The sequence below is a fragment of the Pleurodeles waltl genome, chromosome 6 (assembly GCF_031143425.1).
Source record: "Pleurodeles waltl isolate 20211129_DDA chromosome 6, aPleWal1.hap1.20221129, whole genome shotgun sequence".
NCBI classification, from domain to species: Eukaryota; Metazoa; Chordata; class Amphibia; order Caudata; family Salamandridae; genus Pleurodeles; species Pleurodeles waltl.
This window is the reverse complement of record NC_090445.1, coordinates 1,480,601,703-1,480,890,060: the sequence shown is the minus strand read 5'-3', so window position 1 is coordinate 1,480,890,060 and position 288,358 is coordinate 1,480,601,703.

The following is a 288,358-nucleotide window of genomic DNA, read 5'->3' as shown; positions in this document are numbered from 1 at the left end:
AGCTGCTTACTTAGATGTCATTGTTATCTATGGTACTATCTGGGAGGATCATTCCTCACATATAACCAATGTTTTACATTTCCTTAGAGAAGCTGGCCTCACAGCAAACCCTGAAATGTGTAAAATAGGACACAATAATATTAATTACCTAGGGTATGTCATAGGACATGGAATGGTGAACCCCCAAATTGAAAAAGTACATGACATCACACAAATACCTCTTCCATGCTGAAAAAAAGATGTCAGGGCCTTCTTAGGGATGGTAGGATATTACAGATGATTCATTCCTCATTTGTCAGAGATAGCGGCCCCCCTCACTGACCTACTAGGAAAAAACAAGCCCAATCAAATCACCCATCTCACAGATGTTGAACAGCACAGATTTGAACAACTGAAACATCTCCTGATGACTGAACCTGTACTATGCTGCCCTGATTTTCAGAAACCCTTTCAGGTCCAGAGAGATGCCTCCCATCAAGGGTTAGGAGCAGTTCTGTCACAAAGGGATGAGAAATGATTCTATCATCCCATAGTATACCTTAGTAGAAAACTTTTACCCCTTGAGAAACAGTATCCGACCCTGGAGAAGGAATGTCTAGTGATTAAATGGGCTATTGAATCCTTACGATATTACTTATCAGGCCGCCCATTTACATTCCTCTCCGATCACGCTCCCTTAACATGGTTGGCGAGCCATAAGGATACCAACACACGTGTACTCCGGTGGCTTTTATTGCTCTAATCTTTCTCCTTCCAGGTACAGCATTCGACAGGCTCCCTTCTATCCAATTCAGATTACCTATCCAGATATCCATCTAGCATGTGGCTCCAACAGCCTCTGTCAAGGGGGAGTAAATGTGCCGGGCCGACCATTGGAGATCTGGCCCAGCAGTACCCCGGGGGCACCCTCCGGTCCAGGGTGGGTGACCTGGATGTATATCATCCAACAGCCAATCAGGTGATGACTGCAGCAAAAGAAGGGGCTTTTAAACCCAACTCGTTACTCTCCAGGAAGTGGAACTTCGGCAGTGACAGCACCGGCAGGCGGATCACAGGATGAAGCGGAGCAGAGGCAAAGTCGCCAGAATGAGGTGAAAACTGAAGGCGACTGCCCGACAACCTTTCCGACGTCCAGGTGGAGGAGCCGGAGGCAGGGAGGCAAGCAGACCGGCCACATTCTGGGGAGAGCATGGCACCGCCAGGTACAGTCCCATAACAGGACAGGAAGAAAGACAATTGGAAATGGTGGGAGGAGGGAAAACCGATGACTTAAAGATGGTTGTCTTGCTTTTTTTTTGTTTTTGTTTTGTTTTGAGTTGTTTCGTTTATTGGGCTAGGTGAAACGGAGTAGTAACACCTGTGTATGGATAGGAGAAATGGGTTAAGGATTTCTTTAGTTTTTTCTGTTTTAACTTAGATGTACATTGTCTAAGGGGTACCAGGGGAGTAGAAAAACAATACCAAAGAAAGGATAGCCTTGTTCGATCTAAATAAAGAGAAAATGGACAGCAAAGGAAGGAAAAAGACAGCAAAGAAAAGGAAGGGAGACAGCAAAGAAAAGAACCCTGAAAATGGGAAAAGAAGTACAAGAAAAAAAAAAAAAAAGGAACCAGCAAGAAAAATAAAAGAAGATAAGAAAGGAAAGAAAAGAGAGGAGAGCCAGACAGACCAGGGAAAGTAAAAGTAAAACCAGTAGTAATACTTGCCTGTCCACCAACAGTCTTGTGTTCTTCTTTTTCCCCATGCGCCTCCTGAGTCACCATCTGGGAAAAGAAGAATGAAGTGCATGAAGACCACATAAGACCACAGAGGAAAAATAAAAACAAAGAGAATAAAAACCCAAAGAGAAAGAAAAGAACTATAGAACTGTTATTTATCATACAAAACCTAATAAACCATATAAACTATAATAATCGCCTGCGAGTCTCCATTACTGTGACCCTGTGACATCCGCTTTCCAACACTTTACCCGAACAAAACCACCTGGCATTCAGGTGAATGGTACCCATCAGGTATAAAGTTTAAGAACTGAGGTTAGTTTCCTTAATATTTATATTAACTATCAATTTTCATGTAAAATATTTTTTTGTATTTTGTTTTTTTAAAATATGTATATATAGTATATAGGTCCGTAGTTCTGGGTAGCGTGTTTTTAAATGGAATAATATTTTAATATGTAATTAAGAAATTGTGTTTGAGTATTCAGTATTGATTGTGTATATTAAATATTTTATTTGTTTTAGCCTTCTTTATAATGTCTTAAATTGAAGTGTATACATAAAAGTTTGGTTCTTTAATGTCTAACATATTCTTCTCATAGTCTTAGTTTGAAGGGGAATAGTAAATGTCATCTCTTTATTGTCCAACACCTTTTGCTACTATGGTTAGATTAGAGTGGGAATAGTAACTGTCACTCTTTTAGTGCCCAACTTATTCCCCCAATGTGTTTAGAGTGGAGTGGTAATAGTAAATGTCACCACTTTAGTGCCCAACACCTTCCCTCAATATAGTTAGATGGGAGTGGTAATAGTGAATGTAATCTCTTTAGTATTCAACACCTTCCCCCAATATGGTTAAATTGGAATGGGAATAGTAAATGCCACCTTTTAGAAATGGGGTCTTTGGTTGACAGTCAGATTACCCCCTGTTCAAGCAAGGACCCTCACTCTAGTCAGGGTAAAGGAGAATCACCCTCATCTAACCCCTGCTTACCCCCTTGGTAGCTTGGCAGAGCAGTAGGCTTAACTTCAGAGTGCTAGGTGTAAAGTATTTGTACCAACACACACAGTAACTTAATGAACACACTACACAATGACAACACCAGTTTAGAAGAATAGGAAATATTTATCTAAACAAAACAAGACCAAAACGACAAAAATCCAACATACACAAGTCAAGTTATGAATTTAAAAAGATTAAACTCAAAAATAGCGCTTAGAAACAAAAATGCTTCGATGAGGTGTTAACAGGGCGTCGTGATGGAGTCGTTCCCAACAAGCCGACACCAGCGGCGCCGGACACGGAGTCGCGTAGACCCCCAAGTACAGTACCTTTGGTGAAGAGTGGAAACAAGCTGATGCGCGAAGTCTGTGCGAAACGTTGAATCCGCGCACTTCGAGCGGCGTCGGTCACGACGTGGTGCGGTGACTTCCACGGAGTCGCGAACTTCAGCGAGGCTGCAGTGGCGTCGGGCCTGCGAAACATCGGCGCGTTCCAGCAAAGGTCACGGCGTCGGGTGCAGGCGGTGTCACCGGATTCAGCAGCGGCGTCGGTCCGAAGTCGTCCGAAGTCGATTTCCTTGGATTTCCACCAGCTTTCCTTTCAAGGGCCCAGGGACTGGATAGGGCACCACTTGTCAGAGCAGGAGTCTCTCCAGAGACTCCAGGTGCTGGCAGAGAGAAGTCTTTGCTGTCCCTGAGACTTCAAACAACAGGAGGCAAGCTCTAAATCAAGCCCTTGGAGATTTCTTTACAAGATGGAAGGCACACAAAGTCCAGTCTTTGCCCTCTTACTCTGGCAGAAGCAGCACTGCAGGAAAGCTCCACAAAGCACAGTCACAGGCAGGGCAGCTCTTCTTCCTCAGCTATTCAGCTCTTCTCCAGGCAGAGGTTCCTCTTGGTTCCAGAAGTGTTTCTAAAGTCTGTGGTTTTGGGTGCCCTTCTTATACCCAATTTCTCCTTTGAAGTAGGCCTACTTCAAAGTAAAGTCTCTTCTGAATGTGAAATCCTGCCTTGCCCAGGCCAGGCCCCAGACACTCACCAGGGGGTCGGAGACTGCATTGTGTGAGGACAGGCACAGCCCTTTCAGGTGTAAGTGACCACTCCTCCCCTCCCTCCTAGCACAGATGGCTGGTCAGGAAATGCAGACTACACCCCAGCTCCTTTTGGGTCACTGTCTAGTGTGAGGTGCAACCAGCCCAACTGTCAAACTGACCCAGACAGGGAATCCGCAAACAAGCAGAGTCACAGAAATGGTATAAGCAAGAAAATGCTCACTTTATAAAAGTGGCATTTTCAAATGCACAATCTTAAAATTTACTTTACTAAAAGATGTATTTTTAAATTGTGAGCTCAGAGACCCCAAACTCCACATGTCCATCCGCTCCCAAAGGGAATCTACACTTTAATCAGATTTAAAGTTAGCCCCCACGTTAACCTATGAGAGGGACAGGCCTTGCAACAGTGAAAAACGAATTTAGCAATATTTCACTGTCAGGACATACAAAACACATTACTATGGGCCTCATTATGACCCTGGCGGGCGGCGGAGGCCGCCCGCCAGGATGCCGCCCTCCAAAATACCGCGCCGCGGTCAAAAGACCGCAGTGGGTATTACAAGTTTTCCCCTGGGCTGGCGGGCGGTTGCTGAAAAACCTCCCGCCAGCCCCAGGGGAAAACGACCTTCCCACGAGGATGCCGGCTCGTAATCGAGCCGGCGGAGTGGGAAGGTGCGACGGGTGCAGCTGCACCCGTCGCGTATTTCAGTGTCTGCAAGGCAGACACTGAAATACTTTGCGGGGCCCTCTTACGGGGGCCCCTGCCGTGCCCATGCCATTGGCATGGGCACGGCAGGGGCCCCCAGGGGCCCCGCGACCCCCCCTACCGCCATCCTGTTCATGGCGGCTTTCCCGCCATGAACAGGATGGCGGTAGGGGGGGTCAGAATCCTCATGGCTGCGGAGCGCGCTCCGCAGCCATGGAGGATTCACACGAGCAGCGGAGAGTCAGCGGGAGACCGCTGACTTTCCGCTTCTGACCGCGGCTGAACCGCCGCGGTCAGAATGCTCGTTGGAGCACCGCCAGACTGTTGGCGGTGCTCCCGTGGTCGGTGGCCCTGGCGGCCACCGGCCGCCAGGGTCAGAATGACCCTCTATATGTCCTACCTTAACCATACACTGCACCCTGCCCTTGGGGCTACCTAGGGCCTACCTTAGGGGTGCCTTACATGTAAGAAAAGGGAAGGTTTAGGCCTGGCAAGTGGGTACACTTGCCAAGTCGAATTTACAGTGCACATTTACACACACAGACACTGCAGTGGCAGGTCTGAGCCATGATTACAGGGTTACTTGTGTGGGTGGCACAACCAGTGCTGCAGGCCCACTAGTAACATTTGATTTACAGGCCCTGGGCACCTCTAGTGTACTTTACTAGGGACTTAACAGTAAAACAAATATGCCAATCATGGAGAACCAATTACATACACATTTTAAACAGGAGCACTTGCACTTTAGCACTGGTTAGCAGTGTTAAAGTGCCCAGAGTAATAAAAACAGCAAAATCAGAGTCCTGCACACATCAATAACCTGGGGAACAGAGGCAAAAAGTTAAGGGAGACCACGCCAAGGATGAAAAGTCTAACACCACCCAATTAGTGTCCAACACCTTCCTCCAATATGGCTAGGTTGGAATATGAATAGTAAATGTCACTAATTTAGAATCCAAACCCTTCCCTCAACATAATAATATGGGAATGAGAATATACAATTTCACCCATTAGTGTCTAACACTTTTTTTAAAATGTGCTATGTTGGAAAGTGATTATTTAATTTTAATTTAATTTTTAATTAATTTTATAATTTTAGTCTGGAGTTCTTTATTTTAATTGCAATTCTATGTAGTAGAAATAATGTGTGTTATTGTATTTATAGTGTTGCTGTTTAGAAATATAATAAACAATTTGTTTGTAGGCAGTAATTATTTTTATCATAAAAACAGGCAACACTTTCTTCTCATTTTAACGCAGTATTGGATAATTCTACATCTTTAAAGATATATATGTAGGTAGTTATAGCTAGGACCTAGTTTCTATAGATAAACTAGCTGTTTTTTAGTTGCCTATATCCTTGGCTTTGCTCAATGAGTCTTCACAACATTTCTAAGAAAATGCAACAGTCATGTGTGCTGCTGTGTGGAAAGTTTCAAGGTGATCCTCCCAGCAGGGTCAGAGATAAAGAGGGGTAAAAATTAGAGCTTTTTCAAATTTAATTCCCATAGGAAATTTCAAATAGCAATAGTGTCAAAACCATTGGATGAAATTACACACAATTTGGCAGAAAGGCAGCTCTTGGTCCAGAAAGAGTTCAAATCCATTAAGTAGTATTTGAGATATGAAACAAAATTCAAATTTATATGTATAGTGATGTGAATGATTCCCGACCCCTCCTGATCTTGTGCAGAGATATGATTGGCTGCCAACATTTCAACAAGGAAGCATTGGCAGCCATGTTGGGACTTGAGTTCAGCTGAGTCCCCCATAAAAATGAAAACAATAAGAAAAGCAACAAGTGTAGAGACATCTTGACCCCTTAGCTCTGGTGGTGGTGTCCCAGGGGGTTCACCCTGGGTAAAAAAAACATTTTTAGAAACATTTTCAGTGGACGTTGTGGTGACTCCACAGGGAAAATAAAATAAAAATAAGTGTGGGCTCCCTTGCTTGCTTTTTAATAAGCCCTTGGGTAGGCCAGGTCCCAGGGGCATTGTCATTTTAATGGGAGAGTCACCCGTCCCCCCCCACTGCCCCGGGGATCACCACCTCCCCAGGGCATAAAGTAAATAGGGTGTGGGGAGCCACGTGGCCCCCCTGCTATCCCAGGGACCACCACCTCCCTGGGGATATAATGAAATTATGTGTGGGGGCGCACACCCTCCAGCAGCCCTGGTGTTCACCAACTCCCTGGGGCAAAGTAAAAAAAATAGAAAGGGGGTCTGCAACAGACCCCCACAGGCCTGGAAACTGCCACCTTCCCGGGCTATTCTACGTTAGAGAGGTAGCCACGTGGGCCCACTGACGCCACTGATGGCCCAGGGGACTGCCACCCCCCTGGGCCGGCTGCTTCTATGTCCCAGGGTTCCCATCCCCAGGACTTTGAAGCTGCCACCAAGTCATAGCAAAAACTTTTGTACAATGAAGAAAGAGATCTCAAACAGCTCTCCCTTCATTGGATCTGAGTTTCTCTGTCTATCTGCCAGCCTGCCGAGATGCAGGCAGGCACAACAAGGAAACTGCTAGGACCTGGCATGGTAATGTGTTGCCCCTACCCAAGCTTGCTGCTCCTGCTCCCACATCTTCATGCCATTCTTTGTCCAAGTTCATGCCTCTGCCCCCTCATTACAGCCCTGCATAGCTGATGTTCTGCCCTGCCTGCCTGCCATGAACAATTAGCATGCTGCCCTATCCACCTCCACCCTACCCTCTGTTATCCGAGTCCATACACCAGTCCCCTCCCTCCTGCCCTGCCTAGTGTGATGTGCTGCTACTGCCCTCCATTTAGCTTGATGTCCCTGCCAACTCTGGTTGCCTTTCATTGACCAGTTCTATGCTCCATCAATGCGCTCCTGCAAAGCCTCTGTGCTTAGCTTGCTGCCCTACCCTCATTCCCCTGCCCTCTGATGTCTGTGTGCATGCCCCTGCTCTCTCCTTTTTTCTTACCATGTTCCATGTACCTGCCACTGCCCCTCCGATTTACTCAAAGGGCCTTATTTATACGTTTTGGTGCAAAACTGCACTAAGGCAGTTTTGCCCCAAAAAGTTTTGCACCGGCTTGCACCATTTTTTAGAACCAGCTGGGCACCATATTTATGGAATGGTGCAAGCCGGTGCAAAGGGTAGGCTAGCTTAAAAAAAATGACGTTAGGCAGTTTTGAGTCAAAATAAATGATTCTGACCAGATTAGCATCATATTTTGACGCTAAGGGGCATACTTATACTCTGTTTACACTGAATTAGCGTAATTGTTTTTTTACTCTAATTCAGTGCAAAACTAACTCCATATTTATACTTTGGTGCTAGACCCGTCTAGCACCAAATTTATGGAGTTAAAGTCATTTTTTGGAAGTGGAAACCTACCTTGCCTTAATGAGATGCAACGTAGGCGTTCCCGTGCAAAAAAAATACTCTATGGCCTTAACACCATATTTATACTCCCATGTAAAAATTGTGCAAGGGAGGGAGGAGGGGTTAAAAAATGGGGCAAAGCTTGCTTTGCCCCATTTTTTAAGACCTGGGTCAGGGCAGGCGTCTCCTCCAGAAGTTTACTTCTATCCTTTATTGCATACTTAATCAATATACGCATCATGTTGAGTGAGCTCTGTTTCGAATTTTCAGCCCACTCCTCCAACATTTCTGGGTCGGGATCCTCATACGTTGGTATAGTATAAATTCTCAAACCTCTGGGGACACGCCCAAATATTTATTTATTTATTATATTTTCTACCATTTGTTTGTAAAGTAACATCATGAGAAGTAACTTTGAATAAGTCTTTTTGATAATGTAAACATTATGAGTGATATCAGTGTGATTTAAAAACTATTTATCAACTATTTAACATTTATTACAGTGTGTTAAGATTGAATGTGCACTTTAAAGATGGCCACCACAAATACGTGTTCTGCTGTGGTTGTATCAGGATTTGTCTGTTTTTTATTTTTATTCTTACTTGTATTTTCACTCTTATTTTTATTTCTATGACCAACTTGGGCTGTATATATGTGAAGCACTTTATTTATGTGGTGTCCATGAGTAAGGCTGTTGCCGAAACACGTTGGATTTTGTGCTGAAATAAACTGAATTTTCATATTGGAGGTGTCCTGGTTCTCCTGATATTGGAAGGAGTGTTTAAGGTTATATTAGGGTCTCTCGGAACCCATCCAGGACCGCTGTGTGGAGCACCTGCATTCCGGGACTTGGTTATGAAATATATATATATATATATATATATATTATAGTTATGCTCACATTTTAAACGTACCAAATAACAGAACCTGTTATAGTTAGATAGTTTGAATTATCGCAAGTAAATATAATGTGTGCCTTAAGGTAACTATAACTTAAGCCCCCGCCATGCACAGTTTTGTCATAACATTTTTTCTGCAAATATTAAATCGATATTACCAGTGATGTTATCAAAGATGTCATGGGTACTATAATTTGTGGGGTAGTTAGCAGTGCATGGCGAGGGCGCCCCTCCGATGAGAATAGCCCCGGGATGGTGGTGGTCTCGGGGAACTGGGGTCCAAACAGAACCTCTTCATTGTTTTAGTACAGCTTTGAGGTCCAGGGCATCCAGCAACAGCTCACTTACCAGAGGGCCTTTATCCTGGACTATGAAAAGGACCTGCTGGACCTGCTAGGCGTGGAGGTTGCAGGGCTTGGTGAGTAATAATTAATTATTAATTGTTCTCTACGCTAATATTGTCTTCCCAAATAGCAAGCATGCAGCTCACACACAGGTAAGCTAACTTTAAAATTATTATACAATCCTCATCTAGACAGGTGCTTGGCGCTACCTAATCGTGCTTGTTGTTGGTGTTTGCTTAGTCTGATTAAGAAGTAATGCAAAGACTCCTCCTGTGCTCTATCCTGTCACTAAGATGGTGATAGTTATTATTAGTATTAGTGAGTTAGCACATTCTCTCACTTCTCTGTGCCTTTATTGTTTGTAGCTCGTGCAGTGCCAACTGCCAAGTAATTTCCCAGTGATGTCTGGTTCAATCAATCAATCGATCAATTATTTTTTTGTATACGACAACTACTCACCTGTGAGGGTCTCAAGGCACTGGTAGGGGGGAAGACAGAGCCTCATTCAAAGAGACACATCTTAAGCTAATGGTTCTTCCTGAAGATGGTGAGTGATGGGCTTTGTCTGAGGTGCAGTGGTAGGCTGTTCCAGCTCTTTGTCGCGAGATAGATGAAGGACCTTCCTTCATTGCGGGTTTTCCGTGTGCGTGGAGTGGAGGGATCTGGCGGGGGTGTGGAAGGAGTTGCAGTGGTTCAGGTAGGCTGGTCCAATGTTGTGTATGGCTTTGTACGTGTGGGTGAGTAGCTTGAAGGTGATTCGATTTTCGATCAGGTGCCAGTGGAGGGCCCTCAGGTGCTGGGAGACATGTCCTTGGCATGGGAGTTTGAAGACAAGCCTGGCGGCAGCGTTCTGGATGTGTTGCAGCTTTTTGAATGTTTCTCGTTGTGGTCCAGGCATAGAGAGCATTGCCATAGTCAAGCTTGCTTGTGACTTAGGCATTGGTGACTGTCCTACGGCAGTCTGCTGGGATCCATTTGAAAATTTTCCAGAGATTGCAAAGGTGTGCCAGCAGGAGGAGGTGACAGAGTTTACCTGGTGGGTCATAGATAGGGAGAAGTTGAGGATGATGCCTAGGTTGCGGGCGTACTCAGTCGGTGAGGGTGGGGTGCTGAGAGATGTGGGCCACCAGGAGTCGTCCCATGCTGAGGTGGCATTTCCAAAGACGATAAGCTCTATCTTGTTAGAGTTGAGCTTGAGGCATCTTTGTCTCATCCAGGTGGCGACAGCTTCCATTCCTATTTGTGGAAATTTCTTTTGGCGATGTCCGGGACTTCGGTGAGGAAAATTATGAGTTGTGTGTCATCTTATGACACAATGTTCATTCCACGGCTTCTGATGATGGCTGTGAGTAATGTCAAGTATATGTTGAAAGGAGCTGAACTCGGAGAGGATCCTTGGGGAACTCTGCAGCTGACTCCTATGGGTTTAGATTTATAGAGAGGGAGTCTCTGAGTTCCCTCTGAGTTTCTCCAGAGAGGAAGGAGTCAATCCATTTCAGGGCTGTTCCGCAGATTCCTACGTCGTGGAGTCTGGTGCACAGTGTGCTGTGGGAGATCATGTCGAAGGCTGTGAGAGGTTAAGAAGTATGAGTGCTGCAGTGTGGCAGCAGATCGGATCAGATGTCAAAGGTGGCTGCAAGAAAAGGTGTCTTCCTGCTGTTTTTGCTGGGGAACCCGGACTGGGAGTTGTCCCGAGAGTTGTTGACCTCGATGAAATTCCATAGCTCTGTGTTGATGGCTTTCTCCAGTACTTTGGCCGGGTAGGGTAGCAGCGAGATGGGCAGGAAGTTCTTTAGTTCTGATGGGTCAGCTGAGGGTTTCTTCAAAAGGGGGCATACTTCGGCATGTTTCCAATTCTCTGGGAAGGTGCCCGTGTTGATGGAGTGGTTTAACGTGTCCCCGAGCTTGGGCAATGGATGTGCTGGCTCTGACATAGATGTGGTGCGGGAAAAGGTCCTTTGGGGCTCCGGAGTGGGTGCTGTTGATGATGCTTTCTGTTTCCTCCGTGGTAAGTGTAGACCAGTTGGGGACGGTCCGGGTGGGTTCTGGGAGGGATGGTCGGTCGTAGTTTCTGGTGCTGGGTTGGTTTTCCAGGAGGAAGCTGTCATAGATGTCTTGGATCTTGCGATGGAAGAAGGTGGCTAGTTTGTCACAGAGGTCTTGCTGCGGGGGGATGCTGGTGGCTTCGGAGGGGGAATTTTTGAACTCATTGATGAATGAGAAAAGTTCCTTTGTGCTGTGTGTAGAGGAGTTAATGTCTTCCCAGAGTGTGTTCTTTCTTGCTTTCTTGATGTGACGGCAATGGATGGTGGATGTTGCTCTGAAGGAGGTGAGATCTTCACTAGTTTGGCTATTCCTCCATTTTTTCTCTAGGAGCCTGTGGGTGTATTTGGATTCTTAGAGTTCAGTGGTGAACCAGTTGGCTTTCTTAGGTATGCCCTCGGCTGTAGTTAAACATGCATGCATCCACTTGGCCATAGTTATATATGCATGCATCCATCTATGCATTGAGAGACTGAGAATGGGATGAGAAGGAAAATCATTCAGTGCAATTTATTAGTAATTCCAAAATGTAGTTTAGGAAATTTGGACTAGGGTTAGGAAATTGAGAATAGGATGGTCCACAAGTCTAGTATTATTATTATAATACAGGGGCTCTGATTTTTAAGATTTCAATGTTACTGCGTTTGCCATTTCCTTTAAAAAAATGTTTTGGAGAGATTAATATTAACTGTACCACAATTTTTTTTTTATTCTTACATCATCCAGCATTCAGAGGCAAGAAGAGGGCTGACCGGGTAGGTGAGGGAGCTGAGGGTGCCCTCTCCACAAGTGCCAGGGCAGATGGCTCTGCTGGCCCAGGCCTCCTGTTGCTAATATTAATATTTATTTCCCTAGCTTTTACGGCTCCACATTTAGATTTATTTTTCCTTTTTACTTTGCCTGTGTCCTAATTTTTTTCCAACTGCTCTTCGATTAATCCCTTTCATAAATTCTTCTCATCCCTGCATTATCCTATTTATTTATTTTCTATATTTCAAGTTTCTTTACTTCAAACTGTCTGTCTCTACTAGTCTGTCTGTAGCTTACTCTTTTCTGCTTTGTCAGTGTGATTTCCCTCTCCCTGTATATATCTTGTTGACTGATGGTACTGTAAGGCTCAGAGAACCCATGTACTCTACTGTGGAGATTGCATGCCCAAGTAAGGTATTCTATGCATGTTTGTCAGGAAGGTTTTTCCTTCATTAGGTGAATCAGAATAAAAAGAAAAAAGTGTTTTTGAACATGGTCATGTACTTGGACCCTCCAATGGTGTGTATGCTTTAAATTATTATCATAGTTGATGACCGTGCACCACGTTTGGGAGTATGAGGAGGATGGCCCCATTGTATTTTTCAACCAAGACCATATGTCCCTCATTGACAAATTTTTACACGCTTGTATTTCCCTTGAAAAACCCAGATTCATCAATAGCTCTGCCCCTCCATTACAAAAAGTTTTTGTGTGGCTTGACTACCTGACTTTTCAAAAATTGCCAACCAACAAAATGGCCACCTGATATTTTGATAGAAGATAAGTCTGTAACGAAAATGTTGTGATGTATTGTGGTTATTTTTTGCTATTAAATAAAACCATGGGGGAGGAGTATCTGGAGTCTAAACTGTGTAATTTATTTTTTCTAGCCACACCGACCACCAGTGCCAAGGCTAGCAGGCAATAGCCCTAGCACAGAGGTGGCAGCGGTTGAAGGGGAAGTCTCAGTGGCAGCAGTGGTGGGCAGTGGTAAGTCTTTTTGCTTGCTTATTGACAATTAGTAATATAGTTACTGCAAGGGTGTTCTAATGTTGTTGAGTCACTCGTGAACACCCTGCTTTAGCAGCAACAGCGGGAGTTATGTCTTACTATTAATGGCCTCTTCTATCTGCAACACAGCAGACAACGGTTAATAAAATTAACTTTAACTATGATGTGTTTTGTTTATGGAAAAATGAAAGAAGGATGGAAGGAGAAAGGATGGGTGAAATATAATATGAGTGGAAGGATGTGTGGGCTAAAGGGTGCATAGTAATCATATAGGTAGGTGAGGATATGATGTATGGGTGGGTGAAGAACGGATGAAAGGGTATACAGGTGAAAGAATCCCTGCCCAGCTGGGTGAAACGGTATGGGTGAAAGGATGCCTGCCTGGATGGGTGAACTGAATCCTCAGGTGGGTTTGATCTCTTGGATGGGTGAATGGGGCCGAAAGGATGCATGGTTGGGTATTGTGTAAATGGATGTTGGTGAAAGGTTTGTTGAGAACCATGTTGGGAATTCGGATGGTTTTGAATGTCGAAGGACTAGATGAGAGCATTTAAAGCTTAAATGGTGTGTATCAAAGACAAGGGTGAAGAATAAGAGTGCTACAAGAACAAATTTGCAATGATGACTGGATAAATGCCTGGAATGAAGAAACAAGGAACTCTTCTGGAAAAAGGCATTCTTCTCACCTACTTTGCTTGCTTGGAATGTTTTTATCAAAGGTTTAATTCAAAGGGTTGGGTGGTATTTCAGAGGATTCCCTTGGCTTACAGTATGTTTCAAGCAAGGCAGATAATATGTAGCCCACCATCCATTAACCATCACCACCCTCCTTCCCTACCAATGGCTTTTCACCAGTGCCACCCATGATGACCTAAAGCTGCATGGTTCAAATTGGCATAATTGACACTGCAATGTTGGCTGTGTAATGTGTGTCTGCTTACGTTTAGTTAATGTGTCATTTATGATCATAGTTTTCAATGCATGACAATGCAAAAACAAGCTGTGCTTCCCTTCTCTCCCCGTGCCCACTTACACAGTCACTTCCCAGTACTTCACTCCTTTAATCTTTCTGAAGTTCTGTCCCAGCCTTCTGAAAAATTTGGAAAATCCATTATTTGCTTGTACCACATTTTTCTAGCCAAGTGATATATAATTCAGAATGGCTTCCATAATGGATTAACGTCTGTTCACATTTTTCCCTTTCAACATTTGCCAACCACATTGACTCACGCTACTAGCCAAACCTTAGGCACATGATGATGATGATGAATTGCTCAGTAAAGTGTCTACTCGACCTACCAAGCCTAATCCCCTCTACCTTACCCTGCATGCCAAATAGAATCTATATGTATCCCATTTCTTAATCCTTTCCCTGTATTGTAGTATATCGCTTTTCCCACCATCTACTTATGGCAGACAGCATGTCTGCATGATTGATTTTATTATAGTGTGTTGCGTGTATCATTCTTAGTAGTCATCTGCCTTCTAGTCTGGGTAAAATTGAAAGGCATTTTGGAGAAGAGCAGGGTTATTGGAATAAGATACTCTTCTAGTACAGTTGCCCCAGCTGCAGGCAGTAATGAGTATGATTAGGGTACCAGCTGAGCTAGCAGGCCTCCATTGATTTAGAACTATAGGAGAGAGAAGAACACTTTTACTCCATAGTGCATGATGGCTGTGACTCTAATCACCTCGAAATCCGATGGCCTGAGGTAACCAGCAGATGTATTGTTACTGTGCCACTACATGATTTTAAACAGGTGTTTTGCACAGAGCATTGCATACAATTTCTCTTTTTTCTTTCTTGATATAGCTATTCATATTGGTCCACCATCACAACAGGAAATAGCAGCCTGGCAGTGGCAGCAGAAGTTGGAGGCCATCAGTGCAGAATATCGGATGCTGGAGGTCCTCAAGGAGGAGGAGGTGGCAGCTGCTGCCTGTGCCCATGGCCCCAGCCAGCCCGAGCGCCTCCAGCCCACGCTCAACACTAGTGCCGCAACACCAGGGCAGCCGCCCACCACCATTCGTTCACTGCTGCCTCCACCTCAGACACCGCTTTCCAACTCCATGTCCTTAGAAGGCTGGCACAAATAGAAGCCAGTCAGGCATGCATGGAGGGGCTAATTCAACAACTCCTGGCCCACTAATTTTGTCCTCTTCTGCCCCTCTTTAACCTTTGTTTGGTGGGTGGGACATGTTGATTTGTTTGGGGAGAATGGTGGGCCAGTTGTGGATGGAAGAGGTGGGTTTATATTCTTGTTGTTAGGGACAGGGATAATAAATATATATTTAATGTTATGCATGCCAAAAATCTTTTTTGAGGTGTTTTACTTCGCACTGCTGCCTTTTAGTGCAGTGTGTTTTTAAAACCTGCTGAAAGTGTGTAACAATTACTTATGCAGTTAGGTGCCCTTGTCTTACCACTCTCCTTGTCTCTGCACTGCATTCTATAACTAGATTTGACTGATAAGAAGTGGGGGGAGAGATTTTCTATTGCCCATTATATTGTCTAAGTGTACAACAATGCTCCATAGGGAAGCGAGGGCTGCATGGTTTCCCAAGGTGCCATGGTGATATAATAGTAACTTGCTAGTCCACTAACAGCAAAAGCATCGGAAGTGGGGTCCCACTCTACCTTGGTGAACGCAAATGAAGATCCTGCACACTGAGTTGGCATTGCTTCCACCACATCCACCCCACCAAGTGTGCGATTAATCAATGGTGTACATTTTTATGTCACACCTTGATAAATCACACAGCCCAGGGGAAGAGGGTTAGGTATTTGATGAATGCATGGGAAAGGGATTTAGGGAAATGTGTGACAAAAAGACAAACACTACACAAGCACAATATTCATCAGGGGAATGAGTAAATTAGTAAATATAATTTATGTTGGAGTGAAGCTAACACACAGAGCTTTGAAAAAAAAAGAACATTAAAAGAAAAATGATAATGTATTACCAAATTAGGTGGTGCATCTGCATTCTTCTTGGACTGCCCCGTCAATCTTGAGCACCTGCCTGAAGCGGTCTGAAAAGCATAAATGCTATAGTGCAGGAGAAGAAAATAGAAGTCCAGTCGATTTTACAATATAAATTATTATCATGATATTGTAGAATCAAGAAGGATAGAATGGAAGGTAATCCTCATGAGAAGTAGTTTACCAAGAAGATTCAGAGGTGGCAGAGTAAGAGCAACGTCCTTTGCAATCATTCATTTTATGACTTATGTGGAATCAATTAAGTGAGAGCAAGTGAGAGCAATCACAACAATCACAGACAAATGGCTGCATGTATGAGGATGATCAAACTCAGAAATGTCATGAGCATCATAACATTCAGCCTACAGCACATGCATAATGTGACATTATCCATCACATGTCTGTCTCTTCAAGTGGCCCCCACCCAACCACATAGTTTCGAATTTGAGCCAGCCAGCACATACACCCAGCAGCATTGCATTTCCCAAACCAAATAATCATACTGCTTCTCACCAGTCCACAGATTGGAGTAGGCCTTTTAGACTCATCATCATCCATGTTGATATCCATAAAGTTGATAACTTCTTTCTTCTGGGAGCTGTTTAAGTTGTCAATTCATGCCCTGAGTCCTTGCATGATCCTCCTGACTCTGATTAAAGATTAATTCCTACTCTGTACCAACTCCTCCCGAGAGCCACAGTCTTCCAACCCAACTGAGTTGGAGCGACCTGTAGTGCATTTCTGTGTTTAAAAACAAGAGAAACATTGAGTAGTTTTTTGTGTAGGCTAGATTTGTGTTTGTTAGCTAAGTGGACTGGTCAGGTCTTTGATGAACGTGAACCAGAAAACAAAGAATCAGAAAACAAAGCAGTGTGAAACCACTGGCAAACAAATCTTGCTGAGTTTCAAAGGGGAAGGCTGAAAATTCACTTCCAGGAAAAAACGATCACCCATTAGGCCTCCAACATTATAAATCAATCATGAGACAAACACAATCGAATGTAATAATTATAGTAATATAATAAACACCCACTCTCACTATCTGCCACCGCTAGACATGAGTCACATGAACCATCTCAACAGTGAAACAAGAATCACTCATATCACTTGTTGGGGCATAGCATTGCTTACATGTTCCAATCAAGCATGGTTGTACATTGTTGATCCTCTTTGTTTCACAAAACGAAATACACATTGGCTGGTAAGCTGTAAATCAAATATCTGGGGCAGTGCTGCTACAGGATAAAAGAAAGGATAGAGACAGGATTTAGGCAGGCATTGTCTCTAATGTCCTTGAAAAGATTTTGGGGATGGAGGGCTTCTTGACTGCACACTGGTCCAAATCCAGTTGGGCCACACATGTGTTTGTGGTGTGTGTGTGTAGTTCTCTCAGTGGTCTTCGTGTTAGCCTCATGGTGATTATTGGTGTTTGTAAAGGGTTCTGTGTAATGTGGGTGTGTGTTTTATAGTTCTGTGGATTGGTGGGTGTGATGGGTGTACCAGTGTCAGGTGTGTGAATTTCGTTTAGGCCAATTATGTGTTGTTTTGTATTTGGGTGGCAATTCTGAGAGCGCATGTGTGTACCGCCATTGGTTTACTGCCATTGATTGTCCGCTGTGGTGATTCGTGGGTCATAATGTGGTAGGCATTGTTTTGTTGGCATAACGGTATGGGCGTTCGTACCGACACTTTTACACTGACCTTTGGGTTGGTGGATTTGTGTAGGTGGCAGTATTCTGTCGGTTTGGTGTGTGTGTGTCATAATATAGCAAATGGATATTCGCCACCGTCGAGGTATGCTGGAAGCAGTCACAGCGGCGGTAAGCGGCATTTACCACCAATGTCATGATGAGGGCCTATGTCCCTGCAGCCTTGTATTAACAGATAAGCAAAGGTTTAAGCTCTCTGCCAACTCCTGTGCATCTTTTTTTTATCCACACCTGTGTACCTGTAAGACACCTCCTTTTGCTGTTTCTGTAGCATATGCAACAATGTGATAGCTTGGCCCATGGGACCGTCCTCCATGCTGACTTCCTGTGTGAAAATTTCAAAAGGAAGCATCATCTCTGTCAGTCATTTGACCAGGTCCCATCGGTTCATGTCAATGATCATGCCTTTCAGAGATGCATCCCTTCTTTGCATGACATATTAATTCTGTACTGCTCAAACAGATGTTGCAACATGTAATTCCAATGTGTTGGCACCTCCTGTATGAGGTGCCAACTTTAACTGGTATTCTATTATCACACTGTATAATCCTCAACATTTTATGGGCTTTAAAGGAATGGCTAAAATGAGTGCAGATTCTTCTGCATGTGGACAGGAAGTTTCTGACTCATGGTTCTTTTTTGAGAAAGTCCTGTACCGTGATGTTGATACAGTGTGCCAAACACAGGACTCTGAAATAGCAGCCATCTGACATGGACAAAACTACATTACTTCCATTGTCTGTGGCAACGAATCCAATGTGAAGCCCACTAGGTCAAAGCCATTCAAAGATCTCGTTGCTAAACTCATCCAGGATGTTTGCAGCTGTATGGGATTTCTCCATGGCAAACGTAGCTACTGTTACATGCTTCCGAGCACTATTAGAAATGTCAGCAAAGTAAACAACTGCTAATTTCTCTAGCCCCACAAAAGAGATCCAGTGTGCAGTGATGCACATGTAATCAGTGGCTCGACGACTGGTCCACATGTCTGTCGTCAGGTGGATTGTGTGGACAGCACTCTGCTGCAAAGCTTGTCCAACCAATTCTAGAACATTGTGATGTAGTGCTGAACAGCAACTCTGGCAAAATTGGTTCATCTGGGATCCTTCCATAGTGGGCAGATGGCCACCACAAATTCTAGAAAACCCACTCCTTCCACAAAAAAAAAAGGGAGGAGGTCCAGCACTAATATTTTACCCAGCTTCCCGCTGGACAAACGTGCTGTTGGGTGGTTGCGTTTGTAATGCCTCACCTGCATAAACATGCAAGTAATGATACGCTAGATTTATTTTCTTTACTGGTGCCACTGATGGAGGCGACTTCTTGAGAGCAGAAGGTGGTGGTAGGCTCAATGTGCATCTCATCGGGGCAGCCACTATGGGGGTCATTACAACATTGGCGGTAAATGCCGCTTGACGCCATGCAGAAGACCGCCAACACACCGCCACGAGCGCGGAATTCCGCCACAGCTATTATGACTCACAGCTCGGAATCCGCCAAAATTTAGACACACCAAAGGTCAGTGATAAACTGGCGATAACAAAACCAACACCGTCTCGCCAACAGGAATACGCCCACACTATCATGACCCACGAATCCACGCGGCGGTCTTTCAACCGCGGTATTGTATTGGCGGTGCACACCGCCGCGCTCAAAATGCACACACTCTTACAAAACACATCCACATTGGACAAATCGAAATACACACACCTGATACATATACACACACCACTCCCACACACTCAATACAATATAAAACACACACCCACATCACCCACAAACCCCTACGACAACAATTGCAACAGAAGGCCAGAGAGAGACACCACCAGAAACAACACTAGCATCCACAGGCACTCAACACCATCACTCACAAAACATCCATGCACCTCACACAACACACCCCCAAATATCACCCCACACATCACAACACGCACCACCCCACACATCACCCACACCACCGCATGGCACCATAAAGACACCCCAGGTTTTCTGAGGAGGAGCTCAGGGTCATGGTGGAAGAAATCATCCGGGTAGAGCCACAGCTATTCGGATCACAGGTGCAGCACACCTCCATAGCTAGGAAGATGGAGCTATGGTGCAGAATCGTGGACAGGGTCAATGCAGTGGGACAGCACCCAAGAACACGGGATGACATCAGGAAGAGGTGGAACGACCTATGGGGGAAGGTATGTTCCGTCGTCTCAAGACACCAGATTGCGGTTCAGAGGACTGGCGGCGGACCCTCACTTCCTCCCCCAGAACTAACAACATGGGAGGAGCAAGTCTTGGCTATACTACATCCTGAGGGCCTCGCAGGAGTAGCTGGAGGAATGGACTCTGGTAAGTCAAATCTTAACTACTTCATCCTCCACCCTACCTGCATGCTATCACATACCCCCCCTTGCCCTCACCCCCATCACTCTAGCTCCTCACACATGTCACACTATCACACACCACACATCGCAAACCCAAGCCCTGCATACAACACCAAAGCATGGACACCCACCCATTGCACACCATGGCACATACAGATGCACTAATCATGCCTTTACACCCCTGCAGGACCCCTACCACATGTCACCGGACAGGAGGGTCCAGACATGTACACTCCACCCACAGAAGAGGCCCACAGTGATGACAGCAGCTCTGTCCAACTGGATCTAGATGACCAGCCCGGCCCATCTGGGACCTCGGGACAGTCGGTTCCCCTCACACTGGCACAGGCCACTACAGAGCTTCCCCCCTCTGTAAAAAAAACAGCACAGCACCCACCCAGCGGGCCCATACCTCTGTCCCCAGGACATGTCAAGCAGCAGTGTGTCCACCACCACAGGGAACCCAAGTTAACCCACCACCCCAACAACACCAGGGACCTGGGGGCAGTGGCAGTGGGTACACTGTTCAGGGGACAGAGGCCCAGGAACAAAGGGGAACTGGGTGGGCTGCTGTGCGACAGGGGGAGGACAGGCCCAGGGAACCCACTCTCCAACATCATCGGAGCCTACCACCATTCCCAGGAGATGATGGCAACAGTACTGGCCAAGTTTCAGGAGACCCAGCGGCTGCAGGAGGAACAGTATTTGGGGTTCAGGGAGGGACTCAACTCCATCAACACCACCCTGGTCACCATTGTAGGGGTGCTGAAGGAACTCGTCAACACCAGGAGGGACACTGTGGCATAACAAGGGGCCCTTGACACTAGCCTGGATGACGAACTGCATACCACCTCCGCCGGCGCTAGTGGACAGGAGGCACCGCCACAGAACCACGACACCAGCACCCCTTCCCCTGCAGATGGAGAACCACCCCACAAGCGGTCCCTGAGATCCAGGACAAAGACAGATAACAATGCCAAGACCCCGCCAAGAAATGAGACCCCCCTGATTGTCATCCTTCTGTCCCACTTTGTCACCCTGTCCATCCATCAATTGCCCCAGCTCCACTTCCTATGCCACTTTGGACAATGCACCTGTGAGACTAATAGACTGGACTCTGCCATGGACATTCCTCCACCATCACCCCTGACCAATTTACAACCCCCTCCACTAATTTGCACTTAAATAAACACCCTTAAATCACAAAACAATCAGGAGTCAGTCTGTGCTTTTGAAAATGTGTATTTGCAATAACTGTGGAAAAATGCTATATCCAATGTATTGTCAACATACCTATGTCACACAGCTCTAGTCCATGTGGAAACAAAGCAGATGTCACACAGTGGGACCCACATCTGTGAAATTGAAAAGGAAAGTGACAAATCAGGGTCCATACACTGGGTGAAATTGACAGACAGATGAGAGGTAGAGAATTAAATCAGATGTAGCAGGCAGTGTTGTCTTCTTACCTGCGTCTCACTGGAAGTTTTGATGAATCACTGTGTTCCTGTTGTCTATGTCCTCTTCTTCTGCTTTCTCGTCTTCACTGTCCACAGGCTCCACAGCTGCCATAACACCTCCATCTGGACCATCCTCCTGCAGAAAAGGCACCTGTCGTCGCAAAGCCAAGTTGTGAAGCATACAGCAGGCCACGATGATCTGGCACACCTTCTTTGGTGAGTAGAATAGGGAACCACCTGTCATATGGAGGCACCTGAACCTAGCCTTCAGGAAGCTTAAGGTCCTTTCTATAATCTTCCTAGTTCGCCCATGGGCCTCATTGTAGCGTTTCTCTGCCCTTGTCCTGGGATTCCTCACTGGGGTCAGTAGCCATTACGGGTTGGGGTAACCAGAGTCACCTGCAAATGTCGAGGGACAACTGTTAGACACACACTAACTCTTAGGGACATCCCCAGACCCAGACACCTAGTCACACTGTAATGGGTCCATGTCCTCACCTAATAGCCACACACAGTGCCTCTGGAGTTGCCCCATCACAAAAGGGATGCTGCTATTCCGCAGAATGTAAGCGTCATGCACTGAGCCAGGAAACCTGTTCACTCCTGCGGGGGGACCAATGCCACATGTGTCCCATCATTGGCACCTATGATGTTGGGGATATGTCCAAGGGCATAGAAATCACCTTTCACTGTAGGCAAATCCTCCACCTGAGGGAACATGATGTAGCTGTGCATGTGTTTCAGCAGGGCAGACAACACTCTGGACAACACGTTTGAGAACATAGACTGGGACATCCCTGATGCTGTGGCCACTGTTGTTTGAGAAGACCCACTTGCCAGGAAATGAAGTACTGACAGGACCTGCACTAGAGGGGGGTTCCTGTGGGATGGCGGATAGCTGACATCAGTTCTGGCTCCAACTGGGCACACAGTTCCAGGATTGTGGTACGATCAAGTCTGTATGTGACAATTACATGTCGCTACTGCATTGTCGACAGGTCCACCAGCAGCCTGTACACCGGAGGATGCTGCCATCTCCTCACCTGCCCCAGTGGACGTGCTCTATGGAGGAGAACAGCGAGCAGAGAGTCAACCAACACTGAGGTACGTAAACACAACTTTATTCCATAATTTTTTTAAATCGATATATGCCTGTATTAGTGTTTATGCAAGGCCTAGATATGTGTGATGCAGTCAAAATGAATGCCATGTGGCCCCCTGAAATGGTGGCTGCCTGACCTGTAAGGTGGGATAAGGGGATATGATGTAACTGCGCTGGCGTTGTACACTGTCGCAGTAGGCGGTCGAAGACTGCGGCACAATCCTGCATTGGTTAACATTGGACCCTATGGGTTCCAGGAGCCAATGACGATGTACGCCGGCGGTGACGGTTCGCACCGCCGCGGACGTGACTGCCATTTTCTGTCTGTTCACTCACTTGATACCTGATCTTCAACAGGAGAGGACCTACACTGCAAGTGCTTCTGTGTCCTCAGTCTGGAAGAGACAATGGCTTATGTGTCTGGGGAAAGGGCCCCTGCCTTCAGCACGGAGGAGTTGGAGAAACTAGTGGATGGGATCCTCCCCTAGTACACGCTGCTCTACGGTCCTCCAGACAAACAGGTAAGTACACTGTGAGCATGCCGAATGGGCAATGCCTGTATGGAGTGGTGTGGATGAAAGATAGGGGGAGGAGAATGAGGCGTGCATGAAATGACGGTGAGTGCATGTGCGTCATGACAAGGGTAGGGATGCGGGCCAATGACTGTGACGGTGCAGACGGTTATATCTTCTCCTTTTCCCCTGTACTATTCCTTTAGGTCAGCGCCCACCAGAAGAAGGATATTTGGCGTGCCATCGCCAAGGAAGTCCGGATCCTGGGGGTGCAACTCAGACAGAGCACCCACTGCCGTAAAAGATGGGAGGACATTCGCCGCTGGAGCAAGAAGACGGCGGAACCCCAGCTGGGGATGGCCTCCCAACATTGGAGGAGTGCCCATCGCACCATGACCCCCCTGATGTTCCGGATCCTGGCGGTGGCGTATCAGGAGTTGGATGGGCGCTTGAGGGCATCACAGCAGCCACAAGGGGGTGAGTACACTCTCATTCTGCTGATTCAGTGTGCAGTGGAGGTGTCTGGGTGGGGGAGGTGGGCTGTGGGTTCCCCTAGGCCAGGGCGAGTTTAGTACACAAGGTCCCTTCTTAAGGCAGGCTATGTGGCAGCCCACCCCACCTGTTTTCAGAGGCAACTACACCTAGTCAGCCTCCTGTGACTTCCATGTGTGCAGTAATCACGCATTGGGCTTGTACCCCATGTCCCTGTGATCAATGAGGGAACTCAAAGTGCACAGGATAGTGCAGGGGGCTTCTGTGTTTGTAGTGTCCGCCAACGGTAGCGGTATTGCATGCACTGAATATGTCTTTCTTCTGTCTTCCCCCTTTATGTGGTCTCCCTGTTCTTGTGTACATTAGCATCATCAGCCGGAGGCGCAGTGGCACCGGTGCAGGAGGGAGCTGCATACCACACTGCCCTGGAGGGCGACACAACAGAGTCAGAAGCCACCAGTGGGACGGAGGGCGAGGGGAGCTCCACGGCGGGGACAGGAGCTGAAACCAGCTACACAGACTCCTCCTCTGATGGGAGCTCCCTTGCGGTGGCGGGCCCCTCTGTGCCCCCCGCATCTACAGGTACAGCCACCACCCACCCTACCAGCACCGCCCTCCCAGCAGCCCCTCAGCGTGTGCCCCGTGGCCGCTCACCCAGGAGGGTGGGCATCTCCTTCACCCCAGGGACCTCAGCCCCTGCCCCTGTCAGCCCTGCTGCTCTCAGTGAGGAGGCCATTGACCTCCTCAGGTCCCTCACTGTTGGCCAGTCTACCATTTTAAATGCCATCCAGGGTGTAGAGAGGCAGTTGCAACAGACCAATGCACACCTGGAGGGCATTCATTCTGGTCAGGCAGCCCAACAGCGAGCTTTTCAGACGCTGGCTTCAGCACTGATGGCAGCCATTGTCCCTGTGTCCAGCCTCGCCCCTCCAACTTCCTCCACCCAGACCCAAACCCCTGTACCTCAGCCTATCCCAAGCACACCATCAGACCAGCATGCACACACCTCAACACTCAAGGGAAGCTCAGGCAAACATAAGCACCACACATCCCACAGGCACTCACGCAAGCATCATACACATGCAGACATAGCAACATACACTGCCTCCACTGTGTCCCCCTCCTCTTCGTCTCCCTCCTCCCTCCCAGTCTCGTCTCCACTCACACCTGCATGCACTACATCTTCATCCACTACGTCCATCACCAGCGCACCCACCACCACACCTTGCTCACTTGCATTCACCACCCCCACTACCATTCACACATCCCCTGTGTCCTCTCCCAGTGTGTCTGTGAACACACCTCCCAAGGTACACAAACGCAGCCACACACCCACCCAACAGCCACCCACCTCACAACAGGCTCCTGCCCATGCACATTCACCCAAAGTCAGCAAACGTACACCTCCTACAACCACTATCTCTTCCTCCACTCCTAAAACCCCTCCATCTACCCATCCCAGTGTGTCCCAAAAACTTTTCCTGTCCAACCTTGACCTCTTCCCCTCACCTCGCCCACCCCTTCAGTCCCCTAGGGCCCACCTTTCCAGGTCCCAACTCAGCACCTCAGCCACAACATCTGCGGGTACAGTGGTGCCAGTAGTAACCGGCTTCTGGAGTGCGCCAGGCAGCAGGGCAGCCAGTGTGCCAAGGAGCCAGACCACGGACAGTCCCCCACCTCAAATGCACAAAAAGTTGACCAGTGCCCGGCGGCAGAGAGGAAAAACATCTACCACCAAAGCCTCTCCCAGGAGTACAGTTGGGAGTGGGAAGACAGATGCGCCACCATCCAAGGTGGGGAAGGGGCACAGAAGTCGCCGAAAAACCTGCACAGCAGACAAGACCGCCACCAGCACCGCTGAACAGGACACCGCCGCCAAGGACACCGCCGCCACAAGCACCGCTGCCAAGGACACCGCCATCACAAGCACTGCTGCCAAGGACACCGCCGCCACAAGCACCGCTGAACAGGACACCGCCGCCACAAGCACCGTAGGCCAATGAGCGCCAAAAGCTCTGACGCTACTGAGGCCGCCACAAGCAGGATCAAGCACTCTGGGAACCAAGCCCCCTCCAGAACCAGTGGAGTATCACATCCACTACCTCAGTCCTTGGCAGGATGAAGCACTCTGGGCACCAACCCCCCTCCAGAACCAGTGGAGTATCACATCCACTACCTCAGTTCTTGGCAGGATGAAGCACTCTGGGCACCATGCCCCTCCAGAACCAGTGGAGAATCACATCCACTTCCAAAGTCCTTGGCAGGATGAAGCACTCTGGGCACCAAGCCTCCTCCAGAACCAGTGGAGAAAGGCATGCTCTACCTCAGTCCTTGGTAGGATGAAGCACTCTGGGCACCAAGCCCCCTCCAGAACCTGTGGAGAATCACACCCACTACCTCAGTCCTTGGCCGGATGGTGCACTCTGGGCACCAAGCCCCCTCCAGAACCAGTGGAGAAAGGCATCCACTTGTGAGACTGTGGCTTTGCACTCCCCAGGATGCAGCAGTGGGCAAACCAACCACTGTATAGACTTGAGAGACTGTGGCTTTGCACTCCCCAGGATGCAGCAATGGGTAAACCACCTACTGTAAAGAGTTGTGAGACTGTGGCTTTCCACTCCCCAGGATGCAGTAGTGGGCAAACCACCCACTGTAAAGACTTATGAGACTGTGGCTTTGCACTCCCCAGGATGCAGCATTGGGCAAACCACCCACTTTAAAGACTCGCAAGACTGTGGCTTTGCGCTTCCCATGATACATCATTGGGCATGGAGCCCCCCTCGTGGATCTGGCGTCGTGCACTCATCTGGCTGAGGTGCCCCCCCTTCCCGTCCCTCTGAGGTGCCTGTTGTATTTCTATCTGATGCCCCTGCAGTGTTCTCTCCATTTTGATCGGGTATTGAGTGTGAGCCTCGTCCATGCATTTTTGGCCCAGTGGTCCACGGACATTAATGGTGGAATACCTCAGACTTGTATTCTTGGTGTATATATTTGTTTATAGTGTAAATATGTATACATATTTTTGATTACTGTATTTTAATAGATTACAAACGTTCAACTAATTTCCTTTTGTCCTTGCATTCTTCCAGGGGGTGTTGGGGGTTGTAAATGTAATGTATCAACATGTACTTGTGTGTGTGTTGTAGTGGGTGAAGGTGGAGGTGGGAGTGTTGTGTGTTGCATGTGTGTGTGTCACTCTTTTTTCCCTCCGCCCTCCCCTGTGTCGTAGATGCAGTAGTCACTGTGGCTTTCGCCGCAGTCTTTGATGTTCCTGGTAGAGGAGCAGGAAGACAAAGGCAGAGAGTATCTGGAGCTCGGGTTCCATGGCGTCCTGGTTCCTTGTGGGGTGTGTAGAGGTGAGCGTTTTCCCTTCCAAGTCCTGTTTCCGACGTGTTTTTGTTTGCGGTGAATCCGCCACGGAAAAGGTAGCAGATTGGACTGTTGTAATACAATGGGCGGAACCTTGTCTTCCGCCTGTCTGTTGGCGGTGACCGCCGCGGTGTTTGTTTGTACCGCCGTGGTGGTCGGAGTGTTAAAGTGGCTGTCTATGTTGGCGGTTTCCGCCACGGTCATAATTCCATTTTTTTTACCGTCGGCCTGTTGGCCGTTTTACCGCCGCTTTAACAGCGACCGCCAGGGTTATAATGACCACCTGTATGTTCTTGCCTTAGTGTCCCGACCAGACTCTGAGTCTTCTTGTGCCATTGCTATGTTGCTGATGTGGGCAACCAGCCAAATGGTCAAACAGGATCAACCATAAAGGAGGCATGGCAGAACACGTGCAGGACTAAAAAAACACTGACTGCCTACACAAAAACGTCCACCAGGCACATGGTCAAACAATAAGCAGGATGAATACAAGAAAACAAAAAGCACATATTGGATTTTGATTGACTATACGAAAAGAGCCCCTGGCCACATGTCATGGAGAAAAAAAACAAATGGTGCCCTATATCAAACACTCTTATACACTGGCCAGACAAAGGAAGAATTTGTACAGGTGAAAAAAACAGCGTTAAGTTAGCAATTCCCAAAAAATTTAATGGGCTAAAATAGTACATTTCACAACAACAACACACATCATACAACGGCATCAAATAGATTACACCACCATACAATGTTTGCAAAATAAAAACATGAAATCCGGCCATAATACATTTTGTAATTATTTAATCCAGTGCCATCCATGGTCTAAAAGATAGCGCAAACAGTTGTTTCATCATGCACCTATGACTAGTATCCACCTGAACCTACAGCTGGAATGCCTATTTCCTTAGGAAACTAGGCCACATATCATAGTGAATTAAATTAATATTACAAATTTACAAAACATTTAGAAAATGTACTGAGCTGTTAAACATTTTTCCTTTAAAGAAGAAAAATTACAAGTAAAACAAAATTACTAGGCCCCCACTGAAACTGCAGGCCACCCACCACAATAAATTAAAAAAATTGAATAAAGTACTGATTAATCCTGGTGCATGCCCTCTATGAAACAAAACAAGCTGTGAAATACCCTTATAAGTGTTTTTGTACTTACTTGTGAAATCTCAAATATAACAAAGTCCTTAAATCCAATGATACATCCAGGAGACAAAAAAGTGATCCTCCTAGCTCTAAATACAAGTGAAAAGTGACCAGGAGATGGACAAAGCACTGGGAGGAGCCTGCTTGACAAGAACAGGAAGTTGGAGTCTCTGAGGCACTTCCTGATGTGAAAACAAATGAATTAAAAAAGTACTCCTCACACAAAGAAATCAACATGAATGGTCTATTAGAGAAGATTATTAACTCAAAATTGCCTTTTAGAATGGAATATTTAGCTGCAGCCGCAGTACATTGCACTCACTTGTGCTCACTTACAAAGACGCTCCGGAAGTCGCTGGTGTGGCACTAAAGCGAGCAGGTACAAAATCTCACTTGTGCTTGTGAGTGACTGGAAGTCTCTTGTCAAGCACACAACCTAGGATTCATCTTGGACTCCTCACTATCCATGAACCAGCAAGACAACACCATCTCGTCCTCCTTCTTCAACACTCTCCGCATGCTCTGAAAGATTTACAAATGGATATCCACCAAAACAGGAATAGTCACCCAAGCCCTCGTAAGCAGCAAACTGGACTACGGCAGTGCCCTCTATGCGGACCACGGCCAAACTCTAGAAGAGGTTGCAACGCATCCAGAACACCTCTGCACGCCTCATCCTGGACATCCCCCGCCACTGCCACATCACAGACCACCTGAGAAACCTGCACTGGCTCCCAGTCAACAAGAGAATCACCTTCAAACTCCTCACCCACGCTCACAAAGCACTGCACAACACCGGACCAGAGTACCTCAAAAGATGGCTCTCCTTCTACACCCTGACTCAGCATCTCCGCTCTGCCGACCTCCCCCAACCATAACTATTTCACATTTATTATGAATTATGGGTAATGCAGTCTTTTATGTTACTAATTGCTTAACTGTTTCAAGTACATTTTACTTTTATCTCATGTTGATGTTTTTGCTTGTAAAACGTTCTCGCTAAATTCTGCAATTTCTTTGTTAACAGGGTATGAATACAATTTGTTAACAAACTTTAAATTACGTCTGTGACTGATACCTTTCTTTACCAATGTTAATTGTGAGACTGAAATTGACAAATCTCCCAATTATATTCATACTCATGCACCTAAGTGTGCAAACATTCTCAAAACACTAAAGACATTTTAGGAATCAGCAAATATTAATCCAAAACTTAATTTGGTTGGTAAATCAAAATAAAATAGATTAATCATTTCTTTAATGATGGAAATAAGGAAGTTAGAAATCCTGAATATGACAGCAATGAGATATTGAATACATTTGTTTTTTTTAATGAAGTTTTTTCTTTACATATATAAACACTGAGAAAGGCACAAATGGAAATGCCTGTGAACAAGTTCGGAATGACTGAAACGTGTTGGGCGTTTTTGTAACCATTGTGGATTGAACTGAGCTCAGCATTAAAGCATTAGATTAATTAACATCTTTGGAGTGTGGTTTTTCCTTTCGGAAGCTAAGGAAATTGTCAGATATCTATATATATATCTATCCCTATGTATAGATATATGTTTATATATATAGATATATGTACATATATATCTATACATAGATAGATAGTTAGATAGATAGATAGATAGATAGATAGATAGATAGATAGATAGATAGATAGATAGATAGATAGATATAGATATACACACTGAAAAGTTGCACTTAAACCAACTCCTTCTTTCCTGAGTCAGCAGAAAATGAACCGGCACAGCGGCCACTTTCCTTTTCCAAGCTGCCAAGTTTCCTTGATCAAGGGTAAAACAATCACAATACATCCACCATTGTTTAAACATCAGTGCCAATAGTAGTGTAAGCACAAAAACCGGACTAATGTGACCGTCCACATTGTTACAGTCCTGCTTGTTAGCTGTACAAGCAGAAAAAGGAATAGAAAATCACAGAGGTCGCAGAGAAGGAAGAGGTATAAACAAGAGAGAAGGAAGAAGAGATCAAACGGAGGGCCCAGTGGGAGTACAAACAAGGGGCCAATCGGCAACAGAATGATGAATAAAATGACAGTGGGTGATCTTTCTGAGGTCTGCCTGACTTAAGGAGGTGCTGTCTTTAGGGTTATCATTTTGTCCAACGGCACAGTTTGACTACCCTCAAAGTCGGATTGATTTGTTCCATTTCAGTACAAAACTGAAACTGAAAAAATGTTTTGCTACTAATTCCAAAGAGGTTCACAAACAGAAACAGATGATACCATCCAATTTGAGGATTAGTGATATTGATCTGTTACATATCATTTGTGAATTGGATGAAGAACTAAGCTTAATGGCTGATCCTATTTTGAATTTGAGTAAGATGGGAATAGATTTTGTGGTGGGGTACCCTAGTAGATTCAAACCTAAATCAGTGTTACTGCCATCAGTGAGCAATGATGCCATCTATGTTTTTGAGGAAGGCATCATTAAAGAACTAAGCAAATTGAGATTTGAGAGCAGGGTACAATTTTATAATCTGCAACCCTGGCATAGAGAGGTGATTCAGTCACTGCACAGCAACCCTATTGTGATCAAGAAATAGGATAGGGAGGCAATGTGGTAGTGTTATCTAGAGCTATGTATCTGAAGGAAGTCCTTCGGCAGTTACAAGATGTTAGCAGCTATGAAATTTCGATAGGGAAAAGATGCTACAGGCTAAATTGAGATAGTTTGAGAAGCTGGATGATTGAGAGATAAAGAGCTGATTAAATGGGAGGAACATACATTTTTGACAGTGGAATTTCCTAAGACACCCGCTTTTTATTTTTTACTGAAGTTACATAAAGATGCAAGCAGTCCCCTGGGAAGAACCACTGTGTCCTCTACAGGTATATTCAGTGAAAATACTTGTAAATATGTGGATTTATTTTTACGTTCTTTTGTTGAAACACTGCCCTTATACTTTAGAGATACAGGGGATTTCATAAGGCTAATTAATGGTATTTCTTGGGATGACGATGTTCTTCTTATGAGTCTGGAAGTCAGCAGTCTGTATACATGAACACCTCATGATGATGGGATTAGGGATGTTATACATTTTTTAGAGCCCAGTCATTGTCATATCTGTTACATACATAAATGTTACTTGACCTGATATATATATGTCTTACCAACAATTTCTTTATCTTTAATAAGGGGGTGTGTTGGCAGACCCAAGGGACTGCAATGGGTACCTGCTTGCCCCCCAGATATGCCAGTTTGTACCTCGGCTGGTGGGAGGAACAGGAAACGTCCTAAACAATGCATTATGAACAATGCTGATGTTTCCCACGCAAGTATAACCATGCTTCCTGAATTACTGCCTTTTTCTGTGCCTGAACCGAACATGTGCTGAACTCCGCATATGCGTGCTTAAGATACAGAAAAAGGCAGAGTGGATTGGGAAAGGATGCAGTGAGGTAAGTGGGGCTGATTCAGGGTTGGGTGAAAGTTGGGCTGTTTTTTTAGAGGCGGGGTGGGTTGTTTGGGTATTTATTTTCTTAGGGCTTATGGTGCGGGGTGGGTAGGTTTAAGGAAGGGCAGGAGTAGGGAGGGGATAAGAGGAGGAAGGGTCAGGAGAGGATGCAGTGAGATAAGTGGGGTTGGGGCAGGGTTAGTGGGTAGCAGTGGGGAGGATTTAGGTCTTAGGGTAGGTGGGGGTTGGGGTACTTTACTTATTGTGGGGGAAAGGTTTTATTGCTCATGGCAGTTGGGGGTGTCAGGGTAGTATTTTTTTTAGGGCTCAGGGTGGGTGGTGGTTGGGGTAGTTTATGTTTTAAGGGTGGGGTGGGGGAACGGATTGCTCTTTTTTAGGGCTTGGGATGTATGGGGGTCGGGGTACTTATTAGGGATGAACGTTTTAGTCTCAGGGTGGGTGGGTGGGGATGTTGTGGTAGTAGGCTTAGGGTAGTAGTTTAGCTATTGGGATAGGGGGAGGGCTTTAGGGCTCGGCTGAGGAGGATAGGGATAGTTGTGGTGTCTGTGGCAGGGTTTTAGGGCATTGGCCTGGAGGGATGGGGTAGCTGTAAGGGCTGGGGTAGGGTTTTAGTATTTAGGGCTGGGGAAGGGGCAGGTTGCAGGGCTATGGACAGTTTTAGCACTCATGGTGGGGTGGCTGGGGTCGGGGTAGATTTAAGTCAGGCAGGGTTTTGGGCATTAGAAGGGGAGTCAGGGTAGTTTAAGGGGCAGAGTGGGATCCATTTTAGGGCTCAGGGCTGGTGGATTGTAGGGCCCAGGGTAGGGGGGAAGGGGATGTTTTAAGGGATGGGGTGAGGTGTTAGGGCCAAGGGCAGGAGGGGAAATTACCTCTCATCTTCCTTTGCCATACATTAATTTACAATAGAATTTGTTGTAAAGGCATGCATGGTAAAGACACAGGCCCTCATTACAACCCTGGCGGTCGGTGTTAAAGCGGTGGTAAGACGCCAAGAGGCCGGCGGTAAAAAAAAATGGAATCACGACCATGGCGGAAACCGCCAACATAGACAGCCACATTAACACTCTGACAGCCACAGCAGTACAAACACAGCGGCGGTCACCGCCAACAGGCAGGCGGAAGACAATGTAACGCCCACACTATAATGAGAGGCCAATCCGCCACCTTTCCGGGGCAGATTCAATGTGAACAAAACACATTGGAAATAGCACTTGGAAGGGGAAACACTCACCTCTACACAACCCACGAGGAACCAGGATGCCATGGAGCCAGAACTCCAAATACTCCCTGCAATAGTATTCCTGCTCCTCTACCAGGATCACGAAAGACGGCGGCCATGACCACGGTGAGTACTGCACCTAAAACACAGGGGAGGGGGGAGGGAAAAGAGAGTGACACACACACACAACATGCAACACCCCCACCCTCACCCTCACCCACAACAACATACACACAAATACATGCTGCAACATTACATTTACACCCCCCAAACCCCGCAGGAAGAACGCAATGACAAAAGGAAATGATTGTAACAATTGTAATCAATAAAAATCCATTAGTCAAAACTTTAAATACAGTATAAACGATTATGTATACCAACTATACAAGTCCGGGTAGTGTACCATTCATAGTCCATGGACCACTGGGCCGAAAATGCATGGGGAGGCCCACACACGATACCAGACTCCAAATGGAGAGAACACTGGTCGGGCATCGGATCGAAATGAAACAGGCACCTCAGGGGGAAGGGAAGGGGGGCACCTCAGCCAGATGAGTGCACAACGCCAGCTCCACGATAGGGTTCCATGCCCATTGATGTATCCTGGGGAGTGCAAAGCCACAGTCTCTCAAGTTTCTCCACTGGGTGGTTTGCACACTGTTGCATCCTGAGGAGTTCAAAGCCACAGTCTATCAAGTCTCTCCAGTGGGTGAGTTGCCCACTGCTTTATCCTGGGGAGTGCAAAGCCACAGTCTCTCAAGTCTCTCCAGTGGGTGGGTTGCCCACTGCTTTATCCTGGGTAGTGCAAAGCCACAGTCTCTCAAGTGGATAACAGTCTCCACTGGTTCTGGAGGGGGCTTTGTGCCCAGAGTGCTTCATCCTGCCAAGGACTGAGGTAGTGGATGTGATACTCCACTAGTTCTGTAGGGGACTTGGTGCCCAGAGTGCTTCATCCTGCAAAGGACTGAGGTAGTGGATGCCTTTCTCCACTGGTTCTGGAGGGGGCTTTGTGCCCAGATTGCTTCATCCTGCCAAGGACTGAGGTAGTGGATGTGCTACTCCACTGGTTCTTCAGGGGGCTTTGTGCCCAGAGTGCTTCATCCTCCCAAGGACTGAGGTAGTGGATGTGATACTCCACTAGTTCCGGAGGGGACTTGGTGCCCAGAGTGCTTCATCCTGCAAAGGACTGAGGTAGTGGATGCCTTTCTCCACTGGTTCTGGAGGGGGCTTTGTGCTCAGAGTGCTTCATCCTGCCAAGGACTGAGGTAGTGGATGCCTTTCTCCACTGGTTCTGGAGGGGGCTTGGTGCCCAGAGTGCTTCATCCTGCCAAGGACTGAGGTAGTGGATGTGATACTCCACTCGTTCTGGAGGGGACTTGGTGCCCAGAGTGCTTCATCCTGCCAAGGACTGAGGTAGTGGATGCCTTTCTCCACTGGTTCGGGAGGGGGCTTTGTGCCCAGAGTGCTTCATCCTGCCAAGGACTGAGGTAGTGGAGGTGATACTCCACTGGTTCTGGAGGAGCTTTGTGCCCAGAGTGCTTCATCCTGCAAAGGACTGAGGTACTAGATGTGATACTCCACTGGTTCTGGAGGGGGCTTTGTGCCCAGAGTGCTTCATCCTGCCAAGGACTGAGGTAGTGGATGCCTTTCTCCACTGGTTCTGGAGGGGGCTTGGTGCCCAGAGTGCTTCATCCTGCCAAGCACTGAGGTAGTGGATGCCTTTCTCCACTGGTTCTGGGGGGGGCATTGTGCCCAGAGTGCTTCATCCTGTCAAGGACTGAGGTAGTGGATGCCATTCTCCACTGGTTCTGGAGAGGGCTTTGTGCCCAGAGTGCTTCATCCTGCCAAGGACTGAGGTAGTGGATGCCTTTCTCCACTGGTCCTGGAGGGGGCTTTGTGCCCAGAGTGCTTCATCCTGCCAAGGACTGAGGTAGTGGATACCTTTCGCATCTGGTTCTGGAGGGGGAATTGTGCCCAGAGTGCTTCATCCTGCCAAGGACTGAGGTAGTGGATGCCTTTCTCCACTGGTTCTGGAGGGGGCTTTGTGCCCAGAGTGCTTCATCCTGCCAAGGACTGAGGTAGTGGATGATTTTCTCCACTGGTTCTGGAGGTGGCTTTGTGCCCAGAGTGTATCACCCTGCCAAGGACTGAGGTAGTAGATGTGATACTCCACTGGTTCTGGAGGGGGCTTTGTGCCCAGAGTGCTTCATCCTGCCAAGGACTGAGGTACTGGATGCCTTTCTCCACTGGTTCTGGAGGGGGCTTGGTGCCCAGAGTGCTTCATCCTGCCAAGCACTGAGGTAGTGGATGCCTTTCTCCACTGGTTCTAGAGGGGGCATTGTGCCCAGAGTGCTTCATCCTGTCAAGGACTGAGGTAGTGGATGCCATTCTCCACTGGTTCTGGAGAGGGCTTTGTGCCCAGAGTGCTTCATCCTGCCAAGGACTGAGGTAGTGGATGCCTTTCTCCACTGGTCCTGGAGGGGGCTTTGTGGCCAGAGTGCTTCATCCTGCCAAGGACTGAGGTGGTGGATACCTTTCGCATCTGGTTCTGGAGGGGGAATTGTGCCCAGAGTGCTTCATCCTGCCAAGGACTGAGGTAGTGGATGCCTTTCTCCACTGGTTCTGGAGGGGGCTTTGTGCCCAGAGTGCTTCATCCTGCCAAGGACTGAGGTAGTGGATGATTTTCTCCACTGGTTCTGGAGGGGGCTTTGTGCCCAGAGTGCTTCACCCTGCCAAGGACTGAGGTAGTAGATGTGATACTCCACTGGTTCTGGAGGGGGCTGGGTGCCCAGAGTGCTTCATCCTGCCAAGAACTGAGGTAGTGGATGTGATACTCCACTGGTTCTGGAGGGGGCTTGGTGCCCAGAGTGCTTCATCCTGCCAAGGACTGAGGTAGTGGATGTGACACTCCACTGACGGTGGTGCAACATGCAAGCTGCCCAGGCTCCTGGAACTGACCACCAGCCTTGTACCACTGACCACTGGGGATGGCAGTCATGTCTGCGGTGGTGCCACTGGCTCAGGATGTTGCCAGGCCACTGGAGGTGCTGGCGGCGGGGTCAGTAGCGGCGGTGCTTGTGGCGGGCTCTGTGGCATCGGTGCTGGAGGCTGTCTTTGTGGCGGCGGTGCTGGTGGCAGCCTCACTGACTACAGTGTTGGTGGCGGCCTCACTGACTGCGGTGCTGGCGGCGGTGTCAGTAGAGGCAGTGCTTGTGGCGGGCTCACTGACTGCGGTGCTGGCGGCGGTGTCAATAGCAGCGGTGCTGGTGGTGGGCTCACTGACTGCGGTGCTGGTGAAGGGCACAGTGTCTGCGTTGCTGGTGAAGGGCTCAGGGTCTGGGGTGCTGGTGGCGGTGTCTGTGGCGGCGGTGCAGGTGGCGGTCTTGTCCACCGTGCAGGTTGGCTTCGACGTGGACCTGCCTTTGATTTTCAGGCCCTTCCCCACCTTGGATGGTGGCGCAGCTGTCTTGCCACTTTCAACTTTTGTCTTGCCGCCCTTGGTGGCAGGTGTTTTTGCCTTTTCCCTCTGGGATGTTTGCAACTTTTTCAGTTTTGGAGGTGGCGGAATGTCCTTGCCCTCACTCCTTGGGACACTGGCAGCCCTGTTGCTTGGCGCATTCCAAAATCCCGCTATTTCTGGCACCACTGTGCCGGATGATGTGGTGGATGAGGTCCTGGGTTGGGACCTGGAAAGGTGGGCCCTAGGGGACGGACGGTGGGGAGGTGTAGGAAAGAGGTCAACATTTGATAGGAAAAGCTTTTTAGACCCCCTGGTAGATGGAGGGGGTTTGGGAGTGGAGGAAGAGGTAGTGGTTGTAGGAGGTGTTCGTTTGGTTACTTTGGGTGACGGTGCATGGGCTGTAGGCTGTTGTGAGGTGGATGGCTGTTGGGTGGGTGTGTGACTGCGTTTGTGTACTTAGGGAGGAGGGCTCACAGACACACTGGTAGAGGACACAGGAGATGTGTGAATGGTAGTGGGGGTGGTGAGTGCACGTGAGCGGTGTGTGGTGATGGGCGTTCTGGTGATGGAGGTAGTGGCTGAGGATGTAGTGCATGCAGGTGTGAGTGGAGATGTGACAGGGAGGGAGGAGGGAGATGTGGAGGAGGGGGACACATTGGAGGCAGTGGATGTTGGTATGTGTGCATGGGTATGGTGCTTGTGTGAGTGCCTGTGGGATGTGTGGTGCTTATGTTTACCTGAGCCACCCTTGTGTGTTGATATGTGTGCATGCTGGTCTGATGGTGTGCTTGGGATAGGCTGAGGTACAGGGGATTGGGTCTGGGTGGAGGAAGTTGGAGGGGGGAGGCTGGACACAGGGACAATGGCTGCCATCAGTGCAGAGGCCAGAGCCTGAAATGCTTTCTGTTGGGCTGCCTGGCCAGAATGAATGCCCTCCAGGTATGCATTTGTTTGTTGCAACTGCCTCTCTACACCCTGGATGGCATTCAGAATGATAGACTGCCCAACAGTGAGGGATCTCAGGAGGTCAATGGCCTCCTCACTGATGGCAGCAGGGCTGACTGTGGTAGGGCTTGAGGTGCCTGGGGCGAAGGAGATGCCCACCGTCCTGGGTGAGCGGCCAAGGGACAAACGCTGAGGGGCTGCTGGGAGGGCGGTGCTGGTGGGGGGTGGGGGCTGTACCTGTAGATGCAGTGGGCACAGAGGGGCCCGCCACTGCAAGGGAGCTCCCATCAGAGGAGGAGTCGGTGTCGCTGATCTCTGCTCCTGTCCCCGCCGTGGAGCTCCCCTCACCCTCCGTCCCCCTGGTGACTTCAGACTCCGTTGTGTCGCCCTCCCGGGCCATGTGGAATGCAGCTCCCTCCTGCTCCGGTGGCACTGCTCCTCCACCTGATGATGCTAATGCACACAAGAACAGGGAGACCACAAAAAGGGCGGGGGAAGAAAGAAGAAAGACATGTTCAGTGCATGCAATACCGCTACCGTTGTCGGACACTACAGACACAGTAGACCTCTGCACTACACCATGCACTTAGAGTTCCCTAATTAATCACAGAGACATGGGGTACAAGGCCTATGCCCAATTGCTGCACACATGGAAGTCACAGGAGCCTGACTAGGTGTAGATGGCTCTTACCAGTGGTGGGGTTGGGTGCCACATAGCCTGCCTCACAAAGGGTCCTTGCCTACAAAGCTCGCCCTGGCCTAGGGTAACCCACTGCCCACCTCCCCCAGCCAGACACCTCCTAATGCGCGCAGAGTCAGATGGATGTGACGGTACTCACCCCCTTGTGGCTGCTGTGATGCCCTCAAGCGCCCATCCAACTCCGGATATGCCACCGCCAGGATCTGGAACATCAGGGGGGTCATGGTGCGACGGGCACCCCTCCCACGTTGGGAGGCCATCCCCAGCTGGGCCTCCTCCGCCTTCTTGCTCCAGCGGTGAATGTCCTCCCATCTTTTACGGCAGTGGGTGCTTCGTCTGTGGTGGACCCCCAGGGTCCGGACATCCTTGGCGATGGCATGCCAAACCAATGCAGGATTGCGCTGCTGTCTTCGACCGCCTATCGTGACGGTGTACAACGGCAGCGCAGTTACCTCATATCCCCTTGTCCCACATTACAGGTCAGGCAGCCGCCATTTCAGGGGGCCACATGGCATTATTTTTAAATGCGTCACACATATATAGGCCTTGCATGCACACAGAGACAGGCACATAGCGGATTGACAAATGTGTGAAATAAATTATTTTTTTACTACCTCAGTGTTGGCTGAATCTGGGCACGCTGTTGTCGTCCATAGGGCACGTCCGCTGGGGCAGGTGAGGAGATGGCGGCATCCTCCGGTGTACAGACCGCTGGTGGACCTGTCGACAATGGAAGAGAGACATGTAATAGTCACCTACAGACTTGATTGTGCCACAATCCAGGAACTGTGTGCCCAGTTGGAGCCAGACCTGATGTCAGCTATCTGCCATCCCACAGGAATCCCCCCTCTAGTGCAGGTCCTGTCAGTACTCCATTTCCTGGCAAGTGGGTCTTTTCAAACAACAGTGGCCAATGCATCAGGGATGTCCCAGCCTATGTTCTCAAACGTGTTGTCGTGAGTGTTGTCTGCCCTGCTGAAACACATGCGCAGCTACATCGTTTTTCCACAGGTGGAGGATTTGCCCACAGTGAAAGGTGACTTCTATGCCCTGGGGCATATCCCCAACATCATAGGTACCATTGATGGGACACATGTGGCCTTGGTACCCCCCAAAGGAGTGAACAGGTGTACAGAAACTAGAAGAGCTACCATTCAATGAATGTGCAGATGGTGTGTTTGGCAGACCAGTACATCTCCCATGTGAACGCCAAATTTCCTGGCTCAGTGCATGACGCTTACATTCTGAGGAATATCAGCATCCCTTATGTGATGGGGCAACTCCAGAGGCACTGTGTGTGGCTAATAGGTGAGGACAAGGACCCTATACAGTGTGAATAGTTGTCTGGGTCTGGGCTTGTCCCTAAGGGTTAGTGTGTGTCTAACAGTTGTCCCTCAACATTTGCAGGTGACTCTGGGTACCCCAACATGTCATGGCTACTGACACCAGTGAGAAATCCCAGGACAAGGGCAGAGGAACGCAACAATGAGGCACATGGGTGAACTAGGAGGATTATTGAAAGAACCTTCAGCCTCCTGAAGGCCAGGTTCCGATGCCTCCATATGATAGGTGGTTCCCTCTACCACTCACCAAAGAAGGTGTGGCAGATCATCGTGGCCTGCTGTATGCTGCCCAACTTGGCTTTGTGACGACAGGTGCTTTTTTTGCAGTAGGATGGTCCAGAAGGAGGTCTTGTGGCAGCTGTGGAGTCTGTGGACAGTGAAGAAGAGGAGGCAGAAGAAGAGGATATCGACAACAGAAACAATGTGATCCAGCAATACTTTCAGTGAGACACAGGTAAGAAGACATCACTGCCTCCTACATCTCATACAATTGTTAGACCTATCATATGTCTGTCACTTTCACCCAGTGTATGGACCCTGACCTGTCACTTTGCCTTTTCATTTCACAGATGTGGGTCTCACTGTGTGACCTCTGCTATGTTACCTCATGGACTAGAGCTGTGTGACATAGGTATGTTGACAATACAAGGACATTGCTATTTTCGTTAGTTATAGCAAATACACATTTGTGAAATCACAGACTGACTCCAGATTGTTTTGTGATTCAAAGGTGTTTATTTAAGTGCAAAATAGTGGAGTGGGGTTGTAAAGTGGTCAGGGGTGATGGTGAGGAATGTCCATGGCAGAGTCCAGTTATTTGTCTCACAGGTACATTGTCCAAGGGGGCATGGGAAGTAGAGCTAGGGCAGTTTAAGGATGGACAGGGTGATGAAGTGGGACAGATGGATGACATTCAGGGTGGTCTCATTTCCTGGCGGGGGTCTTGGCATTTTTCTCCGTCTTGTGCCTGGATCTCAGAGACCATTTGCGGGGTGGTTCTCCATTTTCAGGGAGTGGGGTGCTGGTGTCGTGGTCCTGTGGGGGTGCATCCTGTCCACTAGCACCGGTGGAGGTGGTGGACAGTTCACCATCCAGGCTAGATACAGGGGCTCCTTGTTGTACCACAGTGTCCCTCCTGGTGTTCACAAGGTCCTTCAGCACCCCTACAATGGTGACCAGGGTGATGTTGATGGACTTGAGTTCTTTCCTGATCCCCAAATACTGTTCCTCCTGCAGCTGCTGAGTCTCCTGAAACTTGGCCAGTACTGTTGCCACCGTCTCCTGGGAATGATGGTACGCTCCCATGATGTTGGAGAGGGCCTCGTGGAGAGTGGGTTCCCTGGGCCTGTCCTCCCCCTGTCGCACTGCAGTCCTCCAAGTTCCCCTGTTTTCCTGTGCCTCTGTCCCCTGAACCGTGTGCCCACTGCCACTGCCCCCAGGTCCCTGATGTTCTTGGTTTTGTGGCTTTGCCTGTGTTCCCTGTAGCGGTGGACACACTGCTGCTTGACATGTCCTGGGAACAGAGGTATGGGCCCGCTGGGTGGGTGCTGTGCTGGTGTTTCCTGAGGAGGGAGGCTCTGTGGTCGCATGTGTCAGTGTGTGAGGAACCGACTGTCCCGAGGTCCCAGATGGGCCGGGCTGGTCATCTGGATTCAGTTGGACAGAGCTGCTGTCATCACTGTGGGCCTCTTCTGTGGGGGGGTGGACATGTCTTGAACCTCCTTTCCGGTGACGTTGGGTAGGGGCTCTGCAGGGGTGTAAAGGCATGATTATTGCATCTGTGTGTGCCTTTGTGTGCAATGGGTGGGTGACCCTGTACCCCAGTGCTTACATTCTTGTCTAGCACCTTGTGTGATATGTGGTTTGGGGATCTGTGTTGGTATCTGTAGGTGATGGGTGTCCATGCTTTGGTGTTGCATGCAGGGCTGGGGGGTGGGATGGGTGGTTTGTGATAGTGGGACATATGTGAGGTGATGGAGTGAAATGGGTGAGGATGAGGGTGGGGGTATGTGATAGCATGCAGGTAGGGTGGGGGATGTAATAGTTTAGATTTGACTTACCAGAGTCCATTCCTCCAGCTACTCCTGCGAGGCGCTCAGGATGCAGTATAGCCAAGACCTGCTCCTCCCATGTTGTTAGTTGTGGGGGAGGAGGTGGGGGTCCGCCTCCAGTCCTCTGAACTGCAATCTGGTGTCTTGAGACCATGGAAAGCACCTTCCGCCGTAGGTCGTTCCAGCTCTTCCTGATGTCATCCCGTGTTCTTGGATGCTGTCCCACTGCGTTGACCCTGTCTATGATTCTGCGCCATAGCTCCATCTTCCTAGCAATGGAGGTGTGCTGCACCTGTGATCCGAATAGCTGTGGCTCTACCCGGTTGATTTCCTCCACCATGACCCTGAGCTCCTCCTCAGAGAACTTGGGGTGTCTTTGCGGTGCCATGGGGTGGTGTGGGTGATGTTTGAGGTGGTGTGTGTTGTTACGTGTGAGGGGATGTGTTTTTGTGTGTTGTGTGAGGTGCGTGGATGTTGTGTGAGTGATGGTGTGCTTTGTTCTCAATTTTTGTCGTAGGGGTTTGTGGGTGATGTGGGTGTGTGTTTTATATTGTATTGGGTGTGTGGGAGTGGTGTGTGTATGCGTATCAGGTGTGTCTATTTCGAATTGTCCAATGTGATTGTGTTTTGTAAATGTGTGTGTATTTTGAGCGCGGCGGTGTGTACCGCCAATGGAATACCACGGTTGAAAGACCGCCATGTGGATTCGTGGGTCGTGATAGTGTGGGTGTATTTCTGTTGGCGTGAAAGTGCAGGTTTTGCCATCACCAGTTTTTCACTGACCTTTGGTGTGGCGGACTTGTGTGGGTGTCTAGATTTTGGCGGATTCCAAGCTGTGGGTCGTTCTATCTGTAGCGTAATTCCGCGGCTGCGGCGGTGTGTTGGTGGTCTTCTGCACGGCGGTAAGCGGGATTTACCACCAATGTTGTAATGAGGGCCACAGTCATTTGCAGTGTTCTGGCATGCCTGCTTTAGGCATTCGTGCTTCCATCATACAATCAGGAGGAACAGGTGGTAGGTAACATCGCTGAGTTTGAAGAACACTTTGGGCCTGATTACAACTTTGGAGGAGGGTGTTAATCCGTCCCAAATGTGACGGATATCCTGCCCACCTTATTACGAGTTCCATAGGATATAATGGACTCGTAATATGACGGGTGGTATATCCGTCACATTTGGGAAGGATTAACACCCTCCTCCAAAGTTGTAATCAGGCCCATAGTCTTTTGGGTCAGGTACACAGACACTATCTTTTGCATTTGGAGAGGTAGTGTTGAGTATGCAGTGCAATTCATTACTATCCTCCATGATAATTCCCTCAATTTGAGGTTCACTGGTAAAATTCAGCTATAGAATTCCTTGATGTAAGGAGTTCCATAGAAAATGGCAAGGTGGAGAGTGAATTATTCAGGAAGAAAACAGCAGGGAACAGTGTGCTCAATCCTACCAGTATCCACCTCCAGAACCTAATACACAGTATCCTTTATGGAGAATTATTAAGAGCTATGAGGAACTGTAGCTCAGAGGTAGCTTTCTGTATAGAGATAGAAATCATGACAGAGAGATTTAGAGGAAGGGGATGCTCAAAGTCCACTATTAAAAGAGCATTGGAGAAAGTCAGTTATGTGAAAAGGGATGATTTGTTGACAATTAAAAAGGAAGGAGTGAAAGAAAGTGAACCCATAAGATTAATTACAACACATCACAATAAAATATGGCATGTAAAAAAAGGTATTTCAGACATTTTAGCTGGTATTGCAGACAGATGAAACTCTGGCAAAGATAGTGGATGAATATCCTAGATTTACTTTTAGGCAAAGTAAGTCTCTGAAAGGTTCACTGAGCCACTGTTTGTTACCACAAATAGAAACCAACACATTGATCAGCGGGTTTTTTGTTTGTGGGAATTGCAAAGCATGCAAATACAATAGAAACTGCAAAGAGGCCAGTTTTCCAGGAACGTCGCAAACAAATGTGTCCTGCTATTCTGACTATGCTGTATATGCTCTACACTGCCCATATAATAGGTTCTATGTGGGAAGTACAATCAACACAACAAAAAACGTGTGTTGGAGCATATGAGAGCAATCACACAGAATGACAGGACCTATCTGATGGCACAGCATTATAGTATGTACTATAATCAGAATGTGAAAACACTTAGATTTGTAGTTTTAGACAGAATCCCACTGAGGGAAAGAGGTGGCAATAGAACTGTAGAATTGAGAAAACTTGAGTCGAGACTCATTATTATCTTGCATACTTGGGATCCTGTTGGACTAAATAAGGAAGAAGATTTGCTGGTTCATTTGGTTTGAGAAATATATATAATTGAGGAATGTATCCAATTAAGCTATTATATCGGGTAGGAAGTTGGTTGTGTACATTTATCTTTAGATGTATGTCTAATTTTAGTTTACATATATGTCTAATAGGCTCACACTAATTTTTGAATTTGTACTGAATTAAAATATTGTTTTTAATTGCAGGTGGGGTGCACATTTCTATGTCACATGGCTGGACTTCATGATACAGAATTCATTCTCTTCCTGAATATTAGCAAGAAAAACAAAATACCTGTTGGATCCTTTTTCATTGCCCACTGGGGCTATAATTTGGTCTTATTGATATGAAATAGTTGACATGGTATGGATGGGTTTAAGATTTATAGGATGTTGTCAGGGGAGAGTGTTAATAATAGGTAGAATTGACTTAATGGGTTGGCCACTTATTGGCCCACTTGAGCGGTGGTGAGACTGTAGTAATATGAGACAAATATATTTAGCTTATTTTTTAAAGATAATTATACCTCCATTGACTGATTTGGCACTAGAACATTATGATAGCATGATGTTAGTTTTCACTAGCCCACTAGGGCATGAGAGTAATGCATTGAATTTTGATTGAGCGTATGAAAATTGGATATAAAATGTGAAGGCTGAGAGTATTATCATTATTGTAATAATTTCTCATAATATGAAGAACAAAGTATTGTTGTGTTATTTGAGTATCAATTAAATTTCAAATGAAGTAGGGCAACGCAGAGCGTGATGTATGTTGGAAGATGGCCAATCTGTTGCCATAGAAAACAATGTAGACTGTTATGTTAATCCATGTTTTGTGTTTACACTACTATTGGCACTGGTGTATAAACAATGGTGGATGTATTGTGATTGTTTTGTTTGTGATCAAGGAAACGTAGTTTTCTGAAATGCATTGGTGCTTCTGCTGTCTGTGTAATAAATCGCCAGCGTGAAAAACAAAAGTGGCCTTGGCTGCTCATTTACTGCTGACACGGGAAAGGAGGAGTCAGTTTAAATGCAATTTTTGAGTGGATTTTGAGGGTTCGCAACCTTGCCAGGGCCTGCCGCAATAGGGCTGGGGAAGGAGCGCATTGAAGTTTAATAAGTATATATATATTTATACATAAACATATATATATATATATATATATATATATATATATATATATATATATATATATATATATATATAAATGATCAGTCATAAGTAGTTATAGAAGGACCTAGTATAGTTAGGACTTCATCTTGGCGGTAACGGTCCCATCATCGACTTTTTGAGTGAAAACCCCTCTGCCTATGTGACGGTCTGCCCACCGTGACTAGATGTTGGTGGTCCCATAGATGAAATCCTGCATTTGAACTGCTATCTCTGCCAAGGAATCCCATCCACCGTCAACACCACAATAGACAATAGTGTCTTATAGTGGGACACCAGCTACACTTACTGCTGTGCAGATTCGCATCTGCCTTTCCGCCAAGGAAAAAGTGGCGATCCAACCTCTAAATTTGAGTTGGCAGATTAGGGGGAAAAGGGGTAAATACCCACCTATTTTACCTATTCCACCTCTTTCTTTGACTGGACAACACCATCTGTTGCTGCTGCCACTGGACCATGGAGAAAACATGACCCCCCCCATCGCTGGACACTAAGGTATGAAACCGGTACTGGCTGTGTACGTTGGTGCTGGCACCACAATTATGGTACATTCACACCTGTCAACTGTACCCATGTAAACACATTGCCAGCGGACCTGTACATGTCATATTGTGCTGTGAGTTGTGTGTGTGAGTCAGTATGTGTATGTGTGTGTGTAATGCAAGTAGTTGGTTCAGGTGGAAAGAGCTGGAGTGGGTGCTGTTGTTTTGTCAGTATGTGTGCCACTTGCATATAGCATTGGTGTTGTTATGTATGTTGTGTAGTGTGTTGTGTTGCTGTGTGAAACATTCAGGTGAGTGGTGTGTGGAGGTCATTGTTGTGATGTGGGAAGTTGTGATGTTGTATAAGTGTGCTTGTGTAGATTAGTGTGTTGTGTTGGTTGTTGTTGTTATGTTGCGTGCAGGTGTGGGTGCAGTGTCAATGGTGTGTGTATGTTTGGTCATGAATTTCTGCCAATGTGTGTTTTGCAGCAAGTTTGGGTTGTGTTGTGTTGATATGGCAATGGAAATGGGCGTGTATGTGGTGTGTTCTGTCATTTATAATGCAGGGGGACAAATATGGTAAATGTACAGTGTGTGTGTTTGAGTTGCCTCTATTACCTAGCTGTTGTCATTGTATGATGTCTATTGAATCCCGCAATGTCCTCCCTCCATCAGTGAACTGCCACCTGTACATCGCCTGAAGAGTTGTAACTTTGAAATGCACCAAGATCTAAATCAGGCCCATAGTTTCCATAGGAAAAGCATGTTTTGTTTTCTGAATAACTTTGGCACCACTTAATGAATCTTCACGACATTTCAAAACTAGTTTGCCACTCATATAAGCTGCTGTCTTGAAGGTTTTGGGTTGATTCATCAGGCAGGTGCTGAGAGAAGGGGAGGATACCAAAACGCTTCTTACCCTTGACATTTCCATGGGGATTTTCAAACACAACCACAGCCCAAACTGCGGGATGGAATTATACCAAATTTGACAGAAAGCTTGATCTTGCTCCAGAAAGCACTTTTTTCATTATTTGATGTGAATCCGTTCAGTAGAATCAGCAAAGGTAAAAAATATAGATATCTAGGGGATCCGTAGATCCGATAGTCCCTGTGCTGATATATGATTGGCTGCCAACACTACAACCAGGAAGTGTGGGCAGCCATTTTGACACTCGAGCTCAGCGGAGTTAAAAAAAAAAGAAAAGGGGGCAGGGTAGGAATACCCTGATTCCCTAGACTTGGTGCTGGGGTCCCCCAGGGCCATAAACCATTTTTTAAAATATGTCCTGCAAAACTGCAGAGGATCCGTGGATTCATGGAAATTATTATTATTTTTTTTAAAAAGCAAGCATGGTCTCCCATGCTTGTTTAAAGTTAAGCCCCCTGGTTGGCCAGGTCCCGGGTCCATCCCACTTTATAATGTGTTGGGAGGAGACACATGCGAACACCCCGTCCTGAGGCTTTAAAGAGCCCTGGGGAACACCACTTCACTGGGGCTTTTTTGATGATTTGGAATGGGGGTTACGTGGACCCCCACCTGAAGTTCTTAAGAGCCACGGAGACCACTACCTTCCTGGAGATTCATCAGTAAATTGAATGGGCTGCACAGAACTCTACCCTTGGCTCTGCAGGCCCCCAGGGGCCACCACCTCTCTGTCACAACAAATAGCTAATAAAGGGGGAGGAGGGACATGTGGCCCACCTTCTGGGCCATATTTGGTCCCCCAGGGTTTGCCCTAAAAAAGAAATTAAATATTAATTGCTCTCGGGAGTGTCACCCCTCCAGGGCTTGCTCCCTATATCCTGAGGTGCCCACCCTCAAACATAGTAGTTTGCTGTCGCTTTACAGGAGCTATGATTGCTCCTGCCAACAGAGAGCAAAGTGTAAGTCCATTCTTAGCGGGCAGGGGCAGAAGAATTGGTCCCGCTCACTAGGAGCAGAATTTTCATCTGTGAAAAAAAATGAAACATTTGCCCTGGCATGCAGGGAGCAGCATTCCATGCCACTCCCTGTGGCCGGGAGCAATGTGACTGCGGGGGAATCAGCACTTTCCCCACGGTCTATCTAGATTGCTGTACAATCGATTTTGTGGTGACTGTGAAGAGCGGGATGTTACTGGTCCTCTGAAGGTGAGAGCAGGGCCCATTCTTTAGCCATTCAATTACTAACAGTTTCAAATGGTCAAAATTTCCTCAAAGCTTCCTCCATTTGGGCCTACCCCTATACCTTACCAGTATGCATTGGTCTTCGCCCTCTTCCAGCTGGATGTACAGCTTCCCAAAAAGCCCCCTGAGCGTTCCCAATGCAGAGGAATCTGAGCACATTTCTACCAAACAAAGAAGCACTTACTTCATGTAATTAGAAGGAAGTACCCCTGTTTCTGGGAGATTCACAAAATTGTAGTCTTGCCATCTGGAAAAGAACCTGTCTCCCCAGACTCCCTTAACTTTCTCACAGAGTCTTTGGAGGCAGGTTATTTTCCATTGAGCTCTGCCTGCAAGTTTCCTTTTTTTCGGAGCACAGACCCCCACGCCACATATCCAATAATGTCCAGGTCCAGTGCACAAGGGACATTGGGCCTAGACATTATTTGCATATGTGACGGGGCGAGGAATGCTTGGAAAAAAAGGAAACTTGTAGTCAGAAATCCATTAAAAAGAACCTGTCTCCCCAGGGTCCCAGAGAAAGGAAGTGGTGTTATGGGGTACAGTGTGAGAGACAGCAGGGAGAGCTGAGATCAGGTGAGCAGCAGTTGCTGAGTGTTAGTCCCCGCTAGATATATATGTGGAGAGAGAGAGTACCTAGCCCAGTGGAAAGCAAGGCTAGGCACTTTGTGAAAATACCTGGCTACTGTTGGTGAGCTAGTTTGCTGCTGCGAGTGCTGGGCCCGAAAGAAAGGATGGTGTGAGGCTGTGTGTATGTGCAGAGAAAGTGATTACAAAGCTAGTGCAAGACTGGGGGTGTGCTTGGCCCTCTGTAGCAATTTTGTGAAGGAGGGCTATTCAACCATGTCTTGTTATGTTCAGCCTACGTCAAATGCAATAGTCTATGGAAAATGCATTTGAAAATAAATGTGTTTTCGGGTCCCCCTTTTATCTTTGCACACCCCTTAATTCACCACAAAAATGTACATCATTTCAAAATGTAGAAACTACTTTAGGTCTGGAAATGTTTGCAGTAATTTACAAAAAGGGTGATAAGTTATTAGAGAGGCAATATCTGAGGAATACCTATTTGTATTTAATTTTATCTGTTGTATTTGTTATGTACTTGTTTATTTGCTCACATAATTATGTGGCCATAAATGTGCCTTTCCTTATTCATGTAGTAATTCTGAAACTTAACTTATGCAGTCTAGCTAATTTTGTTGGCTTTCTTGCTACTTTTAGTAGGATTGTGCTACATATGAAGCCCAAAGTGAATCAAAGACAATCATTGTTATAAAAATAAAGAGTATTTTTTTTTCCTAATGGCCAATTATCTTGTACTTCAAATAATAGTTTGTGTTGTTCTCTGCTAGGTCACTTTTCCATTTTGTTGCACAGGAGTACTTAAGAAAGATGTTTTTTGTATGGCTTCTTGTGCACAGTTTTATTTTGTGAGCCAGAGAGCATGCAAAGACAACTTATGTAGGTTAAAATGTATTCTGTTCATTTTGTATTTGTTTATAAGTTTCCATTAGCATGTAACCATAAATGGGTCTTTCAGTGCTGTAAATCTGAAACGTTACGTTTGCATTCTAGTATATTTGTTGGGCATTCTTACTAATTTTAGTAGTATTATGCTACTATCACTAAGTTGAAAAGTCTTATAACTTAAATTTTACTTACTCTATTTACCTAAAGTGCATCATAGATTAATTTGTGCCACCTAATATATAATACTGCCAAAAGGCCATAAAAAATTAATTGGATTTGAGGCCCTTTGTTGCCCCTTTTTTTCTTTGCACCCTCTTGACCAAATGCCACAACACTTAAAGTCCTCCCAAAATGATATGGAGGAAAATGAGGTCTGCAAGTTTAACACACAGTCTTTAACCTGGTGGAAAGTTATAAAAGAACAAAAAGCAGAAAAATGAAAAATCCTTATCTCCGTATATAACAAAGAGTGGCTACCACAACTACATTTATATATATATATATATATATATATATATATTTATATATATATATATATATATATTTTTTTTTTTTACACCATTCAAAGGTCCACCTTGTGGCGCAAATTTTATCATTTGGAATGGCACAGAAGAGGAATTCATGCAATATTTTGAAAAGCTCAATCGAAATGATATGGGTCTTCAATTCATGTTTACTATGAGTGATGACTGTGTTCAATTTCTAGACGTGAAGGTATACATAGAAAATAATCATATTGAGACAACCCTTTTTCAAAAAGAAACATCTACTAACAGTATATTGCATGGTGAAAGCTTTCATCCAACATCACTTACAAGAAGCATACTGTATGGGGAATTCATCAGGATAAGACAAAACTGTTCAACTGACCAAGAAATGGAACAAAAGTTCATGGAAACTAGATATAGGTTTCTTCAGAGAAAATATAAAAACAAAGATATAAAATCTGAAGAATTGAAAGCAAGAGCACGTACAAGAGAAGAATTATTGAACAAATCTAAGATAAGAATATATAGGAGGACATGAACATACGATTTATAATGACATACAGTAAGGAAAGTTTTTTAATTTCAAATATCCTGAATAAATATTGGGACATTATTAAAAAGGACCCAGATGTAGGTAAAATGGTGGGCAACAGACCAATGACAACTTTTAAGAAACTTCTGTCTCTACAGGATTTGTTGGTTAGTAGCCATTTTCAGATGAAAAAACAATCAAATTGGTTGACAGTACAAACAACTGACTTTGCATGTTGTAATAAATGCAAAGCATGTCGTATAGGTATGAACATGAAGGATGTTATGGACCCTAATGGCACTAAGGTGATGATAAATAAAAGGATCACTTGCAATTCCAATTATGTGTTATATATAATGTATCTGTGGATTATGTTAGATGGGCAGCACGATCTGCCCTCTCAAAAAAGAGATATTGGAACACACTAGAGCTGTCCAGAACCAGTATCAGACCTATGCCATTGCTAAGCATTTGAGGACTCATAATAGGGCCAGTTGGACAGACATGAAATTCTTTGGAATTGCGAGTGTAGACAGTAATGAAAGAGCAGGCAACAGGGAGCTGAAACTGAGGCGTTTGGAATCATGCTTCATTATACAGCTAAGAACTATGCGTCCAAAGGGTCTTAATGGGGATGAGGAACTTCATTATCATCTGTAATTTAAAATGCCACAGTACGGACATGAAGGGACATAATATAGGTATATTAGCAGTTCATCATATAACATTAATGGGTGTAACAACTATATACACTGACCGATATACACTAATGCAATATTTTGTACATTAATCATAGGATTGAGGCCGGAAGTAGGGATCATATGATGAACAGTAATGATGGCATTTTGAATTAATCCCCTGAAATGGGATTATAACAAGGAGATAGTCAAGGTATAATGTAAATATCCTGGATGTATATGTAAATAGTGTTTGGTTTTTGCACTTAGAATATCGCATGTTTATAGAATTAATATCTGGAATCCTTTGTTTTTAACATGGATAGTTTTAAATACACTACATTTCCCATAATGCATCAGAATAGGTAGTAGTGAATAAGACTATAATTAAGAGACACTGAAGAAAGACTGGGACACTGTGAACAAGACCAGTAGGTTGAAACGTGTCAGTGGTGATGGTTGGTGACTTTTTTTGCAAATAAAGACAAGAGTTAATTTTCTCCTGGAGTGCAGTTTTGTAGTTGTTTGTAACTGCTTGATTTGGAATATATATATATATATATATATATATATATATATATTTTTTTTTTTATTTTATTTTATTTTTTCACTGAAAAAACAAAGGCTACAGGGGCATTATAGTTAGGTTCTGAATTTACATGTATGAAACCATAGAAATTCAGCAGTTAGAGTTAGAGTTAACTATAACTTGTGCCCTAAGGTAACTCTAACTCCCACCCTCGCCTTGCACTGCTAATTACCCCATAGCACTCATGACAACTTCTATAACGTCATTAAAAATATAAATAAGACAATAGCAGTGAAATTATTGGAGGAAAACGTGCATGCATGGCAGTGAAGTGATTTATAGTTACCTTAGGGCACAAGTTATAGCTACTTGAAAAAACTCTAACTGTAATTGCTTAATTTTCTGTGGTTTTATTGGAGTAAATTTAGAACTATAACGTCCCTGTAACCTTTGTTTTCTTCTGTGAATTTATATGTTTTAAAAAAATTATATTTCAAAACTTTAACATCCTTGTAACCTTTGTTTTTTCCAGTGACTTTCTTTGTTTTTTTAACATATAGTAATTTTCATTACTATATGTTAATCTAACCACCGCCACACATAGCTTTTGGCCTTGCACAGCAGTGGTTGGCCAAAGTGAGGTTAACCCTCTATGAGCACCCAACCTAGCACCATACACAGCATTCACCTGCGCGCATCAGAGGTTGCCCGCAAGGCCAGTCCTGCAGCCAGACCCTGCAGCCAACCCCCTCTAACCACCCAACCCCATGCACACAGCTCTTTGTCTGCGCGCAGCAGGAGTTGGCCGTGGCCTAACTGGGTGTCAAACAAGGTGTGAGAGGGTATATCTAGGGCTGAGAGTGGCTGTGAGAGTGTCTGTCTAAGTGTGAGAGTGCATACATCAATGTTTTAGTGGGTACGTTGGTATGCGCGTGGGTCTGTCAGTTGGTTCTTGAGGGTATTAGTGGGTCTGTGAGTGAGTGTATGACAGTCTGAGTGGGTCTGCGAGTGGTCAAGTAACTATCAGAGTGGGTCTGTGAGTGGGTGCTTGAGGGTCTGAATGGGGCTGTGACTTTGTGTACGAGGGTCTGAGTGTTTGTGAGTGGGTGTGTGAGTGTCCGAGTGGGTCTGTGACTGTGTGCATAAGTGTCTGAGTAGGTATGTGAGTCGGAGAAAGAGACTGAAAGAGAGAGAGAGAGAGAGAGAGAGAGAGAGAGAAAGAGAGTGAGAGGGAGACAAAGAGTATTTTAGGCTTTGATGTATCATATACTTAGAATGAGATTTCTGCAAAATTTAAATGAAAAGTGTATCATTAAAAAAAACTCAGATCACCTTTTACATGAGCCTTAATTATTTCTACAATAAAAAGAAGGGAAATGATTCTGGGTGGCCTCAAACACTTACGCTCAATGTGAAGTTCCGTGACATTCACACTGAGCTACTTTTTTGGGGGGCATTTTATTTAGCCCTTTATGGGTTATCTGGAACCCCGGGGGAGCCCTCACAGGCTTCCTTGCAGTCCCTACATCTTTTTTTTATTAATGTTATTATATCTCCTTTATGAGCTATGTGGGACTGTTGGAGAAGCCTCAAGGCCCACTGCTTCAGCAAGCAAGGATCTGCTTTTAACACCAGCTCCCAGCTTGCTGAAGCAAAGCTTTCATCTCTGTTCCCTGTACGCATACCTGCATGTAGGCAACAGAGATGAAAACTGCACCTTCTGACAGCAGGACCTGCTTGTCAGGTCCCGCTGTCAGAAACCAGAGTGTTTGTTGTGGCTTGGCTGCAGCTTGAAAGCTGCAGCCAAGCCACAGCAAACAGTAATATCCCATGTGTAGGCACCCTGTGACATAGCAGGAGCCGGTTCTGGAGGGTGGTGGCCCCCAGGGCCATCAGTGTCTCCTTGAGGGTGGCCAGATGTCCCCCTCCACAACTACACCTCCCTTCAGTTCTTTTGTTATCTTTGTCCCGGGAATAGGGTGGTCCCTGGGACACAGGGCGACTGCGGGCCCCCCCACCATAAATTACAAAAATTGCCCCAGAGAGGTGGTGGTCCCCGGCGTGGGAGCCTGCGCTTGTTTATTTTATTTTTCTGCTGCAAATTGATGAATATTACAATTTCTATGCAGAAAAATTATAAAAAATGCTTTTTTGCTCTGGGTGGATCCCTCTGGGACCCCATCACCAGAACTAAAGGGTCAGGGTGTCCCTACTTTGGCCCCTTTTCTTTTTTTTTATGGGACTCATCTGCAGTCAAGTCTCAAGATGGCTGCCAACACTACCTGGTTTAATGTGCTTGCAGCCAACCACAGCTGTTCATTTCCCTGCACAAGCTTGTCTATTTTCACAAATACTTGGCAGCCAGATGTATACAAATTTGGATCTCCCCAAATTTCTCAAAACTTACTGAACGGATGTACACCAAATAAGCAAAAGATCAATCTGTGTGTCTAAAGGTCATATGGGAATTAAATTGGGAAATTTAATTTTTTTGACCCCCTTTTTCCTCGGCCCCTGGTTCACGGATCACCCCAAAACTATTGGTGTGCAACAAGAATCGCTGCAACAATTCTTTTTGGTAATTTCATGAATATTCATCAAATGGTGGCAAGATATAGGCAAGTCAAAAAATGCTTTTTCCATGGAAAGGTGGTCTGAACTATAACTACCTAGTGGCAACTGCCACAAGGTAATATATATATATATATATATATATATGTGTATACATATACATTTATATACAATTTTTCATTTTTGTTAAAAAGAGTACATTACATATTATATTTAATTATTATTGCATATTTCATGTTTTCCACTGTTATTTTCCATTTTTTAACAGTTTTTAAAATATTTATTACACTGTTGTTTGTACATGTTTTGCACATTTTTTAACATGTTTTTCATTATATATTAAATAGCTGGATATATTTTTTTACAATGTTTTTTACATTTTTTTATTGAAATATTTTAGCCATTTTTATACATTCATGCAACATTTTTATATTATTTCTATTTCATTTTTATTGGAGATAGTCCTTTTTTAGTATCATTTAGCAACCTTTTTTACTGGTAGCTTGTATTTTTATGATCTATTTGTGTTATTTTTAGTCTATTTTCTCAGAACCAGATCACAGTAAGGTGCTACTGTTTAATAAAACAATTAAGTCCTTTTTTAGGTTTTAAAAAAAATGATTTTGAGGGTAGGTGGGGTTTAGAGGGGAAGTTTAGAAGCTAGTTATTGCTGTTTATGCAGGATATTCATATAAATGACTCCTTAGCATTTTTCATTAGTAAGTAGTTTTGAGTTTTCATATGCTATGTTAATAATGTATCATTATGTTATTTTAAATTGTGTTATAGTATTTAAAATTGTGATGGTTAAGTTTGATGTATATGTATTTTTGGGACTGTGTGGTGGTTTCCTATTTACTTGACAGGTTTTTTCCAGCAAATGTGTCCTAAAAGCATTCAGAGTTTTTGTTTTTTTAAAAGAAAAAGTACATTAATTTTGGTTTATGAAAAAACAATATTTCTTACATTGATTTCCTTTTTGTCAGGTTTTCTGGAGTGTTTATTTTATTTGAACACTTTTTGATTTTTTATGGCTTCTCAATACTTTGGATTACTCCAGGGGATTTATATTGGATTATTTTTTGCTGGGGGGCTTTTTGACAATATTTTTCTCATTTTTGGTGGATTACTATTTTTGACTGCATTGATACAGGAGAAGATCTGCAGCTACAGCACAGTAAGTTTTGTTTATTTCATTTCTTTAGGGTGGGTGATATTATATTGTTTGTGTAAATATTATGTGATTATTATTTGGAATTGAGTGTTGTATGTGGTGTAATTATTTAATGTGATGGATACAGTTTGTTTTTTGCTTTCTTGCTGGTGACCATTTCATTATTTATTTAAATAATTTATAAAATATTTTGTCATCTCAGTCTTCATTAATTTTCAAATTGCACTTTTTTGATGGATGCAATAAAACACGATATTGTTTTGTTTTTATGATTTGATATTTAGATTTACATTTTGTGATCATTTTAAGGACAGAGGTAGGTTATAATTTGTTTTATAATATGCTTTTGGCTAATACTTCTAAGTCATCTATTCCATTGTTATTTATTGAGAATTTGATTTTACAGTGTAGCATTCTATTGATTTGTTTGCTAAGTGTTCGGGCAACTTGGCTATAAGATTGAATTGCTCCATTCCTAGTTGTTGGTAACTTTGCTCTTTTTGTAATGCTTCTATGCCTTGATATAGGGTAAGGTGGGTTTGTTTAGTATGAATTGAAGGCATTGTGCCATCCTTCCACTATTCTACACAGTGCAGATTACAAAGATATCTCCATATTCTTTGATTGAAATGATAGCAACAACCTTGCATGGCAGTGTGGGGGTAATTTTTTTTAATGGTTTGAATCATGGCTTGCTGAAAGTCGTCAAATATGTTTGGGCTGCTGTAGCTATTAGTTTTATGCTTAATGTGGTCTAAGAGGTCATGGTAGGTTCATTTTTGTTTATTTGGTAGTAGGGCATATATAAAAGGAATATTTGTATTGTGATGGTCCCCATGTATGGTACATATGAGTGAACGGTTTGGGACACATTTTATTCCATCACTTATTGGCTAAGTTGTAGCAATTTATTTGTTTTGGAGAATACTAGGAATTGCTATTTAATAAAAGGAAAAGGAAAGGTTCTTCATTATGTGGCATTATTAAATATTCAGGTAATTGTATGTCTTGATATTTACTAGGGGCAGAAGGAGTATTGATGGTGGCTTTTTAGTTTATGCAAATAAATGTTAGTGCTTGCTTCACATATATATTGTATTATCTCCCATACTTCTATTTCTGTCCCTTTAGGAGGATGATTCTGCTCTCTTACATGAATTAGAACATCATCTTGTGTAGTTACCCTCCCATAGCATGCATTAGAAATATATTTGGTACATTTCCGGGTTATATTTTCTGTTGATGCACTTTCTTGGCTGTAGGTATAGCCCATGTAACTTAGTTACTGCTTTCCTTGCTGTGAGGTGATATACTTTGCTACTTCTGTCAATGTATCTGAAAGTAGTGCAATAGTATAAATATGTACAATATTTTAAAGATTGTATATTTGTTATTTACATGTAAAATTATGCAACTACTTCTATTTTGTATACTTACATGTATTTTCTGTTAATACGTGGCACAATGTTTTGCAGCTTTTTCTTTGGGTGGTGTTATAGTGTGGAACAGGTTTTTTGATTGGTTGAAAAAAAATCTGTTTCATTCAATATTTAAATTGGTGGTATATTGTAGGGTTTGAGGTTGTAAGGTTTATTTTTACTTGCTATTTGGTGAGTTTACAATCTTATAGTATGTAATAGATAGGGTATTTTATTAATATTTTTGTTATTTTAACATTTTAGGTTTATTAGCAAGTATGTTTACTTTAAATATAAGTTTTACTTACTTGGTTAGGTAGTTGTTGAGATGTATAGAGTTTTTTGTAAGGTTTGGTGACAGAGTCCGACAGAGTTTCCCCGTCTTGCAATGTTTGTTGTTTTTGAAGTGTTTACCTGTTTGAATTAGTGTGCACTTTTATTGTTAATTTAATTGTTTGTTAGATTGTTTTGGATAAAGTTGCATATATTTTTATTTTATTTGCTGGTTTAGTTTTAGTTTAATTTTTTTATCAGTTAAGACCTTCAGAGGTAAATGCTAATTTAGGTTTTGTTTTTAATGTACAATATATATAGTTTATTTACATATATTTCTATCATTATTTGTGTAGTTTTTCGTTAATAGTATTATTTTTGATTATTTTGTTATGAATATAAGTATATCATTTATTGGTGTGAATGTTAATGATTTTGTTGAAGTAATACATGTATAGTTAATTTACTTATGTGAATAATCTATATGTTCAGATCTATTTGCAGTAATTGTTTTATCTATAAAGTGATTTTTGCATTTATTAATGATTAATTAATGATGATTAATTAACTTGGTGATGAAAAAAATCTATATTTTTGAAATATTATGTGTTTATTTAAAGGTAAAGATATTATGGCTAGGATTTTTTCTGTTTTCTATATAGGTTCAAATCTACAGTCTTAAAAGAGATATGTGGGTTCTTGATAATTGTATTTTTCTAGTTAAGTATAAGAAGTCAATATTTTTATGAATATTTAATTTACGATGGTTGGTGTTTCAATATTGTATGCTTTTATATTATGTCAGTAATCCTGCATGACTATGTAATATATCATAGTTTCCTATCTCAAATGTAAGGATGTGTCCAAAAGCAGCTCAGTGGGCATCATAAGAAAGTAAGACGTGAAATCCACTCCCAAATGTGAAAATCACATCCACAATTACCATTTTCCAATCAACGTTTTGACAGTAAGAAACAAATTTAATTGGATAACAGAATTCATCCCTGAAATTGTTCATAATCCCAACCAACTTCCATTTAGCATTTAGCTGGATAACCTAGATCTATTGATCTTCAAAAGACAAAGCCTCATGGCAAGTGGTTTCTAGCAAGTATTTTAGAGGTTTTGGTTGGGCTACCGATCTTCCTAAATGCACAATGTTCATCTGACTCAATCATGTCACACAGGTCAGCCAATCCCATTTTTTTCAGCCAACCATGGAAATTGTGACTGTGATGTTCAGGTGGTGTGACAGATTTCAGATTTGCCATCTTGCCATACTTTCCTATGCTGCCCATTGAGCTGCTTGTGGACACATCTTTACATTTGAGACAGGCAGCTGTGAGGTTTCACAGAGTCATGCAAGATATTTCATTCAGCTATTAAATGAATTCTACTGTGAAAAAGCAATGTTTAATTCAGATGCATCCTGTTCATGAATGATGGTAAACTTGTTGGACATGTTACAAATTCTTAATGATGCAATGCATGCAATTTGAATGCAGTGTTAAAATTGTAGTTTCAAAAATGTATTCTTTACTAGTCCTCAGACTTTAGAACTCTTTGTTGACTTCAATTAAATTAATGCTTTAGGATTTCAGACAGCTGGGGTAAGCCATCTGGGTGTGTTTGAGTATCTGCAGGGCCACTGGTACACACTATTTCAGTGTGTAGCTTTACATTTCTTAAACAAAAAACAGCTCTGGAGATATTTAATCAAAAGTGCACACTCAGAGTCCTTACCCTCTGCATTGCCAACCTAAATACCCAAGTAATTTACGTTATGAATAGAGCACCAAGCACATGATCCAGACATGGATGCCTTATGCCTCTAGCATCTCCTGGTTTCATTTATGAATTGTTGCCAATTAAGGTAACATTTGTTAGATGGAGGATTAAGAACTTTTCCATGGTGAGGTATGATCAGAAAATGTATTAAAATGTAGTCATGGTTGTAAAGTTGCATGAGATCATTTACTTAATGTTAAAAGGAAATTATACCTGCTGTAATTACACATACAAACTAACGTCAAGCAAACAACTTTAATGAAATGAGCACTAATTGCTACCGAATTATATTAATTTAAATGTAAACTAAACATAATTAGGAAGTGAGTCTACAGAAGCACCAATGACAAATTAACTATGATTTTACTGAGCCCAGCATTAACTTCATTTATTGTTCTGTAATTCATAAGATCTAAAGGATTTTCCTTCCTCTTTTTTAGGTCACAAAGCACTGCTTGGTGCATGAGCGAAGAGGGTATTGTGTGAAGGCTGGTGTGATAGCTAGCTGCTCCAAGCGTTAGCCAAAAAACCTGTTGGTTACAGGTATTAATAGTGGCAGGACAAAACCACCTATTGATTTTGTCTGAGGGCAACTTAAAGAGCCACCATGGTGTTAGTTAAAAATATCTAAAATTATCTACATTTTTAAACATGATTCAAATTGTTATGTGCACCAATAAAAAATATTTATTAAGCAATGAACAAAGAGCAAACAGTCATATTAGGTTTTTTTACAATGATGAGAGTGACATTACCTCTTTAAAGTATTAATAGTTTTGATTGCTGATAATATTTCAATAGAACATATACATTGTTATTCACCCACAGCCTGTGGCTATTTGTGCTCTTGTTGCAATGCTCTAGAATGCTTTATTGCTGCCACTTTCTCTGTCCTTTGAAGAATGTGATTATACAATCTCCTAACGTTTCTAAAAACAAAATTGCCTTCTTGATATATATTGGAGGTGCACCACCACTGCTTCTAGTTATTGAAAGCCTCCTTATTGCTGCTCTATGTATTTGTGAAGACAGTTGCTTTAGAGAATGCAGACTCTCACAATTATGCTCATATTTTTGAACGTGTGCTCTTTCCAAACAAGTGTTCATTTTTTGGGACTGTGCCCTTTCCAAACTGTGCCTATCTGTATTTTTAAAATGTGCTAATCACCCACAAGGGTATCTATGCACATGGGTTCCATCCTCAAGAGCCTACTCGAAGAGCCAGTTCTTCAGCTTTTGTAGAATTGAAGAAGGGAGAAGGCTCTGATGTGTTAAGCAATGTCATTCAAGAGTTGTGGAGCCAGGTACGAGACTACGGGGCCCCAATTAACTTTTCTGTATGCGTGGTGTGTTTGCTAGTGTGATTCTGGTAAAGAGGAGATCTCTGGAAGTTTGGTGGAAATTAACATAGCTGTTCAGACAGGGTCTGTGTTGTGGAGAGCTTTGCAGGTGTGGGTAAGGAGTTTGAAGGGTCCATGCTTGTTTGTCTGGAACCAGTGGAGTTCCTTAAGGGGGGGTGTTATGTGGGTACTACAGGGAAGCTTGATGACACGTTTGGGTGCTATGTTCTGGGCTGTCAGAAGTCTTTTTGTGAGCTGGTTCTTTATTCCTGCATATAGAGTGTTCCTGTAGGCCATGTTCAGTTGTGCCTTCCTGTGTATAAAATGAGTTATCAAAACCTGGGTATAAGTGTGGTAAAACTGGGCTCATTGTAGTAGCCCCCTCACATTTTGCCCCCATTGTTAGCTAAACTGGTGTGTTCTGACTCTGACTGTGCCCTGGGCACTGCTGACTAGTCCCAGGGCCAGTGCTCTGTATAAAATGGAATATGCAAATTAGGACTAGTTATAATTGGCTCTGACAACCTGCTTATAAGTCCCTAGTACATGGTAGGGCATGTAGATTTTAGGATCCCAGAATAGATAGTGCACTGCTATGGTCTCAGGTGTCATTCAAAGGCAGGCTTGCATTGCTGGCTGCTTTAAAATTAAAGTTAACCCCAAATTCAACTTTGGAATTAAAGTACTGCCAAAGTGCTAACCTACCTCATCTTTACATATAAATCACACCTCAGGTCTGCCCTAGGATCCCTCAGGGATGGGTGCAGTATAAATATAAGCTGGGACTTTATAAAAGATGTTTTATAACAGCCCAAATCATTTTTCTTCATTGTAGTCATTGGGCACCAAAGGCTAACATTGGAAACTTTATTTTATAATAATAAAGTGTTATTTTCAATAGTATGAGCTCAATATAGCACATTTGGTACCAAGTTAAATGTTATAATAAATCCAACAACTTGACAATGTTGAATTGTAATATAACTAGCAGAGGAAAAGAGGTTTAGACCTCTTTCAGAAATTCAGCCCTGTAGTGCCCTTTCCTGATTGGTTAACCTCTAGCAGCCTGAGCCACGCTACCTTGATGAGGCTACAGCAGATGGCAGTACAAGGTGGGGGGAGAATAATTTAGCTGGTCTTCAAAGGAGGAAAAGGAACTTGGGACAGAGACTGGACCTCTCCCATTTCCTGCAGCCCCAGACAGCGGAGAGGGGCTGGAAAGGGGAGTGTTAAGGGAAACTTAGCCACACCAGTGAGTGGACTCAGCCAGATCTAAACTCTAAGACAGAATTTTTGCCATCTTGGATTTTTGAAAAATGTTGCTTCCTGGGTTTGATTTTGCCCCACTTCCGAAGAAGTGGTCACTCAAGAAGGTGGTGACCTGCACCCTATTGGACAGGAGCACCCCCCTGCTTCTTCCCACCCCTGGGAGCAAGGATGAATATGGCAGAGCTGCCCCACAATTCAGATCCAGGCTGGAAGAAGACACTGAAAGAAGAAAGACTGCCCTGCTGGACCCCTTGCCTGCACCTGGACACTGCACTCAGAACGACTGCACCAGCTGCACACTTTGGGCTTCATCAAGAAAATGACTTTGCTTTGCTTCTGCAACTTCAGGAGTGGACTCCCTCTAACCTACAGGTAGAGATGAGCTAACTAAAGTCCCCTGCATCAAGTCCTGTAAGAATAGCCCAGCTGACCAGTGTTCAGTGGCCAATTAAGGGTTCTAACCAGGTGCATTCTGGGAACTTAAGTTGCAAGTTCCAAGGAGCAACTCAGAGCTTCTGGAACACTGGAGTAAGTTTGCAGATGCTTTGGGGACCCATAACATACTTCTGGAAGAAGATCCCGAAGTTGGGAGAAGTTTGGATCAACTTTGGAAAAAAGCACCATAAGTGGACTGACCCTACGTCGAGAGTCAAGCCGGTCGCCGTGAAAGGTTACCCGGCCTGAATTTTGGGTTTGTCCCACTGAAAAGCGCAGGAGCCCCAGACTTCCAGGATATGACCCGGGGCTCCCAGAAAGCCAATCTGGCATCGAAATTGGCTTGCTGAGGAGGACTTTCCGACATTGGGCAAGAAAAGCTCCAGGAAAGTTTCTTAGTGCAAAGGTAAAAGTTTAATGAAGGCCTCTCACACAGTGTATCCGAGAAGGGCTCCATTGCGGTAGAGCCTCAACCTTTGACTTTGCCTCCTTCTAATAGAATCAAAGTATGAAGGTAAAATTTGAACTGAGGCCTCCCACTCAGTGCATCCGAGCAGGTCTCCATCTCAGTCAGCCTCAAAGTTTGACTTTGCCCTGGTCGAGTGCAACCAGATGTCCCCAGTTGGCACATTTGGCTTTTAGGCACTAGTAGGCATTTTTTAATTTATTCTTTAAAAAATCATATCTCCTGTTCCCTAAATTGGATTGTTGTTTTATTTTTTTATTTTTTATAAATTGAAGTTTGCTTTTTATTGTGTTGTCTTTTATTTATTTTATTTATTTATTGTTTCTTGATAATAAATGTTTTACACATGCGTCTCCTAAGTTAAGCCGAACTGCTCATGGGCCAAGCTACCAAGGGTAGATCAAAGATTACTTTACTGAGTCCTTGACTGAACCTAGTGGGGGGTTTTGGCCTATTGCCAAGTGTAGGTACCTAAGTGCCCTTACCAATAATCCACTTTCCAACATAAATGCTCTCTGATAAAGAGAGAGAGTAGGTGAGTCCTTGAGACATTCACTTGGCCATGATGTTGTGGCTTTCAGCAGTTGAGAGGTATAGATAAGCCTTTTTGCAGGAGTGTTGAACTGCAGTCTATTGTAGGGCTGGAACATTTTTGTTTTATACAGACAATATCTCACTTAATTACCAAAAGTTGGGTTTTCACATATTTCAGGTACATTTTGTTTATGTTTTTTCATACTCGTTGCATGCAGTACACTGTTTGAGCAGAAAATTCTGCACATGGACTGTGAAGGTAATGCATACTGCTGCCAGAAGACGTTTTCTGTGCAAACCTGCCTCTATCCTCTACCTAGTATATTTTTTTTTACATGGTATGCCGTTGTGCAGGATTCGCGCACACGACAGTCAAAAAGTATTTTGACTAGTATGTATAACCCTATTGATAATTATGCTTATTTTGTGGGAAAAGCAATCACAATGTTACCTACCTTTAATCAAGAGATTAGTATGGTGACCACCTGAAAAGTGGCCGTTAGTGTTAGAAAACATTCTAAAGCTGTCCAGGTGACTTGCTGTCTGAGTTTTATGTCTTGCACTTTGCTTTGTGTTTCACAGTGGTTAGCAGATTTTTCTGAAGTAGTTCACGTTTTCCATCTCCTCTAAATTGTCTGTCTGTCCATCTCTTGATTTTTTGTAGCACATACATCCTGTGGCATGCATTTGTGAACCATAGAGAGGTTTTGACTCTGTTTTTTGATTACTCATGTTCTAGTTACTTATTGATTGTGTGGCAGTGGTGTGTCATATGAAGTAAATGTTCCCCTCCAGCATGTCTGCTCAACTGTTTGTTGAATGTGATTTACAGCTATTGCCAGTGCTTAATTTGAGCCAGTGGTTGCTGCTGGGGGCCACTGACAGTCATTTTTTGAGACCAGCACTTATTTTGGAATATCAGAAATAGACATAGAGAGGGAGCGAGCAAAAACATAAGAAGAAAGGGAAAGAGAAAGACAGAAATCTGTCACAAAGGGAGAAAGCAAGAACCTACAAACGTGGGATAAATGACCAAGATTGTCTAGTAGTGAATGAAAGAGGACTGAGATTAATTTATGACTACGTAGCCTTGTTATATGGCATCAGCATTTTATAGCATCAGCTACTGGCTTCTGTGCAGCATGTCCGGCACCAGCACGTAGGGGGTCACTATGAGTTTGGGGGTCCCATGACCACCATGTTGGTGGGCGTGGTCATTCTGCCAACAGGCTGGCGGAGAAGACCACCAATTTATGACATTGGCAGTACCATACGGAATATAGCCAAAGCACCACGGGAATTGCCACACCGGTCAGACTGCCATGGATGACTGAAGGCACCAGCAGGCTGACGGAGACCATGTTTTAGCTAGACATATTACAAGGCTGCACACCACCAAGATTTGCGCTGTGGTCGCACCACCACAGAAATCCTGGAGGAAAAGAACTGTATAAAAGGAGACACTCACCTCCAGGAAGCTGTCATGGAACCACAACTAGACATCATCCCGCTGGTCCTGCTCACCAAAAGACTACGGAATCGGAGTCAAGAACGACGACAACAGCAGCCATCAGTAGACACACTCACCTGTTATAGTTATGTATTGTTAAATGTTGTACACTTACATAACATACCATAGGGATGGGAGTGCAAGGGCTACACTCACATGTAACTGTACACTGAAATGCACACTCACATACATACACCCAGACACCCGCACATAATCCGCACACATACTACAGCAACCCCCCCCAACACATACACACCCACACCACACGTCAGAAAGATGCACTTAGGCACAGTAACATGGCACAGGCCGTATCACACAGTACCATACAACACAACAACACATCACAACAACACCACAACCGCACAATCATAAACACTTTGGCAAGCAGTCACAACAGACACTCCCTAAGGACACATCACACATACCACACAATGTACAACCAACAGAGAATAAAGACTCAATTATACAATCATACAACTTACCAATTAGCACACATATCACAAATCAAACAGCACATCGTGCGTATCATAACAGGCAGAATACACACACACTCACACAGTCAAAGCACACAAAGCCACACACCACTACGATTAACATATGTCAACACAAACACTACACAATCTCATGACAACAACATGTCTGCTACATACACATGCTCATCACCTATCTCTTGGGAAAAAGCACTGCACACACCCTCACATACTGCCAACACAATAGAGGCAGCACAAGCACTACACACACACAAATACTCGTACACAACCAATGTCAGCCATTGACAACTCAAACTAGGAAATGAAATGCAGGACAAAGATGTAACCAGGACACCAACAACTGGTTGGCCTTAATATATTTCTCACGAAATGGGATTAAAGTCAAAGGCCATAGGCCAGTCCATAGTCCATGGATTGTGCACCAAAGGCATATATTGGTGCCTCTAATGTGACTCCTGACTACCATTTAACCTCCACTGGTAAGGGCATCAAGGGGGCATGCAGGCACCTCAGGGATGATCTGGAGGGTGGTGGGGTTTGGGCTTAGGCTTGGGAGGGGACACTTTGGATATGGCTAGGGAGGGGGGTTTTAGATTTAGGCTTGGGGGAAGGGTTGGGTCTTCTAGAGAGGGGTAGGCTTCTTGGTGGGGGAGGGGCATGGGTACCTGCAGGGGGTAGGGAAGGCCTTGGAGGTGCAAGGGAGGGAAACAGCACATTTAAGGGTTTCACCAGAGGAGAACATTAGGGAAAAGGGCAAACTCAGAAAGGAAAGCTTTTTTACACACACTGGGATAGGTATAGCAAAAGGCTTGGCTATGGAGGAAATGGCCATATGAGATGTTGGTGTGGATGTGTTGAGTGCATGTTTGTGGGAGGTATACTTGTGTGTGGTGACCATCTGTTGGGTGGTTGAGTAAGGGCATTTATGTGTTTTGGGCTGAGGGTGGTGGAGGTGTTGGGGATGCTGTGGTGGGTGAATGGTTGTTTGTTGGGGTGGTGACTGCAGGTATGGTAGATGTGCTGCATGTAGCAGTGTCTATGGTTGTGGTGTATGCAGGTATGGTGACTGGGGGGTGTCTGAGGGCCTGCTGGGGTGCTGTCTGTGGGTAGGATAGGTGTAGTGGCTGAATTTGTGAATGTTGGTGTGATGTTTGCATGTATGTCAGGTGTTGTGTCTGTGATGCTGGGGATGATCCAAGTGTCAGGGCAGGTTGTGACTGTTGCTGTGTGTGCATCTGAATGTAGCTTGTGTGTATGCTGGAGGTGTGTTCTGTGGTGGTTTGGTTTGTCTGTACTACCCTTGGATGTTGAGGTAGCTGTCTGTTTGTGTGCTTTGGCTAGGATGCAGAAGTGGAGTTTGGGATGGGGAAGAGGAAGGTGGAGGGGGAACGGTAGACAAAGGGTGATTGGCTGCGTCAATGTGGAGGACGGAGCCTGAAAGGATCTCTGTAGGCCAGACAGTGCACTGTGAATGCCATCCAGGAATGTATTACTCTGTTGTATCTTAGTTACCAGTACCTGGATGGCATTCACAATGGTCGACTGACCCACAGAGATCGACCTCAGGTGGTCAAAAGTGTCCTGACTGAGGGCAGCAGGGCTAACAATGGCTGGGGTAAAGGTGCCTGTGGCAAAGGAGACGCCCACCCTCTTGGGAGAGCGGGCATGGCCAACTGGGTGGGGAGCTAAAGGAGGGCAGTGATGGAAAGGCGGGTGGTGGACAGAGATGATTCTGGGATGGTCCCAGATAGGTCCACCACAATCAGGAAGTTTTCACTGGAGGAGGATTCTGAAGATGATGAGGTGGATCCTTTCTACCATGTGGCACTCCCCTCGCCCTCCAGGCCACTGGGTCCCTCGGTGTCAGTAAAGACTTGAGGTCCTGTGGCCAGTAGCATCCCCACTCAGCTGTGCCCTGTCTCCTTCACTGCTGATGCTGGGAAACATAAAGACATTCTTTTAATACACTAACACCACACTGTACACATCTTTAAAATGCGTCTAGTAGTACTACACCCCAGGTAGAACCAGGTTAGTGCCAACATCATTTCACAACAAGACACAATGTACACCCCTTTATAACAATAATGTCACACACCAGCTAAGCCACCTATGTCACACCTACAATACAATAGCAGTAGAGCAATGACACTAACCGTTCCATGTCAAGCTGACTTTGAAACATGATTCTGGTTCCCTATCCACAGTAACATAGTCAATAAGCAACCAAGCTATTGGAAATAGAGGCAACATTGATTTCCACATATCACATACACAAAATCCACACAGACTTACAAATTGACCTGATGTAATTTACCAGGAAATGAACTTTATCATGTGCTAAACACAAGACAGCATGTTGCATACAAGCCAAAACCATTTCATGTCACAGAATTCACAACCTTCACAATTGGAATTAGCAAGCATACAACTACTATATTTGGCATATCCAAATTTGGAGTATGACAGAGTCTAAACAGATGTCTCCAACACATGTACCAATAGTGAAATAGGAAAGTATGATATCTACTATGTGGTTCTACTCTTCTTTGTCACTATCCAATTGTGAGCTAAGCCCTGCACACTTATAAGGGTCTATTTAGGTCAGAGAATATACCCACAGACAACCACAGGTAGCATAATTACTATTTAAATAAGTCGACACCTGTCATGTGCATGAAGGCCACATACAGTTCAATATGTCATGAGGAGTGGCAATATCCACAAATCAGACATAATTAGTCTTACCTCTGTTTAGAAAAAATATCAATAACACAAAGCACACCTGAGGCTACCATGATAGATGCAAGGCAATTGAGTGACTACACATACCATTCCACCCACATGTGCATGTGAACTACTACACCTGCACCACAATGTAGTTAATGCAAACAATAGGTTTCCTTACAAAAAACATTCAAAACATATCCAAAATATTAATAGAAAGTATGTGTAAGAGACATTAGAATGTTGCTATATGACAGAACCTTACAATGTACACATGATGATGGCAAAAGACAGTTAAGATTGTAACTGTTAAGAAGATGTTTTGGCTTATTTATCATGCATACCACACAATGGCTAAGGAAGTAGCTGTGTAGCCACTTACTACCTACAGAACATGAACATGGTACTAACATTCATAGCTCTGACATCAATGTATTTGATCCAGTAGGATTTAGGCAATACCTTCAGGGTTATCTACATGTTGGATTTCCACTCAGATGACATGTTACAGGGGCCAATGTATAGCCCTCGCTTACCAAAGGGGTTCACCTCCTAAGAGCTCTGTGTAGGTTTAGCAAGTATGGCTTATGAAATGACAGATGGACATCACAGCATTACATGAAGCTGTCACTTATCAGAAACCTTATGAAAAGTAGGAATTACTTTAAAATGTCAGACTCTATGTTGCTTAGACATGGATCAAGGGAATTTGGAATGGACAGAGGGCAAAGACCTGGGCAACTTATCAGATTAATATTGGAGGTACGGATCTGTAGGTAGGAAGGAACATCCAACAGGGTATGAAATGCAGTTTAGTGGTACACATATGACACAGTCACATGTGCATATTTATATTCTTCTGTACAGAGGAGATAACATGGGAAAGTAATATGTCCCTATACACAATGGAATGTGCACACCTGTGTACCAATGTTGAGGACTGAACATCTCTGTGTTCCTTGGAGACTTTTGACCCTTCACACTTACCACATTTTCACAGCTTAGATTCTATCAATTCATACACTGACCGGGCAGGAGGATGAAAATGTGCTAAGGTAGGACTTACCTCCGTGTGGCTGCTGGACTGCCCTCAAATGCCCATCCAGGTCAGGGTAGGCCACCGTCAATATTTGGGCCAATTGGGGGGGTCAAGTTCCAAAAGGCATCCCTTCCTCCCTGGGAGGACATCCCCACCTGGGCCTCTGCAGTCTTCCAGGGTCTACACTTTCTTTGTGATAGCACAACAAATTCCCTCTAAATGACACAGACAAGAGGAGAAAGTCATGTCCACATGCACCACACCAAAACAAGAAGAGTGAAAAAAGTTAGTGCAAGTAGTCATACACACACTTCCTTCAACATCACCGTTTATGTGGAATTGCAATCCTCAGTCAGGCCATGTGTGAAGTTGAGTCAGACATAAAACATGCATAAATAGCACCAGGTGTTAGAAACATATGATCTGATCAGACCACAAGCATGTCTTAAAGATGGTATACGTGTTCAGGTACTTATGACACCACCTTCAATTTTCTAATTATAAAGTTTGCAGGTCGGTCAGGATACATACATCACACACTCCCTACTATGTATCAGGGCTCATAATCTAGCTAAGCAAATGTGCACATGTCCATCTACCCACACATATTATCCCAAACCTTCATTCAAACACATTTCCTGAACATCATCATACACTCAACATTTCAAACATGTGTATTGCATTGCACTTACCTGTTCCTCAGGTGCACCCTAGAGCTGGTCATACAGGGGCAGGGCCTCCTCCACAAGCTTGTCCAGCTTGTCAGCTGAAAAGGCAGGGGCTCTATCCCCTGTAGGATGTAGCATGATTGCTCCCAGAGACAGTACACAACAGCTGGTTGTGGAGGTCTTGTTGGCCAGAGTTAAGTGTGGGAAGAAGTATGAGATGGTGGTTACTTCCGCCACATACAGGACCGTCACCACCAGTGGACATCACCACTGGCCCAAGTCCACCAAAGGCAGAAATATTTTCAATAACAATGTCTACCGCGGTTGTGTCCGCCTAACCCCATGATGACATCTGCTGGCGGAGTTAGGTCACTTCCTGATGTCCAGTACAGTAGGTCAGACAGCTGTTATTTTGAAGCTCATATAGGCACGTTAAGGTTATGAAAGGTGCATCATTGACTATGAAACACATTTATGACATGTGTTAACTGCTGGCATTATGCTAACATGTATAAATGCGCATGTATTATGTAGAGGATATTAAATTACTGTATCCTGAGTTATGTAGATGAATTAGTATTGTAAGCAGAGTAATGATAATCAGTAAATAGCATAGCATTACCAAATATTTTCAACATGTTGAGTTTGTTGATGTCACATTTACTATCAGTGACATGCTTCTTCATTTAAAGAACATACTAGGGGCTAGGGGCTCGGAATGCAGTTTTTAGCCAAATGTTGCCTAGGTATGTGCTCAGTACAACATTTTCACTGTTTCATGTGACAAAATGTAGCTTCATATGTGAAGTTTGTGTGATCATACTTATGATGTATAGACTGAGTCATACACAAACATTCTGGTGTTGTCCCACATACTTACCCTGGCATGAGAAGAGCAAGACAACCTTCAGTGTGCCATCCACTAGCAGACCTGCAGTCCATGGAGGAGTGACATGTGATTCTAATATACCACCTGGTCGTGGATCTCAGTCTTCAGTTGGAGCTAGATCTGATGCCTGCCATTCATAATCCGAATAGCATACCTCCCATTGTCCAAGTCATGTCAGTGCTACACATCTTGGCCACTGAGTCCTTTCAAAATATAGTGGCTCCTAACTGGCCCATGTTCAGCCTGGTTTTGAAGGCTGTACTGTTCGCATTGTTGAAACACCTGGACAGCTACATCAGATTTCCACAACGTGACGATTTGACCCATGTAAAGGCTGATTGTTTTGCTTTGGCACACATTCCACATGTGGTTGGAGCCATAGATTGCACCCATGTAGCCTTCGTTCCCCCAAATGCCTATGAACAGGTATATAGGAACAGGAAAAATTTCCACTCCATCAACGTTCAAGTGGTCTGTTTGGCTAACCTCTACATATCACAAGTTTGTGCAAAGTATCCTGGGTCAGTCCCTGATTCCTTCACCATGCGGAACAGCAATATCCCACTGCTAATGACACGACAATACAAAGAGAGGGCCTGGATGGTAGGTAAGTTATACATGTAATGTGTGCCTGCGCCTTTTATCTGCTACCAGATTTGTGGATGTACAAGATTAATGCTTGGCTTGTTGTAACTTTTCCTTGCAGGGGACTCTGGCTACCCAAAACGCCCTTGGTTGTTGACACCAGTGAGGTACCCAACCACACCAGGGAAGTCTATTCAATGAGGTCCATGGAAGGAGAAGACATGCTGTGAAGTGGAATTTAGGGCTCCTGAAGGCAAGATTTTGCAGCCTCGATAAATCAGGAGGATCCCCCCTCTACCCACCCAACAAATGTTTTCAAATTATTGTTGCCTGCTGCATTCTCCACAACTTTGCCCAGAGATGTCAAATACCATTCATACCAGAATGAGGGAGCCAGCAGATCCTTTGGGTGTAAATACAGGGTTTCCAAGTGAGTATGAGCATGATGAAGATGAAGCTGGAGACATTAGGGCTGATCTCATTAATCAGTACTTCAACTGACTTAAGGTATGTCATGTGATGTAATTCATGTGAGATAGTGGGGTATTGGTGAGGTTAAGACTTCCAGATAAGTTTATTATAATGACCATCAGATAGGTCATAAGTGTCTCCAAAGTCTATGACTCAGGTATGCACGCAGAGTGTTTCTTGGAGCTATGTACAGGCATGTTATGTACATAGTTTAATGATTTCATAATGAACAAAGTCACATGTGTACATATGATTTGGCTGTGAAATGTTTATGTATCAATGTGGCCTATATCTTATGTTTGTTAATTACAGATTGCATATTGACTGTTTGGCTCATCCTCAATTGGCAAAATCATACAGTGTCACAGGCATATGGGATTTGCAGACTGACATGTAAAGTGAACATGGATGAAACCAGGTACTGTCTGGACTGAGATTAGTTGTGTGTGAGTTCTATGCCCAGACTGTCAGGACAGTGGGATAGAAGTCTCCCTTTCCACACTAAAACCTGTTTAGTATTAGAGGTGAGGCCAGTGGTTCCATGTGTGTGTTCATTAATCTCTGACACGTGTCACTGTCGCGACGGGGCCACTCACCTGAAAAGCAGGATGTCTACAGGGGTGATGGTATGCCCCCTGACCTCCTGGAACACCTCTTGGCATTTCCTGGTGGACACAGAAACACCGGTAGGTATCCCAAAAGGAAAGGGGGTGTGGAAGAGAAAGAGACAAAACACTGCCACGTCTTGCTGGCCATCCAGGCACCCTGTATCTTCTGGGAGCAGGTAGTTGTTGACAGAGTGATAATAAAGTTAGTGCACTCAACTTCCTTGAAACTGAATCTCTCTTTCTGATATGGGCACGGGAGCGGTAGAAGAACACCAGGATGCCCCAGCACTTTTCTTGGATAATAGTAACAGTTGGCACAATTACTAACACTGCATTACCAAAAACCCAAACTGAGTACCATAATAATAAGTACTGCGACACTAGGGCTGGCTTCACAGAGATCCACTGTTGCACACTACAATTAGAACTGTGGTTGCACTTATCATGCACAAGAAATACAAACAAGGGCATTAATTATATCACGTATAACTTTCCTGCATGCATAGGGTTAAACTGAAAGGAACAAAAACAATCCAAGATATACAAATGTCCACTCTCCGTTTAAACAGTTAGGGTGGCACAGTTTGATTTGGTTTCACTGTGTGTGTGAAAAACCCTTCAAAAGCAAATTCCTCAAACCTGGAACACCGGCATGAATGACACAATTCAAATCCAAGCGTTATGCTATTAGAGAAAGAAAAGTCACATAAATGCTCTTTTAAAATTGCACTGTCACTTTTTGTAGTACTTGAGCTCAAGCACAATGAGATCCTGAAGCATATTTAGGCATCATACAATTATAATGTAGAATGTTCAGAAATGCATTTGTCTCTTCAAGATAAGCACTCTGCCAAAATACAAGGTCTGAAATACACCAACTGTTTCAGGAAAGCACGGCGCTCAAAGAAAAAACTCCCTGGAGAATACTAGTCACTTAACTGGAGTCTTTTCCGGAGTGCTGGAGGAATGCCTGGTGTCAGCTGGTACAGGAACAAAGAAAATAATTGCCTCAAAAGTCCTGAATATGAGTATGACAACAGGGGCTGGACTGCGAAATCAGATGCTGAGATCAGGAAGCAAAACAAAGCCAAGCAGGGAGGCATGCTTCACTCTGCTATTTATAGCCAATCAGGAAAGCAGTTGAGTTTCCACATGTGGATGAGTCACCACACCCAATTAGAAGCACATGTCTGCACCACACCCAATTAGAAGCACATGTCTACACCCTCTCACATTAGCAAACAAGCATTGGTAAAACAAACATTGATAAAACCAATTGTGTAACACAACACATTATGTTTACGTAGAAACATGAAGGTTTAACCAAGCTTAGAAATATGATTTAACCCTAATCCCTGGGGATGCTGACAGGTAACACAGGAGGCACCCTGGGGATTCCTGACAGTCATAACGTGGTATCCTGACCCTCAAACTACATAGTGGTTTGTGTTGGATGAGAACTAACTTGTACATAGCTGTCAGTGTGTGTCCACTTTGCAGACCAATGTGCATGTGTCTGAAGACTGACATAGGTGAATGGCAAGCCTACCAATACCTGGCCATTGTAAGAGGAAGGTTCCATGACTGGGGACATCAGTACTGACCTAAGTCTGTTCCATGGGGTATGGTTATTTGGGAGCTATGGCAAGGGACCGTGATAAGGCTTTATTTGATGATGCATTGAAGCAATATGTTTGCCTACTGGCATAGTGAAACACTGAGATGTCCCTAACTTCAGAAGTGTGTGAGTTTGTAGTGTATAACACCTATACTGAAACTCAGAAGTTAGCAGCAGTGCTTCACTATGTGTTCATTGGCATTCTCCAAATCAATGTGTGGAAAAGTGCAATGCAGGTGATTTGTGTTATGTATATTATGCTTTGTCAATGCAATATGTAGCCTGATTATACAGTACATCGGTAATGACCATAACGAAAATTTCACATTAGAGAGAAATATTTTAGTACAAGAGTTGTTATACATGACAGTTGTATATGGTTGATAATTCACAGATTATCTGTAGTTAAGTGGTATTTATTGGGGAGTGCACAGCAAAAAGAGTAATTAGAAGCCAAAATAACACAATGTAAACAGTGAAGAGATCAGTCATGGTGGATGAAATCATCAGGGTAGCTGCCACACCATTTGGAAACACAAGTCCAGTCACCTTGTACCAGAGGAAATTGAGACAGGTTTCAGAACAGTCAACAGGGCTGTATTTATGGCATACAAGGGGAACCAATCAGTAGAGGTTCACTTCCTGGCAGTGGTTTTGGTCTTGGTATCTGCTTCTCAGGATGTCTGGGTGGACGTCCACGTTTGCGGGAGGGTTCTTCAACTACAGAGGGCGGAGTGTCTGCCACTGATGTAGAAGGACCTGATGTTTCGTTGCTAATGGAAGAGGCCTGATGTTGAGTACAAAATGTACTCAGGGTGGCATTCATGTCTCTCAGCACCCCAGCAATGGAAGCCAGGATGGTATTGTGGGCCTGCCACTGCTGCATAGCTTCCTGGTGGTTGTCCCTCTGCAGCTGTCTGACGTCCCCCATCATGGTCAGTACCAGGCCCATCACCCCTTGGGAATGTTTGTGGGCTCCCAAGACTTGGACTTGGGAGATAGTATCCTGGCCAGTTGTGTCCCTTGGAGCCCCCATCCTCTGGCCCACACCATCCCTCCCATGCACCCTACCCCCACGTGCATGTGCCTCTGGTATTGGTGGCATGTCCATTGGTGGCAGGTCCACTCCCATTGGTGGCAAGTCCATCATTGTCAGGGCTGACAACAGGAGACTCATGTACCTGCACTGGGGGTCACACGATGGAAGAGCACTGTCCTTGAGACACAGGTCTGGGGCAAATGGTTGCCTGTGATTTGGATACAACAAGATGGGAGGAGTGGATGTGGGCACGGTGAGGCTCACAGTTGTTGACTGACCAGGTGTCCCTCATGGTCCAGCTTCGCCCTCAGTGTCCAAACATCCAGGAGTGTTTTCCTCACTGGGGCCTTCATCCAGAGGGGTAGTGGCAGTCTCTGGTGTCCTCTCCACAGTGAGAATGGCAAGGTTACCTCTTGGAGAAGTGGAACACACAGTTGCTATAAGTGATGAAACAAGTGTTGTTTAGCTTAACGGCTAGACATGCTATGTGACATGCACACAATGCCTTTACATGATCCCCTGATATGACAATGAAAGCTTCTTCCAAATCCGGGTTAGATCAATGTGGGACACAGAGGTTTGCAATTGCATACACCATGCACTAAACTCTTGGAGTATGTTGGTGTTCGATGACTGCTGCTGCCCTCATTTCCTGAGTGAAAACATGACAATGTACATTTATCTCCTAGTAAGGTGTATGGCATCACTGATTAAATGAACAGCTGGACAAGAGCTGGCCAAGAGTATGGGAGCTACCATTTGACCTGGGCCTCTGTGTGGGCGTACTGCAAGTACATCCAGTTTCCATTATTGTTTCTCCTCCCGGTGAGTATATGACATTTTTTGGAGGTTATCTCAAGGGGCAATTTAGAAGGGGACCCAGCTGTAGCTGTGTTTTGCTTGTAATAGTACTGGGAGTGGGCCACAGCATTGCTGTCATTGCCTTAAATTGTTAAATACTGGAGCATTCAGGATGGGTTACATTTATTGTTAGTTTCACATGCAAGGCTATTTAAAATGCAATACACTGTTCCGATTTTCCTACAGGTGGAACAGTGCCTGCTGGGAGTTGTAGTGCTGTCAGTCCCTGTACTTCACATCCCATACACAAATACTGTGGCCCCAGGTGAATTTAGTTGACATGTGTCATGCCAGAAAGGGGTATTTGGACATTTGGACACAGGGTAGTGGGTGATTTGGTCATTGTGGTGGGGAAAGTTGATCAGTGAGCATGCAAGACAAAACGTTTTGGGGATATTATTGGTGTAGTGACTTACCTGACCCACTTCCAGAGGTTTTCCTGTCAGGACCTCAGGATACAGGAGGTCCAAGATCTTTTCCTCCCATGATGTGAAAGTAGGCTGAGGAGGTAAGGGTCCACGGCCAGTCTTGAGGACCGCCAGCTGGTGCCTGGTGGCCATGGAATGGACCTCCCTTTTTTGACGAGCTGGCGGTGCTGGTGGTGAGACCACCTCTTTCCCGCCCTGCGGTGTCCTCCTAGAGGTTTTGGAAATGTGGCTGTTTTTTGGCAGACATAGCTGTGCGACTCTTAATATGGCTGTCTGATCACTGCCAACATGGTGGTCGTAATGAGGGCCTTACAAACTAAGCAAAAGACTGGTGCAATGTATATTTTGGCAAACTGTTGCATACCCTGAGTTGTGTAGTGCATTATTTTATGCCAGGATGTCGATGCTAGAAGGGTATTTTTTCTGTGACATTCTTTACATTGCTCAATATTTGTTGATTTTTTCAGATATCCAGGATGAATTTTCATAGACTTTGCCTTCCTGCACTTTGCTCGATTGCTGCTTGCCATTTTTAGGGCTTAAGTTTTCCATTAAAAAGTATCATATTTGTGATTGGATGGATATTCTGTCAGCAATTAGGTCCCTTGTGCTGAAATACCATGATATCATATCTTGCAGAGGTTGCCATGCATTTCATGAATCTGGTTTCTCTATGTGCAAATCTACCTCTCGATTTATTCATTCTGCATTTGCCAAAAATACTCTCAGCCTCCTTTTCTTATTCTTCCCACAGACTGCTGATATCAAGATAAAGTTTTCTACAAATTGTGCGACACGGTTGCTACAACAGTACAGAAGAATTCAGCCAACGTTATTAAACACTAAAACCATGAACATCCGTATTTTTTTTATTTTGCATTATTCATAATAGGCTGTTACAAGTATTCCTTGTTCATTCGTATTTTATTAGTGGCTGTGAAGCACCGCTTTGATAAAGATCCACCGAGTAGTGCGCAAACCCGATGAACGAGCAAATAGAACCATTTAAGCAAGAAAATTTGAGTCTTTTAAAATGTGAGATTGCATTTAGTTCGAAAATTTGTCAGAGCAGATTTGCAGTTAGAATTCCTATAAACAGAGACAAATATGCAATAATGTTCTCTCAACGATGCTTCTAAGGATGTAAAAATAGTTCGGGAAGCGTTCTAGGTGATATATTCAAAAGATAGAAAATCAGTTCTCTACTGTGAGTATTAGCACCCTTCCCCCAAGTAACATTCATCTTACATTTAAGTAAATCAGTTTCTTTCGATCTGATTTCTTGGATATTACCTCAAATGATGATTTCATTTGCAGAGTATCTACAAGTACAGCGGCTCTGTGGCCCAGGGTGATGAGGGGTCTATTCCACTCCAATTTTGACTGTGTCCTAATACCAAAAATTGACTACGGGCGTCATTACTCATCTTCCCTTAGTGTCCAATGCGTCCTTCCTAGGTCCCTGTTCATCAGTTTTCCCCACTTATAACTATGGGCCTCGTTAACGAGTTGTTGGTGTAGGGCAGATCAGCAAGTCATTTTGCTGCGCTGCCCTCCATCAAAAGGAAAGGGCACGAATGCGCTGTATTAATGAAATACAGTGCATTCCCATCCTTTCTGCCTGTGCGGGAGCAGAAATTGGTGGCTAGTGCTAATGCAGGCACACTTACACCATAGTGCATGACTGTTTTTGTGTAGGAGGGGACACCTTCCTGCACAAAAAGCAATCAATTGAGGCATTGTACCTCTTTCTTTGTGTGCTGCGGAATATAGCACACATGGACAGAGGAAGAAACAAAGAGAATAAAGTTATTTCTCCTCATCACACCTTCCCTGCGGAGGTGCACAATTTTGGCACCTTCCCAGGTTTACAGATCCTTGTAAATAATGGTGATGTGTCAAAACCCATTGGTGTTGTGTGGGAAAACCCACCACAATGCCCATGGAATGCTTTCTTGATGTAGAAGTAAGACAAGCAGTGCTTACCTTATTCCATATCTATGAGGCCTTGCAAAGCCATGCAGGGTGGCTTTGCATTGCCTCATAGATATGACTGAGAGGCCTGCGTCACTGGAGCATCATAAAAAGTGACGCCTCTGCAGCACAGGCCTCTTGTAAATGAGGCCTGTGTTTTTTTTGCATGATGAACATGAGGCTCCGTCCTTGTAATGTGCTTTACAACCAATTCCAGTGATGACCTGCATAAAAGTTGTGATGTAAAAGGGGAACATTTTTATTGCTTTCATCCTCTAGGCCTCCTTCTTAGTACCATTAAAGCAAAAATGCCATTACCTTCAAATAACAAAAATACATTTTCAGGAAAAGCAGAACTCTATAAATCACTTTAGTGTGTACACATTGATCACCAATGTAGAGGATACAATTGTTTTTTTTCTTCTTAAAAATGGTTTTCACTCAGCATCTTTGCAGAGCTAACCTCAAAATAGACAGTGCCAAAAAGAATTACATGTGTTACAATTAACAGTAGACAGGTCTCTAAACCCTATGACACTGTTAACTCAAATTTATTTAACTAAGATATGTGCTACACTTGGATAATTTTCTAACACTTTCGTTCTAGGAAACAATGGGCTAGGGGAAGCATCAAAGTTATAGAAACGTCTAAGTGCACTCACATATATGCAGGAAAGACACATTTGAAATTTACACATATTCGAATATTCCACACTTCTTCAAGTGGCAGTGACACAGTTTGAACAAAGTGAATGGTTCAGAAAAGCACGGGATTTTGGAGACACAATCTGTATTAGGAACACTTAAAGTGTGATGTCGGACAGGAGATGAATGTAAATCAAAGAGACTGCACCTGTAAGGTGAGATGGTCCAATATAATGGATCATAAATCTTCCCAGCATGAAAACAAACTATTCATTTTCTAAAGCTATGAGGCATACATTTTGAAGAAAAACATCAAAAGAATTAGACACAGTGACCAAGGTAGGGAAGATGTAAGTCGCAGTGCTTTCTTTTCTGTGTGATACTGAAAGTGTACTATCAACACACACTTAAATCGACTCCACAATATCGACTCCCATATATTCTCAAGTAGATGTGGAGTTAGAATAGTAATTACGAGCCTGATATACAAAGCTTTTTACTGGTCACAAACCCTCTGGTTTGTTAAATCAGAGGGTTTGGGACCGGTAAAAGCGTTTTCTAATGTCCGAAAGTGTTTTAGCAAATGTAGAAGTGTTTTTCCCAATCATTAAATGGTTTAGGGATGTCTTTCAACAGTTTGAACGGGTTGTGTTTCGGACATCCTTTCAAATAGCAATTTGGGCAAACTTGATTGACCAGTTATAGACTCCCATGTTTGGGTGGTAAATGATTCGCACGTAAAAAGAGATTCCCTTTGGCACCTTCCTCTTTGGAAATCATGATGGCTTCTTCCGAGAGAGTAGGCAGAGGTCAAGGAAACCACATCCTGCTTTCACTGAAGTGCCCAAAAACAGGTTTTTTTTTATTTGCCCCAGTTTCTTTTGGGAAGTCAGGCTGCGTTAAAAAACAGTTTTCGTATTGGTCTGCTGTCCCTTGATTGAAACCGGCAAAAAATAGTGGTCTGCTAAATGAATATTATTTAGTTCTGCAGCTCGCTTTAAATAGATAGTTTGTGAACTAACCCATTAGTACAAAGTCAGTTCCCAAAATCAAATTGCATTCACAAAAAGTCAGAGCACAATTTGCAGCACTTTTTGCAATTTGTATACACCAGGCTCATGGTTACCTGTAAATGCTTATTTTGAAGTAATGCCGGTAGCCAATATTAAGGTCAATATTAAGGTTTTTATGAATAGGCAATAATAATGATCTGGATAGTGTCACATGCAACCTCTGTGTGATAGATTGAAAACATTTAGGAGGAAGAAATGAGTCACACATGTAGGTCTAAGTCAATGCAAAAATCTCAGTATACATTTATGCTACACAGCATACTTTTTAATGATTACTTCAAGAAGTATAACAACATCATCCAAAGGTGTCTGTAGCAGCATTGATATAGGTCCTGCAGGGAAATACACAATAATGGTATCAGTGGATCCAATAGGTCTACGGACGTCCTCTTGAAGAATAAATTGATGGATAGTGCTGACATAAACAGAACTTGCACCCGCTTGTAGGAATTAGAAATTATCATGTTTGAAATGAATTTCCATTGAAATAATTTGTGATTTTACAAAGATTATTATTCAGCTTTGTCCTGCTTATTGAGTGTGTAATAATGTACATAACTTCAAAGTTCTCCTGCAATGAGCTGCTGCTCTTACCTGTGCCTTGCAAAGAAATTCTCATTGGTGGAAGGTTGGTGTTGGTTTACTTGGGTATGTTTTAAATAATGGTGTGGTTCTGTGGTGGAGTGTTTTGGGTTTGCAATGATACTTTATAGTGTTGAGGGCATCATGCACTGAACATTATGTTATAATTCTTTTTTATTGAACATTTAAAAATGTAGATAAAAATACAACTCCAGCATAATCAACCATAGAAATGTAAGGAAATGCTGTAATGGACTAGTATGCAAACAACAATAGCAAAATTGTACCTATTCAAAGCAACAGCAAATAAAGTAAACATAAGAGTATATAAATAGGAAACAAATCACAATGAAATCATTTAACCCCCTTCCCCACCACGGATGTAACGGTCACTTCCTTGGCTGTGGTGCTAAGGCGACAAGGAAATAATCGTTACGTCCTGGACCTGGCTTATGGGGAATGCTGGAGCTCCCTCCATGAGCCTCTCACCCCATCCATGGGCACTTATGGGAGGAGCAATCGCTTCACCTTCCACACCTGACTCCTCCACCCCGTCCAGTGACGTCTGACGATGTCAGCGAGCGATCACACCCTGACCTCATCAGAGGCTAGCCCCGTCACGCTGGAAGGATCGGAAAATAAATGGAAAGTAGTTCTCTTCTGATCGGGGGTTGGGGGCATCCAGAGTCATGAAAGGAAAGGCCTTTCCTTTCATGTCTCTTTAAGTATTTCTGCAGCCAGATCGTGAAGCGATCGGGGTGCAGAAATGCCCACTAGACACCAGGGTTTTCTGTTTTTGTGTGAAACTGGCATGAGGGGATTGACCACTTGAGCAGGGGTCACTCCCCAGGGGGGTCATTTTTTTTATAAGGCCTTTTCTGCCTCCCTGGGGGCAGATCGGCCTATTTTGATTAGGCCGATCTGCCACTAGATGTCACAGAGTTTTTTTTAAAATGTAAACAATGAAGGGGAACAACACCTTGAGCAAGGGTCTCTCCAATGGGGTTAATTATTTATGAGTCATTTTTTTACCCCCCCGGGGGCAGATTGGCCTATCTTAATTAGGCTGATCTACCCCCGGGGGGGCATAAGCCACTAGGCACTAGGAATCATTTTATTTTTTATTTATTTAGAGGTGTGAAGGGACCCCCTACACAAGGGTCACTCCCCTGGGAGGCAAATTCTTTGAAGGCCATTTCTGCCCCCATTGGAGGCAGCTCTGCCTATTTTTATTAGGCCAATATGCTCCCAAGGGGTGCAGAAACAACTAGACACCAGGATTTTTTTTTTTTTACATCAGTTTCACGCAAGGGGAGCGACCCCTTAGGCAAGGGTCGCTCCCCTGAGGGGCAAATTGATTTTAGGCCATTTCTGCTCCCATGGGGGCAGAGTGGCCTATTTCTAGTGGGCTGATCTCCCCCAGGGGGCAGAAACCACTTAGGCACCAGGGATTGGTGTGTGTGTGTTTTTTTTGGGGGGGCAGCCCCTTGGGCAAGGGTCGCTCCCCATGGGGGCACTTCACTGTTGGCCCTTTCTGCCCCTCTTGGGTGCAGATCGGCCTATTTTTGTACGGCCCATCTAGGCCCACTAGAGACCAGGGAAGAATTTTCTTTCAGAAAAAGAGGCTGGAGGTATGGCCATGCCCCTACCCCTATTAAATGGGGACAAAGTTGTTCTGCCCCCGGTGGGCAGATGGGCAAGTACCCCAAATCCACTCCCTGGGGGGCGAAAAGCCTACTAGATGACAGGGATAAAAAAAAACTAAAATAGTAGGGTGGTGGCTACCAACCAGTATGGGCATGGTTATGCCCACACCCCAACTGAAGGGGAAAACAGTCTTTCAGCTCTCCCCCTGTACAGTAAAACATCTTATCCCACAGCAAGCAAGAGGACATTTGATCATTTTGGGTGTTGGTTTTACATTTGGCTCCTGAGAGCTTGTCTAACTCTCAAAATTGTCCCATTTGGAATGGTGAGGGCTGCACATTTTAGACTTTGGGACGCTGCCATGTAGAAAAATCTATGAGACCTAGACACATCTGAAAACTAAACATCTGGATCAGTCCAGGGTGGTGTGCTTCACATGCACCCCAAACCTTTTGTTTATCCACAATGCCCTGCTAGCCTCCAACTTTGCTTAAAATCACACATTTTTCCCACCTTTTTGTAATGGAACCTTCCGGAATCTGCAGGAAGCCACAAAATGCCTACCACCCAGCTTTGTTGCATCTATATCGATAAAAATTCTGCCCCAGTTGTCAGCCTCAAAAAGTTTTTTTTTCAAACTGCCCTTTCGACCTTCAATTTTCAACAGGTTTTTGGCTCTTCCCTGGTCACAGACACTTGGCCTACCTACACATGTGAGCTATAATTTTTACCAGAAGACTGAGGGAAACATGGGTGGTAGGAAATTTGTGCCAGTGCGGTGATCCCCCGCAGAAATGTGGGAAAAAATTAAATTGTTTTAGCTAAATTTGAGGTTTGCTGAGGATTCAACTAGGGGATCCACACAAGTCACACCTCCCTAGACTCCGTTCACTGTCTAGTTTTCAGAAATGTCTGAGTCTTGTAGGTTTCTCTAGATGGCTGTTGAGCCCAGGACCAAAAACGCAGGTGCCCCCCTTGCAAAAAACAGACAGTTTTGTATTTGATATTTTGATGTGTCCACGTAGGGTTTTGAGGCATTTCCTGTCACAAGCACTAGGCCTACCCACACAAGTGAGGTACCATTTTTATCGGGAGATGTGGGGAAATGCTTGGTGGAAGGAAATGTGTGGCTCCACTCAGATTCCACAACTTTCTGTCACTGAAATGTGAGGAAAAAGTGTTTTTTTTTGCCAAATTTTGAGGTTTGCGAAGTATTCTGGGTATCTAGCAGGTGTCTAGTTTTCAAAATTGCACAGGGTTGATAGGTTTTCCTAGGTGCTGCGCTGGGCGAAATCCACAGCTAGGCACTTTTAAAAAAACATGTCAGATTTCTATGTAAAAATGTGATGTGCCCATATTACATTTCCTGTCGTGGGCATTAGACCTACCCACACAAGTGAGGTACCATTTTCATCGGGAGACTTGGGGGAACACAGAATAGAAGAACAAGTGTTAATGCCCCTTATCTTTCTCTACATTTTTTTCCTTCCAAATGTAAGACAGTAAGTAAAAAAGATGACTATTTGAGAAATGCCCTGTAATTCACATGCTAGTATGGGGACCCCTGAATTCACAGATGTGCAAATAACCACTGCTTCTCATCACCTTATATTGTGCCCATTTTGGAAATACAAAGGTTTCCTTGATACCTATTTATCACTCTTTATATTTCACCAAATTAATTGCTGTATACCCGGTATACAATGAAAACTCTTTGCAAGGTGCTGCTCCTTTATTGGCTTTCGGTGCCTAGGGTTCTTGATGAACCATGTATCCCTGCAACCAGAAGATTCCATCAGATGTAACCGTTTATTGCTTTTAAAATCCTGACATTGCAGGAGAAAGTTACAGAGTAAAACATGGCGAGAAACAGTTGTTTTTTACCGAAATTAAAATATTTTTTTTATTTCTGGTGTTATTGTCTGTGGGAAAACCTTGTAGGATCTACACAAATGACCCCTTGCTGAATTCAGAATATTATCTACTTTTCACAAATGTTTAGCTGTTGGGGATCCAGCACTGGTTTCACACCCATTTCTGGCACTAACCGGAAGGCGGCTGAAAGCACAAAAAATAGTAAAAATGGGGTATGTCCCAGTAAAATGCCTCAATTGTGTTGAAAAATGTGGTTTTGTGATTCAAGTCTGCCTGTTCCTGAAAGCTACGTGAATGGTGGTTTTAGCACCACAAACCCTTTGTTGATGCCATTTTCAGGGGAAAAAACACAAGCTTTCTTCTGCAACCTTTTTTCCCATTTCTTTTTAAAAAAACGAAATGTATGCTGTATTTTGGCTAACTTCTTGATCTCCAGGGTAACCCACAAACACTGGGCACCTCTAGAATCCCCAGGATGTTGGAAAAAGGGACACAGAATTAGCATGAGTAAGCTTATGTGGGCAAAAAGTTATGGGGGCCTAAGTGAGAACTTCCCCAAATAGGCAAAAAAGGCCTGGCACCTAAAGGGGCAAAAGGCCTGGAAGCAAAGGGGTTAAAGGATGAAGCCTGGCAATTACAGGTCACTTTAACAGACATTATTCCTTTGCATCTTTTTACTTTACCAGTGAAATCCTTGTGATAATTACTAGAAATAATTCCTACCACCAAATGATCATTCCCTTCCTAAAACTAGGTGACTGGCATCCACAGAATTGAAGAAAACAGGTCCTTGAATAAGTCTGGCATTGTAATAATACAGACAAAGGCAAACATAAAGCCATCAAACAAGTACTAGATCTACCAAAACATGTGCCACAAAGCAGATTACCGTTTTTAAAGACTTTGGGGGTCATTCTGACCTCGGCGGTAAAAGGCTCTTACCGCCGGTCAGAAGACCGCCATTCTACCACCGCGGCCGCGGTAAACCGCCACGGTCATTCTGACCCACAACTGCCAAGCCGCCAAAATCCCGACATCCACGGAAGGCCGCCTCATCAGCGGTCAGCGATAAACTGGAGATGACCAAACCTCCACCGTCACGCCAACACATACACGCCCATGCCATTACGACACACGAATCCACGCGGCGGTCTTTCAACCGCTGTATTCCATTGGCGGTACACACCGCCGCGGTCAAAATACACACCCAGCTCCAAAACACAGCCACATTGGACAATTTGAAATACACACACCTGATACACATACAAACACCACTCCCACACATCCAATCAACTATAAAACACACACCCACATCACCCACAAACCCCCACTACTAGAAATTCGGAGAGAAGACGAGAGAGAGAGAGAGAGAGCACAGCTATCGAAAACCCCAACACACACAGGAACACAACATCATCACCCACACTACATCCACGCACAAAACACCACACACCACCACACACACCACACTCATCACCACAAACACCACCCCACACCACCCCATGGCACCCCAAAGACACCCCAGGTTCTCGGACCAAGAACTCAGGGTCATGGTGGAGGAAATAATTAGGGTAGAGCCCCAGCTATTCGGCACACAGGTGCAGCACACCACAATAGCCAGGAAGGCGGAGTTATAGCAAAGGATCGTCGACAGGGTCAACGCTGTGGGACAGCATCCCAGAAACCGGGAAGACATCCGAAAGCGCTGGAACGACCTACGGGGGAAGGTGCGGTCGATGGTGTCAAGACACAACATTGCTGTGCAGAAGACTGGCGGCGGACCCCCACCCACTACACCCGAATTCACAGCATGGGAGCAAGAGGTCTTGAACATCCTGCATCCTGCGGGCCTCGCTGGAGTAGGCGGAGGAATGGACTCTGGTAAGTCTAATCTCAACTACCTTACCCCCCCAACCACCAGCATGCCAACCCACACCCCCACCCTCACCCCCAACCCCCCAGCACACATCCTCCCTGCCAATGTCTCACCAGCACAACCCACCTAACACAACACCAATCCCTGAATGCCAACACAAACCATGGACACCCATCACCTAAGCATGACCACTGCACATACCCACCCCCCCCCACAAACCACCCTCACAACTCCTCCCACAAGGGAATGCCAGCACTGGGGGACAAGGGCACCCCCAAATCGCATGCCATGGCACACATAGAAGCAATAACCATACTCTTTTACCCCTGCAGGGCCCGAACGCCAACACACCGGCCAGGAGGGTCCAGATTTGTCCATCCCGCCCCCAGAACAGGCCCCCAGTGATGACAGCAGCTCTGTCGACCTAGAACCTGATGAACAGCCCGGACCATCTGGGACCTCTGGACAGTCGGTTCCCCACACACAGACACAGGCCACAGCAGACCCAACCCCCTCTGGGAATACCAGCACAGCTCCCACCCAGCGGGCCCATGCCTCTGTCTCCAGGACGCGTCAATCAGCGGTGTGTCCACCACTACAGGGCACCCAGGCTGACCCACCACCCCAACAACAACAGGGACCTGGGGGCAGTGGTAGTGGGCACACCGTCCAGGGGACAGAGGCCCGGGGAAACAGGGGAACTGGGAGGGCTGCAGTGCGAGAGGGGGTGGACCGGCCCAGGGTACCCACTCTCCAAGAGGCCCTCACCACCATCATGGGAGCATACCACCACTCCCAGGAGACGATGGCGACGGTACTGGCCAGGTTACAGGAGATCCAGGCACAGCAGGAGGAACGGTACATGGGGTTCAGAGACGAACTCAGGAACATAGGTTCCGCAAGGGGGACCATCGTCCTGGCCCTCAACCAGATAGTCACCACATTGCGGGACCATGTGGCACCCCAAAAGGCCCCTGTCACTAGCCCGGACCACGAACAGCCTACCACCTCCGCCGGCGCTAGTGGACAGGAGGCCCCCACACAACGACAGGCCACCAGAACCCCACCTCCTGCTGAAGATCAACCACCCCGCAAGCGGAACCTGAGATCACACAAGAAGACAGAGTAGGATGCCAAGACCCCCGCCAGCATAATATACCCCCTGACGTCATCCCACTGTCCCACATTGTCACCCTGTCCAACCTTGAACTGCCCCTGCTCCATCCTTTCACAGGCATATGGACAATGCACCTGTGCGACTGAGAACTGGACCCATATGCAGCACTTAAAATAAATCACCAATTGCACTTCAAAAATCAGGAGTCTGCTTGTATTCTTTACAAATGTATTACACATAACGGTGCAATAATGTTCAGTCACATTGTGATGACAACATACCAATGTCTATAAGCATTAGTCCATGGGCAAACAAAGCAGCAGTCACGCTGTGGGTCATACAGCTCTGAAAAGGGAAGGGAAAGTCAAAAATCAGTTAAAAGGAACTGGGGGGAAACACAGAAAGTAGAGATGCAGGAGGACAGAAGTAAATGTAAAAAGGCGTGGGTGATTCTTACCTGTGTGCTACTGAAAATACTGTTGTATAACTGTGTCCCTGTTGTCCGTGTCGTTCCCGTCGTCTTCCTCCTCTTCACTCTCCACAGGCTCCACAGCTGCTACAACACCACCATCTGGACCATCCTCCTGCAGGAAAGGCACCTGGCATCGCAATGCAAGATTGTGAAGCATACAGCAGGCCACGATGATATGACACACCTTCTTTGGTGAGTACATTACGGATCCACCTGTCATATGCAGGCACCTAAACCTGGCCTTCAGGACCCAGAAGGTCCGTTCTATAATCCTCCTAGTTTGCCCATGTGCATCATTGTAGCGTTCCTCTGCCCTGGTCCAGGGATTCCTCACTGGGGTCAATAGCCAAGGCAGGTTGGGGTAACCAGAGTCACCTATTAGCCACACACAGTGTCTCTGTAGCTGTTCCATCACATAAGGGATGCTGCTATTTCGCATGACATACGCGTCATGCACTGATCCAGGGAACTTGGCATTTAGATGGGAGATGTACTGGTCAGCCAAACAGACCACCTGGACATTCATCGAATGGTAATTTTTTTGATTTCTGAACACCTGCTCATTGTCTTTTGGGGGTACTAAAGCCACATGGGTCCCATCAATGGCACCAATGATGTTGGGGATATGTCCAAGGGCATAGAAATCACCCTTCACAGTGGCCAAATCACCCTCCTCAGGGAAAACAATGTATCTCCGCATGTATTTCATCAGGGCAGACAACACTCTGGACAAAACATTAGAAAACATAGGCTGAGACATCCCTGATGACATGGCCACTGTTGTCTGAAAAGACCCACTTGCCAAAAAATGGAGTACTGACAGAACCTGCACCAGAGGGGGAATCCCTGTGGGTTGGCGGATGGGGGACATCAGGTCAGGCTCCAGCTGGGCACACAGTTCATGTATAGTGGCTTGGTCAAGTCGGTATCGAAGTATAATATGTCGTTCTTCCATTGTCGACAGGTCCACCAGCGGTCGGTACACGGGAGGATTCATCCTTCTCCTCGCAAGTCCCAGCGGACGGTGCCTAGGAAGGACAACATGGAGCACAGAGTCAAGCAACCCACAGGTACCTTCACCCAGCTTGCACAGTACACGAATCGCTATGCATTGAAAGGCTTGTATGAGTGGCAACGCAAGGCCTAGGCCTGTGTGACGCAGTAGCAATTAAGCCATGTGGGCCCTTGTAATGGCGGCTGCCTGACCTGAGAAGTGTGACAGTGGGATATGAGGTCAACGCACTGGCGTGGCAAACCGTGGCGATAGGTGGTCGAAGACCGCAGTGCGAAGGCGCATTGGTTAACATTGAACCCTATGGGTCTCAGGAGCCAATGACGATGTGCGCCGGCGGTCGCGGTACGCACCGCGGCGCTACGCACCGCCGCGGGCGTGACCGCCATTTTCTATCTGCTTAACCACTCGAGACCTGACCATCCACAGGAGAGGACCTATACTGCAAGTGCTGCTGTGACCTCGGTCTGGAAGAGACAATGGCTGCTGCGACTGGGGAAAGGGCCCCTGCCTTCACTTCAGAAGAGTTGGAGAAACTTGTGGATGGGGTCCTGCCCCAGTATGCGCTACTCTACGGTCCTCCAGACCAACAGGTAAGTACACTGGGTGCACGTTGAATGGGCTATGCCTGGGTTGTGTATGGTGGATGTAAGATGGTGGGGTGGGGAGCGAATGAGGAGTGCAAGGCACGACAGATGAGAGCATGTGCCACATGGCAGGGTTGGAGAGGGGGGGGCAATCACATCTAACATGCAGAAAAATGATGAAAATTCCTTTCCCACCCTGTGCATGTCAAATAGGTCAGCGCCCATCAGAAAGTCGACATTTGGCGTGCCATCGCCAAGGAAGTCCGGGCCCTGGGGGTCCACAACAGACGGGGCACCCACTGCCGAAAGAGGTGGGAGGACATCCGCCGCGGGACCAGGAAGACCGCCGAGTCACTGCTGGGGATGGCCTCCCAACGTAGGAGGGGTGCCAGTCGTACCTTGACCCCCCTGATGTCCCGGATCCTGGCGGTGGCCTACCCCGATTTGGATGGGCGCGTGAGGACATCACAGCAGACACAAGGGGGTGAGTACCAGCACATTCTGCTATCTTTACACGCAGTGGAGGCGTCTGGGTGGGGGAAGAGGGCTGTGGGTGACATTAGGCCAGGGTGCTTTCTGTAGTGTAGTCCCCTCCTTTAGGCATGGCCCTGTGCCCCCGCCCCCCACCTCTGTAGGGTGCCAAGTACAGCAATCGATGGTCCAGCATCACCCATGTGCGCATTTGTTGTCCATAGACCTGTTGGCCTAGTCACAAGTACTGAGTAGTGTACCCCGATTGCGCGGCGTAGTGCATGAGGCTCCTGTGTCTGTCCTCTCCGCCAACGGTGTTGACAATGCATGCACTCAACCTGTTTTTATTTCTCCCCCCAACCTTTTTCTTTATCTTCTTGTGCATGTGTGCATTAGCATCATCAGGCGGAGGAGAATTGGCATCGGAGCACGAGGGAGCTGCAACTCACAAGGCCCCGGTGGGCCATGGTACAGACACCGAGGTCACCAGTGATACGGAGGGCGAGGGGAGCACCACAAGGGGGACCTGTGGTGACACCAGCGACACCGACACGTCCTCGGAAGGGAGCTCCCTAGCGGTGGCGGCAACATCCGGGCCCCCCGCCTCTACAGGTACAGCCGCCACCCAGCGCACCAGCTCCGCCCTCCCAGCAGCCCCTCAGCCTTCGCTCCGTGCCCGCTCGCCCAAGAAGGCGGGCATCTCCTTCGCCCCAGGCACCTCAGGCCCTGCCCCTGTTACCCCTGCTGCCCTCAGTGAGGAGGTCATTGACCTCCTACAGACCATCATTGTTGGGCAGTCTACCCTTTTGAATGCCATCCAGGGGGTAGAGAGGGAGGTGCATCTGAGCAATGCATACCTGGAGGGCATTCATTCGGGTCAGGCTGCCCATCAACGATCGTTCAATGCTCTGGCCTCAGCACTGACGGCAGCCATTGTCCCTGTTTCCAGCCTCCCTCTTCTAACTGCCTCCACCCTGTCTCTGTCTCCTGTTCCTCAGCCTATCCCATCCACACCATCAGACCAGCCTGCACACACCTCAACACCCAAGGGCAGCTCATCCAGACATAAGCACCACAGATCACACAAGCATTCACCCAAGCAACACCTAGATGCAGACATGCCAACAGTCACTACCACCTCTGTGTCCCCCTCCTCCTCGTCTCCCTCCTCCCTCCCTGTGACGTCTCCACTCACACCTGCATGCACACCACCATCAGCCAGTACTTCCATCACCAGCACACCCTCCAGTACAGTCCGCACACGTGCAGTCACCACCCCCACTGCCATTTACACGTCCCCTGTGTCCTCTCCCACTGTGTCTGTCACCCCCTCTTCCAAGACACACAAACGCAGGCAGCCACCCACCCAACAGCCAACCACCTCACGACAGCCTATGTCACAAGCACCTGCACCCAAAGACAGCACACCTGACTCTCCTACAACCACATCCTCTTCCTCCACTCCCATACCCACTACACCTACCCTTTACATTGGTCCTAAAAAACTTTACCTCTCCAAACTTAACCTCTTTGCCCCACCTGACCCACCCCCTCCATCTGCTAAGAGTCCCAAGAGCACCTCAGCCACCACCAGCCCTGCTTCAAGTGTCACCATTGTACACGGGTTTTGGAGTCCACCCTTTCCCAGCACTGATACATCAGCCAGCAGCAAGGGGACATTCAGCCCCCCCCTGGAAAGAGGACCCATAAACTCAAGGGCCGCCGCGAGAAGACTGACACTGCTGCCCCCAAGGAGCAAAGTCCTGGGCCGTCACCTGCCACAACATCCAGGGGAGGCAAGGGCCAGAGAGCCTCATCGAAGGAGGGCAAGGGCAGCAGGGCGGAGAAGTCAGCCAGCAGGGGCGCGGACCAGGAGGGCCCCACAAGCCCCATCCCGGGTGTGAGGGAGGCTGCACAGCCACTGAGCAAACCATCTTGTACTACCTGAGGAAGGCGGAAGCTGAAACGTTGTAGTAGAAATATATTTTTGTTCTTTAATGAGATCATCTGTTTGAGTCACTTCTTTCTTGGATATTACATTTTCTTGTGGCTCTTTGTATCCTTTGGGATCCAGATTTTTGCCCTGGCTGGCTGTTGTTTTCTTGTGATCCTGCATCTTCCTGTGTATATATATATATATATATATATATTATGTATATCTGTATGTGTGTTTTTATATATATGTGTGTGTGTGTACATTATTCCACACTTGACATGTTCATAGGTCATGGCATAGTTTCTTTATAATATGTTTGATTAGATGCTTATGAGTCTCCGTTTTTATTTTATCCATCACGATAGGTAAATATTATATTAACTATTTATCTACAAGCATTTCACTAGTGAAATATTGATAAAGATAAAATATGTTTGTAGGAAAGTCTGCCTTTTTGCCCTAGTCATCCCCAGTCATCCTCAAACATTTTGGATAGATACTGGTGGTTACTGACCCTTGGCTGTGCCCTGGGTACTGCTTACAAGTCCCAGGGGCAGTGCTCTGTGAAAAGTGGATATGCAAACAAGGCTAATTAGAATTAGCAGTATTAACCTACCCATACATCCCTAGTATATGGTAGGGCATGTAGGTTTAGGAACCCCATAGGTAGTGCACCCATAGGTGCACTGCCTAGGTGCCCTGTGTTATTTTAAAGACAGGCCTGTCTTGCTGGCTGCTTTTAAACTGAAGTTAAATGCAAATTCGACTTTGGAATTAAAAGTGCTTCCAAAGTCTTAAACTACCTTATTTTTACATATATGTCACCCATAAGGTGTGTCCTATGTGCCCCTAGGGTTGGGTGCCATACAACTATAAGCAGGGACCTTACAAAAATTGTTTTATACGCCCTGGTGAGGTTAAATAGCCAAATTCGTTTTTCCCTCACAGTAGTGAATGGCCTCCATGGGCTAAAATGGGGAGACTTTATTTTAATTAACAAAGTCCCCCTAAGTGGACTAGTTCAGGTAAAGAGTTGTGAACTCTACCTGAAAAGTTGTCAGCTTCAGCTCTGTAGTGCCCTTCTCTGATTGGCCAGCCTCTAGCAGCCTGGCCAGGCTGTCTTGATGAGGTGTGAAGTGTCCTGGGTTGAACACAAAGAATGTGCCTGGGGGAGGAGAACTACCTCAGCAGATGGGGAAGCAGGAAAGAGGGAGGGCTACCAAACTGGTCCTCAAAGGCAGGGAAGGACATTTGGAGCAGCCCAGCACCTCCTTAACATCCTGCAACCCCAGAGAATTAGGTGCCCTCTTGATTAGATTAGGAGAGGGCAGGAGAGAGGGGTGTTTAGATGTGTAGCCCCACCAGTGGGTGGGCTCAACCAGATCTGACCTCCAAAAATCACTTTCCGCCATTTACGATTTTTCAGTAATGTTGCTCCCTGGGATTGATTTTTGCCACACTTCCCAGGAAGTGGTCATCAAAGGGGGAAGGAGCCTGCCTGGGACCGGATACCTAGGACCCCCGTGTTTTTTGGCCAGGAGCAAGGATAAATATGGCACCCACACCTCAGATCCCTACAAGCAAGAACATCAGACGAAGAAGGACTGGCCTGCTCGACCCCTGATCTGCACGTGGACACCGCACTCTGAAGGACTGCACCAGCTGCACACTTGGGCTTCACCACAAAAAGGACTTTGCCTATCTTTAACAGGTTCAAGGAGGGACTTTCTGTATGCTACAGGTGAAAAATTGGTAACCAGAGTACCCTGCATCAAACTGACCAGCTAACCACTGTACAGTGGCCAATTTGGAGTTTCAGCCAGGTGCATTCTGGGAGTTGTAGTCTGGAACCTTGGGGTGAGCTGTGTATTCCTAAAAGATTTTACCTGGAAGAAGATCTAGAAGTTTGGAGAAGTTTGGAGAACTTTTTGGAAAAAGCTCCATAAAGGGACCGACCCGCCATGGCAACTCTAGCCGGCTTGCCTCAACCGTGACCTGGCCTGACTTGCAGGTTCGTCCCGCTGAAGAAAATCTCTGAAAAAGTGACTAAGTACGATCATAGAAAGTTGACCAGGACCTCCTGCACAGTGTATCTGAAGAGGGCTCCAGGGACGTCGGATCAAGATTCAGGTGTGCCCCGGTCGAAGGATTTTCATCTAAAAAAATTGTCTCACCCATGAGGAAATGCTCCAGGGAGGTCAGATCAGACTGGCGACTTCGTCCCGCTGAAGAAAATCTTCACGAAAACGTCCGAAGGTCAACTTAACGAGGCCGCCTGCTTGCTGTATTCATGCAGGGCTCCATCGCGATCGGCCTAAAATTTTGACTTTGCGCTGGTCGAGATGTGACCAGATGACCAGATTGGCACTATTAATTTTTAAGTGCTAAAAACACTAATTCTTTAAAAATTCACATCTCCGGTTCTCTTTATCCAATGTTATTCGTTTTTGTGTCATTTGAAAGCTAAAAATATTTCCTATTTTCATAAAGTGGTTATGGATTTTTAAACTGTTTCCTGTGTTTTATTTAATTTTTTGTTTTGTGATACTTGAATGCTTTACACTTCTTCTCCTAAATTAAGCCTTGTTGCTCGTTGCCAAGCTACCAAGGGTTGAGCTGGGGTTCATTTATTGAGACTGAACCTAGTGGGGGTTAGTGGCCTATTGCCAAATGTAGGTATTTATCTGCCCTTACTAATAATCCACTCCCCAACAATATTGATAAAGATAAAATAATTTTACAAAAGGCACACAAATAAATTAACTTCAAATACTGCAATGCTTAAAAAGTCTTTGTTTATAATATGCAACTTTAAATCTCAATATATTATATTCCTTACACATATATTCCCTTACTATGCAACCATTTATCTCTATATTTACTAATTTAGTCCAATTGTACAAGGGGAAAAAAAAGCTCTCTCGAAACATTTACTCTGTCTCGCCATTAACCTATACCTCTATCAATTTACCCTTCATCCCCATTCTCTGACTCACCTCAAACCCATTCTTTTACTATGAACTCCAAAATACCCCTTTCTAGACTCTTTCCTCCTCTACCAGTCCTGGCTCACCCCAAGCCTCAGTTTACTACTGTGATCTCCCAAAAACCCTACTAAACTCTCCCTATTTATCTCTCCTTTGACTCATCCAAAACCCCATTTTACCACTGTTATCTCCCTAATGTCTTCCTGTATCTCTCCTTTACTCATCTCAAATCTCATCTTACTACTGTGATCTACCAACTAACACTTCTGGATCCTTCCCTTCTCTATCCCTCCCAAAAATACAATTAGAATTACAAAACTAAGAGGAAACCTTCTGAAGTATGTCCCTGACTTCTTTAAGGCAGAGTGTTTTTTTTTAAATGGCACTTTGGAAGTGTCAGAATCCCTTGCAGAGGGCCATAGGCCAAGCAGGAGTTAATGGGCCCAAATGTGGAGGTTATAAATTTTACTTCTGATGTCTTAGGATCCCAACCTATTATGGGTTCTGAGTAATTAAGGCAAGTCTTACCCATTCATCATTTAACTGTCACAGGTAGTGCAGGTGTCTGCATTTGGTACGGATCTCTGCTCCAAGTGCAGACATAAAGATAATAATCGTAAATACCATTTGTGAACTCCCAAAGTCATAAACTTAGACATTTGGTCTAAGTTTAGACCAAACAACTAATTTTACATTTATGAATCGTCCCTATGTGTATATGGGCATTATAACACATGGAACTCTGCAATGCCTGTCTAAAAGTCTGTCTCAGATTTCTTTATAATTGATTAATTTGCAATTAGGCATGATTAAAAGAATTTAATTCAGAACTCAACTGTAACCTCAGATACCAACTCAGGTGAAAGGGACGTCAGGTCATGGAGCATAATTGAAATAGCTATTTATAGATCAAAAACAAAATGGCTTTCTTTCTTCTGCTCTGTTTTTCTAGATGTGCAGTGACAACCAGAAAGGGGATATTTATGGCAACATGTTTATTTTTGCACCCATTAGGTATTTATAGAAAAGTTTGGATTATTTAATGCTCCTATGCACTATGAGCTACTGAACCGTTTTGAGAAAATACTGCCTTGAATTAAACTGATTTTAATATCTTCTCACAATAAATATCTCACAACCTTTTGGATGTGTTGAATTTTGCAAAGATATTTTTTATCATCATATTTGAAACATTCTTTCTCTTTTATATGAAAGAGCTACATACAATATATGAAATGGTTTGTGGGAAAGGTTTAACCATGCACTATGAGAAAAGAAGTACCACCTGCTGTACATGATAAGGACATTGCAAGTCGCCTTGGTGTTCCATAACTTTATAAAGGAACTCTTCGGTAAAATGCAATATTCTTATAATGTATGGCAGGGGAGCATTTATACCATATATCATGCTCTATTTTACTATATTTTTCTATACAACCACACACACACACATATATATATATATATATATATATATATATATATATATATACACACACACACATACATACTGAAAAAATACATACTGAAAACAACAAATGTTACAGGGGCGTTATTGTTGGGTTCTGAAATTTACTCATACAAAACCAAAGAAATTCAGCAGTTAACATAACGAACATAATTATAATTCGCTCCTTCACCATGCACAGTTTTCTTATCAATAATTTTATTGCAAAAGTTGCAGTGATAATATCAAAGATGCCATAGAAGCTGCCATCAGTGAAAATAATATGTGGCGTAATTAGCTATGCATGGCGAAGGCAGAAGTTACACTTACCGTAGATAGTTATTTGAAATAACTCTAACTTTAACTGCTGAACTTCTATGGTAGTGTCCGAGTAAATTCAGAACCTAACCTAACCTAACTATAATGTCCCTGGAACCTTTTTTTTTTTCAGTGAATTTCTATGTTTTTTAATGTCAAGTATTTTCATGCCACCACTGCCGCCTATGGCCTTTGGCCGTGAACGTTGGGGGTTGGCCGCAGGGCTTGTCTCTCTGGGAGTGAGAATGGGTGTGAGAGGGTGTCTTTTGGTGTGAGAGTGGGTGTAATGGGTGTGAAAGGGTCTATATTTGTGTGAGAGTGGATGTGAGAGTGTGTCTGGGTGTGAGAGTGTGTGAGAGAGGGTGTCTCTGAATGTGAGAGTGGGTGTGTGAGTGTCTGTGTTGGTGTGTCAGTAGCTGTGTGAGTGACTCGGCCACCAATGAACCTCTCCTGCCCTTTTATCCAACAAGAGTCCATAGCTTTGCAAAAAGTATCTACCAAGTATCTACCCAAGTGGAGTTCTTTCTGTCTCCTTAGGTAAATGTCCAGTATATATTTTACACTACAGATGTGTAATGGATCACAAGGAAATGTCAATATTGACCTTGTGTGCATTTTGGCAACATGATTGTTTATGTAGCCTCTCTAGAATTCTGTGTTAACATGAATCCTTCTATAGAGAGGCCAATGAGAGTACAAAGGCAACGGGGTGGAGGAGATAAGGGAAGGAGGAAGGGAGGAGCTACAGAAGAAGTGTAAAAATGAGTAGAAAGTGGGGTGTCGGGGTGGGGGAAGATAGGGGAAAGAAGTAATGTTTTTGTTGGGAACAAGACGTACCATTTGTGACATGCCCCTCTTCCCCATGTCCCCCCCGGATATTTTTGTTTTTCTCCATCCGCTTATCTTGCTGACTGCACGGGGTTATGCCCTACGAGTGCCATGCCAATGCATTCCAATCTGGGAATTGGAGAGGGGTGGTGTGAATGAGGAGGTGATGGGTGGCACAGGGGGTTTGAGGGAGGAAGGGACCAGGGCAGGCAAGGCCCCGGATGTAGCTGGGATGGGTGGGGGGCACAGAGAGGAGTCAGAACAAAAAATGCAGGTGGCGATCAGCCAACTTTACTATCTATTTGAAGAAAAGGTACAAGATGAAAGTCTAGCCAAACTAGCAACATCAGCACAGTGGGTTATGACAATGATGGATTGGCACATTGAGAAATGATAGGTTCTAAGCTAAGAGTAGCTTCCTGTAATTTAAATGGGGCTAATAATAACGTGAAACTCCATGCTGCACTCAATTGGCTGGAGAACAGGTTCAAGTGGTTTTGTTACAGGAAACACATCTAAAGGCCAACTCCGAGCTTTCCAGACTTCCAGCATGTATTGCTCTCTCCTTCTTTGCATCGGCTGATGCCGTGGTATGGGGTGTGGCAGTTCTGTTTTCTAGAAAATGTGTTGGGAGGATAAAGAATGTTGTGAGAGACTCGCAGGCAAGATGGATAATAGTTACAGCTACACTTGCAGTTAAAGAGGTTCACTTTATAAGCTACTACGGCCTGATAGAGGATGATACAAAGCCAATGCAGGCACTGTATACACACCTCTCCCTTCTCCAAGGTTACTTCATAATAGGAGGGGACTTCAATATTATACCAGATATTTGTGGGACACATCATGGAATAATAAAGTACAGAATAAACCTTAAGCTTGTCAAACGCTTGCAAAACCGATGTTAGAGCTAGCCTTAGTAGATGCATGGTGAGCTGACCATCTTTATGTTAAAGAATTCACATGTTGTTCAAAAATGTATAATACGGCATTAAGAATTGACTACATTTTAATCTCATTTGCATTGAAATGGCAGAAGACAGGAATATTTGCAAATTGTTTTTCAGACCACTCTTTTCCCTGAGTCGAACTTAACGAGACAGGCAATCAGCAGCAATGCTCTCAATGGCGCCTGGATAGATATTTTGACAGACGAAGGTTGGGTAGCAAATCCTAAAGTATCAGTCACTAAATTTCTACAGATAAACAAGAGGTCTGCCTCTCTGTTTCATATCTGGGGGGCTACCAAAGCCTTTTTACAGGGGGAGGCAATCTCTTTTAAGGCTTATTTAGGTAAAATTGCCCACGAAAGAAGCAATATACTGCAAAATGAGCAAGAACAGGCACTAAAAAGAAATCAACTACTACCCAGCCCCGAGACAGCATTAAGGCTGGCAAGAGCTCATGCCAAATTAAGGGACTTTTTTCTTTCTAGGGAGATACTTAATAGACACACTAGTTTCCAGCTACAATATGAAGAAAGCAAGCACGCAGGTAGATTTTTAGCTTGGTTAATCAAAAAGAGATCTAGTATTAATTTAATAAAAGTTATTTTTGATGAAGAGCAGGGCAGAATAGTTACACAGCCCAAAGAAATCAAAAAAGTATTTCTCTCACATTATTGCAAGCTATACACAGAGAAGACACAAGTAAATAGTTCACAAATTAAACATTATTTAGGTACAGTATCTTTACAAAGTTTAGATGCAGCAGCACAGAACATCTTATCGTCCCGAATTACTCTTCAAGAAGTCATAAAAGTAATAAGGGGCGCTCCTAATGGTAAAGCTACAGGAGAAGATGGCCTCTCAGTGGAAATCTACAAAATTTTAGAAGACCAAATCAACGAAATACTAGTAGACCTATTTAACAAAATATTAGCAGGAGCCGAAGTCCCTTCCGAATTTTCAAGGGCTGTAATGGTTAGTTTTATTAAAAAAGATAAACCACTGGAATATCCTGGCTCATATCACTGAATCAGCTTGTTAAATCAGGACTATAAATTATTTACCAAGATTCTGGCAGTTTGCACGGCTCAGGTGGCACAGGGACTGGTACATGAGGACCAGTGTGGATTTTTGCCGGGCAGGTTATTGTCCACTAATACCAATTTTGTTGTACAGGCAATAGACCATTTATCCCATAGTTCCCATCCAGCGGAAATCATAATGCTAGAAGGCGAAAAGACATTCGATTTAGTTCAATGGCAAGTGTTATACTTGGTGCTTGCTAAGTTTGGCTTCCCCAGGAAATTTATTCAGAAGCTACCTACACTTTATGCAGGGGCCCAAGCTAAAGTTTCAGTAAACACTCAAATAGCAGGATTGGTACAAATGTCACAGGGCGGCCGACAGGGCTGCCCCCTATCTCCAGTTTTGTTCGCATTTTTTATCGAGCCACTGGCTGCAGCGATTTGACAAGATCTACATATATAGGCGCCACTTTCTTTGGCCCGAAGGTGAAGTTATTCGCTGATGACATGATCTTGTATCTTTGTGCGGATCCACACAACATCAACAGAACGTTTGCAAAGATCAAGGCTTTTTCAGAGCTGGGGGGGTATAAACTCAACCAATCTAAAACAGAGGCTCATCCTGCCGAAAGATATTCGTGTTATATCTTCATTCTCTCATCCCATTAGATATCTAGGAATATACTTGTCCAAGAGCTCAGCAGATTTGCTCCAGCTGAATTATATCAGTGTTCTTAATAAGAACCGAGGGCTACTTTTAAAGTGGCAGGATACTACCATGACCATTATAGGTAGGACTGCATTGGTCAAAATGAAGATACTGCCTAGACTATTATTTGTTTTTTCTATTGTAATTCTGAGAGTACCTAAAAAGTTTTTTAACAAGCTAGACTTATAATCAGACAAGTCACACGAATCATAAGAAACGCCGGCTCCAGTTGGCGAAGTTCACTCTTGCAGTGGAAGATGGGGGATTGGCTCTCCCTAACATCACAACTTATTATGAAGAAGCGTTATTTGATTGGGCATCAAGAGTGGCACAAAGTGCAAAACTCAACTTCTGGCAGAAACCAACATCCAGCTCTCACGTTTTTTAAAATTTCCTCACCTACCAAGAAGGTTTCGATACAAATCACCGGGAATGATTTAGTTTGCTATATTACAGATACAGGCAAAGTATCAAATTTAATAGGCTTATTCGTCATTATGAGTAAGGGATATATGGATGATAGGAGTAGTACTAAGTCAAAGAAATGTACATCAATAGGAGGTGCTGGGTTTTAGGACTTCTATCTAGCGGATCATATTAAAACATGGGTGCAGTGTTTAATGGGTGTAAGGGATATTCCAGAAAAGTTTACATTTTTGTATTGTCAAATTCAGTGTTCCTTACACTCAACGAAACAAGCAGTGGATGGCGCTAATGAAGCTATTGGCCTGGCTTTTTATGACAATCAATTAGGCATTGGGAAATGGTATAAGTTACTTCAGGATGCAGGGTCAATTAAGACAATCTCTCAACTCTTGGTTCAAGCAGTAAATATCACAGGGTGTAAGATTGGGGTACAGCACTGGCGAAAGCATAACAAGGTGTCTCATAAAACACTTAGAGGGGCAAATTTCAAAAGGAATGCTTTATTCTCTAAATGGTTTCTGTATTATACCCCTGCTAGAAAAAGGGAAATGCACCAGGTATCAGGTCTCTGTCCACGCTGTCAAAAATCCCAGGGGAATTGGTTACATATGTGCTTTTCATGTACGTTTTTGGCTAGTTACTGGGAGAAGATCTTTCAGAGGTAGAGTACTATGATAGCCTACGAGCTAGCCCCTAGCCCATTAGTGGCACTCTGGGGCATTACGCAAATTACATATCTTCTCCTCTCATCCAGGCAAATTATATTTGTGGGTACTTTAATAGCTTTATCACTGATTCTTCAGCCGTGGAAATCAGCAGCCCCCCGGCATACGCATTATGGGAGGCTAAATTGGAGTCTACAAAGGTCAAAGAAAAGTTGTATGCCCAACAGATAGGAGCAATGCAAAGATATCAAGGGATATGGGCAAAAATTAACAACTCGGCGGTAGATTAGGTGGGGGGAGGGGAGGCTGAGGGCTAAGACTTAAGAAGCATATGTATGGCTATTGTGCTCTAAGGAACAAGTTTAGCTTTGATGTATTAGCTGTGATGTAAGTTGGTCTAATATATGTAATACAAATATCACCTGCTGAATAAAAAAATAAAAAAATAAAAAAATTAAGAAAAGAGAGTACAAAGGCATAAATCGCCAACAAGCCATAGTCCTTCCTCTTAACTATATGATGCAAGTGCTTCTTTTTTTATGGAGTTAGCCTCATATTTCTTGACATCAAGAATGCACCACCAAAACTGGCGGGATATTCACTGGGGGGCGCTTTGGTTAGCTGTCCATCATCCTGTAAAATGAGGAAAATCTTTGCATACTACTAAGGTGGACAGTGCAGGGGCAAGCGGGCACAGCTTCCTGGTGATTTGCACATTTGCATACTCTTAGCAATTTAAATGGAGAACCATGGTCTATAGGGGAGAGAGGATGAAGCACCCCTGCCTGGCCCAATTTGGCCCTGGAGAACCCATCCCTGGGTCCCAGCCATAAAGAAATGGAAGAGGGTGGCTACGTGACCCACTTCCTGGACAAATTTAGGCCCCCGGACCCCATCCCCTGGGGCTGGCCATGTCTCCTGGGTGCCCCCCCACAGTCCCAGCTGGCTTCACGCCACCTGCAGAAGCCAGCATTGCTATTGCACACACTGAGCATCTAAATATGCAGCTCTCTATGTGCAAGAGCAACCATTTCATCTCTTTCCCTGCCTGCATCTCTACAGGCAGGGAAAGAGATGAAACCTCTGCTTTACAGCTCTCGTCTGCTGGAAGTGGAGTGTTTGCTCTGAATTGGCAAGAGCTGTCAAATTTCCCACCAAGTCAGAGCAAACAGCTATGTCCTTGGGATGGGCACCCCGGGACACAGCAGGAGCCAGGACTGGGGGGGTGGTGATGCCCAGGGCCATGTATGTCTCCACATGGGGGGCTATGTAGCTCCTCCTAAAATGTTTACTTTAGCCCCAGAGAGGTGGATGTCCCTGGGGCTGGGGGTCCACAACGGACCACCTTCATTATTTTATTTCACCCCCACAGAGGTGGTGGTACCCTGGGGCTGCAGTTGGGCTGCATTGCCCCCTTTAATTATAATCAATTGTCCCAGGGAGGTGGTGGTCCCCTAGACTGTGGTGGAGGCCATTCGGGCCTCCCACATCACAACTTAGTGTTTTGCCCAGTAGAGATTGAGCTCCATGGTGCTGTGGGGGAGGTCACATGGCCCCCATATTCCTTTCATATTTAGCCCAAGGGAGTTAGCAGTCCCTGGACTATGAAGAGGCCATACAGGCCTCACCCATTAGAAATTACTGTTTTAAACTCCGGAGGTGGAGGTCCCCGGGGTGTTGGGGGGCTGTGCAGCCCCCACATTCACAAGTCCAGGGGCTGTGGGGGAGACTGTACCAGCCTCTTCCATTACAAATGACTTTTTTTCCCCTAGAGAGATGGTGGTCCCTGGGGCACTGGTTGGGCTGGGCGGCTCCCACATATTTCAGTCCCATTACCCCGGGGAGGGGGTGATCCCTGGGGCTAATACAAGCCCTAGGATGAGGTGCCTGTGTGCCACCCCTCATTTTTAAAGTTATATTTACCTGAGCTAACCAAAACTATAACTGCTGAATTTCCATGGTTTGGTGCAAATAAATTCAGATCCTAACTATAACGTCCCTGGAACCTTTGTTTTTTTTGTGAATTTCTATTGTTTTAATATTTCAATTTCCTAACTATAATATCCCTGTAACCTTTGTTTTATTCAGTGAATTTACATGTTTCTTTTAATGTAAAGTAATTCTGATTAATATACGTTAAGGCAAACACCTTTGGCAGTGCAAAGAGGGGATTGGTCGCATGGCCTGCCCTGTCTTGCAGCCAACCCTCTATGACTACACAATCCTGTGCACAGTTTTATCAGTGAAAAATTTTACTGCAAATATTATGTTAATATGATCAATGATGTTTTCAAAGATGTCATGAGTGCTGTAATTTGTGTGGAAATTAGCAGTGCATGGCATGGTAGTGAGTTACAGTTGCCTTAGGGCATGAATTATAGATACTTGAGCTAACACTAACTATAACAGTTGCATTTCTATGGTTTTATACATTTAAAATGTGAGCCTGAATATACCATCCATGTAACCTTTGTTTTTCTAAGTGCATTTCAATGTCTTTTTAAATTCTATTTCTAAACACATATTTGCATATTTCTATGAATTCCATTCATTAAAATGGCAAATGTTATTAATATTACTGCTAAATGCAGACCTGCTGTCACAGCACATTTAACATTGCATGGGCTATCTAATGGGGGTGGACATGCTACCTTAGTGGTTGAGGCTCACAAAGCTTATAAAACAGAATCATTTTTCTTTTGGGTCACTTTTCCTGCAGGCTTTGCTAGTACACAAATATTTCACATGTGCACTTAAGCCACCTTAGCAGGCCAATATAGAGCTTACAATGATCTTAAAATACCATTATCATACCAGGAATATCAAAACGTGTTCCATGGAATACTACCACATATATTACAAAATATTAGACTTGGGGCCTGATTCTAACTTTGGAGGACGGTGTTAAACCGTCCCAAAAGTGGCGGATATACCACCTACCGTATTACGAGTCCATTATATCCTATGGAACTCGTAATACGGTAGGTGGTATATCCGCCACTTTTGGGACGGTTTAACACCGTCCTCCAAAGTTAGAATCAGGCCCTTGGTCTCCTCAGTAATGATGGGGCAACATAGCCCGTCATCCACCATATCCCAATATACAGCAGTTAAACGTGGATAAGTTCCATACTCTGTTCAATTATATAATTAAACAATACAAATGTTTAACACAGTTGGTTATGTACACAATAACAACTGCCACAGTGAGGGCTGGTCAAACTCTCCAGCCACAGTTAGCTGTGTCTGGGATTAGTCCTGTTACTATCAATGCTATTATGGGCAAGATTACCAAAATAAGAAAAATACTTTGTGTTATTTATGTACAGTAAATGGCCATTGGGCAAGTGATTCCACTTGTCCAAAGAAAAACACAAAACCTCCCACCACCATAACCCCTGCTACAACCTCTAGTGCCCCTAGTCATAGCAGTGGTGGTGGGAAGTCTACTACTAATAGCCAATCCAAGGGTGTAGCTGGGCTCACTATTGGCAGTATAGTTGGGGTTGGTCTTGTTAGGGAGACCACAGAGGCTGTTTTAGTCTCTGATGGTGGCATTGATTTTGCCACCTTGGTTGCTTGTCCCTTTAATATGGGTACGTACAAGCAACTACCCCTAATTAATGGTGTTAAGGTTGAGGCCTACAGGGTCACATGAGCCAGTGTAACTATGGTTATAGAGAAACTGGTTCACCCTGATCAACACCTACTTGGTCAGCAGTACCAAGTGACTGATGCTCACAATAACACACTTAGCCACCCCTTGGCTGTTGTGAATCTCAACTGGGGGGGGTTACTGGTCCAAAGAAAGTTGTGGTAGCCACTGAATTACCTGTAGATTGCTCCCTAGGCAATGATTTGGAGACATCAGCTTGGGCTGAAGTGGAGTTGGAGGCTCATGCAGCAATGCTGGGCATTCCTGGGCATATTTTTGCTTTAACCAGGGCTCAGGCCAAAAAGCAAAAAGGACTGGGAAACTTGGATTCTGTAACAATAGACCAAGTGCTCCCAAAAGCTAGGGGTAGCAAGGGTAAATCCTTGCCCACTATCCCTCCCTCACCAGAAGATTCCTCTTTTGAGGAAGAGGAATCGTCTCCATGTGCAGAACCTACACCAGAGGAGCTGGAAGCAGACACTGCTGAGCTTTTCGGTGAAGAGGGGCCTGCTAGGGAAGAGCTGAGTGTGACACAGCAGACCTGTCCCACACTTTAAGGGTTTGAGACAGCAAGCTGTCAAACAGCAGAATGGGGATGTCAGTGATAGCCATAAGGTGTATTGGGAAGACAACCTCCTGTATACTGAGTCAAGGGACCCTAAACCTGGAGCTGCTAGGAGATTGGTCATCCCTTTGCAATACAGAGAGTTTCTTCTTACCTTGGCACATGACATTCCCTTGGCTGGGCATTTGGGCCAAAGTAATACTTGGGACAGGCTTGTTCCCCTGTTTCACTGGTCTCATATGTCAGAGGACACCAAAGAGTTTTGTCGCTCTTGTGTGACCTGCCAAGCGAGTGGCAAGACTGGTGGCACTCCAAAGGCCCCCTTAATTCCACTTCCAGTGGTTGGGGTGCCCTTTGAAAGGGCAGGGGTTGACTTAGTTGCCTCCTTGACCCTCCAACAGCTTCAGTGTAGGAGGCTGGACTGGCTTGTAGTGAGTACCAAGGGGTACTTGCACCTTGCACCAGGCCCAGTTATCCCTTATTAGTGTATAGGGTGTCTAGCAGCTTAGGCTGATAGATAATGGTAGCTTAGCAGAGCAGCTTAGGCTGAACTAGGAGACGTGTGAAGCTACTACAGTACCACTTAGTGTCATATGCACAATATCATAAGAAAACACAATACACAGTTATACTAAAAATAAAGGTACTTTATTTTTATGACAATATGCCAAAGTATCTTAGAGTGTACCCTCAGTGAGAGGATAGGAAATATACACAAGATATATATACACAATAGCAAAAATATGCAGTATAGTCTTAGAAAACAGTGCAAACAATGGATAGTTACAATAGGATGCAATGGGGAAACATAGGGATAGGGGCAACACAAACCATATACTCCAAAAGTGGAATGCGAACCACGAATGGACCCCAAACCTATGTGACCTTGTAGAGGGTCGCTGGGACTATTAGAAAATAGTGAGAGTTAGAAAAATAACCCTCCCCAAGACCCTGAAAAGTGAGTGCAAAGTGCACTAAAGTTCCCCTAAGGACAGAGAAGTCGTGTTAGAGGAATAATGCAGGAAAGACACAAACCAACAATGCAACAACTGTGGATTTCCAATCTAGGGTACCTGTGGAACAAGGGGACCAAGTCCAAAAGTCACAAGCAAGTCGGAGATGGGCATATGCCCAGGAAATGCCAGCTGTGGATGCAAAGAAGCTTCTACTGGACAGAAGAAGCTGAGGTTTCTGCAGGAACGAAAAGGGCTAGAGACTTCTCCTTTGGTGGACAAATCCCTCTCTCCGTGGAGAGTTGTGCAGAAGTGTTTTCACGCCGAAAGAATGCCAACAAGCCTTGCTAGCTGCAAATCGTGCGGTTAGCGTTTTTGGATGCTGCTGTGGCCCTGGAGGGACCAGGAGATCGCAAATTTGACCAGGAAAGAGAGGGGACGTCGAGCAAGACAAGGAGCCCTCTCAGCAGCAGGTAGCACCCGGAGAAGTGCAAGAAACAGGCACTAAAAGGATGCGTGAAACGGTGCTCACCCGAAGTCGCACAAAGGAGTCCCACGTCGCCGGAGACCAACTTAGAAAGTCGTGCAATGCAGGTTAGAGTGCTGTGGACTCAGGCTTGGCTGTGCACAAAGGATTTCCGCCGGAAGTGCACAGGGGCCGGAGTAGCTGCAAAAGTCGCAGTTCCCAGCAATGCAGCCCAGCGAGGTGAGGCAAGGACTTACCTTCACCAAACTTGGACTGAAGAGTCACTGGACTGTGGCGGTCACTTGGACAGAGTTGCTGGATTCGAGGGACCTCGCTCGTCGTGCTGAGAGGAGACCCAAGGGACCGGTAATGCAGCTTTTTGGTGCCTGCGGTTGCAGGGGGAAGATTCCGTCGACCCACGGGAGATTTCTTCGGAGCTTCTGGTGCAGAGAGGAGGCAGACTACCCCCACAGCATGCACAAGCAGGAAAACAGTCGAGAAGGCGGCAGGATCAGCGTTACAGAGTTGCAGTAGTCGTCTTTGCTACTATGTTGCAGGTTTGCAGGCTTCCAGCGCGGTCAGCAGTCGATTCCTTGGCAGAAGGTGAAGAGAGAGATGCAGAGGAACTCGGATGAGCTCTTGCATTCGTTATCTAAAGTTTCCCCAGAGGCAGAGACCCTAAATAGCCAGAAAAGAGGGTTTGGCTACCTAGAAGAGAGGATAGGCTACTAACACCTGAAGGAGCCTATCAGAAGGAGTCTCTGACGTCACCTGGTGGCACTGGCCACTCAGAGCAGTCCAGTGTGCCAGCAGCACCTCTGTTTCCAAGATGGCAGAGGTCTGGAGCACACTGGAGGAGCTCTGGACACCTCCCAGGGGAGGTGCAGGTCAGGGGAGTGGTCACTCCCCTTTCCTTTGTCCAGTTTCGCGCCAGAGCAGGGCTAAGGGGTCCCCTGAACCGGTGTAGACTGGCTTATGCAGAATTGGGCACATCTGTGCCCAAGAAAGCATTTCCAGAGGCTGGGGGAGGCTACTCCTCCCCTGCCTTCACACCATTTTCCAAAGGGAGAGGGTGTAACACCCTCTCTCAGAGGAAGTCCTTTGTTCTGCCATCCTGGGCCAGGCCTGGCTGGACCCCAGGAGGGCAGATGCCTGTCTGAGGGGTTGGCAGCAGCAGCAGCTGCAGTGAAACCCCAGGAAGGGCAGTTTGGCAGTACCAGGGTCTGTGCTACAGACCACTGGGATCATGGGATTGTGCCAACTATGCCAGGATGGTATAGAGGGGGCAATTCCATGATCATAGACATGTTACATGGCCATATTCGGCGTTACCATTGTGAAGCTACATATAGGTAGTGACCTATATGTAGTGCACGCGTGTAATGGTGTCCCCGCACTCACAAAGTTCAGGGAATTGGCTCTGAACAATGTGGGGGCACCTTGGCTAGTGCCAGGGTGCCCTCACACTAAGTAACTTTGCACCTAACCTTTACCAGGTAAAGGTTAGACATATAGGTGACTTATAAGTTACTTAAGTGCAGTGTAAAATGGCTGTGAAATAACGTGGACGTTATTTCACTCAGGCTGCAGTGGCAGGCCTGTGTAAGAATTGTCAGAGCTCCCTATGGGTGGCAAAAGAAATGCTGCAGCCCATAGGGATCTCCTGGAACCCCAATACCCTGGGTACCTCAGTACCATATACTAGGGAATTATAAGGGTGTTCCAGTAAGCCATTGTAAATTGGTAAAAATGGTCACTAGCCTGTTAGTGACAATTTGGAAAGAAATGAGAGAGCATGACCACTGAGGTTCTGATTAGCAGAGCCTCAGTGAGACAGTTAGTCACTACACAGGTAACACATTCAGGCACACTTATGAGCACTGGGGCCCTGGGTTACCAGGGTCCCAGTGACACATACAACTAAAACAGCATGTATACAGTGAAAAATGGGGGTAACATGCCAGGCAAGATGGTACTTTCCTACATTCAGGCAATAGGTTTATCCATGTGGTAGTGGACCATGCCACTAGGTACCCTGAAGCCATCCACTTAAGGACCACTACAGCTCCTGCAGTGGCAAAGGCCCTCCTGTGAATCTTTTCCAGAGTAGGCTTCCCCAAGGAAGTGGTGTCAGACAGAGGTAGTAACTTCATGTCTGCATACCTCAAGGCAATGTGGAAGGGGTGTGGTGACAAATACAAGTTCACTACTCCTTATCATCCACAAACAAATGGTCTGGTTGAGAGGTTTAATAAAACTCTCAAAGGTATGATAATGGGACTCCCTGAAAAACTCAGAAGGAGATGGAATGTCCTCTTACCTTGCCTCCTTTTTTGCTTACAGGGAGGTACCCCAAAAAGGAGTCGGCTTTAGCCCCTTTGAACTCCTCTTTGGGCACCCTGTGAGAGGTCCCCTTGCACTTGTTAAGGAGGGTTGGGAAAAACCTTTAAAAGCTCCTAAACAGGACATTGAGGACTATGTACTTGGCCTAAGATCAAGAATGGCTGAGTACATGAAAAAGGCCAGTAAAAACCTTCAGACCAGCCAGGAGCTGCAAAAGCAATGCATGACCAGAATGCTGTCCTGCCCCAGTACCACCCAGGACAGAAGGTGTGGGTATTGGACCCTGTGGCCCCAAGAGCACTCGAGGACAAATGGAGTGGACCCCATCTAATTGTAGAGAAAAAGGGTGAGGTTACCTACTTTGTAGACCTGGGCACTGCCAGGAGTCCCCTTAGGGTGCTCCATGTCAACCGGCTAAAACCCTACTATGACAGGGCTGATCTCACCCTGATCATGACAACTGATGAGGGACAGGAAGAAGAGAGTGACCCTCTCCCTGATCTCTTCTCCACCACTGAAGCTGATGGCTTAGTGGAGGGAGTAGTACTGGCAGACTGTCTTACTGCTGAGCAGAAGGACAACTGTGTAAATATTTTAAGTCAGTTTTCTGACCTCTTCTCACTGATACCAGGTACCACTACTTGGTGTGAGCATGCAATCAATACAGGAGACAGTTTACCTGTCAAAAGTAAGATTTATAGGCAGCCATGTCAGGGACTGCAGTAAACAAGAAGTTCAGAAAATGTTGGACTTAGGAGTGATTGAGCCTTCAGAAAGCCCATGGGCTAGCCCAGTGGTGCTTGTGCCTAAGCCTCAAAGTAAGGATGGTAAAAGAGAGATGAGGTTTTGTGTTGACTATAGAGGGCTCAACCAAGTAACCAAGACAGATGCTCACCCTATACCCAGGGCAGATGAGCTGATTGATACACTGGCTTCTGTCAAGTATCTGAGCACTTTAGATTTAACTGCAGGGCATTGGCAGATTAAATTATTAGAAGATGCAAAACCTAAAACTGCATTCTCAACCATTGGAGGGCACAATCAATTCACTGTGATGCCCTTTGGTCTGACAAATGCACCTGCCACTTTTCAAATGTTGGTGTACACAGTCCTACAGGGAAAGGACTATACAGTGGAACATAGACCTGGGGGTACCCACTCCAATGCAGATGGACTCTCCAGATATTTCCACTTAGACAATGAAGACTCATCTGGGCAAGGTTAGACTTATTGTCCCTCATTTGGGGGGGTTGTGTAGGAAAGTACCATCTTGCCTGGCATGTTACTCCATTTTTACTTGTATGTATGTTTGTTTTTGCCTGTGTCACTGGGATCCTGCTAGCCAGGACCCCAGTGCTCATAACGTGTGCCCTGTATGTGTTCACTGTGTGGTGCCTAACTGTATCACTGAGGCTCTGCTAATCAGAACCTCAGTGTTTATGCTCTCTCTGCTTTTAAAATTGTCACTGCAGGCTAGTGACTAATTTTACCAATTCTTATTGGCACACTGGAACACCCTTATAATTCCCTAGTATATGGTAACTAGTGTAGGAAGATAGCCTCTTTGTAGCCTTGTTACCCCCACTTTTGGCCTGTTTGTGAGTATATGTCAAGGTGTTTTACTCTCTCACTGGGATCCTGCTAGCCAGAGCCCCAGTGCTCATAGTGAAAACCCTATGTTGTCAGTGTGTCTGATAGGTGTCACTAGGATCCTACTAGCCAGGACCCCAGTGCTCATAAGTTTGTGACCTATATGAGTTCCCTGTGTGGTGCCTAACTGTATCACTGAGGCTCTGCTAACCAGAACCTCAGTGTTTATGTTCTCACTGCTTTTAAAATTGTCACTGCAGGCTAGTGACTAATTTTATCAATTCTGATTGCCACACTAGAACACCCTTATAATTCCCTCTTATGTGGAACCTAGGTACCCAAGGTACTGGGGTTCCAGGAGATCCCTATGGGCTGCAGCATTTCTTTTGCCACCCATAGGGATCTCAGACAATTTTTACACAGGACTGCCACTGCAGCCTGAGTGAAATAACGTCCATGTTATTTCACACCCATTTTGCACTGCACTTAAGTAACTTATAAGTCACCTATATGTCTAATCCTCACTTGGTGAAGGTTAGGTGCCTAGTTACTCAGTGTGAGGGCACCCTGGCACTAGCCAAGGTGCTCCCACATTGTTCAGGGCAATTTCCCCGGACTTTGTAAGTGCGGGGACACCATTACACGTGTGCACTACATATAGGTCAATGCTTATATGTAGTGTCACCATGGTAACTCCGAACATGGCCATGTAACATGTCTAAGATCATGGAATTGTCACCCCAATACCACTCTGGTATTAGGGGGACAAGTCCATGCATCCCCGGGGCTCCAGCATAGAGCCCGGGTAATGGCAAACTAACTTTCCGGGGTTTTCTCTGCAGCTACCGCTGCTGCCAAACCTCAGACAGGTTTCTGCCCCTCTGGGGCCTGGGCAGCCCAGTCCCAGGAAGGCTGAACAAAGGATTTCCTCTGAGAGAGGGTGTCACACCCTCTCCCTTTGAAAATAGGTGTTAAGGGACTGAAAGGAGTAGCCTCCCCTGGCCTCTGGAAATGCTTTGAAGGGCACAGATGGTGCCCTCCTTGCATAAGCCAGTCTATATCAGTTCAGGGATCCCCCCCAGCCCTGCTCTGATGCGGAACTGGACAAAGGAAAGGGGAGTGACCACTTCCCTGACCAGAACCTCCCAAGGGGAGGTGCCCAGAGCTCCTCCAGTGTGTGCCAGACCTCTGCTATCTTGGATGCAGAGGTGTGAGGGCACAATGGACACCTCTGAGTGGCCAGTGCCAGCAGGTGACGGCACAGACCCCTCCTGATAGGTGCTTACCTTTCTCTGTAGGCAATCCTCCTCAGAGGGCTACTTAGGGTCTCTCCTGAGGGTATCTCACCAGATAACGAATGCAACAGCTCACCAGAGTTCCTCTGCACTTCCCTCTTCGACTTCTGCCAAGGATCGACCGCTGAGTGCTCCAGGACGCCTGCAAAACCACAACAAAGTAGCAAGAAGACTACCAGCAACATTGTAGCGCCTCATCCTGCCGGTTTTCTCAACTGTTTCCTGGTAGTGCATGCTCTGAGGGCTGTCTGCCTTCACCCTGCACTGGAAGCCAAGAAGAAATCTCCTGTGGGTTGACGGAATCTTCCCCCTGACAACGCAGGCACCAAACTTCTGCATCACTAGTCCTCTGGGTCCCCTCTCATCCTGACGAGCGTGGTCCCTGGAACACAGGAGCTGGATAAAAGTCTCTCCAACAGTCCAGTGGCCCTTCTGTCCAAATTTGGTTGAGGTAATTCCTTGCCTTCCCACGCCAGACAGTAATCCTGTGTACTGCGTGAACTGCAGCTGCTAGGGCTTCTGTGCATTTTTGCAAGACTTCTTTTGTGCACAGCCTAGCCCAGGTCCCCAGCACTCCATCCTGCATTGCCCAACTTGCTGAGTTGGACTCCGACTTCATGGGACCCTCTTTTGTTGTGCTGAGTCAACTGATGTGTTCAGATCTTCTGAACACCTGTTCAGGTGCTTCTGTGGGAGCCTCCTGTTTCTGCATGGGCTCTCTGTGTTGCTGAGCGCCCCCTCTATCTCCTCCTCCAAGGGGCGACCTCCTGGTCCTCCCTGGGCCCTGGAAGCACCCAAAATCCTCAACTGCGATTCTTGCAGCTAGCATGGCTTGTTTGTAGTATTTCTGCGTGGAAAGAACTCTGCATCCTCCAGCATGCCGTGGGACATCTTCTGACAAAAGGAGAAGTTCCTGGCACCTTCCGTTGTTGCAGAATCTTTGGCTTCTTCCACCCAGAGGCAGCCCTTTTGCACCTTCATCCGGGGTTTAGTGGGCTCCTGCCCCCGGACACTTGCGTGACTCTTGGACTTGGTCCCCTTCATTTGCAGGTCCTCAGGTCCAGGAATCCGTTTTCAGTGCTTTGCAGTCAGTTGTTGTCTTTGCAGAATCCCCTATCTCGATGTTACTGTCTTTCTGGGGTAGTAGGGTAACTTTACTCCTACTTTTCAGGGTCTTGGAGTGGGGTATCTTGGACACCCTTAGTGTTTTCTTACAAACCCTGCGACCCTCTACACACTACACTAGGCCTGGGGTCCATTTGTGGTTTGCATTCCACTTTTGGAGTATATGGTTTGTGTTGCCCCTAGGCCTATTGTCTCCTATTGCCTTCTATTGTGTTCTACAGTGTTTGAACTACTTTTCTAACTGTTTACTTACCTGATTTTGGTTTGTGCGTATATTTTGTGTATTTCACTTACCTCCTAAGGGAGTATATCCTCTGAGATACTTTTGCCATATTGTCACTAAAAATAAAGTACCTTTTTTTTTAGTAACTCTAAGTATTGTGTTTCTTATGATATAGTGCTATATGATATCAGTGGTACAGTAGGAGCTTTGCATGTCTCCTAGTTCAGCCTAAGCTGTTCTGCTATAGCTACCTCTATCAGCCTAAGCTGCTAGAACACCTCTAATCTACTAATAAGGGGTAACTGTACCTGGCACAAGGTGTAAGTACCACAAGTTACCCACTATAAGCCAGGCCGGCCTCCTACACTCAGGAAATCCTTCAAGTGCCAGAAACATGTTCAACCTTTCTGTGAGAAACCTAAGGTTTGAGATGATGGTAGGCAGCGGTGGGATCAATTTCAGAAACACCAGCCTGATTCTCTGCCTCTCTGCTCCCGGTTCCAGCTTAGGGATCCTCCTTCATGGTGTGCCTTTCATATGCCTCGTGGTAGATGTGGTCACACGCCTCCTTCCTGTCTGCGTCGTCCCCACAGGTTATCCTGCTTGGGGGCACCTGGCTCAGTTCTTTCATGTTTGGACTGCCTCCATCACGGATGCCTGGGTTCTTCAGGCAGTTTCTCAGGGTGTTTGTCTGGACGTTTCTCCAGAATTTCCTGATCCTCACTTCCTTCAGACGGCTTGGCCTTGGAATCCGGTGAGGTGCTTAACTCTCGCTAACGGTATCTCCTCCCTGGTCCTAAAGGGTGCCATTTGGCTGGTTCCTACATGGAGAGGGGGTTTGGATGCTATCCCTGTGTCTTCATGGTCAGGAAGGTCTCTGGGGATTTCCATCAGATCATTGACCTACGGTTTCTGAACCACTTTGTCCCGACATTCCCTTTACGGATGTCCACATTGCGTCAGGTAATTCCCTTGGTCTCTCCAGGAGACTTCATGACCAAAATCAATCTTCAGAAGGCCTAGCTACATGTTCCAATGGCCCCCGCCTCTCAGAAGTTCCTGAGGTTTGCAGTGGGCTCCAACATTGGCAGTTCCAGGTACTTCCCTTTGGCCTCAAGTCCTCCCCCTGGATTTTAACCAAGGTTCTAGCCCCGATGGTGGGTCTCCTGCATTCCAGGGGTGTTCTAATTCACCCATATCTCAACGACCTTCTGGTCCATGCACCCTCTCTGAGCAAGTCTCTGGCGGACATGTCCTTTGCTGTCTCCCTGTTGTGAGATTTCAGTTTCCTGGTACATCCCTCCAAGTCTCACCTGACACCCTCTCAGAGTCTGGAGTATATTGATGCCTTTTTCGAGACGGACACGGGGATGGTGTCCCTTCCTGCCTCCAGGTGTGCCCGACTCCATCAGTTTCTTCGGTGCCTCCTTCAGGTTCAGTCCGCTTCTGCGAGGGAGTGACTGCGTCTTCAAGGTCTGATGGTAGGTTGGGTTTGTTTACTGTTTTCTATCCCTTCCTTACCACTGTCTTGCTTGTCCCTGTTGTTGGCTGTTTTGGTGCTACCTCGTTTTTTCTTCTTATATTTCAGGCAGCAACTTTGGATGTTGTCCCATGGGCTCGCCATCATTTGGGCCCAGTGGTTCACCACATCCTGTTTCACTGGACTCCGGCCAGCGGCAGCTTGGAAACTCTCATTCCTGTTTCTCCTCCTATTCATCAGGATCTCCTCTTGTGGTTGCTTCCTCCATTCCTGGACCCTGGTTTTCCTCTTCGGTCTCTGACTCCTTTGGTCCTCACGACCAATGCCAGCAGCCTGGGCTGGGCCGGTCTTGGGGACCTCACTGCTCAAGGCCTCTGGTCTGTGGTGGAGGCTTTGATGTCCTCCGATTGGAGGGAGCTTTAAGGGGTCTGGTATGCCATCCAGTTCTTGCTGCTCCTCTTCGGGGTCAGTTGGTGGTGGTCAGGGTGGACAACCATGTGGCTACGTCAGACATCAATCGTCAGTCCGGCATCAAGTCCTCCTCCCTCAATATCCTTGCTCGCCACATTGTGTCCAGGGTCGGAGTCCCATCTCCTCTGGTTATGGGCAGTTCACATTCTCGGTGTGCTGAATCATCAGACGGATCTCCTCAGTCAGGTATTCTCGTCCTCCCTGGAGTTCATCTTAGCTCCTTCGGTGTTTTCCCAGATTTGCAGTCGGTGGGGTGTCCCTTTAGTGGATCTCTTTGCTACCCCCTTGAATGCCAAGCTTCACCTCTACTTCACCAGCTTCCTTTCTTCAGGTGCGCTGGGAACCGATGCCCTGTCCAGTCCATGGCCTCCGGGTCTTCTCTATGCCTTTCCCCTGATTTCCCTTATCCAGCAGTTTCTCTCTCGCCTGCTCTGAGAGGTGGTGGATGTGGTTGTGGTTCTCCTTCTTTGGCCACGGAGAACTTAGTTCCCCCTTCGCCGACTCCTGGCGGTGGGGCAGGAGTGATATCTTCCTCTGACCCCTCTTTCTCTGTCCATCCTTCTTCTTCCTCTGCAGACTCTGGCGCATTTGCATCTCTGGAGGTTGAGAGGGAGGGCCTTATGAAGCAAGAGCTCTCTTTGCAGGTTTCCCGTTCACAGCAGTCTTCTCGACAAGGTTCCACTAATAAGGCTTAAGCGCATCATAGGGGTTTATTTGATGCTTGGTGCAGGACTCACTGTTTGTCTCCTGTTTCTGCCCCTTCCTCTTTGATTTTTTTTGTTTCTTCAGGAGCGTTTTGATAAGGGTCTCTTTGTGGCTACTCTGATGCTCCAGTGGTGCTCTATCAAAACGTTTCGTGCTCCATGGGATGATTTGTCCTCTTTTTCTATCATGGCCTCTAAATTGTTCTGGGGTTTCAGCCTTCTTCATCCTTCCCTTTGGAACCCTTTTCCCTCCTGGGACCTTCCTGTGGTGCTTTCACAACTGAAGTCCCCTCTGTATGAACCATTGGAATCTGTTTCCCTAAAGTTCCTGACTTTGAAGTGTTTTTTTCTGGTGTCAATTACTACTGCCAGGCATTCTGGGGAGGTTAATAACTTGGTTTGGCGCCCTCAATACCTACGCATTTTTGAGGACCGGGAAATCCTTTCCTTGGATTGTTAGTTCCTCCCTAAGGTGAGCTCTTCCTTTAATCGAGATCAGGATATTGTTCTCCCTGTCCTCCCTCAGGCGGCTTTGGACTCTGACCCTTCCTTGTCTCTTTTGGATGATGTCCGTGCATTGAGGATCTATCTATCTAGGTCTTCTGAGTTTCGTCTGTCTGACCACCTTTTTGTCAGTTTTGGGCCTGTACAGAAGGGTGGCAGCCCTTCTTCTTCCACCCTGTCACGTTGGATTAAGTCTGTTATCTTTTTGGCTTACCAGGCCCTGGGCAGAGAGGTTCCAGGTGGTGTGAAGGCTCATTCCACTCGCGGGATGGCTGCTTCCTGGGCTGCATGGTCTGGTGTTTCCCTCTGGGATATTTGCAATGCTGCCACCTGGTCTTCTCCTTCCACTTTCATTACCCATTACAGATTGCACATTGCTCAGGGTTTTGAATTGTCTTTTAGCTCAGAGGTTTTGGCTGTGGCTGCTTCCTCCTCCTGAGTTGGCTCCTTGTGGTTGGACTCTTCGGGTTCCTTTATGTCGCCCATGATGTTCCTCTGTTTTTCTTGTAAACCTCATTAAACATTGCACTGCACTGCTAGTGTTTTCTTTTGCTTCTTTCGTGTGGCTGCTGAAAGTGTTCTTGCTTAGGCGTTCCTCCACGCTTTCGGAAGGGGGCAAGGAAGGACGATGAGGAGGTAATGCTCGGATTACTTATCGTTAATCTTCATTACTCTGATTCTTCCTTCCTCATCCCCTTCCGTACGCCCCTCCCTCCCTGTTCTTTCATCAGCCATTCTGGTGGTGCTTAGTGATATACAGGTAGTTCTGGGGGAGAGGAGGGGGTATATATACAGGTCCTTCTTCCCTTTCATAGAAAGGGAAGAAGTAGTTTCTAAAAGGTGACGTGAGAAGTGAAGAAGGCACTTCACTCCACGGGTTCAGAAGGGGACGAGGAAGGAAGAATCGGAGTAATGAGGATTACCGGTAAGTAATCCGAACACTCTAGTGGGTTTTGGTAGGCCTGAGTGAAATGTCAATTACGTTCATAAAACTTAAGTATGTCTCAGCATTCCTCATTACAATAATTTTGTATCATTTGTGGCTTGAAGGGGAACGATGCTAGCAGAAACTCTCTTGCCAAGAGACTTTTTCTGCTCAAACAAGTCTCCTGTCAGTATCTATGCCACTGCATGTACAATTTATATTAGATAATAACAAACCAGATGCAAAGCCAATTGTAAAAATGTGCATAGGATCACAAAATTTCGCACAAAAATCGATTTCTTACACCTCAGGTTGATTAGCCAGTTTTCAGTTGGCACGCAAACAGGAATTAGGCGCCAATTTCGTTCCCAGTAAATACTAAACTCTGAACAATCGACATTTACCCGTTGCACAATTTACGATACAGCTTGTCGGCAATCTTGGGGCCTCTTGTGCCCTGGGTCAAGTCCAGGTATTGCCATATTGCCTTGACATAAATAGAAAGGTAAAAGTAAACATATTGCACCACCAATTCTCCCCCAGGGCATATATATTGTTGATATTAGTTGTTTCCCTGTTGCAAATGACAGTAATTATTTTTATGTAAAACAGTCAAAAAGAAACTTGTAACTGTATCCATAATTTGCAAGTGGCTTCACTGTGGGGATTTAATTGATTGTCTGGTATGAAATTCTGGAACAGTGAAATAACAGATCTCTGTGCGGCACACATTAACTGGTTCTTGGCTCTCTGCAAACACTGAAAGGCCGAAGAGAAGTACTTAGAACAATATATCACAAAGTAAAATATGATGGAATTAACAATAGACAATCTGGTTAAGTACGAGAGAGTTTTCACCTAAGTCTGTTCAGAATCGAGAGCAGATGGGGAGAGGCACGAATCTTCCCAAACCTTCAATGAAAGCAGCGCTGGCAGCTGGCACACAGTAAGTGAAGTAGAAACAAAGGTAACTAATAATTGTTTGGGATTTATCACACTTTGCTAATCGTTAATAACCGAATAAAGTTAAAAATAATGAGAATAAAATAATTACAGGAAGGAATTACTATAAAGCGGTACATATGAGAGAAAGGCAAGTAAATTAGAATAAAACAAAATCGCTCATCGCTCACTGTTGGACAGTGTATTTTCGGGTAATTTATAGATATTTTTTATGACGGTCTGCGTTTTTACTTTGCAGCTTAAGAATGGCTTTGGTACCTCTCATTTTGATAGGTTTGAAATAAGTGTTTGAAATAGAGACATGTCTAGTGATATTGGCTTCCAGAACCTCATTACCCGAACTGTTCACATTCACGGTTGCAATATTAAAAATACATTGACTGCTGAATCAAATCAGAAGCAGGCAGTTGTGTGATGAAATCTTACCCCCACACTCAGCAAGGGATGGCGTGGGTGTCCCTCGCAATACCCAAACCCTCGAGCTGACAAGCTGAGCCAAGTAACAAAGACACCGATTCCCCTACACCCCTGGGGCTGTGGAAGTGTCTGTTACTCCCCTAGTAGTAGGGTGAAAATAACGAGGTAAATCCTAGCCTACAGCAGAGTCAACATGTTGGCCCAAAGACAGATCCTTCCTCCACCCCACAATTCTGGTTCACTTTCTCTTAGTGCTTCTCCCTGCATCCCATGTATCCCCTCCATCACTGAATTGAGCACAACATCATTATTATTATGGGTGATGTTAGAAATAGGGTCTTTGGTTGGCAGCCCTGCCCAAGCAAGTACCCTCACTCTAGTGAGGGAAAAGGAGAAACACCAGGCGCGGCTGCTCAGTATGGGCGTGGGAGCATTGCCTCCCACAAGCAGCGACGCTGCAAATCCTTTTACACGGAAGGGATAATAAACTCTGTTTGTTTTCCTATCCGTGTATAAGGGGCAGGGCATTGGGGGTGGCAAACCAAGGGGAGTGCTCTGTGCACTCCCCTCAGAGCGCATGTGTGTTTGGCCGACCGTTTCGGGCCGGCCAAACACACATGCGCTGTAGACTTTTGCCAGCCCAGCAACACAGTTGTTGGGCTGGAGAGAGCCTGCACAGGCTCCCAGTCTGCCTGGGATCTCCCTGGCTGGGCACTCCCAGCCAATCCTGACGCTCCTTTGAGCAGCGTCAGGATTGGTGCAGGGCAGGCAGCCAGCCTGTGTCTGCAGCAGCGACGGGAGAGGAGCGGCTCACGGCGCGGGAGCAGATGTAAGTTTACATTTTTTTTTATTATTAAAATTAAATTATTATTAAATTATTAAATAAATTTAATTATTTTTTTCCCATTACCCACCCACATCCCCTGCCCTGTCCAGCCCCAGCCATGCGAGCCACTCCTGAGAAACACACCTGGTTAACCCCCACTCCCACTAGCTTGGCACGAGCAGGCAGGCTTAACTCAGAAACAATGTGTAAAGTATTTGTATTACAGTGAAAACACTACAAAATGGCCACCACACCAGTTTAGAAAAATAGGAAATATTTATCTAAATCAAACAAGACCAAAACCACGAAAATCCAACATACACAAGTCAAGATATTAATTTGTAAAAGAATAAGAGTCTTACTCCAGAGAAAACAATAGAAACATTGATTTTACCCAAAGTACCTGGTTTGTGACAAAAATAAAGCTGCACGGGCGACCGTGCATCAGAAAAGTCAGCAATGCGTTGATTCCTTAATTGCAATTGAAGCCGTGCGTCATTTCTTCTCCAGTCAGGTCAGCGATGCATTGTTTTTCTCCCTCGCAAGAGAACAATCTGTCAATTTCTGGACAGGGCACCTCGGATCTGTGCAGGTCCACAATGACTTTGACGCCCATGGACGATACTTGATAAATCCGTTTGCACGGTGTTAGAAAACCGCAATATATGGGGTTTGAGTTGTTATCAGCAGCCGCAAGCAAGTGTTGAGCATCATTTATCCAGCTGCGATGCATCGATCTTTCAGCCGCGATACAGGTGGAGCGTTGATTTCATCCACAAAGCTGGTGGCACGTCGTTTATGAGCCGCGTTGAAGGTGGTGCAATAAAATTTTCAAGGGCCCAGAGACTGAACAGGACACCACTTGACGGGGTAGGAGTCTCAGCAGAGAGTCCTGGTGCTGGCAGAAGAAGTCTTTGATGGCCCTGAGACTTCAAAACAAGAGGCAAGCTCAGTTCAAGCCCTTGGAGAGTCTTAGGCCCTCATTATGTACATGGCGGTTCAGACCGCCATGCTGGTGATGGCGGAAAAGACTGTCACCAGCATTGGAGTCTGAAACGCCATATAAACAACACAGGGTGGGCTGCCTATGGTGGCCCTCTGCCACAGCCAGGCTACCGCCGACAGGCAGCCTGACGATGGCCCTCTGGACAATATACCCTGATTCCCCCAGCCTTTCCCTGGTGGGCTCCCCCGCCAAAAAAAGGCTTGTGGAAGGGGTGCTCTGGGGCCCCAATACAGTGCCGATTTACGGGTAGTGATCTGTGCAACTGGTGCTGCTGCATCCGCCGCACAGCGGCATAGACGGCGGCTCCACGTGGAGCCGCCGGAAATGTCCCAGCCATGCATTCTGCTGAACCGGTGGGTAGAAACAGTGTTTCCGCCCACCGGCCAAGCAGAATGTTCATTATGCGGCCGGTGGGGCCATGGGGGGGGCTGGCGGTCAGTGAAATGACCGCCAGCATGAACACAGCGGTAAACACCACTGTGTTCATAATGACCCCGTTAGTCCCCTTTCACAGGCAGAAGCAGCAACTGCAAGATAGCCTGAAAAAGAACAGTCACAGGCAAAGGCAGCAAGTCTCCTCAGCTCTTCCTCTTGAATCCAAAAGTGATCTGGAAGAAATCTAAAGTCTGCGGTTTTGGGTCCACTACTTATACCCCTTTCTGACTTCAAAATAGGCAAACATCAAAGGAAAGCCCCTGTTGTTCACAAGATCCTGCCTTGCTCAGGCCAGGCCCCAGACACACACCAGGGGGTTGGAGACTGAATTGTGAGAGGGCAGGCACAGCCCATTCCGCTGTAAGCGACTACTCCTCCCTCCACTCTAACACAGATGGCTCATCAGGATATGCAGGCTACACCCCAGCACCGTTTGTCTCAATGTCTAGAGGTGATTCATAAACAGCCTAACTGTCAAACTGACCCAGACAGAGAATCCATAAACAGGCAGAGTCACAGAATGGTTAAAGCAAGAAAATGACAACTTTCTAAAAGTGACATTTTCAAACTAGCAATTTAAAAACCAACTTCAATAACAACTGTATTTTTAAATTGTGAGTCCAGAGACCCCAAACTCCACATTTCTATCTGCTCTCAGAGGGAATCTGAACTTTATGGATATTTAAAGGCAACCCCCATGTTAACCTATGAGAGAGAAGGGCCTTGCAACAGTGGGAATCGAATTTGGCAGTTTTTCACTGTTAGAACAAGTAAAACACATCAGTACATGTCCCATCTTTAACATACACTTCACCATGCCCATGGGGTTACCTACGGTCTACCTTAGGGGAGCCTTATATGTATAAAAAGGGAAGGTTTAGGCCTGGCAAGTGGGTAGACTTGCTGTAGGAAAGAACCATCTTTCTTGGCATGTTACCCCCATTTCTACTTGTATGTCAGTATGTTTTTGCCTGTCTCACTGGGATCCTTCTGGTCAGGACCCCAGTGCTCATACTTTATGGCCTAATGTGTGTGTTGTGTATAGTGTTTGACTGTGCCATTGAGGCTCTGCTTATCAGAACCTCAGGGCTTACGCTCCCTCTGCTTTAAAATTTTCACTACAGGCTAGTGACTTCATTTACCAATTTCAATTGGCAAAATGGACCCCCCTTATGAGTCCCAAGTATATGACAGCCAGGTACCCAGGGCATTGCAGTTTCAGGAGATCCTTATGGGCTTCAGCAATTTTTTTGCCACACATAAGGAGCTCAGACAAACCCTTGCACAGGCCTGCCATTGCAGCCTGCGTGAAATAGTGCACACACTATTTCACAGCCATTTTTCACTGCACTTAAGAAACTTATAAGTCATCTGTATTTCTAATCTTCGCTTGCTGAAGCTTTAGGTGCAAAGTTGCTAAGTGTGAGGGCACCCTTGCTCTATCAAAGGTACCCCCACATAGTTCAGGGCCATTTCCTGGGACGTTGTGAGTGCGGGGACGCCATTACACCCGTGCACTACATGTAGGTCAATACCTATATGTAGCTTCACAATGGTAACTCCAAATATGGCCATGTAAGGTATCTAAGATCATGGAATTGTCCCCCATTCCAAATCTGTTATTTGGGAGCCAACTCCGTGCATCCTGGGGGCTCTACTATGGACCCCCAGTACTGCCAAACCAGCTTGCTGAGGCTTGCAATGCAGCTACAGCGGCTGCCACCTAACAGACAGGGTTCTACCCTCCTGGGGTCTGAGTAGATCAGTCCCAGGAAGGCAGAACAAAGCATTTCCTTAGGGAGCAGGGTGTTACACCCTCTCCCTTTGGAAATAGGTGTAACAGGTGGTGAGGGGTAGCTTCCCCCAGCCTCTGGAAATGCTTTGAAGGGCACAGATGGTGTCCTCTTTGCATATGCCAGTCTACAAAGGTTCAGGGACCCCTTGTCCCTGCTCTGGCACGAAACTGGACAAAGGAAAGGGGAGTAACCACTCCCCTGTCCATCACCACCCTAGGGGTGGTGCCCAGAGCTCCTCCAGTGTGTTCCAGACTTCAGCCATCTTGCTTTGCAAGGTGTGGGGGCACTCTGGAGGCCTCTGAGTGGCCAGTGCCAGGAGGTGACATCAGAGACCCCTCCTGATAGGTCCTTACCTGACAAGGTAACCAATCCACATCTCAGGGCTATTCAAGGCCTCTCTTGTGGGTTCTCTTCAGATTCTACTTGCAAGTTTCCAGCAGGAGTCCTCTGCAACTACTACTTCATCCTCTGACCTCCGATCAACCACAGACTGCTCCAGAAACAGCTGCAACAGCAACAAATTATCCCGAAGGGCTACTTTTCCTCTGCAACTTCAGCTCCAGCCAGCAACTGCAACAGTTTCCACCATGGTGTGCACGCCCGGTCTTCACCCCGCACCAGAAGGACTGAAGAAATCTCCTATGAAGTGACGGAGTCACATTCCTGCTCATGCAGGCACCTTCTAATTCAATGACCAGTTCTCTTGGGCTCCTCTCCTGGTGACAAGCGTGCTCCTTGGAACACAGAGGGTGGACCCCATGGACACAGACTGTCCTGAGGTCCTGCTGTGCCAATTTGGAGAAGGTAAGACCTTGCCTTCCCCGAGACAGTACCTTTGTGCATCGCATCTTCTTCACCTCCTGAAGCCTCTGTGCAAAATTCCTTCATGCACAGCCTGGCCCAGGTCCCCAGAACTCTATCCTGCGATGCTTAACTTGCTGAGTTGTTCTCCGGCGGGGTGGGATCTTCCTTTGTAGTGCTGCACCAACTGCATTTTGCACCTCCTTTGTCCCCGTGTCCTGGGACTCCCGTGGGTGCTATCTAGTTTTCTGAGGGCTCTCTAAAGTGCTGAGAGCCCAATCGTCCTCCTCACACAGACTTGAGGCCCCCAGGTCCCTCTTGGGTCCAGATAGTGCCAACTTGATGCACAGCGCAACTTTCCTTAACCAAGGCTTGTTGGAGGAATCCAGCATCAAAACTTGCCTGCATCCAACTTCACGACGTGGGACATCCACTGCATCATGAAGGAACCCCCTAACATCTTCCTTGGGTGCATTTCTGCAGTCTTCGTCCAACTGGGGACTCTTCTTTTGCACCATCTTCTGGGTTGGAAGGGGCTCTGTCCTTCCTGGAACTTCTTTCGACTTCTGGACTTGGTCTTCTTTATTTCCAGGTCTTCAGGTCCAGGATTCCACCAGTTGTTGTTGGCAGTCTTGGTTGGTTCTTGCAATAACTCTAATCATGACTTGTAGTGTGTCCTAAGGAAACTTGCAGTACTTTACTCCTGTTTTTCTGGGCTCTGGGGTGGGGTAATTTACTTACCTTTACTGCAGTCTTACTCTCTCAGCAATTCTGCACACACTACACTTGTCTAGGGGGGAATTTGTGATTCACATTCCAATTTCTTAGTATATGGTTTGTGTTGCCCCATGAACTATTTTCTCCCACTGCATTCTATAGCATTTCCTTTTGTTTGCTCTTTCCTCTGTCTAATTACTTACCTTATTTTGTTGTCTAGTGTATATATTGTGTAAGATACTTACCTCCAGAAGGAGTATTGCCTCTAAGATATTTTTGGCCTTGTGTCACACAAATAAACTACCTTTATTTTTTGTAACACTGAGTATTGTCTTTACTTGTGTATAAGTACTGTGTAAATATAAGTGGTATTGCAGGAGCTTTGCATGTCTCCTAGTTCAGCCTAAGCTGCTCTGCTATAGCTACCTCTATCAGCCTACGTTGCTAGAACACTACTAAATTTCACTAATAAGGGACAACTGGACCTGGTGTAAGGTGTAAGTACCCAAGGTACCCACTACAAACCAGGCCAGCCTCCTACACTTGCCAAGTCGAAATTGACAGATTAAAACTACACACACAGACACTGCAGTGGCAGGTCTGAGCCATGTTTACAGGACTACTTATGTAGGTGGCACAACCAGTGCTGCAGGCCCACTAGTAGCATTTGATTTACAGACGCTGGGCACCTCTAGTGCACTTTACTATGGACTTACTAGGAAATCAGATATGCCAATCATGGAAAGCCATTTGCACATACATATTACATCGGAGTACTTGCACTTTAGCACGGGTCAGCAGTGTTAAATTGCCCAGAGTACCAAAAACAGCAGAACAGAGTATAGCACACAGTCAAAACATGGGAAGCAGAGGCAAAAAAGACAGGGAAGGCCACACCAACGATGCCAGGTCTAAAACGTGCCCCCCAGCTGAAAGTGAAGAGAACTACCCTAGCTCATGGGAGTTCTCATCACTAAGGCAGAAGAATCTGGAAAGACAATCAGCATTTGTGTGAGCTGTTCCAGGCGGTGTTCCACCGTGAAGTCCATCCCCTGTAGAGAAATGGACCACCTCAACAGTTTTGGATTCTCACCCCTCTTCTGTATCAACCATCTGAGGGGCCTGTGGTCGGTGTGAACCCGAACATGAGTCTCAAAGTAGGGTCTTAGGGGCATATTTATACTCTGTTTGCGCCGGATTTGCGTCGTTTTTTTTTACGCAAATCCGACGCAAAAACTAACTCCATATTTATACTTTGGCGTTAGACCTGTCTAGCGCGAAAGATTTTGGAGTTTGCGTCATTTTTTAGCGTGGACACCTTCCTTGCGTTAATGATATGCAAGGTAGGCGTTCCCGTCTAAAAAATGACTCAGAGGCATGTGCGCAGTATTTATACTCCCGGGCAAAAATGACGCCCGGGAGTGGGCGGGTAAAAAAAAATGACGTCCAGCCGATTTAGCGTCATTTTTTAGCGCCTGGTCAGGGCAGGCGTTAAGGGGCCTGTGGGCTCGGAAGGAGCCCAGAGGTGCCCTCCCATGCCCCCAGGGACACCCCATGCCACCCTTGCCCACCCCAGGAGGACGCCCAAGGATGGAGGGACCCATCCCAGGGAACTTAAGGTAAGTTCAGGTAAGTATTTTTTAAAAAAATTTCTTGTGGCATAGGGGGGGCCTGATTTGTGCCCTCCTACATGCCACTATGCCCAATGACCATGCCCAGGGGACAGAAGTCCCCTGGGCATGGCCATTGGGCAAGGGGGCATGACTCCTGTCTTTGCTAAGACAGGAGTCATGTCAATGGAGGGTGGGAGTAAAAAAAAATGCCGCAAATCGGGTTGAGGCAGATTTTTTGCCTCAGACCGACTTGCCCCATTTTTTTACGCCCAAGCTCCATTTTCCCCTACGCCGGCGCTGCCTGGTGTGGGTCATTTTTTTTTACGCACACCAGTCAGGTCCGCCGGCTAACGTCATTCCATAAATAAGGCGCCCGCATGGCGCTTTGGAATGGCGTTAGCCGGCGTTAAATTTTTTTACTCACAACAGTGTTGGCGCAGATGTGTGCCAAAAAGTATAAATATGGCCCTTAGTGTCTTCAGTGCCCAGACCACAGCAAAAGCTTCATGCTCAATTGCACTCCACCTACGTTCCCTGGGAAGTAACCTCCTGCTAATGAAGGCTACAGGTTGATCTACGCCCTTTTCATTAGCTATGATAACACTGCTTCTATACCATGATCTGAAGCATCAGTCTGCACAACAAACTTCTTGGAAAAGTCAGGTGCCTTCAGCCTGGGTTCCGTGTGCATGGCTGCCTTCAGGGCATCAAATGCTGCCTGGCAAGACTCAGTCCAGATCACCTTTCTGGGCTGGTTTTTGGAATCAAACCCATCAAGGGAGCAACAATAGTGCCATACCCCTTGACAAACCTCCTCTAGTATCCAGTGAGAGCTAAAAAAGGCTCTCACCTCAGTCTGGGTCTTGAGAGGCTCCCAAGCAAGACTGGTGTCAATTTGTGGCTGTAGAGGTTCCACCTGGCCACTCACCACCTGGAGTCCCAAGTACACTACAGAACCCTGTCCTATTTGGCACTTGCTAGCCTTAATAGTGAGGCCTACCTTCTGCTGGGTCTCCAACACTTTACAGAGGTGCTGCAAGTGCTCCTCCTAAGTGGAACTGAACACAACAGTGTCATCCAGGTAGGCTGCACTGAAATCATCCATTCCAGCCAACACCTGGTTGACCAACCTCTGAAAGGTGGCAGGGGCATTCTTCATCCCAAAGGGAATCACCCTAAACTGGTTGTGCCCATCTGGGTGGAAAATGCAGACCTCTCTTTAGCCCCCTCAGTTAGAGCAATCTGCCAATATCCAGAGGTAAAATCAAATGTACTTAGATATTCAGTAGCCCCTAACCCATCAATGAGCTCATCAGTTCGGGGGATAGGGTGCGTGTCAGTCTTAGTGACCACATTGAGTCCCCGGTAATCCACACAGAACATGCGTTCTGCAGTGGCACCAGGTGCAGCATCTTTTGAGATCAAGACCACAGGACTGGCCGAAGGGCTACGGAAAACTCAATAATCCCATGAGCTAACATTTTTTATACCTCATCCTTAATGTTGGCCCTGATCTTATCAGTCACTCTGCAAACTTTATGTTTAACAGGAGGACTGTCCCCAGTGTCCACATCATGTGTGCACAAATGAGTGAGCCCTGGTATCAAGGGAAATAGAGAGGCAAACTGTCCCAACACTTGGCGACAGTCCCTCTGTTGCTCTGGGGTCAGGGAGGAGAAAAGGATCACACCCTCTACTGAACCATCTTTCTCTTTGGCAGACAGGAGGCTTACACACTTCCTCCACCCCATCATCTGTTGCCAAGAACATGGTAACCTCTGTCCTTTCAAAATGAGGCTTGAGGTCGTTCCCATGCAGGACCATCAAAGGGTTCCTGGGAGTCCGCAAGTTTACCAGATAGGTGACCTCACTCTTGTGCTCCACCACCTCAAAAGGTCCAGTCCACTTGTCCTGGAGCACACTAGGGTCCAATGGGGCCATCACCCACTCGTTTTACCCAGGCTGGAACTCAACCAGAGTGACAGTCTGGTCATATCAGCTCTTCATGTCTTCCTGGCTTGCTTCCAGGTTCTCCTGAGCAAGCTGCTGGAAGCGGGCAGCCTAGTTCCTAAAAAACCAGCATGTAACTGAATACATCCTGTGGGGGCTTACTGGGGGCTTTCTCCAAACCCGCTTTTACTAGACTCAAAGGTCCCCTGACAGGGTGGCCATACAGTGACTCAAAGGGGCTAAATCCAAGACCCTTTTTAGGCATGTCCTTATAGGTGAACAGCAGGCATGACAATAGGACGTCCAGCTTATTTGTCTAGGGCTCTGACCGGCCCATAATCATGCCTTTCAAGGTGCGGTTGAATCTCTCAACCAGACCGTTCCTTTGAGGGTGGGAGGGATTGGTGAACTTATATATCACCCCACACTCCTTCCACAGAGACTTCATATATGTAGATATGAAGTTGATACCCCTATCAGATATCACCTCCTTAGGGAACCCCATGCAGTTAAAAAAATCCTATTAAAGCACGTCCCACCACCAGGGAGGTAATTGACTTCAGAGGAATGGCTTCTGGGTACTGGGTAGCATGGTCTACCAAGACCAGGATGAACCTGTTTGCCTATTGCTGCCTTAGGATCCATAGGTCCCACATTGTCACTACCAACACTTTCAAAGTGGGTGCTGACCACAGGGAAAGGTTGGAGGGGAGCCTTACATTTCCCCGTACTCATGACACTTGCCTGACAAGTTTGGCAAGACCTACAGTGTACATCAGAGTGCCTGCACATTTGGGGCCAGTAAAAGTGGGTGGCAAGCCTCTGAAAGGTCTTGTCCTGCCCCAAATGTCCAGCAAAAGGCACATCATGACCCAGACACAGTAGGAAGGCTCTGAATCACTAGGGATTCAGCACAAGGGCTGACCCAGGTTCAGCAACCTGAGGCTCACTATTTAGGAGGCCATCCTACCAGTAGATCAGATGTGATCCAGACATCTTGCGAGACGCCTGGTCTGAAGCCTACTGCTGAAAACTCTCCTGAGTAGGGCATGCTTTCTGTGTCTCACAGAATGCTTCCCTGATGGGCCCCCTTTCCTGCTGCCTTGGCTTCAGCTCAGGGACCTCCCCCAGGTCAGCCACCTGTTCCCCTGTAGGCTCAGGGGCTTCCTCTTCAGATTCAGTCTCCTCCTGGGCCGTGGGAACTTCTGGGGCAGGTTTCCTGTGCCCCTTGCCCTTCCTCCTACTCTTTCAGGCTCCAGGTCTCCGGATCACCCTGATGGGTTGCCATTGACTGGGTGGACACACACTCTCACCCAGGCAGACACCCAGGCAGACCCAACATCTCCAAGAGGGACCTGTGTTTCATCTCCTTCCAAGAAAAATCCTCCTGGTCATTGCCAAGCAGACAATCTACAAGCATGGTTGGACTCACAGCTCCTCTCAAGGCACCTGAGAGACCATCCATTCAAACCTGCGCCACTCTGCACAGGCACTCTGACTTGTCTACTGCAACTACTTGGTGAAGTACATGGGGATCTCTCTGCTCTTCAGGCACCAGGTGATTTCTCACAGTAGTCACACTGGCTCCTATGTCCCTCAGAGCCTCCGCCCTCTGTCCATTGATGGGCACCCACTGCCTGTACTTCTTAGGCCCTCATTGCAACCCTGGCAGTTGGTGTTAAAGCAGCGATAATACCGCCAACAGGCCGGCGGAAAAATAAATGGAATCACGGCCATGGCGGAAACCGCCAACATAGACAGCCACTTTAACACTACAACCACCACGGCGGTAGAAACAAACATCGTGGCGGTTACCGCCAACAGACGGGTGGAACACAATGTACCGCCCACTGTATTACAACACGCCTATCCGCCATCTTTTCCTGGGCGGTACCAACGCTATCAAAAGCACGGTGGAAACAGGACTTGGAACGGAAACCACTTACCTCTCAACACCCAACGAGGAACCAGGACACCATGGAGCCCGAACTACAGGTCCTGCCCATGCTGGTCTTCCTCTTCTTGTATCAGGAGCAGGAAAGATGCCGTCAACAACCACGGTGAATACTGCACCTAGCACACAGGGGTAGGGAGGGAATAGAGGGTGACACACACACGCAACACGCAACACGCAACACCCCCACCCTCACCCACAACACCATACACACAAATACATGCAGCAACATTACATATACACCCCGTCACCCCCTGGAAGAACGCAAGGACAAAAGGAAATGATTATAACAAGTGTAATCAATAAAAATCAGATAGGCCAAATAAAAAAATTAGGATATACAAATATGTACACCAATTACACAAGTCTGGATATTAATTAAATCTTTATCCGTGGATCAGTGTCCCAAAATGCATGGGCGAAGCCCACACAAGATACATAACTTGAAACGGAGAGAACACTGCAGGGGCATCAGATGGAAAATAAACAGGCACCTCAGGGGATGGGGAGGGGGGGCACCTCAGTCGGATGAACGGATGACGCCACTGCTCCATGCCCACTGATTGGTCAAGGGGAGTGCAAAGCCACAGTCTCTCAAGTCTTTCCAGTGGGTGGTTTGCCCACTGCTGTATCCTGGGGAGTGCAAAGCCACAGTCTCTCAAGTGGATAACAGTCTCTACTGGTTCTGGAAGGGGCTTTGTGCCCAGAGAGCTTCATCCTGCCAAGGACTGAGGTAGTGGATGTCATTCTCCACTGGTTCTGGAGGGGGCTTTGTGCCCAGAGTTCTTCATCCTGCCAAGGACTGAGGTAGTGGATGTCATTCTCCACTGGTTCTGGAGGGGGCTTTGTGACCAGAGTGCTTCATCCTGCCAAGGACTGAGGTAGTGGATGTCATTCTCCACTGGTTCTGGAGGGGGCTTTGTGCCCAGAGTGCTTCATCCTGCCAAGGACTGAGGTAGTGGATGTGATTCTCCACTGGTTCTGGAGGGGGCTTGGTGCCCAAAGTGCACATGCAGTGTGGCAGGTCCCATTCCCTCACCTGGGTGTTTGTGCCACGGTATTGCCTGGGAACAGGTAGCATGATACGCCATGGAGGTAGAGACACACTCCACTTTGCTGCGACTTCGCCTGCCACCTGCAGGTAGAAACAGTGCTGGGACTCATGCCTCAGGTACACTGGGAAGGGTCCAGGACGTCTCCTGCAGCCTCGGACGGCTGCCCACTGGGGATGATTGCCATGTCAACTGTGGTGGCACTGTCTGAGCACGTCGCAGGTCTGATGGCGGTGGTTGCGGCGGTGTCTGTGGCGGAGGTGCTGGCGGTTGTGCATGTGTCTGCACCTGTTGAGGGACACAGCAGGACGTCTCCTACAGCCTCGGACAGCTGCCCACTGGGCATGATGCTGGGGACTGTGGCTGAGGCAGCAGACGTGAAGGTGGCGGTGCTGGTGGTGATGCAGGTGGTGGTGCAGTTGGCGGGGTCCACCGCCGTACAGGTTGATTTTGTGGTTGACAGAAGTGGTGACTCTGGTCCCTCAGCCGGAGCCACCGTGCCCTGTCCTGACCTGCTCTTCGGCTTGTGTCCCTTCCCCACCTTTGATGTTGCTTCTGGTGCCGTGCCACTGTCCCTTTTTGGTTTGGAAGAGCCCTTGCTTGCTGGTAGATGCGGCTTCTCCCTCCAACATGTGGGCACCTTCTTCACCTTGGCAGGTGGCGGAATGGCCTGCTCCTTGGCCTCGCTAGGTGGCACACTAGCAGCCCTGATGGGTGGCACCTGCGATTTGACCGGAGTTCCTGGGACCACAGTGCTTGAGGATGTGGTGGCTGAGGTGCTGGGCTTGGACCTGGACAGCCTGGCCCTAGGGGAAGGACGGGGGGAGGTGTAGGGAAGAAATTAATGTTAGCCAGGAAAAGTTTCTTAGACACACTGGGACGTGAAGAAGGAGAGGGTTTGGGAGTGGAGGAAGAGGTTGTGATTGCAGGAGGTGTACGTTTGCTGAATTTGGGTGAAGGTGCATGGGCGGGAGGCTGCTGTGAGGTGGATGGCTGTTGGGTGGGTGTGTGCCTGCGTTTGTTTAGTTTGGGAGGAGGGCTCACAGACACACTGGGAGAGGACACGGGGGATGTGTGAATGGTGGTGGGATGGTGATTGCACATGAGCGGTGTGTGGTGATGGGCGTGCTGGTGATGGAGTTAGTGGCTGAGGATGTAGTGCATGCAGGTGTGAGTGGAGAAGAGACAGGGAGGGAGGAGGAGGACGTAGAGGAGGGGGACACAGTGGAGGCAGTGGATGTTGCTGTGTCTGCATGGGGATGGTGCTTGTGTGAGTGCCTGTGGGATGTGTGGTGCTTATGTTTACCATGTCCACTCTTGTGTGTTGATGAGTGTGCATGCTGGTCTGATGGTGTGCTTGGGATAGGCTGAGGTACGGGGGATTGGGTCTTGGTGGAGGAAGTTGGAGGGGGGAGGCTGGACACAGGGACAATAGCTGCCATCAGTGCTGAGGCCAGAGCCTGAAATGCTCTCTGTTGGGCAGCCTGGCCAGAATGAATGCCCTCCTGGTATGCATTTGTTTGGTGCAAATGCCTCTCAACACCCTGGATGGCATTCAAAATGGTAGATTGCCCAACATTGAGGGATTCCAGGAGGTCAATAGCCTCCTCACTGAGGGCAGCAGGGCTGACTGGGGCAGGAGCTGAGGTGCCTGGGGCGAAGATGATGCCCACCCTTCTGGGTGAGGGGCTGCTGGGAGGGCAGTGCTGGTAGGGGGGGTGGCAGCTGTACCTGTTGATGAGGTGGGCACAGAGGTGCCCGCCACCACAAGGGAGCTCCCATCAGCGGAGGAGTCGCTGGTGTATGCTCCTGTCCCCATTGTCGACTTCCCCTCGCCCACCGACACACTGGTGCCTTCAGACTCCATTACTTCACCCTCCAGGGCCATGTGGGATGCAGCTCCCTCCTGCTCCGGTGCCACTGCTCCTCCGCCAGATGATGCAAATGCACGCAAGAACAGGGTGACAAAACAAAAAGGGGGGGGAAGACAGAAGAGACACATGGTCAATGCATGCAACACCACTACAGGACACAACATACAGGGAGCAGTACTGTGCACTAAGCCATGCACTAACAGTGCAGGGGAAAAGAACATGCCCAAGGGGGACTCTGTCTAGACCCATTTCATGCACAGCTGGAACCCATGGGAGCTTGACTACGTGTAGAGGGCAAATACCACCTTTGGGGGTGGAGTGGGAATGAGGCTGCAAAACAATGGATCTACCTTTGCGCGTCTGCCCTGCCCTAGGGGAACCCACAGCCCACCACCCCTACCCAGACACCTCGTCAAGCGCGCAGAGTCAGCTGAATGAGAGTGTACTCACCCCCTTTTGGCAGCTGTGATGCCCTCAAGCACCCATCCAAATCCAGATTTGCCACTGCCAGCATCCGGTACATCAGGGGGTCATGGTGCGACGGGCACCCCTTCCATGTTGGGAGGCCATCCCCAGCTGGGCCTCTGCCGTCTTTTTGCTTCAGCGGCGCAGGTCCTCCCATCTTTTCCGGCAGTGGGTACTCCATCTATGGTAGATCCCCAGGATCCGCACTCCCTTGGCGATTTCCTAGAGGAAAAGTGAAGTTATAATGGATGTTACTCTCCCATACAGTTCTTCTCACACATTGCCTACAAACCTCCCACCCTGGCCCGGACATACGTACACACACACTATCCTCACATGCTGGCCTGTCCCCCCCCTCTTCCATCCATGACACTCCATACAATCCTGTGCCATCCACCATGCTCACAGTGTACTCACCTGTTTGTCTGGAGGACCGTACAGTTGCGTGTACTGGGGAGGACCCCATCCACTAGTTTCTCCAACTCCTCCGAAGTGAAGTCAGGGGCCCTTCCAAAGACACTGTAGCCATTGTTGCTTCCAGACACAGGTCACAGCAGCACTTGCAGTGTAGGTCCTCTCCTGTTGAAGGTCAGGTATCAAGTGAGGGAACTGATAGAAAATGGCGGTCACGCCCGCGGCGGTGCGTACCTTCAACGCCGGTGTACATTGTCATTGGCTCCTGGAACCCATAGGGCCCAATGATAACCAATGCTGAATTGCGCCGTGGTCTTCGACCTCCTACCGCGACGGTGCACAACGCCGGCGCAGTTACCTCATTTCCCCTTGTCCCACCTTACAGGTCAGGCAGCCGCCATTTCAGGGGGCCACATGGCAGGCCAAATAACTGCGTCAAACCTATTTAGGCCAGGAATACGGACAGACAAAGGCACATAGAGAAAATTTAACCTTTTTTCTAAACAGCTTTGTGATACCTAAGTGTTGTATGACCCTCTGCTCACCGTTCTCCTCCATAGGGTACGTCCGCTGGGGCAGGTGATGAGACAGTGGAAGACAGACACATCATTATCACTTACAGACTTCATCGTGCAACAATCCAGGAAATGTGTGCCCAGTTGGCACACAGTTATCCGCCTGATGTCAGCTATCCACCATCCCACAGGAATACCCCTATAGTGCAGATCCTGTCTGTACTCCATTTCCTGGCCAGTGGGTCTTTTCAAACAACAGTAGCCATGGCATCAGTGATGTTCCAGCCAATGTTCTCTAACGTGTTGTCCAGAGTGTTGTCTTCCCTGCTGAAACACATGAGCAGCTACATCGTTTTTCCTCAAGTGGAGGATTTGCCCACAGTGAAAGGTGACTTCTATGCCCTGGGACATATCCCCAACTCATTGGTGCCACTGATGGTACACATTGGCATTTGTACCCCCTTGCAGGAATTAACAGGTGTACAGAAACTGGAAGAGCTTCCATTCTATAAATGTGCAGATGGTGTGTTTGGCAGACCAGTACATCTCCCATGTGAATGCCAAGTATCCTGGCTCAGTGCATGACGCTTACATTTTGAGGAATAGCAGCATCCCTTATGTGATGGGACAACTCCAGAGGCACCGTGTGGCTAATAGGTGAGCCTAAAGTCCCCACACAGTTTAATTTGCTGTCTGGGTATGGGAGATTCCCCCATCTTTGGAGGATGTCTAACGATTGTCCCTCGATATTTTCAGGTGACTCTGGTTACCCCAACCTGTCATGGCTACTGACCCCAGTGAGGAATACCAGGACAAGGGCAGAGGAACGCTGCAATGAGGCTCATGGGCGAACAAGGAGGATTATAGAGCGGACCTTTGGCCTCCTGAAGGCCAGATTCTGGTGCCTCCATCTGACAGGTGACTCTCTATTCTACTCACCAAAGAAGTTGTGCCAGATCATCATGGCCTGCTGTATGTTGCACAACCTGGCTTTGCGAAGGTAGGTGCCTTTTCTGCAGAAGGATGGGCCTGATGCTGGTCTTGTGGCAGCTGTGGAGCCTGTGGACAGTGAAGGAGAGTAGGCAGAAGAAGAAGATGTAGACACCCAAAACAACATCATCATGCAATACTTCCAGTGAGACACAGGTAAGAAGATGTAACTGCTTCCCACATCTCCTACTATTGTAGGACCTAGTATAAGTCTGCCTTTTTACCTATGTGTATGGACCCCGACTTGTCACTTTGGCTTTCCATTTCACAGATCTGGGTCCCAATTCGTGCCCTCTGCTATGTTTACTCCTGGCCTACAGCTGTGTAACATTGGCATGTGAACAAGTACATTGACATTGCTACTTTCCAGAGATTTTGCAATTACACATTTGTGAAAGCACAGACTGACTCCAGATTTTGTGGTGATTCAAGGGTGTTTATTTCTGTGCAAATAAGTGGAAGGGGTGTGAAATGGGCTGGGGTGATGGTGGAGGAATGTCCATGGCAGAGTCCATTCTCTTGGTCTCACAGGTGCATTGTCCAATGGGGCAATGGAAGTGGAGCTATGGCAGTTTAAGGTGGACAGGGTGACAAAGTGGGACAGAAGGGTGACATTCAGGAGAGTCTTATTTCTTGGCAGGGGTCTTGGCAATGTTCTTTGACTTGTTCCTGGATCTCAGGGACCATTTGAGGGGTGGTTCTCCTTCTGCAGGGTGTGGGCTGCTGGTGGCCTGTTGTTCCTGTGGTGGTGCCTCCTGTCCAATAGCGCCGGTGGAGGTAGAGGGCTGTTCATCGTCCAGGCTAGTGTCAGGGGCTCATTGGTGTGCCACTGTGTCCCTCATGGTGTTGACAAGGTCTGCCAGCACCCCTGCAATGGTGACAGGGTTGTGTTAATGGACTTCAAGTCCTCCCTGATCCCCAGTTAGTGTTCCTCCTGCAGCCGCTGGGTCTCCTGAAACTTGGCCAGTACCGTGCCCATGGTCTCCTGAGAATGGTGGTAAGCTCCCATGATGTTGGAGAGTGCTTCGTGGAGTGTTGGTTCCCTGGGCCTTTCCTCCCCCTGTCGCACAGCAGTCCTCCCAGCTTCCCTGTTACCCTGTGCCTCTGTCCCCTGAACCGTGTGCCCATTCCCACTGACCCCAGGTCCCTGATTTTCTTGGGTTGGTGGGTTTGCCTGGGTTCCCTGTAGTGGTGGACACACTGCTGATTGACGTGTCCTGGGGACAGAGGGATGGGCCCACTGGGTGGGTGCTGTGGCGGTGTTTCCTGAGGGGGGAGGTTCAGTGGTGGTTTGGGACTGTGTCAGGGGAACTGACTGTCCCGAGGTCTCTGATGGGCCGGGCTGGTCATCTTTATCCAGGCATGCAGAGCTTCTGTCATCACTGTGGGCGTCTTCTGTGGGGGGTCTGGATATGTCTGGCACCTCCTATCCGGTGATGTTGGGTATGGGTCCTGTTGGGGTGTAAATGTATAGTTTTAGTATCTGTTTGTGCCATCTTGTGCATTGGGTGAGGTACCCTCTACTCCTGTGCTTCCATAATTGTGTTTGCCCTTTTGTGATAGTTGGTTTGTGGTCTGTGTGGGTATCTGTACTGGACATGGTTTGATGACGGTGGTCCATGCATAGGTGTTGCATGCAGGGCCTTGGTATTGCGATGTGTGGGTTGTGATAGTAGTAGGACATATGTGAGATGATGGAATGAGGGTAAGGGTGGGGGTATGTGATGGCATGCAGGTAGGGTGGGGGATATATTAGTAAAGATTTGACTTACCAGTGTCCAGTCCTCCTGCTACTCCTGCAAGGCCCTCAGGATGCAGTATTGCCAAGACTGGCTCCTCCCATGTTGTTAGTTGTTGGGGAGGAGGTGGGGGTCCACCGCCAGTTCTCTGTATAGCAATCTGATGTCTTAAAACCACTGAATGCACCTTCCCCCGTAGGTCGCTCCACCTCTTCCTGATGTCATCCCATGTTCTTGGATGCCGTCCCACTGTGTTGACCCTGTTGACGATTCTCCGCCATAACTACATCTTCCTCGCAATGGAGGTGTGCTGCACCTGTGATCCGATAACCTGTGGCTCTACCCGGATGATTTCCTCCACCATGACCCTGAGCTCCTTCTCTGAAAACATGGAGTGTCTTTGAGGTGCCATGATGTGGTGTGGGTGATGTGTGAGGTGCTGTCTGTTGTGATGTGTGGGGGGATGTGTTGGCATGTGTTATTTGAGGTTCGTGGATGTTGTATAAGTGATGGTGTTGTGTGTCTCTGGATGCTGGTGTTGTGTTTGCTAATCTCTCTCTCTGGCCTTCTTCCAAATCTTACGTTGTAAGGGTTTGTGGGTAATGTGGGTGTGTGTTTTATAGTGTTGTGGGTGTGTGGGTGTGGTGTGTGTATGTGTATCAGGTGTGTGTATTTTGAATTGTCCAATGTGGTTGTGTTTTGACAGGGTGTGTGTATTTTGAACGTGGTGGTGTGTACTGCCATTGGATCACCGCAGTTGAAAGACCGCTGCGTTGATTCATGGGTCGTGATAGTGTGGGCGTATTCTTGTTGGCGTGACGGTGTAGATTTTGGTATCACCAGTTTATCACTGACCTTTGGTGTGGCGGACTTGTGTGGGTGTCAGTATTGTGGCGGATTCCGAGATGTGGGTCGTAATACCTGTAGTGGAATTCCACCGCCGCAATGGTATGTTGGCGGTCTTCAGCACGGCGAAAACCGGGATAAACCGCAAGGGATGTAATGAGGGTCTTAGTGTTCTCAGGCACAAGGGTTCTCTGGACAATCTCACTTTCCCCTAGTGAGACAAGAGTCATCTTGGCTGACTCCCACCCACTTGGAACCAACTCCTCCCCAAGTGCTACACTGGCCAAACCCTGTGACTGAGCACTAGAGGGTGCCTCTTGGGACATTTGGGATCCCCTCTCACATGACCCACCTGGTCACATGCATAAGACTTGTAGAGATCCCCCTCCGCAGGGTTCCATTTGGTGGACCATGACTTTTTCTCACAATAGGGCTGGGAATCCATACCCTGGAACTAGGTTGGGGCCCTTTAGAGAACTCCCCCTGTTTACCCTTACCCCCCTTTCTTCTGAGAGTGACCCTGCACACCCTTGGTGTCATCTCCCCCATACCTCCTATGGACACTGGTGCTCTCCGAACAGTCCGCTACCTGCGCAAGCTTCCTGGGGTCAGTCAGCTTGCTGTCAATCAGGTGCTGGCACAGCTCTAGAAAACAGAGACTATACAAATGCTCCCAAGCAATCAAATTGTACAGCCCCTCAAATGTTGTTACCTTGCTGCCCTTCACCCAACCTTCCAGTGACCTGCAAAAAGAGTCAACACATTCCAACCATGTTTGGGATTCCTTCTTTTTGTAGGACCTAACCTTGTCCTTCCACTGCTCAGAGGTGAGACCATACCTTGTAAGTATGGCGTCCTTCTTGATAGAGTCAGTGAGCCCCTGAGGATCCCTTAAGGATGTCAGAGTATCCCTCCCCTCTACCTCAAAGTGCTTCTGCAAACCCTCTACCAATGTGCTTCAGGGACCAGATTCATGTGAAGAGCAGACTCATAACCTTTAAACCACAAGCATATGTCATCCTTCCTCCTGTAATCCTCCACTAAGTCTTTAGGAATGTGCACCCTCCTCTCAGGCTGCACTGTGGTACTGCTGCCACAATCTCTGCTAGACTGGCTCCTCTGATCTAGTTCCCTCAAACTAAGCTCATGAGCCAGGAGCCTCTTCTTCCCTTCTATGGCCATCCCCAGCTTTTCTAACTCCATCTGGTGAACCCTCCCTGCCTGTCTGTCCTGCAGCTCTTCAGGAGTCAGACCCTTTGATGACCACACTGCTACCTGCCCTGGAGACCCTCCCCCCAGGCATAACAGGCATATCCACTACACCATTACACCATTGAGAACACTCTGCACCTCCTCATCCTCATCCGCCTCCTCTGTGTGGCTGTCACCCAGGCCCTCAGTGCCTTTTGTAGCTCCTCATTCCTGGAGGAACTCTTAATGGGACAGGCAAGATCCTTTCAGAACTGTTTCAATTGAGCAAAGTTCCATGGCAGAAAAAAGAGTTCTCAATGAGAAGTTGAAGAAAAAAAAAAAGATCACCAAAAATATGGAAGCAGGGAAAAAAGTCCAAAAAGAGATGAAGCAAAAACAAGTAGTATGTGGTCACGTACTGCTCTGCACTGAAAACAGTAGTGTGCACTTAATCACTGTATGTCAAGTACAAATAGAAGTAAAATCCACACCACTGATCGCCAGTGTTAGAAATGGGGTCTTTGGTTGGCAGTCAGGTTACCCCCTGTCGTAGCAAGGACCTTCACTTTAGTCAGTGATGCGTTGTTTTTCTCCCTTGCAAGAGAGCAATGCATTGAATTCCAGACGGGGCACCTCGGATCTGCGCAGGTCCGCGATGGCTTTGATGCCCAGAGACGATTAATGAGAAATCCCGTCCACGGTGTTAGAAAACCATGGTGCATGGGGTTTGCGTCTATATCAGCAGCCGCAAGCGGGTGTTGCGCATCATTTCGTTAGGCGCAATGCGTCAGTCTCCCAGCTGTGATGCAGGTGTAGCGTTGATTTCATCTGCAAAGCCGGTGGCGTGTCGTTTATCAGCTGTGTTGCAGGTGGTGCTTCGAAAATGTCCTTGCACGGCGTTTTGTGCATGGATTTCACCTCTTGTTCTACCAACTTCACCTTTCAAGCGCTCAGGGACTAAATAGGACACCACTTGGCAGGGCAGAAGTCTCAGCAGAGAGTCCAGGTGCTGGTAGAGGAAGTCTTTGATGACCCTGAGACAAGCTCAGTTCAAGTCTTTGGAGATTTTTCTCAAGTAAGAATGCACAAAAAAGACCAGTCTTTGTCCCCTTTCACAGGCAGAAGCAGCAACTGCAGAATAGCCCAACAAAGCACAGTCACAGACAGGGGCAGCATTTATCCTCAGCTCTTCAGCTTTTCTCCTTGGCAGAGGTTCCTCTGGAATCCAAAAGTGAGCTTGAAGAAATCTAAAGTCTGAGGTTTTGGGGTCTACTACTTATACCCCTATCTGCCTTTGAAGTAGGCAAACGTTAAAGGAAAGTCTCTGTTGTTCACAAGATCCTGCCTTGCCCAGGCCAGGCCCCAGACACATACCAGGGGGTTGTAGACTGCATTGTGAGAGGACAGGCACAGCCCATTCATGTGTAAGTTACAACTATTCCCTCCACTCTCACACAGATGGCTTATCGGTATATGCAGGCTATACCCCAGCACCCTTTGTCTCACTGTCCAGAGGGGATTCACAAACAGCCCAACTGTCAAACTGACCCAGACAGGGAACCCACAAACAAGCAGAGTCAAAGAATTGTTAAAGCAAGAAAATGCCTACTTTCTAAAAGTGGCATTTTCATACTAACAATTTAAAAACCAACTTCTCTAACAGTTGTATTTTTAAATTATAAATTCAGATACCCCAAATGCCATATTTATACCTGCTCTAAGAGGGAATCTGCACTTTAAGGATATTTAAAGGCAGCCCCTATGTTAACCTATGACAGAGATAGGCCTTGCCACAGTGAACAATGAATTTGTCTGTATTTCACTGTTAGGACATGTAAAACATATCAGTATATGTCCCACCTTTAACATACACTGCACCTTGCCCATGGGACTACCCACAGCCTACCGTAGGGATGTCTTACATGTGTGAAAAGGGAAGATTTAGGCCTGGAACGTAGGTACACTTGTCAAGACGAATTTGGCAGGTTAAAACTTCCCACACAGACATGGCAGTGGCAGGTCTGACCCATGTTTACAGGGTTATTTATGTGGATGGCACAAACAGTGCTGCAGGCCCACTAGTAGCATTTGATTTAGAGGCCCTGGGTACCTATCGTGCAATTTACTATGGACTTACTAGTAAATCAAATATGCCAGTCATGGAAAGACAATGACATGTACATTTTACACAGGAGCACATACACTTTAGCACTGGTCAGCAGTTATAAAGTGACCAGAGTGCCAAAAACAGCAAAACTGAGTCCAGCACACAGTCAAAACATGGGAAGCAGAGGCAAAAATACAGGGGGAGACCACGCCAAGGATGCCAGGTTTAACACATGGGCCCTATTTCCTTAGCATATGTCCAACCCAGCCTATGGGTCAGACACATTTCTTATTTGTTTCTCAGCTCTGAGGAATAAATGCATCGATAAGCATGGTTCAGTGACTGATGATTGTTTTAATGTAAATGCATCTGTGTCGGTTGGAGCACTTTCCATGAAAATACACACCGGAGGAGTGAGAAGATGAAATACTGATCATGGCCTTCCACTGTGTAGGAAGAGACATGGCATTCAATGTCCAGCAAATGTGGCCCTAATTCTTTGGCCCTGTTGCAGCTATAAAAACTGAGGGCCTGATTAAAAGTTTTGTGGACTGGTCACTCCATCACTAACATGAAGGATGTCCCGTCCTCTGTATTGCAATGTCCATCAACAAAAAAGGAATTGTAATATGGCAGAGGGGGTATCCTTCATGTGTGTGCTAGAGTAACCAAGTCAGCCAAACTCTAAATAAGGCCCTATGTAACAACTTAGGGGCAGATTTATGCAAAAGGATGCAAAACTGAGCTATTGTAGATGTACGTCAATATTTTTTATGCAAGCTACCGTATTTAAAAAATGACGCACGATGGTGCTAAGGAATGGTTAGCGCAAAAATAAATTATGCTAACCATGGTGACATGCCATAGGAAATAATGATGCTAATGCTGCAAAAGTGGCGCTCAACCATTTTGCGGTACGTGTTTTTGACGCAAAGCAGTTAGCGCCATATTTAACCGCAGTGGCATTAAAAAAATGCACAAGCAAGAAATACACATTTGGGAAGACAAGATGGAGAATGCAGGGCAGGAGAGACCCCATTCACCCAAGTACCAGCCAGGAGGGTCCATCAAAGTCCCAAGAGAAGGAGAACAGGAGGTGGAAGTGTAGCTTTAGAGAAGAGGAGCATGACATCCTGGTCAGAGAGGTGACAGAGTACCAACACCAGGCAATAGGTAGGAGAGAGGCCATATGCCAGGCAAAAGTCAACAGCACGACAGAGGTGAAGAGGACTGTCACTGATGGCAAGAAGATCTGGCACAATTGCAAATCACAGGACTAAGGAGAAACTGCCCAGGAACCAAAAGCCATCACTGCAGACTGGAGGTGGAAGTCCTGCACCACAGGAGGCCCTGGATGGGCTGGAGAAGATAGTTGCAGTGGTCATCCCGGAGGAGCTGGTCACTGGAATCGCAGGACAGCACAGGCTACCAAGAACTACCACAAGTGGCAGGGTAAGTTGCAGGGGTGGCTATTTAGAATCTCACAAATGGCAGAAGGGGGAGGCACATAGGACACACTCAATGCATGCTAAAGGGCTGCATCGGGACCCATAGACCCTGAATCAAGATGCCCCATTGCCACCCAAGCCACACTTGTAGTCATGGTCTGGTTGCACAATGCATTCCAACATACACACAATTTGGACATTTCACTCAATATGGCTTTATACCACCATGTAAATATGCAGCACATTGCCTGGAAGAAACATCTAATTAGTGGGGCTGTGGCTGTGCCAAAACACCCATTGCATACTGTCATTGCCCCAGATCCAACACAACATGTACCTCAGAGACTGGGCCTGAAGTCAATACCACCCCAGGGGTGGTGTCAGAATGGCATAACAAGGCAAAATGCTTTCCTTCCTCCTTGTCTCATTGTCCTTCTCAAGTGTGCTGCATCCTGCAGCACGCATTGAAATGCCACCTTGCCAAAGTAGCTTGTACATGTGCAGGAAGGTAAACCATCCTGCACATAAACAATTTATCCCCTCAGCACAGGCACCCCTTCATCATGCTGCAACAATGCCTCCGTTGGTTCAGAGACAACAAATAAGCACAAGTTGTAGGAAGGTAGCCTCTTTCTAACCTTGTTAGCCCCACTTTTGTCCGGTTTGTGAGTATATGTCAGGGTGTTTTTACTGTCTCACTGGGCTCCTGTTAGCCAGGGCCCAGTGCTCATAGTGAAAACCCTATGTTGTCTGTGTGTTTGATATGTGTCATTGGGATCCTGCCAGCCAGGACGCCAGTGCTCATAGGTTTATGGCCTATATGTGTTCCTTGTGTGGTGCCTAACTGTATCACTGAGGCTCTGCTAACCAGAACCTCAGTGTTTATGCTCTCTCTGCTTTCTAAATTTGTCACTGCAGGCTAGTGACTAAATTTACCAATTCTCATTGGCACACTGGTACACCCATATAATTCCCTTGTATATGGTACTTAGGTACCTAGGGTATTGGGGTTCCAGAACAGCACTATGGGCTGCAGCATTTCTTTTGCCACCCATAGGGAGCTCAGACAATTCTTACACAGGCCTCCGACTGCAGCCTGAGAGAAATAACATCCACGTTATTTCACAGCCATTTTTCACTGCACATAAATAACTTATAAGTCACCTGTATGTCTATCCCTCACTTGGTGAAGGTTGGGTGCCAAGCTACTTAGTGTGTTGGCGCCCTGGCACTAGCGAAGGTGCCCCCACATCGTTCAGGGCAAATTCCCCAAACATTGTGAGTGCGGAGACACCATTACACACGTGCACTATACATATCAATGGTAACTCCAAACATGGCCATGTAACATGTCTAAGATCATGGAATTGTCACCTCAATACCATTCTGGTATTGGGGGTACAATTCCATGAACCCCTGGGTCTCTAGCACAGAACCCGGGTACTGCCAAACTGCCTTTCCGGGGTTTCCACTGCAGCTGCTGCTGCCAACCCCTCAGACAGGATTCTGCCCTCCTGGGGTCTGGGCAGCCCCGGCCCAGGAAGGCAGAACAAAGGATTTCCTCTAAGAGAGGGTGTTACACCCTTTCCCTTTGGAAATAGGTGTGAAGGGCTGGGAGGAGTAGCCTCCCTCAGCCTCTGGAAATGTTTTGATGGGCACAGATGGTGCCCATCTCTGCATAAGCCAGTCTACACCAGTTCAGGGATCCCCCAGCCCTGCTCTGGCACGAAACTGTACAAAGGAAAGGGGAGTGACCACTCCCCGGATCAGTACCTCCCAGGGGAGGTGCCCAGAGCTCCTCGAGTGTGTCCCAGACCTCTGCCATCTTGGAAACAGAGGTGTTGGGGGCACACTGGACTGCTCTGAGTGGCCAGTGCCAGTAGGTGACGTCAGAGACCCCCTCTGATAGGCTTTTACTTCTCTTGGTAGCCAATCCTCCTTTCTTGGTAGCCAAACCTCCTTTTCTGGCTATTTAGGGTCTCTCCTCTGGGGTATTCTTCAGATAACGAATGCAAGAGCTCACCAGAGTTCCTCTGCACTTCCCTCTTCGACTTCTGCCAAGGATCGACCGCTGACTGCTCCAGGACACCTGTAAAACCGCAACACAGTAGCAAGACGACTACCAGCAACATCGTAGCGCCTCATCCTGCCGGCTTTCTCGACTGTTTCATGGTGATGCATGCTCTGGGGGTCACCTGCCTCACCCTGCACTTGAAGCCAAGAAGAAATCTCCTGTGGGTCGACGGAATCTTCCCCCTGCTAACGCAGGCACCAAAAGACAGCATCACCGGTCCTCTGGGTCCCCTCTCATCCTGAGGAGCGTGGTCCCTGGAACACAGAAACTCTATCCAAGTGACTCCCACGGTCGAGTGATCCTTCAGTCCAAGTTTGGTGGAGGCAAGTCCTTGCCTCCCCACTCTAGACTGCAAACCTTTGTACTGCGTGATTTGCAGCTGCTCCGGCTTCTGTGCACTCCTCCAGGATTTCCTTTGTGCACAGCCTAGCCTGGTTCCCCAGCACTCCGTCCTGCAGTGCTCAACCTGCTGAGTTGGCCTTCGACGTTGCAGGACCCTCCTTTGTGACTCTGAGCCAGCTCCAATTCACAAATCTTCTAAGTGCCTGCTCAGGTACTTCTGCGGATGCTGCCTGCATCTGAGGGGGCTCTCTGAGTTGCTGAGCGCCCCCTCTGTCTCCTCTTCCAGGGGGCTGCATCCTGGTCCTTCCTGGTCCCCAGCAGCACCCAAAAACCTCTTCTGTGACCCTTGCATCTAGCAAGGCTTGTTTGTGGTATTTCTGTGTGGGAACACTTCTGCAACCTTCAGCACGCTGTGGGACATCTTCCATCCAAAGGAGATGTTCCTAGCTCTCTTCGTTGTTACAGAATCCTAAGCTTCTTCCATCCAGAGGCAGCTTCCTGGCACCTTCATCCGGGGTCTCCTGGGCTCCTGCCCCCCCGGACACTATCGCGACTCTTGGACTTGGTCCCCTTGCCTTGCAGGTCCTCAGGTCCAGGAATCCGTCTTCAGTGCTTTGCTGGTGTTTGTGATTCTTGCAGAATCCCCCTATCATGACTAGTGTGTCCTTTTGGGGTAGTAGGTGCACTTTACTCCTACTTTTCAGGGTCTTGGGGTGGGGTATCTTGGACACCCTGACTTTTTTTTTACAGTCCCAGCGACCCTCTACAAACTCCCATAGGTCTGGGGTCCATTTTTGATTCGCATTCCACTTTTGGAGTATATGGTTTGTGTTTCCCCTAGACCTATGTTCACCTATTGCATCCTATTGTAATTCTACACTGTTTGCATTACTTTTCTTACTATTACTTACCTGTTTTGGGTTTGTGTACATATAACTTGTGTATGTTACTTACCTTCTTACTGAGGGTACTCACTGAGATACTTGTGGCATATTGTCATAAAAATAAAGTACCTTTATTTTTAGCAACTCTGTGTATCTTATGATATTGTACTATATGATATATAGTAGGAGCTTTGCATGTCTCCTAGTTCAGCCTAAGCTTTGCCATAGCTACCTTCTATCAGCCTAAGCTGCTAGAAACACCTCTATTCTACTAATATGGGATAACTGGACCTGGCAGGGTGTAAGTACCACAAGGTACCCACTATAAGCCAGTCCAGCCTCCTACACAAGTGCAGGGGGAATCACAGGGGTGTGCCATATTCTAGTAAACATGGTACATCCCATCATTTCAAAACTGGCGCAGCGCCGTTCAGTACATATTGCTGATTCACTGAACTGTGGCACTTGGAAAAAGCAGGCCTTATGTGTGCACCCTGTGGAACGCAAACCACACAGAATGGACCAACAACAACTCTCACACAGCTCCATGTGCCATATGGGAATGGTTACAAAAGTCAACTCATACAACAGATGGGGCATGTCTCTGAACATCATTTGTGCAGCTGTACAAGTAGCTGCAATCTCACCATCTTACAAGATTGTGTGTTTTGTGTGAATGGTTGGTGTACTGCTTAATGGTATAATCAGCATGCATAAGAACTGGCACAAGTGGCATCAAAGTTGCAGTTTAATCACAGTGCCACTAGCCCGTAATGCAACTGTATCATCATACAAATAGTTCCGGATGTCACTAAAGGGGATTTTTAGAAGATGGGGCACTCACTATTGTGTCTTATATAGAGTCTCCTATTGGCGGTGCTGTCCTAGGTTGTTCCCCAAAACAGCCTAAAGTGGAAAGCCAACGCGGCTGACCTTCAATAAATATTGACAATGGAAGCACTCAAGCCTATTACGTCAAACAATAAATTCACAAGTCCATTATTCCATTTGTAACGTTCATCCTCTTCTTTATTTGCTCTTATTCAGTAGCCACAGCCAAGCCAAAACGTGTGTTTCATCTGGGTTCATATCTCTCCATAGACTTCTTCAGGGCTTCTCTCAACTGTCAATAGTATACAATATCCTTTCAGTCAGCTATTCTAATATTTAATACATTCTAAATATACTTAATTTTTTTATTAAACATGTGTATCCCAAATTGTGTAATTTACTTTAACGTGGTGGAAATCTCTAATGAGATGTGTTCTCCTAGTACACACTAGTGAAATCTGCTATCAAATTTAATTATTATTAATCCCACGTGCACCAACGAGTGACTCACTCTAAACCCGAAGAACACCAGTGTGGTTATCCAATTAGACCACAAATAAATAAAACGCTACGTTTACCTGTTGCAAGTAGCTCTGTGTAGCACTATGAGTTATAGTCTTGATATGTACAATCTATAGTAAAATAAAATGAAATTGGGAAAGATTTTCTCTCTTTCTCTATTCTTCTTCCAACACAGTATTAGGCACTATAAGTTTCTTGTGTCTATTAGTATACTCACACTATTTTGTTGGAATGCACAGCTCAATGTTAATTCCAAACCTATTTTCTCTTTCTTACTTCTAAAGAGAGAAAGAGATACTTTTATGAAATAATCAGCTAAGGTAAATAAATACTACTTCACTCTATATTAGCACGTCTGTTATGAATAAACTAACCTGCTTTATAAGCAGCGGCGAGTGATAAGTCTTCCCGTCTTTATTATGCGAGATGTCACGGGCAACGACGTGTTCCAACGAGTGACCACTCGCGAGTACGCAGAAACCGGTGTTCTACGTTGTCATGTTTAAATACTTTTTTCTTTTGACATTGAAAACGGACTTCCCGTTTTCGTTTCTCAGAGTAGTTGCAATAAAAAACAGACTACTATTTCCTTGGACATTCGTGCTCTAATATATGAGCCAGACATAGAAATAGGACTCGAGGCAACGTAATCTTTCGGGAAATATAATCCAAACCATTATTATATTCACACTAATAGTAATTAAAATATTCATCATCCATATTATAACAAAATATGAATTCATCATATTTATGTTATACATTATTTCTGCTCTTAGGAAAAAAGGAAAAAATGGAAGAGCTTGTATTCCTAGTAAAAATAGGAAACAATCTGGTTAAATATAACCCAATTTTTGCATGAGAAATTAATAGTTGGTCTCTGTTGTAGAGGCCTCACTCCTCCGTGCATGTGATATATTATTGTCCAAAATAATAATCATTAATTATTTTACTTAATCCCAGAAAGTATTCAAGTTCGTAATCAGAATTCAGACCACATTCAACTGCCCTTAGTCTCATGATCCATCGTGATTCCCTCCTTCTTAAAGCAAGTTCTCTGTTCCCTCCTCTAGGATCAACTCTAACATGGTCAAATCCCAAAATTTTTAATTCTTTCTGTGTTTGTTGCATGTCACAATCTCTCATATGTACAGCAATAGGAAATCTATCATCTTTATGTTTAATGGCTCTCCAATGTTCTCCTATTCTTATTTTCAATTGGCGGATGGTGTTTCCTACATATATACGCTTACGTTTACAGATCAACATATAAATAACATAGCTCGTATTACAGTTGATAAACATTTGTATTGGGTATCTCTTATTCCCAATCATTCCTCCAAAGTCTCTTTGTCCTTGGCATGCCCATCTACAAACGTTGCAACTACCACACTTAAAGAAACCTCTGCATTCCTGGTCTAACCAACTAATATTAGTATGTAAGACTGGATAACTAGGACATAGTATATGGCTTAGAGTCGTACCTTTACGATAAGCTACTGTTGGCCTTTTATCAAGATATTTTTTAAGAATGTCATCTTGCATCAGAATATGCCAATACTTTTTCATACTTTTCAATAATAGTGTGGAACTATCTGTATAGTTAACAATAATCTGCATCTGTTGTTCCTGCGGCTCTCTTTTCTTTTTATCCATAAGTGTGCTCGCACGTGATATTTTTCGTATTCTTCATACAGAATCATCTACAATTTAATTCTGATTGCCTCTACTCAAAAACCTATTTCTTGTATCATTAATGCATGATTCAAAGTGTTCATTCAAACTGCAATTCCTCCTTGCACGAATCATTTCTCCAAATGGCATTGCTCTTATCTGACTGGCCGGGTGAGCACTAGTAGCATGCAATAAAGAGTTACATGACGTTGACTTTCTAAACAGTTTACTCTCTATTCTGTTCTCCTTAATAAATAGTTCAACATCTAAAAATTCAATGTTAGTATCATTATAGTAATAGGTAAATCTTATATTAGCGTTGTTGCTATTTAGATAGTTACAAAATGCCTTAAACTATCTACTGTACCCGTCCATAACAGCAGACAATCGTCTATGTACCTTCCCCAATAGAGGATATGTGTGTGCCATTCTGATGCTCCAGGTCCCCACAGCCATGTTTCCGCATAAGATGGTGAAAATTTAGACCCCATAGCCACACCTTGTTTCTGTCGGAACCATTCATTTTTAAAAAGAAAAAAATTCTATTTCAGAATTATATCCATCATGTCAATCAACTTCTTTGTATGTTCTGATAGACTTGCCGATCTTTTACTCAATGTATATGTCATAGCCTGAAATCCAGAATCATGTTTAATATTAGTATAAAGAGTTTCCACATCTAAAGTTACTAAGTATGTATTAGGTTCCCAAAGTATGTCATACAACATACCTAGTAAATGTTTTGTATCTCTAATACACGAGGGCATATTACATACCAAGGGCTGCAGGAACATATCAACAAATTCTTCTAACTTCTAGGAAGGGCCACCAATCCCAGAAACAATAGGTCTCCCCGGTGGAAAAGCAAGATTCTTATGTAGTTTTGGTAATGTATAGATACATGGAAATCTTGGATGATTTACTTGTAAATATTTATATTCATCTATGTCAATAATGCCTTTCTCAAACCACATACGAAGTCTCTTATTAATCATGTTAGTTAAAAAATATATGGGATTCATGCTTACTATTTCATAATATACTTCATTGTTTAATTGCGTATTGATTTCATTTTCATATTCATCTCTATTGAGGATCACCACATTTCCCCCTTTATCAGCTCTTTTGATTGTTATGTCCTTATCCGTCTGAAGGGTTTTTAGTGCCTGATATTGTCCACAATTTAAATTGTAGTTTTTCTTGCATTTTTTATCTACTATGGGTTTGTTATTCAAATCCTCATTGACTAGTCTATAAAATACATCTATGTTGTTATCCATGGATGTCCTTGGTGTCCACGTTAATTTTTGCTTTAGACCACTACTTACATGAGTATCTGCCATAATATTTAAATCTTGTAAGACTCTGGTCCTAATAGCCGGAGGTTCTTCTTGATCTTTAATTGACAAAATCGCCGCTGTATCTCTAATGTCTTGTATAGAAAATTTACTCATTACTCTAGTTGAGGGTTGACTAATTCCGATATTTCAATTCATAGAGTTCAACTGGAAGTATTTTTTTAGTTTTAATTTCCTCACAAACTTAAAAAGATCTATCTTAGATTGACAAATGTCTCCCTGACTTCTAGTACAAAAACCTAAACCTTTGTTAAGAAGACTCAATTTATCAGTGGTCAATTGTTTATTGGATTTATTTATAACTATATTCCATGAGACTAGAGTCTGTGCGTATGTCTTCCTGTGCCACGATCTTGTCTTCATACCCATGTCCTTTTCGGGTATGTTTTCCCCGATGGCCTCTCCTTGTTTGGTGTCTCGATTTTTTCTCATAGTTTGATCCCTGTTTTCTTGTTGAATTCTCCACATTTCTTGTAATAAAGAACTCTTATCTGTGCTGGTAGTCAGTGTTGGTGTTGGTCCTTCTGAACTTCCCCTCTCCCTTTCACTTTTGCTTGAAGAGGTTGGCTGTGGCTACTGAATAAGAGCAAATAAAGAAGAGGATGAATGTTACAGATGGAATAATGGACTTGTGAATTTATTGTTTGACGTAATAGGCTTGAGTGCTTCCATTGTCAATATTCATACAAATAGTTGTCCATGTGGATCCAAGCTGCATATTCCCCTTGTGCCACATCAAATAAGTCTCAAAATGCATGCATTGATCCACATTATACACCCTTACACCAACATATGCCTGTTGCAGATATGTTGTGTGCAAGAAAATGTCAAAGATTTTGGGAGGGACAAACTAATGGGTCAGGCAATCCATAATGGTTGCACTGCCCCTTCCGAATAGCACATGTGTGGGCCCTTCTACAGACAGATGCGAATGCAACTCAAGAATTGTTCGCAATGGATCTACCTGTGCTATGCTGCACTAGTACCATCATTCATGGTCCAATGCACCAAAGCACAAAAAGAGTGACAGCACACATTACACTACTGTGGCAATGTCCACCATGGTGAATAGGAAGGCAAATTACAAAGCCACCATGGTGTCAGTGATAGGGACAAGCAGCCTGCAAGGAAGTAGGTGGTGTGAGATCAAAGCACAAAGGGCCATATGTAATAGAAAATGATGGTGCATAGCGCAGCCCCAAATTTGGCAGCTTTGTGCACCATCATTTTAAAAATGCATGGATGCACCATATTTGCTAGAATATGGTGCAACGCTGTGTTTCCCAAGTGCCAGTGCCAAATTAGCTGCCGTGCGCCAGCGCAGCATCCCTTGCACCATAGTGCAAGGATGGCTGCGTTGAGGGGGAGATTGTTTTTGTGGAGGAAGGAACCGAATGGCGAATGCAAAATGCAGCACACATAGAAAAAGCAAAAAGAAAGGAGAAATGAAAACATTTCTCCTCGTTGCACCATTCTAACACCACCCCTGGGGTGATGCTGGAATTTGGAGCTACCTCAGGTTTACGAAAATGCATAAATCTGAGGCACCGTCAAAGTGCGATGGGTGTTGCTGTGGCATGCTCACAGCAACACCCATTGCACGCCTCTTCCATACAAAGTGCTGCATGTGAAGAGGCCTTATTTACGAGGTGGCATTAAGCCACAGAAAGTGGCTTAACACCACCTTGTAAATACAGCACAGGGTATTCGCCACCGGAGCATCACGAAAAGTGACACTCCGGTGGGGCTAGGAGCTCTTAAATATGCCCCAAAATACCTTGTGAGCTTGCCCTATGTGTGATGTACAATGTTACACATAATATACAACTACAACCTGGGGGCTGTAACATGTCACTGAGCCTCCATTAGCAAGTAAATGATGGGCCATGTCAACAGCCACCACAATCAAAGATTGACATATCACTATTTCATTGCAGAGGATGATGCCTTACCTCCTGCCAACCTGCCTGTCTTGGATTTTACAGATGACATGGATGACCAGCTGCCAACCATCAATGAAGAGACTCTCTATTATGTCCTATGTTCCATCCAGAAATCACCTCCAGTTGCAGGGAGGACACCCAGCTTTGCTGGGTCTACACATGAACCACCCAGCTACCAACACACAGTACCAGCCAGTCCGGACACTGTCCTTAACTCCGAGGAGCCAGACATCACCTTCCAAAGGACAATGGTAGGAGTCCAGCAGGATCTGATGAAGCAGATGTGGGTGGGGATGGAGACCATGGCAAGCAGACTAAAGGGAGTGCAGAGGTGTCTCAGTTCAATCAAGGGTAACTCAGCTGCCATCAGAGGCAACTACTCCTCGTTACGTATACTCCAGCAGTCTCTGACGACATAGTTGCTGTAACGATGCAGAGGCTTCAACAATTACCCTCCTAAAGTGGCAGCAGCAGGATAGACAACAGGCTGGGGGCTATGCAGAATATACCCCAGATCCATACAATGGGAAGTGGCCTCCCTCAGGGAAAACATAGCTGCCTACCACTGTGATGTTGCTGCGGTGTTGAGAAATCAGCAGTTCCTTTTTGCTGAGGTGATGTCTTATGTGTTCCCACAAATGGCAGCTGCTGAGACCTTTGACTCCACATCTCTTTCCTCTCATGTGTGTGTGGCCCCCACAGCAATAGCAGCACCCATGGCATAGGAGGCACCACACACATCAGAGGATGAAGATGTGGAAGGAACAACATTCACAAGGAAAACCACCCGGTGGCATCAGTCTGTGCCACATGGACAGTATCTCCTTAGTTCTGTGCTTAAGATCATGCCAGTGTTGTGACAGCAAGAAATGTGCCCTCTTCACTCACCACGGTTGATTTGTCTGCTATGTTCTATCATTGTCTCCAATGTTACCTATCGGCAATTTGGACACCTCCTCATTAATGCACAACTCTCCTAACCATGTCTCATGACATGTTCCTCACCCTTGGACTCTGAGTGCAACAAATGGCTCTGGATCTCTCAGGGGGTCTGTGAACAGGACATTGTATAGCATTGGAAAATTCACTTGCACCTTTCAATAAATCTCTTTGTTCACATGCACCATTTCTACATTTACTGTGATACATCAACTAATCTAAATGTATGCATTGTGTAAAGCAATATCAACTAGAACAGAACATATGTACATGTGTGCATACATGTCAGACACAAAGCCACACACTAGGATCGTAAAATGAGAAAGGTGAATGCTGGTGTTGTGGCCTACGACCAACGTACAGAGCATCAAGTACATGTATTGAACAGTACAATCCATGAAAGTGTATGTATGGGTCAGTACCAAGTGTCAGGTAAATTACCCAGATGACAGCACATGTACAACAAATATGTGTGGTTCAGAGGAGGAGAATTTCATCAGTAATGGACAGCTGTGTGTGTGTCAGGATACAGACCCTAAAATGGCTGATGTAATATGCGTCACACTTCCCAACTATCAGTCTGGCTCACCCCAGCAATGACAGGTGAAGTTCCATACCTACCTGTCAAAGAGTCTGTAAACATATACAAAGTGAATGGCGGTAACTGTGGATGACAAACATTTTGAGTAGCTGATGTCATTTAGCAGGCTGTCTGACAGCTCTTTGGTCAATCGGGATGCATATGGTCATCCATAGAAATCAAGACAGTAAGCATACCTCAAGGCATTCCTCCTGCTTGGCCAGTGAACACATGAGAACACCCAGACACTCAATCAACATGGGGAGATAATTGTCTAAGACTAACAGGATTTATTCAAACAAATTAAGAACATCATACCTAAACCTACCCTATACACTACCCTAAGCTAAACTAACCTACACTAACGTTTCTTAACTAACACCTACACACATCTATCATATTCTAAACCTATCTCACAAAGGTAACACCAAACTCTAAATATTGTCCCTCCACCCTACTTAAGAGACAAGATACAAGTAGAGCAACATCAACTAAGGCTACACATGTACTAACTTAACCTATGTCCTAAACAAGTGTATTTTTTTAAAAGTATTTTTAAATATGTTTAAATTTTCCTTTATATATAGAAACCCCAACATTACCCCCACTGAACCCACCCAAATAACAAATGTACTAAACCCGCCCCCCAACTATACTTACTCTAACTAATGCCTACCCTACACTATTTTACTAACTTAACGCTACCCATCTAAAACCCACTATAAATATTTATTATCAGTAAAAGGGAGAGGGAATGAACTGGGAGTTTGTGGCACAAACAGTTCACAACTTTTTTATACTTGAGTAACTTATCATTTATTTCATTGTCTTTCGTCAACTTTTCTAATCTGGCCATTATGGCGGCCATGTCCCGCCACACGTTTCTGACTCTAAGCTAGATATTGTGGCTGGAGCAGGTGGCTGTAGCAGTGCCTGGCTAGAGACAGATGCAGCAGATGTGGAGGGGATTGAACCACTGAGCCCCTACGGAATCCAGATTTCTTCCAGATTTGTGGCCTGCTTTGTTGTTGGCTGTGGCAGAGGTCCCCCGTATGTGAATTCATGCCAAGCACCAGTGGCTTTCTTCTTCCTAAAATGTCTCTCCATCTTTGGTACCTGGCGTTCACCTCCAATATGTGCCTGTACCTGTCAGCCCACTTGTTGAAAGCATGCTTTTTTGCTGGGTCATATTGGCAGCTAAAAATAAGTGGAGAATAAAGCATTACATACAGCATTGGGTGGAGGTAGAGCAGACATGCAATGTACACAGCACCCTCAGATGACACATGCAGTCTAGCACATATTCCACAAGACTGACTGACTCTAAATCTATACCAAATTCCTAGCAGCCATCCACGGTATCACTGGGGTTACTACTATCCATTGTTGACCATTAGGGCCCAGGGGTAAGTGGACTACTGAGTCCTTGCGCAAGGTTAATGAGGATCAAGTAGCCCAACAAGTCCAGAATCCCCATGCCATTGTCAATATGTGGCACTTTGGGGGTCATTAAGACCCTGGCGGTATAAGGCGCTTACCGCCGTGCAGAAGACCGCCAATACACAGCCGCCGCCGCGGTAGACCGCCACAGCTATTATGACACACATCACGGAATCCGCCGAAATTCAGACACCCACACAATACCGCCACACCAAAGGTCAGCGATAAACCGGCGGAAACACATCCTCCACCTCCACGCCAACAGAAACACGGCCATGCTATTACGACCCACGAATCCATGCGGCGGTCTTTCAACCGCGGTATTCCATTGGCGGTACACACCGCCGCGCTCAAAATACACACACATCTCCAAAACACCGCCACATTGGACATTTCGAAATACACACGCCTGAGACACATACACACACCACTCCCACACACCCAACACAATATAAAACACACACCCACATCACCCACAAACCCCTACAACCAGAAATTCTGAGAGAAGGCGAGAGAGAGAGCACAGAATAGACAACCCCATCACACAGAGGCACACAACACCATCACCCACACAACATCCAAGCACAAAACACCACATACCACTACACTCACCACACTCATCACCACATACACCACCCCACACATTACACACACCACCCCATGTCACGCCAAAGACACCCCCGCTTCTCCGAGGAGGAGCTCAGGGTCATGGTGGAGGAAATCCTACGGGTAGAGCCACAGCTATTTGGCTCAAAGGTACAGCACACATCAATTGCAAGGAAGATGGAGCTATGGCAAAGAATAGTGGACAGGGTCAACGCAGTGGGACAGCACCCAAGAAATAGGGAGGACATCAGGAAGAGGTGGAACGACCTACGGGGGAAGGTGCGTTCAACGGTATCCACGCACCACATCGCGGTACAGCGGACTGGCGGCGGACCCTTACCTCCTCCCCCTCAACTAACAACATGGGAGGAGCAAGTCTTGACCATCTTGCATCCTGAGGGCCTCGGAGGAGTCGTCGGAGGAACGGACACTGGTAAGTCAAATCTTAACTATCACATCCCCCACCCTACCTGCATGCTATCACACACCCCCACCCTCACACCCTACCCTATCACCCAAACTCCTCACTAATGTACTAATAACACCAACTACACATCCCAACCCCAAGACCTGCATGACACAACTAACCATGGACACTCATCACTAAAGCATGCCCACTGCACATACCCAGAACACCCCCCAACCATCAGCACACAACCCCATACACAGGAATGCCTGCACTGGGGTTCACTCACACCCAACCATTGCACACCATTACACACACACATGCAATAATCATGAACTTATACCCCGCAGGAACCCGAAGGAACGTCACCATACCAGAGGGTCGAGACAACACCACTCCACCCCCAGAAGAGGCCCACAGTGACGACAGCAGCTCTGCCCTACTGGATCTTGATGACCAGCCCGGACCATCGTGGGCCTCAGGACAGTCGGTTCCCCTCGCACAGGCACAGCCCAACACTGACCTTCCACCCTCTGGTAACACCAGCACAGCACCCACCCAGCGGGCCCAAACCTCCCTACCCAGGACAGGTCAATCAGCGGTGTGTCCACCACTACAGTGCACCCAGGCTAACCCACCACCCCAACAACAACAGGGACCTGGGGGCAGTGGTAGTGGGCACAGGGTCCGGGGGACAGAGGCACAGGAACACAGGGGAACAGGGAGGGATGCTGTGCGACAGAGGGAGGACAGGCCAAGGGAACCAACTCTCCACGAGGCCCTCTCCTCCATCATGGGAGCCTACCACCACTCCCAGGAGACGATGGCCACGGTCCTGGACAAGTTGCAGGAGACCCTGCGTCTGCAGGAGAAGCAGTATTTGGGGTTCAGGGAGGAGCTCAGGACCATCGGCTCCGCCCTGGGCACCATCGTAGGGGTGCTGACGGACATTCAAAAGACCTTGAGGGACACCGTGGCACTCCAAGGGACCCCTGACACTAGCCACGACGATGAACTGCCTACCACCTCCGCTGGCGCTAGTGGACAGGACGCCCCACCACAGGACCACCACACCAGCACCCCATACCCTGCAGACGGACAACCACCACGCAAGCGGGCCCTGAGATCCAGGAACAGGTCAGAGCAAGATGGCAAGACCCCCGCGAGGATATAAGACCACACTGATTGTCCCCCCACTGTCCCACTTTGTCACCCTGTCCAAATCGGAACTGCCCCAGCTCCACTTCCAATGGGCAGATGTGCAATGTACCTGTGAGACTGATAGATTGGACTCTGCCATGGACATTCCTCCACCATCACCCGTCACCATTTTACAAATTTAACAAATAGTGAGTGAAATGTCGGTACAGGATAGAGGTAGACGTGTGAAAGTTAATGTAATGTTACACCGGAAAATGTACTCACCTGAGTTTCACTGGAAATAGTGCTGTATGACTGACTCCCTGTTGTCGTTTTCTTCTTCCTCAGCTTCATCCTCATCACTGTCCACAGGCTCCACAGACTCCACAGCTGCAACAACACCGTCATCTGGATCATCCTCCTGCAGAAAAGGCACCTGGCGTCGCAATGCTAAATTATGGAGCATGGAGCAGGCGATGATGATGTCGCACTTCAGTGAGTAGAATAGGGACCCGCCTGTCATATGGAGGCACCTGAACCTGGCCTTTAGAAGGCAGAAGGTGCGTTTGATAACCCTCCTAGTCTGCCCATGGGCATCATTGTAGCATTCCTCTGCCCTGGTCCTGGGATTCCTCACTGGGGTCAATAGCCAGGAAAGGGTGGGGTAACCAGAGTCCCCCAATAGCCATACACGGTGCCTCTGGAGTTGACCCATCATATCAGGGATGCTGCTATTGTGCAGGATATAGGCGGCATGCACAGAGCCAGGGAACATAGCATTTACCTGCGAGATATACTTGTCTGCCAAACAGACCATCTGGACATTCATCGAATGATAACTCTTCCGGTTCCTGTACACCTGTTCACTCCTGCTGGGGGGACCAGAGCTACATGGGTCCCATCAATGGCACCTATGACGTTCGGGATATGTCCAAGAGCATAGAAGTCACCTTTCACTGTAGGCAAATCCTCCACCTCAGGAAAAATGATGTATCTCCTTACGTGTTTCTGCCTGGTAGCCAACACTCTGGACAAAACGTTTGAAAACATAGGCTGGGACATCCCTGATGCCATGGCCACTGTTGTCTGAAAAGACCCACTTGCAAGGAAATGGAGCACTGACAGCACCTGCACGTCAGGGATGATTCCAGTCGGATGGAGGATTGGTAACATCAGGCCTGGCTCCAACTGGGTACATAGTTCCTGGATTGTGGCACGGTCAAACCGGTAGGTGACGATTAAATGTCTCTCTTCCATTGTCAACAGGTCCACCAGCGGTCGGTACACCGTGGATTCCGCCATCTTCTCACATGTCCCAGCTGACGGTGCCTACGAAGGACAACAGCGAATAACCAGTCAATATTCCTCCAGGTATGTATCCACAGTCACACACAAGTCTACACCAGACAATGAACCCTCCCTGTATGTGTGTTGAGTGTAGGCACGGTATGTGTGACGCAGTTGAAAAAGAATCCATGTGGGCCCCTGAAATGGCGGCTGCCTGACCTCTAAACTGGGACAATGGGATTGTGGGGTAACAGCGCTGGCGTTGCACACCGTCACAGTCGTAGACCGCGGCGCACTGCTGCATTGGTTAACATTGGACCCTATGGGTCCCAGGAGCCAATGAACAGGTGCGCTGGCGGTGATGATGCGCACCGCCGCGGACGTCACCGCCGTGGACGTCACCGCCGCGGACGTCACCGCCATTTTCTATCTGTTAAATCACTAGATACCTGACCTTCGACAGGAGAGCACCTACACTGCTAGTGCTGCTGTGACCTCGGTCTAGAAGAGACGATGGCTGCTGCGTCTGGGGAAAGGGCCCCTGCCTTCACTGCACAGGAGTTGGAGAAACTTGTGGATGGGGTCCTCCCCCAGTACATGCTACTCTACGGTCCTCCAGACCAACAGGTTAGTACACAGGGAGCACGTTGTATGGGCTAGGCCTGGGTGGACAGGGCTGGTGGGGAAGAGTGAAGGGGGCAGAGTTCATTCTACAGTAAAGAATGGGAATAAATGGGCCACATGGTCAGAATAGGGAGGGGGACACTTACATTGATGGTGCAGTTGGTAATGACTGTTCCTCTTCCCTTGTGCATGTCATGTAGGTCAGCGCCCACCAGAAGAGGGACATTTGGCGTGCCATCGCCAAGGAGGTCCGGACCCTGGGGGCCCACCAGAGACGGGGCACCCACTGCCGGGAGAGATGGGAGGACATTCGCCGCTGCAGCAAGAAGACGGTGGAGGCTCAGCTGGGGATGGCCTCCCAACGTGGGAGGGGTGCCCGTCGCACCATGACCCCCCTGATGTTCCGGATCCTGGCGGTGGCCTACCCGGAGTTGGATGGGCGCTTGAGGACATCACAGCAGACACAAGGGGGTGAGTACAACCTCATTCTGCGGACTTTGCGTGCAGTGGAGGTGTCTGGGTGGGAGGTGGGCTGTGGGTGTCCCTAGGCCAGGGCGAATTCGGTAGGCAAGGCCCCTCCGTAATGTAGGCCATGTGGCACTCAACCCCGCCTCAGAAGAGTGCCAAGTTGAGTTATAGTTGCCCCTATGGCATCCATGTGCGCAGATGTCCACCATTGCCATGTAGGCCATATCCCAGAAATTGCATGTGCAGAGGCCAGGAGCACGGCATAATGCATGGGGCTGCTGCGTCTGTCGTGTCCGCCAACGGTAGCGGTATGCCATGCACTAAAACTCTCTTACTTCTGTCTCCCCCCCTTTTTCTGCTCTCCCTGTCCTTTTGTACATCAGCATCATCAGGCGGAGGTACAGTGGCACCGGAGCACGAGGGAGCTGCATCCCACATGGCCATGGAGGGCCACACCACAGACTCTGAATGCACCAGTGGGACGGAGGGTGAGGGGAGCTTCACGTCGGCCACCGGATCAGCAACCAGCGACACGGACTCGTCCGACGATGGGAGCTCCCTTGTGCAGGTACAGCCGCCACCTCCCCTACCAGCACCGCCCTCCCAGCAGCCCCTCAGCGTTCGCCCCGTGCCCGCTCACCCAGGAGGGTGGGCATCACCTTCGCCCCAGGCACCTCAGGCCCTGCCACAGTCACCCCTGCTGCCCTCAGTGAGGAGGCCATTGACCTCCTCAGGTCACTCACTGTTGGGCAGTCTACCATTGTGAATGCCATCCAGGGTGTAGAACGAGAGTTGCAACACGGTAATGCATTCCTGGAGGGCATTCATTCTGGTCAGGCTGTCCTTCAGCGAACTCTGCAATCTCTAGCCTCAGCACTGATGGCAGCCATTGTCCCTGTGTCTAGCCTCCCCCCTCCAACTTCCTCCACCCAGACCCAATCCTCTGTACCATAGCCCATCCCAAGCACACCTACAGACCAGCATGCACACAAGTCAACACACACAAGTAGCTCAAGCAAACATAGGCACCACACACACCACAGGCACTCACACAAGCATCACACACATACGGATACAGCAACATCCACTGTCTCCACTGTGTCCCCCTCCTCTTCTTCTCCCTCCTCCCTCCCAGTCTCATCTACACACACACCTGCATGCACCACATCTACAGACACTAGGACTCGCACCAGGACACCCAGCACCACAAGCCGCTCACCTGCACTCACCACCTCCACTGCCATTTACACGTCCCCTGTTCCTCTCCCAGTGTGTCTGTAACGCCCCCTCCCAAAGTACCCAAACGACAGCAATCACTCACCCAACATCCATCCACCTCACGACAGCCTCCAGTACCTGCACCTGCACCCAAAACACCTAAAGTGACACCTCATACAACCACCTCCTCTTCCCCCACTCGCAGACCCCCTCCAGCTACCCATCCCAGTGTCCGTCAGAAACTGTCCCTCTGTCAAATTGACCTTTTTGCCCCCACCCCCCCCCTCCAATTCATCAGTCCCGTCGTAGCGCCTCAGCCAAAAAGCCTCCAGTACCAGTGGTGCGTGTTCCAGGTTTTTGGAGTGCACCGTCCACCAGGGCAGGCAGTAGGACCCGGAGCAAAGGCACTGGCAGCCCACCCCCTGTAAAGGCTCCAAAATTGGAGAGTGGACGACAGGACCGTGTCAAGACTCCTGGTGGGACAACAAGTGAAATGGGATCGAAGGCGATTGGTGAGTCAGCTATAACTCCAAAAAAGGTGGGGAAGGTCCAGTGGAAGTATGCCCAGCCTGTTATGAGTGTCACGGCGAAGTGCGCCATCTTTTCCAGCGGTCCAGACACAACCGCCAGCACCGTCGTCACTGGTCCAGAGACCACCGCCAGAGTCACAGCCCAAGAGGGCACAAGTATCGTCACTGGTCCAGAGACCACCGCCAGAGTCACTGCCCAGGAGGGCACAAGTATCGTCACTGGTCCAGAGACCACCGCCAGAGTCACAGCCCAGGAGGGGACAGGATGCCACAGCCCCGCAGGCCAATGATGGAACGTCATGCCACACACCAATGTCCAGTGTGAAGATCGTCATGCCACACACCAATGCCCAGTGTAGAGATCGTCATGCCACACACCAATGTCAGTATCAGGACGGCCATGGCAAAACACCGCTGAACAGGGCAAAGACCGCCATGGCAAAGCACTGCTGAACAGTCATGAACCTCAATGGCAAAGCACCGCTGAACAGGGCAAAGACCACCATGGCAAAGCACCGCTGAACAGTCATGAACCTCAATGGCAAAGCACCGCTGAACAGGGCAAAGATCGCCATGTTAAAGCACCGCTGAACAGGGCAAAGACCGCCATGTCAAACAACCGCTGAACAGGGCAAAGAACGCCATGGCAAAGTACAGCTGAACAGTCATGAACCTCAATGCCAAAGCACCGCTGAACAGGGCAAAGACCGCCATGGTAAAGCACCGCTGAACAGGGCAAAGACCGCCATGTCAAAGCACCGCTGAACAGGGCAAAGACCGCCATGGCAAAGCACCGCTGAACAGGGCAAAGACCGCCATGGCAAAGCACCGCTGAACAGTCATGAACCTCAATGGTAAAGCAAAGCTGAACAGGGCAAAGACCGCCATGGTAAAGCACCGCTGAACAGTCCTGAACCTCAATGTCAAAGCACCGCTGAACAGGGCAAAGACTGCCATGGCAAAGCACCGCTGAACAGGGCATGGACCGTGTAGGAATGAATGGACCGCCACATCAGGCATCCTTATCCCATGTGCAGCTGGGACAGTGACAGGACAGGAACTTTCACGGGGAGACGCATCCAGTCTGGGCATCAGTCCCCCTCCAGAACAAGTGGAGACCTGCATGTACTTGAGAGACTGTGGCTTTGCACTCCCCAGGATGGCACAGTGGGCAACCCACCCACTGTAGAGACTTGAGAGACTGTGGCTTGGGTACTCCCCAGGATGGCACAGTGGGCAAACCACCCACTGTAGAGACTTGAGAGACTGTGGCTTTGCACTCCCCAGGATACATCAATGGGAATGGAGCCCCGTTGTGGATCTGGCTGCGCATTCTTCTGGCTGAGGTGCCCCCCCTTCCCTTACCCCTGAGGTGCCTGTTTTATTTCTATCTGATGCCCCGGTAGTGTTCTCTCCGATTTTGGTCAGGTATCTATTGTGGGTATCGCCCATGCATTTTTGGACTGTTGGTGCACGGACATTGTTGTGTACATATCTGCACTACTTCTTATATTGTATATATAATTATGAGTGATTTAGACATATATGTCTGTATATTTTTGTATGACATGTATATTGGCACATTACAATGTTTGACCGAAATTCGCTTTGTCTTTGGATTCTTCCGGGGGAATTGTGGGTTGTTAATGTGATATTTTTGACTGCATTGGTGTGCATGTTGTAATATGCGAGGGTGGGGGTGTTTGGTGGGTGTCCCCCTAACTTTTGCCTCCCCGCTCCCCCATGTCGAAGGTGCAGTACTCACCGGTATCTTCTTTGCCTACTTAGCTGTTGGTCGTAAAGGAGCAGAAAGACAAGGGCAGGTAGTATTTGGAGTTTGGGGTCCATGGAGTCGTCGTTCCTCGTGGGATATGTTAAGGTGAGCGTTTTCCCATAGCACAAGCTGTTTCCGCCGTGTTTTTATCCACGGTGAATCCGCCCCGGAAAAGGTGGCGGATTGGCGGGTTGTAATAGTGTGGGCGGTACATTGTCTCCCGCCTGTCTGTTGGCGGTGACCGCCGCGCTGCTTGTCTGTACCGCCGTGGCGGGCGGTGTGTTAAAGTGGCTGTCTTTGTTGGCGGTTTCCGCCAGGGTCATAATTCCCTTTTTTTGTCCGTCGGCCTGTTTGCGGTATTACCGCACCTTTTACACCGTCCGCCAGGGTCGTAATGACCCCCTTTGTATGCAATCCACCACTTTGGCACCTCTGGTTCTACATCAAGCCTTGCCCAGGCATCATGGATGCAAGGTGGGGGTCATCTGGTGGGGGACAGGAAACGTCCTACTGGCAATTCTAGGGTTAGGTAAAGCTTCATTCATGTGTCCTGGGTTAAGACCTGCTCAGAGCAACCATTACAAGGGGCCACACCATTGCTCACAATGTGCCTACATGTAAAATGCAGGCAAAGTGCCCATATAGTTTGGACAAAGCCTGAACAGCATATCAAAGTTTTCTACTATTGGTACTATTGCTCCCTAACCTATGCTATGTGGTGCAAAATGTGTAATGCAGCACACACATGGTGGCTGTATGGGTGCCCTTAGTTGCACAGTAAGATTGGCACTGCACTGGGTCAGCTACAGTATTCCTAACTATTGAACAACATGTGCACGTACATGTCAGACATTTCCTAAGTACCAGGTACACACTCAGTATTCACATTATATGCACATATGATGTGAACAAGATCACTCACACATATCATGATGGGTAGACCATGTTGGTAAATCTGCAGAGATCTAGCTTGGTACAATCCATAGACATTTCCCACAACCATCTGGAGCTGAGTTGTATTCTCATTGTGTACTCTACTGACAGTTGGCAGCACAATAAGGCTCCTTGCACAACTGTGGCCTCAATTAAAATCCAAAAAGTAGTGAGGCACCAGTGGTGCAAGTGTCTCCTATGTAAGTCCCTTACAGACCTCAATACATTTACTTCATCTGTACCATTTTGTGAGTAACTGAAAGCTGCGTGTGTTACGCAGTGCTGTCAAAAGTGCAGTAACAAATGTGTTGGCAATAGGCATGCTAATCAGATAAACAGCAACTCTGACACCTATCATGATTGACATCAATGTATATGTGGGCATGCTTTCCATTTCCTAACACCCACAATTTCATAGCAGCACACGTTGCCATTTGTACAACAATCAACCCATTCTCAATCCTCAACATTGCATCAGACATTATGTCAACATCCTAACTCAGATGATTTCATGTCACTGGTCACACAATACATTTAATCATTGCGTTGCGTTGCACACATCAGACTGTCTCACACAAAACCCCAGAATGCCACATGTGAGGCACAAGGTAAGGCTTACTGTCAGCATTGGGGTTTTCAAATCTGGACACCTCTCCACCGGTGTAGGGTGGAGGCCCACATGCAATACATAAAAGGAAAACACATCTTAGTGATATTTTGACATTTCTGTGCATGGCCAACAGTTTTAAAACAAACTTGTTAAGCTGAGTGAGCAAGTCAACATAGTGGTAGATCTGAACAACTGTCAAGCATATATAGGCCCTCATTACAATGGACGTCTGCTGCACCTGTGATCTGAATAGCTGTGGCTCTACCCAGATGATTTCCTCCACCATGACCCTTAGCTCCTCCTTTGAAAACCTGGGCTGCCTTTGGGGTGCCATGGTGTGAGTGATATGTGTGAGGATGTTGGTGATGTGTGGGGTGATGTGTTGGGGTGTATGCTGTGATGTGCGTGGATGGTGTACGGGTGATGGTGTTCTGTGCCTCTGATTGAGTGAGTGTTTTTCATTGAAAGGGTTGTGGGTAATGTGGGTGTATGTTTTCTAGTGTTGTGGGTGTGTGGGTGTGGTGTGTGTATGTGTGGCAGGTGTGTGTAGTTTGAATTGTCCAATGTGGTGTAGTTTTGTAAATGTGTGTGTATTTTAAGCACGGCAGTGTGTACCACCTATGGTTTACCGCGTTTGAAAGACCGCTGCGGTGATTCATGGGTGGTGATACTGTGGGCATATTCCTGTTGGCGTAATGGTGTGGGTTTTGCTATCACCAGTTTATCACTGACCTTTGGGCTGGTGGACTTGTGTGGGTGTCTGTATTGTGGTGGACTTCTCAGTGTGGGTCATAGTACCCGTAGCGGAATACCGCTGCGGGCACGGTATGTTGGCGGCCGTCAGCATGGTGGTAGGCGGCATTTATCACCAGAGTTGTAATGAGAGCCATAATCTGTCTGTGAGACATAGGGGGTCATTCTGACCCCAGCTGGCGGCGGAAGCCTCCGGCCTGGCTGGAACCTCCAGAATACCGCCAGAAGGCCGCCCGCCCGCCCGCCCGCCCAGCGGGAAACCCCTTCCCACGAGGAAGCCAGCTCCGAATGGAGCCGGCGCAGTGGGAAGGGTGTGACGGGTGCAGTTGCACCCGTCGCGATTTTCAGTGTCTGCTATGCAGACACTGAAAATCTTAGTGGGGCCCTGTTAGGGGGCCCCTGCATTGCCCATGCCATTGGCATGGGCACTGCAGGGGCCCCCAGGGGCCCCACGACACCCGTTACCGCCAGCCAGGTTATGGCGGTCAAAACCGCCAGAACCAAGCTGGCGGTAAGGGGGTCGGAATCCCCATGGCGGCGCTGCCTGCAGCGCCGCCATGGAGTATTCCCCAGGGCAGCGGGAAAACGGCGGTACACCGCCGGTTTTCTGTTTCTGACCGCGGCTGTACCGCCGCGGTCAGAATGCCCATGGGAGCACCGCCAGCCTGTTGGCGGTGCTCCCGCGGTCGTTGGCCCTGGCGGTAGTCTACCGCCAGGGTCAGAATGACCCCCATAGAGCCAGATAATGGAGACCTTAGCACCAACAAAGCATCACTTTCCCTGACACTCCTGTGGTGCATTTAACTGCACCATATGTACATGGAATTGTCATGCAACTGTTTTGTTGCTTTACGTCTCCATAACCAAATGGGGATGCATGACACAGTATTTTGCATCTGAGGGGCATGCAGTGGTTGTTGCAGTGGCCATCCCATTGTGACACCTGTTGCTTTTGACCCTGCCCCAGATGTTAAAGACATCTAACTCATTGTCAGTGCTAAAAGACTGACTGCCCAGGGGTTGTGTGAGTATTGCAAAGTGTTGAGGATTGCATTGATACATCCTTGTTTCTTGTTTCTAATAGTTTCATGCCATTACAAGGCACACACCCTTGAGATATTATGCCATGGCAGTTTACTTATGTTCATTTAGTAGTCCTTACCTGCTTATTAACAAAATATCATTATAAATCTCTTGCCAATAATGTGTGGCCAGCCATTGTTGCCATGGTATACAATTTTGTGTCCAGGAAGTGATACCAACATGTGCATATACATTCCCCTCAACACAGACATACTTGCTCTGTGGCCCAAGGATGCCTGTGTTGGTGCAGGCTTCTGAGAAATGTGCTAGTGCAGGCACAGATGCAGTCCTGCCTCATACTGTCTGTAAGATACGGCAGGCCTGTGGTACAAAAAGTAATAGGCACATTATGGGGTGTATGTGATACACAATGTACTAGTAGTCTGGACCCAGTGCATACAGAAGCTCCCTTAAATGCTGTTGGTCAATGACCCAAAGTGGCAGATTTAAGGCCATTGGTGCTGCACCTAGTGCACCACTACTGTCCTGAAGCCCCTCAAAGCCCCCTTTCCCCCGCCATGTGTGCACAGTATAAAACATACAGTGGACCATGGTGCAGGTTGGGGGCATTTGCATCAATTTATATGGATGCAAATTATGGCCCATATTTATACTTTTTGACGCTAAACTGCGCTAACGCAGTTTAGCGTCAAAAAGTTTTGCGCCGTCTAACGCCATTCTGAAGCGCCATGCGGGCGCCGTATTTATGGAATGGCGTTAGACGGCGCAATCAGACCGGCGCTGCCTGGTTTGCGTGGGAAAAAACCACGTAGACCAGACAGCGCCGGCGTAGGGGGAAAATGGCGCATGGGCGTCTTAAAATGGGGCAAGTCAGGTTACGTCGAAAAAATCGTCTTAACCCGACTTGCGCCATTTTTTAACGACGCCCATCCCCCATCAACATGACTCCTATCATTGTAAAGATAGGAGTCATGCCCCCTTGCCCAATGGCCATGCCCAGGGGACTTCTGTCCCCTGGGCATGGTCATTGGGCATAGTGGCATGTAGGGGGGCACAAATCAGGCCCCCCTATGCCAAAAAAAATTATTAAAAAAAAATAAAAAAATACTTACCTGAACTTACCTGAATGTCCCTGGGGTGGGTCCCTCCAGCCTTGGGTGTCCTCCTGGGGTGGGCAAGGGTGGCAGGGGGGGTCCCTGGGGGCAGGGGAGGGCACTCTGGGCTCATTTTGAGCCCACTTGTCCCTTAACGCCATGCCTGACCCAGGCGTTAAAAAGCGGCGCAAATGCGCCGTTTTTAGCCACGCCAACTCCCGGGCGTCTCTTTTGCCCGGGAGTATAAATACCACGTAAAGGCCTGGGAGTCATTTTTTAGACGGGAACGCCTCCCTTGCATATCATTAACGCAAGGAAGGGGTTCACGCTAAAAAATGACGCACACTCCGGGAACTTTGGCGCTATTCGCCTCTAACGCCATAGTATAAATATGGCGTTAGTTGGCGTTAGTTTTGCGTCGAAATTGCGTCAAAAAAAACGACGCAATTTCGGCGCAAACGGAGTATAAATATGGCCCTATGTACTCAGCAGGAGTAGCACCAAAAATGTGCAAGACTTCTGCTTAGTACATAGGGGCCAATCATATACAATGGTATGCCCCTTATTAACACATGTTCTGAGCAAGCATTCAAAGTGTGGGAAATATGGCACTAGGAAATATATCATATTTCCCAGACCCATATACGCTAGCCCCCCATACAGGGGTAGGTGCCCCTTCCATACATAATGCATGGTGCAGCCATCATGTTGTGCAAGGCTTTACTGAGTGGTGCTATGAATGCATCACACTCTTTTGTTATTATGGCACAGGGAAGATGGCACTTCTGCCCTGCCTCAGCTTCATTAATGAAAATCACAATGGCACCCTAAGGTGGAGCTGCGGCTCTTTAATCTGGCCCAAAACAACCTGTCCAGATCCCTTGACAAAACATGCTGCACTCAACTTTAAGTCTGCCTGTCATGCAAATGCAAATAATGGTGTCACTATGCAAATGGGATACTTACCAACTAGCCCACCAATCTGAATACCTAGGTGATCCAGTAGGTCTTGCTTCCTTGAGATCAGGTCAACCCAACAGTGTTTCAGCTGGTGGTTATTGCATCCTCCTCCAAATATTTTGGTTAGGTGATAGTGCGCCTTGCCCCACCTCAGCTTCTGGGCCTCTGGTGGGTAGCCATGGATCACGTAGCCACTCAAAACCAGCATTATCGGAAGGTAATGCTGCACGAGCCATATGAACCTTCCCAGTTTATCTGGCATCTTCTTTGTCATCCTCCCTTTCCAAGACATAATGGAATTTTAGGAGACTGCAAATAAGTGCCCAAAATTTTTTTTTCTATAAAACTCCCCCGCCTACCTCAAATACCCCATCAAACTACACAAGCACTAGACAAACACCCCATAATACAATGAAAAATACAATACAAAAACACTACAAAAGACTTAGGAAATGACAAATATAACAGAACAGAACAGGACATAGCACAAAACTCTCCTACAACTTCAATCCTCCAACAACACTAGCTACACACACCCTTATAAAGTCACAGACATTAAGAATGTGAACTCAAAGTGAACTCACTGCACCATGGATGTTACGTTTCATCACTTCTTGGGCCTGTTTGTCACGTTTGCAGATATGTGTCATTTTTTTTATGCATGACGGTCATGCGTCGATTTTTTCCCATTGAGGAGTCCCGAAGACTTGCGATTGATGCACTGGGCCCAGTCGTCACTTTTCTGAATAGGAAAGTATGAAGTTTTGGTGTTTGCGTCTAACATTTTGAGGCAGGAGAGTCATGCTTGGTATTGCTTCCCATGAAGCTCGACAAGGCCTGTGGACTTGCGAATGGCGCACAGGTGCCAGGCTTCATCTTTTTGGCCTTATGGAGTATGGAATAATGCTGTTTGAGTCAAAATATTTTGACGACCAACTGGAATGCGTGGATATTTTTGGAAGTGCTTATTGTGCACCCACATTCACATACCATGTCACAGGAGCTATACATATGTGTAGTCAGTATGGTATGGCTACTTGTGTGTGCATGTCCATTCATATCTTTATGGTAACATTGGCTTGTGTTACCAATATGTTTGTATCTGTGTGTGATGCCTGCAATGATTGATACCGTGTGCATGTGTTGCTAGACTGTGTCAACAGACAGGTTACCACATGTGTACTAGGAGTGTACATATGTGATCTAACACATATTTTTGAGTCAACAACATTGTAATGTCTGATATACAAATGTACTTTTACCAACACCACAGTAGATATGAGGGTATTTCTCAGCTGTCCGTCCACATCCTTCGTTGTGCATGGGTATGAACTACATCCTCCATTCCACAATCTATGTCACTTTCAGTGTCACAGTGTATGAGGTTAGTGCGTGCAGTCATCTAAGTGCTGTTTTTTATTAGTGACATGCAACATATCCGTCTCCTGCTTCTCCTATAGATTTTTGGATGGGTCTGTGACATGTTTGGACGTTGCTGGACATACTTGCTCATTCCACACCTAAGTGGCTTGTTGGAGACCTAGACATACTAGGGAATGTTGTCACTGTTGGTAACTTTCTCTTGATCTGGAATGTGAGTGTCAATGAGAGGTGTGTATTGATATGTGGAGTGTAATGGTGTAATGCAGTCTATAGTAGGTTACCTTGCTGACACAAGTCAACCATTGTAGGTAATTGCAAACCCTTTCCTACCTAGGCCATACACTGGTACATCAGTCTTCACCTGTATATCCGGATTTGCTGTAGGCATGTGTCTAGACAGCAGATTTGTGTGACAATTGTGTGTAGAATGTACATAGGGAGTGGAGCACAGTCTGCCTACATTCCATCCAGACGTAAATTTGGTGGTGCATTGTCCCATTTTATTCTTAAATCCTGAAAATGGGCCATATGTATGGAGAGTGGTTCAGCACCCATTGCTGCTTCATTTGTTGAGCAACCCATAGCGCACTCCACAGCCAACGTGTGTGTGCCATATTTAAGGTACAGCACACCATGTGATGGGATTGTGCCCAATGGCAGTGCAGGACGTAAGCCCATTGATATATAGTGCAGGCTCTAGCTCTAACGTTGGTTGCTAACCCTGAACAGTAAATAAAGGTCCATTGTTACTAATGGTGCCCCCCCTTGTCACATGTGCACAGTGCTGGCATAGCAGCGAACTGCCTGAGATGTGACACAGTTCAGTTCCTACATTACTAACGCACTATTTAAAAACAGCCCCTCCCTTATGTATGACACCCTTGATACATCCTGCCAGGCATGGGGATGATGTTCGGAAAGGGCTAGGATTTTGCACATTGCCCACTTAACACCACGTTATATTTTGTGGTGCGTGGATCTAGACCTTCGAGAGCCACATGGCCTTGAGTTATGTGACACTGATGTGTGGGATGGAGGAGCTAGACCCTCTTACATCACAAACAATATTGCAACCATACATGTAACTGTTGTGTTTCTTTCCTGCTCTCTGAGGTATGAGCAACATAATAATGGTATATGTAGTGGAGAATGAGTAGGACATGGACATTCTGGTGCAAAGTTGTTTATTGGTGATAATTACCAAGTGACAATATTTGTACAATGACTATGTGTAGAAGTTCTATTCAATTTGTAGTCTCCTACAAACTCGTGCAGCAGTGTTTTGTAGTTCTCCCTCCAAATGTGCTGCTCCATTGTCATCCTCCTCCTCACTGGGGACATCTATCTGCTCATTCCAGTGAACATTGGTCTGTATACATATATTATGCAAGATTGCACATACCAGTATCATCTTGCATACCAGTGGTGGTACATACAACAGGCTTCTTCCTGTCAGGTCCAGGCACCTGAACCTTAACTTCAGAAGCCCAAATATCTTCTCCACCACATTTTGTGTCCTTCTGTGCCCCTCCTTATATTCATGCTCTTCCACCTTTGTGGGGTTGCCAAATGGAGTCACCACCAATGGCTGTATGCTGTAACCTTGGTTGGCTGCAAAGAAATGAGAGAACATGTGTTAGTAATGCTTAATAGTGGTTTCTTATGTACCTTGGCAGATGATGGTTTTAGGTTGAGTGGTGAATCTGCCCCATGGCCTTTCATGGCAGGTAATGTTGTATTCCTATGTGTGAAACACAATGCAGCCGACAGGTGAATGTGCATACTACAGGTATGTCAGGTATGTGTAGGTGATGTGTCATTGGTAATGGCAACAGTTCGGTGGCATTTGATATTGGTGCTGCCAGAGGCTTGAACCTCATGACGAATGTGGGGCTATGCCTATGTGTGACTATCCTTACATTGGCATGGCCTATGCCATTCACATAGCTGAGTTATTCATTGTTTGGTGTAATATCTGTGGGATCTGTATTTAGGCGTCAACCAGTGGACACTAATAATGGTTTGGGCCTAGCTTCAGTATGCAAAGGGGACAGAGCTCCACCTGTCTTCACATGGTGTGCTAGTCAGGTTGTGGCTGTTTTATGTACATGTGGGTGTATGTGTGTTTGATGTGCACTGATTGCAGTGTAGTGTGGCATGCGGCATCTGCGTTGTTGTCTGTACATATGTGTTCCCATGCCCATGTGTGTTTAGTGTTGTGTATGTCTTTTTTGTCCTACCAGGTTGGTGTGTTGTCTGTGTACTTATTGGTATGGTGGCTTACCTACAAGTAGCCCACTGCCATATTTCCCATCCTGGAACTACTCTATGATGGTGGAATACCGGAATATTTACGCATCATAGACGCTGTCTGGGTATTTGTCAAGGATGTTTGAGAAGAGCCCAACGTGCTCCACAATGGATTAAACATTTATTCAATGGGTATGCTTGTGGTTCCTGTAGAGGTGTTCCATTGCTGCAGGTGGCACCAGTTGGACGTGGGTGCAGTCCATTGCACCCAGCACATGCAGGAACCCAGCTATTAGATAGAAACCTTGCTAGGTCTCCTGCTGCAGTTGCTGGGTGTTGGGGAAGCAGATGTGGTGCAGTGTGAGGTGGATGATTGCATGCAGTACCTTTGGTAGGAGGGCCAAAAGGAATGGGTGGGAGATACTACCCACTTGGCCACCTGTTGTCTGAATGGACCCTAACACCAACATTTGGTGTACAGCGAGGAGTTTGGTCATAGGTGGTATGTTTGTTGGAGTTTCCACCCTTGCAGTGATATCTGGTGCAATGTGGTGTAGCAGGTGTACAATTGTCTCCCGGTTCAGACGGTAATTCCTGATTACATCTTGTTCCCTGAGCCCAAGGATGGTTGTACGCTGTTGAAAGATCCTCTCCCGCCTTCTGCGCTGCCTTTGTGGCTGCTGTGGTGGTATTTGGGGTTGCTGCGGTGGTGCTGGAGGGAACGGTTGACATCGCTGGCATCTGCGATGTGTGCGCAGCTGCAGCAATAACACTCCAATGTTGTCCAGGAGGTTGCTAATGCTCCTTCTGTGTGTTTTCCTTAAGTAGCAGTGTGTGGGCCTCATTTTAACGCCTGGTCTGACCGGGCGTTAAAATTTGACTCACATCAGGCTTTGCTTCATTTTTCGGCACTGGTTAATTTCTGTGGGTCGCATTGGCATTGGGGGATAAATATGGTGCTGGAGGGCTAGTGTTATTTTTTGGAAGGGAACACCTACCTTGCATATTATTGTTGCAAAACAACACAAGGTTGGTTGGTGCTCGCAAAAAATTATGCAAAGGTGGTGCAAACTTTTCATTAAAATGGCCCTTAGTATGTAACAGATTCACTGTTTCAGACTTTCCAGTCTGATAGGCATGGGAACAGCCTTCTATCCTCAGGTTAGTGTTAGCACTTAGGAGAAAGTTAACTTTGGAAAAACAGTATGGGCACTTATACCTAGTCACATCCCTCCAACCCACATGTGCATGGAATTATAGAGTGATTTACACTTATCCTGCAAGGTAATGTTCCAGACTTCTTCCCAATGTGCTTGTGCAGGATCATCCGACAGTCATGTCTAAGATTCAGGGGATCCAGAAACTAAACACTAATTTCCCAAATGCATTTTTTGAAAAGTTCATTTACCCCCTTGCTATTTTTTTTTTTTTAAAGCGCCTCTATGGTTAGAGCATACAGACCAAATACATGTGTCATCAAAAGTCATTGACTAGTGTGGAGCAATTTGTGCTCCTTGGTGTCAAATATTTAACCCTAGTACAAAAAATCCTCCTATAGTGAGAGCTTAGGAGCCAAGACTCTGTACCATCTTCTTCTCTCACATCACTTGTAAATATATCATGGTCAATGAAGCATCTACTGAGTGGGAGTAAAATAAAGCTTCACACAATCTCTGAATAGTTGGAAAAAACTAAGGACCTCATTTACAAGCCCTTTGCTCCACCGCTGTGTCATTCTTTTTTGAAGGAGTGGTGGCACTAGCAGTGCACTGCTCTGCACCAAATTTACAAACTGACACATTGGGCCCAATGTGTAGGTTTGTAAAGCCCTGCATCACATTATACCTGCGCTAGGTATAATGTATGTAGGATAGGCATACCCACTGGAAAAGTCACACAAAACTGACACAGTGAAATTTACAACATTTCACTGTGTTACTCTGTGACTTAACTTTGTCAAAATGTTACCGCCTGGTCAGAGCAGATGTAAAATTGACGTAAAGCTTTTTCCTATGGAAGAATACTTGCATTGCTGGAGTTACATCAATTTATCAACGCTACTCCAGCAATGCGGGAGTTTATCTCCAAGAGATTCATCAGAATTTCTGACCCATCTGTGAAAACGTGTGCCATTGAGCCATGTATTGTAAATAAAGTGCATCCATGGCGTTGTTAGGGGATGTAGGAGGCTGCCCTGGTTTGTAATGGATACCCTAGGTACTTACATCTTATACCAGGTCCAGTTATCCCTTATTAGTGAAATGTAGCCAGAGTTCTAGTAGCTTAGGCTGTCTAGAGGTAGCTGTAGCAGAACAGCTTAGGCTGAACTAGGAGACATGCAAAGCTCCTACAATACCAATATAGTTACACAGTACTTATATACAATACAAGACAATGCTCAGTGTAAGAAAGTACCATCTTCCTTGGCATGTTACCCCATTTTTACCTATATGTCAGCATGTTTTTGCATGTCTCACTGGGATCCTGCTGGTCTGGACCCCAGTGCTCATAGTTTATGGCCTAATGTGTGTGTCTGTATAGTGCCTAACTGTGTCACTGAGGATCTGCTAATCAGAACCCGTTGGAAAGTACCATCTTCCCTGGCATGTTACCCCCATTTTTATGTGTGTGTCAGTTTGTTTTTGCCTGTCTCACTGGGATCCTACTAGCCAGGACCCCAGTGCTCATAGTTGTGGCCTGAATGTGTTCCCTATGTGGTGCCTAACTGTCACTGAGGCTCTGCTAATCAGAACCTCAGTGCTTATGCTCTCTCTGCCTTTAAAATTGTCACTGCAGGCTAGTGACAATTTTTACCAATTCTAATTGACACACTGGATCACCCTTATAATTCCATAGTATATGGTACCTAGGTACCCAGGGTATTGGGGTTCCAGGAGATACCTATGGGCTGCAGCATTTCTTTTGCCACCCATAGGGACTGCCACTGCAGCCTAAGTTTACACTGCACTTAAGTAACTTATAAGTCACCTATATGTCTAACCCTCACTTGGTGAAGTTTAGGTGCAAAGTCACTAGCCAAGGTGCCCCCATATAGTTCAGGGCACCGGACCTTGCGAGTGCGGGGACACCATTACACGTGTGCACTACATATAGATCAATACCTTTATGTATCTTCACAATGGTAACTCCGAATATGACCATGTAACATGTCTAAGATCATGGAATTGTCCCACCATGCCAAATCTGGTATTGGGGTGCCAATCCCATGCAGCCCCGGGGCTCCAACATAGACCACGGGTACTGCCAAATCAGCTCTCTGGGGTTTTCAGTGTAGCTACTGCTGCTGTCAACCCACAGCCAGGCTTCTGCCCTCCTGGGGTCTGGGCAGCCCAGTCCCAGGAAGGCAGAACAAAGGATTTTATCTGAGAGAGGGTGTTACACCCTCTCCCTTTGGAAATAGGTGTTAAGGGCCTGAGAGGAGTAGCCTCTCCTGGCCTCTAGGATTGCTTTGAAGGGCACAGATGGTGCCTTCCTTGCATAAACCAGTCTACACCGGTTCAGGGATTCCCCCAGCCCCTGCTCTGGTGCGAAACTGGACAAAGGAAAGGGGAGTGACCACTTCCCTGTCCATCACCACCCCAGGGGTGGTGCCCAGGGCTCCTCCAGTGTGTCCCAGACCTCTGCTGTCTTGAATGCAGCGGTGTGAGGGCACAATGGAGACCTCTGAGTCTCCAGTGCCAGCAGATGACGTCAGAGACCACTCCTGATTGGTGCTTACCTGACTAGGTGGCCAATCCTCCTCTGAGGGCTATTTAGGGTCTCTGCTGTGGGCTTCTCTTCAGATATTGAATGCAAGAGCTCACTAGAGTTTCTCTGCATCTCCCGCTTTGACTTCTGCCAAGGAACGGCCGCTGACGGCTCCAGGACTCCTGCAACACTGCAACAAAGTAGCAAGAAGACTATCAGCAACATTGTAGCACCTAATCCTGCTGGCTTTCTTGACTGTTTCCTGGTGGTGCATGCTCTGAGGGCTGTCTGCCTTCACCCTGCACTTGAAGCCAAGACGAAATCTCTTGTGGGTCGACGGAATCCTCCCCCTGATAACACAGGCACCAAATGTCTGCTTCACTGGTCCTCTGGCTCCCCTCTCATATTGACAAGAATTGTCCCTGGAACACAGGAGCTGGATCCAAGTGACCCCGACAGTCCAGTGGTTCATCTGTCCAAATTTGGTGGAGGTAAGTCCTTGCCTCCCCACGCCAGACAGTAATCCTGTGTACTGCATGAACTTCAGCTGCTAGGACTTCTGTTGCAAGGAATCCTTCATGCACAGAATAGCCCAGGTCCCCAGCACTCCGTCCTGCATTGCTCAATTCGCTGAGTTAACCACCGGCTTCGTGGGACACTCATTTGTAGTGTTGAGACAAGTGCTGTGCTCAGTTCTCTTGAACCCATGCACCAGTGCTTCTGCAGGTGCTGCCTGCTTCTGCATGGCATTTCTGTGTTGCTGAGTGCCCCCTCTGTCTCCTCCTCCAAGGGGCGACCTTCTAGTCCTTCCTGGTCCTGGGCAGCACCCATTTTCTTCAAACATGACCTTTGCACCTAGCAAGGCTTGTTTGCGGTCTTTCTCCATGGAAAAAACTCTGCATCCTCGAGCACGCTGTGGGACATCTTCTGTGCAAAATAGAAGTTCCTGGCATCTTCCGTTGTTGCAGAATCTTCAGCTTCTTCCACCCAGAAACAGCCATTTTGCACCTTCATCCGGGGTTTAGTGCGCTCCTGCCCCACCTGTCCACTTTTGTTACTCTTGGAATTGGTACCCTTCCTTCACAGGTCCTCAGGTCCAGGAATCTGTCTTCAGTGCTTTGCAGTCTGTTGTGGTCTTTGCAGAATCTCCTATCATGACTTTAGTGTGTTTCTGGGGAAGTAGGGTAACTTTACTCCTACTTTTCAGGGTCTTGGGGTGGGGTATCTTGGACACACTTAGGGGGTCATTCTGACCCTGGCAGCCGGTGACCGCCAGGGTCACCGACCACGGGAGCACCGCCAACAGGCTGGCGGTGCTCCCAAGGGCATTCTGACCGCGGCGGTTCAGCCGCGGCCAGAAAGGGTAAACCAGCGGTCTCCCGCCGGTTTACCACTGCCCTACAGAATCCTCCATGGCGGCAGAGCACGCTCCGCCGCCATGGGGATTCTGAAACCCCCTACCGCCATCCTGTTCCTGGCGGGTCTCCCGCCAGGAACAGGATGGCGGTAGGGGGTGCCGCGGGGCCCCTGGGGGCCCCACAAAGTATTTCAGTGTCTGCAATGCAGACACTGAAATACGCGACGGGTGCCACTGCACCCGTCGCACTCCTGCAACTCCGCCGGCTCCATTCGGAGCCGGCATCCTCGTTGCAGGGGCATTTCCGCTGGGCCGGCGGGCGCTCTTTTGGAGAGCGCCCGCCGGCCCAGCGGAAATGTAAGAATGGCCGCCGCGGTCTTTTGACCGCGGTGCGGTCATTTGTCGGCGGGACTTTGGCGGGCGGCCTCCGCCGCCCGCCAAAGTCGGAATCAGGCCCTTAGTGTTTCTTACACTCCCAGCGACCCTCTACACACTACACTAGGCCTGGGGTCCCTAAGTGGTTCGCATTCCACTTTCTTAGTATATGGTTTGTGTTGCCCCTAGGCCTATTGCATCCTATTGTATTCCGCAGTGTTTGCACTACTTTTCTGTTTACTTACCTGATTTTGTTTTTTGTGTATATATTATGTATTTTACTTACCTCCTAATGGAGTATATCCTCTGAGATGTTTTTGGCACATTGTCACTGAAATAAAGAACCTTTATTTTTAGTAAGTCTGAAGATTGTGATTCTTATGATAAAGTGCTATATGATATAAGTGGTATAGTAGGAGCTCTGCATGTCTCCTAGTTCAGCCTAAGCTGCTCTGCTATAGCAACCTCTATCACCCTAAGCTGCTAGAACACTACTAATCTACTAATAAGGGATAACTGGACCTGTCACAAGGTGTAAGTACCATCAGGTACCCACTGTAAACCAGGCCAGCCTCCTTCATTGGTGGTGCAGCGGTGGGATAAGTACTTGTAACTGCTTTACCACTTTGTCATTGATGCTTTTCATAAGAAAAATATATTCCAAATAGTTAAAAATATACACAGTTAACCTAAACAGTTTAACTTTCTTTCAAAAACTTTCTACAAAGTTTCAAAAACGTTTTTCACTTTTCTTTAAAAGTTTCTAAAAACGTTTTTCTCTCTGTCCTAAACCCTTTCTAACAACTACGTGTCCAGTAGAACTTACTCCCATAGTTGCCCAGGCAGCCTATGGCAGTTTAAACTTTAAAAAGTTTGAGGGGTCTCTGCACAGAAATAGGTTTGAGCATTGGTAAGAACCCTACCAAAGATCTTCTCCTTAGCCTTCTCCTGGAAAGTGACCAGAACCAGTCTGGCCCATCCCAGGATCAGGAGGTAGGGGAGGGGGGGTACCCAGCAAGAATCAGTGGAGTGCCCTGAGGACTCTGGGGAGGGTTCATCCAAAGACCTGTCAGCTAACAGGCCAACCTGGTGATACTGGTAGTGGGAGGGGGTCACACACTAGTAGGGCACCTTTCAATGCTTTCCCAAGCCTCCCACCCTGAGGATAACACCCTAGAGAGGGAACTCAGAAAGCTGAGGTTAGAAGAGGTCAGACTGAAGCTTGGACTGCAACAGTTGGCATTAGAAAGGGAATCTCTAGATGTAGAGAGGGAAAGGCAGAGGTTGCAGTTAGTTCCCCACGGTGGCAACAGCAGTGTCCTTGATGGTAATCCTTGAGTACAAGAAAAATGAAAATGAGCTACAGTACATATTCAACATTATCACCATAATATACAGAACAAAACAACAATAATATAAATTCAGAATTGATATTTACTACATGTGTATGTACAAAAAAATAATAATAATAAAGATATCTAAATCATCTAAATATTCAAATATTACACAGGGAAGTACACACTCACAAATCTAAATAATCTAAATACACAAAAACATATAAAAACACTTATAGACAAAGACAAAGTGCCGCACAAGACAAAACAGTGAAATGATCAAACAATAACAATTAACAAACATATAACTCTAAATTTCATAAATACATTTCAATTAAATCAGATATACACAAATTCTCTTTTGGTTACAGCCGCCTTACAATAAAAAAAGAGTCACCCTATTATTCCAATAACAATTAATTCTTAGTCTTATTTAATAGTGGCTTCAAAGTTCATAAGTCATCCACACAATCAGAAGTAGGAACCAAGCCTACGCGCGTTTCGGTTGTAATCCTCTGATTTATGAGGCCGCCTTCATCAGGGCAGTTCCTTTTTCCATAGTTCAAAATAGAAGATGCTGCAGTTTTTGTAAATTCCATTGTCCTTCCCAATGATACACGTCCTGCAGCCCAGGCACAGATGTAGATAAGTTCCCAAAAACACGAACAGATCTCAATTTTCAAATTCCGATGTTGATTCATAGATATTCCATAGTAACTCATGTAGAAGGGGATATATCAAGACATCCTTTGTTTAATTTTCATTTGTCACAGCCCTTCCATCTTATCGTTGACAGAGGTCCTCCAGGCTAGAGTCCCGAAATACAAACCAAAGGATGGTAATCCTGTAAGGGAACAAGATTCTAGGAACCAGCATAAGATAGTCCCCCCTTACAAGGAGGGGAATGACATTCACACGTGGTTTGCTGCACTCGAGAGGGCCTTTATGGTACAGTTGGTCCCTCAAAGGCAGTGGGCTGCTATCTTGTGGCTATCTTTCACTGGTAAGGATAGGAATAGGCTCCTTACTGTCAGAGAAAGTGATGCTAATAATTACAAAGTTTTGAAGGATGGATTTGGCTTAACCACTGAACAATACAGGATAAAGTTCAGAGATTCCAGAAAAGAGTCCTCTCAAGACTGGCCAGACTTTGTAGACTGTTCAGTGAAGGTCTTGTAGGGTTGGTTACACGGCAGTAAGGTGACTGACCATGAAAGCCTGTATATTCTAATCCTGAGACAGCATAGTTTGAATAATTGTGTGTCTGACTTGTTGCATCAGTACTTGGTAGACTCAGATCTGACCTCTCCCCAAGAATTGGGAAAGAAGGCAGACAAATGGGTCAGAACAAGAGTGAACAGAAAAGTTCATACAGGTGGTGACACGGATGGCAAGAAGAAGGATGGTAAGTCTTCTGACAAGGGTGTGAACAAAGATATAAAACATTCTGAGTCTTCATCAGGCCCACAAAAATCCTCTTTGGGTGGTGGGTCCAAATCCTCTTCCAACAATCAAAAGAAGCCATGGTGTTTTTTATGTAAAAGTAAGGGCCATTGGGCAAGTGATTCCACCTGCCAAAAAACGCCAAGGCTCCCACTACCACAACCCCAACTGCGTCCTCTTGTGCCCCTAGTAATAGCAGTGGTGGTGGGAAGTCTACTACAAATAGCCAATCAAAGGGTGTAGCTGGGTTCACCATTGGTAATGTAGTTGGGGTGGGTCTTGTTAGGGAGACCACAGAGGCTACTTTAGTCTCTGATGGTGGTATTGACTTTGCCACCTTGGTTACTTGTCCCCTTAATATGGGTAAGTACAAGCAACTAGCCCCTAATTAATGGTGTTGAGGTTGAGGCCGCAAGGGTCACAGGAGCCAGTGTAACTATGGTTATAGAGAAACTGGTTCACCCTGATCAACACCTACTTGGTCAGCAGTACCAAGAGACTGATGCTCACAATAACACACTTAGCCACCCCATGGCTGTTGTGAATCTCAACTGGGGGGGGGGGTTACTGGTCCAAAGAAAGTTGTGGTAGCCACTGATTTACCTGTAGACTCCATAGTAGGCAATGATTTAGAGACATCAGCTTGGGCTGAAGTGGAGTTGGGGGGTCATGCAGCAATGAAGGGCATTCCTGGGCATATCATTGCTTTGACAAGGGCTCAGGCCAAGAAGCAAGGAGGACAGGGAAGCTTGGATCCTGGAACAATGGACCAAGTGCTCCCAAAAGCTAGGGTTAGGAAGGGTAAATCCTTGCCCTCTATCCCTCCCTCTCCAGAAGATTCCCCGTTGGAGGAAGAGGAATCCTCTCCCTGTTTAGAACCTACACCTGATGATCTGGCAGCAGACACTGCTGAGCTTTTGGGTGAAGGGGGCCTGCTAGGGAAGAACTGAGTGTGGCACAGCAGACCTGTCCCACACTAGAGGGTTTAAGACAACAAACTGTCAAACAGCAGAATGGGGATGTCACTGATAGCCATAAGGTCTATTGGGAAGACAACCTCCTTTATACTGAGTCAAGGGACCCTAAACCTGGAGCTGCCAGGAGATTGGTCATCCCTTTGCAGTATAGGGAGTTTCTTTTGACCTTGGCACATGACATTCCTTTGGCTGGGCATTTGGGCCAGAGTAAAACTTGGGACAGACTTGTTCCATTGTTTCACTGGCCTCGCATGTCAGAGGACACAAAGGAGTTCTGTTGCTCCTGTGTGACCTGCCAAGACAGTGGCAAGACTGGTGGCACACCTAAGGCCCCCTCAATTCTACTCCCAGTGGTTGGGGTGCCCTTTGAAAGGGTAGGGGTTGACATAGTTGCCCCCCTTGACCCTGCAACAGCTTCAGGCAACAGGTTTATCGTTGTGGTAGTGGACCATGCCACTAGGTATCCTGAAGCAATTCCCTTAAGGACCACTACAGCTCCTGCAGTGGCAAAGGCCCTCCTGAGAATCTTTTCCAGAGTGGGCTTCCCTAAGGAAGTGGTGTCAGAGAGAGGTAGTAACTTCATGTCTGCATACCTCAAAGCTATATGGAAGGAGTGTGGTGTAACTTATAAGTTCACTACTCCTTATCATCCACAGACAAATGGTCTGATTGAGAGGTTTGATAAAACTCTCAAAGGTATGATTATGGGACTCCCTGAAAAACTCAGCAGGAGATGGGAAGTCCTCTTACCTTGCCTCCGTTTTGCTTACAGGGAGGTACCCATAAAATGAGTGGGCTTTAGCCCCTTTGAACTCCTCTTTGGGCACCCTGCAAGAGGTCCCCTTGCACTTGTGAAAGAGGGTTGGGAACAACCTTTAAAAACTTCAAAGCAAGACATTGTGTACTATGTACTTGGCCTAAAATCTGGTTGTCGGAGTACATGAAAAGGGCCAGTAAAAACCTTACTTGGCTTAGTGGATGGAGTGGTGCTTGCAGATTTCCTTACTGCTGAGCAGAAGGACAACTGTATAAATCTCCTAGGCCAATTCTCTGACCTCTTCTCACTGATACCAGGTACAACTACCTGGTGTGAGCACACAATCAATACTGGAGACAGTCTACCTATCAAAAGTAAGATTTATAGGCAGCCTGATCATATCAGAGATTGCATAAAACAAGAGATACAGAAAGTGCTGGATTTAGGAGTGATTGAGCCCTCAGAATGCCCATGGGCTAGCCCAGTTGTGCTTGTCCCAAAACCTCACAGTAAAGATCGTAATAGAGAATTGAGGTTTTGTGTTGACTACAGAGGTCTCAATCAAGTAACCAAAACTGATGCTCAACCTATACACAGGGCAGATGAGCTAATAGATACACTGGCTTCTGCCAAGTATCTAAGCACTTTTGATTTAACTGCAGGGTATTGGCAGATTAAATTATCAGAAGATGCTAAACCTATTCACTATTATGCCCTTTGGTTTGAAGAATGCACCTGCCCCTTTCAGAGGTTGGTGAACACATTCCTGCAAGGTTTGGAAGCTTTTAGTGCAGTATATCTAGATGGTATAGCTGTCTTTAGCTCCACCTGGGATGAGCACCTGGTCCACCTTTGGAACGTTTTGGAGGCCCTGCAAAAGGCAGGCCTCAATATCAAAGCTTCAAAGTGCCAGATAGGGCAGGGGAAAGTGGTTTATCTGGGCAACCTGGTAGGTGGGGAACAGATTGTACCACTGCAGGGGAAGATCCAGACCATTATGGAATGGGCTCCCCCTACAACTCAAACCCATGTGAGAGCATTCTTTGGCCTCACAGGGTACTATAGGATGTTCATTTAGAACTATGGCTCCATTGCAACTCCTCTTAATGACCTCACTAGTAAGAAGATGCCTAAAAAGGTACTGTGGACAGCTGGCTGTCAAAAGGCTTTTGATAAGCTAAAACAGACCATGTGCTCTGCACCTGTTCTAAAAAGCCCTTGTTACTCCAAAAAGTTCATAGTCTAGACTGATGCTTCTGAAGTAGGGGTAGGGGCAGTACTATCACAGCTTAACACTGAGGGCCAGGATCAACCTGTTGCTTTTATCAGCAAGACGTTGACCCCTAGAGAAAAGTGTTGGTATTCCATAGAGAGGGAGGCCTTTGCTGTGGTCTGGGCACTGAAAAGTTGAGACCATACCTGTTTGGTACTCCCTTTATTGTTCAGACAGACCACAAACCTCTAGTGTGGCTTAAAGAAATGAAAGGTGAAAACCCTAGGGGGCATATTTATACTCCGTTTGCGCCGAATTTGCGTAATTTTTTTCGACGCAAATTCGACGCAAAACTAACTCCATATTTATACTTTGGCGTTAGACGCGTCTAGCGCCAAAGTTCATGGAGTTAGCGTCATTTTTTTGCGTGAACACCTTCCTTGCGTTAATGATATGCAAGGTAGGCGTTCCCGTCTTAAAAAATGACTCCGATGCATATGCGTCGTATTTATACTCCCGGGCAAAAATTACGCCCGGGAGTGGGCGGGTCTAAAAAACCCGCATTAGCGCCAGATTTTAACGCCTGGGTCAGGGCAGGCGTTAAGGGACCTGTGGGCTCAGAATGAGCCCAGAGGTGCCCTCCCCTGCCCCCAGGGACACCCCCTGCCACCCTTGCCCACCCCAGGAGGACACCCAAGGATGGAGGGACCCACCCCAGGGACATTAAGGTAAGTTCAGGTAAGTATTTTAAAAAAAAAATTGTGGCATAGGGGGGCCTGATTTGTGCCCCCCTACATGCCACTATGCCCAATGACCATGCCCAGGGGACAGAAGTCCCCTGGCCATGGCCATTGGGCAAGGGGGCATGACTCCTGTCTTTGCTAAGACAGGAGTCATTTCAATGGGGGTTGGGCGTCGTACAAAAATGGCACAAATCGGGTTGAGGCGATTTTTTTGCCTCAGCCTGACTTGCACCATTTGTGGACGCCATTACTCCATTTTCCCCCTACGCCGGCGCTGCCTGGTGTACGTCGTTTTTTTAACGCACACCAGACAGCGCCGGCGGCTAACGCCGGCTAACGTCATTGAATAAATACGGCGCCCGCATGGCGCTTCAGAATGGCGTTAGCCAGCGCTAATTTATTTGGTGCAAAACTGCGTTAGCGCAGTTTTGCGTCAAAAAGTATAAATATGGCCCTAAATTGTTGAGGTGGCCCATCTCCCTACAGGGAATGGACTATACAGTGGAACATAGACCTGGGAGTACCCACTCAAATGCAGATGAACTCTCCAGATATTTCCACTTAGACAATGACTCATCTGGGCAAGGTTAGCCTTATTGTCCCTTATTGTCCCTTGTTTGGGGGGGGGGTTGTGTAGAAAAGTACTATCTTGCCTGGCATGTTAACCCCATTTTTACTTGTGTGTCACTTTGTTTTTGCCTGTCTCACTGGGATCCTGCTAGCCAGGATCCCAGTGCTCATAGTTGTGGCCTGAATGTGTTCCCTGTGTGGTGCCTAACTGTGTCACTGAAGCTCTGCTAATCAGAACCTCAGTCCTTATGCTCTCTCTGCCTTTAAAATTGTCACTGCAGGCTAGTGACCATTTTTACCAATTCTAATTGGCACACTGGAACACCCTTATAATTCCCTAGTATATGGTACCCAGGTACCCAGGGTATTGGGGTTATTAAACATTTGTATGTCTTTATGCAGTTGTGGCATTAAATTCTGATCAGGGCCCTACGTTTGCCTCAATGACATTCAGGAGCACCATGGCAACGTTGGGGATCTGATTGCATTTTTCATCTCCCTATCATCCTGAGGGTAAGAGTATGTGGAGCAGAAAAACTGAGACTTAAAGCAATCCTTAAAAGCTAGAGTATTAAGTATGGGTCATAGTTGGCTTAGTCACCTATATGGAGTCCAGAGAGCACTTAATAATCTGCCTAGAATGTCCCTGGGAGGGCGCACGCTATACAAGGTTCAGTTTAGCATACCTATGTATGTCCCAGATCTTGATGACTCTGGTGCGGTGGCAGCAGACACACCTTTTGACATAAATGAACATCACTGTCTTGCAGGAATTACAGCAGTTCCATGATGAGAACTCATCTGCATGTGCAGTCACCTTTGGAATAAGAGATGCACCAATTACACCGACCAGCTGGATTTCAAAAATTTGGGATCTGGTGCGAGGACAAGTTGCTGTGAAAAAATAATTTGGCCCTTCATATAGAGCACCGGTCCCAGACCTAGGAACACATAACACCAGAACTGTCATCTTACCACCGCAGCCTGGTTGAAAAGGAAACCGCTTCGCCTCCATCAACAATGTCAAGTTACTCCATGTGGCTGATCCTACACAGCAGACCTTGAGGACTTCTGGGTAGTTCCCAAACCCTCTCACTACGAACCAGGATGTACCTCTATAAGTTCTAACCAACAATGCTGACACTTCCTTGAACTTGGGGAGGGTGGAAAATGATCTTTCATTAGTACCAGTCATTTCATCTGCAATGAACGTCCAGTATTATTCAAGTTCAACACAAACAGATGGAGTAATTTACCACGAACCACCAAGGGACACATCTGTCAGTTTCGCTTTTCCGACATTGGCACCACTGTTCACACAAACTACTTCTGGACATTTTGCTGACATCAGATTTCCTTCACTGACTGTTCTATGTCTTCTGAAGTACCTGTATCAACAGCACATAAGCTTTTCACTTACCTTAAATCTAACTGTCTGATTCGTTCATAGAACTATCTATGGGTCCTATTAATTGTGCTTGCCTTTCTTCTCTGGATTGGTTTTGTCATTGTTTTCTACTGATACATGGTCATTAACTTTCTTAATGCTCTTCTGTTGAGATGGTGGATGAGGTCTTAAAACCACATTTGTCTTCATGTAAGGTTCGAGAAGACTTGCCCCTAGTGAACATTTAATCTATACCGATTCCTGATGAGATTGTTTGGGACAAAGTATCCTTTGATGTCTTTGGGTCAATGGAGAACCTTCAAATATCATATGTGTTTAAAGTTTCAATTAACTAGTTTCTGATGATTGGGATGTAAAAACAGCTTATTCTATGCTTTCTGAGCTTAAATATTATACTCTGAAAGTGAAGATGTTTATCCAACAACTGTTAATTATGGCAATATGTTCTGTTACAAACATTAAGGTCAACATTTCATCCATAAAGCTAGCACCCTGAGAGATGTTTATCATTACACCCAATGGGAGCATTGTCCTACCCCGTCAATGGGTAGTTCTAAAACAAATATGGACACATTTCTATATTTTACTGGACACGTAACAAATGTTGAGGCTTATTATTTCAAATTACCTCCTATGAAACTGCAAAGTATTTGTTAACAGATACCACATTGATTTATTCTGATTCGTTTGTTTCCCATTTGGCAATACAGTGCTATGACTATTGGTTAAAATGGATTGACTTAAAAAGTGTTTGGGGAACTACATTCTGGCACATACAGGGAAGGGAATCTTTGTTTGGAGCATGCCTTATTCTTTTACAAATTATTTTTCTAAATGGCACTGTACAGCCAACTAGTTGTCTAGGCTTGGCGAAAATTAAGGAAATGAATGTGCCCAGTGTTCCCTCACCAGCAAAATGTAAACATTGGCACACAATATTAAATGTCACTGAAGAACAGATCAATGGGTGGGTCCAGCAAGAAACATGTAGCACAACACTTTCAGGTCCTGATGGGTGGTTATTGTAGACAATGGACGCAATGGTTGTCATGCATGTTTTGTAAACTCCATAAGGGGTTCTAGAGTGAGTTGCTGACCCTCGTTACAAATCATCACCACACTCTGATATTGTCTCCACATATAGTTTAGGGAAATTATGCCAACAGTAGCTGAAATCATCCTCACAAGAAGCAGTAAAAGAACACCTCTGTCTCCTATCAGAACACAGAGATCTACACAATTTTCTGTTGTGCCCCAGAAGACAGTGAAAAAAGCTGTTCTTATGTGCAATTTACAATGAAATTTGGAAACCTTCCCAAATAGAAGCCTTGGACAGTTAAGGCAAATAGATCAGGAAGACTTACAGAAAGCATCAGCCATTGTAGAAAATGGAATGGACACCTTAGCCAACCACATGTACACCCTTAACAACATAATTTCTTCGGAAATAGACATTATGCAAAATGTAATGTCTCTTTACAACATGGACAAACTCAACTAAGGTCCATTGATTTATGACAATGCGTCAGTTTCCTGTAAGTGAGGCCTTTTGTTCTTTAAGATACCTTGCTTTATTGCTGGACAACTCTGTCCTGGGCTAAAGAAGAGGGCTCTTTATGTCCCTTAGATCAAAATCAGTCAACTGGTACATTGTGTCTCATCAACCTTGTAAGGCCAGAGCCCTAGAGTGCTATGCCTTTTTCATTAGTTTGTGCCTTCTCATTACAAGTCTTGATTTGGAGTGAATGCAGGAGGGCTCCTGTTAGAAATTGAGTATTTGGTTGGCAGTCAGGTCACCCCCTAACCAAGCAAGGACCCTCACTCTAGCCAGGGTAAAGAAGAATCACACTCAGTTAACCCCACCTCACCCCCTTGGTAGCTTGGCTTGAGCACGCAGGCTTAACTCAGAGACAACGTGTTAAGTATTTGTACAAACATACACAGTAATACAGTGACCCACTACAAAATGACACAACACAGTTTTAGAAAAATAGTAAATATTTTATCTAAATAAACAAGACCAAATATGATAAAAATCCACAATATATTCAGCTAAAAGTGCAAATTTGGCACTTAAAAGCAAGAAAACCGTTCCTTAAGGAACAAATACTGCAACTTGCGGCGTCGTGACCCAGTCGTTACCTACAGTGCGACGCCAATGGTGCCGTTTACGGAGTCATTCAACCCCTAGGTACAGTACCTTAAGAAACAAGTAGAAAACAGGCCAGGGCACAGAGTCGGGGAGAACGGCTTCGCTGTGTCCGACGTAGCTTCGGTTCCAGTGCCACAGAGAAGAAGCACTGCGGCATCACCCAGCGGCGTAGGGTCCTCACTACAGGGCAGTGAAGATGAAGTGGCATCAGATGCGAAGTCTGTCTCTTGGTTCCGGCAGATGCAAATTCCAGCAGAGTCAAGATGATGCGGGGCATCATCAGGGGTTCCGATGATGTCTCAGGGCCACAGGCGCTGCAATGGCATCGGATCATCACAGATGTTAGACTTACGACACTCCGGTGTCAGTGAAGTTGGGGGGGATTAGTGACTGCAGCGACGTGAGGCCTACGGGGTCGTCAGACTTCTACAAGGTCCTCTGCCTTGAGGCAGGTGGCTTCGTGTTTTCAGGGTGGCAGGGTCAGCTCACAAGGTCATCGGATTCATCTCACTTCGCGCAAGCAGCGTCATGGGTCCGGGCAGCGGCATCCTTTGCAAAGTCACACAGCATTGCCTGGCAACGTTAGACTGTTGTTTCTCCAGGAATTCACTTCCAGGGGTCCAAAAACTGGAATGGCACCCTCTGGCAAGCTAGAGTCCACAGCAAGTAGACTCAGGTCTGGTTGGTAAAGCCTTTGCTGTCCCTGCGGCTTCAAAACAGGACGCAAGCTCTACTCCAAGCCCTTGGAGTCACTTCTCAAGCAGAAATGCAACAAAGTTCAGTCTCTGTCCCCTAGCACAGGCAGAAGCAGCAACTGCAGGATAGACCTACATAGCACAGTCACACGCCAGGGCAGCACTTCTCCTCAGCTCTTCTCCGGGAAGATGTTCCTCTTGAATCCTTGAGGTAATCTGATCTTCAGGGGTTTTTGCTCCTCTTGTTATACCCCTTTCTGCCTTTGAAGTAGGCCTACTTCAAAGAGAAGTCTTAGTTGTTTTCAAGATCCTACCTTGCCCAGCCCAGGCCCCAGATTGCATTGTGTGAGGGCAGGCACAGCTCTTTCAGGTGTAAGTGACCACTTTTCCCCTTTCCTTAGCACAGATGGCCCATCAGGATATGCAGACTACACCCCAGCTCCCTTTGGGTCACTGTCTAGAGGAGAGGTGTAAACAGCCTAACTGTCAAACTGACCCAGACAGGGAATCCACAAACAGGCAGAGTCACAGAATGGTTTAAGCAAGAAAATGCCTACGTTCTAAAAGTGGCATTTTCAAACACACAATCTAAAAACCAACTTCACTAAAATATGTATTCAGAGACCCTAAGCTCCATATTTCTAACTTCTCCCAAAGGGAATCTGCGCTTTAAGGATATTTAAAGGCAGCACCCATGTTAATCTATGAGAGAGATAGGCCTTGCAACAGTGAAAAATGAATTTGGCAGTATTTCACTATTAGCATATGTAAATCACATCAGTACATGTCCCACGTTTAATATAGACAGCACCCTGCCCATGGGGCTACCTAGGGCCTCCTTTCAGGGTGCCTTGCATGTATAAAAAGGAAAGGTTTAGGCCTTAGCAAGTGGGTACACTAGCCAAGTCGAATTGGCAGTTTAAGCTGCACACACAGACACTGTAGTGACAGGTCTGAGACATGTTTACAGGGCTACTAATGTGGGTGGCACAACCAGTGCTGCAGGCCCATTAGTAGTATTTGGTTTACAGGCCCTAGGCACTTCTAGTGCACTGTACTAGGGACTTACTAGTCAATCAAATATGCCAATCATGGAAAGCCAATTACAAATACATTTGACATAGGAGCACTTGAGCTCTAGCACTGTATAGCAGTGGTAAAATACCCAGAGTAACAAAAACAGCAAAAACAACATCCAGCACACATTAAAATCCTGGGAAACAGAGGGAAAAAGGTAGGGGAGACCAAGTTGAGGGTGCCAAGTCTAACATCTCCTGTGTGCTACATTTAATTGCTGAGAGTCGAAGAACAGCCCTGCCTGCCATGCTAGTTCCTGGTGGGGGTTACTCAAGTAATTTAGCCCCTGGCTAAAGGCTAACTTGAATGGGAGACAAATGTCAGGTAGATCCCAACTCTGCAAGGGTTCTGTTTACTGTGAAGGGACCAGTAGTAAGCAACAGATTCCATAGTTGTATGGTGTAGATGACAGCATGATAATATTTCTGGGGTGGGAGGGGTGAGTATTATGTCACATAACAATCTGTAGATTCAGCCGGATAGGTTTTTTCAGTCAGAGAAAGTGTAATGAGTAATATCCTGTAGCTGAATACTCTGTTTAGACCCTTGTCCCTTTCTTGCTGCTACTATGTTGTTGGAGGGTATTGCTGGATTGTTACCATGGAGTGCAGAGTCCAAACTGGGATAGCATGGTGAGCAAAAGAAAGATGGATTTAAACACGATCTCTTGACTGGACATGAGTGTTTGAAAGGTTTCAGCACTTTACCCATCATCATGTTGTGTTTGCTATGTTCACTCTAAGGGCCAGATGTCGGAAGTTCTGATTTTGCGAATCAGAAATTGCGATTCGCTATGGGGTCGCAAAGACCCACCTCATTAATATTAATGAGGTGGGTCGCATTTTGCGACCCCATAGCGAGTCCCTGCACTCACAGCGATGGTGGCCTGCTGAAGACAGCAGACCTCCATGTCTGTGACTGCTTTTTAAATAAAACAGTTTTTTTTTCTATTTTGCAGCCCGTTTTCCTTAAAGGAAAACGAGTTGCAAAACAAAAAAAATAACAAAACCATTTGGTTTCGTTTTTTCAGAGTAGGCAGTGGTCCATTGGACCACTGCCTGCTCTGAAAAAATGTTTTGGGCAACATTCACAAATGGGAAGGGGTCCCATGGGGACCCCTTCCCTTTTGCGAATGGGTTACCACTAGTGTGACACTGGTGGTAACTGCGAATTGTTTGCAACCGCATTCGCAGTCACAAAGCAATTTTGCATCGCAATGCGAGTTGCATTCAAAATTTGCGAGTCGGTACCGACTCGCAACTTGTGAATGAGCATCGCGATGAGCATTTTGCATGGCGCAAACTGCGATTTTCACAGTTTGCACTATGCAAAATACTTCCTACATCTGGCCCTAAGTGGACAAAGGTATGTCCATATGTGGGTCTCTTGCTAGCAGTGCCACTGGATTCAAGCTAGTCTGGTTGATGATGGGTGATATCACGAAACTGGTCCCAGGATGCTAGTTTCTGGTGCAGGGAGGACCGGGCCTGGCGGCTTGGGCTAGACTGTTCCTATGCAGAGCAGGGTCAAGACTGATTTGCATCTAGCTAGGTCCCAACTGCGGTGGCATGGTGAGCAAATGGATGTTATCCAGATCTGTGACTGGGGATGAATGATTACATTGTTCAGTGTTCTGTCCATCAGCTGTTCTTTTTGTCATCCTAAGTGGGAAGGGTATGCCCAGATGTGGGTCCCATGCTTACTGTGCCACTACATTCAAGCTAGCCTGGCTGATGAGATGTGTTACCCTGAAACCAGTCCCAGGATGTATGTTTCCGATCTTAGGAGGACCTGGCCTGGCCGTTTGGGCTGGACTGTTCCCATGGGTGCATGGGAAAGACTGATTTGCATAAGGCTCTCATTCATCTGCAACAAACGCAAGAGAGAACAGTAGTGAAAAAAATCAAAGGATGTCATGATATTCTCACTTCTGTCTACGAGCAACAGCCTAAACCCTTCATTCCCTTATATGGATCCACTATATCTACATGTGGAAGAGAGAAGTAGATTGTTTATCTATGTTCACCTTTTTCCATGACCAACCGAGTCTATCTGACTTTAAAACTCAGTCAACCTATTACTCTCTTCTCTCATCCAATCCTACTACTTTGGACAGGGTGGAAAAAATGTCCACTATGTGTTAAAACAATCATTACTGAAGGACAAATAACTCATAGGTTCCTCCTATTTAAACAGAACCTTTTGGGTGAATTGTACTCCTCCCTTTTGTTTACAGTTTGCTTTTTCCACCCAAATCTCAGATTCATGCCTTTGCTCTAAATTAAGTAAAATTTAGTCATCTGACTACAATTGCTTGCTTTGTTCAAAGCAAAACAGTCCTAAAGCAATCAGAAATATATATAAAAAGTGCTAATGCACATCTGGTGCTAAATGTGGTATTTGAGTTCCATAGCTTGTCCTGCGCAAGTGCATGGGCCTTCATGATCCGAGAATAAAGCCAAGTGACTCCATGCTGTTTTTTTTTATCTCCTCGGTGCAGCACACAGTAGATGGTATTTTTGGGTTGAGTGTTTGTCTTTGGCTTATATATATTAGAGTTGACATAATACCATTTCTACCACCATAAAATGTGCTATTCTCCAGCCACAAGCACAATTCACAGTAACTGAGGACTGGGATACAGCCTCAAGGCTAATGTATTTTTCTCTATATATATTCACTGAAAAAAGCACAGGTTCAGGCAACGTTATTGTTACATTTGGTAATAATATCTTTCTTATATTAAAAAAACATCAGAAATTCACAGAAAAAAGGTTAAAGTAACCTTATAGTTAGGTGAGAAGGTCAGTTAAAATGTAACATTTTCAACTAAATAAAAACACTGAAATTCACCAGTTATAGTTAACAAAAGTAACTATATCTTGCACCCTCACCATGCTCCCTGTTTTCATTAACAATATTGTTTAAGATGTCATCAGTGATTTGTTTTTAAAGTGACCTTATAGTTAGGTGAGAAAGTCAGTTAAAATGTAACATTTTAAACTAACTAAAAACACTGAAATTCACCAGTTAGAATTAACAAAAGTAACTATATCTGGCACCCTCACCATGCTCCCTGTTTTCATTAACAATATTTTTTAAGATGTCATCAGTCAAAAAGTGAGGATCACAAAACAAAGAAGCACATTTCGTATTACAAAATTCTTAACACCCCTGCTTAGGAAGTCCATAAACCTGTAGAAAAAGGATTGGGCATTCACTCATGTAGAAGCAAAAAACAAAGTGCCTTTCTTGCTTTATAAAAGAACCCCTGACTAGGTGCATTGCTTGATGATTATAAACATTGAACCTTAACAGAGCCAGGGAGGTCTGTATCTCCAACCAGGGGAATTGTCTTTCTGACCTGTCAGATAATAAAATTAACGTTTAACTGAGAACAAAACCATTAAACGTACAGAAGGTGCTAAGCAGTGGCCAGGTAAATCATACAGGGCAGTATGAGCTAAGGTGATGGAAAGCCTACCCTTATGGTCTTAAATTTTGTGATAGGCCCTACCCTCTTGCCAAAGGCCTCATTAAATGCTTGAATCCTTGTCATTTTACTAAGCCATTGATGATACTATGAAGCCACTGCTGTTTTTCAGCCCTGCAAGATCAATGAATGGGCCACTGCAATACCTATAGATGCAAAGTACTGCTGATATTTTGGCAGGTGGCATACCTTATATGAAAAACCAAATAACACCAGCATTGTTATTGAGGAGATCTTGTTTCAAGCAGGAGTGGCTTCCTGTGCTTTGTAGGGGCCGGGCGGCGTGTGGGGGACAGGGGGCATTAATAAAAAAGTAAAAACGTGCCTGCCTCGTTGCTGCCTCCACCCCCATGCCGCTCCTCTGCAGCAGGCTGCAGGCACAGGCTCCCGGCGTGCCTTGAGGCTAATCCTGACACTGCTCAGAGCAGCATTAGGATTGGTTGGGAGTGCCCAGCTAGAGTGCTCCCAGGCAGACTGGGAGCCTGTCCCTGCTCTCTCCAGCCCGGCAACATAGTGCCAGGCTGGACAAAGCACAGTGCCCATGTGTGTTTGGCCGGCCCGAGTTGGCCGGCCAAACATACATGCACACTGAGGGGGAGTGCTACGCACTGCCCATCAGTGCTTGTCACAACCCATGGCCCTGTCCCTTTTACTACAAAACGATAATAAACATAGTTTATCATCATTTTGTGGTCAAAGGTTTGCTGCTGCTGCCTGGGAGTCGATGCTCCTATGCCCTAGTGGAAGAGCTGCGCCTGGGTCCGAGTACTGCAACTAATTGCATCAGAGACTTCACGCCAAAAAAGCTGTCACCTTGGGCAGTCAAAAAAGTGTAAACGTTTCCACCACTTTCAGTTGCATTACACCTAAAGCACTGGTCAGGAAGAGATGAAAACACACTGCTTAGCAAGTGGGGTGTGTAGTATGCTAACCACCTAGATAGAAATGCAATACATTTAAAAATTTCTCCTCTTAATGACCTGTGTCCTAACTCACTGAACTGGGTCATTCTTTATTATTTCCAGTTAATGATAATTTCTTGCTGAATTTAATGATAACCGAAAGTCAAATTAAATTAACAGTATTTTTACGTACTGTAAAACTTCCTAAGAAACCAAGGTATAAGACAGTACTTGCTATTTTATCATGTATTCAGGCTTTTTTTAAATCATGTGGTGTCCCGGTGTGTCATGATTGCACTCCATTGCAAGATTGTGAGATTTGGGGTCTGTCATTTTCCAAAGGAATTTTAAAAGGCTTGGAAGCACTGGAGTTCAAGACATTAGGAGATTTTTTTTACAAAGGGGCAGATTTGATAACATGGGATTGCTTAATTTAACAAATGGGTAATCATAGATCCTCATTTTGTTTTAGTATTAATCAAATCAGTAAGTTTTTAAGAACAACTGCATATAATGAACAAACCTGCTCTGCTGATAGTACACCATGTAGATTAAACAAACTGATTCGGGTGGGAAAATGGTACCATCTGTTATGCCAACATACCAATCAAAAATTACTACCTGAGCTGCTGCAAAAAAAACAGGAAACTAACTGCAGGTTTAAAATGTAATCAGTGATGTTATTAATGATGTCATAGAATGTGTTATTAATGGTGTAACCAATGATGTCAATGACGTCATGACTGATGTGATAATAATAATAATAGTAATAATATTAATAATAATAATGCGGTTTATAGAGCACCTGGTTACTTTATAGGGAGTGTCCCAACGAAAGGAGATCAACCACCAGAGTCCAAGCAAATAGGAGCTAATTAATTTGCATAAAAAGACAGGTCTTAAGTCTTAAAAATCAGTTTTGAACATTCTTGCCTTAGATCTAGTTGAAGAGTATTCCAGAGTTTGGAAGTCTAAAGGCTGACAGAGCTACTGCCCTTATCTGCTCTTTTCACCCCATGGGACTGCTGTGAGCCCGGCTTCAGTCGATCTAAGACATTACCAAGCTGGTAAGGTTTAATCAAGACATGAAGGTAGGCAGGGCCTTTGTTGTTCAGAATCTTATGACAAAAGCAAAGAGTTTTTAAAGAATACTCTCTTGATAATTGGGAGTCAATGAAGTTTGGCAAGAGCACGGCCCAAAGAAGAGCATCTAGGGATGTTCAGTTGCAGAAGCGCTGCCGCATTCTGTACCCTTTGGAGCATCCTTAGCCTACTTTTAGTGGAGCCCAGATAAAGTATGTTGCAATAATCTAATCTTGAAACTATTAGCGCCTATATTACTGTATTCTTAGCGGGCTCTAGAAGAAAACCTACCTTTTTGCATAGCGTTTTCAGGATGCCAAAAGAAACTCCTGCAAGGTTTGATATCTGGCTGTCAAACATGTGATTGTTGTCAAACCAGATCCAAAGGTTCTTGACTTTCTGCTTTGGGATCCGTTCTGGCCTTAAGTTATCTGGTCACCAGGCAGTTGACTAGATCGAAGGTTGCTTCCCCAAGGCAAGAACCTCAGTTTTCTCAGCATTCGGCTTGGGGCAACTGCTGTCCTTTGATTCTGCTAGGTTCGAAAGCTGGTTGCCCAGGTTCCCTCATTCTGTGTCAAGGTGATGATAATTTGAGTGTCATTGTCATAAGACACAATGGCGGTCATTCTGACCCTGGCGGTCTTTGACCGCCAGGGCGGAGGACCGCGGGAGCACCGCCGACAGGCCGGCGGTGCTCCAATGGGGATTCCGACCGCGGCGGTAAAGCCGCGGTCGGACCGACACCACTGGCGGGCTCCCGCCAGTGTACCGCCGCCCCATTGAATCTTCCACGGCGGCGCAGCTTGCTGCACCGCCGCGGGGATTCCGACCCCCCCCTACCGCCATCCAGATCCCGGCGGTCCGACCGCCGGGATCCGGATGGCGGTAGGGGGGGTCGCGGGGCCCCCGTAAGAGGGCCCCTACATGTATTTCACTGTCTGCTGCGCAGACAGTGAAATACGCGACGGGTGCAACTGCACCCGTCGCACAGCTTCCACTCCGCCGGCTCGATTCCGAGCCGGCTTCATCGTGGAAGCCTCTTTCCCGCTGGGCTGGCGGGCGGTCTGAAGGCGACCGCCCGCCAGCCCAGCGGGAAAGTCAGAATTACCGCCGCGGTCTTTCGACCGCGGAACGGTAATCTGAAGGCGGGACTTTGGCGGGCGGCCTCCGCCGCCCGCCAAGGTCAGAATGAGGGCCAATATGTGTTGTCATAAGCAGTGCATGGTGAGGGTATGAGTTATTACACTTTTATACATTGAAGGTGGTTCCCCTGCCCCTCCTGGGGGCTCTATGATTTTTTTAAATTTTGTGGGTACCCTGGTCCCAGCTGGGGCTACCCTAGCTTTATATCATGCAGGGAAGCAGGGGAGGTCCAAGGCTCCAGCACTCCCACTGGTTCACCAGCCAGCACCCGTCCTGGATATCAGTGGGAGACAGATATCCTTTTTTACATGTGTGCTTTGCTGCTGCCCGATGGGAACAGCTTTTGTTTCTGCTCCTGCCTAGTGGGAGAAATTCTATACTATGCCCAAGAGAGTGTGTGCAAGGAGTTAACTTTGTGTTCCCTGCCCATGCTCGTGTGGGCAGAGAACAACACAATGTCCCTGGGAATGGGGTCCAGATGTTCTAAATTTGTTGCACCGCAGTCATTGAACATAATGATTCTTCATGTGCCTGAATTAACAAATTATCCAGCTCTCATGTTGATTTGTGTCTGATATCATTGGCCCCAATTTGCATGATGAGCCTTATTTCTCCTTGCGCCCACTGATTCCTAAATGGCTGTTCTACAATTCTGGTGGATTTGTATTGCTTGCAGATTAAGGTCTAGTAAACTCATGGATACTAACTTTCAGAGCATTCCAAAGTATATTTCCAGAAGCAGCATTCAAAGAAACAGTAGAAATTCTTTAACACAATCCCAGACTCCCTGTATGTCTAAATTATTTCAGATTAGAGTTTCAGGTAATGTCCATTTAGGGTTATTTTCTTGGGATGCTCTCAATATATGCCTTAAAGATGCATGGTCATAGGCCCTAATTGGATACAAATGAACTGTTGTATTGGATATTAATGTATTGTGCCCTAGAAATACGTCAATCCTGGAATATTGACATCAAACAGGAAAATGTATACTTTTTTTGTCTGGCTATCTCCTTTTCTAAGGACCAACCAAGGCTCTATATGATCAAGAGTTTCTATTAGTGAAAGAAAAGCATTCTGTAATTCAATATCCAATAATGACAGTGTATATTAGAAGTGTCTTTTGGCAGGGTAACATATAAATTGTGTATTTGATCCTACATCTACATATATTCTAAAGTGACTCGCCCATAAATTGGCAAATTCCATCACTAGTCATGCATGAAGGATTGTTTTAAAGTGTGCCAGTCACTGTGATGTCTCGAGTGAACCTGCTTTACAGCTACATTTTTGCATTTTTGCTGTATTCACCTAGCAGCCACATTTAATCATAATCCCCAGAAAACAGTTGACATGCAATTAACAATTTGTGAATGGTGGAGCTGTTGTATATTGCAACATGAAAGGGAGCATTCAGGTGAATGCATAAACATCCAATATCAAAGCAGCTTGCACACTGATGAAGGGTCAGCAGTGTTGATAGCAGTAACTATGTGATATCAACTGGAGTAGCTGGAGTGTGTCATGTGTGCAGCTGATTGCTTCAAGCACATGAAGGAAAAGGGCAATGACGCAGCAGTACTGTGTCAACTTTTAAATTTCCTTCAGTGACTGTCACATTTTGAGGCATTGCTATAATTGACTTGTGGGCATTTCAGTTCCTGGGACAAGCAGTTAGGTTGGCTTCCTTGTGAGATCCCAGCCATGGTCCTGTAGGTCTTCTGGAATGACCCAGGGGGGCATGAAGTGGAGATCAGGTGCTATCTTGACATTGACAGAATCAGTGTGGTAGCAGGTTGTTGTTCAAGTGAACTCCTGCTCCCATTCTACAACAACTACCAGGATCATATCTGTAGGGAAGGTGTATCTCCCAATATTTCTGTCAATTAAAATGTTTCTTTGAATGAATATCCTTTGCATCCTTCTCAGGAATATGATTGCTAGTAGGGTGAGGCATAGTTGGTGAGAGGAATGGTACAGTTGACCTCAGTGAGTCCCCCTTTGCAGTGGCAGTTTTCTTTTTTACATCTTGAGAATTGTTTTATGAGATGCAATTGTGTTCACTCTGTATTCCATTAGTAGTGCTCTAATCAGTATAGGCACTGTTAGACCTGTCAGACTTAGGGTGGTTTCCCCTGAATATTTAGCCTTCTTCATTCATTTTTCTGATCTCGTTTTTGTTGGTATTAGGACTCTGCACACTTTACCACTGCTAGCCAGGGCTAATGTGCTTGTGCTCTCTCCTCTAAAACATGATAATATTGGCTTATCCACAATTGGCATTTTTAATTTACTTATGCGTCCCTAGTAAAGTATACTACTTGTGCCAGGACCTGTAAATTAAATGCTACTAGTGGGCCTGCATTACTGATTGTGCCACCCACTTAAGTAGCCCTTTAAACAGGTCTCATGCCTGCCATGGCAGAGCCTCTGTGTGCAGTTTTAAACTGCCATTTCAACCTGGAAAATAACCCTTTTGGCACTCCCAAACGTTCCTTTTTAATAAATACAAGTCACTCCTAGGGTAGGCCCTGTATTTGAAAAAGCAGGACTTGTATTTTTAACTTGCACTTGTCCTGGAAGTGAAAAATACATATGCCCAGATTTAAGAGGGCCTAGCTCCATTTTAATGCCACAGTAGCGTCATTTTTTACGCTAATGTGGCATTAGATAGGCAAACACACTGTGCCATATTTACAAAGTGGCGTAGTGCATGCATTGCTCCACTTTGTGACCCTTTGCGCTACATTATGCCTGCGCCAGACATAATGTATGCAAAGAGGGTGTTCCCTCATTAGGAGGGCTGAAATAATGGCGTGAAGAAATCTAAGAGATTTCTGTTCATCATTTCTTTCAGCACTTTTAACGGCTGCTCTGAGGAGGCATTAAAAGGAGGCTCCTACTGGTTACAATGGGCCCTGGGTGCTTTGCAGGATTAGAGTCAACATTTTTAATGCTAATCCTGCAAAGCGCTGAACTAGCATAAAACATTCTGACTCTAGTTCCCTAACTACCGCCATGGTGTGTCGTACATTAAATAGGCTGCACACATGGAGGCATTAGGTTCTTAAGGCGGGCAAGAAGTATAAATATGCTCCTTAAATTCATTCTTCACTAATGCAGTGCCTGTCTCTTGCATAAGATAACATTGAAGTTGCTTTATATTATATTCTATAAGCATAATTTACAAATGGGAAGAGATAATTCCTTCACGCGTGTTGTCTCTGGAATCATAATTTAAAATCCTAACTCATAGTGAAGTTTTATTTTAAATCGCAATGCTGAAATGCCACTTTTTGAAAATTGGCATTTTCATTCTTTACCCATTTGATGCCTGCATCCTGTCTCCGGTCACATGACTGGGTGTAGTTAGCAGCTAGACTTTGTATATTCCTTCTAGACCCCCGCCCGAGTCCTGGATCCTTGTAAGTGGGCCTGAGGGGCTTGCCGTCGGAACTGATGCATCCTCTCTGCTTAGCAGAGCATCCTGGAGCATAACTAATGCATCTCATTGGTTGAACAGCACATCCTCGAACAGAACTAGCCCATCAATGCTGCTGCATGGATTGGATCCATCACAAAAGACTTCCAAAGCAGCAGCAACCCATATCTTCGGACTGACACCTCACTTTTAGAACCTCCACTGCAAGACACTCTCAAGCCCAGTTGATGGAATCCTTGCCATCAACACAACAGGACCTTGCACAACAGCCATGCTGCATCTTGGAACTGTTGCATCACTTCAGCTCTGCAACATATCTTTGACACAGATCCACTCAATGCTCTTCAACCAGGATTTAAGGTACTTTGTTCAGCAGGCCTAACTGGGTCCCTATAACTGGCCCACACCCCATCACGGTCGGGCTAAACTTGTAACTTTGTCCAGGTCTGGCGCGACCATATCTCCCCAATAACGGTTTGTGCTTCTTTGTGTTATTTTTTCTTAAAACTTTAAAATCCAAAATCTCCATTTCTACTAATTGGATTTTCGTCCTGTTCCATTTATTAAAATATACTCTATTGTTCTAACTCTGCATTGGGTTCCTTTTTTGGTGTGTTCACACTGTTTTACTATTTGAAGTGTTGCACAAATATGTTGTATATTGCCTCTAATTTAAATCTGACTGCTCTGTGCAAAGTTATCAGTGGGTTGTGAACGGGTTAACTTGGGCTTTCCTTATGTCTTCCCTTGACAAGGATTGTGGTTGCTGCTTGACCAGGGCACCCACCCCAGTAAACCCATAACCCCATTTCTTACAGATGTAATTTTGTGTTTGTGTGTTCTCGTGGCCAGCTAGGTATGTTTCTGATTAATGATACACATGATATGTCAAAAATTGGGGTCTTGGTTGACTAGGGTGTAAGCCCTCGTCAAGCAACATCCACAGTCTATTTCACGGTGAACCACAAAAAGTCACTAAATTAACCTAGACTTGACCCTGGGTAACTTGGCACTAAAATAAGTCAGGCTTAACTTAGAGGCAATGTGTAAAGTATTTATGCAGTACCCAAACAGTAATAAAGTGAAACAACAATGCAAGAAAAGCCCTAAAGTAATTTGGAAACATAGAGTGAACCTGAATATCTTTTTTGACATCAACACAACAAAAATCCAATAAGGTGTGTGGTTCTAAAAATTCTGGACCCATGTAATTTACTTTGCCACAGCATTACAATTTTAGTATCAAAAGACCGATAATGACTAGTACACTAAGCATGAGCATTTTCGCTCAATTCCAGCAGCGTTTTCACCTCGAAATCGCCATTTTCGTCCTGCACTCGTGGCTCCCATTTTATACACGGCAGCCATTTTTAAAAGTTGCCCTCACATAGGCTTATAATACAGTCAGATTTGATTCCAAGGACATGTACACCTTGATTGACTTTTCTCTGACCTGGGCAAGCTGGAACCATTGCCTCAGGCCAAACCTGTTTGGTCAGTCCCTCTCCCAGTTGCCGAATCAGATAGCATCAAGGCACACCATGCCATAAAACCCTTATTATCGCTCACACACCCTGCCTAATCTTGCTCACACCTGCACCTGCTCTTTTCTTCTTCTTACTTTACGAGGGGGAGGTGCCCGTTTTTATTGGGGGTCCACACTTATCTGATGTAAAATACTAGGCCTTGCCGGGTAATTTATTATGGGTTGGATGACATGAAATATGAGGTTTCATCATGACACTGTTTTTTCCTTTGTAGTGAAAACATGTGAATGACCAACCAAAATGTCAAGAATGTTTGCCTGAAGCTTAAAAAACTGTATATAAGGAAACCTGACTTTGCATTGAAACACAGTCTCCTGAGAACATACAAACCGTGCTGTTGTACTTCTAGGACGCTTGTTACTTGGTTGCAGCCAATAAATTCGATCTTTGACTTCACCTAGAAGACTCTGAGTTTCTGTGGTCTGAATCAGGAAAGTACCCGAGGTCTTTGGGTGTACCCTGGCACCACTGGGTTACCGGATCAGTACCGGTTCTGAAAAACCCAGTACCTCAGTTGGCGCCCAACATAGGGCGATACCAGCGGTACCGGTCCAAGCCTGAGGTCCGTGAGGAGCTTCGTGTGAAAATTCTGGAGGAAGGCCGCCACTTCTTCGACCCCTGCATGTCGACGTGGTCCGAAAGTCTTTGCTGCGAGGTTCCCCGCTTCCCGACGGCTACGAAGGACTGCTGCCCTTGCTATCGCCCTGATTTGGACCCTTGATGTTTGGTAGAGTGAAACGATAAGACGAGTCTTCTGGTGACGTCATCGATATTTTCAGTTAAGTGTAAGTGGAGCGTCTCCCAGTCCTTAGTTGGACACTTGGGCCCATATTTATACTTTTTGACGCAAAACTGCGCTAACGCAGTTTTGCGCCAAAAAAATTAGCTCCGGCTAACGCCATTCTGAAGCGCCATGCGGGCGCCGTATTTATTGAATGGCGTTAGCCGGCGTTAGCCGACCGGCGCTGCCTGGTGTGCGTGAAAAAAAACCACGTACATCAGGCAGCGCCGGCGTAGGGAAAAATGGCGTTTGGGCGTCCAAAAATGGGGCAAGTCAGGCTGAGGCCAAAAAATCGTCTTAACCCGATTTGTGCCATTTTTTTTGGGCGCCCAGACGCCATTAACATGACTCCTGTCTTAGCAAAGACAGGAGTCATGCCCCCTTGCCCAATGGCCATGCCCAGGGGACTTCTGTCCCCTGGGCATGGTCATTGGGCATAGTGGCATGTAGGGGGGCACAAATCAGGCCCCCCTATGCCAAAAAAAAAATTACAAAAAATACTTACCACAACTTACCTTTTCTTCCCTGGGATGGGTCCCTCCATCCTTGGGTGTCCTCCTGGGGTGGGCAAGGGTGGCAGGGGGTGTCCCTGGGGGCTTGGGAGGGCACCTCTGGGCTCATTCTGAGCCCACAGGTCCCTTAACGCCTGCCCTGACCCAGGCGCTAAAATCCGGCGCAAATGCAGGTTTTTTAGTCCCGCCCACTCCCGGGCGTCATTTTTGCCCGGGAGTATAAATACGACGCATATGCATCGCAGTCATTTTTTAAGACGGGAACGCCTACCTTGCATATCATTAACGCAAGGAAGGTGTTCACGCAAAAAAATGACGCTAACTCCATGAACTTTGGCGCTAGGCGCGTCTAACGCCAAAGTATAAATATGGAGTTAGTTTTGCGTCGATTTTGCGTCGAAAAAAACGACACAAATTCGGCGCAAACGGAGTATAAATATGCCCCTTGGTTTGGTCCTTAGTTGGACATTTGGTTTGGTATCCCTTCGGGATCACTTTGATTTGGAACTTGCAAGTACCAAAGCCGAAGGACTCGTGTATTCAAGAGACTATCGTAAACGATAATCCTTTGAAGTTTGAAGCTAGACTAGTGAGCGAAGATGCCTGGTCTTAGCAGACTTGGAAATTTGTTTTGTCTTGGTTGTAAAAGGGACTCCCGGTTGGAGGACTCATGTCCGGTTCCTCCGATTGGAACTCCAACCTATGAATTATATGTGAAGCACGGAGTAGGCCCCATCACATATAATGAAGTATGGATCCGTTACACCAGAAAAGATGGTGTTTTAAAATGGCCCCAAAATGGTAGCTTTGACACAGAAATCTTAGATAACCTCGAAGTTAGACTTTTTAAGAAGAAAGCCCGGCCGGCAATGTTTCATTCTTTCCGCTTATGGCGTAAGGAAGCCAAGCAAAAGGAAATTAAATTAGCTAAGAAAAATAAGAGAGAAAAAGGTATTTCGATTATGCAAGCTGCTATACAGTTTAAAGATAACGAAGTAGAACAGTTGAATGAGCAGTTGCATAGGCGACATAAAATGACAGTAGATAAATGCTATCCAGTTTTGCCGCCTCTTCAGCAAGATGCAGCAAAAGACTCTGAAAAAGATACCCTAATGTCGCATTTGCTAAGTTCGCCACCACCCTATGCGCAGAATGCCACGGCACCTCCGCAACCTCTAGTTGCACAACCAGTGGTTGCATTGCCTCCTGCTCCTCCACAGCACCCACCAGCTATTCTTCAGTTGGTTCCTATTCCTCCGGTGCAGGCTCCTCAAGGGCCACCGGCTTTGACATCTGCTCTGCCTTTACTTCCTACAACTTTGACTACTATAGCGACTACCACTCCTGGTATTGTTTCTGACACTGCTTCTGTCTCTGCCTTGTCTCATTCTGTTTTTCCTCCTGTTCATTTGTCAACCTCTCCCTCTATCCGTCACAGAATGACAAACACTATGACTAGTCTTTTATCCCCTCTCTTTGGGTCATTAGCTACGACCCCAGTTTCAGAGCGTAAACAATTGCGTAGCCAATTGCCTGATGGTAGGGAGAAAGAGACACTGAATTATTTGGCGCATAAATGGGTTACTGAACCAGCGAGATATGAACTAGGGTCTGTTATGGATGTCTTCCATCAGTGGGAAGAACCGAAACAAAGGTACGTTTTTGAGAAAATGTGTACTTTTCTTTCTGAGGATTGAGAGGAAAATGGTTTGGAGCCCAATCCGCCTAAGTTGTGTCGTGTACGGTTCAATTTTGCGACAGGTTTGATTGTGGGTTCAGATGTCGAGAAAGCAGTTGCGATGTTATTGTCGTTTAGGACTGAAGGTGTTTCCAGGTTATTGTTTAAATATGATTCTTCTGCTAAAAAGAAAAGGAAACAGTACCCCATGAGAGAAGTTCCCCCACAATGGAGGGAAGGGGACCCAAATGCTAATCCACCTGTCCTGCCTCATTTCCAGCGTGTATGGGTACACGTTCCATGGAAGCGAGCTGAAGTTTTAGCCCTTAAGCAGACATTGCCTGATCCCCGTAAGAATCCTACAGGGTATTACAAGGAATTGTCACAGACTGCGGGGTATTGCATTATGAATTTAGCTGACATAGACATGTTGTTTGGGAATGTTGTTCCACAGCCTTTATGGGGAAAGATTCGCCATACAGACCATGCTCAAGAGTTAGGTGACACATGGGCTAATATTGCTGCTGCAGATGCCCGACAAATTGGTGGTGCTAAACCTGAGCCTTTAGTGACAGAGCTTCCTGGTAGGATTATTGATTACATGAAAACTATAATGCCTGCGATGCGTGTAAACTGGGATAAATTGTCTGCATGTAAGCAAAAGAAAGAAGAAACGGTATCAGATTTCTTCACCAGGTTTGAAGAAACGTTTGTGGACCACAGTGGTCAAGATATGAGCACGGAAGGTGGTCAACGTTTGTTCGTCGATAAATTTGTGCATAATCTGCTTCCTGAGTTGTGTAAAAAGTTAAAAGATTCAGAAAGTTCTTGGGCAGTTTCCTCTTCAGCGCAGATATTGGCTACTGCACAGTACTACGAAAATAGAGATAAAGATGAGAGAGATAGAGTAGAGAAGAAAACTAAAGAATTGAAAACGAAGGTTCTGTTACAACAAGCGTACCCGCCACGTGGTGGTCAAAATAGTGGTGCACAGAGTAACTATCAGAACAACTATCAGAATAACTATCAGCCCCAACCGTTTCAGAGAAACTCGCAAAGAGCCGAGTATGCTCAACCACGTATCCCAGTAGGTCCCAATCAGTGTTCATATTGCAAGGAAGAGGGTCATTTCAATATAGTTGCCCTGCTTTGCTACAGCGCGCAAATTGTACTTCTGGTTTAAGAGGTCGAGGTGTTCCACAAACACCTAGAGGAAGAGGACGTGGATATGTTCCCCAGAGCGCGCGCCCATTCCTCCCTCAAAACTCAATGAACAGATTTGATCAACAGGTTAATGCATCTGGTAGGACGGCTCAGTACTATACTGATGATTACTATACGGAGGATGAGCATTTGGACAGTAATGATTGCTAGGATAGCCATAGACAAAGAGAGGGAGTTGTTTCAGCTCCAGTAGATCAAAGTGGGCCTTATGTTAAGGTGATTGCATCAGGTGTGTCAGAACCTTTTCTGTTGGATACTGGTGCTACCAAGAGTTCTATTATGCACTCAAAACTCCCTGGCGCACCTTTGCCTGGCGAAACAAATGTATCAGTAGGGTTTTCCGGCGCCCCAGTTAGAAATCCGATTTCTAACCCTATATCTCTTTCTGTTGGACCTTGTAAATTTGAAACACCCCTTATTTTGACGACAGGTTGTGGCGAGAACTTTTTAGGATTAGATCTGTTAAAGAGATTGTATGCGACATTGTATTGCTCTCCTTCTGGAGTGCAACTCACATTGGGTAAGAAAGTGGTTTCACCAATGTATTTGTCAAAGGACAGATTTCCACCAGAATTTTCGTCTCTTCCTAATACTCTTTGGGCTACTGGACCTAATGATGTAGGTCTTTTGGAAATTCAGCCATATGTGATAACATTAAAAGCCAATGTTAAAATGCCACGTATTCCCCAATACAAGATCTCTAGTGAAGGGGAAAAAGCGTTGTTAGCAATTATTTGTGATCTGATTAAGAAGGATGTAATTGAAGAGACAAGAGGCAACGTTTGCAATAGTCCTGTTTTGCCTGTCTTGAAGCATACTGACCCTACTCAGCCACATGTTTATAGGTTTGTAATTGATCTTAGAGAGGTGAACAAAATAGTTGTGCCACAGTTTCCAGTCATCCCCGATATCACTGCATTGTTGACAATGATTCCAGCTTCAGCCACTTGGTTTTCAGTGATAGACCTGAAAAATGCTTTCTTCAGCATCCCTATTGCAGAAGAGAGCAGGGAAATTTTTGGCTTCAATTTGGGAGGACGAAGCTTCAGATTTAAGAGAGCTCCTCAAGGCTATTGTGAAAGTCCATCTATCTATAGTCAGGCTTGGAAAGCACAACTTGACACTCTTATGTTACCTGATGGCGCCACTCTCATTCAATATGTCGATGATTTGCTACTTGCTGCAGATACTATGGAGATCTGCAAAGAAGCAACATTGTCATTATTGCGTCATTTGTCTGATTTACACCACAAAGTGTCCCTTTCAAAGTTACAGTATTGTCAAAAAGAAGTGACCTATTTAGGTCATCTCTTTTCGAAGGAGGGAAGGCAACTGACCCCAGAGAGAATCAGGGCTGTTGCAGCAATGAGTGTGCCAAGAACACAGAGAGAAGTGCGTGCTTTCTTGGGTATTACATCATATTGCAGACAATGGATACCTAATTTTTCGTTAATAGCCAAACACTTGGTGGCATTAACTTGTAAAGATACACCAAATCCCGTCCCATGGTCTGAAGATTGTCAGAAAAGTTTTGTCGAATTACGTGATGCATTATGTTCAGCTCCTGTGTTGGGTACCCCCAACTACAGCAAGCCTTTTACATTGTATGTCCATGAGAAAGAAGGTTGTGCGTTAGCAGTTTTGACACAACAGTTTGGAGACAGGGAGCGTCCATGCGCCTATTTCTCTTCAACCTTAGACCCAGTAGCTAAGGCACTACCAAGCTGCTTAAGAGTGGCAGCGGCAACTGCTGTTTCTATCCGACAGTCTGCTGGTTTAGTGATGAATAACACATTAATCGTAATGGTTCCACATGCAGTGGACACGTTGTTAAACAGAACCAAGACACAGCATTTAACTAGTGCTCGATTGTCAGGTTACGAGTTGACATTGTTAGCAAGCCATGTACATATCAAAAGATGCACTACACTTAACCCAGTTACGTTATTGCCAATTGTGACGGAGTTAGATACTTCTGAACAACATGATTGTCTCCATAGAACAGAAGAAGAAACGAAAGGGAGAATAGACCTTCTGGACACTCCCCTTGCAAAGAGTGATGGTACTTTGTGGGTGGATGGTTCATGCTTTAAGCTCACGAATGGTGACACGACTGCGGCGTATGCTGTGACAACTTTGTGTACGATTGTTGAAGCTGCACGTATCCCACACAATTCAGCCCAAGCAGCTGAGTTAATAGCCCTAACAAGAGCATGTACAGTATCAAAAGGAATGAAAGTGACTATCTATACAGATAGCCAATATGCGTTTGGTGTGGCCCATAGTTTTGGGCGTTTGTGGAAGGAACGTGGGTTCCTGACCTCGCATGGAACTAAAATACAGCATGGTCAGTTGGTAAATGAGCTCCTTGATTCACTTACTTTACCGTTGCAAGTTGCGATTGTGAAGTGTAGCGCACATAAAAAGGTGACTGATGATGTTGGTCGTGGGAATGCATTTGCTGACGAGGTCGCAAAAGAAACGGCAAGGAATGTGATGAGCCGAATGTATGTCGCGGGCCCTGCAAGATGGATTGGTGATGTTGGAATGTGTGAAGACACGATAGAAAGCGTGAAATCGATTCAAGCTGAAGCCACAGAGAGAGAATTGAGTGTGTAGAGAGAAAGTATGGGTAAATTGGATGCGAATGGTTGTTGGGTCGAGTTGTCAGAACATCAAAGATGGTTGCTACCCGATGCGTATGTGCTTGCAGTAGTTACAATGGCTCATGGAATGGCTCACATCAGTGTGAAAGGGATTTGTACGTTGTTGGCCCCAGTATGGCAAAATGCAAGAATTCCCAAGTGCGCAGAAAATGTGGTTAAAAATTGCATGGTATGCCTGAAACACAACCCTGGTAGAGGAACCCCAACTCCAGCTGGTCATTTTGCACCTCCTACGTATCCGTTTGAGGTTTTGCAGATAGATTTCATCCACATGGAGAGGTGCAACAACTTAAAATACGTACTCGTTGTTGTTTGTGCCTTTTCAAGATGGGTGGAAGCCTATCCCCTAAAAGACAATACTGCGCTATCCACAGCCAAAGCCCTTGTGAAAGAGTTCTTCCCTAGATTCGGAATGCCGAGAATGATCTGGAGTGACAATGGAAGTGAATTTGTGGGTCAAGTGATGAAGAAAGTATGCGAAGGGCTAGGCATAAACCAAAAGTTTCATGCTGCAAATCACCCCCAATCAGCTGGATTAGTGGAGTGCTATAATGGCACTCTAAAGCTAAAATTGGCCAAGATACAAGCGAGCTCTGGTCTTAAATGGCCTGACGCTCTACCCCTAGCATTCCTATCAACCGGAATGACTGTGCATTCACGAGTGAAACTTTGTCCTTATGAAATAGTCTTTGGCCGCCCGGCCAATATATGGGGAGTGCCCAGGCCCAAGAAGTTTAGCGAGATAGAGCATCCTGTTTTGCTTGACTATCTGTATGAATTGACGGCTAAATTACGTGTTTTACATCAACAGGTCCACGACACCCTGCCTCCGGTCTCTGAATCTCCAGGTCATCCCATTGAGCCTGGATCCTGGGTTTTAATAAAGAACTTTCAGCGAACCAAAAACGAGCAGCCCAGGTGGACCGGACCGCACCTCGTTCTTCTCTCCACAAGATCAGCTGTTCGAGTAGAAGGGAAGAAACACTGGATCCATGGGACCCATTGCAAAAGGGTACCCCTACCTCTGCCATATGACCGGTGGGTCCAGGAAGGTGTCGCCGACTCAGAGACTGAAACCGTGCCACGTTTTCTGCCTTTCAGCGATGCACGAATAAAAGGAACACTCACTGAGAAAGAAAGTGATGACATTTTAAAATCAGCAGTATCACCGTCAGTTCGATTGGAAACTACAGAACCTGAACTCCTTTTTCAGGACCACACGATACCTGGGACTAACCGTTATAATCTACGACCAAGAATAAAGTACAAATAAAACAGTTTACTTTTCTTCCCTTTAGCAAATTCTCCAATATGGAAAATTATTTTTTAATGACTTTTTGTTTTTTTTTGTGTTTTTCGAACCTCCATCCGGGTTCAGCTGTAGGATCGTGGCTGAAAAGACTTAGGGGGGTAGCCTGTGGACACAAGGTCTACAGGTCTGGTTTGTTCTAGGGCGGCCTGGAACATTCAGAACACTCCTAAGTGAAGTAAACCAACCGCCACGAACGGCAACGGTTAGAGGATGGAATCTTTCCAAAATGGAGAACATGTTGAAAGACTGAGTTTCAAGAAGAGAATATGTGAAACGATAACCAGGAATTGCTGTGCATTTTTATGTTATTTAGGATACTTATGTTTTTTATAGGATATGTTTTATTCTGTTTTAACGTGATATTGGCACCCACTACCTCGTCTACACCTCCTCCTTCCACTGTTTCCCCACATTCTTTTCAACTCCTCCCTAAACATGAATCTGCTAGGAGACTAGAGTTCATTAATAACTCCTTCATCCAGCTTTTGCACCAACACCAACTAGTGATAAATACAACTAACTGTTGGGTGTGTGGCCTTATGCCTCACACAGCAGATAAAGGTATCCCTTATCTGATCCTGCCTTTCAGCCACAATGGTTCCGTGTGGGCATTCAGAACGATATTCATCTATGCACACTACCCCCTATGTTTTGTGGAAGACAACCCTAAGAAAAATGCTTTAGTTAAAGGTATCATAGACATGATGAAGGACAATATCTTCTACGAGACTATCCCCAGAGATGAGACAATAGCATATATAGGATGGAACATGACCGGATATGAAGCCACAATGAGTGAGAAACAGCAAGCTAAGATATCTTCCCTGATTTGGGTTGTACCCCATCAGGGTTACCTGTGTCTGCAAGGTACTGGCAAGAATCCCAGAGCTCAGCAGGGGGAAAGCGTCTGCACTGAGACATATGTCTTCGCATCTCAGACCTCCCCTCCGCTCTTGGCAGCTAAGGGTACCTATTTCATCTGCCATGATAGAGCCTTTACATGGTTGCCCCCTGACTTTTCGGGCACATGCTTCGTTTCGTTCCTGTTTCTCCCTACCTACACAGCAGCGGCAGATTACCACAAGACAAGGATAGTTAGAGGCGTCTTCAGTGAAGAAGACACTGCAGGACAAGAATTTGGGGACTTCGTAAAGGGTTTTCTGCGGTTCTGGGGACAAATAGGTAACAGCAGGAGCATAAGGCAATTGATAAGAGTGGTTGAATCCACCGTGGCTGAAACCGCTGGTGCCCTTGGTAACTTGACTGCTGAGCTCCAGTCGGATCGTCTTATGACCCTTCAGAACAGGGTCGCATTAGATGTCATACTTGCAGGCCCGGGTGGAGTATGTACATTGATCCAATCGAGTTGCTGTGTTTTTGTCCCAGATAACGCTCCAACAGTATACCAGGCCATCTCCAAACTGCATAGAATTTCCGAATCTATTCATTTAGATAGAGGAGATTTGTCATTAATGGGATGGTTCTAGGAACTGATATCAGCATGGGGATGGAAGATACTGATGGTCATTGGGATGATCTTGGCCATTCTTTTCCTGTTCTGTCTATGCGTGCAGTGTGCTCCTGCGATATGTGGCCTCTGTGTTACATCATGCATAAGGAAACCTGCACCAAGAGACGAGCTAAATACTAGGATGATGTTACAGCAACATCTCAACGACTTTAGAAACATAGACCTGGACTCAGATTAGCATGAGAATAGGTTTATTGCCTATGTAAGGGCAAAAGGAGGGTTTGTGGTTCTAAAAATTCTGGACCCATGTAATTTACTTTGCCACAGCAGTACGATTTTAGTATCAAAAGATCGATAATGACTAGTACACTAAGCATGAGCATTTTCGCTCAATTCCAGCAGCGTTTTCACCTCGAAATCGCCATTTTCGTCCTGCACTCGTGGCTCCCATTTTATACACAGCAGCCATTTTTAAAAGTTGCCCTCACATAGGCTTATAATACAGTCAGATTTTATTCCAAGGACACGTACACCTTGATTGACTTTTCTCTGACCTGGGCAAGCTGGAACCATTGCCTCAGGCCAAACCTGTTTGGTCAGTCCCTCTCCCAGTTGCCGTATCAGATAGCATCAAGGCACACCATGCCATAAAACCCTTATTATCGCTCACACACCCTGCCTAATCTTGCTCACACCTGCACCTGCTCTTTTCTTCTTCTTACTTTACGAGGGGGAGGTGCCCGTTTTTATTGGGGGTCCACACTTATCTGATGTAAAATACTAGGCCTTGCCGGGTAATTTATTATGGGTTGGATGACATGAAATATGAGGTTTCATCATGACACTGTTTTTTCCTTTGTAGTGAAAACATGTGAATGACCAACCAAAATGTCAAGAATGTTTGCCTGAAGCTTAAAAAACTGTATATAAGGAAACCTGACTTTGCATTGAAACACAGTCTCCTGAGAACATACAAACCGTGCTGTTGTACTTCTAGGACGCTTGTTACTTGGTTGCAGCCAATAAATTCGATCTTTGACTTCACCTAGAGGACTCTGAGTTTCTGTGGTCTGAATCAGGAAAGTACCCGAGGTCTTTGGGTGTACCCTGGCACCACTGGGTTACCGGATCAGTACAGGTTCTGAAAAACCCAGTACCTCAGGTGAACCAGAGTTATGATTTTTTTAAAAATGTTTTAGTAAAAACTAGCACCTAAAAGATTAAAGCACCAACTGCAGCCACATAGTTGTGTGAAAGTGGCAAAGTGAAAAAATATGGCTAACTGCAATGGAGAGCAGTTTGGATACAAGAAGTACATTGGGCCTGGCCATTGCTCACCTTCAGACTTTCAAGAAATTCTTGAGAAAAATTTTCTAAGAAGGTAATGTTTAGCGGGACAAGGCTGCAGGAGGTGGTTGGGGAGGAAGTATCGTCATCAGATAGCCTTAAGTTACAGCCGTGATGAATACTTCTATGTTCGGAATTAGTCTCTGAAATGGATGTCAAAAATCTCTAGCAGGAAGAGGGGGAGGACTGTAACAGAAGAAAATTCCACAAGGTCTGATTTCCCTTTGGTTAAGGACAGCTGGATTGGATTTGCTGCTGCAGAAAAGAACGTAGCGGGAGAAGCCGCAAAGTCAATATGACCAGCAATGAACCCCGGGCGGATAGGTGAGTAGGTTAGTCCTGGTCTCCTCCTGGTTCTCAGAGCAGTTTTTAGTCCAAATGTTTTCATGTCCCGACTTTTGAATTTTGGTGATCTGGGCACTTTTAGCACAACTTCCAAAGGTCAAGGACTGGGCACCACTTTGAGGGGCAGGACCCACTCAGACTTTGTCCAGGTGTAGGTTCAAGATGAGGGAAGCCTTTTGAGTCCCCATGGCTCAGAACAGGAGGCCAGCAAACTAGCCCTTGTGAGTCAGTCTTGGGGTCCGAGGGAGTGGAAGAACCAGAAGGTAGTAGAGCAGCAGAGCAGCAGAGCAATCACGACAGCAATCCAGCAGTGCAGCAGTGCTTCAGAGCAGTAGTCCAGAAGAGCAGCAGTCCTTCCACCAGCCCAGCACTCCTTCTTCCTACCAGAGTATTCACAGGTCAAGAAGTGTACTGAAGAGTTAGTTTCTGAGGTCCTACTTTTGTATCATGGTGCCCTGGTTCTGGAAGGTGGGAGGAGCTTCCAGACATTGACATTGAAGTGCATGTAATTTCCATGCTTTCTTGTCCTGGCTTCAAGCTTGCTGCAGCAGTGACATTGTGAGGGTTATTTGATAGACCCTTTGAGGGTAGGCAGAGCATATGCCATTCAGTTGCAAGTGGGGCTATGCTCAAATCCACCCCCCATCCTGATAGCAGATGGCCGATTCAGGCACCATCAATCCCTTATTTTGTGTGACTGTCTAGGAATAATTGACAAAGTCTAACTGTCATTTATATCCAGTCATGTAACCCACACCAGGCTACAGGCACTAAAAGACTAAGGGCAGGAAAATGCCATCTTTCTAAAAGTGCCATTTTTTTATTTGTGATAAAATTAAATAGGGTATTTCACTGCAATTCTAAAGACAGCGAAAATGATATAGCTACCTGCACCCATTTGGAAATTACAACTTATCAAAGGTAATAAGGAATCTCCAATGCCATTCAATGTGAGAGGTAGTCCTCAACGTAGTGAAACAAATAGGAGAGCGTATGTGTCTGACCATTCAATTACACATCACACTTCCCTATGGGGTACATAAGACCTACCTTAGGGGTGACTTATGCAATGAAAGGGAGATTCAGGCTGGACAAGGGGGTTTAATGCAATGTCGACATAGCAGTGTAAAATTTCATTTAGGCTGCAATGGCAGGCCTGGGACCCATTTAAAGTGCTACTTAATGGTGTGGCTAAGTAAGTGTTGCATGCCCAGTGGTAGCATTTATTTTACAGGCCCTCAGTATATGGTTTTCACTCTGACAAGTGATTTAAATATGCCAATTGGGTATAAACCAATGCTACCAGGTTTTAGGGAGAGAGCACAAGCTCTCAGACAAAGGTTAGCAGTGGTAAAGTACACAGAATCCTTAGGCTAACACAAACGAATTAAGCAAAAAGTGGGCAGGACAAGGCAAAATGTGTGGGGTTGACCCTGCAAAGAGGGAGAGGTTCAACATGATATGTTCCCCCAATAACAGTGTTTTTAATTTGTGGGATTTTTTTCTAATTTTGTGAGCCCCTTCTGTGTGTAGGTGGTATAATGGTGTTGACTGAGCATGTGACCTTTTGTTCTATGAACCTTTCATTCACTGCCTCCATTGATTTTTGTGTGATTCTGCTGTAGTTCCTTTGACTCACTTGTTGTCTTATTTGTTTTTCTTTAAGGTTGAGTTTGAGCAAAATGTAAACCTGCTTGTCCTGTTGTTTTGAAAGTATCATAGTGAGTTAGGCATGATTTACAGTTGTGTGCATGTGCTGGTCCATTGCATTGCATTGCATGGACTCCATGATTTTCTGCTTTCCCTTCTCATTCTTTTGAAGATATTCCCCATATTGTTACTTCTCACATTTACACCTCTTTACTACTTTTCCATGTACACACATTGCCACATATATTGTGGGATATTTCGTAAGTAGAGACCATGCTTTAGCTGCTCAAATATTTCAAAAACGCCCTTTGTAAATTGACCTTACATGCATTTTACAGGTATATGTTTAGTATATTATTCTGCATTTACAAAGGTGGCTTTATGAAACATTTGCCCCATATTTCCTGGAGATTCAGAGAAAAGATTCCTTCATCTGTAAAGTATGTTTAGCTGGAAAACAAAATTAGGAAAAATCAAAAGATGCAAATTCTCCAAAACATAACCAGTGGATTTTCAGGATGCTGAACATTTGCTAGATTCTTTTTCATAGATTAGTTGTACATAAATTAAATCATGTTTTCACAGGATTAGGTTGGTATATAAAGAGGTTTTAGTGAATATCTTAGAACTTGTAACCTTATGATAATCACAAACTTAAAATCTGATTTACAAAGGTAATGTCACAAGCCACTCACCTGAAACTCAAGGTAGTTCCGATAGGGTGACAACTGACTCAACTCCCTCTGAGAACTAACCTCAGTAGCAATGAAGGTGAGAAAACTCTGCACCGCTGGAAGTTTCCAAGGGGAGGGGGGGTTGGAGTGAGATAGAGAGAGAGAGAGTGAAAACAAACCCCACAGGACCACAGCACGTCTCCTCATCAGGGAACTGCATTGGGACAGGCAGCAGGGGTAACAGGTATACACCAGATTGCGTGAATGTCAGGTATCAGGTTCTCAATCCTCTGTAATCAGGTACAGTCACAAAGCAGCCTGGAATCTGCAGAGACAGGTACAGTTAGTACACAACAAATACCTTATGTCTGCACAGACATATATACTTCCACATCGAATTAGCAGATATCAATTCTTTCCTCTAGACACAGATGTATGTGTTTACTCTAATTGATCAACAATAACTGAGCACTAGCATTATAGGTGATTAGTCAATGGTTCATCCAAGTATTAGTCCAGCAACAAAATGTGCATCTGATACAGCTGTGATGATCAGACTTGTCAAAAGTCACAATGTCTTAATACTCTAGTCACTTCTCAACATTGCCATGTCCATGGCAAGAATAAAGCAATGCCAAAATGGTTAATCTGTCCAACCATGATTAATATGCCAACAAATAAAATAACAATAATAGTGCTCGGTGCTATTAGTTTTAGGGAACCAAGGGGCATATTTACAAGAAAATGGTGCATCAGCTCTGATACACCACTTTTCTTGCGTCACCCTGTGCCCCCCTATCATCACCAAGGTAGCACTGTATTTACTATAGAGTGTCATTGGGGCACGTTAGCACTATATCATCATCATTTGTGACTCTATTGTGGTGCTTTGTTGAACTAGGCCCGTAGGTTATTGTGGGAGCATCACTTTAATGCCTGTCCTGAGCAGGCATTATAAATGATGGGAAAAAATGGCAAAGGGAAATCTTGTAAATTTTACTGCACCATTTTTTTGTGCCTCCCTGTGTGGGAATGCCCCCCTTGCTGAAATTATACATGGCACAAGTATAATGTGGCACAAGGGATTACAAAGTGGCACAATGCATGCATTGCACCACTTTGAAATATGTTTCACAAGGGGGCCTCCTTAACCCCTCCTTACCATAAAAAATATGATGCTAGGGTGGTGCAAGGAGGCACAAGGGGCTTGTAATTGTGCCCTCAAGTTAGGAAGCATGGTAATTAGGCTGTTCTTCAAGTGAGTGCCCTGTCGTAGGAAGTGTGGTAGCATGAGAAAACTGGATGTACCTTGTCTTTCTGATGACCATAAATGGCAGCTGGAAGGCGCGGTGCAGAGAAATACCTGAATTAACAACTTCTCTTTTTTCTGTCTTGCTGGGACTGGAATGGCGAGACTAGGAAATGCAAACGTGGAAGATTTCATGGCATGGACTGGCTAGGCGTTTTGCCATGGAAATGGGAGATACTGATTTGTTGAGCCTGGAACGTTGCTGGAAGATGAAACTCAATGAAGCAAACATGACCAGAGCACAGGTAAGCAGTTGAAGATGAGGCCAAGTGCAGTATTCTGGGCTGCGCATTTAAATAGCCATGTCTCTCACCGAAGTACATCGAGGACATGACAGAGCCTTCGGCTGGCTGGTTGCATTGCTGCATGCACACATCATCATCGTAGAGGGGGCTACCACCTTGAATGCCAGAACATAAGCGTGCTGTCACCTTACAGGTAATTTACACTTTTGGGTAATGTACTTCTTGTGGCTATTCACAAAATCTGTGTAAATTACCATTGAAAAAAACACATGAGTAAGTCTAGCACCATACACGGCCAGCAACTGGTACTGCAAAGCCCTACCATAGAAAAGAATGGAGGATGGTAATTAAAATAAATACTTATAGGGAATAATATTAAATTACATTAAATTATGTAAAATAGTTAAAAAATTAAAAAATAACGTAAAATAATATGTAAAAATATGACAGACTTGCCATTTAATTATAGTATTACTTTTTACATTTTTAAAATGAAAGTAACAACAAATTTGATTGAAATATACCTAAATGAATTTAATGAATTCTATAAATCTCTCCTAATGAGTTTTGCTGCCTAAGGCTTTTTTTTCTTGTACCGGTCAAAGTATTCTGCCATTTAAACTTCAGAAAAGCAATTTAAATTTGAATTAAAATGTAATTTAATATTGAAATATTAAAGATTCACTTGTAAATAAAGCGAAGAGCTAATAGCGCTGGAGTGTTTTTCATTTTTGTTCTAAAATCAAATAAATGTATTAAATTATATTACAATATTTTAACAATTATTTTTTAACTAAGTAGACTTTTTAATTTTCCCTTTTTATGGAGGAGATGTCCCTCACAGAGCAGGACGAGGCTGCAGGATTTGCTGATCGTAGATGAGTTGTAGGAGGATGGGCTCACCACCACAAGATAAGAAGAGAGGTGGAGGGAACCTCCCCAATGTGGTTTCGGTGGCCCAGGTTTGAAGGGGATGAAAAGGACAAGAAGCAGGAGCTGTTAGGCAGTGCACTGGTGGTTCCCTTGTTGCACAGAGGTGGCCGACATTAGGTCAGTGGGGCTTCTGCTCATGGTGTAGCCTGCCGCCTACTTGATACCTATACACTTGCTACCACTCTTTCCACAGCAAAAATAACCATTAGCTTTGTATCGTCTGCCATGCTTAGTTAACTAACTGCTCAGCTGATATGTTAGCACTCACCTACTGTTTATCGGCCTACCTGATCTTGCTATTTCCTGCCCACCTACCCAACTGCCTGCCTCTCCATCCACTGTTTCTTCATGGGAGAGTGAATTTTGAAATTTGGGATTTGATTAAAATTAGAGTCATAGTGCAACGGTTAGTATGAGGATAGGACAAGCTCTTGTTGTTTGATGCTTGCTTTTTGCTTGCCTTTAGTTTTGTCTTTTGCTTGTCCGAAGGTGTCAAAAGTGTCTCAATGCATGAAGAGATGCCCAAAGGAAAGACTAAGCCACTGCTGTCTTACAGTTGTAGCTTCACACTTCCAACCTCTTGGAACCTCTGGCTTTTCATCGTGCTAGCTACCTGCTAGGTACCAGATAACAGAACTTGAGCTGAAAGTCATAAGTGATTGTAAGTGTAAGTGTAAGAAAGAAAGTGTCTGATTGTGCTGGGGCCATCATGCTTACACTGCCTTGGTGTCATTGGTTGTACCAGGTGGTGTTTATGAAGGGGTGAGCTATAGCAGATAGCAGATAGATGCTGACAGTGAAATAGTATGGGCTCAAGGCCTGTAGTGATCTGTGCACATAAGCAGCTCAGATAGTGGTCAGTGCAGCCTTTGCCCTCAGGCCCACTTACCTCGGTCTCATTTCCAATCATTTTCCCCTTTGCACCATCTGAAAAGTACATTGTTGAATGTACAACTAGATTCATTTAAGTTGGCAACTGTCATTTAATTTCAAGGGTGCTGCAAACAATGCCAGTGAAGAGGCAAAAAGGGGTGCAATAAGCAAGATGCACTAAGGGAGCAAATCCCAGAATACCGAGCCCAAGAGTCATGTTGTGAGCTTCAGGATCATGTCGGTGATAGGCTAAATTAAATTAATAGTGAGTCAAATCAGTCTTGTGATTCAAATGGATCTAACGATCTAATAAGGTCTAATAAAGGTGGCTGACCACATGAAGTGAAAAGGGCCAAAACAAATTTAGCTGCTCTGTCCCCGATGAAAGTAGTTCAGCTAAGACCGGCAAACTCAACAAAATAATAAAAAATATTGCACAACGGGAAAAAGGAAAAGATCAAAAATACCTGAAAGAAAATTGTGTGAACGTGTCTGATTCCTTGAAGCACTTTGTAACATCCCACTTTTATACTCCTAAAGGTTGAAGATCTGTCAAAACTTTAAAATTTACCAAAGAGTTTATGTTTGATACAGATTCAAGACCAAATTAAGACCAGTCATACCAACATCAGTATTAATACAGTGCCTAAAGATTCACAAAATCAGCCCATGGAGATGGCTAAAAGCATTTTGGTATTTATCAACCCAAACTATGATTTTGTACCATGTCACTGAATCCCAATTTTGGTTTGCCTTTAAATACCAACTTGGTATTTGGATGGGGCATCCTTTACAAATACAGAATTAGAATAGTATGTATTAAAGTTTTGAGACCAAATTCCAGTCACAAAACCTTAATAATTTACTGACCGCCAAAGCACAGCAGTAATGTGTTAGTATATGGGAAGTGGGTCCCCTTGTGATTGTTTTCCATTTATGAATGTAATAAATAAGTTTTTTTAAGAGAAGGCAGTGATCTACAATACCTTCTTATACAAAGAAAAGTGTGAAAAATAAGCTTTTCTTTTGAAACACATCTTGTTTTCCTTTGAGGAAAATGGGTTGAATATTTATAAAAAGACTGCTCTCCTAAAAGCAATCATATACTTGTTGGGCTGCTGACCTCAGCAGGCCACCAACCCTGTATATGCATTGATTCCTAATGGGTTGCAAATTGTGACCCATCTCATTAATATTCATGAGGTAGGTCAATGTGTGACCCAGTAGAAATTGCTAAATGAAACTCTATGAGTTTCATTTATTGGAAATAGTGATTTCCTAATTGTAATTTGCAGAAAATCACAATTAGGTAATCAATATTCCTAATATTGATACATCTGGTCATACGCCTTTGTCTAGAGGGGATGAGATGAGTCTGCTAAGGTGCAGGCAGTGGAAGATGTTAAGGGCGTTGTAAGAAAGATGTTAAAAAGGAAAAGTGTGGCTACTATAACAAATGGAAATAATGCGAAAAAATGGCAATGTCAATTAAATTTCTAATAGCAATGACAGTGGCATTGTGTTAAGAAAGTCAAATCTGTGATGAAAGGGGGTTGTGGGTTACTTTGTCTACAACCTCAAAAGCGAAAAAAGCAAGTGAGATGGAAGTGTAATTTGTTCCCCATTGCTGTGTTATGTGAAATTGATTGAAGTAATAATGAGATCAAAGGTAACAAACTGAGTGGATGCAGTTTGTTGAGTGGGGTGTCAAAGTTTGAAATGGAGGGTGATGATGGTGATGATGATGACATTGTTAGAGGGCTTAAGTTGGAGGATATAATGCGGAAAGTGGGTAATATACAAGCTGTTCACCCACCATAGCTAGCCTTCTTACCCCTATTAGAAAGGATTCCCTCACAGGGGCTAGGTCGAATGCCATATTCTCCCATCCATGATACTTTGCTAGAGGATCTATGGAATATTCCCTATTTGGGCTCCTCTGCCCAGAATTCCTACAAAATGCTCCGGAATTTTCAATGCTGAATCATCTCACGCTGATGCAATAGACCTTCTAGGGCATGTTGAAAGCCCAAGCAGATTCAATTCAATTAAATTCAAAGGATTTGGCCATAAAAAGACCATTACGGAAGTTGCAATTTGTTTGATTTGTCTCCGAGTATCAGGCAGTTAGAAGAGAGGTACATAGGTTGAGGCTTAATGCACTCACCAAAAAAGAGGTGAAATTTGTGGTGGCCTTCAGACACTGAAGAAAGGCATCTCAAGCAGTGTGTCCTCAAAAAAAAGAGGAAGTTCTATGAGGCAAATTGGAACAAAATGCATGATGCTATTGTTAAGATTCAACTATGTTAGTAACTGGTAAATGAAAAGCATGTAGGCACAGGTTTCAGAATCAATTTGGATTACATTTATCTATGAGCTTTACAAACAAATCAGATTATACTAGCAAAAGTGATCCAGTTAACCATCAAGTAATTGAGTCTACTTTATTGCAGCTACAAGAGACAGGGGCAATTGCAGAGGTAATTTTGAATTTGAAATCCTCACAAGCCAGAGGTCCAGATGGTCTACCAGCTGTTCTACATAAGTCTAATTTGTTATGGTGGGCGAAGCTTGTATGTCCTTTTTTAAAATGTGTTACTAATACTGTGGGTATCCCCTTCTCATTGCGAGGAGTGCTAATTAGGCCCACAAATAAAAAGGGTTGCCAAAGTGAGCGAGGGAATTATCTTTTGACTTGCTTATTGGATGTTGCATCTAAAATGCACTCAAAGACTTCTTTGTAAATTTCTTGAGTCTTGGGCTTATGGCAGAATTAGGACTCCCAAAGCACAAGCAGGTTTTCCATCATAGTACCGCTCGACTGATTATAGCTTTGCACTTTGGAGTGCTGCCAGCAGGGCAATAAGGACAGTAGGTAAACTGTACTGTTGTGAAACAGGACCAGCGAGTTTCTTTTTCCCAAAAATTGGTAGGGTGCATACCTATTGTCCTAGTTATGCATACGACTTAATCCTCATGGATTTGTCACCCATCTGCTTGAAAAGGAAACTGCAAGCTTTAAATGCTTATTGTGAGACAAATTCTCTGGTTGTAGATAAAACCAAGGCTATAATTTTCTCAAATAAGCTGAATAGATATTTGTGGTTCCTTAGCTCGTCATCTCTGGAACTGGTAGAAAATATAAATATCTAGGCACTATTTAGGCATAACTGTTTGTTGGAACATAAAAAAGGGAAATCACTGTATGAAGGCAAGGACTGTGTAACTTAGCACAAAAAATGCCTTAAGGAGATTTGACCAGTGGTAAAGAAGTTTATTTGTTGACCCACTTATGAAGGCCATAACTGGAAGTTGATTCCCCAGGCACTTTATGGGACAGAATTGGTGGCACTTCATCATTGTGGTGATTGGTATTACATGGAGTACTCTTGCTTAAAGACCCCTTTGATGCTCCCTAAAAACTCTTGGGTATATTTACAAGGAGCATGCACTGTCGCTGCATCATGTTTTGTGATGCAGCAGCGGCGCATTCTTAGCTCCACATATACAAAGTAACACTAGAGGCCTCTAGCATCACTTTTCTCACACCTGTATCAACTTTTACTAGTGCCACATTATGCTGTGTCAGTTTATGACAATAATATGTAAGGTAGGTGTTCCCTCTTAAAAAAACACACACAACTGATGCATTCGTATCTACAAGGAAATTTCTGAATTATGCTTCTTTGGCAAAAGATGCACAGTCTCAATAGTATAAAAAAGTTAATGCACTGTACAGCACAAGACTCCCACATATATCAAACCCCTTGTTTATTGTCAACATAGTGGACATAGTGCACTGTTATGTGTATACTATCATGCCTCACATTTGCATCCACTCACTACCCTCCCTTTGGCAGTAGCTATTGACCAAAGTGACTTTAAACTCTCACTACCAAAGTACTGACATGTATCTGTCAAGAAATGTCAATAGTAGTAATGAGCAGAGACAATAGATAAGTGTGAGAGATGTGTCTCCTCAATGGCTATTTGACTGTCCTTACTGGTGACAAATCATCACCTTTATGGCATTGACACTCACAAGTATGACAAATAGTAGGTGCATCACAGAGGACAGTGTTCCTGTATGTGTAGTACAGTGTCAGTCAAATCTAAATTTAACTTGCGTGTATGCCAAACAATGTCATAGTACATCTCATAATATTGGTAAAGTGTATGAGTCAATCAGGACACATAGCAGAATGTATATGAATGTGGGGCCATCACCTGTGCTGACTATTTACTAGTTTTACCCCTCCTTTCTTTGCAGCTGACCAAGGATTTTGTCTGCAGGCGTGGGTGATGACTCCTTATAAACACCCCCAAATGGAAGCCTGGCAGAGCTTTAATCATGCACTAAGCAGGACCCAGTCCATAGTAGAACGGACATTCAGATTCCTCAAGTCCTGCTCAGAGATAGTAGATATCTCTGCGGTTGATTTCTCTATTCACCACCAATGGCATGAAAATCATACTTGTGTGCTACATATTGCACAATATTTGTGTGGGAACAATGTACCATTGGGCAATTCCAAGGAGAAGCAGGAAATGCTGGATGATGAGGATGAGGAAGATGAGGAGCAACAACAAAGTGTCCCATCTGTAGCAGCAACATGCTAGAGGGACCATGTAATGCAACATTTTTTCACCAATGTGTGAATTACTTTCTCAATGTCACAAAACTATGAACAAATGAAATGTTGTACCTATATGAAAATAAATATATGAGCACTACCTGTGGGTAAGCAATTTAACTTCATAGTCATAGTAAACATCTGAACAATCATATTACATCTGCTAGTAATTGCCACACTAAAAATGTTTGTAGCTTTGTGTGACAAACTGTGTTGAACAACATTTGGTACATCCAACTTAGTGTGAATGACAACAACCTGTACCAAATAGTCCTTTATTGACAACCACAATGAACATGAAGTGTTACATAGATAGTGTGCTATTCCTGTGTGTGTCTCTTGTACAGCTAGCCATTTGTACGGTCTCATGCTTGTGAAGAATAGTGGAGTTTATTCATAGTGTGATAACTGTTAAGTGATTAACATAGCATGTGTATGGGAACACAGTCCAACCCCTACAGTCTACCTATGCAACATACATATCTGCAACCACGGATCATATCCATTAGGAGATCTCATATCACACATAAAAATGCTAAATACTATACTTTGCCATAGCAAGAGTCTCTACATAGTAACAATATGCCCATATTTGCCCCCTTAGGCCAAGATGCAAATTAAAAAAGCAGTGATGTAGTCTGCCATGTTAGTGTGTTGCACCCAGATACACACAATGGCTTCACTCCCATGAGTACAGTCGTGGTGCAAATGTGAAGACACAACACCAAGAATCTTAGTATGAACCAACTGTCCATCAGAAATCACAAAAAGCAAGGTTCATTCAGCCAAGGTGCCAGGCACTGGTACATCTCAAGGTATAGTGGTTGAATCTGGCTGGAAATTAGCAGGTGAACATCATTTCTGAATGCATACCCATCACCCAACTGCAAGTTTTCAAACACTATAGACACATATTGTGATGGGTGTCAAAGGCAAACATATTTATGATTCAACTACATCTGACTAGTTGTGGCTAGACAAGCTTGCCTTGTAATCCACAAATTATAGCATAAGCCTGTGGATAAAGACAAGGAACATTTCAATCTGAATGTGCAACACATATCCTCCCAAACACAAGGACATACTACAGATGTTTGTGTAGTAAGACATGTTATGGTGTGTGTTTCTGAAGGCTCTTTGGTAACTGTTAATATGCATATATCAACATGGGTCATTAATACCGTCACACGTAGAGAGCAAATATAGAGAGTCAGTTTGTCCCCTGAATGCCCCTTACACTGTAGAGTAGCTAAAACATACAATGTTACTCACTCGCTGAGTGGGTATACTGCAACCATAAGGCATCGTAGGATAGCTAGTTATACAGATATGGGCCTAGGCAACACAGGTCAGTGACACAGTCTTGGCCCATCTAGTGGCACACACCTCTCAACAACATCCATGAGGCCATGCAAAGTCTAGCCGTGTTGCCAATCCTTGACTCATAGCTATGGAATGAATGACAGCTCTTTAGTGTTATTCTGTGTAATGGGTGTATTGCAGGGACCTTGGACAACCCCTAAAGATAATCAGGATGACTCATATAAACTTATGGATGCCAACATGGGGCTGTGGAAAAGGCCCACACCGCCACCCAATCTGCTGTCCACTTGCACTATAGCTCCCTCAACACATAAACCATTCATGGAATAGTCCTCTATGGCAATGTGAGCAAAAGAATGCAGGACACATGGAAACAGATGAGCCGAGGTCACATCAATTTATAGATCCTTGTTAAGGCTCTACTGGGGACCTCTGACAAGTTTTGGTCCACGTGAGTCTCATTACCTGTCAAAGACCAAACTAGATGGGTATTATGTGGGAACACTCACCGCTATGCACAAGCAACAGCACCTAGATGCAGAGTATAGTAATGGTGTGATGTACTCTGCCTTGCTGTCCTCAATATTTTTAATGTCACGCCAAGGCATGCATGGTTGTGTAGCATTGCACCATCAGCATGAGTGAGAATCATGTGCCCCCCAAATGATGAAAAATGTACTGTCCTGGGCACCTTCACATGCTAGTCAAATTGAAAAGGGACACTTAAGGGCCACAGTAGTAGTAGCATTCTTTATTCAGTTCATAAAAAAAGGGCGAATAAAAGAAAAGATATTAGAAAAACACAATGAGCCAATTCTCTTACTGATAATCTCTCTACAGTGCACCTAAACAGGAATACAGATAATATAATAATTACATGACATAAAATTGTGCACATCATCAATATAAATATAAAAATACAGATATAAATAGCAATTTGGTAACCGAAAAATGCAGACTTCATCAATGTAAATACAGTAAATATTATCAATCATGAATTCATCTACAAATTATGCACATATCATCAATTTCCATACCAAAATAAATTGACTTTGGGGCAGATGTATAGAAACTATTGCATTTTCAAGCGGTACAAATCTCAAAATAGCACAGTGCAATTTTAAGGAATCGCTAAAATAGCGATTACCTAAAATTGCAACTCAATTTTGCGAATCGCAAATTGAGATTCCCTAAAAAGGAAATTGCAAATAGGGAATTCCTATTTGCGATTCCCTATGCACATGTATCAAGCATTTCCTAAATGGTGAAATGATCAATTAGGAAATGCAATTACCACCAACTTCGAATTGGTGGTGACCATGGATTTTTTTTTAAAATGCATTAAAAATGCATTTTTTAAAGTGCCATGTAGCACACATGTTCCCCTATGGCATGTGTGCACTTCACATGTGCACAATTACATTTTGGGGTGCCTTAAAGGGGGCCTTAGGCCCTCTGCACAATTGTTTTTGCATTTCCTAATTTGCGATTCCCTAATAAGGAAATACAAATAAGGAAATGCAAAAACATTCACATCTTTGGGCCTGAGTTCAGATCCATCTAGCCTCACTGTAGTGGGGACACATGAATAGAAAGTGCTCTTCTCTATTTTGACAAAGTGGGCACACTGGAGAAATGTTTGTCCCTTTCCTTCTTCTACAAAAACTGTTGAGAGGAATTATACTATATCTAAATTTAAGATACATGGATTTTGCTTGGGGGGGCTCAATCACATTCATAAAATCCTCGTAATACAATGAGTCTTTAAAAACCAAAAATCTACTATTCAAATCCCCCTTACTCGCTATATCTAGCCATGACTGGCATGCATGAGTCCAGTATCTTTCCTTAAGAAGCATCATGGAACGTTTTCCCATCCCTCACCTTTCTTCATAACCAATGAGGCTCCCTTGCCTCCAATAGACCACTCCCTTCCTAAATAAAAATGCCTCCACCTCATTCAGCTCCTGTTCTTTTTGGACTCACCTGTAGACTTACCTCTTTCCTCCTCTGCAGCAGACCCTGGGGGACTTCAGTGCTGGATCTCAGTGGCATGCAGTGCTTCCTGCGGTGGTCGTCCGGCCTGGCAGCCTTCCCGTGGTACAGAGCGGCTATTTCTGGAATGTGGCTTGCAGATGCTGGAATGAAGTTGGTGGTCCTGATGCGGCTAGGGCTGTGCTTTCTTGTCGGCACCCCTGCTGGACATAGCACGAATGTGGAGGCTGTATATGGCATGTCTGAGGTGGTAGGAATGGGTTTTGTGTCTGTTTTCTTCCCAGTTTTGGGGACTTTGCTCTCTTTGCTTTTCTGCGTCTTGCTGGGTTGTTCCTCTCCCCTACTCAAGGACTCCTGCTACTGGTCTCACAGATAGGGGGAGTGTGCCTCTCCTGTCAGTTGTGGTGCTTCTGCACTTGCTTATTTGTGGTGGGTTCCCTTTTGGCCTGCTTGTTACGGTATTGGTCCCTCTCTGTTAGGATTGGGAGTGTTATGTGGCCTGGTGGTTACGTTCCTCCATTCATACTCTGCAGGATTCCGGGTTTGATTCTTGTTCCCTGGAGGTTCATGTGGACTTGTGGACTGCTATGGAACATATAAATGGATGAACGTGTACCTTTGATGGATGTGTTCCCCTCTAGGTGTGTTAGTGGGCTTTCCCTGCTCTACGGACTCGGCCTGCGATGCCTCTCTGGCTTTCACATTGTGTGTCTTTGGTGGCGGTCCATGTTTCTTCAGATTCAGCATTGGTAGCTCCTTCTGCTTTCTCAGGTGGGCTGTTGGTTTCCTGGGGAGTTGTGAGTCCTTCTGGCCCCTGTTTGGAAATGCATGCCATTTCCATCTTTTTGGGCTGTGGCCTGTTCTGTTTCCTTGCTCAGTTTTCACCCTGTGGGTTTGCCTTCCCCTTCAGGGGTCCTGTTTGGGGATTTTCTGCTGTAGGTTGCAGGGCGGTGGATTGTTTCCGCTTCCTAACTGTTGGTAGGGTCGTTCTTCCTCCTACAGGCTATCCTGTCAGGCTTTTGACCTGTCCTCTGGGGAAGGTTCTCCCACTGCTGCCCAGTGCTTTCTTTGTTGCATAATAAGTACCAGTGCACAGGGCGATGTTTGGACACCCACAGCTGTTTTTTTTTTTTACGCTGTCCGCTTGCCTGATGCTGAGGGCTCATTATCCTGCATCCGTCTTGGGCCTTGTTGGTTCGCTGCTGGGCACACCCTCCTCCGTGGTCTGCTTTCGCCCTTGGTGAAGGTTTTTCTCTTCCTGCATCTGTCCTGTTTAGGTGTGTTTTCCCCCCTGCTCTTGGGTAATGTCTGCTGATGAGCCTTATTTGATGGTCCAGCTAAGTTCGTGCTTGTGCCCCCTACCCTGGGCCTCCAGCTCAATCTCCGCACTGCGGCTGCCATGGCTTGGATACTGCACTGTTCTTCGAAGGCATTTTTGTGCTGTGCATTGGGCTTTAGTTTCAAGTCTTTCGCAGGGTTTTCAACACCGTCTCCCTGTTGCCGGTTTTGGTTGGGCTGGCAGTGACCATTCTGGTGGGAGCTTGGTGCTCTGTTGTGTGGGCTGTTCTGACACTACATGTGTGGTTGCTTGTTGTCTTTCCTAGGTGTCATGTGTGCATGTCATCTTTGTCCCCTTTGCTGGCGGTCTAGTTATTCCTCTGACTGAGGCGGTGGGGTCAGACCCTGAGGAGTTGCCCCCGTTTGCACTCCCATTCCTGGTCCTGGTACTCCTTGGGGTGCTGTTCCCAGTCCTCTTCTTCTAGGACATTTTGTGAGGGTTCACAGGCCTTGCCATTTGAGGGGTTTTGTCGGGGTCTCCATGTGGGGCTCCTGGCCTTCACTATTCCGGTGGGGCATTGCCAGTTTGGACAGGATCCTGCCTTTTTCTGGCCATTGGCCGAAGTCTGTTGAGCCTTTGGGTTGTGGACTTTATGGCCCTGGAATCTGCCTCATTGATTTGTGCCTCTTACCCTGGTTGCTGGCATCCTGCGGCCTTGATTCCTATTTCAGTTGGGTGTTGTTTAGCCCCGCTGGTTGTGGTCGGGTCTTGTTGGATACATGGCCTTCTGCAGTGTCCTTGTGGTGGGTCATAGGTAGATAGCCTGGTCCCTCTTGTATCTGGTCCTTATTGGGGTCAGGTCAGTTTTGGCCAGTCCTGGTTCTCCAGTGGGTCGATTCTTGGTTTTGGCTGTTCTTTCTGGATGTTTGCTGTTTGGGCATTTCTCTTGCTGGTAGGTCTGGTTTTTTTTTAGTTTCTTTGCTCATCTAGTTGCCTGTCAGCCCATCCCTGTTGCAGTTCCCTGACACTGGTTTCTGCATTTTGCCGTTGTGGTGATACATTTCCTGTTTCCTGTCCTTCCCTTTGGGCTCAAGGTCCCTCCATGGGTGTTTGCATTGGATCTGAAGCCCCCACTGGTTTTTCTTCCTGCTGATGGAGTGTTTGTGTGTCCCTCATTGGCTGAACTCTTGGTTCAGTCAGTTGACCTGTCACACCTTGTGGTCCTGTAGCTTGGGTGTGGCAGGTTCTACTGGGCAGTGCTATTTTGTTCTAATAGGACTTGTCCTTTTCGGTTTGGTTCCGGGCTTCCCTGTGTTCCTGGTCCCTTAGACTAGGTTTTCCCTGCACTTTCTGGTTGACTGGATTCTCTTCCTCTGGTCGTTGGGGGCTTTTGTTCTTCCGGTCCCTTTTCCATGGGCGGTTCTGGTCCATGTGGTTCAGTTGTGGTAGCTGGTGCAGAAGCATCTGGTCTCAGTGATTCCGCTGTCTCGTCTGCTGATTGCTCCGCTGGTTACCGGTCTCTCTGGGTGGGGGGTGGGGACTTGGTTTGTATCTGAGCTGGTTATTTGATTTCTGGTCTGGGGCCCTGGCCTTGATTGCTCAAGACGTTTTCTCTGTGCATTGGTTTCTCTTATGTCTCTAACTGCTTTGTGCTTTCGGAGGATGGGGTATGTCTGGTGTGCTCTGTTTGGTTGTGACAATCCGTACTCCATATGTTTCTGCCCTTGTTTGTGTGGCCTCCTTGTTCTGCAGTGGTAGTCCTGTTTCCTTCACCAGTGTCTGCTTTGGTGCAGCTGTTTTGTTCAGGCACTATTTTCCGGATTGTGCTGTGGCGGGATTGCCTTGCAGTTGTCGTCTGGGCCTCATATTTTCCTTCCCGCCTTTTCCGTTGATCCGCCTTTTCTGGTTGGGTCCAGTGCGTGTGTGGGTACTGGTGTTTTTGGTGGTGCCAGGGTCGCCTCCAGTGTCTTGGTTCCCACTGCTGGTGTGGTTTTTGGTCGGTCTGGTGTGGGGTCTTCCGGTGATTCTATCTCTGCATGGCTTCCCGGTCCTCCCTCTGGGTTTGTTGGGGAGTGGCTTTTGGCATCTTGTCAGTTGTACGGTATGTCTTCACTGCTCTGGGGTTTCCTGCTGGCTGTGTTCTTGATGGCACTCCTTTGTTCCCCTTGTGGGGGTTGCTTTGATGTCTTGTCCTGTATGTTTCTTTTCTGCTGGGTGTTTCCAGCTAGTTTCTTCTGATTCTGTTTTTCTCATTCGTGCCTACATTCAGTTTCTCCTGTGTGTCAGGGGGTGCTCCTGCGGGCATTTCTTCCCACTCCATCCTCTGGTGGGGTGTGTATGTTGCTCTGTTTGGTACGCATGTGCTATTTGCTGTGGTGCCTGCTTGGGGTGCCATTGTTCGATTGTGGGGTCACTTTCTTTGAGCTTTTTGTTCCTGCTATGGTAGGGGTGTTTTCTTCTACTGCTGCCTTGAGTGGGTTGCTGCCTTTATGGGTCTGGTTGAGGTTTGTGTGGGCGGGGTGGTTCCTCCCCTGGGTATTTGGGTGCGGTCTTCGTGCTGTTGGTTTGTGTTTGGGGCTGTCTTACTGTGGCCTTCCATGGTGTGCTTTGTTGGGAAGTGGACTGGTCCCTTGCCTTCATGTTGCTCTGCCGCTATTGGATTGCTGTGCTGGTCCAATGGGTTACTCAATTAGGTCACCGAGGTCTGTCTTCTGTCTGCTTGAGGTTTTCTGTTCTGGGCAGTTGGAGTTGTTTTTTGTGACTCAGTTGTCCATTTCTCTTTTGCTTTTGGTTACAAAGGAAAGCGGGGAGGGATGGGGGCAATGCCTCCATTACGTACTGATAAAGGCATTACTCCTAGTCCTAGTCCTACTCCCACACCTTCCTTCGAGCTCCCTCCCTCCCTCCCTGTACGGTTCAAATGAGTTTCTGGTTGGCTTATTTACGTACAGGAGGTGGAGAGGGTGGGGGCATTCTTATTCAGGAAGGGAGAGGTCTATTGGAGGCAAGGGATCCTCATTGGTTAGGAAGGAAGGCAAGGGAGTAGGAGTAGGAGTAAGAGTAATGCCATTATCGGTATATAATGGAAGCAATATTGCTTAAACCAAGATCCAACCGTAAGGGGTCAATGGGTGCTTTCTGATGTAAATTCACAACCAATCTCATAAACTTATTTTCAGCTGTTTCTAACACTCCCAGATTATGATTTCCCATAACTCTGCACCATAGAGCGTGACACCTATCCCTTTAGCTCAATAGATTTCCATAATGGGTATTGCTGGTCTGAAGTTGCATGTTTTCCATTTCCTCAATAGAGTAAAACGTGTTTGTTGTCAAGAAAACAGATGTTTAGCGAGCTATGGGGAACATGCTAAGAGGTTAGCAAGCCTTACAAATGCCATTGAAAGATTTATGGAGATTAAAAGCCATTTTGTTTTTTTTACATTTATTTCTAATCCTAAATTATTGCATGACACAGAAAATTTGTTAAGCAGGTTCTGGAGTCCCACTGGTGTCATTGAAACCACTAGAATATCTTCAGCAAACAAAAGTGAAGCTACTGGTTTACCAGCTAACTAAGGTGGATCTCCATTACACCTAACCAGAGAATCTATTAACCTATTAATAGACAAAGTAAAGAGAGCTGGGGCAAGGACACACCTTTGCCTTACACCTCTATCTATCAATATGGTTGGTGAATTCCCCATTCTGGAGCCATCTAATTTGCATATAATTATTGTGATGTAACCTTATCATGGCCTGTAAAAGATAATTTGGGATAGCTGATCCAGTGTGTCCCACAGTTTCCCCTGTTGGACCTGGCCCTTTTTTCAGCTTCATCCCCAAATCTTTTCCCTCTCATTTTATCTAGCTTGTTTTTTCTGTTTTAGGACTCTGGTAACTTTACCCCAGCTAACTAGTGCTAAAGTGCATATGCTCTCTGTGTAAATTGTAATTCTAATTGTTTTTATATGATTTACTGATACGTCCTTATTAAAGTGTCTAGAGGTGCCCAGGGCCTGTAAATCGAATGCTACTAGTGGGCCTGCAGCAGTGATTGCACCACCCACATGAGTAGTCCTGTAAACATGTCTCAGATCTGCCACTCCAGTGTCTGTGTGTGCAGTTCTGTACTGTCAGTTTGACCTGGCAAGTGTCCACACTTGCCAGACTCAAACCTTCCCTTTTACTACATTTATGTCACCCCTAAGGTTGGGCCCAGAGCCCTATGGGCAGGGTGCAGTGTACTTAAAAGGTAGGACATGTACAGGTGTGTTTTACATGTCCTGAAATACTGTCAAATTCATTTTTCACTATTGCAAGGCCTATCTCTCCCATAGGTTAAACATGGGAATTGCCTTTAAATATCTTTTAAGCCCAGTTTCCCATTGGGAAGGGATTGAGCTATGGAGTTTGGGGTCTCAGAACTCTCAATTTAAAAATACGTCTTTTGGTAAAGTTTTTAGATTGTCTGTTGGAAAATGCCACTTCTAGAAAGAAGGCATTTTCTTGCTTAACTATTCTGAGTCTCTGCTTTGCTTCGGAATCCACGTCTGGGTCAAACTGACAGTTGGGCTGTTTGTGAATTCACTCTAGACAGTAACACAAAGGGAGCTGAGGTGTGTCCTACATATCCTGATGAGTCTTCCTAGGCTAGAGTGGGAGGGAGGAGCTGTCAATGGCACTTGAAAGGGCCATGTCTGGCTCCTCACAATACAGTCTCCAACCCCCTAGTGTGTGCCTGGGGCAGGGCAAGGAAGAGAGTGGGTCTTGTGCACTTCAGAGGCTTTCCGTTGAAGTTGGCATACCTCAAAGGCAGAAATTAGTGTACATATTGGACTGCTGACCTCACAATTGAAGAACATTTCTGGATCAAGAGGAGACTCTACCAGGGAGAAGAGCTGGATGCTTGAGAAGGACCTGACACTCTGCCTGTTGCTTTGCTGTGCTGGTCTGCTGCTGATGCTTCTGCCCTGGGAGTAAAAGGACTGGACTTTGCTTTCTACATCCTGCTTGTGAAGTTTCTCCAAGGGCTTGGACTGAGCTTGCCTCCTGTAAAGAAGTCTCAGGGACAGTAAAAACTTCACCTACCAGCCTTTGGGTTCTCATGCTGAGGACCCTAACTTGGTCAGTGTTGCCCATTCCAGTTCCTGGGTCGTTGGGAGTGAAAGCTGGCCTAAAAATAAGGAGAACCAAGCACATCGACTCCAGACGACTCTAGAGCCGGTGCTGCTGCCCGACTCTGCCTGTACTGAAGCTGTGTTCCCCACTGGAATGCTTCTGCAGCACCTCTGAAGTCCCACAACATTGTGAGTCTTAATTGCCAGGTCACCGATGTCTGTGACACCTGACTCTGCTCTGTGGTACGACTGTGACCCAAGAGGTCACCCCATCGTATCTTGTCCCATCAAATTCATCGACCCCGCTGGATCATAAGGAACCAACGGCTCGCCACTGTTGCCACATCATCTCCCATGCAACCGTAAGGAACTGATGTCTCAACTCCCCAGTAGCAGTTAGGAACCAACGTCACACTGGCTCCAGCGATGCCTCACATCCCTGACTACATGCAAAGTCTTTGCTTCATTGTTTTCAAAGGTGATATACCTAGGGGTCCATGCGACTTTGTGACTGGTGCCGCACTCCGTCACGAGTGGCGTCAGACTGTTGGGAATGACTCTGTCAATTATATTGTGATAGCCCCATTTGGAGCTATTTTGTTTCTAAGCATTTTATTGGGATTTAATCTTTAAAAATCCATATCTTTGCTTGTGCATATTGGATTTTTTTCATTTGTGTCTTGTTTTACTTAGATACATTTTGGCTATTTGTCTGAACTGGTGTGGAGTACTTTTGTGGTGATTTCACTGTGTTACTGTGTGTGGATGTACAAATACTTAAACCATTGCCTCTGAGATAAGCATGACTGCTTGTGCCAAGCTATCAAGGGGTGAGCAGGGGTTATGTGATCTGTGTATCTCTCTTACCCTGACTAGAGTGGGGGCCCCTACTTGGACAGGGTGTAAACTGCCTGCCAACTGGAGACCCCATTTCTAACTAAATCAAAGTCTGTACTTTAATCCATGAAAACCACATACACATGCTCTCTTTTAATTAGCACATAGTTCTAGAATATGAGCATAAATCTAAACAATTGGTCTATAGTTCCAGTATTTGCTCTAAATCCTGGCTGAAGAGGTGAAAGGACATTATTTTCCACTATCTAAATCAATAACCTATCTAAAACATGCCTACAAAACAATTTTTGAGAGCCATCCATAAGGCGTATAGGCCTATAATTGGCAGGTTCAGATTTATCTCCCTTTTTATACACTGGAACCACCTCTGCCCCAAGCCATGTGTCTGTAATTTTTGCACCTTCCATTACTACATTCAAACATGTGTTAAAAATAGCACAGGGGAATTGGGGATTAAAACACAAGGCTATGCAAGATATCTATGGTAATGTTGGCATTGCAACTATTGTAAATAAATTGGGTTCTTTGCAAAAATGTCCTAAAGTGAAGCAAATAAATAGTCGGGCGAATGATGGTCTGATCAGTGGAGGGGGCAGCAGAGCCAGGGTGGAGACTTGCCCATGACCAGTAATGCTCCCAGATTAATGGATAACTCCGCTAGGCCATCCTCTAATGTTAAGCAGAGGAACACAGGCATTAAAGTGTATATGGTTCCAACAGTCTTGGGGGGTTTGGAGATAAATGGAAGTCTCCCAATTAACACAGGGTGTAGGTAAAAGTTTTTTTATTTTTATGCAACAACTCCGTGAATGCACACCGTACATGCTGACATTGAAAAAATGCCCCAGTTATGGCACCAGGTGTAGTTGAAGACATTTTTTGCCTCAAAAACAATGTTATACCGACCCTTGTAAGGCAGCTAGAAAGGAAATTATTGAATCTTTAAAGATGTGATGTTAAGCATTGGTGGTCCATAAAAGGAGGCTTGTAAGGCAGCTAGAAGGGAAATTATGGAATATTTGAAGATGGGATGTGACGCATTGGTGGTCCATAAAAGGAGGCTGTACGCAGAAGCTCAAGGGATGGCAAGAAGGAAGTGGGAGGAAACTTACTTGAGAGAGTTATTGCAAGCAGCCATTAACAAGGATGGGAAGTTGTTTGGCATCTTGTGGCCAAAGATACTAGAAGGCAGGTTACCAGAGAAGACTCTCATATACGAGTGCCAGGTTATTCACACCAGGTGCTGTTTGGTAGAAGTGCTGCAAGACCACAATCAATCAATCAATCAATCAAAAAAAATTATAGAGTGCGCTACTCACCCGTAAGGGTCTCAAGGCACTGGGGGGAAAGGAGGTGGGGGGTTGCCGATTACTGTTTGAAAAGCCATGTCTTGAGGTGTTTTCTGAAAGACAGGAGGTCCTGAGTCTTGCAGAGGTTGGTGGGGAGGGTATTCCAGGTTTTGGGGGTGAGGTAGGAGAAGGATCTGCCACCGGTGGTGGCGCGTTGGATGCGGGGGACTGTGGTGAGTGCGAGGTCGGCGGAGCGAAGGTGGCTAGTGGGAGTATGGAAGTTCACTCGTTCGTTGAGGTAGTCTGGTCCAGTGTTGTGGAGGGATTTGTGTGCGTGGATGAGGACTTTGAAGATGATCCTTTTGTCGATCGGAAGCCGGTGAAGGGATCTGAGGTGAGAGAAGATGTGTTCATGGTGTGGGAGGTCCAGGATGAGGTGGGCGGCTGCGTTCTGGATCCTCTGGAGTTTTCGCCTGAGCTTGACTGTGGTGCCAGCGTAGAGGGCGTTTCCGTAGTCTAGCCTGCTGCTGATGAGTGCATGGGTGATGGTCTTTCTGGTCTCTATGGGAATCCATTTGAAGTTTTTTCGCAGCATGCGGAAGGTGTTGAAACAGGAGGAGGTGCTGGTGTTGGATTGCTGGGTCATGGAGAGAGAAGAATCCAAGATGATGCCGAGGTTGCGTGCGTAGGTGGCAGGTGTTGGGGGTAATCCTAGGGTGGTGGGCCACCAGGAATCGTCCCATATTGTTTTGTTGGGGCCGAAGATGATGATTTCGGTTTGGTTGGCGTTTAGCTTGAGGTGGCTTTCTGTCATCCATTTGGCGGTGTCAAGGAGTCCGGCATGGAGGTTGGTTTTGGAGGTGGTAGGGTTTCGGGTGAGAGAGATGACGAGCTGGGTGTCGTCTGCGTAGGATATGATGGTGATTCCGTGTGGCCAGAGGATGTTGGCGAGCGGGCCATGTAAATGTTGAAAAGGGTGGGGCTGAGGGAGGACCCTTGGGGGACCCCGCAGATGATCTTGGTAGCTGGGGAGTGGCAGACTTTCTGGGTTCTTTCGGTGAGGAAGGAGGCAAGCCAGTCCAAGCCCTTGTGTCGAAAACCTGCGTTTTAAAGGCGCGTGCAGACTATTTGGTGGCAGACAGTATCGAAGGCAGCGGAGAGGTCCAGCAGGATGAGTACGGCGGTCTCGCCCTTGTCGACTCTGGTTCTGATGTCATCAGTACAGGTGATGAGGGCGGTCTCAGTGCTGTGGTTCTTGCGGAATTCAGACTGGGAGGTGTTGAGTGTGTTGTTTTCCTCTAGGAAGTGAGACAGGCGGGTGTTCACTAATTTCTCAGCGACCTTGGCGGGGAAGGGGAGAAGAGAAATTTGGCGGTGGTTGGTGAGGTCATCAGGGTCTGCTTTGTGCTTTTTCAGGAGTGCAGTGACTTCTGCGTGCTTCCAGGAGTCCGGGAACGTGGCGGCATCGAAAGAGCTGTTGATTACGGCGCAAAGCTTGGGAGCGATGGTTGGGCTGGCTTTGTTGAAAATGCTGTGGGGCCAGGGGTCCGACAGGGAGCCTGAGTGGATGGAATTCATCGTTTTTTTGGTTTCCTCGTCGTTGGTAGGAGCCCAGGTGTGTAGTAGATTGGGGGGGTGAGTTGTTGCTTGTCTTGTCGGTTGTGGAGGTGGTGAGTGCTGGTGGTGTGAAGCTGTTGTGTATGTCTAAGATTTTGAGGTGGAAGTGGTTGGAGAGGGAGTCACAGAGGTGGTGTGTGTGAGTGGGGTCGACGTTGCTGGCTTTGGGTTTGGAGAGCTCTTTGATGATGGTAAAGAGTTCCTTGCTGTTGTGTGAGTTACTGTCTATGCGTTCCTTGTAGTATGCTCTTTTGGTGGTGCGTATGAGTTGGAGATGTTGCGTTTGGTGGTTTTGAGGGTGGAGAAGTTGATGGTTGAGGGTTCCTGTCGCCAAGCTTTCTCTGTTTTGCGGCATTCACGCTTGGAGGCTTGGAGTTCAGTGGTGAATCAGATGGGCGTTGTTGATGTTGCGGGTGGTGATGTTTCTTGTAAGAGGGGCGAGTGCGTCAGCGCAGGTTGTAATCCATTGTGTGAGGTTATGGCCAGCAATGTTGGGGTCGTTTGTGTTGGGGGGTTATGAGCAAGTTGAGTGTTCAGGTGTTCTGTGGGATCTTGTCCCACATGCGGTAGGATGTGGTGTGTTGGTGGTGGTGTGTGGGGGGGTTTCGAGAAGGAGAAATGGACGCAGTGGTGGTCGGTCCAGTGGAGTTCAGTGGTGTGAGTGCAGGTTATGTGGTTGCTCAGGGTGAAGATTGCGTTTAGCGTGTGTCCTGCTGAGTGGGTGGGTGATGCAACCAGTTGGTTGAGTCCTAGGTTCGTGAGGTTGTTTAGAAGTGATGTGGAGTTGTGGTCGTGGGGGTTCTCCAGGTGAAAGTTAAAGTCACCAAGGAGGATGCGGTCTGTGGAAGTGAGGGCGTGAGGTCTGATGGTGTACGCAATGGTGTAACAGAAGGGGGGGTGAGGTCCTGGTGGTCTGTAGATGAGGGTTCCTCTAAGGGTGGTGTTGGCGTTTATGTGAATTAGGAAGTGCATGTGTTCTGCTCTGTCTAGGGTGTCGTGTGTGTTAGTGGTGACCTTAATGATGTTTTTATGTAAAATGGCGATGCCACCCCCTGGTTTGTTTAGACGGTCTCTACAATGGATTTTGTAGCCATCTGGGATGGCTGTGGCTATGTCAGTCTCAGATGAGGGATTCATCCAAGTTTCCATGAGGAAGGCAATGTCTGGTGAGTGTGATGTGATAAGGTCCCAGAGTTCGATGGCATGGGGCGGGTGTTTAGGAGTATGCAGTTTAGGTGGTTGCGGGGGCTATTGTTGTGGTGCGTGATGGTGTTGGTGTAGGGGGTGTTAGTGTTGTTGCGGAGCATGGTAGCATTGCAGGCGTGTTGGTGTTGGGGTTGGTAAGGATTGTGTGGATGTTTTTGGGGTTGGTGTTTCGGTGTGTGGTGGTGTTGTTGTGGGGGCTGTTGGTGTTGCTGTGGGTTGTGGTAGTGTTGTTGTGGAGTGTGCTAGGGTTGTGGGGCTTGTTGGTGTTGGAGTAGGGTGTGTTCGGGTTGGTGAGGACTGTGTGGGAATTTTTTGGGTTGATGTTGTGGTGTCTGGTGATGTTGTTGTGGGGTTTGTTGGGGTTGGTGTGGAGCGTGTGGGTGTTTATGGTGTTTGTGGGGGAGCAGGGGAACCGGCAAACATAGCAGGTGAAGGGTCCCTGTGTGTGTTTGGGGATCACTTGAGCGCAGGTGGGGAGCAGCCCTGGGTTGAGGGAGTGGAGTGTGGTGGATGGGTAGTGTTGTCTTGGGGGCTCAGGGTTGAGGGGACCAGAGGGACTGGCGCTGGGCGCGGTCCAGGCACGGACGGGGGCAGACGGGCTTGCCTCTGGCGTGCCTCCGGCGCGCCAACGGCACAGCCGCGCAGTGGCCAACATTAAGAGGGTGGGGTGGGAGGGTGGAGCAGCTGGGAGGTGGGAGGGAGAGCCAAACGGTGTGCGAGGGGGGCGGGGCCACAGGGGACGCAGTGGCAGGGGGATTGTGACCAGCAGGAGCCGGTAGAAAACGGGCGGAGATATTCAGGAAACAAATGAGATACAGGGGGGCACAGTTTGTGGTCCCCCAGTGTTCCTGTAAATGCCTGAAGGTGGTGCACATGCTTGAGCCAACATTCATGAAAAAGCTGTGGCATAGGGACACTTATACTGACTGTAGCATCAACAGAGGGTAGACACACTTGTGCTGGCATGGGAGCCCTGTGGAAAAGGGAATGGGGGCATATTGCTACATCCCCTTTCAAGTGGGTCCAGCCAATCACAGCACTTGCCTGAAAGAGAAACTGTAATCCCCCCCACCAAGTTGACCAATAGCCTCCTGCCTGCATTGTGGTACAGGACAACAATTGGCAGTGCAAATTTGTGTGTAACTACTTGACCTGACAACCCGCCAACCTAACCATCGCTGGGCAGATGTTATCATCCAGGAACAAGACCTTTTGGATTACATTAGAATCCAAGTTGATGGACCTCTTGGTAATTACACATAGTTTGTTCATTCTTTCTTGGATCTCATTTGCCTATAGATGGTATATGTTCATAGTGTTGGCGGCTCATATATGTTTTAGCGCAAAATTTACATGCCCCAACAAAACATTTTTTAAACAATGTTGCATGCCACAGAAGCATTCAAACACTGGGCTGTCATGAGCCCGTATGGACCTATCATATCTAATGAACACTTCCCTTGGTTGCGCCATGGTGAACATGTAAACAGGCATGCTGTGTGCAAGCTGAGAAAGTGTTCACCTTTCCTTATCATGGCCTGCCCCCAGGACATCTGCTAACCTGCACTGAAGGAATTCCCTGGCACTGATAGTGCCTACCACAAAGGTTTTCATGGCAGTACGCTTGTCACGAAAACCATGGTGGTAGTCAGGGTCATAATCTCCAGGGTGGGATTGTTACGGCTGCCGGGCTGGAGACTGAAGTCTCCAGCCCAGCGGCCGTTACCACCCTAGTGGACAGAGTGGTACATTGGTGGTTTGGCTTGAGCCAAACCGCCAATGTCATAATTTGTGAAAAGGTACCACCAGCCTGTTGGCAGTACCTTTCCCCAAATTACTGCTGACCGCCAGGGTCATAATGAGGGCCTAAGTGCCGTATTTACAGGGTCATGGCAAGCCATGCAGGGTGGCTTTATGTAGTCTTTTAAGTATGGCCCTGCTGTGAGCACCACATGACCATCACAAAAAGTGAGGTTCTGCCTGGATTGAGGAACTTGTGAATAAGCCCCTAATGAAGCTAAGACAGATGTAAACATTCCACACATGGTAATGTATTTGAAGGGCTAACTCATGTTCTGTAATACCCCATACTATGGTGGCTATATCAACATTCTTGTCTCCTGTCATCTTCACAGATATGGCAAGGTGCGTTAGACTGGAGGGATGTCTGCACAGCATAGTCATCCAACATGCCAATGCCCAATCCATCTTCAGAATTTGTTGGCCATGATAGTCTCCAAAGTTAATCACAAACAGGATCACACTTTGGGCAGCAAAAGCTATTTACACCACAAGATACCTGTGCAGATAAGATGTAGGGCATTCATGCACACACACATCAAATGGATGTGCTGCATGCTGGTATGCAGCAAGATGACATTAATACCTGACACATAGGGACAGACACCAGACTGTGTAGTGTGACACGCTATTACATTGGGAATATGTAAGGAGCTGTAAGGAGCTGTGGCATGATCCACCATGGACTCATAAGAGTTCATATAGAATATATTTCATACATCTCTATGTGATGTGAGTGAACTAACCGCCCTCCATTCTTACATCTAATACCTGACACATGTTAAGTATAGGTAGCAATGTGTCAGATATGTGTCCTTGCCATATCAGACACCCAATGTTGTGACAAAATACATGTACTTTGCAGACCTTGCTCATCTTACTTTGGCTAATGGCAACAGATCCGAGGCCATTGCAGGATGCAGAAGGAACAATAATGATCAGTAAAACATGAAATGTGTACCATACCATGGTTACCAAACAGCATTGTGATTAAGCATACTCACTACTGACATAGCAATCCCTAGATGTGCCAAGATGGTACATTTGCATTAAGCAACATTTGCTTAGCCTTTGCAAGTTGGCCGTAGTAAATTAGGAGATGATAGATATTAGGCAAATGTATGCTCACTATGACCTTATCAATACTTTTGATATAGGAAACACAACATGTGATGTTTGAAGATAGAATTAATGTGTCATGATTATTGTACCAGTTCCTAGTTACACTTTATATGACAGTCTTGCTTTCTGATTAAACACACAGGATGACCCTGGAGCAGAAGAGACAAAACTTTACCTGGGCGGAAAGGTACTGCCACGTCCGACTTGCCACCAAAGCCTATCGTACTATGGCCAAGAAATTTGAAATGGAGAAGGCATCAAGCAAATGTGGCGTCTTCACACAGGGACCACCTACAGTGGACAGTCCTACTAAAGGCAAGGCAGTTGTAGCAGACCAGGGTGGTTTTGCAGGACCGGTTCCGAGCACATCCACTGGCAAACACACAGGACAACAAGTACACTGTGCTCCGCCCACAAAACCGACTGGCACTTTTGACCAGGTTGTGTAGAAATAAATTTTGGACCTGAAATTTAGAGTGGCAGGGCTGAAGCATAAAATGGACAATGTTATTCGGGTACTCACTGAAATTAATCAGGATGTGGAGAGATTCACGCCAGAAATGAGCCACAGGGGCCCTTTTTCCCTTCCCCTTGTGTATAGTTTTTTTAGTATAAGATGTGTATAGCTTAGTATAGGTTAGTTGTTGTAGAATAGGGTGGATATATTAGTTTATAGGTTTTAGTAGGGGTGGGTAAAATTTTGAGGATTTGGGATATTTAGGGCCATATTTATACTTTTTGACGCACAACTGCGCCAAAGCAGTTGTGCGTCAAAAATTTTAACGCCGGCTAACGCCATTCCAAAGCACCCTGCGGGCGCCTTATTTATGGAATGACGTTAGCCAGAGCAGCTGACTGGTGTGCGTCAAAAACAATTACCCACACCAGGCAGCGCCGGCGTAGGGGAAAATGGAGCTTGGGCGTCAAAAAATGGGGCAAGTCAGTTCTGAGGCAAAATATTGGGCTCAACCCGATTTGCGCCATTTTTTTTTACTCCCAACCCCCATTGAAATGACTCCTGCCTTAGCACAGACAGGAGTCATGCCCCCTTGCCCAATGGCCATGCCCAGGGGACTTATGTCCCCTGGGCATGGTCATTGGGCATAGTGGCATGTAGGGGGGCACAAATCAGGCCCCCCTATGCCACAACAAAAAAAAAAAAATACTTACCTGAACTTACCTTAAGTTCCCTGGGATGGGTCCCTCCATCCTTGGGCGTCCTCCTGGGGTGGGCAAGGGTGGCAGGGGGTGTCCCTGGGGGCATGGGAGGGCACCTCTGGGCTCCTTCCGAGCCCACAGGTCCCTTAATGCCTGCCCTGACCAGGCGTTAAAAAATGACGCGAAAGCGGCTGTACGTCATTTTTTTTTACCCGCCCACTCCCGTGTGTCATTTTTTGCACGGGAGTTTAAATAAGGCGCACATGCCTTGGAGTCATTTTTTAGACGGGAATGCCTACCTTGCATATCATTAACGCAAGGTAGGTGTCCACGCTAAAAAATGATGCAAACTCCAAGATCTTTGGCGCTAGACGGGTCTAAAGCCAAAGTATAAATATGGAGTTAGCTTTGCGTCGGATTTGCATAAAAAAAAACAACGCAATTCCGGCGCAAACAGAGTATAAATATGCCCCTTAGCTTTTTTTGTGGATGGGGATTGATGTGCAGTATATATTTATTTTAAAAATATAAACTTGTAAAAACATTATTAAAAATATATATTTGTTTAGGACTATATGTGTAGATAGTTGATGTATAGCTGTTTTTTTTGCTGTCTTTGTCTGAAGGTGTTGTTTAAGGGTGGCAGGGGCTCGATGTTTATCATGTTGTGTGAAATGTATAGCGTAAGGTAGGTTGAGTTAAGATGCTTGTAATTAGTATTGAAGATATTGTAGTGTAGGTTAGGTGAGAATAGTTAGGCTTTGTGCGTTAGGTACTTTTAGTCATATACATTTTTAAGGTCTCATTAAATATCATTGTTTGATACATACAGGTCTACATCATGATTTACTGTGTAGGAGGTAGCATGTCTGCTCAAATAATGTTAAGTACATGCCTTTGACCTTGCTAGCAGTGTTTGGCAACATGTGTGCCTAGGTGATTTACCTATGGACAGGTACCTGTTAGGATGGCCATAGAATCATATGAGCTATCTACAAACATAGTTAAGCAGGGTACGTGGCAACCTGGATGTGAATGGAAACACAGCCCAACACAAGGGTTTACGTACAGTTGCTATGTATGCGTAAGTTATGCAACATGCATTGGAGGGATGTTGTTTTTCAAGCATTCTGCCTAATCCAGGGATTTGTAACTCACATGCTGATGCCTACCCCTTACACAATCACATTTTGCATTATTTGCGTGTCAAAGCAATGTTGTTTGGTTGCTACTATCCATGGGTAGACCAGCCACCCGTGGTGTGGCTTAAATCACCATTAACATTGATTGCATGATACCTGTAGCACTTCATGCTTGCGCTTGAGTAATTGGTTGCCAATCAACACACACATTGTGTTAACCAAATATGTTTTAGTCTGTTTGTGGAGCTATATCCCCGGCTCCAATTCACACACGTCCATTTAGCAAGTAGTTGGTGTATTTGTCTCTCACAATGTACCATGTTCAACTTAGTCCTGACTCAAACACAAATACAACACAGAGGTTGCACTAAGTGCTCTTATTTAAATGTGCAAATAAATAGGAGGTTCACAGGAAGAGTTCAAATGACAACAAACCAAAGGATGTACAGGGCCAGTGAATGTCCAGACAGAGTCCATGGGGGAACATGTTGGGAGACATTTGGATGAAAGTAGTGCTTTAGTGAGGCAGAGGATGACAAAGCCTTTAAGGTAGATAGTCCACAAATGAGTGAGGTCAACAGGGGCAGAATGAAATTGAGGACAGTGCCAGTTGATTTTACAGTGGAATGTTTATAAGCCCAAGGCAAAGGTGAAAGTGGGTATGTGGCACAGAAAAATGCCACCAGGCACTCTGTGGATGAAAGAGGTGCAGCCACATCTTCCTCTGAGGTGTGCAGTATCTCCAGTGAGAGGGGTGATGTAGGTGCCAGAGTAGAGAGAGGCACACACACATCAAGGGCTGAAGATGTGGATCTCGTGTCCACAGCAGCATTTCTCTGTGGCAACTGGTAAGGCAGCACAGCAGCAAGGATGATCTGCTGGTTTTACAACAGAGCAGAAACATCATAGTAGATAGCCATGGTAGCAATTAAGGAGTCCTGCTTCCACTCCATGGACTCCATGATGGATCTGATTGCCCCCAGCGTGTTGGCAACCTCGCTGGTGCCACTTTGACAGGGCATTTGCTCACGACTCTGCCTCATGACACCAGTGCTGTCAGCCAGGGACTTCTGGAGGCTATGGACCAGATAGTAGGGCCCTTATTTGGACTGAGAGACCTATGAACTGCCTCTAGGGTGCCCGTCATGGACTCCATTCCTGCCCACACCTGATCTGTCAACTCCCGCTGGACTCCTACTAAAGTCTGTTGGAATAGTATTTGTGGCTCCTGGGAGTCCAGGTTTTTGGGTGGAGTGGCAGGTGGTGTCTGTTGGATGGTAGGTGGATCATCTGGAGACCCTGCAATGTGGAGATGGTGTCTGCATAGAGCCCAGGATTTGCTGGAGTGTGTCTGTGTTTAGGGTTTGCAGCTCATCATCCACATCATCACTGATATCCGGGACAGTCTGCTGGCCAGGAGGTATGGGTTCATCCTCTGCAGTGAAATAGAGAATTGGTAATAGTGATCTCTGTTAGATGTTGACATTAGTAATCAGGTTGACAATTGAGGTATAAGATTTAGTACTTCCACTTCAACAGTGATGCGGAGGACACCTGCTATGCATGGGAACTGATGGCAAATTGCACTGTAATTCCCTTACAGATGGCAGTATCTCTACATTGTTCTCACAAGAACTGTGTGCCTACTCTGAGGGGATGGGGCCTGTGCTATTGGATAGATTACAATCACTGACATTCACCACATTTCATCATGTTCAGAGCTGGTTATGTTCAGAGTGTCACATGTCATTTGACTCAGGCCCACGCCATTGTATGTATACATGCTTTCTCTGATTAACCACTTTTGGTTCCTGGGACACGAGTTAGTGCCACACAGTGATGCTACCCAAGTCATATATTCATTCTTGTGTGCCTACAACATGTAGATTAGGCATGCCCATTTCCAATGGAGCTACATGTTTGGTTGTTACTGAGGGCTATGAGTGAGGTATCACCCCTCATGTCAGTAGTGCTGGAAATAGTGACAAGTACCTAACTATGTTTCCCACATTATTAGGTCCACCCACTTCAGCCTGGGACCTTTCATGACTCCTGTCATTTGTAGTATCTAAGTAGTTCGAACTATCCCTTGTCAGGTCCCTGTTTGACATCCTCTAACTCATACATGTGGCACCGGGAGACAATGTTACTCCCTCCAGGCACGTACTACATATTCACCCAGGACCACATGACATGTAGGATGTTGTGCCCCAATGGGCTGTTCTCTGCCATCCCTACCCAGCTGTGACACAAGTGTGGCACCATTAGACAGAGCAGTGCATGGGTTTTGATGAGGCAACCTTGCAGTTCACGTGTCCATTCTTACCTCCTTGGTATGCACAGTCTTTCCATTCAGACCGAGTGGCAGTTTTACGTGCACAGCCAGTGCTTACAATGCACAGCACTAGTAGGGGTCCACCAGGTCCACACATCATCATTAGATTGGATACACATGGTCCTCTGATGTACATCTCTTGCACTCCCCCAGCCCCAGTTGGATTTAGTAGGTGAGAGGAGTTCAGGTGGTCCTTTCCATCACAGCTGACACCTGTGTGCTCTCAACCTGCACACCCGGTCAGCTGGATGCAGATTCATGCTGGGTACTAAAGACATTTGTCTTGCTGTATCCATTCCCATGGATCGCACCTGGCCCCCCTCTCAGATGAGTGATTTCTTCTCTGAAACACCGATTCCATTCAGAAGATTTACAGTTTAGATTAGCATGCGTGAGCCCAAGTGAGACCGAGTATCTTCATGGTGAAAGGTGGCCTACATTGTCACAGTCAGATTGTGCTGGGTAGCGGTGTGCATGCATGATGTATTGTTCCAGTCCATGTTTTTTGCTTTGTATTATTGGATTTGTAGTTGTGGTGAGTGATGTTGTACATGCCACTGCAAGTGCCAGTATACAAAGAAAAGTAAATTTGGACTGATGCTGCATTTCTCAAATTGAAAGGAGGAAGGTGACAGAACTGGACTGAGCTGTGCAAGTTGTAACTGGTCAGTGTGAATTACATTTATTTGATATTTAACCGTAGATGAGAGAGCATGCAACCCTTTGGCCTACAGACAGTATGGTGGAGCAGTGGGACATGGCTGCATGCACCATGAGGGTCTTGTAGTTCATCATAGGCATCACTGTCATTTGCTGAGGTGCTGGATTTCCACTTCCGATCTGCAATGCTGCCTTGAGTTTGCTGGCCAGTTTTTCCTTTGTCCTGCGCTTGCAATGATGCCAGAGCCTTTTACTGTCAGTTACTGTTCTTTTGATATCTGCCACGCTGTTGACCTTGTCCACAATAGTCTGCCATATGGCTTCTTTCCTCCGTAATTGCAATTTTGAGGTGACGAAGAGCTGGTGTTGGTGCTCTGTCACCTCAGTGATCAGGATGTTATTCTCCTCCTCACTAAACGTGCACTTCCTCTTCCTCTTCTCCTTGCTCTGGGAGTCTGTCTGGACATCCTGTCTGGTACTGGGGTTGCTGGATTTGTACTCTACTCCGAGGTCTGCTCTATCCTTCATGGCTGATTCAGGAGAGTGTTCCTTTTTTAGGCCCAATGCGACATTTCGTTTGCCTCTTTTGTGATGCATTTGGTGCTCAAAAGTGATACTAGAACAACTTATGTTAATTGAGGTGATGCAAATCAGCCTAGCACCACTTTGTCATCAGTAGAGTCAGATTTCCTAACCACGTGGCACACAGGTTTGCATCACTTTTTGACAATGCCAGGATTCTAACACCATGGTATGCCGTATTGTAAACACAATGCATTCATAAGAATAAGAATCTGTCGTACCGCGGCGTAAACTTTTTTGACGCATCACTGTGTTGCGGCAGTGATGCTTCATTTCTTGTAAATATGTCCCTCAATGTTGCAGGCAGTGAGGTTGGAACTCAATCTTGACTCGTGGTCTTTGATTGATAGATCACGTGTCCTGCATTTTGTGCACTGTTTTAGACATGATGATTCTAAAGATACAATGTCCCATATTTATACTTTGTTAGCGCCGCATTTGCGGCATTTTTTGACTCAAAAGTGGCGCAAACTTTCAAAATACAATTGTAAGTTTGCAGCGCTCTTACGTCAAAAAGTGGCGCAAATGCGGCGCTAAAAAAGTATAAATATGGGCTAATGTCACCTGTGATGATGCACGACATAATGTTGCCAGTAAGCAAATCTACCCAGACTTTTATAAAGTTAGTGAGGGAATTTGGCATGGGTTTTGACCAAGCTATTGTAGGTGATCAGATGATGGAGAATCAGTTCAAAAGAGCTGTCCAGGTGAGAGCTAAACTCTGCTCACTAACCCAAAACAAACAGTAACTTACTACAATAAGTTCTTTAAGCAAATTTTAGAACATCTTTTTCTTACTTGGACCAATTCTTGGCAAAGCAATTAAAGAATATTATTTTACAGATCCAGACTGAGATTGATTTAGTTTGGAGGTTTCCAAATTAGGGTGCTGGATAGCAATAGTTGCATTTGCAATTTGCAATTTAAATATTTGGTAATCCATCTGCTCTTTAACTATCCCTCTTTTGGGACAAAAGGAAAAAGGTCCTTCCCCCTTATTTTGTGAGATCTCGATTAAGATCACATTATGATGCAGTGTCCACTTTGTTGGCAATGAAGCAATTGGATTGAGATATTGTCATTGCCAAGTACATATTGCTTATACAAAAAAGAGAATTGTATGGATGAAACATAAATCATTACAAATCTATTTGTAACTGTGGAGTTTTCCTATGGACAAGTATCAGGAAATGGCCCGGGGCCTCACAGCACCTGGAGGTTAAAACTGGATGACCAATGGGTACCTAGTACATTGTCCCTACTAATCTTTAGGAAGGCCTCCCCCCTTTCTGGCAATCCATGCTCATTTAGTGACAGAGGGCGACATACATGCAAATTTATTTGATCTCTTGGAGCCCTGGCTAGGCCCAAGAGTCAATAAAGCCCTCACTGGGACTTCCAAGGCTGCCTGGCTGACTGCCAGTAGTCCACAGATGGCTGGATTATGCCCTCACAACAACCAAGGAGTATAATCAGATGATAAATGGGTCTCTAGTATCTTCTTCATACTAATCCCTAGGAATGCCATCTACCATTCTTGTAATCTGTGAACACCAAGTGACAGAGGGTAATTTGAGGACTGGCTGGTCTCAAAGAGTCAAATGAGCCCTCGCAGGCACATCCAAAACAGCCAAGCCATCTGGGTGTGCCATGCATTCCGACGGCATGCATAACCACATGGCTAGGCTAAAAAGCGACCAGATGGCCAGACTTAAAGAACGGCAATCTGACCACTCTGCATCTTTTGACTCTACTCACCCTAGAGGGGCCAGGGGCTTCTTGGAGCCCGAGGTGAGGCTCAGGAACTGAGTTGTGGGGAGACCTCTCAAATCTCTGGCCCAGGAACCCCATCCAAGATACTTTGCCACATGGTGGGCCAGGAAAGGGGCTTTTTCACTCGGCCGAGCAAGGGAGTCCTACCGGGGCAAGTGGGACCTCGTCCCATGCACTTTGAGTCACAGTGGGCCAGAGAATGAAGCCCTGATTTGAAGGCTTCTACTTCTATGCCAGCTGGAGCTCTGACATGGAGCAAAGTCAGAGAATTTCAACCCACCCAAGTAGGAGACTATTTCAGGTGCCTGTGGGACCCCGTCTCATGCACTTTGAAACATGACAAGCTAGATAATGGTGGCCAGTATGGATGCTTCCACCCCAAAATCAACCAGGGCCTGATCGAACCTTCATAACTCAGGGAAGCAAGGGAGCCCTCCTCTGGCCTGCAAAATTCTGTCCTGGGCTCTAAGCATCACGGTGGGCAGCAGATGGTAATACAGAGTCAGGGGCTTCAACCTCAGGCCAGCTAGTGTGCTGATGGGGTCCAATTCAGAACTTGTTAACCCAGTCAAGCAGGCGAACCCACAAGGGGCCAGCAGAACCCCTTGCCATGCACCTTAAGACATGCTGGGCCAAAGAATAAAGCCCAGGGATGGAGACTTCCACCCCTGAGCCAGCTGGAGCTCTGACCTGGAGCCAAGAGAAAGTGTCTTAAACTGGTCGAGCATGGGAGCCAATTTTGGTGTCTGCAGGACCACGCTCTGCACATTCTGCATCAGGGCAGGGCAGAGCATAGTGCTGGATGTTGTCTTCACCCCTCCAGGACAGCTAGAGCTCTGACCCAAGCCCAGTCAGAGCTTCTTGATCCGGCAAAGCGGGGGAAGGGGCTCCCTGGCCTGTGAGAGCTTGTCCAGGGCTTCAAGTCACACAGTGGTTTAGAGAAAGGAGCCTAGGGACAGGCACTTCCACTCCATGGCCAGTTGGAGCTGTTACCGAGGGCCTGGCCAGACGTTTTCCACCTGGCCAAGCAGGGGAGTGCTTCAAGTGCTTGCTGGACCCATACTTGACCAGACATACCTCTGGGGAAGGAACCCCAGGGCGGGGGGCTTCTATCCCTGGCCAACCTGAGCTCTGATCTGGGCCTAGGCAGAGCTTCTTAATGCGGGAAAGCAGACGAGCCCTCCTGGTGCCTGAGGTATCCTGTCCCAGGCACTTTGCTACACAGCAGGTAGGAGAATGGGGACCAGGGCCTTCCACCTCTGAGCCAACAGGGACTCTGACATGGGGCCTGTTAAAGGCTTCTTTACCCGTCGAAGCAGGGGAGCCTCCCTAGGTCTGTGGAACCCATCCCAGGCACTCTGCAACATATCAGGCCGTCACTTTCCAGATCACAAGGGCCCTTATCCGGGGCCCACCGAAGTGCTACCCATTCTTTTAATCCATGCACATTGAGTGACGGAGGACTTTAGAGAGAATACATTCGGCCTCCAAGAGACCTGACTGAGCTTCAAGCTTAAAATGTGCATTCACTGGGACTTCCAGGGCAGCTCAGAATTCTGAACACTTACTGACATCAATGAAATGACAGCTTTTGTTTATTTATTTTAGGTAAAAATCATCACCAATAACATTGGCATCACACATTCTGCATTGTCTAAGTTGACTTTTTAAATTACTATAGTACTTTTCTCACCACATCAATCATCTATTCAATCTTAGCACCAAAATGACAGTTGAGTGAAAATGCACATTAAAATATCCTATTCATTCATTTATTATTCAATCTTCTGCAATTTTATTACTACATTTTAAGATGCATTACAAAATGAATGCTGTCTGTTTCAGATGTTTATGTAGGCTTCAACTTAATTACAAATAACAATAATATTTTAGAAGGTAAATAAGGGAGTGATAATTTGCTAAGAGAAAATGTTAATTAATTCTACCCCTATGCCTTCCCATAGACATGTTGTTCATTTGCATATAGAATATTTGGGTTCATTCTTTCAATCTGTTTATAAAATTGTAGGGTACATAGATCTCCACCCTGAAATGCAATTCATTTTTTTATAAAAATGTTCTGTCTATGGAAATAAACAGGGAAATTGCTCTTTGTTGTTCTGCGCATCTTTTTTTATCTGTTTGTAAACCTCATGGCTTTTTTCTAACTTGTGTATCCTTCCTTCATGAATTTGCTTTGCTTTCTGTTTTCTATATTTTCTTTAACTGTATATTTTGAAGGAAGTTCGGATTCACTGTGGGAGACTTATGCAGCTCTCTCTCATTATGAGTACATGAAATGACAATAAACGAATGGAGGCGTACTCTCGCGTTCATGAAGGAATAGATCACTGCTATTGGTTTGTATTTTCATGTAGTACATGCCTGTAAGAAACACCTTATTACATGGTATATTTGTCTTCACTGTCTAGTAAAGAAAAAGTTTTACTAGAATCATCAAGGGTTTTATCGCTTCAGGGTAGTCTTTCCTAATCTGTTTATATAGGAGGAGCACGTTATTAAAAGATGAAATGTCTACAGTACCAGAAGACATGCCTCAATATGAATACCTCATATAGCTTTAAAGTTCACATTGTAAAGGGTCATATGCGGCCAAGATCACATTCACTATATAAACGCATCATCCAGTGGGTAGAGGAGTGCAAACATATTAATGTTTTCATTTATCCTGACTCACAAGGGCCCACTTATAACGACTTAAATCCAAGCACAACTCTTCCTATCGTGTTTGCTCACTAGCAAGCATGTGCCAATGCATTATGATTTGGAAAACTCTTTCAAGATTTCTCCTGCAGCTTTCCATCTGTTCAAATTAACTGTTTTGGCTGACAAGGCATAATGTTATGTCATATTTATTCTGAGGAGCATTATATTTATATGTGACCATTAAGTAGTGACTATGGTGGTCATTACAACCCTGGCGGTCGATGTTAAAGCGGCGGTAAGACCGCCAACAGGCCGTCGGTAAAAAAAATTCAATTACGACCGTGGCGGAAACCGCCAGCAAAGACAGCCACTTTAACACTACGAGCACCATGGCGGTACAAACAAACAGCGTGGCGGTCACCGCCAACAGACAGGCGGAGGACAAGGTACCGCCCACAGTATCACAACAGGCCAATTCACCACCTTTTCCAGGGCGGATTCACCGCGGATGAAATCACGGCGGAAACAGGATTCTGAAGGGAAAACGCTCACCTTTACACACCCCATGAGGAACTAGGACACCATGGACCCGGAACTCCAAATTGTCCCTGCAATAGTCTTCCTGCTCCTCTACCAGGAGCACGAACGCCGGTGGCGAAGACCACGGTGAATACTGCACCTACGACACAGGGGAGGGAAAAAACAGGGACACACACACGCAACACGCAACACCCCCACCCCCACCCTCACCCACCACAACACACACACTAATCCATATTGATACATCACGGTTACACCCCCCAACCCCCCTGGAAGAATGCAACGACAATAGAAAATGAGTGTAACCACTGTAATATATTAAAATAATTTCCACTTCATTGGCTGGCTGAAACGAGAGGCACGAGAGGCATTTCCGGTTCTGGGTTCAGAGTTCAGGTCAGCGCGCTGGAGCGCGGAAGCAGAGCGGAGCCGCTCCCAGCTCGCCCGCATCGGTGAGCCTCCCAGCCCACGGATCACAGCTCACGGACCGCAGGATCAACCGGGAGCGCCCTACCCATAGCATGACTGTCAACTGAGCAACTGAGCTGCCACCGGTGCCACTGGTGCCCCCAGCACCGTGACAGCGAGCAGAGGAGGACAGCGTCCCCCATCCCCTCCCACCCTCGGCAGACCCCCGCGGAAGCGGCCCGATCGCGGTTGCGGCTTGCGAGGGGGCATAGGGGCATAGGGGGTCCTTTGCCTGTAAATCTTTGGGTGACAAAGAAGACAAGAAGAAGAAAGGACCCCTCAGGGGCGGCACACCAGACATCAAGCATCACCATCAGGCTCAGGACACTTGCTATCGGCCCTCTTCTCCAGGTGCTCCAGGTGCTGCCCGAGACCACCCAGCAAGAGGCAAGTGAGCAACAGAGGGCGAAGGGAAGCAGGGGCGGAGGGTGAGGGGGAAAGGGGGGCAAGGAGGGCAAGGAGGGCAACAGGGCGGAGGGAAGCTGGTCCAGGCTCTGGTATTGGTCCCACTGCAAGGGCACGCAGCACCCCCCACCCCTAGCCACCCTGGTAGATCCACCAGGCAGTCCGTGGTCTCACCCCCCCCCCTCTTTGCCCTGCTCCTCCACCTGCCCTTGCCCAGGGCAGCAAGTACCAGGTGCGGGAGAGACCAACACGACACAATAAGGACTGGCACGGTCCAGCATCTTTGGACTCAGGCCCTCAAAAACTCCAAACTCCAAAATCCCCCGAGGGTGATCGCACACTCAGATATCAACATCCGTTAGAGCCTCTTTTTGGAGGACAGCACTCCTAACTGCCTCAAAACAACAAAAGGCACAACAAGGCCCAACAAGGGCCTTCTCCCTCACTCCAACAGCCCGCCCAAAATCATCCTGCTCCAAGGCAGCAAAACATACCGATCATGAAATCAGGCAAAGCACGAGGCTGTATTACCAACCGTCCAGCAAAACAAGGAAAGAGAAAAAGGAAGGGAGACCTGGCTCTGGATGAAGCAACCCCCAAAAGGAGAGCAAGCAGCGAACAGGATCTCCCCCACCCCCTCCCATGCAGGAGGCAAAACCTAACAAAGGGCACACGCAGGGGAGGCGACCAAATTTCCAGCATGGAAGAAACGATCTGGGGGGAGCCCGGCTTTTGGAAACCGGTGACTCCGCCGGAGGGGGTTCCGGAGACCGTAGCCTCTCCCAAGTATCACAAGATAACCGATTATTTCCCTACTGCTGGTACCATTGCCACCAGAAAAAGGTTCGACTCCCTGGCTCCAACCCAAACAAGTTTTGGGGAAATAACCCCACCCAGCCAAGACCGGCAACAGCAAGGATGCAGCGAAAGGAAACTCGGAATGAATTCTCCTCCTCCCCCACCCCCCTATCGCCAACAGTAGTGATCAGGAAAAATCACCCAACAAAAGTAGACGCATCAAGTATAGTACAGGACAATGCGATGCCAGCTACCCCTTCACCAGGATCCCTCTACAATCCTAGGCAAGACTTAACTCTATGTAATAAACCCCTAGATGCCACTAAATACCAATGGACATCTAGTCCAGCGAAACTACCCATCCTGGACTCAGAACTGGTAGCAATCGCAGAACATTTAGAACAAGAATCTCAGGAAGGTGGGCCATTCTGTCAAAATCCAAAACTTCACTCATTCTCAATGTATAACTGTGAAAAAGAAGAACAGGACCTCTGGGGTATAGAACAGGTATTCACAAACGGGCCAGTAAAAACAGAAATAGTGACAGCTGCACAGAAAGTCCCCCATAAAACAACAATAAACAAAGTTCTATCAAGTGGAATCCAAGAGCCCGACTTAAAGTCACAAGCCCCTGTGGCAGTCAGGTTCAGAAGAAATGTGGGCTGCAATCCTAAATTCAATGCAAGCAACAGTCATGGCGCTGCAATTTCATTCAAACAAAATGGACATTCAAGTTGACTTGCTAAACACCCTGGCAGTATTTGTCTCCGGGATTGACAGTAAGTTGGAAAAATTAAACGCACTTATAACAAGGGCGCAAGTCACTCACTCTAATGACTATACAATTTGTTCCTGTAAAGAGGTAGTAAAAAAGATATCTCAACTGCCGCAAATCTTAGAGGGAATACTTCAAGAAATCCGCTCCACCCGGAAGGATGAACATACATGGCCTAAACCACTCGCCACCATGCTAAAATCTACTCCGAGGGAGCAGAAACAAAAAGAGCAGCAGCCCCTTTCCTCCCTTGCGCCCGTCTCATCGTTTTTAAGTGAGGAGTGAATATTGGCTGACAGCCGCCAACTAGCAAGTGTCCACTGGGAACCCATGGTGAATCATCCTCCGGTACAGTCCAACAATAAGCCGGGAACCCTGAGTTTCCCACAACTCGGACCCTCTCAAAAAGAGAACGAAAGCGGGCAAGGAAGGGAAGGAAGTCCGCCCAAACCCATCAACTCAACTCATCAAAGGACCCATTTAAAGACCAGGCGACGTCAAATGGAGGGTATAATAGAAACATTACTACCCACACAAGTACAAGCTCTAACATAATAATAGATGCGACAACACTCCCAGCCACAGCAGACGTCACCCACTTAACAAGGTCCCCCCTGAGACCTCCCGAAGCGATAGGCACTATAACGAACCTAAGACCAAGCCCCACAAGGAACCAGCAGAGCACAAAACCAAAACCCATTACGCCTGCGCTGCCTCCCCAACTAACACTGGTCAATATGGGCAGTAAGTCTGCCATTAATCAGAGGGAAGATGGCTATTTGGAGCAAGACCCGCGCATAGAGCAAAATCAGTCACGTATAACAGACACGAATACCCTCCAGTTACTCTGGATTCCAGGATTCACCTCTAGGTCCCCCACAGATGTTCTTAATCGCTCTTTGATCTTAAGAATCATAAAAGCCTTACCGGATCTTCAGTTTGTAGCCTCGGAGGACCTGACAGCTATCAAATTTATCCAAGCAAGAGGCAACCAACACACGGATCCAACACTCACCATCTTCTCGGCTCCATATATCCCAAAGCGGATCTTGAATAGAAAGGACCTATTGAAAGCCTGGGGCATTGAGGTAACCACCTACAAAGGAGACCGCTATCCAACTCCGTTACTAGCCTCACAACACCTGGGAACTCCCAAAGGCACATGGTCGGTTCTGAAAGGAATACATCAGGCCAGCAGGCCCATTGAAGAAAGGTGTAGTGAGGAGAATCCACCTAAGCACCCGCTGACAGTCCAAGTATGGAGAGAAGAAGGGAGGGAAAGAGTGGTCTTGGGTCACGAAAAGTATCCAGATAGGGAACGGGTAGCGACGGTTTTTCCCCCAAGACCGATGGGCAAGAATTGAATTGGTAAGGATCAACCCGCACACGTTATTTTATCTATTTGCTCCTGGAACGTCGGCGGCCTACGGTCAAAACTGGAGGATCCTGCAGTAATACATTTTTTCAGCTCCTTCGACATTTTACTCATACAGGAATCCTGGGCAATGGAATCAATACCGATAATCGGATTCATGGAATATCTTAGCCCAGCAACAAAAACAAATAGGCCTGGAAGGCCAAAGGGAGGCCTCGCCATTTATGTTAGCATCAGCCTTTTGGTAAAAATCTCTGAGTATAAGGAGGAAGACCAACCTTTCCAATTGCTCCAGCTAGACGATTGGGGGTAAAACACACAGGAGCCATTGATTCTGGTCAACACATACATCAATCCTAAAAATAAAAAAATTGAAGCAAACAAACTTTTAACTCAACTATTAAAGATAAAAGGAACAATAAAATCAGCATTCTGGTTAATGTCGGGCGACTTCAATCTCGGCTTATTCCACAACCCCAGTGAGGATCACATCCAAACAGTTGTAAGAATGCCCACCCAAACCCTCCCAAAAAAACTTAGGAAAGATAAAATAGGGGAGAGTTTCATACGCACCTGTGAATTAGTAGGCCTCTTCGCGCTAAACGGACGGAAGTGTCCGGATATTCCACCAGCATGGACAAGATTCTCTGGGAAGTCGGTCTCCTATCTAGACTACACTTTGGTGTCCCCTGCTTCATATAAGTTAGTAAACACCTTTACCATCATGGACCGCACGGAAAGCAACCACAAACCACAGGTATTTGGGATTTGTGTATCACCGCAAAAACCGGAGAAAGTGGCAGCCCTAAACGGGACACAAGGCTCTGAAAATCTAAAGCGACTCAAATGGTCCCCTGACACCATTGAAAGACAAGCAGAAGAGGCCCTACGGAACCTAGAATCAACTATCACAAGTGGGGCAAAGTTGACAACAGTCTGGGAGAACTTTTCCCTCAACCTCATAAAAAAAGATTCCTTAAGTAACACGAGAAAGGGAGCACAATTGAATCACCGCCAAAGTTCACTTTTACCGCTGCCAGTGCGCAAAAGGAAAGCAGCAGTAAGTAAATTATTAAGGTCACTGTGTCAATGCCCAGATAATGGATCAATATTGACCGCCCTTAGAGAGCAAAGGAAATTGTATAAAAGGGTTCTATGGACCTTTAAAAAAGGCCAACAGGAGGCCCTGTGGGCCAAACTACATTTTGCGACCAAAACATCTGACTCCAAAAGATTTTGGAAAATCATCAATACAATAGACAATGGTGCAAAAGCAGGCAATAACACAAACATAACAGAGGAAGTATGGGTATCCCATTTAAAGTCACATCTAAAAGAATCGACCATCGAAGAAGGCCCCCAAATGCAGTTACATATGATTGGTGGGGATCCCAACACCCCTGAACCTTTGAAATTTACGGTACCAGAACTATTAAAAATCATTGGAAAGTCACGAATGGACTGTGCCACTGGCCCCAATGGCTTACTGCAAGCACTATTTAAACAAGGCTCGGAAAGATGGGCCAATTTCCTGGCAGCAATGTTTAATGAGGTGATCACAACAGGCATTGTCCCGGCATCCTGGAAAGGCTCAATAATCCACCCCATATATAAGGGTGGGAGTGCGCTCTCCACAAGCAACTACAGACTAATCGCTCTTTTAGACGTTGACCTCAAGTACTTTTCCTGCTGTGTGCTTAAACATCTAGAAGCCTGGATTACAGAGAACAATATTCTACCCTTTAATCAAACCGGGTTTACCAAGCACCAAGGAACATTAACAAATCTTATGGGGCTAGGCTTGATCATAAACAGAGCAAAAGCAAAGGAGACTCCAACTTATTTATGTTTTGTTGACTTTAAAGCCGCTTTTGACTGTGTCCCCCGTGGCAAAATGTGGGCCAAATTACTACAGTGGGGGCTGCCACACCCTATTTTAAATGCCATCAAAATGTTAGACTCTGATACTTGGGTAAAGGTCAAATTGGGGGAAGGCTCTCACCTATCCAGGGCAGTCAAAACAACAGTGGGGGTAAAGCAAGGCTGTGTATTGGCTCCAACACTCTTCAACCTGTACATAGCAGATCTCCCCGCCAAGTTAAATGGTCACTCATCCCACTCTCCATCACTGGGCGGTCAACAAGTATCCAACCTACTATATGAAGATGACCTACTACTAATCAGTAATACCAGAATAGGCATGCAGAAATTGTTAAAGGCATTAGAAGAATACTCAGGTTCTAATGATTTAGAAATTAATCATAAAAAATCTAAAATGATTACCTTAAACCGCAGGCCAACCACCCAAGGTAAATGGCATATGAATGGGAAAACCCTAGAGGAAGTAACATCATACAGATACCTAGGATTGATGGTAGATGCTAGAGGTAATTACACGCCACAAAAAGAGGCTATAAAAAAACAAGACGCAGGCCCTTACTTACTCCTTTTGCAAGCTAGCAATTTCAATCTGTGGTCATGCTCTGAACCCACTAACAGCAGTAATGAGAGCGAAGCTACTTCCATCTATTACCTATGGGCCTGAAATAATGAGGGGGATGGAAGTAGGTCTTCTGGATAAACTTCTGATAAAAACCTATAAGCGCGTTTTTCGGCTGCCCGGACGTGCATTGCCAGCCCAGGTCAGATTGGAATTTATGCTGGTCAAACAGTCGTTAGCTCGACCGGCAGCATACATTAAATGCTGCTACAAACTGAGTCGCGCTTTAAAAGGGTCTTTAGCCAATCTAGTCTGGCAGGAAATTATCCTAGAAAGAGCGAACCCCAACTACATAAGGTATCTAGAAAAAAGTAAGAATCTTTTGAACTTAGATGATGTATGCGAACCGGGCTCTACCCACCCCCGTTTTCAATAAAGCAGTGAATAAAGCAAGTAAATTACAGAGCTTGTTAGAAGATAAGATCTCATTGGCCAAACGGGAGCATAGTTGGTTTATTCTTAACTCCTACAAAACATTTAAAGAATCACCACTTATGGCTGGCCCCTACTCACGGAAAATCAAGCAATCCTTTCTCAGACTTAGGCTGGGTGAAGTCCCTACTTTAGACCTCACGCCAAAATGGAAGAAGGAGCGGCAAGTAGGCTCCCAGGAGTGCCGTCTCTGTCATCTAGCAGATGAAAACTTGATGCATGTGGTCTGCATTTGCCTAGCCCTGGCGGCCGAAAGGAGACTCTTACTAAAAAAATAATTTAACGGTTTAAAAATTAGATCTTGCAGACAAGCATTAATTGCCGACTTTAACCCTCGAAATACAATATTGAACATTAGGCTGGTTCAATTTTTGGAAATTTTCACTCTAAAAACCACAGCCTCTCGAAATAACCAACTCAGAGGGAGGGCAGAAACGATAGCGAAATCCCTATAACCCGCTTTGAACATCTTAAAGAAGGGAAGGCTCCTAGGTAGTCCATTGGGTTGTTTAGCTTGTGTCATAATAAAGTCTGGTACCAACAACCAGACTTAAGTAGGGGTAAAGAAAATCGATAGAAGGTCTCTTCCCACTTTGCCCTATTTTTACCAATACCTCATTGGGTTACTGTTTATATTTCTTTGTGGAAGGAAAACTTCATATATCATTTCATTTTAAACACAAGATTTTTTTTTGGCCCTGTATGCTTTCTTACCTTTATGTGGAAGGAAATTTTACTTACCATTTCACCCTAAGCCAAAGAACTGTAATTGTCTTTTTGAACTAAAATTGTTCTGTTATTGTTTACGTGGAAGGAAAAGTTTTATGGTTTTAATTAACTAATAAACTTGTTATTATCTCAAGTAGGCAAAAATATATAAGTACACCATTTACAAACATTTACAAAATATACACCAAGCATAGTAGTCCAGGTAGTGCTCCAATTAAGTCAGTGGAATACTGGGCCCACACAGTATGGGCGAGACCTACACAAGATCCCTGATCATGACGGAGAGAACACTGCAGGGGCATCCGAGAGCAAGAAAACAGGCACCTCAGGGGAAGGGAAAGGGGGGCACCTCAGCCGGTTGAGTGCACAACGCCAAATCCATGAGAGGGCCACATGCCCCCTGTTACATCCTGGGGAGTGCAAAGCCACAGTCTCTCAAGTCTCTACAGTGGGCGGGTTGCCCACTGCCATATCTTGGGGAGTGCAAAGCCACAGTCTCTCAAGTCTCTACAGTGGGTGGGTTGCCCACTGCCATATCCTGGGGAGTGCAAAGCCACAGTCTCTCAAGTCTCTACAGTGGGTGGGTTGCCCACTGCTATATCCTCGGGAGTGCAAAGCCACAGTCTCTCAAGTGGATAACAGTTTCCACTGGTTCTGGAGGGGGCATTGTGCCCAGAATGCTTCATCCTGCTAAGGACAGAGGTAGTGGATGGATCTCTCCACTGGTTCTCGAGGGGACATTGTGCCCAGAGCGCTTCATCCTGCTAAGGACAGAGGTAGTGCTTGAGACAGCGGTGCCCTGTTCAGCGGTGCTAGGAGCGGCGGGCTCCTTTACAGTGACTCAGCTGCTGGTGGTCCTTCATGGCCCAGCGGGGCTTGTGCTGGCGGTCCTTCATGGCTCAGCGGGGCTTGTGCTGGCAGTCCTCTCTGTCCCAGCGGGGCTTGTGCTGGCAGTCCTTCATGGCCCAGCGGGGCTTGTGCTGGCGGTCCTCTCTGTCCCAGCAGGGCTTGTGCTGGCGGTCCTTCATGGCGCAGCGGGGCTTGTGCTGGCGGTCCTTCATGGCCCAGCGGGGCTTGTCCTGGCGGTCCTCTCTGTCCCAGCGGGGCTTGTGCTGGCGGTCCTTCATGGCCCAGAGGGGCTTGTGCTGGCAGTCCTCTCTGTCCCAGCGGGGCTTGTGCTGGTGCTCCTTCATGGCACAGCGGGGCTTGTGCTGGCGGTCCTTCATGGCCCAGCGGGGCTTGTGCTGGCGGTCCTCTCTGTCCCAGCGGGGCTTCTGCTGGCGGTCCTTCATGGCCCAGCGGAGATGACGACTGTGGCCTCCTGGGCAGCAGGGCTGGTGGCGGTGGCCTCCTGGGCAACTGGGCTGGTGGCGGTGGCCTCCTGGGCAGTTGGGCTGGTGGTGGTGGCCTCCTGGGTAGCTGGGCTGGTGGCAGTGGCCTCCTGGGCAGCTGGGCTGGTGCTGGCGGTGGCCTCATGGGCAGCTGGGCTGGTGGCGGTGGCCTCCTGGGCAGCAGGGCTGGGGCGGTGGCCTCCTGGGCAGCAGGGCTGGTGCAAGCAGTGGCCTCATGGGCAGCAGGGCTGGTGCCGGTGGCCTCCTGGGCAGCAGGGCTGATGCTGGCGGTGGCCTCCTGGGCAGCAGGGCTGGTGGCGGTGGCCTCCTGGGAAGCTGGGCTGGTGGCGGTGGCCTCCTGGGCAGCTGGGCTGGTGCTGGCGGTGGCCTCCTGGGCAGCGGGGATGATGGCGGTGGCCTCCTGGGCAGCTGGGTTGGTGCTGGCCTCCTAGGCAGCGAGGATGATGGCGGTCTTCTCTGCCGTGCTGCTCTTCCCAGACTTGCTAAGTTTCTTGTGCCCCTTCCCCACCTTGGAAGGTGTCGCAGCTGACTCCACACTCCCACCTGTACCCCTGGGAGCGGCTTTGGTGGCTGGAGTCTTCCCCCTCTCCCGCCGGGCACTGGCCAACTTCTGATGCTTCACAGGTGGGGGACTGTCTTTGCTGTTGCTCCGTGCCACACTGGCTGCCCTGGTGGCCGGTGCACTCCAGATTCCGGTGACTACAGGCACCACTAGTCCCAGAGATGTTGTGGCTGAGGTGCTAGTTCGGGACCTAGGAGACGGACGGGGTGGGGGAGGTGTGGGAAAGAGGTCAAGGTTGGACAGGAAAAGTTTTTGGGAAATACTGGGATGGGTAGCTGGAGGGGAATTGGGAGTGGAGGAAGAGGTTGTGGTTGTAGGAGGTGTTCGTTTGCTGACTTTGGGTGAAAGTGCATGCGCTGGAGGCTCTTGTGAGGTGGATGGCTGTTGGGTGGGTGTGTGCCTGCGTATGTGTATCTTGGGAGGGGGTGTCACAGACACACTGGGAGAGGACACAGGGGACGTGTGAATGGTAGTGGGGGTGGTGACTGCACGTGAGGGGGGTGTGGTGGTGGGTGTGCTGTTGATGGTGTTAGTGGCTGTAGAGGTAGTGCATGCAGGTGTGAGTGTAGACGAGACTGGGAGGGAGACGAGGAGGAGGGGGACACAGTGGAGGCAGTGGATGTTGGTGTGTCTGCATGTGTGTGATGCTTGCGTGAGTGACTGTGGGATGTGTGGTGCTTATGTTTGCCTGAGCTTCCCTTGTGTGTTGACGTGTCTGCATGCTGGTCTAGAGGTGTGCTTGGGAGAGGCTGGGGTACAGGGGATTGGGTCTGGGTGGAGGAAGTTGGAGGGGGGAGGCTAGACACAGGGACAATGGCTGCCATCAGTGCTTAGGCCAGAGTCTGAAAAGCTTGCTGAAGGGCCACCTGACCAGAATGAATGCCCTCCAGGAATGCATTTGTTTGTTGCAACTGCCTTTCTACACCCTGGATGGCATTCAAAATGGTAGACTGCCCAACAGTGAGGGACCTGAGGAGGTCAATGGCCTCCTCACTGAGGGCAGCAGAGGTGACTGGGGCAGGGCTTGAGGTACCTGGGGCGAAGGTGATGCCCACCCTCCAGGGTGAGCGGGCACGGGGCAAAGGCTGAGGGGCTGCTGGGAGGGCGATGCTGGATGGGGGGGTGGTGGCTGTACCTGTAGATGGGGGGGCACGGATGTTGTCGCCACCAAAAGGGAGCTCCAATCAGAGGATGAGTCCATGTCACTGGTCTCAGCTCCTGTCCCCGCCGTTGAGATCCCCTCGCCCTCTGTCCCACTGGTGGAGTCCGATTCCATAGTGTGGCCCTCCAGGGCCATGTGGGATGCAGCCCCTTCGTGCTCCGGTGCCACTGCTCCTCCTCCTGATGATGCTAATGTACACAAGAACAGGGAGACCACAAAAAGGGGGGGGAACCACAGTAGAAGGACATGTTGAGTGCATGCATTACCGCTACCGTTGGCGGACACGACAGACACACAAGCCCCCTGCACTACGCCGCGCTCTTGGGCTCCACTGTTCAATTCCTGGGAAATGGCCTAACAGGCTATGGACGACATATGCACACATGGATGACACTGGGGCATGACTAGGTGTAGTTGGCACTCTACAGAGGTGCGATGGGGTGCCACATGGCCTGCCTTACGGAGGGACCTTGCCTACGGAACTCACCCTGGCCTAGGGAAACCCACAGCCCACCTCCCCCACCCAGACCCCTCCACTGCGCGCAAAAACAGTGGAATGAGAGTGTACTCACCCCCTTGTGGCTGCTGTGATGCCCTCAAGCGTCCATCCAACTCCGGGTACGCCATCGCCAGGATCCTGAACATCAGGGGGGTCATGGTGCGATGGGCACCCCTCCCACGCTGGGAGGCCATCCCCAGCTGAGCCTCCGCCGTCTTCTTGCACCAGCGGCGAATGTCCTCCCATCTTTTCCGGCAGTGGGTGCTCCGTCTGTGGTAGACCCCCAGGGTCCGGACGTCCTTGCAGATGGCACGCCAAATATATTTTTTCTGGTGGGCGCTGACCTACATGATTTGTACAGGGGGAAGATAAACTTATTAGCAACTGCACCGTCAAAGTGATTGGCCCCCATCCCTACCCTTGCCATGTGGCACGTTCACTCACTGTCGTTTCATGCACGTTGCACTCTCCCCCCTTCCTTCTTACATCCACCCCTCTCCACACAGGCATAGCCCATACAGCATGCTCCCAGTGTACTTACCTGTTGGTCTGGAGGACCGTAGAGTAGCGTGTACTGGGGGAGGACCCCATCCACGAGTTTCTCCAACTCCTCCGATGTGAAGGCAGGGCCCTTTCCCCAGACACCCGAGCCATTGTTTCTTCCAGACCCAGGTCACAGCAGCACTTGCAGTGTAGGTCCTCTCATGTCAAAGATCAGGTATCGAGTGATTGAAGTGATAGAAAATGGCGGTCACGTCCACGGCGGTGTGTACCGTCACCGCTGTCGTACATCGTTATTGGCTCCTGGGACCCATAGGGTCAAATGTTAACCAAAGCAGCATTGCGCCGCAGTCTTCGACCGCCTACCGCGACGGTGTACAACGCCAGCGCAGTTACCTCACATCCCATTGTCCCACTTTACAGGTCAGGCAGCCGCCATTACAGGGGCCCACATGGCATCATTTTCAACTGCGTCACACATACCTAGGCCTAGACTCAACAAACATACAGGCCACTTTTTTGATTATGATTGGTGTTCTGTGTAAGCTGTGGGTACGTACCTCTGAGTTGTTTCATTCTGTGCTCGCTGTTGTCCTTCATAGGTCCGCTGGGACATGTGACGAGATGGCGGCATCCTCTGGTGTACAGACCGTTGGTGAACCTGTCGACAATGGAGGAAAGACATGTGATAATCACATACATGCTTGACCGTGCCACAACCCAGGAACTGTGTACCCAGATGGAGCCAGACCTGATGGCAGCTATCCGCCATCCCACAGGAATCCCCCCTCAAGTGTAGGTGCTGTCAGTGCTCCATTTCCTTGCAAGTGGGTCTTTTCAAACAACAGTGGCCCTAGCATCAGGGATGTCCTAGCCTATGTTTTCCAACGTGTTGTCCAGAGTGTTGTCTGCCCTGCTAAAACACATGCAGAGCTACATCGTTTTCCCTCAGGTGGAGGATTTGCCTACAGTGAAAGGTGATTTGTATGCCCTGGGACATATCCCCAACATCACAGGTGCCATTGATGGGACCCATGTCGCTTTGGTCCCCCCCCATAGGAGTGTACAAGTGTACAGAAACCAGAAGAGTTATCATTCGATGAATGTACAGATGGTATGTTTGGCCGACCAGCACATCTCCCATGTGAATGCCAAGTTCCCTGGCTCAGTGCATGACGCCTACATCCTGCGGAATAGCAGCATCCCTTATGTGATGGGTCAACTCCAGAGGCACTGTGTGTGGCTATTAGGTGAGCACCTGGAAGCTAGTCAGTGGGAATGGTTGTCTGGGTCTGGGGATATCCCTACAAGTTAGTGTGTGTCTAACAGTTGTCCCTCGCCATTTGCAGGTGACTCTGGTTACCCCAACCTGTCATGGCTACTGACCCCAGTGAGGAATCCCAGGACAAGGGCAGAGGAACGCTACAATGACGCCCATGGGCGAACTAGGAGAGTGATTGAGCGGACCATCGGCCTCCTGAAGGCCAGATTCAGGTAACTCCATATGACAGGTGGATCCCTATTCTACTCACCAAAGAAGGTGTGCCAGATCATGGTGGCCTGCTGTATGCTTCACAACTTGGCTTTGCTACAACAGGTGCCTTTTCTGCAGGAAGATGGTCCAGATGGCGGTGTTGTTGCAGCTGTGTAGCATGTGGACAGTGAAGACGAGGAAGCAGAAGAAGAAGACATGGACAACAGGGACTCAGTGATCAAGCAATATTTCCAGTGAAACACAGGTAAGAATACAAACCTGCCTACTACATGTACTTAAACACTACTACCTTTCTACTGTCTGTCGTTTTTACCCAGTGTATGGTCACTGAGTTGTCACTTTCCCTTACGATTTTACAGATCTGGGTCCCACAGTGTGGCATCTGCTTTGATTCCTCATGGACAAGAGCTGTGTGACATAGGTATGTAGGCATTACAAATGAAAGATTTGTTTGCCACATTAATTGCTAATACAGTATTCTGAAATCACAGACTGACTCCAGATTGATTTGTGCTTTAAGGGTGTTTATTTTAGTGCTCAAAATTGGAGGGGGTAGCAAAATGGTGAGGGTTGATGGTGGAGGAATGTCCATGGCAGAGTCCAGTCTATTGGTCTCACAGGTGCATTGCCCAAATGGGCATAGGAAGTGGAGCTGGAGCAGTTTAAGGATGGACAGGGTGACAAAGTGTGAAAGTAGGATAACAATCAGGGTGGGATAATTTTTTGGCGGGGGTCTTGGCATAGTTCTCTGTCTTTGTCCTGGATCTCAGGGACCGTTTGCGAGGTGGTTCTCCCTCTGCAGGGGGGGGGTGCTGGTGTGGTGATCCTGTGGCGGTGCCTCCTGTCCACTAGCGCTGGCGGAGGTGGTGGGCTGTTCATCATCCAGGCTAGTGTCAGGGGCCCCTTGTAGTGCCACAGTGTCCCTCATGGTGTTGAGTACTTCCTTTAGCACCCCTACGATGGTGCCCAGGGTGGAATTGATGGTTCTGAGTTCCTCCCTGAAGCTCACATACTGTTCCACCTGCAGGCGCTGGGTCTCCTGAAACTTGGCCAGTACCATTGCCATCGTCTCCTGGGAGGGGTGGTAGGCTCCCATGATGGAGGAGGGGGCCTCGTGGAGAGTGGGTTCCCTGGGCCTGTCTGCCCCCTGTCGCACAGCAGCCCTCCCAGTTCCCCTGTGTTCCTGGGCCTCCGTCCCCTGGACCGTGTGCCCACTACCACTGCCCCCAGGTCCCTGCTGTTGCTGGGGTGGTGGGTTAGCCTGGGTTCCCTGTAGTGGTGGACACACTGCTGATTGACGTGTCCTGGGGACGGAGGTATGGGCCCGCTGGGTGGTTGCTGTGCTGGTGTTTCCAGAGGGGGGAATCTCTGTGGTGGCCTGTGACTGGGTGTGGGGAACCGACTGTCCTGTGGTCCCCAATGGGCCGGGCTGGTCATCTATATCCAGTTGGACAGAGGTGCTGTCATCACTGTGGGCCTCTTCGGTTGGTGGTGTGGACATGTGTGGACCCTCCTGTCCGGTGACGTTGGGTGGGGTCCTGCAGGGGTATAAAAGGATGTTTAGTACATCTGTATTTGCCATGGTGTGCAAGGGGTGGGTGACCGTGTATCCCAGTGCTTGCATTCCTGTGTGGGACCTTGTGTGATGATGGTTTAGGGGGGTGTATGGGTATGTGCAGTGGCATGCTTTAGTGATGTGTGTCCATGCTTTGTTGCTGCATGCAGGGCTTGGGGTTAGGATGTGTGGTTTGTGATGTTGGGACATTTGTGAGGATTTAGAGTGATGGGGTGAGGGTGGGGGTATGTGCTTGCATGCAGGTAGGTTGGGGAATGTAAAAGTTATGATTTGACTTACCAGAGTCCATTCCTCCACCTACTCCTGCGAGGCCCTCAGGATGCAGAATCGCCAAGACCTGCTCCTCCCATGTTGTTAGTTGTGGGGGAGGTGGTGGGGGACCGCCGCCAGTCCGCTGAACCGCAAGGAGACCACGGAACACACCTTCCCCCGGAGGTCGTTCCACCTCTTCCTGATGTCCTCCCGATTTCTTGGGTGCTGTCCCACTGCGTTGAGCCTGTTCACTATTCTTCGCCATAGCTCCATCTTCCTTGCACTTGAGGTGTGCTGCACCTGTGATATGAATAGCTGTGGCTCTACCCGGACGATTTCCTCCACCATGACCCTGAGCTCCTCCTCCGAGAACCTGGGGTGTGGAGGCCGTGCAAAGGGGTGGTGTAGGTGATGTGTGGGGTGGTGTGTGGGGTGATAAGTGTGGTGATATGTAGTGGTGTGTAGTGTGAGGTGTGTGTAAGTTATGTGGGTGATGGTATTGTGTGCCTGTGGATGCTTGTATTGTTGGTGGTGGTGTCTCTCTCTGGCCTTCGTTCATGATTTTTGGTCATGGGGTTTGTGGGTGATGTGGGTGTGTGTTTTATATTGTATTGGGTGTGTGGGAGTGGTGTGTGTGTGTGTATCAGGTGTGTGTATTTTGAATTGTCCAATGTGGTGGTGTTTTGTACGAGTGTGTGTATTTTGAGCGCAGCGGTGTATACCGCCAATGGAATACCGCAGTTGAAAGACCGCCACGTGGATTCGTGTGTCATGATAGTGTGGGCGTATTTCTGTTGGCGTGACGGTGGAGGTTTTGTTTTCGCCAGTTTATCACTGACCTTTGGTGTGGTGGACTTGTATGGGTGTCTGACTTTTGGCAGATTCCTTGCTGTGGGTCATAATAGCTGTGGCGGTTTTCCGCAGCCGCGGCGTTGTGTTGGCGGTCTTCTGCACGGCGGTAAGCGGCTTTTACCGCCAATGTTGTAATGACCGCCTATATTTGTTGTGAACCAATGAGTGGGCTGTAGTCTGAAGATAAACTAGAAGAGAGAACCAGCTGGGTATGATGAGATTAAAGACGTGAGGCTGAGTCAAAATGTACATGTAACCATTAATAGGTATGGTAAAAATCACTATGAGATCATCGCTAAACCATAATGTAAAAACTAATATTGAAGCTAATAGTTTTGCTAAATGGCATATCGCATTACTGTAATGCAAATTGGTAAAACAGAAATGAAGTCCACCAACTGATGTGTATTGCTATTCAACTTAGTTGTTTAAAAGAAAGAAAGAAAGCAAAGATGATAATACAGAACAGTTTCAAAGGGACACAATCTGGTATGTTGTGAAATATCAGCAGTCACAAAAGACACAGTATTGACAGGAGATTGAATCTGATAAAGATGAAATGTGCATCAGAAGTCCTGCTATACATGAGGCTCTAAACACAAAAGCAACACTATAGCAAATATGAAGTAAAAGCAAAACCACTGGCACTGAAGGGAACTAGCTCGTGTGCGGATTATGCAGCCACTGAGAATGAAGTCAACCAGTTGCTTAAGTAGGCTGACCCACTTTCCCAAACTATAGGCTGTAGTGGGTGGAAGCAAAATTTTAATGAATCAACAACAGACCAATGGATGAAGATAGGCGCCTGAAAGACCCTATATGTAAGTATATTAGCCAGAATAAGCGTCAGAGTAAGTGAGAGATCTTTTGAGTTAACAATAAGCAATTTCATGAAAACAGGTGTACAGTTGTGTCCTGTACAAAAATGAACGTTTCCAATATACACCCTGCAATTTTTTTTTTTTTTTACTTAGGCAACTTTCATTCATCTAGATCTAAAGGTTCAAGAGGCATTTGCTCTATTTTCAAGACCATCATAGGCTTCTGATCCGTGCCCTTAGCAACAGGCAATCATGATGTTTGTCACATATATTTGTCTCTGCACTTGATAATTATACTTTCACCAGGCAGCAATGCTAAAGAGTAAAAGCACAGTTATACTACTTTGACCTAATGCATCCCACCTTCCCTTCTAATCAGATGATAAGAAAAAGTATATATGTAATTATCTGCATTACTTGGCAGGAAATTGCTTGATCTCTTATATAGCTTTGCTACAGACTCCAGCAATGCAAATGACTCAATGGGACTATAGGATCGTCCAGGTCACGCACTGTAAGAAGATAAAAGATCGTCTGTGAATTCTTCAACAGATGCTACCAGGAGATGCTCTCTAATGGTTGCCAATCTCAGCTCTGTTCCGTTAGAGGTATAAATCCTGACTGGTATATGTACATTGGATTCAGTGATTACACTTGTTTTTGGTGCTATTTCTGTTCCTGAACTGCGCCACATTTCTAGGGCATACAACATTTAAATGTATGGTATAGCACTAGTAGGTATGTTTTGCTTCATTCCAGAGGTGAGGATTTGAATTTTTTTTGCAAATCACTACATTCCTGTTTCTGTCAGAGCTGGGCTACTGTACCCCAATAAAAAAGGCACAAAGCTAACAGAGAATTTAAACAGGTGGAATCTATCTCCGTTTGAAAAGGTTATACTATGTCACCTTGCTCTAGATGATCTACACAGACTTAGGTACTGATTACATACCAACTCCCATGCTATTGCTTATCCTAAGGACTGCTTTCTTATTACACAAAAAATCGTGCAGTCCATTACGTGAAAGAAAGAAAAGTAGTGTCAACACATATACACCCAAATAATGGTCCATCATATTGTTAAACTTGCTTTCTTTAGTCTGTGCCCAAAACATTTCTCATCTTCTTTCCATTAAGATCACTGATCATTGCCTTTGTTTCGATTATACACCAGTCTCATTGGTTTTCATGTTTACTTGCCCGACTTATATTAAATTATGAAAATATACTCATTTAACTATGAAGTTTATTCAGTCTGTTCAGTCTGATTGGCAATGGCTGCAGCATGTTTATTTACTTGTTACTGAACAAGAAAGAGCGCTATATCATATGCCCTTGATAGCTAAAAGACTGTGGGGGTCATTCTGACCCTGGCGGCCGGTGGGCGCCAGGGCCACCGACCACGGGAGCACCGCCAACAGGCTGGCGGTGCTCCCACGAGCATTCTTACCGCGGCGGTTCAGCCGCGGTCAGAAGCGGCAAGTCGGCGGGCTCCCGCCGACTTACCGCTGCTCGGGGGAATCCTTCATGGCGGCGGAGCGCGCTCCGCCGCCATGAGGATTCTGACCCCCCCTACCGCCATCCTGTTCATGGCGGGAAAGCCGCCATGAACAGGATGGCGGTAGGGGGGGCCGCGGGGCCCCTGGGGGCCCCTGCCATGCCCATGCCAATGGCATGGGCACGGCAGGGGCCCCCGTAAGAGGGCCCCGCAAAGTATTTCAGTGTCTGCCTTGCAGACACTGAAATACGCGACGGGTGCCACTGCACCCGTCGCACCTTCCCACTCCGCCGGCTCGATTACGAGCCGGCATCCTCGTGGGAAGGGAGTTTTTCCCTGGGCTGGCGGGCAGTCTTTTGGAGACCGCCCGCCAGCCCAGGGAAAAACTCATAATACCCTCCGCGGTCTTCTGACCGCGGAGCGGTATAATGGGGGCGGAATTTTGGCGGGCGGCCTCCGCCGCCCGCCAGAATCAGAATCACCCCCAGTGTGAGGATATATGGCCTGCTTATTACAAGTGAATAATTCACTTGTAATATGGCAGCAGGAATATACGTTATGTTTATGACAGAACATTATTTCTCAAACTCTAAGGGCCTTACTGTGAGTTGGTCCATGCATTGCCATGGTGGGGGTTGGAACTCCATCGGATTGGCGGTCGGACCACTGTATGACAATCTTAGCGGGCGTATGGAACAAAGACTGCTGCGCCCTGCCGGCATCGCCAGGCAGTACAGAGCAACTGAGCCAGTGTTTCCGCCGGACTCATTATGATGTTGCACACTGCCAACGTAACTGTGACAGTCTAACAATCACATCCAAGCAGTTGGTAATGGAGAGTATAAAGGAAGCAACTCACATGCAGGCAGCGTTACACGTCCTGTGCCACCATGGAGCTTATCACACATGTCCTGCTGCTGCTCATCAAAGGTGCCCAAAATCCACGTATGGATGCAAGAGAAAAATCAAGTGATTACAATTACATTTCTGCACAAACGGTTGTGTCACACTCATGTCAGAAACACCAAGCTAAAATGGTCAATTTGTCAACATACCACAAATGTGAAGCACACAAGACAATAATTACAGGGACATGACTACAGACATTTGTATCCATCTGCAGACTATCCCACTACTCAGATCATGGCCTACAAGGACGAAGCAAGCCTACTCACATCAGGAAGCCCAGACTCCAGCAACATGTAATGTGATCAGAATGAAACATTACAAACATTACAAACATACGTGGCTTCTGAAGGGTAAACTCCTTAGGCCTGAATGGACCAACACATTCACACTTTGAAAGATTGACTTACTGTATAGAGTCCTTACAGGCAACTTACATAGTACAGACTTCACCCTTACACTTGAGTGACAATGAAGGGGCTGGCATGGTTGGTAGAGAAAGTGTTTTCCCTGTGCATGTGTGGACATGTGGCCTACCAAATGCAGACTCATACCACTCCGGGGGGGAGGGGGAGTTCTGTGGTATGTACCTGTACCACAGAACACTCCTTTGAACATATGTGTCTAACCTACAGAGATGGCATCTAACATACAAATGGATGCATCGTCAATTTCTGCTAGGTGACCATGCTACTGACTCACATGTCATGGTCTCCCAGGAATCAACACACTGTCTACACTGTGGAACTGTCATTTGTGCAATAAGCCTGGACAAGACAATTTAGACTTATGTGAAGTTGACAGCAGAGCTGTGGGAATAAGTGACCTGTCATGAGTCAAAGACACGTAGACAATTCTGAAAAATGCACATATTGACTGCTTCTCTGATGTACCTGTTTACCCATTCCTAATCTAGTCAATGGACTGAGGCATTCAGGGCAAGTTTTGCCATTAGAGCATCATATTGTCTACAAGAAATGATCTGCTGGTGTACAGGGAATGAGCACAGTGCCACAGTTGTGTAGCCACAGTGACTGTCCTACAGCATGGACTAGGTCCCATAATGGGAGATACATGTGACAGGCCCCAGTCTCTGCTTGCTGAGCATACAGAACCAACATGACACTCATATTTCGATCACTTCCATGCATGACAGTACATCATGTGGTCATCACCAATGCAACATGTGGCTTTTGTGGCAACCTGACGTGCAGAGTGAGTCATGACATGCCTTCCTGGGAACAGGTTTCAGGGCCAGGTGTGGGTTGAAAGATCTGTGGCACTATACACATTGCTTACAAGATCCTCAAATGACTCAGACAAGATGCATACACAGTTCATGTATATGATATCCAACATTTGCAAGCATCATTAATAAAGAAATGTAATTGGATGGCAGTAAAGTCTAGTTGCCTAATTATGTGCATCCAACACAAGGAGGACCCCAAAACATCACACAACACAATTTTAATGAACACAACATATAGCATTGGTCATCAATACCTCCACAATGTACATCCCATTGATGCCACATAGACTGCAACAACAGGCACACAATAAGTCTAAATGGCATGCAAGGGAACAGTGCAATCTGTGGAGAGGGAAAGGATGGTGTTAAACAGAGTCAATAGGGCACATGAGGTGCAGACCTGCTCCTCTGGTGAGCCATAGAGTTGACTATACAGGGGAAGGACCTCATTCACAAGCCTTGCCAGCTCTACTGGAGAGAAGGCAGTGGCCTCATCACCTGCTGGAGTAACATGATTGCTCCCAAAGGAGGCACACAGCAGCTCAAGTAGTGGAGTAGGAGTCAAGTAAGTGAATTTGCACAACATGATGGTCATGTCCACCATGTATGCGGTCCTCAGCACCAATGGGTACAGCCACTGGGCTGCGACTGCCACTGGCAACAACGTTAGCTTATGGCTGTGTCCACAGTTCAAACCACCTGCCATCCAGATGACTTCTGCAGGCAGTCATGGCCAATTCCAAATGCCCAGTGGAGTAGGACAGGCAATTCCCATTTGGCATCCTGAAATATGCATATGGATTTCAAAACTGCATCACACCTACACTATGGCCCTCATTATGACATTGGCGGTAAATGCTGCTTACCGCCGTGGTGAAGGCTGCTAACATACTGCCACAGTGGCTAATATCTGTTTGCCATTTTATAACCCAAACACACCAAACCGACTGAATACTTCCACATGCACAAATCCGCCAGCCCAAAGGTCAGTGCTAATGTGGCAGTACGAACACCCATACGGTTATGCCAGCAAAACAATGCCCCCCACATTATGACCCATGAATCACCACGGCGGACATTCGATTGCAGTAAACCACTGGTGGTACTCACTGGCGCAGTCAGAATGGCCACCCAAATACGAAACAAGACAACATTGGTCAAACCTAAACTCACACACCTGACACTCATACACACACCACACCCACCGACTGATGGCACATTAAAACACACACTCACACTACCCTTTACGATTACCAATAAGCGCGACAAGACTAACACGAAGACCACTGAGACTAAACACACCACAAACACCCATCCATCCATCACACACCCCACATCCCACACCCCACCACATTACTTAACACCCTCTGCACAACACACACCACACAATACTAATGTCCCCACTAAGGTACCCCTGTTTCACAGATGAGGAGTTGCGGGTGGAGGAAATAGTCACGGTAGAGCCACAGCTCTTTGGAGCACCGGTACAGCAAATACCCATTGCCTGGAAGATGGAGCTATGGCAGAGAATCGTAGACAGGGTGAACGCCATGGGACAGCATGCAAGAACAAGGGATGACATCAGGAAGAGGTAGAACGACCTATCGGGGAAAATACGTTCTGTGGCAGCAAGGCACCAGCTCGCTATCCAGAGGACTGGCGATGGACCCCCACCTCCTCCCCACAGCTCACAGCTTGGGAGGAGCAAGTCTTGGCAATCCTGCATCCTGAGGGACTCACTGGAGTAGCCGGAGGACTGGACACTGGTGAGTCAATATTCACTACTTATCAACCCCCTTACCTTCATGCCATCCCACCCCCCACCCTCACTCTCATCACTCAACTCCATCCCACACACTGCAACTACACATCTGACTAATCCCAATGCCAAGCCCCACATTCAATACCAATGCATGGACAGCCCTCCCACCTCTGCATGGACACCCATCACCAAAGCATGCACAGCATGGAGAACTAACATTCACATAATACACCACCATACACAAACAAAGGTAGCAGGGCAACAGTAACAATTGAGGGGAAGCAAGGGATGCACAGTATGTCACAGACATGAGATATAACACATCACTTACATCCCCAGAGGTGCCCCAGCCAATCTCAGCGGCAAGGAGGTGCCACAACTAACCAGTCCCCCAATAGAAGATACACCCAATGATGACAGTGACTCTTTACTCCTGGATCTGGATGAACTACCTGGACCATCAGGGACAACTGGTCAGTCGGACACCCAAGCCAACTCACAGTCCACCTCAGATCCTCCCCATCAGTATCAAACACCACAGCACCCACCCAATGTCCCCATACCTCTGTCCCCAGGACACCTCAATCAGCAGTGTGCCAACCTGCACAGGGACCCTAGTTCACACCTCACACCCAATACAATTAGGGACCCGGGATCAGTGGCAGTGGGCACACTGTTCAGGGGACGAGGGCACAGTGGAACAGGGACACCGGGAGGACCGCTATGCGCCAGGGGAAGGACAGGCCCAGGGAACTGACTCTCCAGGAGGCACTTACTATCGTCCTGGGGGCTTACCACCAATCCCAGGACAAGATGGGCCAGATCCTCCCCAACATGCAAGAGAACAAGTGGCTGCAGGAGGTACACCATCAGGAGATCTGGGAGGATTTGGAGGCCCTCACCACCGCCATGGTTTCCATAGCTGGCAGATATGGCTAACATCATGAAGGAATGGACAGCACACCAGAGGCCCCTACCACTAGCCAGTCTACTGACCAGCACACCACTGCTGCTGCAGCTAGTGGTCAGGAGGCCCTGCCACAGGACCCACAGGCCTCCAGCCCCCCTCCTCCTGCAGAAGGTGAACCACCACGTAAACATTTCCTGCGACCCAGACAGAAGTCAGAGACACCTGCCAAGACCAAGACCACAGCCAGGAAATGAGACCCTCCTGATTGTCCCCCGTGTGTCCCACTCTATCACCTTGTCCACTTTGAAGTGCCTTTGCTCCCCTTTCTATGGCCCCTTGAACACTGGACCTGTGCTACAAACAGACTGGAACAATACCCTGGACTAACCTTCACCATCACCATATTCCATTGCACTATTCCATACATAAATTTCATTACAATAAGCACTCTTGAACACAACTTGACTGATAGTGCTTTATGTGAAGAAAATTTGCAATTATGGTAACAGTTACATCGTGTGCAAATGACCCAAACTCTGTGATAGCATACAAACAATGACCTGTAGCTGTCTGTAGTCATCATATGAGTACACAGTTGTCCTATCACCAACATCTGCAAAATGAGGAGCTATAGGTGAATGTTAGACCTGACAGCCTTAGGGTGGTCACCCCTAACTTTTTGCCTCCCTCCATCCACTTTTGAGATACTGTTGTGCTGGTTTTTAGACTCTTTACCACTGCTAACCAGGGCTAAAGTGCATATACTCTCTCCCTTTAAACATGGTAACACTGGATCATACCCAATTAGGCTATTTAACCTCTTATAAGTCCTCTGCTCTACCAACTCAGACACTTCCTGGAGAAGAAACCTGAACCAGAACCTGCACCCTGACAAGAAGAACTGCCTGGCTGCCCAAAGCACTCTCCTGACTGTTTTCTGAGAAGGACTGCTTCCTTGCTGTTGCCCTGCTGTCTTGCTGCTCTCTTGCTCTGCTGCAGAAGTGCTCTCCAAGGGCTTGCATAGAGCATGCCTCCTGTTCCCTGAGGTCTCATGACCAAAAAGACTTCTCTCCTGCAGCTGAAATCCCTGTGTGGTGAAAATGTTATGCAACGCCTGCCAGAACCAACGCACAGCCTGCTCGCAGTGAAAAATTCCCCGCACGCCGAGACCGGAATGATGCAGCCAGACTTTGCAACAGAGGATCAACGCAGCGCCAGCGACGCAACCACAACTTCGATGCACGGCCCTACTGGATCAGCGCAAGCTGACTCAGAACGACGCAGCCCGACTTCCTGAGAGGAATCGATGAAGCGTCTGCCATGCAGAAGAAAATTCCACGCATTCCCCACCAGAATCGATGCAGTACCTGTGACTTTGTTCCGCAAACCCAGAATTCCACGCATCGTCCCCGGGGCATCCGAAAACCTCACAACCCGAAGAGGATTCAAGTCCGCGCACCGGAAATCGTCACAACGTTTTCCCCACATGGAAAATAACGACGCAAGTCCATGTGCGAAGGGGCAAAACCGACGCACACCTACCGTTTTCCACACACCTCCTCCTCTGCTGTCACTTGCGAAGATTTTTCATAGCAAACATGGTACTTTGCCATGCAAGAGACACTTGTTGTTTCTAGGAGAACTTAAGCCACTTTTTATTGCTTTTACAGTAATATTTCAATTCTAAGACACTTTGGTGGTCATTACAACCCTGGTGGACAGTGTTAAAGCTGCGGTAAAACCGCCAACAGGCCGGCGGTAAAACAATTGCAATTACGACCGTGGCGGAAGCCGCCAACAAAGACAGCCACTTTAACACTCCGACCGCCACAGCGGTATAAACAAACAGCGCGGCGGTCACCGCCAACAGACAGGCGGGAGACATTGTACCACCCAGACTATTATGACAGGCCAATCCGCCACCTTTTGCAGGGGGGATTCACCGCGGATAAAAACACGTCGGAAACAGGAATTTCGAAGGGAAAACGCTCACCTCTACCTCCTCCACGAGGAACGAGGACACTATGGAACCGGAACTCCAAATTCTACCTGCGATAGTCTTCCTGTTCCTCTACCAGGATCACGAACGCCGGCAGCGAAGACCCCGGTGAGTACTGTACCTATGACACAGGGGAGGGGGGAGGCAAAAAACAGGGACACACACACGCAACACCCCACACCCACCCCCACCCTCACCCACTACAACACACACACTAATGTATATCAATACATCACAGTTACACCCCCCAAACCCCTCCGGAAGAATGCAAAGACCAAAGAAAATGAGTGTAACCATCGGAATATTTTACAAACAAGTAGGCAGAAATATATATATACACCATGTACAAAATATATACCAGGCATAGTAGTCCAGGCACTGCACAAAGAAAGTCCGTGGAACACTGGGACCACACGGTATGGGCGAGGCCCACACAACATCACCAACCATGACGGAGAGAACACTGCAAGGGCATCAGACAGCAACTAAACAGGGATCTCAGGGGGAGAGAAAGGGGGGGCACCTCAGCCGGTTGAGTGCACAACGCCAAATCCACGAGAGGGCCACATGCCCACTGTTCAATCCTGGGGAGTGCAAAGCCACAGTCTTTCAAGTCTCTACAGTGGGTGGTTTGCCCACTGTTCCATCCTGGGGAGTGCAAAGCCACAGTCTCTCAAGTCTCTACAGTGGGTGGTTTGCCCACTGTTCCATCCTGGGGAGTGCAAAGCCACAGTCTCTCAAGCCTCTACAGTGGGTGGTTTGCCCACTGTTCAATCCTGGGGAGTGCAAAGCCACAGTCTTTCAAGTCTCTACAGTGGGTGGTTTGCCCACTGTTCCATCCTGGGGAGTGCAAAGCCACAGTCTCTCAAGCCTTTACTGTGGGTGGTTTGCCCACTATTCTATCCTGGGCAGTGCAAAGCCACAGTCTCTCAAGTCTCTACAGTGGGCGGTTTACCCACTGTTCCATCCTGGGGAGTGCAAAGCCACAGTCTCTCAAGTGGAAAACAATCTCCACTGGTTCTGGAGGGGGACTGGTGCCCAGAGTGCTTCATCATGTGAAGGACAGAGGTAGTGGATGGATGTCTACAGTGGTTCTGGAGGGGGACTGGTGCCCAGAGTGCTTCATACTGTGAAGGACAGAAGTAGTGGATGGATGTCTCCACTGGTTCTGGAGGGGGACTGGTGCCCAGAGTGCTTCATCCTGTGAAGGACAGAGGTAGAGGATGGATGTCTCCACTGGTTCTGGAGGGGGACTGGTGCCCAGAGTGCTTCATCCTGTGCAGGACAGAGGTAGTGGATGGATGTCTCCACTGGTTCTGGAGGGGGACTGGTGCCCAGAGTGCATCATCCTGTGAAGGACAGAGGTAGTGGATGTATGTCTCCACTGGTTCTGGAGGGGGACTGGTGCCCAGAGTGCATCACTCACCCAGTGACCGGACCCAGCTGTGTCAGTGCCCCTGCCGCTCATGGGCTAGCGGTGCTTGAGTTGGCGGTGCCCTGTTCAGCAGTGCTTGAGTTGCCGGTGCCCTGTTCAGCGGTGCTTGATTTGGCGGTGCCCTGTTCAGTGGTGCTTGAGTTGGCGGTCCTTAATGGCCCAGCGGGGCTTGTGCTGGCGGTCCTTCATGGCCCAGCGGGGCTTGTGCTGGCGGTCCTTCATGGCCCAGCGGGGCTGGTGCTGGCGGTCCTTCATGGATCAGTGGGGATGGTGCTGGCTGTTCTTCATGGCCCAGCGGTGCTTGTGCTGGTGGTTCTTCATGGCCCAGCGGGGCTTGTGCTGGCAGTCTTTCATGGCCCAGCAGGGCTGGTGCTGGCGGTCCTTCATGGATCAGTGGGGCTAGTGCTGGCGGTCCTTCATGGCCCAGCGGTGCTTGTGCTGGCGGTCCTTCATGGCCCAGTGGGGCTTGTGCTGGCGGTCCTTCATGGCCCAGCGGGGCTTGTGCTGGCGGTCCTTCATGGCCCAGCGGGGCTTGTGCTGGCAGTCCTTCATGGCCCAGCGGGGCTTGTGCTGGCGGTCCTTCATGGATCAACGGGGCTGGTGCTGGCGGTGCACTCCTGGGCAGCTGGGCTGGGGCTGGCGGTGCCCTCCTGGGCAGCTGGGCTGGGGCTGGCGGTGCCCTCCTGGGCAGCTGGGCTGGGGCTGGTGGTGGCCTCCTGGGCAGCTGGGCTGGGGCTGGCGGTGGCCTCCTGGGCAGCGGGGATGATGGCGGTCTTCTCCGCCGTTCAGCTCTTCCCAGACTTGCCGGGTTTCTTGTGGCCCTTTCCCACCTTGGAAGGTGTCACAGCTGACTCCACACTCACCGGGACCCCTGGGAGCGGCTTTGGTGGCTGGAGTCTTCCCCCTCTCCCGCCGGGCACTGGCCAACTTCTGATGCTTCACAGGTGGGGGACTGTCTGTGCTGTGGCTCCGTGCCACACTGGCTGTCCTGGTGGCCGGTGCACTCCACATACCGGTGACTACAGGCACTACTGGTCCCGGAGATGTTGTGGCTGAAGTGCTAGTTCGGGACGTTGAGATGCATGGGGTGGGGGAGGTGTGGAAAAAAAAAGGCTGGACAGGAAAAGTTTTTTGGACACACTGGGACGGGTAGCTGGAGGGGGTTTGGGAGTGGAGGAAGAGGTGGTGGTAGTAGGAGGTGTACGTTTGGTGACTTTGGGTGCAGGTGCATGCACTGGAGGCTGTCATGAGGTGGATGGCTGTTGGGTGGGTGTGTGCCTGCGTTTGTGTATCTTGGGAGAAGGGGCGAACAGACACTCTGGGAGAGGACACATGGGACGTGTGAATGGTAGTGGGGGTGGTGACTGCACGTGAGCGGGGTGTGCTGGTGGGTGTGCTGGTAAGGGACGTAGTGGCTGTAGAGGTAGTGCATTCAGGTGTGAGTGTAGACAAGACTGGGAGGGAGGAGGGAGACGAGGAGGAGTTTGGACACAGTGGAGGCAGTGGATGTTGGTGTGTCTGCATGTGTGTGTTGCTTGCGCGAGTGCCTGTGGGATGTGTGGTGCTTATGTTTGCCTGAGCTTCCCTTGTGTGTTGAGGTGTGTGCATGCTGGTCTGATGGTGTGCTTGGGATAGGCCGAGGTACAGAAGATTGGGTCTGGGTGGAGGAAGTTGGAGGGGGGAGGCTAGAGACGGGGACAATGGCTGCCATCAGTGCTGAGGCCAGAGTTTGAAAAGCTTGGCGAAGGGCCCCCTGACCAGAACGAATGCCCTCCGGGAATGCATTAGTTTGTTGCAACTGCCTTTCTACACCCTGGATGGCATTCAAAATGGTAGACTGCCCAACAGTGAGGGACCTGAGGAGGTCAATGGCCTCCTTACTGAGGGCAGCAGGGGTGACTGGGGCAGGGGCTGAGGTGCCTGGGGCAAAGGTGATGCCCACCCTCCTGGGTGAGCGGGCACGGGGCGAAGGCTGTTGGGCTGCTGGGAGGGCAGTGCTGGTGGGGGGGTGGCGGCTGTACCTGTAGATGCGGGGGGCACAGATGTTGCCACCACCCCAAGGGAACTCCCATCAGAGGACATGTCCGTATTGCTGGTCTCATCTCCTGTCCCCGCCGTAAAGCTCCCCTCGCCCTCCGTCCCACTGGTGAATTCGGAGTCCGTAGTCTCGCCCTCCAGGCTCATGTGGGATGCAGCTCCCTCGTGCTCCGGTGCCACTGCTCCTCTGCCTGATGATGCTAATGCACACAAGAACAGGGAGACCACAAAAAGGGGGGGGGGCCACAGAAGAAAGACATGTTGAGTGCATGGAATACAGGTACAGTTGGCGGACAAGACAGACACAGAAGCACCCTGCACTACGCCGCGCTCTTGGGCTCCACTGTTCAATTCTTGAGAAATGGCCTACAAGGCTATGGACGACATCTGCACATATAGATGACACAGAGGCATGAATAGCTGTACTTGGCAGTCTACAGAGGTGGGCTGGGGTGCCACATGGCCTGCCTTACAGAGGGACCTTGCCTACGGTACTCGCCCTGGCCTAGGGAAACCCACAGCCCTCCTCCCTCTCCCAGACAACTCCACTGCACGCAAAGTCAGCAGAATGAGAGTGTACTCACCCCCTTGTGTCTGCTGTGATGCCCTCAAGCGCCCATCCAACTCCGGGTAGGCCACCGCCAGGATCCTGAACATCAGGGGGGTCATGGTGCGATGGGCACCCCTCCCACGTTGGGAGGCCATCCCCAGCTGAGCCTCCGCCGTCTTCTTGCTCCAGCTGTGAATGTCCTCCCATCTTTTCCGGCAGTGGGTGCTCCGTCTGTGGTAGACCCCCAGGGTCTGGACGTCCTTGGCGATGGCAAGCCAAATATCTTTCTTCTGGTGGGCGCTGACCTACATGAAATGTACAGGGGAAAAAGAGAAGTTATTACCAGCTGCACCGTCAAAGTGATTATCCCCCATCCCTACCCCTGCCATGTGGCACATGCATTCACCATCTCTCATGCACGCAGCACTCTGCCCCCTTCCTTCTTACATCCAGCCCTCTCCACACAGGCATAGCCCATACAACATGCTCCCTGTATACTTACCTGTTTGTCTGGAGGGCCGTAGAGTAGCGTGTACTGTGGGAGGACCCCATCCACGAGCTTCTCCAACTCCTCCAATGTGAAGGCAGGGGCCCTATCCCGAGACACACAAGCCATTGTCTCTTCCAGACCGAGGTCACAGCACCACTTGCATTGTAGGTCCTCTCCTGTTGAAGATCAGGTATCAAGTGATTGAAGAGATAGAAAATGGCGGTCACATGCGCGGCCGTGCATACCATCACCGCCGGCGTACATCGTCATTGGCTCCTGGGGCCCATAGGGTCCAATGTTAACCAATGCAGCATTGCGCCGCGGTCTTCGACCGCCTACCGCGATGGTGTACAACGCCAGCGCAGTTACCTCACATCCCATTGTCCCACTTTAAGGGTCAGGCAGCTGCCATTTCAGGGGCCCACATGGCTTCATTTTCAACTGCATCACACATACCTAGGCCTAATCTCAACACACATACAGGCCACCTTTTTTGTATGATTGGTGTTCTGGGTAAACTGTGGGTACGTACCTCTGAGTTGGTTGACTCTGTGCTTGCTGTTGTCATTCATAGGCACCGTCCGCTGGGACATGTGAGGAGATGGCGGCATCCTCCGGTGTACCGACCATTGGTGGACCTGTCGACAATGGAGGAGCGACATTTGATAATCACCTACAGGCTTGACCGTGCCACAATCCAGGAACTGTGTACCCAGTTGGAGCCAGACCGCCATCCCACAGGAATGCCCCCTCAAGTGCAGGTGCTGTCAGTGCTCCATTTCCTTGCAAGTGGCTCTTTTCAAACAACTGTGGCCATGGCATCAGGGATGTCCCAGCCTATGTTTTTCAACGTGTTGTCTGCCCTTCTGAAACACATGCCGAGCTACACCGTTTTCCCTCAGTTGGAGGATTTGCCTACAGTGAAAGGTGATTACTATGCCCAGGGACATATCCCCAACATCATAGGTGCCATTGATGGGACCCATGTGGCTTTGCCCCCCCAGCCCCCCACCGGAGTGAACAGTTGTACAGAAACCGGAAGAGTTATCTTTCTGTGAATGTGCAGATGGTGTGTTTGGCAGACCAGTACATCTCCCATGTGAATGCCATGTTCCCTGGCTCAGTGCATGACGCCTACATCCTGCGGAATAGCAGCATCTCTTATGTGAAGGGTCAACTCCAGAGGCACCGTGTGTGGCTATTAGGTGAGCGCCTGGAAGCAAGTCAGTGGGAATGGTTGTCTGGGTCTGGGGTTATCCCTCCAGGTTAGTGTGTGTCTAACAGTTGCCCCTCACCATTTGCAGGTGACTCTGGTTACCCCAATCTGTCATGGCTACTGACCCCAGTGAGGAATCCCAGGACTAGGGCAGAGGAACGCTACAATGAGGCCCATGGGCGAACTAGGAGGGTGATCGAGCGGACCTTCGGTCTCCTGAAGGCCAGGTCCAGGTGCTTCCATATGACAGGTGGATCCCTATTCTACTATCCAAAGAAGGTGTGCCAGATCTTCGTGGCATGCTGCATGCTTCACAACTTGGCTTTGCAACGCCAGGTGCCTTTTCTGCAGGAGGATGGTCCAGATGGCGGTGTTGTTGCAGCTGTGGAGCCTGTGGACAGTGATGAGGAGGAAGCAGAGGAAGAAGACATGCACAACTGGGACTCAGTGATCCACCAATATTTCCAGTGAGACACAGGTAAGAATACAATCCTGCCTACTACATGTACTTTAACACTACTACCTTTCTCCTGACTGTCGTTTTCACCCAGTGTATGGTCACTGAGTTGTCACTTTCCCTTACGGTTTCACAGCTGTGGGTCCCACTGTGTGACATCTGCTTAGATTCCTCATGGACTAGAGCTGTGTGACATTGGTATGTTGACATTACTATTTCAAAAACATTTTGTCACTGTAATTGCAAATACACTATTTCGAAATCACAGACAGACTCCAGATCATTTTGTGCTTTAGGTGTGTTTATTTAAATACTCTAAATTGGAGGGGGTAGTGAAATGGTGAGGGGTGATGGTGGAGGAGTGTCCATGGCAGAGTCCAGACTATTAGTCTCACAGGTGCATTAGCCATATGGGCATAGGAAGTGGAGCTGCAGCAGTTTAATTATGGACAGGGTGACAAAGTGGGACAGTAGGATGACAATCAGGGTGGTCTCATTTCTTGGAGTGGGTCTTGGCATCGTTCTCAGTCTTGTTCCTGGATCTCAGGGACCGTTTGCGTGGTGGTTCTCCCTCTGCAGGGGATGGGGTGCTGGAGTGGTGTTCCTGTGGTGGGGCTTCCTGTCCACTAGCGCCAGCGGAGGTGGTGGGCAGTTCATCGTCCATGCTAGTGTCGGGCCCCTTGTAGTGCCACAGTGTCCCTCCTGGTGTTGAGCACTTCCTTCAGCACCCCTACGATGGTCCCCAGGGTGGAGCTGATGGTTCTGAGTTCCTCCGTGAAGCCCATATACTGTTTCTCCTGAATGCGCTGGGTCTCCTGAAACTCGCCCAGTACCATTGCCATCGTCTCCTGGGAGTGGTGGTATGCTCCCATGATGGAGGAGAGGGCCTCGTGGAGAGTGGGTTCTCTTGGCCTGTCTGCCCCCTGTCGCATGGCAGCCCTCCCAGTTCCCCTGTGTCCAGTGCCTCGGTCCCCTGGACCGTGTGCCCACTACCACTGCCCCCGGGTCCCTGTTGTTGTTGGGGTGGTGGGTTATCCTGGGTTCCCTGTAGTGGTGGACACACAGCTGATTGACGTGTCCTGGGGACGGAGGTATTGGCCCGCTGGTTGGGTGCTGTGCTGGTGATTCCAGAGGGGGGAAGGTCTGTGGTGGCCTGTGCCTGTGTGAGTGGAACCGACTGTCCAGAGGTCCCCGATGGTCCGGGCTGGCCATCTAGATCCAGTTGGACAGAGGTGCTGTCATCACTGTGGGCCTCTTCTGTTGGCGGTTTGGACATGTGTGGACCCTCATGTCCGGTGACGTTGGGTAGGGGTCCTGCAGGGGTATAAAAGGATGTTTGTTAAATCTGTGTGTGTAATGGTGTGCAATGGGTGGTTGACCGTGTACCCCAGTGCTAGCATTCCTGTGTGGGAGCTTGTGTGATGGTGGTTTAGGGGGTGTATGGGTATGTGCAGTGGCCATGCTTTGGTGATGGGTGTCCATGCTTTGTTGCTGCATGCAGGGCTTGGTGTTAGGATGTGAGGTTTGTGATGTAGGGACATTTGTGAGGAGTTAGAGTGATGAGGTGAGGGTGAGGGTGGTGGTATGTGCTGGCATGCAGGTAGGGTGGGGGATGTAATAGTTAAGATTTGACTTACCAGAGTCCATTCCTCCACCTACTCCTGCGAGGCCCTCAGGATGCAGAATCGCCAAGACCTGCTCTTCCCATGTTAGTTCTGGGGGAGGAGGTGAGGGTATGCCACCAGTCCGCTGAACCGCCAGGTGGTGTCTTGAGACCACGGAACGCACCTTCCCCCGTAGGTCGTTCCACCTCTTCCTGATGTCCTCCCTATTTCTTGGGTGTTGTCCCACTGCGTTGACCCAGTCCTCTATTCTGCGCCATAGCTCCATCTTCCTAGCTATGGAGGTGTGCTGCACCTGTGCTCCGAATAGCTGTGGCTCTACCCGGATGATTTCCTCCACCATGACCCTGAGCTCCTCCTCAGAGAACCTGGGGTGTCTTTGCCGTGCCATGGGGTGGTGTAGGTGATGTGTGGGGTGGAGTGTGTGGTGATAAGTGTGGTGATATGTAGTGGTGTGTTGTGTGAGGTGCGTGGAAGTTGTGTGGGTGATGGTGTTGTGTGCCTGTGGATGCTGTTGTTCTTGCTGGTGGTGCTCTCTCTCTGGCCTTCTTTCTGAAATTTTTGTCGTAGGGGTTTGTGGGTGATGTGGGTGTGAGTTTTATATTGTAATGGGTGTGTGGGAGTGGTATGTATTTTGAATTGTCCAATGTGGGGATGTTTTGTAAGAGTGTGTGTATTTTGAGCGCGGCGGTGTGTACCGCCAATGGAATACCGTGGATGAAAGACCGCCGCGTGGATTCGTGTGTCATGATAGTGTGGGCATATTTCTGTTGGCGTGACGGTGTCGGTTTTGTTTTCGCCAGTTTATCACTGACCTTTGGTGTGGCGGACTTGTGTGGGTGTCTGACTTTTGGCGGATTCCGAGATGTGGGTCATAATAGCTGTGGCGGAATTCCAGTGCCGCTGCGGTGTGTTGGCAGTCTTCTGCACAGCGGTAAGTGGTTTTTACCGCCAATGTTGTAATGAGGGCATTTATGTCACTTTCAGTGATATTCCTACATTTGCTTATTTCATCTTTAATCATTTTGACTAGCATTTATTCAGATACATATTATATTTTTCTAAACACTGTGTGGTGTATTGTTGTGGTGCTGTATTGTGTTATTGTATAATTTATTGTACAAATACTTTACACATTGCCTTCTAAGTTAAGCCTGACTGCTCAGTGCCAAGCTACCAGAGGGTGGGCACAGGATAATTTGGATTGTGTGTGACTTACCCTGACTAGAGTGAGGGTCCTTGCTTGGACAGGGAGTTACCTGACTGCCAACCAAAGACCCCAATTCTAACAGTAACAGTAACTAGAGTTACAAAGGAAGTGAATGCCATCCTGCTACAGCCACACAGAACACATCAATAATCAGAGGAATGGTCAGTTACACTGTCTCACCTGTGTGTCATTGGAAGTATTGACATATAACTGATGTTCTGTTGTCCACATCCTCATCCTCTGCCTCCTCATCCTTACTGGCCTCAGGGTCCACTGCTGCCACAGGGGCATTTCCAGTCTCCTCCTCCTGCAGATAAGGCACATGTTGTCTGAGGGCCATGTTGTGCAACATGCAGCATGCCATTACTAACTGGCAGACCTTCTCGAGTTAGTAGCACAGGGATCCACTGGTTAGATGGAGGCATCTGAACCTACCCTCTCAATAATTCTCCTTGTCCACCCATGTGCATCATCATAACGATTCTCAGCCCCTGTCGTGGCATTCCTCACAGGGGTCAGGAGCCACAATAGGTTTGGGTAGCCAGAGTCACCTGCAAGTATTGAGGGACAAACATTAGCCTTACACAATGGTATGGGGGCAACAAAAGAAGGCATACACTGACATACATTGGGTGGGGACTCAGTCTCACCAATTAGCCACACCCTGTGCCTCTTTAGTTGTGCCATCACATTTGGAATGCTGCTATTCCTCAGGACGAAGACGTCATGCACTAACTCAGGATCCTTGGCAGTGAAGTGGGAGATGTACTGGTCAGCCAGGCACACCATTTGCACTTTGAGTGAGTGGAAACTCTTTTGATTCCTGAAAACCTGTTCATTCTGGCTGGGGGGGGGCAAATGCAACATGTGTACCGTCAATCGCCACAATAATGTTGGGTATATGTCACATTGTGTAGAATTCTGCCTTCACAGTGGCCAAACCTTACACCTGGGGGAAAGAAATGCAGCTGCACATGTGTTTAACCAGGGCAGACAAAACCCTTGCCAGCACAATTGAGAACATTGGCTGTGACATTCATGTTCCCAAGCCCACTGTCACTTAGAATGAACCAGTTGTCAGGAAATGGAGCACTGATAGAACCTGCACTAGAGGGGGGATCCCAGTGGGATGACGGATAGCTGATATCAGATCAGGCTCCAATTGAGCACTTAGCTCCGCGACTGTGGCCCTGTCCAGTCTATAGGTGAGTATTATATGCCTCCCCTCCAGTGTAGCAAAGTCCACAAGGGGTCTGTACACGGGGGGTTGTCGCGCCCTCTGATTCCTCCGCAGTGGTAGCTATCTAAGGGACACAAGAGTGAGTAGGCTGCCACAGTTTAAACAATAAAACCACCACCTCAGTGTACATAGAGAAGTAACGTAATGGGACATTGGGAATGGCAATGTATGTGGAAAATATGGAAATGACACCGATCTCGTTTATCTGAATATTGTCCACTACCAGAAAATGTCGACATCCTGTCCTGCATGTAGGGACATGTGTAAGTGAGGTAACTCCACCGGCGTTGCGTGTCATGGCGGAAGACAGCCTTGCACCGCCGTGCTATTCCTCATTGGATAACATGGGCTCTATGGAGTACAGTGGCCAATGGGGATCACCGGCGGTGGTGACGGTGTACACCACCGCAGACATGACCGACGTTTTCGGTCCATAACCTCATTCGATTCCTAACTTTCCACAGGACAACACCTACACTGCATGTGCTGCGGTGACCTGTGTCTGGATCGTGCCAAGGCCCGTGTTACTGGGGAAAGGGACCTTGTCTTCACTTCGGAGGAGTTGGAGCATTTGGTGGATGGGGTTCTACCCCAGTATGGACAGCAGTACAGACCTCCAGACCAACAGGTGAGTACACCTTGGGCACAAGGCATGTGACAGGGTTGCATGGAGATGTGCGTGCAAGCATCGTGTCATTTGTGGAGGGTCATATGTCTAGTGGTAGTGTACATGGTGGGCGCTAAGTAATGTGTGCGCCAAGGGGGATGGAAGCGATTTGTGAGCCATATGTGTTACATACTGGATTGTATGGGTTATTGTGTCCTCGTTTCTGTGTTTCCTCTGCAGGTCAGTGCCCATCAGAAGAAGGGATTGTGCGGTGCCATCGCCAAGGATGTGCGGACCCTGGCGTTCTACAGCAGGCAGATCACCCACTGTAGGAAGAGGTGGGAGGACCTGAGACGTTGGGGCCAGAAGACCGCAGAGGCCCAATGAGGGCAGGGTGCCTGCTGGAACCTCACCCTCCCGATGGCCCTCATTCTGGCAGTGGCCTACCCAGAGCTGGATGGACGCTTGAGGGCATCACAGCAGCCACAAGGGGGTGAGTACAGTGTACGTTACAACTATGATTGGTAGGTGGCATGGTAACCTGGTGGTGGGTGTCAGTTAGTGGGTGCCCCTTAATACAAGCTCAGACATTGCAGCATGATCAACCTCAAGGGTAATGGGTGTATTGCTAAATCTGGTAACATTGCTAGGTTGCATGCCATATCAGACAGGGCGTAGGGGAATCCCAGGAGGGGTGCAGTTTGGCTCTCATCTTGCTGTTGTACCTAGCCAATGGAATGCCAGTGCAATGCATGGGACACAATCCTGATCCCCGTGTGTGACGGTAATGTGTATGCCATATGTGGTGTTGGTGCTTTAATTGATCCAGTGTTCCCTTTCTCTCTGCCCCCTTTTTTTTCTGTCATCCTGTCCATGTGTACATTAGCATCATCTGGCGGAGGAGCAGGAGCACCAGCGACAGAGGGAGCTGCTTCCCACTGGACCCAGGAGGCAGAGTCCATCGATGCCGAGGGGACCAGTGGGATGAAGGGCGAGGGGAGCACCACGACGGAGACAGGAGGTGACACCACTGACTCTGATACCTACTCCGATAGAAGCTCCCTGGTGGTGGCGGACACCTCTGGGACCTCACCAGCTACAGGTACAGCTGCCACCCCTGTATTAGCACCGCCCTCCCAGTAGCCCCTCACTGAGTTGCCTGTGTCCGCTCACCCAGGAGTGTGGGCATCCCCTTCACCCCAGGCACCTCAGGCCCTGCCCCAGTCAGCCCTGCTGCCCTGAATGAGGAGGCTATTGACCACCTGAGATCCATCTCTGTTGGGCAGTCAACCATTGTGAATGTCATCCAGGAGCTGGCATCCCAGATGCAGCAATGCAATGCATTCCTGGATGGCATTCACAGTGTATTGGTGGCTCGACAGAGATCGTTCCAGGCACTGGCCTCCTCTCTGATGGCAGCCATTGTCCCTGTTCCTATCGTCCCCCTCCAACTACCACTTCCCAGTCCCAATCTCCTCAACCCCCCACCATCCCATAGACAAGCATGCACACAAAACATCACACAAGAGTGGCACAGACATACACTGACAGCACACTTCAGGCCACAAGCACTCACACAAACAACAGACAGTTGCACACACAACAACATCCACTGCCTCCACTGTCTCCCCCTTCTCCTCCTTATTGTGCCTCACTGTCACATCCGCACTCACACCTGCATGCACTGCATCAACAGCTACCACCACCACCACACTAAGCAGCACACACACCTCACTTGCAGACACCTCCACAACATTCATCCATGTGTCCCCTGTGTCCCCTCTCACCCTGTCTGCCCCCACCTCCTAAGAGACACAAACGCATGCACGCAGACACCCAATAGCCATCCACATCACATCAGCACACTGCCCATGCCAGAAGATGTAACCTCCGACAACCACTCCCTCAACCTCCACTCCCATCCCTCCTCCCACACCCCTCCCCAACACCACTAAGAAGCTTTTCCTTGTACATCTTGACCTCTTCCCTCCTCCTCCACCCCCTGTCCAGCACGTAAGAGCAGGGTCCAAATGACCCAGCCCAGCACCTCAGCCAAACAGTTCACATGGACAGTGGAGGCACCTCCTAGTCGTGGAGGCAAGAAAGGGAAGGATCCCACTCCACCACCCAAGAGAGGGAAGGATCCCACTCCACCACC